At 40.8% G+C, this 288,358-nt stretch overlaps 2 protein-coding genes across 3 annotated transcripts; both read right to left on the bottom strand.

Moving 5' to 3' along the window:
- Positions 1–20,229: 20,229 nt before the first annotated feature.
- On the bottom strand, positions 20,230–116,055 carry DPYS (dihydropyrimidinase). Its single transcript, XM_066265840.1, has 9 exons — positions 115,647–116,055; positions 90,301–90,459; positions 86,796–86,975; positions 85,414–85,603; positions 70,486–70,642; positions 69,160–69,301; positions 66,849–66,991; positions 32,830–33,037; positions 20,230–22,059 (listed from the first exon to the last, which is right to left on the bottom strand). The coding sequence occupies exons 1-9, from the start codon at positions 115,908–115,910 to the stop codon at positions 21,976–21,978; spliced, it is 1,527 nt and encodes a 508-aa protein (XP_066121937.1). The 5' UTR covers positions 115,911–116,055; the 3' UTR covers positions 20,230–21,975.
- Positions 116,056–139,621: 23,566 nt separating this feature from the next.
- LRP12 (LDL receptor related protein 12) lies at positions 139,622–263,095 on the bottom strand. Of its 2 annotated transcripts, XM_066265838.1 has the most exons (7): positions 262,630–263,094; positions 191,418–191,474; positions 167,946–168,081; positions 153,253–153,455; positions 150,084–151,188; positions 147,537–147,669; positions 139,622–141,905 (listed from the first exon to the last, which is right to left on the bottom strand). In XM_066265838.1, exons 1-7 carry the CDS (start codon positions 262,706–262,708, stop codon positions 141,039–141,041), a joined length of 2,580 nt encoding a protein of 859 aa, XP_066121935.1. In that variant the 5' UTR covers positions 262,709–263,094; the 3' UTR covers positions 139,622–141,038. The 2 variants fall into 2 exon arrangements, with proteins under 2 accessions (XP_066121935.1, XP_066121936.1); XM_066265839.1 differs by lacking the exon at positions 191,418–191,474 and having other exon boundaries at positions 262,630–263,095.
- Between the last annotated feature and the right edge of the window lie 25,263 nt (positions 263,096–288,358).

Here is a 288,358-nt window from a genome sequence, read left to right as displayed (position 1 = left end):
CCCTGGTCTGTCTCATTTTATAGTGTAGAAAATTAAAGCCTTTAAGCCAATATACAAATAAGGAAGTCTCTGATACAAAGCCACTTATCTGAGGCATAAATGGGATTCCTCATAAGAGTGCACCACCCCACATCATGCAACAGTCAAGGATGTGGGGGAAAGCTTAGTTTTGAGAAGACCTTAGTATTAGAAGGGAGGTGTTGGGCAGATAAAATATATTATGCTCACTTTGTTAAAAATGGTGCTACCCACGTGAGGCAGTTGCCCAGGTGATATTAATGTGTGTCTCTGTGGGCAGGTAGAATCCTTGTAGCCTGGTGCTTGGTTTTGGGATTAAGCCTTTCCTACCCGTTTTGATGTGGGGCGGTACAATCCAATCATGCCTCAGAGAAGTGACTTTGTATTAGAGACTTCCCTATTTTGTATATTGGATTAGAGGTTGTGAAGCTACAATATAAAATGGGGGCTGAACGAGAGTTTGTGCTCTTGGTTCCTGGGTTGATTAGCATGAGAGAGCAGAGGGAGCAGAGCAGAGAGCAGAAAGAGGCCATGTGGCCAGGAGAAGCAGCCAAGATGGCGGAGTGCTGAGTGAGATGCCAGTTTGTGTAGAGTTTGATGCTGGAGAAGGAAGGAGATGGGGAACAGAGGTGAATAAGGCTGGTGAGCTAGAAACCTTTGATTCTAGGAAACTCGGATAAGTCAGTAGCTTTGTGAGCACTGAATGAGTGGGTTTTGGAGCCCAGTGTGTGTTTTTACTTGCCTGCCGGGTTCAAGCTAAGATGAAAGACTATGGCCCGTCAGCTTTTGGCTCTGTTGTTTCTTTACCGACTGTCCGAATCCAATGCGAACCTGCAAGGACTGGGCTGCTCTGATGGTGGCCCTGGCCGTGGCTCCTGGCTTTACGGAAGGGAAATGCTTAGTCTTAAAACTAATGCTTAGGCCAATGATGGGCAATCTTTTGAGCTTGGTGTGTCAAAATTCGCCAAAAAACCGAGCATAGGTTGTGTGTCACTTTGAGAGAAAAACCATAATTTCGCGATATTTATAGTTTAAATAACAAAATGTATAATTGTAATATATAACTGTATTTAATAAACCAAAAACTAATTATTTAACTTACCTGCTTAGTGACTTCTTTGTTCATCTGTCAGTTTCTTTTGTTGGTCTTGAAATTATTTAACTTGTGTGGGGTGCCATGAACTAAGATAAGTGAGGGGGAGGGGGAATTCTTTAACTAACCTGCCTATTAGTGACTTTTTTTTTGCTAAATCTTTAATTTAAGGTTGGTATTTTGTACACTTCAAGCCCAAGCAAGCACTATTCATCTGTTAATCTGTTTCTTTTGTTGGTTTTAATATTATTTAACGCTGAGTATAAGGTCTCACAAAAGTACGTAGAGGGAAAAATTGTGAGTAAAGCCATTGCTATATTTTTCAGGGTGCTAAAAGTGTCTGGTAATCGGTTCCAGGCACTCCAAATTTCCTGTTTGTAGTGGCACTCCTCTTGATTCTCCAAGTGGCACCTTTCTAGATTCTCAAGCTTTGACCCCAAGTCAACAAACACCTGAGCCCAGATGCTGTCTGTCCCGAAATTCTGCAAGTTGCATTTTACATAAATTAAGATGGCTGCCGCTATTTCTAATGGCGGGAAATGGCACCCATAGCACAGGCCCTCGCCTCTCCCAGCATCCCCCTCACTTATCTCAGTAATGATGGTCAATTAGAAATCCACGACACCCCAGAACAGTAGATTGGATGATAGTTGCTGTGGTTATGTGGTTGTTGGTAATGGCAATCACAGGGCCCCCAGAGATGCATTCCCCCCTACCCCCGCTCTGTGCTGGAATTCTCTTGATTTGGCCTTGTAAAGCTAGGAGCCGCCATCGTGGCCATTCACATGCAGGTTCGCATTGGATTCGGACAGTCGGTAAAGAAACAACGGAGCCAAAAACTGGTGGGCTGTCATCTTTAATCCTAGCTTGCACCCGGCGGGCAAGTAAAAACACACACTGGGCTCCAAAACCCACTCATTCAGTGCTCACAAAGCTACTGACTTATCCGAGTTTCCTAGAATCAAAGGTTTCTAGCTCACCAGCCTTATTCACCTCTGTTCCCCATCTCCTTCCTTCTCCAGCGTCAAACTCTACACAAACTGGCATCTCACTCAGCACTCCGCCATCTTGGCTGCTTCTCCTGGCCACATGGCCTCTTTCTGCTCTCTGCTCTGCTCCCTCTGCTCTCTCATGCTAATCATCCCAGGAACCAAGAGCACAAACTCTCGTTCAGCCCCCATTTTATATTGTAGCTTCACAACCTCTAATCCAATATACAAAATAGGGAAGTCTCTAATACAAAGTCACCTATCCGGGGCATGATGGGATTGTACCACCCCACATCAGAAAGGGTGGGAAAGGCTTAGTCCTAGAACCAAGCCCCAGGCTATAAGGATCCTGCCTGCCCACAGCCCACCTCTAACACACATTAATATCTTAATATCACCTGGACGACGAGCCTCCACGTGGACAGTGCCATCTTTAACAAAGTGAGCATAATACATTTATCCGCCCAACAAGCCTACAGACCTCCGGCACAGAGTGTCTACACTACAGCAAATGTTTTATCCTCGGCTACTGCACCTGGCCGTGCAGGTGCCAAGGATGAAACGTCCTTCTCGGCATGCGGCCCTATACTTCTCTGGTATGCAGCTGCATGCGGCTGTGTGTCATTGAAAATAGCTACTGACACGCATGTCATAGGTTCGCCATCACGGCCTTAGGCTATAATGACTTTGCCAGTTTACAGCCTGTCTCTCACACCCAAAGCGAGCAAACATATGTATCATGTTTACAAACTTATTTGACCAACAGCTTCTTAAAGAGTGCTGTCATCATTAGAAGACAATTGCTTGTCAACTCTCCTCTCCCCACCTTTCTTTCAAATTTTCCAATCATCTACACTCTTATATCCCTCGGTTACATTAACCAGCTTATTTGAAAACAGGTATGTGCATCTATTCTTTTAGGTTTTTTTTTTTAATGTGGTAAAATACACATACAACATAAAAATTACTGATGTAAACTTTTTTTTTTACATAGAGACAGAGAGAGAGAAAGAGAGAGAGGGATAGATAGGGACAGACAGACAGGAATGGAGAGAGATGAGAAGCATCAATCATTAGTTTTTCATTGCGACACCTTAGTTGTTCACACCTTAGTTGTTCATTGATTGCTTTCTCATATGTGCCTTGACCGCGGGCCTTCAGCAGACCGAGTAACCCCTTGCTCGAGCCAGCGACCTTGGGTCTAAGCTGGTGAGCTTTGCTCAAACCAGATGAGCCCGCCCTCAAGCTGGCGACCTTGGGATCTCGAACCTGGGTCCTCTGCATCCCAGTCCCACACTTTATACACTGCGCCACCACCTGGGGTCAGGCTGGTGTAAACCTTTTAAAGTGGTTTTCATACATTCACACTGTTGCACAACTGTTACCATTCTCAAATTTCTTCATTCTCTGATTCTCCCTTCCCTTAGTTCCTGGCAACCACTACTCCATTTTCTGTCTCCACGGGATTTACCTATTCTGGCTATTTCCTTTAATTGGAAACATTACGATATGTGGTATTGGTGTCTGGCTTCCTTTACTTAGAATATTTTTCAAGGTCCATCCATGTTGTAGCATGTATCAGTACTTCATATTTTTAAGTGAGAGTAAGAGAGATAGTGAGACAGACTCCCTCATGTGCCCCTATAGGGAGCCACCCCACAACCCCTCCTCTGGGACTGATTTGCTAATCAAGCTATTTTTAGCCCCTGAACCACCCTGGAAAGAATGAAGCCACTGGCTGCGGAAGGGGAAGAGGGAGAGAAGGGGAAGAGGGAGAAGGAGAAACGTAGATGATTGTTTCTCTTGTGTTCCCTGACCAAGGATTGAGCCTGGAACGTCCATGCGCCAAGCAGATGCTCTATTCACTGAGTCAATCTGCCAGGGCCTCAATCTTTTTTTATAGCGAATAATAATCCATTGTATGGATTTAACACATTTTGTTTATGCAATTAATGGCTGATGGACATTTGTTTTCACATTTTTTCTATTATAAATAATGCTATTATAGACATTTGTGTACAAATTTTTGTTTGAACACTTATTTTCAATTATTTGGGACATATACCTAGGAATGGAATTGGTAGGTCATATGGTAATTCTATTAACTTCTCGAGGACCTGCCAAAGTGTCTTCTACAGCTGTGCCTGTTCTTGGCCTGGCCTCATGCTAGGCACCGGAGATATAAAGATGGGTAAGACTTGGTATCTGTGTGGGGGAATTCATAGCCCAGTTAGGGAGACTGGCACATGGTAGGGGCAATAACAGGAGTGTGTACTTGGTGGTTTTATTTGCTTAAACTCAACCCTTTCAGAGGCTCTGTCAAGGGCTCAATGGGGACAGTGTTAGGGGATATTAAAACTGCATACTTTGCCCAGAATATTCATGACTGATTGTTATCAGAACTATGTACTTTATGCCTTCAGAGCTTGGAGGACAGACTCTGAAAGTAAAAAATTGCTTGGGGTTTAGAAAAGACATTGAAACAGGGAGAATATAATACTTACCATTGATTTATTGCCCTGTGCCCCTCATACCACCTTTCATCCCCAAAGCACAACAAAACATAAAAGTACCTTCCAATCTCAAAAAGAGTAAGATTGATTCTTTTCTAGAGAGGTCTCTGTTAATTACACCAGCTGTTTCATTATAGCTCATTGTTGACACTGGTTCTTCAACAGGCTTTTTCTGGCTTCCTAGTAAGGTCCCGGTACTGTGTTGAATATGTGAGAACAGTGATAAATTTCCCCATCAAGGCTGCGATGAGGGTTAAAAAGAAAGCAAAAGATCTGAGTCTTGGCAATGAGGAGATATTATTGAGACAACAACCCCAGTATGTGCAAAATAATCACTGTAACAAGTATAAGTGTGCTTCCTGGGTGTGGGGCTGACTCTAACTGCTGTGTGACATAAGCGTTGTAGGAGCTAGAGGAAACTTCAGGAGAGAGGGCAGAGGAAGGGAGGTGGAGGAGGAAGGTTGAGAAGAGGTTGGAGATACAGGGGGACCTTTGATTGGCGCCCCCCCTTGCTCCACAGCACCCTCCCACTGCCACCGTCCTTCCCCCACTGCACTGGAACCCCTGATTTCCTCATATGTCTAATCCTGGGGACTTCTATCTGGCCTTCCATTCCTGGCCTCTGACTCGATGGCTGGCACACATCACAAAAGACACTGAAGCTTTCTGCAATTAGAGGACTGAATGAAATTCTGTGTCATAGCTCAGGTTGCAGAGCAGAGTTTTGGACCTCAAGCCCAGAAGCTGGTGCCTGAGTCCACCTTTCCTGTCACTGTGGAATATGGCCTTGATTTCTCCCCCATTCTCTGTTCCTCATTTCCCTACTTGATTAAAGACCTGCCTGAGCTCCTTCCCGCAGAGGTCTCTCTCCTTCTCCCTCCCTCCCTCTCTCTCTCTCCCTCTTTCTCTCTCTTTTTATCTCCACCCCCCAACACAAGTGTGAGGAATAACACAGCTGAAGTTTGGTTTTTGTGAAAATACAACTTTTAAAACACTTATGACTTTGGAAGAATTAGTTGTGGAAACGTATCAAATTGTTGACATCACATTCTCCAATAATTAACTCAACTAATATATTTTATGAAACCGAATAACTTGTTTCTTAGTTGGCCCATGAGGAGATTTGGAAACAGCAAGGTTTATTTCTCAAGTGGATTGTTTCACAGATGACTTGGACAAGAGGGTGTTGTAAGGTATTCCCCCCCCACCCCCCCCACCCCCGAGGAAGAAAGAAGGGCGTATTTACCGAGTGTGGAATAGCAAAAGCTTTATTTAGTAGAGCACTTCCTGGACGAGTTTCTCTGGTCCACAAGACAGGGGCCAGAGAAGTCGCGTGGATTCTCCCACCCATGGGTAATTTATAGCATAGGTAGGGTGGACAGGTTGATATGACGTGGCGAAATTTCATTGGCTGAGAGACAGTCGTTCTTTTTCAAAGGGCTTCTAGGAAGTTTTTTTGGTGCTCATGGGTGTGGACGGTTCCAGCCAAAGTTCCCGGGTCTGGTTCCTCACGTGACCTTCCCCCATTGCCAACTGACCTCACATTCCAACCTTTTATGTTAGATAGGGGCGCCCCTATTTGTCTGGCTATTTCCTGCTGGTTAGGGGTGTCATGGGGAAGGGAGGTCAGAAGGTGAGTGATGGCTCTGAGGGGAGTCACGTGTATGGGTGTAGGAGCATCTGATCGTGACTTGAGAAACCTCGCAGATATGGCCTCTGGGCTCGGCGAGGGCAATGGGGGTCTTTGAATTCAAGCTGCGTCAGTCGTCCATGGAGCCTAGGAGTTCGAGCAGTAGGCCCACCTGGCTGGCTTGGCCTTCCATTTGGGTGGCTTGTCCTCCACATAGAGGCGCTGAGGAAGAGCCTGTTACCCAAAGGGGGCAATCACTCTGCCAGTGACGGGCTGCTTGCAGTCAGGGCAGGGCTTAGTGGGTGGCCTCGGGCAGGGGCACTGCTGGGACCAGTGGCCCTCCTTGCCACAGTTAAAGCAAGCTCCTGGTGGGATTCCTCTTTGCAGCCCAGACTTGGGTCAGGCACCTCCTAGGCCTTGCCCCTGTTGCTCTGCTGGCCTCAGGGCTGCCACAAGAGCCTGGGTTTGGAGTGTAACCTTCTGCTGCATGCAGGTCTGGTGAGCAGCCTCGGCCTTTTCCTCCCGACTTTAAATGCCATGTTTATCGGGGCTTGGATAGGGGCTTGGGGGTTGAGAATAAGAGGGGTGGAGAGCCAGGCACCCTGATCCAGATGGAAACCCTGGAGCCAAAGGCAGGACAGGGCCAGGGCTTCCTGCAAGAATATTGGGATTGACGTAGGGTCAGGAGCCTAGCAAACCCACGTGAGCGCCAATGGCCAGAGGAGGGTGGCCTGATTGGGGAGGGGCTTAAGAACACAGTAGAGAAGGGAGGGGCTCTTGGCCACAGGAGAGAGGACTTTCTGGAGGGAAGAGACCAGAGAGGGGTCCTGAGAGAGGGGCGCCCCCGGGAGTCAGGCGCGAGGGGGAGAGAGTTGGGGGTTGGCGAAGGAGGAAAGACCAGAAGTGGAGGGTTTAGCTGAGGTTTCTCTGGCCAAAAAGGGCCTGCGCCGTAGAACAGGCGGCACAGAGTTTAGGACGGGAGTGCAAATACTAGAAGCTATGAGTGTAAGGGATCTCCAACCATTTCCCAGTTCTTTGGCAACAGTTAAATTGATGAGGGTGTTAAAATCGAAAGTCCCTTCAGGAGGCCACCTGGTTCGATTATCCAGTGGGTTCTGTGGCCCGGCCACATTGGAGAAGATCAGTTTCTTCTTCTTTAGGGAGGAAGAGATTCCAGATAAGGCACTTTAGGAGTGTTTTTGAGTCAGGTTTAGATTCCTGTGCCTCTATGGCCACCCTCAGCCCTTGGAGTGATCAGAGATGAGAATTGGCGTCCTGCAACTCAAGCTCTGGCCACCGATGGTTACGTAGAGTGGGAGAGTGGGAGTGTCCGGGACATCTCTACGGGCACACATGCACTCAGAATGGATAAAAGGTCCCTGACACAGCTGCGATTACGGACAGGGAGTCTTGGTGGAAAGAACTGAGGGGAGGCTGGGGGCAGGGGACTTACTGCACTGTGTGCTGAAGTGGGTGAGGGGTTGGAGATCCTGGTTCTTCCTCGGAAGGGAAGGGGAGAGGAGCGGTCCCTTGTAGACTTCAAGCTCCTCCTGGGTTTCAGCACCAAATGTAAGATACTCCCCCCCCCCCCCCAAGAAAGAAGGGCGTATTTACCGAGTGTGGAATAGCAAAAGCTTTATTTAGTAGAGCGCTTTCCAGACGAGGTTCTCTGGTTCTCAAGACAGGGGCCAGAGAAGTTGTGCAGATTCTTCCGCCCGGGGTTGAGTGGTTGGATTGATATGACGTGGCAAAATTTCATTGGCTGACAGACAGTCATTCTTTTTCAGAGTGCTTCTGGGAAGTTTTTTTATCATCATCAATTTATTTATTGTGTTTACATAGATTCTAATGTCTCCCCAAAAGCATCCTCTCTTCCCGGTATTGCCCCCAACATCTCCCCTACCTCCCTTCCCTCCCCCCTTCCCTTCAGGTTTAATTCCTTTCCTCAGTTCACATTGTTCCTTGGATTCCTCAAATGAGTGAGGTCATATGATATTTTTCTTTCTCTGCTTGGCTTATTTCATTCAACATAATAGTTTATAGGTCTATCCATCTTGCTTCAAAAGGTAATATTTCTTTCTTCCTCATAGCCCCATAATATTCCATTGTGTATATGTACCACAGCTTTTTAATCCACTCATCCACTGACGGACACTTGGGCTATTTCCAGTTCTTCGCTATTGTGAACAATGCTGCCATAAACATGAGGGTGCATTTATTTTTTCATTCGGTGATATGTTGTCCTTGGAATATAGTCCTATAAGTGGGATGCCTGGGTCAAAGGGCAGATCCATTTCTAATTTTTTGAGGAATCTCCATACTGTTTTCCACAGTGGCTGCACCAGTCTGCATTCCCACCAGCAGTGCAGGAGGGTTCCCCTTTCTCCAAATCTTTGCCAGCACCTATCATGTCTTGTTTTGTTAATGAACGCTATCTGACTGGTGTGAGGTGATATCTCATTGTGGTTTTAATTTACATTTCTCTAATAATTAGTGATGTTGAACATTTTTTTATCTGTCTATTGGCCATCTGTATGTCCTCTTTGGAGAAGTGTCTATTCATTTCTTGTGCCCATTTTTTGATTGGATTGTTTGTCTTCCTGGTGTTGAGTTTTACAAGTTCTTTATAAATTTTAGTTATTAACCCCTTATCAGATGTATTGTCAAATATGTTTTCCCATTATGTGGTATGTCTTTTTATTCTGTTCATATTGTCTTTAGCTGTGCAAAACGTTTTAGTTTGATATAGTCCCATTTGTTTATTCTGTCTTTTATTTCATTTGCTTGTGGAGATAAATCAGCTAATATATTGCTGCGATAGATGTTGGTGAGCTTATTGCCTATGTTTTCTTCTAAGATGCCTATGGTTTCATGACATATATTTAAGTCCTTTATTCATTTTAGGTTTATTTTTGTGCATGTTGTAAGTTGATGGTCTAGTTTCATTTTTTTTTTGCAGTAATTGTCCAATTTTCCCAACACCATTTGTTAAAGAGACTGTCTTTACTCCATTGTATGCTCTTACCTCCTTTGTCAAATATCAATTGTCCATAAAGGTTTATTTCTGGGTTCTCTGTTCTGTTCCATTGATCTATTAATATATGCCTGTTCTTATGCCAGTACCAAGCTGTTTTGAGTACAATGGCCTTGTAGTATATAACTTGATATCAGGAAGTGTGATACCTCCCACTTATTCTTCTTTTTTAAGATTGCTGAGAATATTTGTGTTCTTTTTTGGTTCCATATAAATTTTTGGAATATGTGTTCCAATATCTTTGAAGTATGTCATTGGTATTTTAATTGGTATTGCATTAAATTTATAAATTGCTTTAGGTAATATAGACATTTTAATGATGTTTATTATTCCTAACCATAAACATGGTATATGCTTCCACTTGTTTGTGTCTTCCTTGATTTCTTTTATCAATGTTTTATAATTTTCTGAGTACAAGTATTTAACCTCCTTGGTTAAATTTACTCCTAGGTACTTTATTTTTTTGTTGTTGTTGCAATAGTGAAGGGGATTTTCCTTAATTTCTTAATTTTCCTTAATTTCCTTAATTTCTCTTTCCGACATTTCATTGTTCGTGTATAAAAATGCCTCTGATTTCTGTGTATTAATTTTACATCCTACTACTTTGCTGAATTCATTGATCAGGTCCAGTAGTTTTTTGACTGAGACTTTAGAGTTTTTTATATACAGTATCATATCATTTGCAAATAATGATAGTTTCACTTCTTCTTTTCCAATTTGGATGCCTTTTATTTCTTCTTCTTGTCTGATTGCTGTGGCTTGGACTTCTTGTATTATGTTGAATAAGAGTGGTGAAAGGGGGCACTCCTGCTTTGTTCCTGATCTTAAGGAAATTGCTTTTAATTTTTGTCAATTAATTATGATGTTGGCAGTGGGTTTGTCATAGATAGCCTTTATCATGTTGAGGTATGTTCCCTGTATTCCCACTTTGCTAAGAGTTTTGATCATGAATGGGTGCTGCATTTTATCAAATGCTTTTTCTGCATCTATTGAAATTATCATGTGGTTTTTCTCCTTTTTTTTTTGTTTATGTGGTGAATCACACCAATTGATTTATGAATATTGTACCATCCTTGCCTCCCAGAATAAATCCCACTTGATCATGATGTATGATTTTTTTCATATATTGCTGGATCTGGTTTGCTAATATTTTGTTGAGGATTTTAGCATCTAAATTCATCAGGGATATTGGCCTATAATTTTTTTTCTTTCTTTTTTTTTTTAAATTTTTTTATTTATTTATTTATTCATTTTTAGAGAGGAGAAAGAGAGAGAGAGAGGAGAGAGAGACAGTGAGAGAGAAGGGGGAGGAGCTGGAAGCATCAACTCCCATATGTGCCTTGACCAGGCAAGCCCAGGGTTTCGAACAGGCGACCTCAGCATTTCCAGGTCGACGCTTTATCCACTGCGCCACCACAGGTCAGGCTATAATTTTTTTTCTTTGTGTTGTTTTTGCCTGGTTTTGGAATCAGAATTATGCTTGCCTCATAAAAGGAACTTGGAAGTGTTCCTTCCTCTTGAATTTTTTGAAATAGCTTGAGAAGGATAGGAGTCAGTTCTTCTTTAAATATTTGGTAGAATTCACCAGTGAAGCCATCGGGCCCTGGGGTTTTGTTTTTTGGGAGCTTTTTGATAAGTGTTTCAATCTTATTTGTTATTGGTCTGTTTAGGTTTTTCTGATTCTTCCAGATTTATTTTGGAAGACTATATGTTTCAAGGAATTTGTCCATTTCACCTAGGTTGTTTAATTTTTTTTGGCATACAGTTCTTCATAGTATTTTCTTCAATATTTTGTATTTCTGTTGTGTCAGTTGTTATTTCTCCACTCTCATTTCTTATTTTATTTATTTGAGTCCTCTCTCTTCTTTTTTTGGTGAGTCTAGTTAAAAGTTCACAGGTGTGCTTCCCTATACTTCAGTGGCTAATAATGTGATCACTTTTAAATCAGGGAACCAACAAAGTAAATAGAGAGATAATAGTCAACCAGTCACCTTAGGACCTCTTTTGCAGAAGGTTTGTTGTGTGTTTCAGTTTTAGTTTTGTGATTGTACTATTGAGCAGCAAGAGCCATAAACTGTGACCCAGAGGAGACCAAAAATTCCTAAGCTGGCTTTAGATGGCTTCATGCTGCCTCAGCATAGAACAATAAACCAGTCAAGTGCAAAGAAGTAGCAGTAGTAATGCTGATTAAGGGCTTGCTCTGTGCTCAGCACTTGGTTAAGTGCTTATTCCTTATCTCACTTAATTCCCCCCAAATTCTAGGAGGTAAGTGTTCTTATTCTCCTGTTTTACAGAAGCAACATAAGGGGCTGGGAGACTAAGTAGTTTGCCTGAGTTACAGAGGTGGTGACAAGGGCAAGTTTTGAACCCAGTCCAGAGTCTCTGCTCTTGAGCGCTTCCTTACATAGCCAGCCACACCAGCTTCTTGGAAAGATAAAGACATGAGGTTTAGAGCAGAGCTATGACTCCCAAGAGCCACAGAAGCAAATGGTGCAGAGCTGGGGCTGACACTGGGTTTATGGAGTCAGCCTCACTGTGTCGTACAGGGAGCCCTACGGCAGGAGGAGCTGATGAATGTGAGAAAGCTCGGGAATGGTCTTGGCACTGCTTCCAGTTTATTGCCCCGATGGCTGGAGGAGACAGTCATGACCAGGCTTCCGCTGGTCCCCAGCACTTCTCAGCAACAGAGGGATCCCCACATGGGAAAGAGCCCACTCTTAGGCCATTTGTGCCAAAAATCACTCCTTGTTGGCTCACACTTCAAACCTAACCTCTTGACTTTAGGTGCACGGGGGAAAAACAACAAATCTGAAATCAATTCTCTTAAATAAAATGCATTACAGAAAGCTAACTCACCTTCAGGCTGCTCCAAGAGAAATGTTCTTACCTGAACGCCAGATTTCTTATGAAGAACTAAATCTAATTCCATGAGAACTGCCAGTGACTTCAGAAAAGTGTGTCTTGTGCTCCTTCTGTGTTATGGGTCACTAGTTGGAGAAAGTGCTCTCACTGGTATCATCCTTAGTGCTCAGAAACTGAAAAGGCATCACACATCTTGAAACCCCCTTCCAGGTCATTCTTGACAATATTTAGGATCTGAGAAGTTACAGTGACTGTGCCTCTCTGTGACTCAATGTCACCATGCAGAAATGGGGGCAATCACGGTCCCCACCTTGTGGCATTGTTGGAAGGGTGATGTGCACCAATACTTATAAAGCATGAAGGATCTTCAAAGGTCAGTTCTCAAAGACTCCTAGCTGCTGACTCTCTTCCTGAGCTCTAGTGATGCAATAGTACGTCATTAAAGAGTGGGTTCTTTTGAAAGTCTGGATGAAAGACTTCACCAGAATGATCTACTGGAGTCACCTGAACCAGGAGTCACATTCTGGGCTAGTCACTTGCTGACCAGCTGAGTGCCTTCCGGTAATTACTGAACTTCTCCCAGCCTTTGTTCTTTGTCCATCCAACCATGATAATAGTATCTATCTCATAGGGCTGCAGGGAGAATTCAATGACAGTATCTATACCGAACTGAGTGCTGATCTAGATAGGTAATAAGATCCTAAAAGATGTTATATTAAGAATCTATCGAGCGCATTCCCAGATTTCACTAAAATGTCAGAGGTCCTGTATTCTTGTGGAGGCCACGTGCTGTTCTAAGCAATGCTTGAAAAAACTCTGTTACTATACACTCACTCCAGCAGCTTGTTCTGTAAATCCCCATTGTCCCAGAGCCACAACGCCATGCCCCAGTGCACCTCCAGGGCCGTGGCCCTGGCCAAGCTGGCCCGTGCGTTTATTGCACTGCTCCCTTCCTAAAATGTGCTCTGTCTCCTCTGCCAGGCATGCGTATCTTCATAAAACAGGATTTCAAAAATCTTTTTCCTTCATAAAACCTTTCCAAATTCAAACATTTCCCTCTAAATCCTCTCAGCCATAATACATTACAGAAATCCTCCCTTTTTTCTCAGGAAATATGTTGTAAGATCCCCAGGGGATGCCTGAAACATTTAATAGTACTGAACCCTCTCTATACCATGTTCTTTCCTATACATACATACTTATGATAAAGTTTAATTTATGAATTATGCACAGTAGGAGATGAATAACAATAACTAATAACAAAATAAAACATTATAATATACCATAATAAAATTTATGTGAATGTGGCATTATTAAATAAACTAAGAGTTACTTGAATACAGGCCATGTGACACTGCGACAGTTGATCTGAGAACCAAGATGACTAAATGACTAATGGGCAGGGAGATGGCCATGAATATGAGGACGAAGGGATGAGTAAAATCTAGAGGGACAGGGAAAGACAGTACACAGTTTCATCATGCTACCAGAGGGTCACACGATCTAAAACTTATGAACTGTTTATCTCTGGAATTTTTCATTTAATATTTTTGGACTGAGGTTGACCATGGGTAACTGAAACCACATAAAGTGAAACCATGGATGATGGCAGACAACTGTAATTTCAGTTTACTAAGTCCATCCTGAAGAGCTAGCCAGTATAAATCACTGCGTTGGCGTTGTTTGGGGCACAAGCTCTCAAGAAACCATTTCTGCCCTCAAGGAACTTATAATTATAATGCGGTCACAGATATAACAGTTATTTCATTGTGTTAGATTACCGTATATGCTGAGATAAAACATGGGGAAACACATTTCAAAACTGGCCATTTATGTTATATTTTTACAAAGTCCCCTGATACACCATGGCTAGCTTCTGAGACAAATGCATCCTTAACCCTAAACACAAATAATGATTTTCTCTACTGTTAATTAGCATTTGTGAATTCTCTCTCTCTTTTTTCTTCATTATCACCGTCATCTGTCCCCAAGAGTAATTCATTTCTTCAAAAGGCTTTACTGAGCACATCTCCGTTCCAGTCACTGTGCATTTGAGGAACAGTGGAGCTAAAGGGTATGGTTTCGTGGTCTTCAAACAGTAGGTAAAGCTTAATAAATGGCATATTCACTGCTTTTTAGTTTTTAACTTGTCTACAGAACTTTTCCAAAAATAAAGTGAGAGTGGTTTTGGCAAAAAGAAATCTAATAGGCCTGTTTGGGCCTTCAGGGGCTCAATAACAAGTAGGCAGGAAAGGGGGTGAAGGGGAGGGTAAACGCTGGCGTGGGGGAGGGGCAGCGAGAAGAAGACAGATCTGCCCTTTCACTGATGGAAAGCCAGGGCCTTTCCCTGTAGCATCTCCGTTAACTCCTCCCACTACCCTCTGCGAAGGAAGCATATGCATTGGTCGCACCTTGTTAATAAAGAAATCGAGGTTCAGGAAAGTCAAGTATCCTCCTCCGCGGGATCCTATCCAGATTTTGTGACTTTAAAGCCTGTAACAGGCCCATAATCTTTCCCCCACGGAATACTGTCTCCTGGGCAGTGGGCAGGCGAAGGACAGAGAAAACACGGAGAGAAGAGGGTCCCAAGCGTAGCTGGCAGACACTGGCATTGGGGCCTGCTGGACCTGCAGGTGGCATTTGAGAGCCGGGTTCCACCCATTCAGCTTGTGCCCTGGTCAGACCGCTCACATGGCGCCAGGCCCCTGGGCCACTGACCCCGTCGGAGCCCCCGTCGCACCGGCCCTATGCTCTCGCCCTTTGCCCACTCTCACTCTGCCTTTCCAGTCTTGCTCCCATTCTCCTGTAGCCGCGAGGGAGCCAGCACTGCCAAGTCTGGGGAGCTCCCCCGCAGAGAGAGAAGAGGCAATGCTGGCAGGCTCTGGTAGCACAGCACTTATTAGTTTGCCGCATGGCTATTAGCACAGTAATCCTAGCTAGCATGTGCTGACCATATGCTATGAGCTTTGTAACCCTCACACCACCCTCATTTATCTTATAAATGAACAAACCGAGGCTTAGTGAGATTTGTTAAACTACGCAATGGAAAGGAGCTCAGCCTCACTGGCACTCGGGAAAACGCAAAGTAAAATTCCAATAAGATACCTTTTCTATTAAACGGATTGGCGAAATTAATTAATTGGACAATATCTAATGTTGGTGAAAATGCGGACCAGTGGAAATGTGGAAGGCAGTTAGACATGAGCTGAGCAAGGACATCGGGCTAGGTACAGAAGGTAACCGAGCAGAAAGCCCTGTTGCCTAGCAATGGGTAAAACTGGAAAAACAAAGGCCCTGCCCCGAGGGTAACCAGTCTTCCCCTAGAATATCACTGGTCATGAAGTTCAGACCCTCTCCTGACCTTTCCTCCCCTGGCAGGGTGCTAGTCAAGTGGATTAGACCCCCCTTAAAGGGGTATGAGAAAAGAAGCCAGAGAATAGCCCTTTAAGCATGAAGTTCCCAGAACAATGAGGTTCCGACCTGCATCAGATACACCTAGGCCATAGTTGTGTTTCAGCTTCAGGCCCAGAAAAGCAGCAAAACCAGACAAGTGACACCATGGCTGACCTCAAGACCAGCTGCATTGGCTAATGAGCCCTGTGCTCGGGCACCGACTAATCGGTGGGGACCAGGACCCTGAAAGAACACACTTGCAAAGCTGACGAATATTCTCAATAGAATACTGATATCTTCTCCTGGGACCTCCTCTAAAATCCCCACCCTTAAAAGCCCTCTCAGGAGCACCCCTCCCTCTCTCAACCCCCCCCCCCCACCTCAGGTGTGTTACCCTCCCTTTCTCTCTCCTGAGCTCCCAGGGCTCTTCTTTTGCGTCTCTAACTTGTTTCCTGAACCCATTTCTTCTACAACTCACTTCTACTTCTGTGACTTTCTAAATAAACTTTCTCTTATAGTTTGAGTCTCAACTGAATTCTTTCTTAGCCAGAAGTTAAGTACTGAGGTTACTGAACTGACCCCAGCGATCTAACACCTGGCGCCGTTCTCACCGCCAACAGAAACTCCTACACTCTGTTGCCAAGGGCATAACTTTCTATACGAGAGAACAATTGCCAGTAGCAAAGTAAGAGGAGAAGGCACACACCTGAGCACCGTCCGTCCCACACTTGTCTGCTGAGGGCACGTACCCCAGAGAAACTCTCATGGTGTACAAAAGGAACCTTGTGCAAACATGCGTACAGCAGCATTGTTTGTGACAGCAAAGTGCTGGGAGCAACCTACACGCCTATCCACCAGAAAATGGGTAAATTGACTGTATACAGTTATATAATGAAATAGTATACAACAATAAAATGGATGAGATCTACACTTATCAAAACAAATAGCTCCAAACACCTTGACTGCAGAAAAGCACAAATCAAAACAATACATACTAAATAATAACAAACAAATAAAAAAAAACATGCACTACATAATGCTTTTATACGATTTAACCACAGACAACAGAAAGCTCACAGATCTGTGCCTGTAGAGCAAAGGTATGAGAGATGTGCATGGGTCTCAAACACCAGGCTCAGGACCCTGGGCCCTCGGGAAAAGAAGGGAAAAGAACATGGAGAGAAACAGAGCGCATTGCAACTGTATTGATAAAAATTTTCGTTTTGTATTTTTTAATAAGCTTACAATATATTCTAATTTTAAAAATTAATCAAGGCCGTCCTGGCCAGTTGGCTCAGCAGTATAGCATAGCCTGGCGTGCAGAAGTCCTGGATTCGATTCCGGTCAGAGCACACAGGAGAAGCACTCATCTGCTTCTACACCCCTCCCCCTCTTGCTTCTCTCTCTTTCTCTCTCTCTCTCTTCTCCTCCCCTCCTGAAGCCATGACTTGATTGGAGCGAGTTGGCCCCAGGCACTGAGGATGGCTCCATGGCCTCTGCCTCAGGTGCTAAAAAATGGCTCCAGTTGCAATGGAGCAACGGGCCCAGATGGGCAGAGCATCGCCCCCTAGTGGGCTTGCCAGGTGGATCTAGGTCAGGGTGCTTGCAGGAGTCTGTCTCTGCCTCCCTGCTTCCCACTAAATTAAAAAAAAAAATTAATCAGTCCTCACAGCTAGTAAATAGAAGTTTAGAGCCCACATTTTTTTCTTCCTTCTTTCCTTCCTTCCTTCCTTCCTTTCTTCCTTCCTTCCTTCCTTCCTTCCTTCCTTCCTTCCTTCCTTCCTTCTTTCCTTCCTTCCTTCCTTCCACATCACGCACCCATTGGAGGAAGAAAGCAATGTGTACGGCCAGTAGCCGTGGCCATCACAGCCGCCGGCGCTGCCAGGAAGGTGCATGTTCCCATTAGATTTGGACAGACAGTAATGAAACTGTGGAGCTGAAAACTGGTGGCCATTGCTTTATTCTAGCCTTGCACTTGGCAGACGAGTAAAAACAAAAACACGGGGCACCAAACCCACTCATTCAGTGCTCACAGAGCTACTGACACATCTGGTTTTCCTAGAATCAAAGGCCCCCCACCAGTCTCATCGGAGCTCGCCAGAGCCCTCACCTCTGTTCCCCATCTCCTTCTCTCTGCACAAACTCTGCACAAACTGGCTCCTCCTTCAGCACCGGCCATCTTGGCTGCTTTGTCTCTGCAAAAATATGGTCTCCTTCCCCTTCCTTCCTCTTCACAAACTTTTTGGTGCAAAAACCCCTCCTCCAGTACACATTAGCATAACAAAGCCCCCTTTCAAGATAGGAAGATAATTAGCAATTTCATAGATCACATATCTGGACAGCCATTTTTAACAATAAAAGTGAGCAAAATCAAATAATACAGATTTAACACTTATTTGCTGAACACAATGGAAGGCAAATGTGGAGAAGGAACACCGCTCAGTCCATCTATCCCAGTGGTTCCCAACCTTTTTTGGGCCCCGGACCGGTTTAATGTCAGAAAATATTTTCACGGACCAGCCTTTAGGGTGGGACAGATAAATATATCACGTGACTGAGACAAGCGTCAGGAGTGAGTCTTAGACGGATGTAACAGAGGGAATCTGGTCATTTTTAAAAAATAAAACATCGTTCAGACTTAAATATAAATGAAACGGAAATAATGTAAGTTATTTATTCTTTCTCTGAGGACCGGTACCAAATGGCCCACGGACCAGTACCAGTCCGCAGCCCAGGGCTTGGGGACCACTGATCTATCCTGCACACAGGCCTTGAAGGTGCAATTGCGTTGTGATGAAGAGATTTTACTCCACACACCAAAGGCCATCCTGAAAAAAACCGGAATAAAATATGAATAGCTTAAACCATGTTTCTCTATTGCCTGATATTATTATTTAGAACCATGTTTCTGCAAACTATTTGAGACAAAACCTAATAAAAGCAATAAAGGGATCGTCTCAGTCATTTCAAATGACTTTGTTGATGCAGAACCCTATAGCTATTTCATCCTCCCAAATAGATCTATCAAACTGATAATGAATCTGTGTTCTTCACTGAAAGCCCCCCGCTACCAAAATGCTCCACACAATTTGTTCCCATTTTTGTTGAAAATGCTCACTGCCTTCATCTATATCAATTTAGGAACCTAGCAGGAACCCCTTCATCACCTCCTTTGTTTAAAAATGAAATCTCCACTGACTGTCCATCATTTGCCAAGCAGCCGACTGCTTGCTGGGGGACTAGTCGTGAGCCAGACAGGCCCTTCCCTGCAGGAGCCTCCCAGTTCCAGGAGGAGGCAGCCGGTGAAGCAGGGCCTCCCTGTGCAGGTCATTATGATGCAATGAGATGCGTGCTGTGACCCGGTATGCTGGGCGCTGCTGCGGAGGAGCAGAACCTGTCACGTTGGATCCGGGAAAGAATTGTGAGACAGGCTGCTACTCCAGCTGAATAGTAAAGGATGAGTGAGAACTGGTTTCTAAATAAGAAAACCATTTAATTATTTGTCCCCCTAGAATTCAGTCATCTTATTGTGGAGTTTCTATTGTCAACCAAAGTGGAGGAGAAAAGTGATAAAACATTTTAAGGTGTCTCTTACCTGAGGAAAAAATACCCAGGGTTCTTCCCTAGGTGTATGTAGTTCACTGTCCTCTTGATGCGGGGAACTCAAGAGTTAGAAATTTCGCTTTAGTAATAGTAGCTTTTAGTTATAATCAATAGGCTTAATGATTAATGCAAGTGAAGAGCTTTATTCCCGAAGCTGGATACACGAATGGGCCTATGTGACTTGAGGAGACTGCAAGCAATCCACCTTCGTCCCCAGGTCCAGGAGGCCCCCAGGCAAGACGGCGTCTAAGCCCCGATGTTCCAAGGACGAACGCCCGTGACAAAGACACAGACGAGTTACTGGTCAGCAGATGAAGGAACGCTGGAAGAATCCCTGGACCGCAACTTTCATCTAATTAACTTCTCTGTAAATTCCAAACCCCTTACCTATCCCTTTCTCCCTCTTGCAATAAAGGTTGCTGAGATGGGGTGTTAAGATGGTTTTTGGGTCCAGAACCCCCATCTTCTCAGATCACCAGCCATCTGAATCAAGGGCCCAAAGATTCAATCCTTGTCTCTACTTATTGGCTGAGTGGTGATAGGTAGCACGAATGCGGATATTTTTCCTGTTTCATTTTCTCCTGTGTGTCTAATACAAATTACAGTTGGGTAACTGGATTCTTACTACCCTTCATCAAAGGTGCGACCGCACCCTGATCTAAGTGAGTAAGTCAGGGGCAGAGAGAGAGATGTACCTGCAATGAGAGCACAATTGCAGTGAGTTTTATCTGAACCACATTTTTAAAAATCCCTCTTGACCTGTTCCCTAGGAGGAGCAATCTGAGCTCGGCTTCTCTGCACACACAGAGGACCCCAGTGCAGACCCGGAAGCACAGGGGAGAGAGGGCCTCTCTCGGCATTCTGAGTCCACTGCATTCCCGCAGAGCCTGCATTCCTCAGTGCGACTGGATCAGTTACCTTGGAGTTATCCTTAGGCTGAGCCTTCAATTTGATTACATGGTGTTTTTTGCCGAAGGACCTGATCTCCAGGAGTTGCTGAAGCAAATGTCACGCAGGAAATTATACTTTTGAATCAAAGCCAACCTCCTGGAATCCCAACTCTACTAGTTAGAAAAGGACACACATAGCACAGATAAGGGAATATAAAATGAAGATCTAAATGTTTATTAATTATAACAGAATGTAAAATCAGAGTTTGATATTTTTAAACAAATGTTTCCATTAAAAAAACTTTTAAGAAAAAAGCAATTTTTAAAAATTCAAAGAAAGAAATCGAGTACAAGCAAAGGTGACATTTTGAAGTATCATCAATGAGTCTTCACATAGACTTTCCATCACAATAATATTCATTTATGTCTTCAATCTTACACAGCAGCAAAGTCAAGGTGAGAACAATAGCAATTGCATCTAAGGAAACCAAAGAGGCCTAGAGCGATTATTCTTTCAAAAGGATCTTGGGGAGATGAAATAAACTGGCTTCTCCATGGCTGACAGCGTTTCACTGTGATGGGAACAGCAGCATCCGAAATTTCCTCTGACTTTGCTCTTCAACAGAACAAAAGGAATGCAGTGTAACAGTCCCTCTCACAAACAAACGCAGGGCTCAAGCCTAACCCTCAAAACATGTTAAAATCAAAGTAAACATGAATCCTGCTCCTACAAATGCTGTGAAAAGCATGTTACAGCATTCCATTGGTTTTTTTTCCTCTTGCTAATCTTCCTCTGAACTTTTAACACAATCTTCCTGGATTGCAAGAATGATTTTAATAGGAAATGACAAAAAAGCTGCCATGTTTGGCTATATAGCATTGATCCAGACTCACAGCCCTTCATAAGGAAAGAGCACAAAGTCACATTGTTCAAGTCACAGAATTTAGGGAGAAACACACAGGTTATTATCATGTGGAAATGTGCAGTGCCTAACTGGCTACATGTATAACATGAGTCTTTCGATAAACAGTGTCCCTAAATTAACACAAACATTGATCCATCGTGTCACCTTTTTACATGAGACTTTTGCAGATTCTGAAACATCTGAAAATGTATATAAGTATTAAAATTTTAAAGTCTAGTGAAATTGAATAACTGAGAAAACATGTAGATTTCATGAAGTCAGTAGAAGTGACGTTAGAGAGGTGCTCAAATCACAGAGAAGCCACTGTCAAATAGATGTCTGACACGGCAGGGCCAGAAAACTACTAAAAAAAAAATGGCAAGTATGTTCTGAATGTCAAAATACTAAGAGAAAACTGATAAAGCACTAAAATATTTTTTCAAAAAGGATTATTTCTAAAATATTATTCTAAAAATTAAGTATGAAATAAAGTACATCAAATACTATCAAAATTTTTCTGAAAAAATATATCCCCAAAAGTCACAATTCATTTTTCATTCAAAGTTCTAGAATATAGTAACCTTTACAATATGAAGATTCATTTCCCAGATAAAGCCTTAATCTATTTATAAAGTCTGACCATGAAACTGTACTCCCTATTTTAAGCAGCGCCAACTTTCCTCCATACCAGGCCTACTATATTATTACCAGCCTACTGCTTCTTGCTCATATTTGATTTTCCACGGCCCTGTTGACTGTTTCCTGACATTTCAGAAAATAAATCTCTAGCTGGCCCAAGGCCTCCTTCAATCTGGAGGCTCATTTAAGTGTTTGCATTAAGAGGTCTTTTATCAGGCTTCCCTTGGTTAAACTGCCCTTGAGTCTTATGTCACTTTGAAGCCTTTGACCTTGATCATGAACTCTTTAAACGCTTACGCAGGGAGAGATGCTAATTTCCTATGTCTTCGTGCTGGAATACTTTCTTTGTCCACCGTCCCTTAGCAACAGCACCCAGGTTAGGCATGGGCCTGTTTCCTGGTCCCGGCTATGCAGTCTTCGTTTCTTTAGAACTTCTAGAGGCAACTTCTCCTTTATAGGGTTCACGCTCCACGGGGGTGGGTGTGCAGGTCTGAAAAAGAACATTTTATTTTTCTCTTATGGCTTATTTATTGACTTCTTAAATTCAAAGCTAAGCGCAGGCCCCTTAATATAGATTATTAGAGAGAAAAATATCTCGTGCGTCTGTCATGTGCCCTCAATCCCAGCCCTTTCACGGGAGTTCCTGGCCACCTCAGGTACCGTGGGGCCCCACGCTTTGCCAGTGTTCATCTGCGTCACACAAAGGCCCAGGGAACACTCTCTAACGAGCTTCCTTCCGGTGCGACTCTTACCGGGGCCTCTGCCCTTCCTCACACCCTTCTGAGAGCTGCGACCGTCTTGTCCTTTCGGACATTCTGGACATCTGTATTCCGGAAGTCTTTTGTGGTGCCTCTGCTAAGTAAGACTCTTGTCATTTTGGTTCAGATTCTAACAATTTTTGTGGGGGTTTTTTTTTTCTCATTTTCCCAATTGCCACTGTGTGTAACAGGCCTTCCAAAGAATCTCACACCTCCGTTGACCAACTGTACAGCAGAAGCCTGGGCTGGATGCAGCCAGAATTAATTCAGTGCATGAGGAGAGCTGGAATCAGGACTTTATAAAAAAAAGGAATTTACGAGAAGCAACTAAAGCATGTTTTGTAAACATGCGCACAGATTCACTGACAAGTCGAGCAGTAGCGAATCACAGTGATCGAGGGCGTGGGCTCTGGAACCAGATTGCCTGGTGCAGGACTTAACACGGAGCTTCAGTTCTCTTAGTTGTAAACTGGGAATAATAACCGCACTTACTTTATCGGGTGGTTGTGAGGTTTAAGTGTTGAAAGAATTAAATATAAGCAAAGCAGTTAGAATAGTGCCTACCATATATTAGACTCTTTACAACTAAATGCCTATGTGCATTTGTGTGCGTGACACATATACCCACACAGACAACTCATTACAAATTACTGTAGGTTTTATTTTAACCACCCAAACTAATATACTGTAGTGATCAACAATGTGAGCTTTGGACCAAGACCAATCTAAGTGTGAATTCTAGCCTTGCCATTCCCTAGCTGTAGGAAACTGGCGAGCTAAAGCGTCTCTAAGCCTACTCACCCACCTGCGAAATGGAGGGAATAAAACCCCTCTCCCAGGTGCAGGAGAGTTCTCAGATGTGAAGCATTTCTGTCACTCATTCTGTAGATATTTATGGAGCACACACAGCCCCAGGCACAGAGGATAAAGCAGAGATAAAGACAGAGACCGTCTCTATAGCTGTGAATCTTGAAGCTCAGGGTTGGGCGTACACAAAGCTGTCAGTTGGAGGACCCTTGCTCTCCGCTCACCAGTCTGAGCCTCTGTCCACTTTCTGTGTCTGGTCTGATGCTTTGTGGGACTTCCATTTTGGCTCACTATCGACTCAGTTCTTTTCTTCACCCTAGATCTTGTCATCATCTTGAAGAATACAGCACTGACAGGGGAAAACGAAGTGCCAGCTTTTTGGGGCTGTTCCCCAGCCCCTTGGCACTGTGGTTACCCGGAGCCAATCCGCCCCTGAAACTTGAAAGTCATTTAAGCCTCTCTCTCTGACCATGGCCTCCCTTTCCGGTCTTTGGTCTCTGTGTTTTTTCCTCTCCTGGTTTACTTTTCAAGCCAGACCGTATGATGTATCTTCAAACCTAGGGTAACAGTGTGATTCATCATCCAAACTGGGGCATTTGTAAGCGTATAACTTGCAGGGGTCCCCAAACTTTTTACACAGGGGGCCAGTTCACTGTCCCTCAGACCATTGGAGGGCCGCCACATACAGTGCTCCTCTCACTGACCACCAACGAAAGAGGTGCCCCTTCCGGTGCGGCTGGGAGGGGGGGGGGGGAAATGGCCTCAGGGGGCCGCATGCGCCCCGGCCTGGCCATAGTTTGGGGATGCCTGGAAAGGTAATTAACAGGCATAATGCAGGACTGGCCAGGCAAACCAGGATTTATTTCCACCTTCCTGAAACCCATGTCTTACCTACAATCTGCTTTTTCTCTCTTTTCCTTTCGGCATTTGTACTCAGCAAATGCCTGTGGCATATTTCAGTCCCACCAGCAGCGTTTTCCAAAGCCACTTTCTCCCCAGGCAAAGTGAAGTAAGTGGGCAGATCTCTGTGTCACTGCCTTTGTGCTGCGTGTCTCTCATCAGCTCCCATCTCATCTCCCTTTGGCCCCCAAAACTCCTCTGAAACTTTACTGCTTGGTTTCCAGCTGCCACTCTTCTGTCTTGCCTTGGGTATCCTTGAGAACTGACAACACCCGTGATTTAGGCGGGATCATTAAACCCAGGGCCCACCCTCCTCGCTCAGGGCGGGGCTTGCTGCAGACGCTGGTCAGTCCCTCGGAAGATCTTGCCCTGAAGCGGCTGCCGGCTCAGGGGTGGGACATGACTTACACCAGACAGATCTGCAACCCTCTTGGGTCTTTCCGCCCGGCCTCTGTCTTTGCCAATGGGGCATGCCCGCCCTCTTTTCTGCCTGAGTATGTCCTGTTTATCATCTGAGACTCCGCACAGGCAGCCATCGGTCCGGGAAGCTTTAGTCCTCGCGGCCACATCCGCTGTCCTGCTGAGCAGTTTTCTGTGACCGTCTGTTTTCTCCTCCGTCTCTGCGCAGACTCGGGGCGGTAAACTGCGCTGTTTCTCCATGGCGAGTGCTCAGTCAACTGGATCAGCTCCTCCCAAGGATGTTAGTGGGGAGGCAGTCCCCGTCTGAGCCCTCTCTCCTCTTTAGGTGGGTTGTCTTGGCCTGGGCTGACTCAGTTTCCCTCCTGTTTCTTAGCTGTGTGCTTTACCATTTATCCGTTCTCCACGCCTTACTTTATCTTTGCTGGCTGCCTCCGCTGGGCAGGCCTCAGCTGCCCTGGTGTCTAAGAACCTCTTTCTGGCTGCTCACTGGAGCAGCACTGGCAGCAGGCACCTCGTAGGCTGGCTGGTCACTCCGGTCACACGGACCATCAGATGTCTCTGCCCCACTGCAAGGTCTCATCTGAACACAGTCCTGCTCTTGATCTGCGTGAGGCTCTGGGCAGCTGGGGCTCGCTTCCCACCAGAATGGCCATGGGCCGCTGACTACTGCCCACAGCCCACCTCGGAAATAAAGCAGCCCTCTCTGAGGAGTCTTTTGCTGTTCCATACTTCACCATCTTCCCCTTTGAGAGATCAGACCACAGGAGTTCTGGTCTCAAGACTCCCAGTACTTTTAACCTCTTACTATTTTCTTATCCTTAGAGGTGGGTTTCGTAAGCCCTTTAATGCTAGCCTCACACCCGTTGGCCTTCGTGCTGCCCATGCGCCCCGCACTGTGCGCTGTGTGAACTTCAGAACCTCATTGGACGTTCACTGTGGCAGAACGAAGAGCTGAGGGCACTCGTGCCCTCACTGTGCCCTCACTGTGCTATTCAGAAGTTCAGCTGCACGTTTGTTTTCTAAGTAGACTTAACCTATGACTCTGAAGAAAAGTGGTCTTGCTAGTTCCCTCTAGTGACAATGATAAATCTCCACCTGACCTGTGAGGTGCCCAACCCTGACAGGAGCGCCTGCATCTGGTGGGACCAGTGTTTAGTAGGTTACCCTAGTGATTAGGGCCAAAATAAAGCAGGCTTCTTTCCCTGGGATCCCGGATGACTATAGTTGCAACGGGACCCACCTCCGGTCCACAGCTGAGTGCATCTCTAATACTTAGAGGGCATTCGTGAAGCATAAAACTCACAGAAAGACCAGGATGAAGCATCAGGGGACTCTGGAGTGAACAAAAAAAGCAGGTGGCCTTCTCTTTTCCATCCCTTCTCCGTGTTCTCCTGGTTTCCTTCCAACCTCACTGGTTGTCGTTCTCAGCCCCTTTGCTGGTCCCTTCCCTCCTCCTCTCCTCAGCCTTTGAAGGCTGACAGCCCCAGGGCTCTGAACCACAGTTCTATGTAGCAAGCCATTTTTCTTCTCCATCTTACACACTCTCCTTCATGGCCTCAGACTCATGGTTCTAAATCTATATGCTATAATTCCCAAATTTCATGTTTAGCCCTGATCTCTCCCAATTGCTAGACTCTGTTATGTAAGTGGCTAACTAACCTCATCACAGGGAGCTTTAATAAAGCATCTCAAGTACAGCTGGAACTTAAGCAGCATAAACTATAGTCAAAACAAAAGTAGGATTTAAGCTCATTGAAACCAGAGACTGCTGTCATTCTTACACCTGTAACTCCAGCACCTAGAATAGTGCCTGGTTCTCAACGAACATTTGTTAAATGAAAGAAAATGATCTGACAGCTTTCTCAAGGAGCTGTGCAAGAGGCTGGTGTCCTGGGAACAGGCCTACGGAAGGTGGACCTGGCTTGTAGCAACACTTCCCACCAGTACAGACTGGTCAGAACAGGAGCGTCTCACCCCACCAGCGGGTCTTTCCACCTTGATGACATCACAATCACATAAAATGTTTTGAGGGTAAAACCATGTGAGAGGTTCTCCCTAAGTGATAAAGGAAATGTACACTGTTCACAAAAATTAGGGGACATTTTATTGCTTCATATTCATGTTGAAATACCCCCTAATTTTTGTGAGCAGTGATGGTACTGTGCCTGGTAGACGCTGGTGGTGTACTTTGGTAGATGAGAGTTCAACTTGGGTTCACAGTATTTCATGATGATTGTCACTGATGAATTAACAGAAAGACTATAATGAAAATTATTTCACAATATACAGTGCTGTAGGTAAACATTAATTGCCACTGTCGTTATACTCGTGTAACTGCAGACATGCTTTTTGGTTAGCTTATCAGGGGAAAGAGGGAGCTTTTAGCTGGAAGAAAATTGAACTGCATTGTCTGCAGAGGGAGGTGCTGGGATGCTAGATTTTCTGAGACCAGAGAGACCAATGACACCATGCTGCCCACAGAGGCTGAGATACTAAAATATCAGTAAAGACAATAGAACTTCCAAATACCAAACAGCAGACACTGGCCCGACACTAAACAACCCAGCTGAACAGTGACTCCTTGAGAAATCCACACCTGCCTGGTGGAGTGAGAGGCACCCAGCACCCCTGCATGAACAGTGACTCTCCGGAGCATGTGTAACCCCTGGGTTCAACGGAAGTGATCAATAACAGTGAACGTTTGCATTTTGCTAATGTTTTACAATTGGTCAAGTGTTTTCACTTAATCCTTGAAATACCCTGTGACTGATTTCTAAGGAACAATGTGACAAAGCTGGGCCCCCTCATTTCAGGGCTAACTCCTTGGGTAAGTTTGCCAGTCTGAGGGTAACTGAACCCTACGTACAGGAGGGGAGTCTGGTGGCGTGATTTCTTGAGGATAGGGGTGGCTGGCTCTGTGTCTGGGTAGAAATTTCGCTCTGTGATTAGTATACTGCAGTGACAGATGTTAAAAGGACTGGCTAAATCTGGGTTTGAGTTCTGATGCTGCCACTATGTAAGGAATACTTAAGCCTCAATTTCTTAGTCTAAAAAATAGGGATACCACTCAGAGGGTTGTTATAAGAATTAAACTATGCCTGGTACATAATTGGTCGTTTTTTCCTTTTCTTTTTTGAAGATTTTATTTATTCATTTTAGAGAGGAGAGAGAGAAAGAGAGAGAGAGAGAGAAAGAGAGAGAGAGAGAGAAGGGGGGAGAAGCAGGAAGCATCAACTTGCATATGTGCTTTTACCAGGCAAGCCCAGGGTCTCAAACTGGCAACCTCAGCATTCCAGGTCAATGCTTTATCCACTGTGCCACCACAGGTTCGTCCATTTGGTTATTAATAAATATTTACTAAAGGAATGCTAGATGATTAGATAAAACATGGAAAGAGAGTATTTAGAAAGTCCCCGTGTACAGTGGAGAGTGCTGGTAAATGTTAACAACCATATCTTCCTTCCCTTTTATCATCACTTCAAGAGTCTTGATTTAAAGCACTTAAGTGTCTGCCTATTTCTGTGGTGTAAATACTCCCACTATAATTGATTTCTATCTACTAAAGTGACATCACTGAGGAGTTGGGAAAAAGATACATACAAATGTCTCTCATGAGCGAAAATGAGCTGGTTCTAACATATGCATCACTTTTTATAATTATTAGCAAACAATCTGAATATATTAAGATTATATGGCTGCTAAAAATATGTCTTAAATTATTTTCTCTGAGCTGCCAGGTTGAGAAAGACATTTGTTACTTCAGAAATGTAGAACACCCATTTCAAGGACCAGATCAGCCATCCACTCAGTTTTATATTATCTAAAAGACAAATTATGCTTATATTGTAGTTACAAAGATACAACTCAGTTTAAAAGCTTAGGCGTCAGTATTCTGAAACCATGCATTACTTGACAAAGCTATTCCTGTTTCTCTATAAAATGCAATGTGACCTTTATTTTCCAGAATAGATTAGGTTACTTATTAGTGAAAAAAGAGAAAAAGAGATGAGTTAAAGCACGTCTGTACTTCCAAATTTTGGTGTAAGTTATAAACTCTAAACACACACACACACACACACACAAAATCTAGAAAAAGTAATCCATTCAAGTTTCAAGAGCTATGTTTTTTGGTAAAGAATTAATAGTATGTAAATTGATTTTGTTCTTTCAAGATGCTGTGAACATCCAAGTTGCTGTTACTTATTTATTTCCTTTTATTTTTCGTTCCTGGATCTCCTAAACTCTTTCTTAAGTGACTCTTTGTATAAAATTGAAATATGTATTTTATTATATTTATCAAATAGAGTTTGAAGTCTCGTCTTCTGATTTGAATTTTTTCCCTTAAGTATCGACTACTTTAATGTTAAAGTAACAATTCCCTAAAAGCTGTCAAATTGGATAAAAAATGTTGTTTCTTTCCTTTGAAATTCCTCATGGTATCTGACATCAATGATAACTGCATAACAAGATGCTGGCAAATTTTAGTAAGTAATAACATCATGGACAGAATCAAGATCACAGATAACCCCACTACTTAGGATGAGTCGGGGCAATCTTCCGGGAAAACTGATTTACGTTTCTTTCTATGACCTCTTAAACTGTAGTCTTTGCTCCTTCCATTTGCAATTTGTTTATATATCAAATCCAGACTAAGCATAAAAATATAAGATGCTGTCCTCAAGGAACTAACACTCTAGCCAGGAGACGAGTTCGGGAGTTGGCAGACACTATGCCTCTCTATAGTCTGTGCTTTGGGAGTCCAGAAAGCGAAGTGACTAATTTTCTCGGGGAGCATAACAAGTGAGTAGGAGAAATCCTGTGAGCTGTTCCTGTTTGCCTTCAAACTCTTGTCCTTATTCACATAGAAATCTGAATATTTTCATGAGAACCCAAGCAAGAGCTCCAACACCCTCATGTGAATTTAAAATTAAGAATTCCCAACAACTTTTTTTCTTAACCTTACTGTGATATTCTTCTTGTATATTTAAATTTATCTTTGCCAAATAAAGAGAAAAAAAAATATTTGAAATGTCTCCAGACAATCCCCAAACCTCATTTTACTCATTTTATTTGATACTGTTTCCATACCAACATTTTAAAAAATAATGCATCTCCCCATGTTTTGAATTTCACAGTAATTTTCTTCTTTTTTTTTTTTTGCTTTACGGAGGCCTCATGTTATAGTGGGAATCAGAAAGGCTTTGCCATGAACCCTAGCTCATACATTTAATGACTGCTTAGCTGGGGAACATTATTTAATCTTGCTGAAACTTAGATTTCTATTCTGTAAAATGGGGATGATACTATCTACCACATGGCTTATTGTACAGAATAAGAAAAATAATAAATATAAACTACCTAGTACAGTGCCTGGCAGATAGCAATGGCTCAGAACAATGTATGATAATAATTATAACTATTCCTTACTGTTATTACAAAACCAATAATGCACTACAATGCTTAAAAAGTTGATGATATGAGAAGAAAATACTAAGAAACTAAATAACTCACAAAATTGGTATTGAACTCTTTTTAAAAAGTGAGTTGACAGTGGCCAGGACATGGAAACAACCAAAAAAGCCCATCAATAGATGACTGGATAAAGAAGATGTGGCACATATACACTATGGAATACTACTCAGCCATAAGAAATGATGACATCAGATCATTTATAGCAAAACGGTGGGATCTTGATAACATTATACGAAGTGAAATAAGTAAATCAGAAAAAAACAGGAACTGCATTATTCCATACATAGGTGGGATATAAAAGCGAGACTAAGAGACATTGATAAGAGTGTGGTGGTTACGGGGGGTGGGGGGAAAGGGAGAGGGAAAGGGGGAGGGGGAGGGGCACAAAGAAAACTAGATAGAAGGTGACAGAGGACAATCTGACTTTGGGTGACGGGTATGCAACATAATTGAATAACCTGGACATGTTTTCTTTGAATATATGTACCCTGATTTATGGATGTCACCCCATTAAAAAAATAAAATTATAATAAAAAGTGAGTTGAGGCGTTGGCCAGTTGGCTCAGTGGTAGAGCATCGGTCCGGCATGTGGATGTCCTGGATTCGATTCCTGGTCAGGGCACACAGGAGAAACGACTCTCTGCTTCTCCACCTCTTAACCACCACCCTTCTCTCTCTCTTTTCCCTTCCTGCAGCCATGGCTTGATTGGTTTGAGCATATTGGCCCTGGGCACTGAGGTTGGCTTCATGAAGCCCCCACCTCAGTCGGTAAAAATAGCTAGGTTGTGAGCATGGCCCTAGATGGGCCGAGCATCAGCCCCAGATGGCAGTTGTCAGGTGGATCCCAGTTGGGGCACATGCGGGAGTCTGCCTCTCTTTCTCTCCTCCTCTCACTTGGAAAAGAAGGGGGGGAAAGTTGGTTGACATTAATTTTGCCAACCAAGCATAAAACAACAATTTGAAAAGGAGAACTGATAAAGCCAGTTGGTACTCTCTGCTGCCTCAAACATTTTCCCTACAAGAGAAAGACTGAGGCAGTCAGTCATTAGAAACAGTCTATCTGACATTCCTGGTTAGTCTAGTGACCCTGCTGGAGAGCAACTGGAATTGACCACCAGGACCAGCCCTGTCTTGGATCCACTTCAAACGTCACACAATCCACCACCTAGTTCTATTGATTTACCCTCGTTGTGGTTTTCTAAGTCCACCTGTTTCTGTTTATCCTTTGATTACTATCAAAGCTTCACAAGCGAACTAGCTGTCATCAATGTCTCCAGTTCAGATTAATTTTCTGAGACTATTATTTTCCAAACCTAGTGCTGAGTAATTTATCTCCCATTAACTCATTTAACTCAATCTTTATGATTATTACTTAAGAAAACAATTTTTGGAGTCAGATAACCAGAGTTTATGTTTTGGCCCTGGCATAGGATAGCTATGTGACTTGGATAAGTTTTTTAATTTCTTGAAGTCTCAGTGTCCTAGTCTTTAAAATGAGGAAAATAATACTTCTGTCCCTCACAGGGTTGTTACAGTGACAGAACCCTTAGCTCCATGCTTTGCGTTCACTAAGCAGTCACTATTACTACTATCTATTGCATAAATTTTAAGAAACACATAGGATTATTAGTCACTACCTACCCGTCGCTTATCAGTGTCAACATTTACAAATTAACCTCCAACAAAATGGACCACAACCTTAAGTGTTTTGACTGAAATACAGTGTATAAGTAATTGTAGGATCCCGAGAATTTAAAGCATTCCAGAGCATTTGTTTACTTAGGAGGACTGAGGGGTATAGGCTACTGCCCCCCTCTCCTCACTCAAACCCAGCAATTCTGATCGATTTAATCTGAAATTTTGTGACATGTTAGTGTATTTGGTGGAGTAAATTTCTAAAACTCTTTAAAACACTGTGAACCAAACAAACATGTGAAAGTCCAAGATATATTAAGAACAAATATCTCTTCTATAACAACAGAATTATAAGGAAAAAAAAAAACTTTGGGGAACTTTATTATATTTACATTTTGGTCACCAAAAGAGAAAAGCAAAGAGCCAGAACTAACATTTATGAACCCCTTATTATGTGCTCTATATTTTAAAATTTCATTGATTTTTACAATTTGTTAAGGAAAAAATATGTGGTTCTCATTTTCTAGATGAGGCAAATGAGCCCACGGATGAGAGAGAAACAGCTGGAAATAGAATGGCAAAGAAGAATTCATATTTAAATCCACTTGACCCCAAAACTCCACCATTGCTCTGGTAGTCATTAGAATACACCCTCAGACACTCAACTACAGGGAGCTAAGTTTGCAAGGGGCCATTGAAAGCACTGAACTGCATTCCCTTGTTTGAACAGAGGCCACGCCTCCCACTGCAGCTCCAAGCCAATGACAGCATGCCATGTAGCTGATTGACAAGAGATTTGGTTCAATCATGGCCTGAAAGCTTTGCCTTACCTATCTTAGACTGTCTGGCAGTCCAGGATGCTTCTACCCCGTTTTCTCTCCTTCTGTCTTTCACTGGGGTCAGACTTGAATTATAGTCTGAGGGCTCTCCCAGACTTTCCTATTTCCCTTCCATTTTCTCTTACAAGTATCTTGCCTAATAAAAAATGTCACATCGTTTTTCATGTGAATGTCTGCTTCTCAGAGTACCCTGACTAACCCAATTGCCAAAAGTCCCCAGAGGTTCCAAACTTGCCTGGAAAACCTGATTTGGTATATTAAAAAACCTTGAATAGACACCAATCTATAAGAGAAAATGCAACCATCCAATAATGATTCTTTCTTTATTCTCATGTCCCAGGAATGTATTATTGAATGTATGTGACAACACTACCAACAACATCCAGGAGCCAGTGACGATCCAGCCCAGGTCACTTGGGTGCAACTCACCTGGTCTCGCTGCTTGATCTTCTTGTAAACATATTCAGCAAATGGTTTGCGAGGAATATACTTCCCATCTCCTGCTGTGACATTGAAAACTCCAGCTTCATATACCACTTTGCCTCTGGAAATAGTTACTAGGGGCACCCCATGGCAAACCATGCCCTCGAAGATGTTGAAGTTAACAGCCTGATGGTGAGTTTTTGCTGAGATAGTCCTGTTTGTAAAAACAAAGGAGCCCCAGAGCATCAGCAGCTCATCTGACAACTATAAAATATGAAAAGACTGTCTTAGAAGAAAATTTAGCAACTCTATTAGGATATAGCTTCATCATTGGAACAAGTGACTTTAAGAATAGAACATAGCGTTAACATTTCATTACAAAGTAATTACATTTTCTGAGAGAAAGACTCAATAACTCATTCTTTTTTTTTGATAACTCATTCTTTATGATAATTAATGAGGATAGAGTGAGTAGAAGGAAGGCATTATCTGTGACATTTAGATTTTTAAATTAATATTTATGTGTTTGAAGAACAAAATATTAATTATAAAACATTTCTAACATTGATGAGTCCGATGAACACACTGACCCAATGCCCAAATACTACAGAATTTTAACATTTTACAGATGCCAGTCAGGTTCCCTCTACTCCTCTCCCTAAAGGCCATTCCTGTCCCTCCCTTCACAGAGACAATGGCTAATTGAATTTGATATTTATCAAGGAAAAATTATATCTTGAATTTCTTTCCCTTGTCTGAGGCAAGACTGGAAATTTGAGGATGATAAAAATAACAAAATGCATTACAACCTCTTAGCATTTGCGTATTCATTATCAGTCTCAGTAGTTTATTAATACAGCAGTCCCCTTCATCCATGGTTTCAGTTACCTGCAATCAACTGCAGTCTAAAAATATTAAATGAAAAATCCCAGAAATAAACAATTTATAAGTTTTCAATTCTGCGCCATTCTGAGTAGTGCGAGAAAATCTTGTGCCGGCCCACTCCATCCTTCCCAGGATGTGAATCATCCCTATGTCCAGGGTATCCACGCTGTATACAACATCTGCCCATTAGTCACTCAGTTGCCACCTCTGTTATCAGATTGACTGTCATGGTATCACTGTGCTTATGTTTAAGTAACACTTTACTTTACAAATCACAAGCATAGTAATGTTGGTAATTTGGATATGCCAAAAAGAGAGTATCTCCCTTAAGTGAAAAGGAAAAACATAGTATATATAAGATTTGGTACTATCGTGGTTTCAGGCATCCACTGGTGGTCTTGAAATGTATCCCTAGAGGATAAAGGGGCACTATTGTACTTTCAATCACACACAATATGATCGGTGACTTCCAGGCTGGATATTTGAAAAATTTGAGTATCTCCTTTCCCTAAATGGGAAAGGGGAGGGGAAATCTGGAAGCAGTTAATAATATGAGCATAATCTGAATTATAGTAGAAGTTTCTATAAGCCCTCTCAGAATGCATTGAAGATAAGTACTTGACTAAAACACCTAAAGCTAGGTCAAAGGAAGAGCAGACAGAAGCTCCCCCGCACCTAATGTGGAAGGCTGGAGCTGGGAGGTTGACACTTCCTATGTGCGCCAATCCTAGAGATGAACAAGACCATGCTGACTTGGTCCTTAGCTCCAGAATCCCACACCCAACTACCTACTTGCTTTCTATTCCTAATATGTCCAAACACAATTCCTGATCTTCAGTGCCCACCACCACCCACGCACTCAAGTTTGCTTCTCTCTGAAGTTTCTCATTCAGTTCATAACACCGGCATCTACCTTTCTTCACCGTTCAAATTATCATCAGGCTTGTTGGTTCTTCTGCCAAAAAATAAACCCTAAACCTGTCTGCTCCTCTCTCTCTCTCCATTGCTCCTGCCACCATCACCTCTCATCTGGACGACCCCCAGACCCTCTTTCTGTTACCACTCTTACCCTCCTACACTCTTCACCGCTCTTCACAAAGCAGCTTAAATGACTATTTTAAAATTAAAATCATATCATGTCACCTTCCTGCTCAATGTCATCAATGGCTCCAATCTGTTCCCCAAGAGCCAAATAACTGTTAAAAACTCCCCAAAACACAGATGATAATAACAAAAAAGAATCTGCTCCCAGTGAGAAATATCACCATAGAAAAGAAAGAAAGGAACCATCTGGATGTTAGGTGACTACTTTACAACATCTTATTTCATCTTTATAGCACCACTTCAAGGTACAGAGTACTTTCTACACTTTACAGGTAAATACATTGAGATTTAGAGTGGTTACGTAACTTGTTAAAAGACATGTGACTTCATAGTTCTATAAAATGGGATTTTGGCCCTGGCCGGTTGGCTCAGCGGTAGAGTGTCGGCCTGGTGTGCGGAAGTCCCGGGTTCGATTCCCAGCCAGGGCACACAGGAGAAGCACCCATCTGCTTCTCCACCCCTCCCCCTCTCCTTCCTCTCTGTCTCTCTCTTCCCTTCCCGCAGCCGAGGCTCCATTGGAGCAAAAGATGGCCCGGGCACTGGGGATGGCTCCTTGGCCTCTGCCCCAGGCGCTAGAGTGGCTCTGGTCGTGACAGAGCGATGCCCTAGATGGGCAGAGCATCACCCCCTGGTGGGCATGCCGGGTGGATCCCGGTCGGGCGCATGAGGGAGTCTGTCTGACTGCCTCCCCGTTTCCAGCTTCAGAAACACACACACACACACACACACACACACACATACACACATGGAATTTTGAAATATTTTCTAACATTAAGTTTTAAATCTGTTCTGTATCACTATAGCTTTCTCTTTTCAAGAATGTTGTATAGATGGAATCATAGAGTATGTAACCCTTTGAAATTGACTTTTTTTATTTGGCATAACTATTTTGAGGTCCAACTAAGTTGTGTATATTAATGGTTCATTCCTTTTCCATTGCCAAGTAGTATGCCATCATATGATGCACCACAGTGTGTCCATTCAATATTGAAGGATATGTGGGTTGTTTCTGGGTTTTGATGGTTATGAATAGAGCTGTTATAAACATTCATGTCCATGTTTTGAGTGAACACTTCTCTAGTGTAAATACCCAGGACCGGAGTCACTGGCTTATATGGCTGGTATATACTGAGACGAAATGAGTTCTCAGTGGCCTTAGGAACCAACTTACTGATATAAAGAAAAGTTTAAAAGCTCAGTAATCAATAGGAGGCAGGAACAAATCTAACAATTATTTAAACATTAGGAAGGAAAGAAGTAATAGTAAGTAATGTCTTTAAAGTAGGAAAAGTGAATAAAATATATAAAAGATTACTAAGTAGAGAGTGAGTTAGAAGTTGGTGATGAAAGATACAAAATCAAAGAATATCTTGGAAATAATATAGAGGAACTTCAGACCTTCAGGTTAAAGTACTTTTTTATGATCATTATAATCACCCTGCAGTAGTATTTCCATAGTCTGGGCTGCTGCTTTCTCACATATCACAGTTACACTGATGGCAGGGACTGTGGGGCTTTATGTACAATGTTACATAAATACGTCTGGACCGATACATTAGTAAGACTGCTTTATAGAGAAAGTAGAATACATAAAAATTCACGCTGAAGTAAGTTATTGATGTACAAGAAAGAGAGGCGAAACTCTAAATTATAAAACCCCATTTTTCCTAATGGGAAGCTGAGTTACTGACATTTTTAGAAAAATAATCTAACAGAAGAAATAAGCTCTATACACAAGACTGTCATTATGATATTGTTAAACTACTGAAAAGCTGAAGCATAACAATTTTCCAGTCATTATTCAATGGAGTACTGGGCATCTATGAATGACTGGAATTAAGACTATGCTGGAGAAGCTAAGAAAGCAACATATATAATATTAAATAAAAAAAGTTATGGAGAGTATGCACACTGTATCTACAAGGAAAACATGTATGCACATGGACAAATACAAAAGGAGCTATACAAAGTGCTTTTGAGGGCTAGCTAAAAACGAATATGCAAAATATATGAAAGTGAAAGGTCTGTAACAACAAAAATATCCTATCAGATTTCTCTGCCTCAGCCAAGTTACCTTGACACTCTCAGCCCTTGAGTAAGCAAGAGGAAAAAGACAATTAGGCAACGTCTAAGCAATTCTTTATAATAAGCCATTGTGTAAATGAGGTGAAATTAATGCAAAATATAAATTCTAGGCATTATCACCAGTGGCAACAAACAAACAAACATGCTTCTAATTTTACATTCAAAGGTGTCTGACAGGGTATCATTCTTCCCCTAGCATTTTCCTTCCAGCTGGAGCTGTAATTCTTCAACTCTTTAGCTTTTACCTTTTGATTTTATCTCTGAATACACTATTCATTGTCATGTCTGCCCTTCTTCCTTTCCTAAGACTCTGCTCAAGAATCCTAGTCTTGCGGTGGCCCACAGCACAGTGGATATAGTGTCATCAGGGAGCACCAAGGTCTCCTCCTTGATCCTGAAATCACGGGCTGAATTCTGAGATCACCAGATCAATCCTGAGGTCAATAATTCAAGCCCTGCTCAGAGCATGTATGAGAAGCAACCAATGGGTGCACAACTAGTTGTGAAACAAAGAGTTGATGCTTCTCTCTCCCCTCCTTTCTCTCTCTCATAAAAAAAAAAAAAAGTCCCTGGTTGGTTGGTTCAGTGGTAGAGTGTGGGTCCTTGTGTGTGGATGTCCCAGTTGGATTCCTGATCAGGGCACAGAGGAAAAGTGACTATCTGCTTCTCTGCCCCTCCCCTCTCCCTTCTCTCTCTCTCTCTCTCTCTCTCTCTCTCTCTCTTTTCTCCTGCAACCATGGCTCACTTGATTTGAGCAAGTTGGTCCCAGCTGGGTGGCCTCTGCCTTAGGCATTAAAAATAGCTTGATTGCCAAGCAACAGAGCAACACCTCACATGGGCAGAGCATAGCCCATAGTGGGTTTGTATGGTGGTGCCCTAGCAGGGTTCATGTGGGAGTCTGTCTCTTTGCCTCTACTGCTCTTACTTATTTAAAAAAGAAAATCCTGGTCTCGTGTCAATTATATCTCAATCAAGTTGGGAAAACAGAAAGAAAAGGAAAACCATCTTGGTCCCAAGAAGCCAACCCTGAAGACACAGGCCAAAACTGAACAACTTTGCTCTGTGGATTTTTCTAATCTGAATCTGTTGCAATGATCTCTTGCTAAGTCTCTCTTCTCCTACTTGGTGTACACTTTAAGAAAGAGGCCACGTAAGCAATGTAATACAAGGAGGTATGTCTTCCAAGAGGAACCCTGGTAGTAATTTAGGGTACTTGCCTCCAAAAGGCAAATCTATGGTGGAAAAAATAATTACCTCCAAAAATTTGAACATTTATTTTTGAGAAGGATTATATTTGCTCCCTATGCTGCATATAAAACTAAAGCAAATGGGGAGAAATTACAGAGAAACCAATTTTATTTCTATATATTATATCTTCAAAAAATTAATAATGAAAAAAACATATACTGGATGCTTGTTTTACATGTTAGAATAAACAAAACCCACCTATTAATAAAAAGAGGCCATGCCATTTTATCCCCAGCACACAGTAGGTGATTAATAAATATTCGTGAAATGAACAAAGAAAAGAATTACACAATTTTCTTCCTGTCTCTTTTATTTCTCGCCTCTGCTGTCCCTTGGGACATGGCTGTGTTTTGGAAACAGAACACTGAATTAAATGAATGCAAGCATCCAAACCCAAAGTTCTGTTGTATACTTAACATTTCTGGAAAGCTGTACAAGATCATTAGTCACAAAGTAAAATTGTTATAATTATCATTCTTAGTTGCATCCTCTCAAATTGCAAGAAACACTTGTTCATCAATAGCTAGAAATATTTAGAAATGCTGAGATTCTTAGCACTCACAAGTACACAGCATGGTATCATCAGCCCCTGCCCAGATGACAGGGCTGGAATGGAGCGGTGACCCTGCCCAAGGATCACACAGTGTGGCACTAAACGGACCTCAGAGAGGCCAGAATCACTTCCACTTTTTGAGAATACTAGTGTATTTGTAATCCTGCCATAAGAAGATTAAGGAATCATGGTACATTTTCAATATTTAATTGTTTTAAACAGAAATAGAATGCAACACCATCACAAGATTTATAAAATTATTAGAAAATGTATGTTAAATCTACTCATTACTAGTGCAGCATGGGACTAAAGCAGGGCCCTTCTGCTCCAGAGCAGAAGCCAGAAACCAGTGGCTAGCGAGGGGGGGAGGGGCAAGGGCTTCTATCATGGGGGGGGGAGGGAGGGGCAAGGGGGTCTATCATGCCGAGGGGGGAGGGGCAAGGGGGTCTATCATGCCCGGGACGCCACTCGCAGAGGGGTGCCAAATGGTCTCCAAGACAAACAAGAAAAGCTAGTAGAAGGTAGTTGGGGGGGAGGGGGCACCAATAAAGTGTCCTGCCCGGGGCGCAAGTTATGTTCCCTACGCCACTGCCAGAAACATGCCTTCCCAGCCTGCTCGGCAACTGGGACCCAATCATGTGAGGTGGCGACCTCCCAAGTGGTGCCCTAGCGCCAGACTCTGCATGGCAAGCTGGTGACTCGGAGGCGGTTGCCACAAGAATCCAAGTGGGGGAGGGTCGAGATGGGTAAATTCTGCTTTTAGGGCAAGCTGTGTCAGAGGTTCAGCAGTAAGTAGGCACCAAGGCCTGCCTCAGTGAGTGACCACATGCCTGTGCCTAGGGGCAGCCTGGAGTTCCCTGCTGCCCTGTGGGGCCTGAGGCATTTCTCCTAGCTGTGTGGCCTCTCAGCGGAGTCCCTCCTGCAGATTCTCTGAGCTACCAGTTGTCCTTTAATACATCCTGCCCACCCCACCCCCCCTTTAAAACTACCTAGAGTAGATTTCACTTGATTGTAGCTAAGAACCTTGCCTGATATATCTTTTTCTTTTAATACTTGTATATCTTTGAAACTTTTTGGAAAATCTCTCTTTGTAATAATTTCAAAAGTATAAATTTGAGGCTTTTCCTGGGCGTGAAGCCTGAGCCCACTGCCCTCCCACCTGTCCCTATGTTAAGCCCAGGACAGTGGTGAGCATCCAGAGCCATCGTTGACTAGGGCCACGGTCACACGGCACACAGAAGCAGACCAGCCTTCTCAGAACTTTGCAGAGCCTGACCAGGTGGTGGTGCAGTGGATAGATCATCGGACTGGGATGCGGAGGACCCAGGTTTGAGACCCCGAGGTCGCCAGCTTGAGCGTGGGCTCCTCTGGTTTGAGCAAAGCCCACCAGCTTGGACCCAAGGTCTCTGGCTTGAGCAAGGGGTTACTTGGTCTGCTGAGGGCCCATGGTTAAGGCACATATGAGAAAGCAATCAATGAACAACTAAGGTGTCGCAACTAAAAACTGATGATTGATGTTTCTTATCTCTTTCCGTTCCTGTCTGTCTGTCCCTATCCTCTCTGACTCTCTGTCTCTGTAATAAAAAAATAAATAATAATAAAAAAAAGAACTTTACAGAAAAATACCAAAAATCTTCTAGGTTTTTATAAATTGTTCAAAGGGGTCCCCTCTGACGCAGCACAGGTCCCGGTGTAAAGGCCAAAGTCAGGCTCATGTTACCCCCTCTGCGGAGCCGGAGGCCTGGGTCCTGGGGAACAGGCAGTGCTGTGAATGCTGAGAGACAGGCTGGACAGGCAGCGAGGACACACACGCCCAGCTCTGACCAGCAGGCAGGCTCAGGAACGGACTGACACATCATCATTGTCAGGTTCGGAGACCCTGAGAGACAAGTTGGAGCCGGGGTGATGGATTTTTGCACTTGTATTTCAGCTCTAAAATGGGCCACACACAAGGTCCCTCCTGAGACGTGCAGGGCAGCAGCACTGTTGTTCCATCCCTCGGCATCCAGTCTCCCGTCCTCTGGTGTCAGCATCCCAATTCTTCTTTAAGAAACTTCTCTCCCTGGTTCTGGCTAGTTGGTTCAGTGGTAGAGCATCAGCCCAGCGTGTGGAAGTCCTGGGTTCGATTCCCGGCCAGGGCACACAGGAGAGGCATCCATCTGCTTCTCCACCCTTCCCCCTCTCCTTCCTCTCTGTCTCTCTCTTCCCTTCCCGCAGTCAAGACTCCATTGGAGCAAAGTTGGCCCGGGCGCTGAGAATGGTTCCACGGCCTCTGCTCCAGGCGCTAGAGTGGCTCTGGCCGCAAAGGAGCAATGTCTCAGATGGGCAGAGCATTGCTTCCTGATGGGCATGCTAGGTGGATCCTGGTCGGGCACATGCGGGAGTCTGTCTGACTGCCTCCCCACTTCTAACTTCAGGAAAATGCAAAAAAAAAAAAATAAAATAAATAAAAATAATAATAAAAAGAAACTTCTCTCCCTGATTGGAGGTAATCCGGGCAGACTGTTAGGCATGTGTCCTGTTCTTCCCTAATCAAGAGATAACCAATTGCTTTCTGTTTCCCAGGAATTTGACTCTTTGGCAAAGGTGCAAAAAATTAAAAGCAATTGGAGGGTGCACTGCTGCAGGCACACCAACTCCTGCTGCAGGCTGTGAGACTCCCACGCTTCGGGAGCTGTGGCCCCTGCCCTTCGGGAGCCTGGAGCGCCGGCTGCCCTCGCCTGCGAGACTCCCACGCTTTCACAGAGTGCGAGCGTCCTCGCTGAGGTGAGGGCAAGTTGGATCCTCTTGTGTAGCCAAAGATCCTGACTGAAAATGACCTTGTCCTTTGGTGAGTAGTAACTCCTATGGATGTCTCTGAGGCAAAGTTCAAAACAGACAAAACCCCAAAGCTTTTTACAACCAAATCTATCTGCAGAACAGATACAAACGTGCTCTGATTCCATTAATAAGCAAAACACCCAAGAGCTGTGAGATTCATTATCAAATACCTTTCACTGAACAATACAGAGTCAGCTTAGGGAAGTAGCATGTATGAGAAATATCTTCTCTCGAACTCCTAACCAGATGACTAGGCTTGTCCAGGGGTGGGGGTGGCAGGGGGCTAGGGATGATTAAAGCCTTCCCACCCAGTGAGCGAGGCTGCAGTTCCGAGCCCCTGACTCTTTATCAGCAAACTCATGGGAAGGGCGTTCTCAGTGGTCACTCTGTCCAAGGGAAAAGCTGCTCTTTTTAGAGCTCTCTCCGAGCCTGTCTCAAACGGTCTGTCTGCAGAGGGGTGTCAAAGTTGTCTGAGTCCCAATTATACACCTCTCCAAAGCTCAAGCTGTCAGGGAGGCAGCGGCCCTGAAGATAACGTGAAGCTATTTTCCAACTTAGTCAATAACTTTAATACCACTCACATCACAGCTGCAGAAAAAACATTTTGTTCCTTTGCAAATAGCTTTCTATCAAAAAGCCGCGTGCTCCGAAGGATGAGAGAAGCCACGAGGCAAAGCCTGCGGGAGACTGCCACACTGCCCACATCCACCCAGAGCCGCGTGGGTCTGCCTGACCCGGGGAAATGACGTCTTTCAGCATTTTGTTATGTTCCTTCCTGCTCAGCCCAGTTGTCCATGGCACAGACAGATCCTTACCAGGTTGCCATGAAAACCAAAAAGAAAAAATATTAATAGGATGATCTCAGGGCTATTAGTGGCATCTTTTAAAATGTAACATCTCTCTACATTGTGTTACAGGACATTTTATATTCAACACCAAAGAACAGTAATCATTAAATCTTCCCAACAACCCTATGAGGTAGGTACTATTATTCCTCCCATGATAAATGAGGATGATGAGACACTAAAAATTTAATAAGTCACCCTATATTTTAGACCTGGCAAGTTCCTGTAGCTCAGGGGAGATAGAAGTTGGGCTCTTAACCACTAGAAAATATTGGCCTTGAATAGCTCTACAGGAAGCTACTAGGAAAGCATTTGATCAATGAAAACATTCTTCATCCACCAGAGAACACACGGAGGACAGTTTGTTCTACACTTCCTGATGTTTCCTACTCTCTTTTCTGATTAGCATCAGGGGATTTAAGAAGCTATTAAAAATTCTTTAAACCAAAATTGGTCATTCTCAACGTGATCACGCTAGACGATACATTTTTGACGTATGTTCCAACTGTCCATTTCAAACCATCTCTCTTGTCACTTCTTGGACCTGACAAGTTATATAAATGGGGAGCAAAGCAGCCACGTCTCTGGAAATGCTAAATGGTGTCACTTCAAGTACATTGTCATTATTAAGCAAAGTTGCTGCCCAGCGCACCTATCAATCATCCATCCTCTATTCAGACTTCTACATGCACCTCCTCACACTTCTATGAAAAGAAAAAATGGGAATTGCGTTAGCCATGTTATTAAATCTAAACTGGACAATAACTTGGAAACTCTGTTGGTTCTCAGGAGAATGACAAGACATTTTATGTAAGTTCATAAAAATGCTGCCCAAACATGGACTTAAAGAAATGAACTGATCGGGTAGCCCTGCTTTTCTGTCCTTGGAGCCGTCATGCAGGTCCTGGATTCTGGTGCAGCTCACAGTTAGATAAACCGGACTTAGACACTAGCTAGTTGACCTGGGAAGTAGAGACCACAGTCTTCATCACCTGTGCTCACACAGCACCAAGCAAATAGAAGACATCTGATGTCTACATCTGTTTATCTGAAACTAAGTTATTAGCAAATTTCTGCATTGCTATTTAAAATAAACATTGTGTGTTCTATATACTAGTTTTCAGAAAATGGGGAACTAAAAATACTGTAGTGTCTTGAAGGAACAGGAACTGAACGTGAATCAGCAAAAGCTAGTCCTATACCAGGATTATGTGTCCTAAGAATAGAGAACACGTGCGTGCTCGTGAATGAGGTTGGATGGTCAGTTTTTAGAAGGCGAGCTGCTGTTGGCCTGACATATTGGCAGAAGTTTGAATTTGTTTTCTGGGGTGGAGCGTAGACTTGATCTTGTAATTATATTGTTACCCTCTCTGGGAACCTGCTTGTTGTTGGCAAGATGGCATCATTTGACAGACTATCTGTGGGCGCAGCTTGAGAGGAAGAGATGACAGTTTTCTGCATGGGAACACACCGGGTAAAATTCACACAATATCCTTCCTGAAAGTTCAGAGTGGCCAGGTACTTATTGTTATGCTCACTTCTAATGCCATATTTTAAGAAGGGGATGACTGCAATATGAAGGGAAGACAGTAGGGTTCTCAACTAAAGAGCTGGAAAAAAAAGAAAGATATGAGAAATGTCTGGGGGAAATTTTCCTCTTTTTTGAAGCAGGAGAAGATGACCTATTTTTCTCCCACCCCTGCTGAGGGGAATAAAAAGAGGTTGTAAGCATAAACACTGGCAGATGAAATGTAGTTTGACACTGGAAAATAACTTCCTGACAACCAGGGAGTGAGGTGTGTGAGTGAAGGAGAAAAGCAATGTCTGTGACCAGGTAAGAGAGCCAGGAACACAGACTGGTAAGGAATTGTGTGACACCCACAAAAGTGGACTGCGACACCAGTCAGCGGTCAGATAGTTTCTAGCTCTGGAACCCTGAGGATGGAGGCTGGCCTCTCGCAGCGAAGGAGGTGGCGAAGCAAGCTTCACGTCGTATGATTCAACTCCCATCACAATCGAAAGGCTCTCAGAAACTCCAAAGTCATCAAAAACATTTTCTTATCAGAACCATAACAAGCTCTGGCTGGTTGCTCAGTGGATAGAGCACTGGACCAGCATATGGATGTCCCAGGTTTAATCCCTGGTCAGGGCACACAAGAGAAGCGACCATCTGCTTCTCTCCCTCTCCCTCTCCCCCTTCTCTCTCTCTCTTCTCATACCACAGCCAGTAACTCAGTTGGTTCAAGTGGCATTGGTCCCAGATGCTGAGGGTAGTTTGGTTGGTCTGAGCACATCAGTCTCAGGCACTGAGGATAGCTCAGTTGATTCCAGCATCGGCCCCAGACAGGTGTTGCTGGGCCGATTCTGGTCAGAGCGGATGCAGGAGTCTGTCTATCTCCCCTCTTCTTATTTAAAACAAAACAAAACAAATAAACATTTATGGACTGCCTTGTTCGCTCTGCAATAGGCATTAAAAGCATCATTTCCATCCTTATGGTAAGGTTATGCTATTGATAATATTCTCATCCTTATTTTGTGGATAAGAAAACCTGAAGCTGAAAGAGGTTAAATTGCCTACATCTAACACATGACAAAGCCAGATCTTGAACTTAGGTCTGTGAAGTAAAAAGGCGTTTCCTTTTAACAATGAAAAACAACTCGTTTTAACCACAGTGCCTCTTTCTCGGAAGTGGGCTGAGACAATCAGAGGATAACAATGTGGAGCACACAGTACCCTCACCATACTCATATATTTCTGCCCTGCTTGGCAGATTTTCCCTAAAGCTGCTTGCTCAAACATCATCAGTCAGTTTTGAAGTGATGCAACCACTTACGATCCAAGTGTCTAAATAGAATTTCTTTAGAATCTTTTACAGTCAAATGGCATTCCATTATGATGAACAAGGCAACCCATCCCAACCACTCCTTGATTCACAATCTCAAGAGAGTGCTGTGGAAAGATCTGAAATGAGAGCTGATGAACACTGAAGTCTCCCCAGGGAGGCTGGGGACTGAGATCTGGATGTCTATCAGCGTGGACTTTGGATGTCCAGTGAGAAGAGTCTATAATCTCCAAAACTCCAATATCAGTTAAAAAACTGGCTTGCAGGTCAAATCTGACCCATAGCCTTTCTCTGTAGATAAAGTTTAATTGGAACACAGTCATGCTTATTCATTTATGTGTTATCTATGGCTGCTCTTCTACGAAAGCGGCAGCATTGAGCAGTGACGACGGAGATCTTACGGCCCATAGAGCGCAAAGCATTCACCTGCCCCTTCACAAAAGGAGTTTGCTGACCTCTGCTCTAAATGCTCCAGTAGTGGGGAGAAAACAAGGCTCTTGAGAGAATTGGAAGTCCTAACACTTTCACAAGGGAGAGAGTCACAGAAAGAAAGAAAAGACCTGGAGAGAAGAAAAGGCAGAAAAGGTGGAAGGGTAAAGAAAAACAAAGAAATAATAAAAGGAGCACAAAGGAGGACAAGAAAGGTAAACAGAAAGTTAAGAGGCAGAGGGAGCCTGACCTGTGGTGGCGCAGTGGATAAAGCATCAACCTGGAAATGCTGAGGTCACCGGTTCGAAACCCTGGGCTTGCCTGGTCAAGGCGCATATGGGAGTTGATGCTTCCAGCTCCTCCCCCCTTCTGTCTCTCCTCTCTCTCTCTCTGTCCCTCTCTTTGTCTCTCCCTCTCCTCTCTATAATGAATAAATAAAAAATAAATAAATAAATAAATAAATAAATAAAAAAAGAGGCAGAGGGACACCAATGGCCATCCCAGAATTTCCAGGTATGTCACTGTTCACTAAGCATCTGCTGTATTCCATTCACTCAATTTTTTTTTCTTTGTATTTTTCTGAAGTTGGAAATGGGGAGGCAGTCAGACAGACTCCTGCATGCGCCCGACTGGGATCCACCCAGCATGCCCACCAGGGGGCGATGCTCTGCCCATCTGGGACGTCGCTCTGTTGCGACCAGAGCCATTCTAGCACCTGAGGCAGAGGCCACAGAGCCATCCTCAGCACCTGGACCAACTTTGCTCCAATGTAGCCCTGGCTGCAGGAGGGGAAGAGAGAGAGAGGAAGGAGAGGGGGAGGGGTGGAGAAGCAGGTGGGCGCTTCTCCTGTGTACCCTGGCCGGGAATCGAACCCGGGACTCCTGCACGCCAGGCCGACACTCTACCACTGAGCCAGCCAGCCAGGGCACAATTTCTTAACAATTATTATCTCCATCTAACCGATGAGGAAATGGAGACTGAGAGAGATTAATTTGTTGCCTGGTAAGTAAGTGGCAGGGTCAGATATACAACACCAGCAAGCTTCCTCCCATCCCATTCTCCCTCCCTCCACACCCGGCCACCAGTGACCATCCCCCTGCTCAGGGGATGAGAGCACCATGTTCTTCAGGCATTAACAATATTCCCAGAACTTGAGATTTTAACAGTAATTATCTCATTCCACCTGGGGAATAACTCAGTGACAGGCAGTCATCTATTTCAGCTGTGGTGAGCTCTAGTGTTTCAGCGGCCCTCCTAAAATAGAGTGTTTTGGAGACTCTGTCAGAGTTAGAAGCACAGCCCCAGAGTCCCAATTAGTAATACAGTTGTATAGCTCCAACTTGACCAGACCCGAAAAGCACCTGCTTCTCGGAAGTGCTGTTGGATCACAGAGGCACGTGCTGGGGATAATGCCTGCAACATGATCTCTGTCCACCTGGATTCTGAAAAGCTGCAAAGTGCAGCCCAGGAAACTGACTCAGCTCTAGCACCAGGCTTGCCTTAGGCAGACTCACCCACCACGGAGGTGGGGAAAGAGAGCGACACCCCGGGGCCTGACAAGCCACCACTGCAGGCATGCAGGAAACCTGCTAACCCGAGCAAACTGGGCTGAGGACTGCCTACAGGGTGCTTAGAGCCCTGGGCACCTTTACAAAGAATTCACATATTAAGATAAGCGAATCACCTGACCAGGTGGTGGCGCAGTGGATGGAGCGTCGAACTGGGATGTGGAAGGACCCAGGTTCGCAACCTCGATGTCGCCAGCTTGAGAGCGGGCTCATCTGGCTTGAGCAAAGAGCTCACCAGCTTGGACCCAAGGTTGCTGGCTCCAGCAGGGGGTTACTCGGTCTGCTGGAGGCCCACGGTCAAGGCACATGTGAGAAAGCAATCAATGAACAACTAAAGAAGTCGCAACGCGCAACGAGAAACTGATGATTGATGCTTCTCATCGCTCTCTGTTCCTGTCTGTCTGTCCCTGTCTATCTCTGCCTCTGTAAGAAAAAAAAAAAATTAAAAAAAAAACAAAAAACCACTGGATATTTAAAAAAAAAAAAAAAAAAAAAAGATAAGCGAATCAACCTATGCGAGTCAAGAGACACCTAGACTCCACCCAGCAACCTTTGATTATGGGTATTATAATCATGCCCATTTGACAGATGAAGAAATTGAGGTAAACCAAGACAAATCCCAAGTTATACTGTTAGTACGTGGAGAGGCCAGATTATGAACCCGAGAGGTCTGGCTCCAGACGCCTACTCTTAACCCTGTGCTGTAGGTCTGTCCCCTTCCATCCTCCCCGGCCCTTTGGGAGGCTGTAGCTTTGCAGGGTTTAGCATATTAGACGCTGGAGTCAACCCAGCCTGCTTTGAATCCCAACCCTGGGATTTGGGCCAAATGACTAACCTTTCTGAACCTCAGTGTTGTCATCCTTAAAATGGATCCCTACTTATCGGTAATGACGACTATTCCTTGGAGGGTGGGAGCCATGAGGCACCTCAAACTACAGGCTCATCTCCTGGGTGAGGAGCCCCGGCCACACCTGCTCTGACTTCCCCTGCTCCTCCTTCAGCTGCTCTGACTCCTGGGCCAGTGTGTGTGTTTGGCCCCGTGACCAAAGGCAGACACCTGCACCACACCATCGAGGGCAGACACGACAAGAACTGGCACAGTTTCCACTCTATCACTGCAGGGCTCCGGCTCGTACCTGTGGGTCCACCTTGTCCTTGCTCTTCCCACTTGACCCCCATCTTCCCTTCTCGAAGGCCTGCCTGATGGACCTCAAGCTCCAATATCAGATGCAAGCCTTGTAGATAGTGGTTAAATAGCTGAACCACAGAAGACTAAGTCATATGTGTGTCTATATGTATAGCTATGTGTGTGTATACATATACGCACATTATATATAATATGCATACATGTATACACATGTACATACATTTATATATGTACACAAATGCGTACATATGTATGTGTATACGAGTATCTATATTTATATCTGTATCTATACCTATCTCCAAATGGTTTTATCTCTCTATGTCCCAGGAATGTTACTACTAGGATAGTTTCTTGCGGGGATCTCTCCTCATCTCTTGCTATCCAAAAGCATTGAGTTTTGACATTTTCACTTGCTTTTCTTACATTTACTGATAGCACTTCAATGGCTGAAAGTCATGGCTGGGTCATCTATGGCGAGCATAGTGACAATAAATAATAATATTCACTTATGACTTGAATTTACTGTATGTTTATATGTTGAACCCTATGCTAAAATTTTTGTATTGTGTTTATTTCATTTTCTTTACTACTCCATGGAAGCAGGGTTTAAAAAAATGCCCATTTTAAACGAAGACATTAAGGCTCAGGGAAACTGAATAACTCATCTAAGATCATAATTAATCTGTGTGACTCAAATACTAAATTTTAACTATAATTATTGCCTCCACTATAAGTTATTCATCCAGAACACAAGCTTGGAGTAAAATGCACACTTATATAAAATTTTACATCAACTTCTTCCAAAAATACTAAAGCACCTTAACAGGAAAACATAATGCAAGATAGGATAATTAGGAACAAAATCAGGACAGAAAACTTAAAAAAAAAAGAAGAAAAATAAAAAGTACTTGTTGTAGTTGAATTTAGGTCTCTATGTGAAATTATACTTATCAGCATAAATTTCAGCGCAAAATCTTTCCCCCAAAAAAGGCAACAAAAGAATAAATCAGTTTTAAAACATTTGGTTGTGTTCTCGTTTATATCTTATATACAATTTACTCTCCTAGGTGCCAGAAAACAACACTAAGGCATGGGAGGACTAGGTGGTTTTATATTTAGGAATTAGAAATGTTAGTATATTAAAAACAAAAAAAACTTGAGTCTTTTATCATATTGCTGAAAGCCATGCTTGCATCATTAAACTCCTCTTGCCTCCAGTTTATCACTTAAATAAATGAGGTAGAATTACTAATTAGGTTTACAGTGTTTCTACAAAAAAAAGTTAGGTTCTAAGAAATGAGATTCCTAAGTTCAAGATTTTAAGACCATTATTTCACAACTCTGGCCCCCCAGCTACAGACAACTCTATTCACTCTGGCTTGAGGCAAATAAAGAAAATGAAATGAAGAAGTCATCTTGATGGAACACTATAGAGAATCCCTAGTCATCTATGGGTTTATCATATACTCATTCATATGCTGCTCTAAATACAGAGGATGCAACATTGAATAAAACAAAAATTACTGCCTGAATTAAGCTTGCACTCCAGTCATACCAATTTCTGAATTTGCAACATACCTATTTCTGAATTTGCAAGGACCTCTTTGTTATAACATGATTGGAAGATAGGAACAAAGTTAATGTTTCAGTAATAATATATATATATATTATATTTGACTAATATAATATTATTAGTCAAAATAACCTTGGTGAGTTTTTGAAATATGACAGACCATTTAAATAAAGAGACAAACAATATTATGTTACCAAAAGATAAATGAACAAAGGGCACACTCAGATATTTCTGTATAAGAAAGAAACCCCAATGACTCATAAACATGAAAAAGTAGCAAGGTCCTTAGTGCCTAAACATGCAATTTGTAGCTGAAAGGAAACATTTTCTATCTGCAAAAGTAACAAAAGTCAAAGAAAGAAAAAGATTGTGTCCAGAGCTGATGAGCCAGAGGTAGTAACCACATTGGCTAGAGGCCAGAAATGTGCATACCCTTTGATACAATAATTCCTCTTTTTAGTATCCATTCAATGTAAATCATCAGAAATTTAGGCTTAAAATAGCAAAAAAAAATTTAAAAACTGTAGAAGTTACTCATTACTATGAAATCTAGATGGACGTCTTAACACAGTCACGGACAGCCTTCCCTGAAAACCACTGTCACATGCTGCCATGGAAACCACTGTCACACGCTGCCATGGAAACCTGTCACATGCTGCCAGATATCCAGAAATGTCTGAACAGCCCTGTTCGATGTAATGTCTGTGGGACATTTTACTTAAATTGCAGTTACAGTTGTGTCCCATTAACAAGTCAATTACAAACTAAATGCATGGGAAAGGATATGTATATATAAATAGGTGTGAAACTATAATCCACAAAACAAACTATAATGCTGGGACTTGTTGATTTACCTGTTTCAGCTTTTTTCTCTAGGATCCCACATTTAAAAACTAATTTCCCTTCTTACCATTTCCTTTGATGCCTTTAATCCCCACTAGTTTGTAAATCTCTTAATGTCTTATTTTAAAAGATAATAATATTGATTTTAATGTTGCTTAAATTTTTAATACTATACCATGCAACATGCTGAAGGTATTATTTCCTTCCAACAAGCCTCAGAGGTTGGTACTATTATTAGCATAGCTGTATTTTTTACTGAGAAGAAACAGCCTTGAAGCGGTGAATAGCCCGAGTTCACTCAGCTCGTTTGGATACAGCTGGGGTTTGAACCAGTGGCCCAGTTTTCTCTAAATCCCATGCCCCTTAACCACAAGACCACACACCAATGTCTTTCACATCACCTTATAGTTATTTTAATTATTTGGAGTGTTTTTATCTGTCCAATTAGTTCCCAAGTTACTTTAGAGGAAGATATGTCTCACTCAACTTTGAGAACAATGTATTGCCTCCAGCTGACACTCAGTAAATGCGTGGGTCGTAAATAAACAAAACTGTAGTTGTTTTAAACTTAATTCTGAGTCCTCTTTCCCAACAAGTTGTTAAGGAGGTTTTTTCTTGCCAGGAGAAAAGAAAAAAATCTTAAATCATTTTCTTTTTTGATTCCATTAACTTGCTGGAGTCCTTATCCCCTCAAGCCTCCAGACCATTCTCCTCAACCCCAATCCATCCTGCACATCTATCGCCCTAAAACACTACTTAATCAGTCTCCCAACTGATGAGCCCAGATACAAGATCCAAACACCCAGACTCCAGGGTAATCAGGTGGCAGAGCCCACGGAGTTACTGTAGACCCAAAGCATCCTCCCGGGTGACAATCAGTCCTAGCCTAGGTTTAGATAGAAGGATTTGTCTGAACACTGGACGTTGACTGCTAAAACTAAGGAAGTTGCAGGCAAACCAAGACAGGGTGTTTATGCTACATTCTCCTCCCAGTCTCCAAATTCCCTTCTCTTTACTGCTGTGTACTCTACAAATAAAATCGTTTTCTACTTGTGCCATGTGAAGATTAAGAACTACAGATTTAGATTGATTCAAACCCTCACTCAACGACATTCAATAGCTCATGCTGGTCAACAGAAAATCCTCTCTACATAAACTAACACTCAAAGCTCTTGGTCGTCCGGCCAGGACTCGCCTTTCTGCAAACTGCCTGGCACCCTGAGTCCTCTGCCTTCCAGACTCCTGACTGTCCCTTGAATGTATCTTTCCCACTTGCCCTCATTTACTCCTGACTTCTCCATCTGGATGGTTTCACTGTCCTCTCTCTACTTACCCAGAGCCACCTCCAGGGACTCAGTTCAAAGCCTTTTCCCATGCCCAACGCAGTCTTCTGTGAAGTTTGATGACCTCACCTCAGGACAATGATTTGGACCACTCATTTGTCAAGAGCCAAACACAGGACACTTTCCCCACATCTTTTAGTGATGTGTTGAACTCTTATTAGTTTCTTCTCCCAAGAGCTATCCTTTCTCATGTTTATATCTCTTCTGTGCAACCAGAATAAATTCTCCTTGATGGCAGATATTACACCTTATATTTATGTCCCCTGCAGCAATCAGCGATACTATTTCTTACGCATTTCTTATACAGAGTGAGCACGCAATAAATATATGTTTATAGATAACTGATTAATACTGTATTCCCCCAGCATGTGAGGAATTCAGCAACTCTTCTGCACAGATAAATGCTCCATTTTTTTTTTCTTGTGGGTAAATTGCCTTCTTATTATTCTGACTCCAGAAACTTAGCTTTCCTGAAATGCCTCATAGGAAAATAGAACCAGAGAAAAATATGAACACTCCCTCCTCTGCGATGAGTAAAGGGAAGATTCACAGGGGGTTGGCGGTGGGGGGAGACAGGAAGAAGTATTACAATAAAGAAAGCATCCATAAGAAATTTTAGAGTGGCAGAAAGCACTCAAAATACAGAAAAACATATAGAGGAAAGGGCTTCACAGAAAAGAAAAAAGAAACAAAGTTGTCTATATTACAGTATGCACAGAAATAGCATGTGCAAAAAGCCCCAGTATGAATGCCAAGCTCTGTTCTGAGAGTATGGCCCGCTTGATGCCCCCTCCCCCCAGAAGGGCCCCTCAGTGGGCTCTGTGCAGAGGGTAGGCCTCCTCATGTGCACAGGGCGGGGGGGGAGGGTAGGGCTCCTTGCTGCTCATGCGCACAACCAGGGAGGCTCCTCGCTGCCCAGATGGCACGCAGCCCCAGTTACAGGACAGAAGGGAGGCACAGTGAACCGATGGACAATTTCCTTCAGGCAACATAATGTCGGCAGAAAAAGCAGAATCGATCCATTTGCCTCCTGGCCAAAGAGAAATCAACTTAGACTAAAGAAATTAAGCAATAGGTTTAATGTGACTCCAACTGCAGTTGCAAAATAAACTTAATGGCCCCTGACTCTTCTGCCCAAGCTCTCTCTGGTCTGCACAGGCCACTCTGGGAGGGCACTCAATAGGTGTTATGCAGGCACACAAAATCTTTTAAAGAAAATGTCAACTGCCCTCTGATGTCCCAAGAATCCCCCTGCCAGCAGGATGTGGTGAGAAGTGACTTCCAGGAGCGCTGGCAGATTTGCAGGGACCCATGCCGCCAAGTGCACAGTTGTCGCTGAGGACAGAGCGTACAATCTGCTGCCCTGCAGCGCAGTGAGGAAGCTCTGACCTTGAATTCACAGGAGGCTGGCTCGGCACCTCCAGCTCCTCACTCCACACGAACACAGGGTGGGGCCAACCTCGGTTTACAGTGTGAGGATGCATAACACAGAGGTTATTTTTGTATTATTATTCAGTAATTATTAAATTATTTTCCATATGAACAACTGTAAACCTACGTTAGCCCCACACTGTACATATGTTCTATATTCTTTAATCATATATATATGATTATCATCTATATATTCTATATTCTTTAATCTCAGTCTATATGTGATAGAATTGGGAATCACGGGCCAACATGTGTTTGTGCCAAATATGCGTGGCTGGAACTGGTGTGTACACGTCTTGGGTGGGTGCCAAGAACCTGTATTTTAAGGACTGGGCATGCAGTTAGAAAGGAGAAGAGGTACAGCCCCAGGTCTAAAGGCGACTGGTTGCTGTGTCACCTCAGGGGATGGAAAGGGGTCCTAAACCCAAACTGTCCAACTCCAGTCCCTCCCCACCCCCTCCCCAGCTCCACATCCCATCTCACTCTGCAGTGAGAGCCAATCCCTGCGACATCAGACTCACAGTCTGAAAAACAATGGCTGTAGCAAAAAGCAAAAGCCACCACCTCTTGACCAGCCCTGTTCTTGCCACCATGGGTAAAAAGTGACATTATGCCATGTCTTTGGCCATCTACTACAGTCACTGGCACAAGGCAGAGGAACCAGGTATGGTTTTTAATGATGGAATAAACAAATGTGGGACAAGATAAAATGTAATGGAGACAAGTGGAAAGTTGTGCATTTACTTATAAAATTCAAGCAAATATACATGTTTCTGCTGGGAAGAATTTGACAGCATTTCATGTAAAACAAACCTGGGACTAGATAGCTATCTTGAGAAACCCTTACATCTATATACAAAGCGTCTGAAATAGTGAAAACTGGTGACAACCTAACTGTCCACCAGCAAAAGAATAATTAATTTTGTTATGTTCATAAAGTAGAGTATTATACTGCAGTGAAAAATAAATAAAATAAATGAAACAAGCCACATTTCAACATGGATAAGTGACATAAACAATAATGATAAAGTTTTACAATGTACATATATTATAATCAATTCATACAAAGCTAAAATACACAAATTTTATATATGAGTGGCTATCTACAGCTTAGGAATACATTCACATATAGGACAGATAGAAAGAAAAGCAGAAATGCATGGAAGTAATAAATACCAATTCCAAGGGAGTTGTTGGGGGGAGGGAAGGAAATGGGCTGGGGAAGGTTAATATACAACATTGACTGCATTATTCTTTGTAGTTTTTGTTTATGTTAACTATTGTACCTTTTTAAAATTATGGACATTGTAAATTATTATCTATCCAAGTGGACTTAAAAGTTGTGATGTTAAAATGTAACCATTTTCTATAGACCTAGTCATATTAACATAAACAACGGAAAAGAATACTCACACAAGTTTTTAAATGATTGAATGAACAAATATGATTTTAGAACCTCCTGTGATTGTCCACATTTTATGGTTTTTAACCTACAAATAGCAAGTTCATATGGTACATCCTAGTAAAATGCAATAAAGGAAATGCAAAGTTCTACATTAAGTTATTAAACTAATCAGTCACATAGGTATCCAGTTCTGGGACTCAGACATTCACAGGACAAGGGTATGTCAAGAGAAGGGTGAATGGAAGAGTGGTCAAGACATTGGGATTCTGCTAATTCTAGACCTAAGTATTTGTTGAGGGGTCTGAGACTGCTTATCTGCTGATGGGATGGCTCATTGGAGGCCATTGACTTTGTTCAGATGTTTGAGTGAGTGAGGGGATAAATGAGTGATTGAATGAAAAAAGGGACAAACATTCGGGAGTGCAGATATCTGCTGCATGGTTCCAGAGGCCAAGCATGTTAGGAGCTGGAAGGAAGTAATTTTTAGTGCAACAAGGGAAGAACATCCTAACAATTGCAGCCATCCTAAAAAGGACTGAAAAGTTTGGTTAGGTAGTAAATGCCCCCAATCTAGTAGTAATCAAGGAAGATTACAGAGAACTCATTTTGGGGAGTTGACTGGACTTCAAGAGTTTCAAAATCTTATCTAATTCAAAGAGTCTAAGCCAGTGGTTCTTCAATCTGAATGTGCATCAGAATCCCCTGGACACTTGATAAAACATACATCAATGGGCTCCTCAGGGTTTCTAGGCAGAAAGTTTGGGGTGGTGTCAAGAAAATGCATACTAATAAATTCCCTGATGCTGTATGGCTGATGTTGGTGGTTCAAGGGCCATACTTTGAAAATCTCTGCTAAAAAAAAGAAGTTTAATGAAAAATTTTTGGTGTTCTGTTCAAGCCATCAAAAAAGATTGCTCTGACCTGGCTAGGTGGCTCAGTGGATAAAGTGTTGACCCAGTGTGCCAAAGGTCATGGGTTTGACCTGTGGTCAAGGCACGTACAGGACACAATCAACGAGTGCACAGCTAAGTGGAACAACTAAGTGAAACAAGTTGATGCTTTTCTCTTCCTCTCAATCCCTTCCCCCCCATCTCTCCCTTCCTCCCTCTCTCAAATCAATGGAACAGATCACCCTCCCCTGAATTACTCACTGCCTCCAAATAGACTTTCACTGTGATCCTCTTCTAAAGGGAGAGGTTTATTTGTACTGGCTTTCTCCAAAAGCCTCGTGGGAAGCCACAGCTCTTTGCTGTGCTTTGAGAATGTAAGAACCCTAGGATTCTTTTCAGGTACTGACATTAAATTTCCTTTGATTTCTTTTCATCCCATCTTCTATTTCCTCCATAACCATGGGCTCATGTCCTTTAAGATAATTAGAAGTGAGCCTGAGGCCAGTAAACAGAGTTATTATTTGACCACAAAATGGATCCAAGCTGGCTTGAACCACGTGCGTGGCCAGGCCTGGTGATGCCGCTGGCCGCGGACTCTGGGTGCAGCTCTGTGCAGCACTGCTTGGGGGAGGAGGAGACAGAAGTGCCAAGAATCCTTATGTTTTGTTTGCTTGTTTTTTAATTAAAAAAAGAAAAAAACGTAAAACCTGTATCTCGAACCAGTTCCAGCAGCAGATAAACAAAAGCCCAACCAAAATTTTTAAATTATGCATTTGTTTCCTGGCCCAAGTCTTTTAATATCTGGTTTATCCACTTGACAAATAATTATTGAGCCCCTATATGTAGCTGGCACTGTTTTGGAACCTAGGAATACAGCTGTAAATAAGACAGGAAAATGCCCAAAACAGGAAAAGATAAATGTCAGGTAGGAAAAACTATGTGGCTGGTGATTAGTTATAAAACCCACGCCTTTTGCACAGCAACCTCTCCTTGTTGCTTCTGTTTTGCCCAAACCATAATGCTTAAGATAAACCATGCTTCCCTCTGGCAAAGGCAAACAATCAATAATAGAATTGGTTACTGTGATCTGTTCCCAAGATGCTTTTCTTCCATAATTTGAAAAAAAAAAAATTGCAGCCATTAGTAGCTCAAGTCCCTGGAAATCCTTTCCAGTTCCCTGAAAAGGTTCAGTTGCATAAGAACATGTTTAAATAAACAACCTGGAACAAATAGTGGTTAAAATTTTACCCATACGTAATCAGCAAAGCTAGCTTTTTTCATGCATAGTCCAAAACTTCTTAAAAGCAAATGACCCTGAAGGCCGCACATCGAAGTTCACGTGGTTGGCTGGAACGGTCTCACTGCAGATGCCTTTCAAAGGAGTCAGCTCTCGGGGCATTTAACAGTTCTGATTTAATCAGATCATCTCAGCCAAAAGAATCCACCCAAACTTCTCCACTTTAGTCATTCTGGTGAAAATTGGAGGGTGCAAGAAACACAAGAGCTGGAGTTTTTATATGGAATATAATTCTACTACCCTTTGGTCATGTCTGAATTAAAGTCATTATTGCAAAGGCATTTGACTCACAGCTACAGCTAATAACAGCTCCCCCTTACTTGATACACTGACCACCTGCTACTGCTGAGAGCCTAAGGCATGCCAAGCACTACTGAACTTTAATTAGGTACCAAGAGTTTTAGTTATTTTGTTTCTACTTCTGTTATACCAAGCATTTTGTGCACACCATCTTAAACAGTCAAAAAAGCGCTATGAAATCAATATCATCACCATCCCCATTCTACAGATAAAGAAATTGAATTTCAGAAAAATGAAATGACATTCCCAAGGTCACATCCAGTGAGCCAGTGGCAGAGTAGGAATTTAACCTCGAAGCCTTTCTCTTTACACTGTGGCTCTTCTCCTGCCCCTGGTAGCCAAGAAGGCGGGCTGGATTTTGGGTGAATTAGCAAAAGGTACATAATTTTCAAGATACTTTGTTATCATCTGCCAGAAAAAAAATCACAATTACTGTGTAAATTATTGTGACCACTGTATGCAAGGGGCACCCCCACAGCTGTGCAAAACCACAACCTGGGAAACTTTCCCCGTTGCCATGCTGCTTCCCTGAATGCATGCAGCACAACGCCGAAAAGTCATAAGCTGTCTCCGTTCCACAATGGAGACAAGGCCTGGGTCGGCTACCACTCCTTCCACAAAATGGGTGCTGTGATTGTTTGGGTTTGGGGCCCAAGGGAGAAGTTAGCTGTGAACATAACTTAGAAACAGGCCTTAAAAGCAGAGTCTTCAGGCTGATCAACTTTTACAAGCAGAAATGGTTGCTGTGTTTATGTGCATGTGCATATATATACATATACATATACATTTACATATATATATATATATATATATATATATATATATATATATGCCTCTTTGGAGGAGAAGGAAGATTCTAGCGTACCGGCTAGATGCACAGTGTACAACTCCAAGGGAGAATGCCTAGTAGCTTCTGTGAAACTGTCACTGATGATATACCTATAATAATGAGCCACAGTCATCACTATTTACTAAAGGGCACCTTACTCCTCCTTAGTTCTGTTTCCCCACACGCCACCATCTCCACAGCCCAAGGAGAAAATAGTCATCCTTCTCCCGCCTTCTTTCACATACAAGGCTCCTTCTAAAATCCAGAGGGGCACTTTCATAACCTGCAAGCTGCTATTCTTCAGTAAATACAAAGTTAAATTCATTTATCTCTTTCTTCCATGAGAAAAGGAAGGAAATTAAGCAGGAAGGACGGCATAGTGCCTTCAGAATGGTGCATTCAAAGTCAAAGCCGGCTATAATTGAGTTTAAAAAAATAAGCGAAAATAACTGAGTAAAATATGCCTGCTCTGCAGAATACAGTGTAGCTAAAAGTCTTCATTAAATGTTCCAGTGCACACAGTGTGTTAGCTGTGTGTTTGTGTGCTTGAGATTCTGTGAGATATCCCGGAGCTCATAAATACTGAAAAGGGACAGTTGCCATAGTAACTAAGTGCTATTTAATGAATACTGAAGAACTGAAGCTCAGAGGATAGTCTTAAATTGCCAGAACATGAGTTAAGGGCTTGCAAGTAACTCACATGCCATCCTCTCTAATAAGATGTTTAACAAGTTAGCCAATCTGACCAGCCTCTGTCTTGGCCACATGATACCTCAAGATTCTGTCTTGACACTGCATGGAAATCATACCCTTGATTTCTTGCCCTTGATTCTAAATACCACAGTATTCTACAGAAAAGGGCCAAACATTTATTTCGATAGGGACTGTGTCCTTAAATTTGAGACTTTGGCCCAAGTAGTGAAGTTAGGACACGTCTTTCTGTCACAAGCAATGGACTCTGGCTCAATGAACCGTCAGGCTGGATACAGCGGGCTCTCTGTACTTCTGAAAAAGGTGAACGCTCCATATTCACCGACTGCAGTTTGCTTTTCTTGTGCAATGACACAGAAGAGATATTGCAGCTGATTTTTGCAGGAACTTTTTACAGGGTAGTAACATCTTAGGTAATCTTTCATGGGGATGCCCAAACCTCGACCAACTCCCTCTCTCAACTCTCTCTCTCCATCCATCACCACATGTCAGATTTCTCACCCTGGAATCATCCATCTTTTCACAGGTTTAAAAGAAAAAGATCATGGCTGCACTGCTCTTCTTTCCCCTGATCTCCCTTAGTAACTTCAGTGCAGTCCATTTGTTAAGACTACAGATGGTGTTGCAGGCATACTTATTTCTACATGCCATTATTAAGTAATGAGAATTTTTAAAACTGAAAACATCTTTGTACCACAAAGCCCAAAATCATTAGCAAATGCATCCATTTCTCCAGAGGCTGGCTGGTTCTTGCATAACCAGCTGTTCTAATGGCCTGGTTGGGGCCCAAGCTCAGTGTGGGTTGTGGGCGCCCCCTTCAGGATCTTGGGTGAAATGCATATTGTTCTCATTTGAGATACTAACTAGTCAGCTGGGAAATTGTTTTGCTAAAATCTTGCAGGAAATTTCAAAGGAAAATTTTAGCCAACTTCTAATGGTGTGGTCAGACAAAAAACAAACAAACAACTTTCACATAACCATCCTTAAGTTAATATTAAAATCAGGTAGGTAAAATAAATGGGAATATCTTGCAAGAAAAAAATTCTTATTGATATATCCACTTATTGATTAAACAATGCATCTCCACTAGATGAACTCTTTAAAATCTTAATAAAGAAAATTAAAACTGGAGACAAGAAACCCACAGCCTCCTCACCTTCCTCTACCCTTCCACAGCCTAAACCTGTTCTCTTTCACTTAAGCTCCAGCCTGAACCACCTGTCTCCAGAGCCTACATTTCTCTCTCCTGTACGTTTAGTCTTGACTCTCTGCCTCAGTTTATCTCTCTTGCATGTTTAGTCTTGACTCTTGGGGCCAGGTATCTCATTTACTCTTCTCTCATCTGTCCATGGCTGTGCTGATAAAAATATGATCTTTCTTCTTTGAATATCAGTGGCATCTTGTTTCTGCCTCTCGCATGATATTCTTACACGTTCCTTAACCTGAGAGTGCCTGACTTTACATCACATCTCCTCTCTCTGGACTTTACATCACATCTCCTCTCTCTGGACTGTCAGCTTCCGAAGGCGGGCCTGGCTCTTACGCAGCCTTGGCCCGCACGCCTGGCTCGCAGTGGTGTCCCAGTGCTGAGTGAGTGTGTGAGTGATGGGACACGGGAAGCCAACTCTCTTCTAATTGCGTTTTCTTCCTTATTAGAGCTGCTTAACAAGCTAATCGCTACTTGCTTGACCTCTAAGATGGAGAAGACACGAAGAAAACAAGTCCAGTGTGGCAGTTCTTCCTCCCCTCCTTGCAAAGTACACTCGATTTATATTCCTCTTCATTCATTCATTCTTTCAACATCTCTTAGTGATAACTTGCAATAAGTTAGAAGCATGAGGTGAGAAAGTGCTGTTTTTCTTACTTTTTCTTTCACCGTAATTGTTAAATAAAACCTTCCCAGTTTTCCTTTATGCCATTTCTTTATTTCTCCTCAGTTTCTCTGAGATATAATTGACATATAACATCGTGTGAGGTTAAGGTGTACAATGTGTTGATTTGATACACTTCTATACTGCAGAATAATTACCACTAAAGCTAGCTAACACTTTCATCATATCACACAATTACCATTTCTTTTTTTGTGGTGAGAACATTTAAGACCTACTCTCTTAGCAACTTCCAAGTATATAATAGAAGTGAAGCATTGGTGGTATAGTGGTGAGCATAGCTGCCTTCCAAGTATATAATAGAGTTTATGCTATTTATCACATCATCTTCCCATGCAGTGTGGAAGGCTATATCCTTCTCACTCATCCATTCAACATTTATTGTGCTTTTACTCTGGGCTGACCTGGGCCAGACCCTGGGGATGTAGAATTAATTAAAACATAAAACTAGAGCATAATCCTTCACTTCTTAACTGTGGGCTGTGCGTAGTGACTTCCTTCAAAAAAGTACAATATTATGGAAAGGTGGGGAAGGAACGAGGGACTGTACAGTGCAGAAACCCTGACACACTGCCCCCGCTGGGCCAGGTCAACATCAACAGTGGTCAGTCCTGGCAGCAGAAACCTGACACACTGCCCCCACTGGGCCCTTGAAGGGACATATTGAAAATCGTACTTTATCTCTGTGGTCTTCCTTCTAAAACCCATAAAGACATCAGAAAGATCACAATAGAGGGAAAGTCTTTAAAATACCTGACCAGTACTCCTCAAAACTTCAAGGTCGTCAGAAACAAACAAACAAACAAAGTCAGAGAGACTGTCACAGACCATAAGAGCTTAAAGAAGCATGACAACTGAATGTAATGTGACATCTTGGGTGAGATTCTGAAAGGGAAAAGAATTTCAATAAAGCATGGACTCTAGTTAATAGCAGGGTATCCACATTGGTTCATCGATTGTAATGAACCCTAGTAATGTAAATTGAGTGTGGGGTATATGGGAACTCTGTTGTATCTTTGCAATGTTTCCGTAAATCTAATACTGTTCTGAAATAAAACTCTTGTTTTCAGAAAATGGGATTAGACTTCGAGAATGTTAATGAGAGAGAAAACCAGTGAGTAAAGCCTGTGGTACGGTATCGTAAGTGGGTGTGCAGCAGTCAATAATACCTAGTCCGCAGGGGAGAGCGGCTGACTGCCGTGGTGGGTGTATCCAAGGCAGTGGGGCGCTGTGGGTGACCTGCACACAGTTAGAAAACACTGAAAATACACGTGCGCATCAAAAAGGTCCTAGTTGAGGTCAGTAGCATAAATTTTGGTCGGAAACAGCCAGCACAGATGAGCAAGTTTCTCATAACCACCAAGAATAGAGAAAGCTGGTGCTATGATCCTATCCATAAGGAACCTAGATAAGGAACTAGATAAGGAACTAGCGTAGTTTCCGCAAAATTCTCTCTTAACATGAACCACGATAAACCTGTTTCTCCTTGTTCAGATATTCTCTCAGATTCACCATTCTATGAAGCCTCCTTGTCAATTGCCCCTTCTCTCCTGTTTCCCACTTCTGCAATTTTCACACTGAAAAAGATAAATAATGATGGTAAAAACAATTCTGATGGTGGCTTAAGGAACATTCTTAAAGGGTTAGAAAAGCCAGAAATGGAAAAATTCAAAGAAATGCAAAAGGGGCTAACTCATTTTCATATATCCTGCCAAGGATATATTAAAATAATATTTCTTCATTTTCCAAAAATGAAAAAGTAAAAGAAGAAGAGAAAAACAAAACGTTTCCAGCTTTTTAAAAAGAATCTGAGGGTCAGAGAAATACAGCCTTATGGTTCACCTGTCACCCTTGTCACCGCAGGCAAAGCAAGCTGAGAACACCGAGAAATGAAACTCGATTGCAAAGAATGACACACATAAAACTAGATAAACAGAGAGGAATGATAATAACACATACCTTGTCTTTGTGTAACCCTTTCTTGGTTTACGAAGCATTTTCACATATATTATCTCATATGTTATCTCACTGGATTCTAAGAAAAACCTTATCAAGTAGGCATAACAATGATTAATAATCTCACTTTACATATGAGAGCATAGATATCCACAGACCTTAAGAGACTGCGTGGGTCTCCCCCCTCCTCAGTATTGACGGAGCTGGGACCAGAGCCACACATTGGGCTCCGGGGCTCTGCTGGTTTTCATTGTGCACCTGCGTGTACCTGACAAGCAGACGGAGGCGGAGACAACTGAGCGCTAATAATTAAATACTAATCTTTACCCCTCCAAAACACGTATATGAATATGTAAACATTCAGTTTTTTATTAACCTTATTATTATAAGGACAGGTATTATGTAAGAAATAGCAAAGAACTGATAAGATATATAGAAAATAAGTTAAAAGCACAAAAGCTTTTGGGTTTGACCTTAAGTTAGTTATTTAGACTAGAAACGGGGGAAATAAAGCACGTAATATACAGATCTTTAAAAAAAAAACATCTGGATCACTGTGTGCTATTCAGAAACAGCTGAACAGGAAAGGAAGGACAAAACAATGTTACAGAAACTGGAAGCTAACTCTTGTGAGAAAGTCGTCTAAATTTATATTGCAAAGAACATGACTCAAAGAGACATAATCACAGTCTATAAGTATCCTCCAAGCAACAATATGCGTGGTAAATAAAGTGAATTATGCATAACCTTAGGTCTAGGTCATTTTTCTTTGTCCAGTTGTCAAGGAAGACAATGCCTTATACCTGAGCTGGTGTTGTCCTCAGAAATTAAAACAGCCAAGGAGACCTTAAGGCAGAGGCTACTGGAGATATCCAGGTTTAGGGTAAGAAGTAGAAGAACCACAGGGAATGGCCTTTCATGGTTCTCCACATTAAGAATTAGACAGATTATGGAAGAAAGTATGGTGGTTCCTCAAAAAACTGAAAATAGAACTACCTTATGACCCAGCAATCCCTCTACTGGGTATATACCCCAAAAACTCAGAAACATTGATACGTAAAAACACATGCAGCCCCATGTTCATTGCAGCATTGTTCACAGTGGCCAGGACATGGAAACAACCAAAAAGCCCATCAATAGATGACTGGATAAAGAAGATGTGGCACATATACACTATGGAATACTACTCAGCCATAAGAAATGATGACATCGGATCATTTACAGCAAAATGGTGGGATCTTGATAACATGATACGAAGTGAAATAAGTAAATCAGAAAAAACCAGGAACTGCATTATTCCATATGTAGGTGGGACATAAAAGTGAAACTAAGAGATATTGATAAGAGTGTGGTGGTTACGGGGGGAGGGGGGGAAAGGGAGCGGGAAAGGGGGAGGGGGAGGGGCACAAAGAAAACTAGATAGAAGGTGACAGAGGACAATCTGACTTTGGGTGATGGGTATGCAACATAAGTGAATGACAAGATAACCTGGACTTGTTATCTTTGAATATATGTATCCTGATTTATTGATGTCACCCCATTAAAAAAATAAAATTATTTAAAAAAATAAAATAAAATAAAATGACGCGGCATCTAAAAAAAAAAAAAAAAGAATTAGACAGGAGGTCCTGGATGGTGGGCTCAGTGGATAGAGTTGGTCAGCCTGACATATGGAAGTCCTAGGTTTTATCCCCCATCAAGGCACACATCAGAAAAGACCATCTGCTTCTTCCCTCTTCCCTCCCCCTTCTCTCTCTCTTCTTCTCCTGCAGCCAGTGGCTTGATCAGTTCCAGCATGGCCCTCAGCAATAAGGATAGCTAGGTTGATCAAGTGTTAGCCTCAGGCACTAAAAATAGCTCAATTGATTCTAGCATTGGCCCTAGATGGGGTTGCCAGGTGGATACTAGGCACATGTGGGAGTCTGTCACACTATTTACTTTCTTCTCACTTAAAAAAAAAAAAAGAACTAGATTGGATTAGTCACAGCACTCAACAACATATTTTTATTTCTTTCTTACCTTTGAAATGACAAACCTTTGAAAAGGAATAATAAAGAATAGAATCAAATCCAAAAAAGCTTTTGGTTATTGAACTACATGATTGAAAGAAAAATGGAACATGAACAATCTAGTATGCTATTAAGCGCTCTGCTTTGATGTCATGAGACAGCATGGATTCAGGAGATGAATTTCAGAAAAAGCGTACAGGTTTGCAAAGTCAAAGAAACTGGATCAGGGTTCCCATCTCAAACCTGTCACAGACCCTGCTGTGCTACAGTTTTCTCATGGTCATAAGGTGATCGTGTTTGTCTTACCTTGTCAATCACATTCTAGATACCATAGCAATTTCAAAACCACTGAGAACTTCACACATGCAAGTTATTATTAGTAGTATGACTTTCCTAGATGTTATGTTTCAAAAAATACCATTTTCTACATATCTTTCGTCCACATAATAGTTTTCTCCATGTTGACATTTGCAACGTTTTCTGATTAAGTCTCCTGAACTCCTTACGCCACCAGTTGTTTCAGAAGACCTATCGGGTCTCAGCACTTGGGGAAGCCTAAATTGTTTGAATTGCAGCAGAAATGACCCTGGGCAGGCCCCTGCAGTGTCCAATAGCAGACTGACATTTAAAATATCAGGAGCTTTCCAAACACAGCATGTTCAATTCATCCACAGACGGATCCAAATCTCAGCAATGCTTTTCCGTTGTCTTCTCAAAGACAAATTTTCTAGCATGGTAGGGAAGTTCTCTACATTTTGTTTGACTTGTTTTCATTTATTATGCAGGGAGAGGGGCGTAGATCATTTGGCAACCAGATAGTTCATCTTAAATGGGCAATGGTTCCTTGTTGACATAAAAACAAAGACCCTGAGCTGTGCCTCCTTGGTATCTTATGTAAATAAGATGCTCAAACCACAATTTGCTGCATTGCTTGAATCTTACACCACCAAAGAGGTGTCACATATTCACTAAAGGCTACTTTCAATGGCCAAGGAATGTCAGCTACGAACTGGTCTCTGAATTGAGACACGGCAAGGATGGAGAGTATCAAGCTCAGAAATAGAAGTATTTTCTAAGGGAATCTTCAGGTTCGATTTTAAGCTCATAGCAATGGTAGCCTAGCGCTTCCCAGATGGTCTTTTCTTTCCCAGAGGGTAGCCCAGCAGCACCTCAATAGAAACCGGGTCTTTGTGACAATATCATCCCCAAGAAAGGACAGGCTTCGCTTACTACACAGTTAAACCTAATAGATTTTGATAAAAATGCCTATACAATGAAGGTAGAAGGTCCTATCATGTCCCGTTTTACACCTACATGCATGCATTCGTGCACACACAGTATGTTAAAAGTATATGGAATTTTTTCCATTACGACCGTAAAGTTTATGAAAAATACAAATCAGGATTCAGGTGTTGTCTGTGCCAACTCCCTGTGAGAAGAAATTAGTAGAGCCTCAGCTTCTACTGAATGCTTGCCTGAGTTGGAATTTGCCAGACCTGCAATATTAACATAGAATTATGGAAATTGGAAACAAAAGGCTGGAGTCTCCTGGGAATGATAGGCTCAAGATGAACTCAACTGGAAAATTTGGCTAACTGAAAGTGACATCTTTTGTGCTGGAATTTTTCTATCTGAAAGCTTTAGAAAGGCTGTAATTACTTCGCGTTTCCAATTCAGCCCTTTCAAAACACAGCATTTTCTTTTCTTCATCACTCTGCACCTTCTCTCCGTGAGAATTTGGGCACTTGCCAAGCTCTGAAGTGGCAAATGCATATTGGTTTTATACGCATATACATTTCCAGGGACTGGTAAACAGCACAACTTTTGCATCCTCTATGCCAAGAAAAACAAAGGAATATTTGTACATCAAACCCCTTGTGCTGTGCACAGGCTCAAAGTACCTGAGCTTGGCTAAATAAGCCACCTGATGAGAAACAGCTGATAAAGCCCATTGAATAATTTCTTTGCACTTAGTACTTTTTCTGCACTGTGAATCCAAGGAATGCAAGAATTTAGACTTACCTTGTGGCTTTTGGGTCCCAAATCACAAGGTCAGCATCTGATCCTACAGCTATTCTTCCTTTTCTTGGATAGAGATTAAAGATTTTAGCTGCATTTGTGCTGGTCACTGCCACAAATCGGTTTTCATCCATTTTACCACTATGCTGTAAAACCATTCAAGGAAGAACATGCATTTGTTCTAATGATCAGGATTTTAAAATCTCCTATCAGTCAATGTATAAGACTTGTATCTCATAGAACCAAATAGAATTGCATCTGTTTTCTTATATTACGGAGCTGAATGCATCTCATAATGATAATGATGGGGATGATGGGGTAACATATGGAAACCCAAAGATAATGTTTCAAAAATACATCAGCTTAAAAAAAAATACATCCACTATTTTTTTCATCCTTCCCAGAATCATACAGACAATAGCTAAATGTTCGCAATGATATTTCCATTCTTGTTTGAAGCTTACCTCCATCACCTACTACATTTATAATCTGGCTTATTTATTGCAGGCCCAAGATAGATCAGTGACCATGCAGACATCAGATAAAATATTATATAGTTAAGGTACGACTGACCTTTAAATCAGGTGACAACACATTTTGAAAGGGAACGAATCAGCTCAAGAGTTTCAATTTTGTCTAATTAACTTGACATGAACCAACAATCACGGACAGTCTATCACACAAGATTTATAAATGGACAGATGTGGGAGGGCTGTAAGCCCTCATTATCATTAATAGAGAGGTTATCTCTATACATATTTATACAGTAAAAGCATCTTTAAGGTTCATTTTATTATCAAAGGGTCCCTGTCTCTAAAAAAAAATTGTCCTAAAAGTAATATTTCCTTAAGTAAATCATCTTAATGTTTTAGCAACATAACATTGTTTCTTGTATATTATTAAGTAGTATTCAGACTTTGCGTGGGGTCTGGGGGGTATGATGCAGGGTGTAGAGGGTGTTATATTGAGTTGGGACACTTGAAACCATGTCAACACAATAAATTTTAAAAAATATTCAATCACTTTAAAGCCATTTATACATTTGGAAAATGTAATAAATTATGAAAACCTGCTGTGATGAAGATCTCATTGTAATAATACAAGTTCAAAGAGACCAGCTGGACTGTTATCAAGAAAATCTAAGAGAAGAGAGAGAAGAAAGGTCATCTGAGAGGGATAGATGTTGGGCAGAGGACAAGGAGGGCGAAGAGGACGATTGTTAGATGATAGCGTTATAGAGATGTTTTAAAGATTATTATCTGTATATTAAATACTCAAATATCATTCTATAAGTCCTGGAGAAAATTAAAGGGTTTTAGAGAGGAAAGAGCGTGAACAGACCTTCAGTTCTAAAAGGTGACTCTGGTACCGGAGTATAGAACAGACTGCAGCAAGCAAGACTGGAGACAAGGACACCAGCTGCAGAGGCTACTGCAATGGTCCATACAACAGATGGGCCTCAAACTAGAGTGGTAGACGTGAGATGGAAATAAGAAGGCATTTTAGAAATAAAATTGACAAGATCTAGTAAGTAATTAGAGTTAGAAGTGAGTAGTATTTGTAGGGGTTTCTGAAGAATGAGACACGACTGACGTGTCGGCTAAGGGAGGGCTCCCAGGAGATGGTGACAATGGCACGATAACAAGGACCTCGGGTCTCACCAGGCAGGCGTTCCCTAATGACCTTTACAACGACACATGTCAGCTGGCTAGGCAGGTTAACACGTGACATTTAGCTATCTGATTCTTCTCCATCTTCAGGGATAAAATTTTAAATCATGGGAACTTAAAACATCTTTTTTTTAGACTTTTATTTATTATTTATGAGCCCTCATGCAGATATTTTTAAAACATGACATCCAAGCATTCTTTAAAAAAAGACATCTATGAAGATTTCATGAAAAGGAGGTATAAACATAATAAAAGTCTTTCAGTATTTTTATTAATTTCAAGGGTTTATATCGGCGACACATGAAGAGCTAGAATTCAAGACCATGAGAAGTCAAGTAGAAGGGCTACACCATTTCAAAGACCTCAAAAATCTACACTGGCATCCAATTTAAATTTATCTCCTCATGTGTGCAAAGTGATGCAATGCATCCTCTAAACTAAACCAATGCTGAGAAGAAAATTATGTCTTACTATTATCCTGGAGCATGGGACGGTGGTGGTGATGGTGTAGCATCCCCAGTATCCATCATAGTAAAAATAACCAAAAAAGTTTCTCTATGCAGGTGTATGACACATTAGCCCTAAAACAGACTGGATCCTGGTCAGAGAATTAGGCACAACAGGGTGGATCTTGTGCAACTCACCACGCCTTTTTCCCATATTACTGACATCCGGTCCTCAACACCATTCACCCCATTGGGAATCTTAGTAAAATCATCCTTCCCCAGAGCCTTCTGGCAGGTGTTGAAAGTGCAGTTGTCAGTCCCTGTTGTGGTTAGATCGCCACTGTAAAAGAAAAACACACCAGTGTGACGCAGGTGAGTAGATAAAAAATAGGTCAGGAAGAAACTACCATAATCTTCCTTAATCTCCTGACTCCCTTCTCAAATAAGTGCCAGAAAACTGCAGTGGAAAATGAGTAGCTTTTTGAAGGACACATTTCTCCCACTCTCATCCCTATTCTAGGGAGCACTTTTGGAGAACATTCTTACAAGAGGCACAGTGATACGTTCCAGGCTCTATTCCATTACTTACGGATTACAAGCATGTCCAACGCTCAGTTTCTCATTTAGAAATTGATAATTATATGTACTTGGTGACAATTATTACAGGATCATTGGCAATAATGCAAGGAAAAATTCCTTAGGAGTAGAGTACTGCGCAAAGATGCACCCCGGTGAGCCTCTGGCCAAAATGGGAATGTTGTGATGAGCAGAGAGGTGACGTTGGCTGAGAATGTTGATGTCACCAGTGACAGGAATCCTGCTTTGACTTCTGAATAATCTTGGGGATGTAGAAGGTGGAAGGAGGCTGAAAGGAAAGGGCATGTGAACCCTTGTAAAGTCTGTTGTGAAAAGCTTTGTTAACTTGGATCTGAGAATCTGTAAATGGGGAGCACCAGGATGGCCAGGAATGGTATAACTCTCAAAAAAAAAATTAATAGTGTCCCAGGAATTACTGTCTCTGAAAACAGTTTGGATGGCTTTTCATGGGGATGACCTACTCAAGGGTGGGATTTTGTCTTTATACCCCCACCGTGGTTCTGCCCTCAACTATAACCTATTATACCTACACAACAGGCACATCTGGTTCCCAGCTTTTATCAGTGTAGAAAAGAATTCAAGAACATTCTGAATTATGAAATAAAGCATAATGAAGAGACTTGGCCCTAGGCAACAAAAGATAGAAAGACAAGGGAAAAATCAGGAGAGTAAAATTTCAATAAAAATGATCTGATTTCTCTGTATCCAGGAGAGATTTTGACACTATATTGTAACATAATTAAGCCAATGCTTTTGGGTCTCCCAATGAGAGACAGTCCCCAGAGCCTGTCAGATCAAGCAGAACAGAATACTGGGAAGCCAATGGAAAGTCCAGCTGGTAAGAAAAGACCTCCTACACTGAAACTTGAGATTGGTAAAACACCTTATTTTGGCAAAGCACTTCACAATTATCTGCTAAATGGTTACTTAGCCAGTAGGTTCATGAGGTAGTCAGGAGTTGAAGGATCCGGTCTCAAGGGTGGTCCCATAACATGGTGGGCCGCATGGTGCCATTCTTTATGCCACTGGTGAGTGCCATCTGTGCCCAGACTTGCTGCTATGGGTTCTCCATACACCACCTTCCCTAGAAAGTTAAAGGAAGTATTCATTACCTTAATTTGTTCTTAAAAGAAACGTCTGACAAACCCCTAAAGATTAGTCTTAATAAAGGATACTATGAATCCTAAACCTTCAATGAGCAGCAATTAAGAAGGAAAACTACTTTTTATTGAGCATTTTCTGTGTTCTAGTCAATGTGTGTTGCATGTTATGAGAGATGATTGAACCCACTCACTGATATCAGACATGGCCACATGGTTTACTTTGGCCAATTAATTATGAATGGAAGTGACATGTGCTGCTTCCAAGCAGGTGTTGTTAAAACCACAATAAGTTTTGCCATTCCCATCTTCCCTCTGTCATGAGACCAGCAGAGGCTGCTCCTTGAGTAGTGTCTCAGACTGTAGAGAATGGGAAACAGAGGCAGAGCCAACCCACAATGGACATGAGTATGAATGAGAATTGAATCTATGTAGTTGTAAGCCAATAATATTTTAGATTCGTTTATTACTGCAGTGTAACTAACCTAGCAAAAGCTGGCTGATACATGTGCCATTCGAATGGCATTGTCTCAAATTCCTAATCTGGCAAATGCTAGTATTATCTTTATTAAAATAAGAGGATAGAGCTTATGGGGTTAAATAACTTCTCTGCAGGTACATTACATGCACTTGATATAGATGGAGTGCCCGAGGTCAGATGGAGGCCAGGCATTTAGACTCCAGTGGTCCTAACTTCTATACTATACTACCCTGATGACAACTATCTTATGGTTATATGGAGTTCAACCTGAGTGTATTTCTGTTCCAAATAGATTGATAATCTTTAGATACCCTTAAGAAAAAACAAACAAAACTTCCTCTAAAAACATATTGAATAAAAGAACACTCAGATAAAATTGTAGCCAGAAATGCATATTTAAAAAATCATGCAAATGAGGCCATCAAAAGGACACAGTGTTAGAAAAGTTAATAGTGCAAGCGAATTTGAATTTAAAATCAGAATCCCATCTCTGATTTGTCAGAATAACAGATTCCCTGGCATGCACCTGATCATAGATCCAAGCAGTCCCAAAGGAGCGTGCACAGTAAAGGGATATTGGCATACCAGATTAGTTCCCTCTAGTTAATCAGATGTCAGGTCTTAGTTAAAATCCTGATATATAACTGAAATTAACTGGTTTCCTTAGGGAGTACTGACGGCAGAGGGCCACCAGCTGCCTGAGTCATATTAAATTAGAATGCAGCACCCTACTCTCTCCCAGACCATTTCTCCCTCACACCAGCACTGTCCTCCACTAGCCTAGGACTTTGAAAAAGCAGGAAAGCAAGGCTTACTGAAGCCTAACAACTTATGCTTCTTAAGTAACCAAATATCAGAGTGTGGTCAATAAAAGTTATCCCCTAAGGACTCAGCCACAGCTAAGATCCTTTGCTTTCACGATACACACACAGTAGGTGAATCCCATCCCCTCCCGTCTGTTACTGTCCTAGTCCCAGAAAAGGAGAAACACCATTCGTATCTCTTTCGAGTGTATGACACAAGCAATCTTTTTTTTTTTTTGTATCTTTCTGAAGCTGGAAACGGGGAGAAACAGTCAGACAGACTCCCGCATGCGCCCGACCGGGATCCACCGGGCTCACCCACCAGGGGCGACGCTCTGCCCACCAGGAGGCGATGCTCTGCCCCTCCGGGGCGTCGCTCTGCCGAGACCAGAGCCACTCTAGCGCCTGGGGCAGAGGCCAAGGAGCCATCCCCAGCGCCCGGGCCATCTTTGCTCCAATGGAGCCTTGGCTGCGGGAGGGGAAGAGAGAGACAGAGAGGAAGGAGGGGGCGGGGTGGAGAAGCAAAATGGGCGCTTCTCCTATGTGCCCCGGCCGGAAATCGAACCCGGGTCCCCCGCACGCCAGGCCGATGCTCTACCGCTGAGCCAACCGGCCAGGGCCAGCAATCATTTTTAATATAAACTAAGAGGTAATGTGTTATTTGCTGGAGAGATAACAAGATAGGCACAATATTTTATTGGCAGGTACAAAGAGTCCTTTCTATTCCAAGAGAACTTTTTACAGATGCTTGGACAAGGAGAAACTTGGAGACTTGATCAGCAATCATTTAACAAGTTGCCAACTCAGGAGTTTCCCTGGTGATTTATCAGAGAGGAAAGATCCTTATCACCCGTCCTGTTCAATCATTTGGCCCACCAAGGTGATATTGGAATACTGTTCCAGCAGTTCTACAATTTTAATAGTGCTCAGGAAAAATGAAAAGTATCGGTGTCTACCACGAGTCTGCCCAGATGGTTTTGAAACCAGGTAACAAGTAATTTCCTGGGAAGGGCTTAGTCCTTTTAAAATGTGACAGCCACATTTTGGTATACACAACAAGCGCTTTGTTAGCTGAGTTATTTTCAGCTATTTCTCTATTCAGCATCTATAAATATCAAAAAATTGAAAAAATGAAAGAATAAAAATCCCCAATTGCTCTTCCCTGATGTCACAATGGTTCTACACATTTTTCAAAGGACTTAATAGCAGGCAAGAAGTAAAAAGGAGAAAGAAAACAAGGGTTCTGGATAATACTTAACTTGGAGACCCAAACTAGACAATTCAGCATAATTGTGGGTTCTGTTAGATTTGGGCTAAAAATATCATTATAAAGATAGCTAATATATGTAGAGATTGTAGTTTGCAAACATAGTTTGAAAGTCATATATGACATTTGACCTTCATGGCAACCCTCATGCTGGTTTAACAATAAACTGATGCCCAAATGAAACTGACTAAATTGCCCAAGACACTGGGGTGGTAAACAGAATCCAGAATTAGAACCCTAGTATTTTGCTAGTGTATCACGCATATGTACCACGTTACTTGGAAAAGGGTCATTTTTCATTTCTTAGTAAAGAACATGTATTTTGGTTTTATTTTCTTTTTTCTCTTTTTTATTAAATTTATTGGAGTGACATTGGTTAATAAAACTATACAAGTTCCAAGAGTACAACTCAATCATACATCATCTGCATACTGCCTCACGTCCTTACTGCCCAAATTCAAGTCTCTTCTCCGCCACAATGCCCCCCACCCCCGCTTAGCCCCTTTCCACTTCCTCCCACTCCCCACTCTTTCTCTCTGGCCATCACCATTCTCTGTATCTGGTTGTCTTTTTAAAATCTCTTCACCCTTTTCTCCCAGCCCCCCAACTCTCCTCTCCTTTGACAGCTGTCAGTCTGTTCTCTCCATCTATGAGTCAGTTTCTATTTCGTTTGTTAGTTTATTTTGTTTATTAGATTCCACATATAAATGAAATCATATGGTTCTTGTCTTTCTCTGACTGGCTTACTTCACTGAGCATAATGCTCTCTAGGTCCATATATGCTGTTACAAAGGGTAAGATTTCCCTTTTTATGGTCAGGTAATATCTCATTGTGTAAAATATACCACAGCTTTTTTATCCACTCCTTTACTGATGGGTACTTGGGCTGCTTCCAAATCTTAGTTATTGTAAATAACCCTAGGAGCACGTATTTTTAAATGTTTAAGCCAACCACGAGCTATCTGTGGATGTAGCTGAGCAATTTTCCAATTTCACTTACTGGTTTCGCTTACTACTCTTAGCAGGTCGGTAATGAGAAGCGCTGTATCTGTCCTTGTCTGCTACCTCCTGATTACACTGGAAACCAGATGGCTTCAACGACTCTTGGGAGATAGTACATCTTCACATTTAATCTCCTCCCACTATCTCAGCAAGTTCGCGTTATGTTGTATCCTGTCTAGCCATACACTTCTCTCCTTCTCTCTCCATCCTTTGGCTGTAAACCAGAAAAGACTCTGCGCTTACGATGCTATCTTCCACTTACAAGAATTTTGCCCTGTAAGAGAGTCTAAAGATTTTCAAATAATGAAACACGTTGAAATGATCTAAACTCCCTCCTGACCAGACAACTCATTAATTAGGTGAAAGCAATAGAGCGGACGTTTGCGTCTTGTCTGGATTTGGGAGCAGCCAGCCCTCCCTCAAACCCTGAGAGCTGTGAGGGAAGAGCAGAGACTCTGGCAGCCTGGGGCAGGCCCAGGAGTGGAAGTGCTGACTACCAAAAAGAAAGCCAAACACATTTATAAAAATAATTTTTCCTAGCTAAACGGGTTCATCTTGATTTAAAATATACTGCTCACAAAAATTAGGGTAATTTCAAAATGAATACGATGCAATAAGAAAAACAGAAGCATTTGAATTTTTGTTATTAAACAAGAACATCAGAAAAGCAAACTATAAGTCAAAAAAGGTTGCTCGGTTATGCAAATGAGATGCAAACCCAACTTTGATTTCATTGGTGAAAATGCTCTATACAAAAGGCTGAGAGTACTGGAGTATCTGCACGTTCCCTGATCCCCTAATTTTTGTGAGCAGTGGTATTACATTTACAAAGTGCAATAATAGCTGAGAAGGAAAATACACAGAAGCCACATAATATAGAGTAGATCACACAGGTGCAGGTTCTAATCTTTGTTATTTTTTAGTTGGTGACCTTGTTCAAGGTAAGTGCCTGTTCCTAGTCTCAGCATTTCTCATCTATTACATAGGATCCCAGTGTCCTTCTTGTGTGGCAATTTTGTGAGGATCAAGTAAATGAATGGATATGGAAATATCTTCCTGGGACTCTGGAGTTCCTTCATGATCTGGGCTGAACTGTGTTCCTTGCCAACTGTCAAAGACGCCAGGGTTTTTGACGGCTCGAACATGAAAGTTGTATTCCTTTTCCTGTCACCTGCTTTTCACTTTTTAACACAAGTGCTGAACACTAAAAGAAAATATCAAGGTATGAAAAAGGGAAACTTCAGGCTTTGAATTAAAATTCAAACTAAACACACCTTCCCGTCTTTTCCTTCCCAATTCACATCAAAACCCTGGTGAAGTTGTACCAAAAAAATGTGCAAAATCTATAGCTGTGTTGAAAACGAAGGAGGAGCCATGGCTGACTGCAGGTTCTGAAAGTGTTTAGGAAGCCAGCAAGTAGATGAGATGGCAATAACTAAAGAGGAAGGTAGAGGGTGCTAGAGCCTGAACTCAGAGCGGAGAGAGTCAGGAAAAACATTCTTCCTGAGGTGCAGAGGGGAGTTACAGGGGGCGGGGAAAGTCAGTGCTCTCACTGAGGGCCAGACCTGCTCAGAAAACACACCTACACAGCAGCAGACGATCCCCACACCAACTCTCTAATCACCTGAACTCTCCAGGCATGAATACCAATAGCCCAGGAGCACCAGACACTTGGGGGGAAAAAAAACCAACACAGAAAGAAGGAACAAGCTATTAAAAAACTGTAAAGTTGACTCAGCAAAAATCAGGGGTAATCCAGGAAACAGAAGAATGTTTTAAAATCTTCATTAGTATTCTTCAAGAGATCACAAAGATAACACATCTATTTAAATAGAACAATAAGCCTGACCTGTGGTGGGGCAGTGGATAGAGCATCAACCCAGAACACTGAGGTCTTCGGTTTGAAACCTGAGGTCACTGGTTCAAAACCCAAGGTTGCCAGCGTGGGCACAGGGTCACCTGCTTGAGCTGGTGGTCGTCAGTTTAATCCCCGGTCAAGACATGTATGAGAAGCAATCAATGCACAACTAAGTGGAGCAATGAGTTGATGCTTCTCTCTCTCCCTTCCTCTCTTTCTCTCCCTCTCTAAAAAAATAGCTAAATAAATTTATAAAATAAGAAAATAAAAACAATCAACTGTGGGAGAAAAAAAGGTATCAGAGAATAAGAAAGTTCTCTTTCAAATAAAACAAAAGACTATTGGAAGGGCAGAAGAAGTAAACAAAATCCTTTTCTAAAATATAGAGTAAAAATTAAAAGACTAGGTGAAAATAGTTCAAAGATATGGAGGATTAATTCAAGAGGTCTGATGGAGTTCAAAGATAAGGAACAGAGAAATTAATATGAAGGAACTACTGTAATATAAGAAAACATTTTCAGATCAGTCTTCAGATTGAAACAGGCCTCTGAACACAAGTCTAACGTTCTCAAGGTCCATTCATGTTGTCATAAATGTCACTATGTCATCATTTCTAATGGCTAAGTAGTATTCCATTGTATATATGTACCATAACTTATCCAATCCTTTATCGAGGGACATTTTGGTTGTTTCCATGCCTTAGCCACTATGAATTATGCTGTGATGAACATGGGGGTGCATGTGTCTTTATGTACCAATGCTTTGGAGTTTGGGGGGTATATACCCAGTAGAGGAATTGCTGGGGTATATGGTAGTTCTTATCCTTAATTTTTTGAGGACCCACCATACTTTCTTCCATAATGGTTGTACTAATTTGCATTCCCACCAGCAGTGAATGAGGGTTCCTTTTTCTCCACAAACTCTCCAACACTTGTTATTCCCTGTCTTGTTGATAATAGCCAATCTGACAGATGTGAACTAATATCTCATTGTAGTTTTGACTTGCATTTTGCATTTCTCAAATAGCTAGTGAAGACGAGCATCTTTTCATATCACTGTTGGCCATTTGTATGTCTTCTTGGGAGAAGTGTCTGTTCAGGTCCTCTTTCCACTTTTTAATTGGATCATTTGCTTGTGTGTTGCTGAGTTTTGTGAGTTCTTCATATATTTTGGATATTAACCCCTTATTGGAGTTTTTGTTTGCAAATATCATCTCCCATTTAGTTGGCTGACTATTTGTTTTGTTGTCAGGTTCTTTGTTGTGTAGAAGCTTTTTAGTTTGATATAGTCCCATTCATTTATTTTTTCCCTTACTTCCCTTGCCTTTAGGGTCAAATTTATAAATTGTTCTCTACAGCCAAGATCCTATGCTTAGTACCTATGCTTTCTTTTATGCAATTTATTGTTCAGATCTTATATTTAGGTCTTTGATCCATTTTGAATTAATTTTTCTGCAGAGGGACAAACTGTAGTCAAGTTTTATTCTTTTGCATGTGACTTTCCAATTTTCCCAGTGCCATTTATTGAAGAGGCTTTCTTCTCTCCATTGTGTGTTTTTAGCTCCTTTGTCAAAGATGATTTGTCCATATATATGTGGTTTTATTTCTGGGCTCTCAATTCTGTTCCATTGGTCTGTATGTCTGTTTTTCTGCCAATACCATGCTGTTTTGATTATCATGGCTCTAAGGTATAATTTGAAGTCAAGTAGTATGATACCTCTGGCTCCATTCTTTTTCCTCAGGATTGCTTTGGCTATTTGGGTGTTTTTATGATTCCATACAAACCTGGTAATTTTTTGTTTTATTTCCTTAAAAAATGACATGGGGATTGCATTAAATTTGTATATTGTTTTGGGTAATATGGCCATTTTAACTATGTTGATTCTTCCAATCCAAGAACATGGAATATTTTTCCATTTCATTTGGTCTTTTTCAATTTCTTTCAGTAATGTTTTGTAATTTTCAGTACATAGGTCCTTCACATCTTTTGTTAAATCTATTCCTGGATATTTTATGATGCTAATTATTTCTAAAAAAAACTCGAGGCAAAATATAAGATTTAACATGAGCTAAATTATTCATTTTTTAAAATTTAGAGTCAAGTGATTCTGTCAAAAATTATGTCACTACTTACAAATTTATAGAATTTTAGAGGTAACCACCAAAAATCACTAGTTCCAGGACTGAGCTGAGGGAGATAAAAGATATTTACTTTTCATTGAGTACATTCTTGATCATTTCTACTCCTGGCATGTGTTTTTCTTTTAATAATGATTGTAAAAATAACAAAATGATGCCCTAGGCGGGTGGCTCTGTTGATTAGAGCATTGTCTTGATACACAGAAGTTGCAGGTTCAATCCCCAGTTAGGGCACATACAGGAACAGATCGATGTTTCTCTCTTTCTCTCTTTCTCCCTGCCTCTCTCTCTCTAAAATCAGTAAATAAAAAATAATAATAACAAAATGATGATAGTGTTTTGAATAAAAAATTTAAATATGATATAAGGCCTAAAACCAAAACCAATTAAATATAAATTTGATATTCATGTTTTCCAACTTCATAAATTGATTTCTTCTTTAACAGAGCTCAGAGTAACCAAAAATTTGGGATGTGGGGTCATGTGGACTTGAGCTTGAATTTCAAGTTTAGCACTTACTGGTAAAGTGATCTTGGGCTTAATTTACCAAACTTTCCCAAGTCTCAATTTCATCAGTCACAAACAGTGATAAAATTTAACTCTGAACCTAAATTTAAATACGACAATTAAAAATGATAATGTATATTAAATACATTGCTGAGATAATAGATAATAAAACATGAAATAAGATAAAGTATTAAAATATATATTAAGCACTCAACAAATGTTCATTGTTATAAATATTAACACTCATGTTACTATCTTTTGGGTTTATAGATGGCAATTCAACTCTAAAATCAAACTTAATAGCATTGTATTTCAAGACAACTACAACAGAGAGAATTAATAATCGAATATATTTTATGTCTGCTGGGACAGTGATTTTGAAGCTATAATATGCATATTATTATGAGGTTCTACTATATTCTGACTCAGTGGATCTGGGATGGGGTCCAAGGCTGTGCATTACCAAAAAGCTCTCAGGGGATGTCATTGCTGTGTTCTAGGGACCACACTCTAAGTGGCAAGGCCCAGATGATAGAACGGCCTGGCAAAAGTATTTACAGATAGGAAATATCCAAATTATAAATCTGTTTCTTATTTAAATAAGGTGACATGAATAGATTTACATTGGGTTTTTTTTATGTTTATAAAGTATATTAGGTAGCCTGACCAGGAGGTGGCGCAGTGGATAGAGCATTGGACTGGGATGTGGAAGGACCCAGGTTCGAGACCCCGAGGTTGCCAGCTTGAGTGCAGACTCATCTGGTTTGAGCAAAGCTCGCCAGCTTGGACCCAAGGTCGCTGGCTCAAGCAGGGGGTTACTCGGTCTGCTGAAGGCCCATGGTCAAGGCACATATGAGAAAGCAATCAATGAACAACTAACGTGTTGCAACGCTCAATGGAAAAACTAATGATTGATGCTTCTCATCTCTCTCCATTCCTGTCTGTCTGTCCCTGTCTATCCCTCTCTCTGACTATATGTCTCTGTAAAAAATAAATAAATAAATAAAAATTTAAAAAAATTTAAAGTATATTAGGTAATAATGAGTACAGACAGGGTAAGTGAATCTTCTGTAAAAGGTATGGTCCACCAGCTTTTTTCACTCTGTACTCCCCAGGGGTCTGCCCTTGGACTGGCTGGAGCAGTCACTATGTGAATGGTTTGGTTCCCAGCCCTCCCCTGCTCCCTTCTGGTTCCTGTTTTCCAGGTCCTGTTTGATCACATGCCTTGATCACATGCCATGGGTCACATGTCAGGAATGTGAAATCTCCCAGGCTAATTGACTTCAAGAGCTCTGCTACCTCAGTGACAACTGTGCATTAGAGCATTCTCATAGGTGCTCTTACAATGTCTGACTCGACCAGAACATTTAGGGTGACATTTTAAATTTTCCTTTGTATTTGTAACTCCCTTGGAAAGGAATTTAGCAATATCCAAAAAATACATATGCATTTATTTACCCTTTGAACCTGCTCTTCCACTTCCAGAACTCTACCCTGAGGATAGAATTGTATCATAGGCAGAATAATAGTACCCCAAAGACATCCATGTCCGAATCCCTATAACCTCTGAATATGTTACGCTACATGGCAAAGGGACTTCACAGTTGCAATTAAATTATGAACCTAGAGGCAGAGAAATTATCATAGGTCAATCAAATGGCTCAAGGCCAAGGGTCCTTAAAGTAGAGAAGAGAGCCAGAAGAGGGGATTAGAATAATGCAATGTTCTCCACCCACCACTGCTGGCTTTGAAGACGAAGGAAGGGGACATGTTATAGTAAACATGAAGCCAAATTAATATAAAATGTAAAAAGGAAAGTAAGAGTGACTTAGGTGTAACCAGCTTATGCCCTTTTAAGATAACTCCATGTGTTTGAAATGTGTACCAAGGTTTAGAGTGTCAAAATTGATAATGAGTGTATTAATGCAATTAGCTATACTCATGTGTGACTTCCCAAGATAACTAAGTAAGCAAGACTGTGATTAAAGTTGAAATTCCCCCAAGCATGTAACCCGGAGATAACATATGTGTTGAACCGTGATCATAAGAGGAATTTCCCTAAGTGTGTTACTCTATGTTAAGAAGAGTAGCTAAACCATATTTAAGTAGCTGTGATGAGGATCAAGTCAGTCTACCGAGACTTCAATGCAGAATCCGCGTCACCTACCACAATCATTTGGCAACTGTCGCAAAGCACTCAACCTCTCCAGGAAAGTTCGTTCCGGGCCCCACCCAAGCAAGGATCTAGACTTAGCCAGCCACTCGTCTTAACTGTGAGTGAATTAAAGGCTATGTCATTTAGCTTGCTATGAGTTTCTTTGCCTATTCAATTGACTCATAATTACATTCATTTTATGTTATGAACAACTTAACAGACCCAGCTATAACTTAATTATAACTGATTAAATAGCTTACCATGACAGGACATGAACTGAGAAACACGTATCATCTCTAGAAGCTAGGAAAGGCAAGGAAAGGTATTCCCCCTAGAGCTGCAAGAAGGAACCATCCTGGCCAAAACCTTGGTTTTAGCCCAGTGAGACCAGACTCCTGATCTCAAGAACCACTAGATAATAAAAATTATGCTGCTTTAAACCACTAAATTTGTGGTAATTTGTTAGAACGACAATAAAAAACTAATTCATCTTTCACAAATATGAATAAGGCCATTACTGTGGTTCTATTTGTAACAGCTTAAAGATTGGAGACAACTTAAATAGCCATCATTAGAGACTAACTGAACAAATACAGAGGCGCACTCCACACCTGTAAGATAGAACGAGGGGAGTCTCTATACCAGGGGTCGGGAACCCATGGCTCGCGAGCCAGATGTGGCTCTTTTGATGGATGCATCTGGCTCGCAGACAAATCTTTAATTAAAAAAATAATAACGTTAAAAATATGGCCCTGGCCGGTTGGCTCAGCGGTAGAGTGTCGGCCTGGCGTGCAGGGGACCCGGGTTCGATTCCCAGCCAGGGCACATAGGAGAAGTGCCCATTTGCTTCTCCACCCCCACCCCTCCTTCCTCTCTGTCTCTCTCTTCCCCTCCTGCAGCCAAGGCTCCATTGGAGCAAAGATGGCCCGGGCACTGGGGATGGCTCCTTGGCCTCTGCCCCAGGCGCTAGAGTGGCTCTGGTCTGGGCAGAGCGATGCCCTGGAGGGCAGAGCGTCGCCCTGGTCGGGCGCAGGCGGGAGTCTGTCTGACTGTCTCTCCCCGTTTCCAGCTTCAGAAAAATACAAAAAAAAAAAAAATAGAAAACATCCTCATGTATTACAATCCATTCATTTCCTATTGCTCATGTTCATGGTTGCAGGTGGCTGGAGCCAATCACAGCTATCCTCCAGGACAATACCAAATTTTTATTGGATAATGCATAACGTACACAGGTCATTGTATGGCTCTCACAGAATTACATTTTAAAATATGTGGCGTTCATGGCTCTCTCAGTCAAAAAGTTTCCTGACCCTTGCTCTATATCTATATTAGCTGACTTTTAGAATATATTTTTGAGTAGGAAAAAAAAGTGAGAACACTATATATAGTATTTTACTTTTCATACAGGAAAAAAAGAAATAAAAATATACATATATTCTTTTTTTAATCAAGAGAAATACTATAAAGGTAGGCTACAAATAAATTAATAATTACTTCTCTGAGAATACTTTTGTAATATATAATGTTGATTTTTGGACCATGTAAATGTTTTACATATTCAAAAAATAAATTAAATTTAGAAAATAATTTAAAACAAAGTTAAAAGACTCATACTTGAGTTTTCTGTCTACGATTCACATTCTAGAACCTTCCCTACTCTTTTACCTGCTCCTATTGGAATTCTATCGTAGAGCGAATTTAATACCCAAGACCAAGAAACTGTTTCCTGGTAGATCTGTCAAAATTGTAGCTTGCTGGTGGGTTAAGATCGACCACTTCTGCTGAATGTACAGTTTCTTGAATCATATTGTGACATTATGGACCTGACTGTCTGTAATGGTACATGATTTAACAGAGCAAATAATTATAGAACTCATCTCATAGGGTTAGCAACAGTGCCACCTGGTGGCAAAAATCTAATGATGTAACTTTAAAACTGCTGTAGCATTCTTTTTGAAATGGTGCTCTTTTGATTGAAATTACATTATATATGGGGGTGGGATGGGGAACAACCAGAAACAGTTATTGGTAAGACCTTATTAACTCCTGTGCGAAACCAAATTTACTCTTAACACAAGATACTAATGGATTACGTTTTAAGATGCATTCGGTTGCCTTTTCCTTTCCCCTCTCCTTCCCCCAGGCGAGTTGCCTTTGCCTTTCTCTCTCTAAAGCTCCAAGGGCCCTTCTTCTGCCTCTGAAGCTCATTTCCTAAGCTTATGCAGCCCAGCTGGCTCACTTCTACCACCTCTGTCACTTTCTAAGTAAACTTTCATAAACTTTTTTAATAGCATGGGTCCACATATTATTATTATTATTATTATTATTATTATTAAGTGAGGGGGGAGGTAGAGAGAAAGACTCCTGCATGCACCCCGACCGGGATCCACACAGCAAGTCCCCTACCAGGCATTGAATGCTCTGCCCAACTGGGGCTGCTGCTCAGCTGCTCTGCAACTCAGCTCTTTTAGCATCTGAGGCAAGGCTATGGAGCCATCCTCAGCACCCAGCACCAACCTGCTCGAACTATTCAAGCCATGGCTGCAGGAGAGGAAGAGAGAGAGAGAGAAACACTCAAACCAACCAAGCCACAGGCTGTCAGAGGGGAAGAGGGAGAGAAGGGGGAGTAGGAGGGGAAGAGAAGCAGATGGTTACTTCTCACATGTGCCATGACTGGGGATTGAACCCGGGACTCCAATAAATGGGACATGTACTTTATCCACTGAGCCAACTGGCCAGGACCCTTCCTTCATTATTTGGAAAAAAAAAATGCACTCAACTGGCACAAAATCCTTACTGAACCTTCATGGAACAAGAACCAATTTTGAAAAATGTATTTTAGCATCAATTATAGACACACTAAACCTATTTTCATAATTTTATAATCTATATTGTAAAAATGCAGACACTTTCAGTTTAAACAAACAAACAGGATGATTTATAAGACTATATCTAATTATTTGGGTTTCTAAAATTGAGATAATAGAAACTACAACACATCTAAGAAGGGTCTAAAGCCATTGAATAAAGTGCATCTTAATAGGTTTTCATCCTTCCTTAACAAGTACTAGCACCTGAATAAAATTATTTCTCCACCCAATTCTTATAAAAAATAGGTGATTTTCGCCCTGGCCAGTTGACTCAGCGGTAGAGCATTGGCCTAGCGTGCGGAGGACCCGGGTTCGATTCCTGGCCAGGGCACACAGGAGAAGCGCCCATTTGCTTCTCCACCCCCCCCTCCTTCCATTCTGTCTCTCTCTTCCCCTCCCGCAGCCAAGGCTCCATTGGAGCAAAGATGGCCCGGGCGCTGGGGATGGCTCTGTGGCCTCTGCCTCAGGCGCTAGAGTGGCTCTGGTGGCAACATGGCGACACCCAGGATGGGCAGAGCATCGCCCCCTGGTGGGCAGAGCGTCGCCCCTTGGTGGGCGTGCCAGGTGGATCCCGGTTGGGCGCATGCGGGAGTCTGTCTGACTGTCTCTCCCTGTTTCCAGCTTCAGAAAAAAAAAAAAAAGAAAAAAAATGCAAAAAGAAAACAAAAAACAAACAGGTGATTTTCTTTCATGAAGACTATTTACATATCAGTTGAACTAAAGAACTGAGGCAATTAGGCAATTTGGGATAAAAATAACTTTGGTTTTAAAACTGTAATTGTCATAAAAATACTATTTGGATAATTGCTTCAATTGCACCAACACCCAAGTTGTTATGAGAAAAATCAATTCATTTAAAAAAATCGTCGAGCCCTGGCTGGTTGGCTCAGTGGTAAAGCATTGGCCTGGCGTGCAGGAGTCCCGGGTTCAATTCCTGGCCAGGGCACACAGGAGAAGCGCCCATCTGCTTCTCCACCCCTCCCCCTCTCCTTCCTCTCTGTCTCTCTCTTCTCCTCCCGTAGCCAAGGTTCCATTGAAGCAAAGTTGGCCTGGGCGCTGAGGATGGCTCTGTGGCCTCTGCCTCAGGCGATAGAATGGCTCTGACTGCGGCAGAGCGATGCCCCAAGATGGGCAGAGCATCACCCCCTGGTGGGCGTGCCGGGTGGATCCCGGTCAAGCGCAGGCGGGAGTCTGTCTGACTGCCTCCCCGTGTTCAGCTTCAGAAAAATACAAAAAAAAAAAAAAAAAAAATCATCGAGACCCATTACATGCCCTGTATTACCCTGATTCAGGTACTGAGAGCAATGGTGGAAATGCCTAAGAGATAGAGAAGCTTCTTTAAAGTTAACTGGAGAGTTGGCATTTGGACATCAGATTAGAAAATGCGCTTCTAGCGGTGTAAGGGTGGGGACTTGTGGCTAAAGGAAATGTTGTGAGGTTCCGAGGATGACAAAGAAACAACCTGAAGGAAAAGAAGCAATCGCGAAGGTGGGCAAAAGAGAGAACAAAAATAGACATGCATAAGGATGAGAGAAAGCAGGGAGGATAGCGAGAGAAGAACAGGTGTGGAAATTCATGCGCAACTTTCTCAGAAGCAGAAGAGAGGCTGCAGGTGTTTGACCTTCCTCTTCAGCTAATGCAGAGTTGTAAGTGAGGTGGTGGTTCGGGAATTACCATCTCTCCTTGCGTCTGCTATCACCCTTGCTGCAGACTTGCTCATCACATGCACGACGTACAGGGGACAGTTGACGGCACTGGCGATGGTGATGGCTCTCAGCGTGGCCTCTGCCTCTACCGCTTCCGGACGGCACAGCTCATGGCCCTCGGGACCTGTTATCCCCAATGCCAACATCTTCTTAGCTCCCTAAAAAGGCAGCAAGAACATATGCAGGTGCAAGGAAGGTTTACTAATGACAAATGCCATCACTGTATTGTAAGAGAAGTTCACTGACAGGTTTGTGTATGCGTGTGAATGTCTGGGTGTACACGGTGTGTGTGTAGTTGGTAAAAATAAATTTAATTCACTGACAGCATATGTTAACTTTTCATATTTAACCATTACATTATTTTGATTGAAAAGATGAAAAAGATATGAGGTTAGTTCCAATCATTCTTTGAAAAACAGTATTTATATTTAGGACTTACTGTTTTAATAAAACAAACATATGCTAATCCCTAAAATTAGATCCTTGTTGAAGAGACTCATGGTATTATATTATGTAGTTAACTCTACTTTTTACTGCAACAGTCTTCACTGCCCTCTCCCCCAACCCAATGAATGATACTGGGCCAGGTATTTCCACTCTCCAAACTGTTCATGTTTTTCTTACAAAAAGAAGCAGGAAGTCAAGAGCGTGAGTGGGAAGATGGCTTGCCCTGTGTCACACAAACACAGCGAGAAGTGGGAAGTCAAGTGTAAACTGGGTCTGATTGAGTTTACAGCACGGGCCCTCCTCCCGTGATCCTCCACCGCCACCTGGCCACCCAGCCTCCATCTCACTGACTTAAAGGGAACTAAGATTAGGGGGGGAAAAAGCTAATATAAAGGGTAAGAGACAGCTCTCCAAATCTTGCAGACCGCACACCCTTCGGGCATTAATAATGGAACTAACATGAGAAATAAATATCATCTAGATTCCTCCAGAGCACTTCTGAATACCCCATTTCTGAAAAGAGTGAAATTTAAACAGCTACCTAATACACCGCTTAAGTCGTCAGGGTAAGCTGATGTCCACACTAGTATTCTGAACCAGCAACTAAAAAAAAAAAAAAAAGTGCTGGGCTACACAAAGAAAAATAGTTGTTTTTATAACAAAATGTGTTTGTGATCTAATGTTATAGCTGGTGTGAAAAAGAAAAATTCTTATTCTAATGCCTATACCACCTGAATAAAACCGAGAGCAGACACTGAAGTAAATGAGACTGAGAGTTTCCAAACTGCAGAACAGTAGTTTCCTCCAACGCGTTACATGAGGTGACCTACGTAGGGCCCATCGTCTTCACCTTTACTGATGGTGGTTCTCATTCCCGGAGAAGCTTCAGAAGGCAGTTCTCACCTCTGCGATCAGGTCTCCGTTCTCCGCGTGCACCTGCGCGACCGCCCCGACCTCCTTGCACCGGGAGAAAGCGGCGTACAGCTCCGGGTCTCGCAGCATGTACACATCCTTATAGGCCATAAACATCTTGAAGGAGTTCACACCTTTATCCTGGGTAAGGACTTTCATTTCCTCTTTCACCTAAAAGGAAACAGCAACAAGAAAATGTCACTGTTTGATTTAAAGATAATTTTAATATTTTCCAAAATGTTGCATTTGGAAGAGAATTAAGTAATGTAAGAACAGTTTATTTCCAGAAAAGGGGCAATTAATTAAGGCCTTGGTTAGCCCCCACTTAAGACCCCATTTCATCTGTTGCTATGATACTTTTAAATCACAGAACAGTTCATCATTTTCTCCGAAGTACTTCAGTTCTGTACTTGGGTACAAATTCTCAATATCTATGTCCTGATATGAAGAAATTATTCTAGAAGCGAAGATAAAGTCCTGGGGTGCCAACAGAAACAACTGTGTCTCTAGAAGGAGTCAAAGCGAATGTGAAGTAAACGGTTTGGGCTCAAATCCGAAACCTCGAGGATGAGTTCACAGAGAGGAAGCAGGGGGTGGAGATCGGCCCATCAGTAGCTCCCAGGAGGTGATGGACTCTGGACCCGTCGGAACCTCAGGCGCCTTCAGGGTTGACAATAGTAAGAGACAAGTAAAGACCCAAACTAGCCCAGTAATCACCATGGCAGAGGCTTACCAGTTCAGGTCACAATAGGGACCCAAAGCTTCAGAGGATAAATTGATAGACTTGACCAAATAAAATTGTTTAAATTTCTACATGGTAACACACACACACACACACACCCAAAAATATAACATACCGTTGCTCTGAGTTGATAAAAAACTCCTTTAACTTGATAAGGAGAACCATAACTTTCCAGGTGAAAAATGTCACCAACAAGTCAAACTAAATATACTGAAGTGGGCAAAAATAAGTTTGCAGTTGTAATAAAAAGAAATAACACATTAATTAATAAATAATAAAAGAATAAACTGTTGCACATACTCACAACCATATATCTACTTTTGCCCTGCCCTGTAAATGACTAATCAACATGAAAATAATGTTAACTTTGTACTGGTTAAAAGGTGAAAATAAAACAATAAATTTTTTTCAACTGAATCAGCCAAGTTTAAAAGTGATGTTATTACATGTTAAGTTACCTGAATCAGCAACATAGCATCACCTTGGAGCTTGCCTGAGATACAGAATCTCAGGCCCTACCCAGACCTACTGTCATGGGTTGACTTGTGTCTCTCCAAAATTCATATGTTGACCCCTATCCCAAGTACCAAATCTGACCTTATTTAGAAATTGGGACATTGCAGATGTCATTAGTTAAGATGAAGTTATAAGGGTGAGCCCCAAACCAATATGACTGGAGTCCTCATGAAAAGAAGAAAGTAGACCCAAGCACACAGGATGAAGGCAGAGATCGGGGTGATGCTTCTGCAAATCAAGCAAGGCCACAGATCACCAGCAGACCAGCAAGGCTGGTGGGAGGCGTGGGGCAGTCTCCCTCACGCTCACGGCCCCCGGAAGGAACCAACCCTGCCAACACCTTAATCTTGGACTTCTAGCCTCCAGAACTGTGAGAAAATACACTTCTATTGTTTAAGCCCCCCTGTTTGTGGTACCTGGTTACAGTAGAACTAGCAAACAAATATCCTCACTGGATGTAATCTATACTTTAACAATCTTCACCAGGTAAACGTTTGCATACTAAAGTGCGAGAAGCACTAGGAAGTGCAAAGCATCATCACTTTTGCTCCAATAAAATAAGAGGGGAGGGAAGGGAGAGGGAAGAGGGGAGGAAATGAGGAGGTGGAAAGACCCTAGAAGCATAAAAAAGATCAGGTGCATTGCTTAGAACGGCATTTTTGGAGAAAATGTCACATTAGCTGTGGACAGTGAAACTTACTATTATATTTGCTGAACTATCTGTTAAAGATTGATTACTTGTTTTATATTAACTTGGTATCTAAAGCCCAACTTTTAGGGAAAGGTGGAGGCATAAGTCACATGGTAACAATAAAGTCACCCTTGTGACCCCTTTCTGGTAAAAAAGATTTCTGAACGAAGTCCAATGTGGAAAACAATGTCAATTTAAATTTACAAGTAAAAATTTCTTCCAAAGTACACATATAAATTTATATGAGAAACGGACACATTTTAACATCTCTCAAAACTGTTTTCTGTATCCAAATCCCATTATCATTTCTGCAGAGCAGAATGCCCAGCAGACAGGGAAGGCTGGCTGAAGCTCCATCATGGATAGCTTTGACTGGGTGGGGAGATGAGCAGAGCCATGCAGAAAGAGCTCTGGCTTAGGATATGCTGGGACAAGGCTTGAGATCGTCCCGGTCTGTCCCTTTTTCTCTCAAGTGCACAGGAGAGGGGGACAGGGCCAAGAGTGGGAATGGAAGCATCTAGTTTTAAATGGAAATTTCCTTGGCTTTTCTCCAAAAATTAAACAAAGTCCTGGTCTGTGGAAAAATGCCATTTAAAAGAGTATAGGAGGCCTGACCTGTGGTGGCACAGTGGATAAAGCGTCGACCTGGAAATGCTGAGGTCGCCGGTTCGAAACCCTGGGCTTGCCTGGTCAAGGCACATATGGGAGTTGATGCTTCCAGCTCCTCCCCACCTTCTCTCTCTGTCTCTCTCTCTCCTCTCTCTCCCTCTCTCTCCTCTCTAAAAAAAAAAATGAATAAATTAAAAAAAAAATTAAAAAAAAAAAAAAAAAAAGAGTATAGGAGGCCCTGGCCGGTTGGCTCAGTGGTAGAGCATCGGCCTGGCGTGCAGGAGTCCCGGGTTCGATTCCCGGCCAGGGCACACAGGAGAAGCGCCCATCTGCTTCTCCACCCCCCCTCCTTCCTCTCTGTCTCTCTCTTCCTCTCCCGCAGCTGAGGCTCCATTGGAGCAAAAAGATGGCCCGGGTGCTGGGGATGGCTCCTTGGCCTCTGCCTCAGGCGCTAGAGTGGCTCTAGTCGCGACAGAGCGACGCCAGGATGTGCAGAGCATCGCCCCCTGGTGGGCGTGCCGGGTGGATCCCGGTCGGGCACATGCGGGAGTCTGTCTGACTGCCTCCCCGTTTCCAGCTTCAGAAAAATTAAAAAAAAAAAAAAAAGAGTATAGGATGTTGAAGCTGAGGAAAAGGGAAGTCAGTACTTTTTAAAATTACATATTATGAATTAAGTATTAGAAAAGTATTAATTATTATGAAGGATTGTTGCTATTATCTGTATATGATTATTAAAATTTTTGTTTTAAAAATTGACAATACTTCACAGGAACTAGAATTCAAAAGGCCCAAAAGAACATGCAATGAAGTCTCTTCTCCAGTTCTGATCTCCAGTCACCCACCAGTGTCTTACGTTTTGACATGACCAATTTCTTGATCTAGTATAGAACAAGGGCTAGGGAGCTCAATGGAAGAAACAGGACCCCTAGGTGGTTCACCTGGTCACTCCACCATGTCACTGCTACGTGAAGGCTGTAGTCGCAGCAGACTTTGGGATCAGCCCAGCTTCGCCAGGTCTCGAAGGCCTCGATGAGGGAGCTGCCCTTCTGAGGAATGGCAAAATCGATGATCATGGTGGTGCCTCCGGCCAGAGCAGCCTGGAATCACGAGAGGGTTTCAAAAGGCGAGACGTCAATTTTATCCTTAAGTCATGTACCTTCTTGAACAACATGCATTTGCAAGCACCTGTGCAAACTTGATGGGTCCAGGAAATTGCACAAAGATGCTGCCTTTAAAAGACCCAGGACATAAGTAGACTTGCCATAAATTAAACTTTGAAGGATTAAAACTGCTGGGGTTGCTTCTGTAAAAAGAATGGCATGTCTGACGAGATTAAAATGGCTCTGATCCAAAGAAAACAGAGGGAAGACTATCAAGAAGAAACAAAAGGGAGAAATAGAAAAAGACTCAAATTTTTTCTTCTCTAGAAAACTATATTCATCATTGCAAAATCCCATTTTATTACATTCAGTCTTGGTGAATTGTATCCCTTTCTACCCTGTGAGCCATGCAAAACTCGGGGAGACTCCACGTGGTTCCCACCGCACCTTCCTTCATCACAACCTATGACAAATGATCCCTTCACCTTCCCTTAATTTCCATCTGTTCCCTCCAACCCTTCCACCTGCCTGCCTCTGGTCTTCCTTCAGACCCTTCTCACCCCTCACCTGACCTTTAGTTCTCCGGTTTCGCTCACATTCGCTCCAATACACACCCCTCATCACAACTAGAGGGACGTTCCAAAGCACAGATGTGACCACTTGACTCTGAAGCTTCGTACTGAATTCTTCTCACTGCCTCTGGAATAATGTTTAATCTTCTTAGCATGGTCTACCAGGCCCTGCAAGATCTGCCTCAGCTCTCATGTTCTCTTTCGCATATTGCATTATATTACATTAGATTACAAATAGTTTTAAAACTAAGTTATTAAATCAAGTGTCTTTTGCTGCTTATTGAAATGGATTTTATTTAAACTAGAATAACAAGGTGGATAATGAGCTTTTAATTGTTGCATTCAAACAATGCAGGTGAAGGAAACAAACCAGTTCCGGATTAAGCATTTTATACTCCTTAGCTCATTTAGTTAAGTCTTGTTACAGCCTTGAGAGGTAATAATTGCTTTCCATTTTACAGAGAGTATACTGAGGCTCAGAGATGTCAAATGACTCTCCAAGGCCGCACAGCTGGTAACATGAAAGTTTCTTGGAGCTGGAGGTCTTACGTTCAGCTTGCTCTGGGCCTCAACCCCAGGCAGACTGTTACCCCTTCTTTGATCTTCCAGCTAGTGTGATCTGTTCTCCAGCCTGGGACCCCAGGTCATGAAATATCTTTACTTAGAGAGATGCTGAGGTTGGCAAAAATCAATCACGAATTTAAGAAACCAAAAGTCATATAAATCCCATCAATCTATCAATTATAAATTCACAAATGAAATGCCATTTTATTAAGCTCGTGTGACGTTCTTCATTATGACATTCGCTAATGAAATAACGTGCCCCTAAAAGGCTGGTAAGGAAGGACCATACTGGTGCTTCTTTGCCTTCACACAACTATCACCCAGGGGATAATCAGCCTTTGCCAGCAAACCAGCGGGTTAGAACACTACAGTCCCATGCATCTTACATATTTTCAGTATTCTTTTCATTTCTTTCAACATCAGATGCTTCTAGATTCACTTCACAAAATGTTCTTCCAGTTTTAACATTTGAAGAATGAGAGCTTAGAGGAGGGAGAACAAGTAAAAGATGAAAAATTCTTTCATATTCCTACATAAAACTTAATTATTTCCTTTGTTTGTACTACTTTTTTACTTCACTTTCTATTTATTTGTAGTTAGCCAAACAAAATGCTTTTACCTTTTCTAATCTGAGCTCATATATCAATTCTTTCTCTTTCTAATTACCTTGGCTGTTCTCTCTTGAAAACCTTCCAGTTTATCTAAAAGTTTCTTTTGCTAAGAAGAGAGCATGTACCATCTCGGTTGCAAATATGATAGAATATAAATTGAGATGAACTCTAACCAATTTTACATAACACAAGATTGTACTTAAGAATGTATTAGGTTGTGGCCCTGGCTGGGTGGCTCAGTGGACCAAGTGTCATCCCGTCATGCCAGAATTCACAGGTTAGACCTGCAGTCAGGACATGTACAAGAAGCAATCAGTCAGTACCCAACTAAATGGAACAACTAATTGAAACAATGAGTTGATGCTTCTCTCTTTCTCTCTCCCTCGCCCCTCTTTCCTCTTTTTCTCTCTCGCTCATCAATGGGAAAAAAAATAAAGAATGTTTTAGACTGTAAACTATTACTAAAAGAATCCCAAGCATTTTCTTCCTTTTTATGGTTTCACTGAATTGTCATTTCTAAGCTCATCCTGAAACAATTGACTTTGTTTCACTAAAATCAATCACAGGACTTGCTCCATCCACCCAAGAAAAACAAAAGATGTTCAACAGTACATTTGAGCTGCAGGGAGAAAAACACTAGCTGAATTTTCATCTTTCTCATAGTCACTAAGACTTACAAAAACAAGTTCCATCACCCCAATTTATGTTTCAACTCAAGAAGCACATTCAGCTTTGTAAATTGCACACCACATTGCCTCTCCATACTCATCTCCTGGTCTCCCCAAGTTTGAAATATTAATCATACCATCATCCTTCCAACTCTGTGAACCAGACTTAAGAGTCACCCTTGAACTTTACCTCTTTTCCTCACTACATCCCCAAATCCAACCCGTCAGTGATTATATCAGCAAGATGGCAGCATAGGTGAACACAGTACTTGACTTCTCCCACAACCACATAAAAATTACAACTAAACTAAAGAACAACTATCATTCATAACTGTCTGAAATCTGGCCGAAAGGAAATCCTTCAACTAGGGATTTAAAGAAGCCACATGGAGACTGACAGGAGGGGTAGAGGTGCGAAATGGGCTGGTCTCACGCCCATGTGCGGCAAATAAAGACTGGGAGGGATACCTTAGCTGCAGACGTCCCCCTGAGGAGCGAGGGGTCCCAGACTCCCTATCCCAGGGTTCCAGTGCCAGAAACCTTTTTTTTTTTTTTCATTTTTCCGAAGCTGGAAACGGGGAGGCAGTCAGACAGACTCCCGCATGCCCCCGACCGGGATCTACCCGGCATGCCCACCAGGGGGCGATGCTCTGCCCCTCTGGGGCATCGCTCTGTTGCATCCAGAGCCATTCTAGCACCTGAGGCAGAGGCCACAGAGCCATCCCCAGCGCCCGGGCCATCTTTGCTCCAATGGAGCCTCGCTGCAGGAGGGGAAGAGAGAAACAGAGAGGAAGGAGAGGGGGAGGGGTGGAGAAGCAAATGGGCACCTCTCCTGTGTGCCCTGGCCAGGAATCGAACCCAGGACTCCTGCACGCCAGGCCGATGCTCAACCGCTGAGCCAACCGGCCAGGGCCGCCAGAAATCCTAATCCTAGCATCTTCTAGGAAACTTTTACACTGTTCTCCAGAGATTCTGATTCAACTGATGCCATTTCATTTTTGTATGTCTTGTGCCCATTACAGTGACTATATTCTTAGATGTTTAAGGGAGAAAGGAAAGGAAGAACCAATGAATTTCCTCTAAAAGCTCTGAGTAGGAATAATTATGATGGTTCATTTTACAACAGCAAAATGGAAAAGCAGTGTAATTGCATGTTAATATGAGATTTCAGTTCTCAAAAAATATTGCCAGCCCTGGTCGTGTAGTTTTCTGGATCCTTCTATGAAAATGTTAATATGAATTGTAGACTCTGAGCACATTGGAAAACTGAATGCTCAGTTTTGTTCAAAGCCAATTTCCTAATCAGTCTTAACTAAGACTGATAGATATATGAAACTAGAAAGCCCGGCAGTCATACGAAATGACCGCTGTTCTAGATATTATAAATTGTAATTAAAATGATTTGTGCAAAGGTGTCTGCTAATTCAAACTGAATTACCCAGGGCAGGCGGCGAGGACGCCCCTTTGCTTACTGCCCCATGGGGTTTCCCCCTTCTACTTGCTTAATTGCTTAAAGTAGAGTGCAATGAAGGAAACCACTGGCGGTACATTTCTTAAGAGTCACCGCTAGCTCAATAAATAAAGGTGATTTAAATAATAAAATGTTAATTCACATGTCAAAGATCTCTTTGTACACAACATTTCTTGTGTAGATCTTTCCATCATTTTAAAGCTCACCTTGCAGAGGACCATCAATTATTTTTAATTTTACGTTCATTATTTCACGAACTCTTGAACAGGCAACATAAAGTTGACCGTGTCCAAATGCAGGCTCAGGTAAAAAAATGCCAACGCGCTTAAGCGTTTGGCCCTGAGACTTATTGATGGTCATAGCAAAGGCAAGTTTTACAGGAAATTGTCTATGTCTCAATTGAAACGGCAACCCTGTTTGAGATGGAGCCAAATCAATTCTTGGAATGACATGTATTTCACCTTTAGAGAAGCCAGTCAAAGACTTAGCTATTATGACATTATTTTTCAATTGGAGAACCTCTAGTCTTGTATCATTGCAAAGACCTCTTCTGATGTTAAGATTTCTTAACAGCATAATAATTGCTCTAATCTTTAACCTCAATTTGTGAGGTGGCATGCCAGAAGGCGGGACTATTTAAATGCCGTGGCAACTTCACCCTATTGGCTAGTACAGTTATGCAAGCAACCAATAAGCTATCGGCGACAAACAGACACTTAAGCCGCATATAATAAAGATTCCAACTGCCCTTTTGTTGTTCCACCTGGCTACCTGTCCTCCCCCTTACTTACTGGACAATCACCCCCGAGGCAGAAAAGTTCCAGAAAGCTGATCAACTGCCCAAGGAGGAGCATTCCAGAAAGCTGAAATCCTAAAACCATGAAAGGGAACATACCAGAACTTTTGACTCAGTACCCCTCAGGCTCTCCCAAACGTTATAAAATTCACCCCTAGTCTGTAACCAGTGCCCTTCTCCCTGGAGAAGTGCCCGGCAGGGTTCCTTTCTTCCTTTCAGTAAAGCCTGTTACTCTGGTCTTTTCAGACTCCCATGGATTCCAGCATCTGGTGCCGAAACCTGGGACAGGGTACTAACTGCCTGGACGATCCCTCTTTGCCGTCCAAACTTACAACCAGGGAAGCAATGGGCGGCGGCAGCTCATCCCAGGCTTACTCCCTGATTCTGTTTGGACGTGTAATTGTAGGTTGATTGGCCGGCAATCTGTCCCTGTCCCGAACCCCTGCCGGACCAGAGAAAGGTAAGGACTTTCTCCCTCCCCCTACCCCAGTTGGCCTCCAAATTTTTCTCAAAAACACTCCTTCCTGGTCAGATGGTTTTGACTTCGGACCCCATATCTACAAGTGGTCTGCCTCTACTCCTTTATGGATTTCTACGAAAGTCTAGGCACGCCTAGCCAGGCCCCTCTCCTACATCCCGGGATCTTGACCTTGGGGTGATGACCTCCTGTCTGAGACTCTCTTTCTATGGAGATTTTCTCCTCTCAGAACTGTGGCTGAAGGCGGGGACACCCCTTTCTCTCACCAGTCTCCTCTACTGTGGGCTCCTCTTAGTCCAAACCATCCAGCCAGGCTTCCCTTGGAACATGGGCTCCTCCCAGTCTCAGGCCTCAGAGACTACTCCTCTACTCCTTCGGGACTCACCCTACTCTCTGGGGTTCACAGTTTGAGAGGTTTCTACTCCGAGCAGCTAGCTTGTACAGACTTCCTCAAAAGTCTAGGCGCCTAGCCAGGTTGCTTTCTACTACCATTACAATATCCTAAGAGATTTTGACAACTTTTTCCACTGGACAGGGAGGGCATCAGAGATTCCTTACATGCAGGCCTTTCTTCTCCCTCTCTCCTGTCCTTAATTTCTGTACTGCTTGTTCTACATGCAGGCCGTTTTTGGCCAGAGAAACCTCACCTAAAACCTCTGCTCCTAATCTTTCCTTCTCTGCAGACTCCCAACTCTCTCCCCCTCCTGCCTGACCACCAGGGGCACCCCTCTCTCAGGACCCCTCTCTGGTCCCTCTGCAAATCTCTTCTACTTGAGCCTCTTCCCTCCAGAAAGCCCCCTCCCCTCTCTTCGCTGAATCCTCTTTTTCATTCACCAGCAAATACCATTCTCTCTTTCTCCTCCCCTGCTGGAAAAAGAGAAAGCTATGCCCTTCTCCTCCTCATCCACTCCCCTCTCTTCAGAGCTCCAAATCTTTTTGACTCCTCTAACCATGTGGCGCCACCACTAGCAACTCAACCTCCTCTTCCTCCTGCAGATTCTGACCCTTCTTTCCATCCAGCTGTTCACACTGTCCATCCGTCTGCTTTCTCTCTTCCTCCCCTTTATGCTGACAACTCCCTGCCATCTCGAAAAGCTTAAAAAAGCAGAGTTGTCTATTGAGTTATGTGAGTGAATAATTTGTTTTGTCTCTTTGTTTGTCAGAAAATACCTCTAGTATAATTTTAATTGAAACAAGTAAAGCACTCATTTAAATTTCTTAATTTATAATTTATATGTAAAATCTTTGTTTAATGTGTAACTATCTGTTTCTAAGGCCTTAAACCAATAATTACCCACCTCTTAAATCAAGGCTTACTCATCCCTATGGACTCTCCCTGCAATACCCTCATCCTTCCTGTTCAAAAACCTTCAAGGGCTTATCGCCTCATACAAGACTTACACCTAATCAATGAGGCGATAGTTCCCCTCCATTCAGTAATCCCTAATCTCTACAGGTTACTGTCACACATTCCCCCAAACACCACTCACTTCACGGTCCTAGACCTCAAAAATACCTTCTTTACCATTCCTCTATACCTTGACTCTTACTTTCTGTGTACCTTTATTTAAACTGACCCAGACACTAATGCAGCCCAGCAACTTACATGGACTGTCCTACCCTAGGGGATCAAACAGCCTACACCTATTTCGATAAGCACTAGCTCAGGATTAAGCAACATGCAATCTCAAAACTAGTACTCTCTTACAACATGTAAATAACCCACTCCTCTGCAGCCCCTCCCTGCCTGCCTCAAGGAGACACACCGCCACCCTTCTTAACTTCCTCACCATGAAGGGATATCGTGTCTTCTCTGCTAAGGCTCAATTTCATTCTCAGTCCCTAGTCTATCTAGGCATTGCCTTAACCTCCACCACCTGAAGTCTCACCCTAAATCAAACTCAGACCCTCTGCAGTCTCCAGCCACCTACCACCACATATCAAATCCTTTCTCTCCTCAGTCTAATAGGCTTCTTTAAATACTGGATTCCCAAATTTGCTCTCTTAGTCAAGCCCTTCAGTGAGATCTTCTGAGCATGGCTTTTAAGGTCTATAATGATGAAGGAAGTAACAGAAAAGGCAAATAAGGCTGTAAGGCCAGGAGCCGTCATCGTGACCATTCACATGCAGGTTCCCATTGGATTCGGGCAGACAATAAAGAAATGGCGGAGTCAGAGGATGGGGGGCCATCCTATTTATTGGTGTCTCACCAAGACAGGCAAACCACAAAAGAAGACAAGGGAAAAGCAGAAAACCAGCTCTTCCCATGAAGGGCAAGGGATCAGGGGAGCCCCTGCAATTGTGATAGCAGGAACTGTGTGTCTGAGCTCCTGGTCTGTCCCACTTTATAGTGTAGAAAACCAAAATCCCTTAATCCAATATACAAACAAGGAAGTCTCTGATACAAAGTCACTTATCCAAGGCATAATTGGATTTCTCATGATAGTGCACCACCCAGATCATACAATCAGTCAAGGGTGTGGGGAAAAGCTTAGTCCCAAAACCAAACCTCAGGCTACAACAACCTGGCCTGCTTATAGCCTGTCCCCCACACCCAATATAAGTCACAAGCGAGCAAACATATATATCATGTTTACAAACTTATTTGACCAACAAAGGCCCAAAAGAGTCAGGAAATACCAGCTTTTGACATATGCTCTTAAAGGCTCCAGCACCCTAAAAGGCTTCAGAGGATTCTATCAGGGCCCTAATTCAAGAGTGGAAAGAAAGGTCATTGAACTGAAGCCTGCCAGGCTTCCTGGCCCCACTGGTCCACACATCTATGCTGTGAAAAGAGGGACACGAGAAGGTAAACTGCCTCCTTGCTCCATGGAGGGAGAGTTCAGTCTCTTCTAATCCTGCTCCAGCTACCTGTGACCTGACCTTGCCCAGCATGCTGGGAATTGCCACTGAAGGCCCAAGGACATCGTTCACGAACCTAAGGTATTTTTTCCAAATAGCAAATAAGCTAATCTCATTTCTTGTAAACACAAGGGCCATCTACTATGCCTTGCTTGAATATTTGAGTTTTATTTATCCCTCAAAGATCTCTACTGTGGGTATTGACAGTCTGATTTTGCTGCTTTATTTAATGTATAGTATCTCCTTTATTTCTCTTGTCTCAATGCCCCATGCCTATTGTAGGCTGGGACCTGCTGCTAATTCCACCTAGAAGCAAGGGTCACTAGGACTTAAACTCTAACTGCAAAGTGTAGAAATGTAACCACCCTTTTCCTAAGTACTTGCAGGATTTACAGGTTACTCAGCAAACTGTTCAAAGACTGTCCAAGAGGCGCTTCCTGCATTACATCACCCAAGGACTGACTTTCACATGGACAGGTCCACACACTGTAATCCTGACAACTTCCACTGCTGCTAAAATAGAAAAACAGCATGCCTTACTCCAACCACAAACCTGAAGCTGGTTGGGCTACATATGGCGAATATATGAAAAACTAAGGACTCTTTTAATCAGACTTTGGGAAAAGGAAAACGAGGAGGGGTAAAGTTAACTGTCACTAAAGGTTAAAATTTTTAAAATCAAGAGTTCCAACTAGAAAAGAATTGTACGGTTTTAATAATAGAATATATAAGGTATGGAAATACTTTTATTTAAAAAAGGAAAAACAAGTTGTTATGAAGGCCAGTTATTTCTGAATAAAAAGTTTATGAAAGTTGAAGGTTTATGTAAGTTGTAGAATGTTTGTGCAGTTTGTAGGAGGTTTGTACCAAGAAAAAAGAATTTGAACAATTAGAAAATGGGTTTTCAAAGAATGTTTAATTAGTCACCCTAACTAACAATCCTTTCCTGTTTCCACTTATTAGGGCGACTCTTTCCTCCACCCTGACCATCTGGAGCTCAGAAACAGAGAAACAAAACCAACCCCTTGTCCTTCTATTCTCTATTCACCTCTCAACCTGCCTCACCCAATCAGGGGCTTTCTACTTGTGTGGGACCAACACCTATATGTGTCTCCCTACTAATTGGACAGAAACCTGTACCCTAATCTATCTCACCCTGTAAAGCCAGTGGCCAGGGCCACCATCACAGCAGCCCGGCCCATGCAGGTTCGCATTGAATTCGGACAGTCGGTAAAGAAACAACGGAGCCAAAAACTGATGGGCCATCATCTTTAATCCTAGCTTGCACCTGGCGGGCAAGTAAAAACACACTGGGCTCCAAAACCCACACATTCAGTGTTCACAAAACTACTGACTTATCCGAGTTTCCTAGAATCAAAGGTTCCTAGCTCACCAGACTTATTCACCTCTGTTCCCCATCTCCTTCCTTCTCCCTGCACAAACTCTGCATAAACTGGCTTCTCACTCAACACTCTGCCATCTTGGCTGCTTCTCCTGGCCTCCTCCACGTGGCCTTTCTCTGCTCTCCTCTCTGCTGTCTCCTCTAATGCTAATCTCAGGAACCGAGAGAGCAAGCTCCTGTTCTGCCCTCATTGTATAGTGTAGAAATCAAAACCTTTAATCCAATATACAAAATAAGAAAGTCTCTGATACAAAGTCACTTATCTGAGGCATAATTGGATTGTACCACCCCACATCAAAAAGGGTGGGAAAGGCTTAGTCCTAAAACCAAGTCCCAGGTTACAAGGATCCTGCTTGCCCACAGCCCGCCCCCAACACACATTAATATCACCTGGGTGACAGGCTTCCATGTGGGCAGCGCCATCTTTAACAAAGTGAGCATAATATATTTTATCTGCCCAACACATCCCAAATATCAACCTAATCCCACCCCATGAGCCTCTTTCAATTCCTAGTACACTACCCATCAATCTAAGGACCAAATGAGCTGTACAGGTAATCCCTCTTCTTGTTGCTTTAGGAATCTCTACAGAAGTAGGTCTAGGGGCAGAGGGACTGGCCACTGCCCTGTCTTATTCCCACTCTCTCTCTCTTTCCGAAGCCCAGCATATTTGTAAAAAACAAACCGAGTCATGGAATCAGTGGTTTCACACAAACTAGGTGTCTTGACTATTGCCTTTCATTGGTCCACTCACTCTCTTATTTATTTTTCTAACTTTTGGACCCTGCCTCTTACATTTGTTCACTAGTTTCTTACAGAACCGCATGCAGATCTTTGCTAATCAGAAAATTGGAAAAATCGCCCTGGCTGGTTGGCTCAGCGGTAGAGCGTCAGCCTAGCGTGCGGGGGACCTGGGTTCGATTCCCGGCCAGGGCACATAGGAGAAGTGCCCATTTGCTTCTCCACCCCCACCCCCTCCTTCCTCTCTGTCTCTCTCTTCCCCTCCCACAGCCAAGGCTCCATTGGAGCAAAGATGGCCCGGGCGCTGGGGATGACTCCTTGGCCGCTGCCCCAGGCGCTAGAATGGCTCTGGTCGCGGCAGAGCGATGCCCCGGAGGGGCAGAACATCGCCCCCTGGTGGGCAGAGCGTCGCCCCTGTTGGGCGTGCTGGGTGGATCCCTGTCGGGCGCATGCGGGAGTCTGTCTGACTGTCTCTCCCCATTTCCAGCTTCAGAAAAATACAAAAAAAAAAAAAAAAAAAAAAAGGAAAAATCTACCTAACCCTACACACCAACCCTGAAACCTGCCCTCACGAAACAGAAAAATCTGGAACCCTATAAAAATACCCCTCCTCCAAACAATGGTGGAACAACCCCTTATTCTTGATGCTAGCACCAATCCTAATTTTGTACCTAATTTTAATGCTTGCCTCTTTATCAAATTCCTGCAGGCTCGAATGAGAGAAATCTCTAAGATTACCTACAATCAAATGATTTTACAACCCCTACTCCAACTACCCCAAGGAGGGGTTCACAAAGGAGGCTCCCAATAGGAATAACAGCAGGAAGTAGTTCCAGAAGATGGCCGATCCAAGACAAACCTCCTTCTTGAACCCCACACCCTCTCCTTCCCCCCACCTCTTTTCTTTTTTATCATACCACAGAGTTGAGAAATGATAGATATATGAAATTCCAACTGCCCTTTGATTGTTCCACCTGGCTGCCTGACCTCACCCTTACTTAATGGACAATTTCCCCAAGGCAGAAAAATTCCAGAAAGCTGATCAACCACCCAAAGAGGAGCATTCCAGAAAGCTGAAATCCTAAAACTGTAAAAGGGAACATACCAGAACTTTTGACTCAGTATCCCCTCAGGCTCTCCCAAATGCTATAAAATTTGCCCCTAGTCTGTAACCAGTGCTTTTGTCCCTGGAGAAGTGCCCGGCAGGGTTCCTTTCTTCCTTTCAATAAAGCCTGTTACTCTGGTCTTTTCAGACTCCCAAGGATTCCAACAAAGACATTTAAAATAATATATAGAGCAATACTATAGTTTATTTCTATATCAATGCTTCACATAATTTCTTCTTCAAAAACTAAAAGTTTTATATTTTTAACTAATTTTTAAGGTCTTTGTTTTTGTTTCTTTAGGTGAAAGGTGGGAAGATAGACAGACTCCCACATGTGTCCTGACCGGGATCCACCCAGCAACCCCTGTCTGTGGCTGATGCTCTAATCAACCAAGCTATCATCAGTGCCCAGGGCCAGTGCTTGAACCAATCATGCCACTGGCTGTGAAAGGAGTGAGAGGGGCTGGGAGAAAGGGAGGGAAACATAAGCAAATGGTTGCTTCTCATCTGTGCCCTGACCTGGCATTGAACCCTGGACTGCCACACACTGGGCCAACACTCTGTCCACTGAGCCAACAGGCCAGGGCCTGGGGTCTTTGCTTTTCTCTGTGAACAAGGTCAGAAACTTCTGACTATATCTAGAACATGCAATTTCTCTATTAGAGAAATAAAACATAACTGAAATATATTGAAGTCCTCCCTCAATTTGTTACTTGATGTAAAGCCAGGAGCCAAGGCCAGGGCCACTATCAGAGGAGCCCAGCCCATGCAGGTTCGCATTGGATTCGGACAGTCGGTAAAGAAACCATGGAGCCAAAAACTGGTGGGCCATAGTCTTTAATCTAGCTTGCACCCGGCGGGCAAGTAAAAATACACACTGGGCTCCAAAACCCAGTCACATTCAGTGCTCACAAAGCTACTGATTTATCCGAGTTTCCTAGAATCAAAGGTTTCTAGCTCAACAGCCTTATTCTCCTCAGTTCCCCATTTCCTTCCTTATCCCAGATACAAACTCTGTACAAACTGGCATCTCACTCAGTACTCCGCCATCTTGGCTGCTTTTCCTGGCCTTCTCCACGTGGCCTCCTCCCGCTGCTGGCTCTATTCTCTCTGCTCTCTCATGCTAACCTCAGGAACCAAGAGAGCAAACTCCCGCTCCGTTCCCATTTTATAGTGTAGAAATCCAAACCCTCAATCCAATATACATAATGGGGAAGTCTCCAATACAAAATCACCTCTATGAGGCATGATAGGATTGTACCACCTCACACCAAAAGGGTGGGACAGGCTCAATCCCAAAACCAAGCCCCAGGCTACAACAATTCTCAACACACATTAATATCACCTGGGCAACGGCCTCTTCAACAAAGTGAGCATAATACATTTCATCTGCCCAACACTTGACATGTGAAAAGTGGAGCCCAAAGTGATGAGGAGTCTACTCTGGGTAATTGCCAAAGCTCACTTAGCCAAATAACCTGCTCAAATATACAATGCGATGGTGCAAGCTATTATGACTAGGGACTTCACAAAGGAACAATGGCAGACCTCTAGTATTCACTCAAAAATAGTCAGTCATCAAAGTTAAGTCTGCAAGTCCAAAAGTCTATTGTATATAATTCATTATCAAGGCAAGGATACATTAGAGCTCCATAGCCTCTAGTTGTCTGCCACTGAGAATAAAGACCATCGTTTTCATCTATATCACCCCAACCACAATGCCTGACACTTTAGTGGGTTTCCAAGAAATATCTGTTGACTGAATTAATAGTCAGTTGACTGGATTAGTAATTTCCTAACCATCAACTTGGAAAATCCTTGGTGTGGGGTTATTCTGTATTAGTTGGCAGTGACAAGGTCTAGAATATGCCACTGTGTCATAAAAATCATTCTGAGCTAAGGCAATTTGAGAATAGACATTTTCCCCCCTGAACTCCTTTATCTGCCTAAAAGCAGAGCCTCCCAAAAGAATTTAGTTGTCATAACTCTCCTTCCCTTCCAGGAAGTGTCACCACAGAAGACTGACTCCTCACCTGAGACTGGAGCTTGCACACCATCATGTCTCCCATCTGTGCTCCCAAAGCCCCGTTTGACTCTCCTAAGTCATTTGTTTCCCCACAAGTGCCTTTCTCTCCTTCCCTTTCCCATGTAAGGATGGTATATAAGCCCCAAATTCTCACTGTCTCCTTAAGTCAGGTCTGATTTTTCTACGAACTGTGATGTACCTGAATTTTAAAAATATGTCTTTTCTCTTGCTAATCTGTCTTTCGTCGGTTTAATTTGCAAACTCTAATAACTAACTTAAGAGGTTAGGGGAAAAGTATTTCCTTCCCGACAGCAGCATCACAAAAACCTTGAGTTCTACGCTACTTTTGTTGGACATTGGAAACATCCAGTCCAGGGAAGAAGGAAACAGTAGTAGAACTGAAGAGTATAAAGAACTCAAGCATGGAAGATGAAAGAAGGCAGGTCCTAGATTCTGTCAAGTTCTGTGAAATAATCCTTGTTAGGTTTGGGTTCAGGGCTCCTTTAAATCCAGAACCCCTTGAAACTCAAATTCCCCTCATCCAAACTCCCCCTAGGCAACCTCTTCATTAAGCATCTCCCTCATCCAACCCGCCTCCTCCCCTTAAGCAATTCCCCTCACCCTGGGAAAGTTCTGAAAAATGTCCTTAGGAGCAGGCCATTGGGAGGGACCTGAGGGTTGGGAAAGGAAGACAGTCTGTGACCAAGGCCACAAACCAGGATATGCCTGCAGCAGCCCCTCTATCTAACGCTCCCTCCCACAGCTCGGGACTGACACCTTTTGTTGGTCTCAGCCCACCTGCACTCAGGTGGTTTTAAAATAAGTTTTCCTTTTGGGACACACTAGCTTTGTGTTTTCAGTTCGGCCTGTGGTTTCTGCCTTTCATTAACTACAACACCCTCAGTGGGGCCAAAGCCCTACTCAATGGGTGGTTTCAAATGAATGTTTGAGATTTTTTTTTCTTCCTTTAGTTAATAGAGTAAAGATTAACTCTTTTAATCAATAAAGAGCCACCCAAGGAAATCGTAGAATTATAAACTCAGAGTTAAAACATGCAAGCTAGTGCAATAAGAATGTTCAAAGCTCAGCCTCATCAGCAATTCCAGAAATGTTCATTTAAAGACATTAAGAAATTCTATGTTTTTCCTATTAAATTGGCATTGATTTTTTTTCAAGTCAATAGTCAAGGTAGCTCAGATGCAGTGAAATGAGAATTATAATGTATTGCTCATGAGAGCAGAAATTAAAAAACAATGTGTATGTATTTATTAAACTCCTTTAAGATGTATCTAATACTCACTGGCCCAGTCATTCACTCGGAGGGCTGATTACTAAGTCAATCATCAAGCATCTGAACAAATGATTTCTATCATGCTGTTATACTCAAGCAAAAGCAAAAAAAACTGGAAACCACCAAAATATCTAACACCAAAGAGAGAGAGAGAGAGAGAGAAGCTATTAACAGTTTGGGAAACAGAATAAAAAGTGGGTGAGGAATTTTCAGGGAAGAATAAATTTGGTTTGTAACATGAGAACTTGAGGTGTTTATGGGACATCAGGTTGTGGTCTGTTGGGCAGATAAAATATATTATACTCACTTTGTTAAAGATGGCGCTGCCCACGTGGAAGCCTGTCGCCCAGGTGATAATATTAGTTGCCCTTCTTGCTTGGGATAGGCATGATTATATTAATGTGTGGTGGGGGAGGGTTTTCGCGCCAAAAGGTTTTAAAAGGAGAGATACGTTGTTCTGGGGAAGAGTGATTACGTTCCAGGAAGAGCCCGTGGAGAGAGCAGAGAAAGGCCAGGTGGAGGAGAGGAGAAGCAGCCAAAATGGCAGAGTGCTGAAGGAGAAGACAGTTTGTACAGAGTTTGTGCAGAGAGAAGGAGATGGGGAACAGAGGTGAATAAGCCCGGTGAGCTAGAAACCTTTGATTCTAGGAAACTGGATGAGTCAGTGGCTTTGGGAGCCCTGAATGGAAAGGAAAGTGTTTTCCCACTGTGTGTATTTCTTGCCCGCCGCGTGCAAGCTAGGATTAAAGCTAATGGCCCACCAGTTCTTGGCTCTGTTGTTTCATTACCATCTGTCCAAATCAAACCTGAACTTGCACAGGCCAGGCGGCTGTGATAGTGGCCGCGGCTACTGGCTTTACATGGTCCCTTCAGAAAGGCAGAAGGGAAAGCCTGATGCATGAAAAATATCAAGACCACAGAAATTGTCCTGAGACTCAGACTCCACTGAGAGAGGATAACAAGGTCACGGAAACGTGTTCTTCAATGATAGTTAAGGTCATGGGGAAATGTTTAGTAAACAAGGCTGACTCCAAAAGTATGCAAATTTAGTAGAAAGAAAAATGTTTATATGCCTTTCCAAAAGATAAAATCTGAAATGATAGGAAGAAAAATGTTAAAATTACAGGTGATTTAAATCTTTTTCTTTATACTCTTTTCCTTTTAAAAAAAATAGCAATATATTCATTCAGTTAATATATATTGAACAACTATAATGCTCCCAAATTTTCCTAAGGGCAGGATGATGAGTACACCTTGGTTTTGTTAGTTTTAAAAATATATATTTTAAGTGAAATTGCTCTTTTAACCAATGCTTCATTTCACCGATAAGGAAATGTTGACAGCCCTGAGAAAGGAAGTGACTTGCTCAAGGTCACTGTCAACCCACAGAGCCTCTGAAGCCCAGCCTGGAGCTCCAGTAAGCACCAGAAAGAGGGATTTGGTTTGCGACCAAGTTTTCTGAGCACAGCTTTTCTACAAGGTGAGGAAGTTCTATAAATAAAACCGTAAGTGTGTGCTTAATCATATACCTTCCACTGCCTTATTATCAGTAATCATTCTGATGGCATTTTACCAAGAAGTTTCAGAGCAAAGTATAATTTTCTTTCTGGATAATTTTGAGAACTTTTTGTCCTTTGCAAAACAGTATCTATGTGTTTTCTCAATTAGAAAAAAAAAAAAAAGATTCTTCTTCCAGCTGTTGATGTTGCCAAGTTTTTGATTCAAGTCCACCCACTCCAAGCTACATGTACGTCTGACTATAAATATATATATATTTGAACCAGGGCACCCCAATAAATTCAATGAAAAGTAAGTAAGAATAGCAAAATTATATATATATATATATATATATATATATATATATATATGAAAACTAGTTGAGCTCTTGTATTTTAATCTCTTATCAGAAGACAGTAAAAACAGTCATAATTTCTTTATCTAATTCACAATATCTATTTGAATAAAAAAACCTCATCTTTCATTAAAGATATTAAATTATTAAAAGACCACCAGACATCTAGTATAGACCAACAAAAATGAAATATGATTTCTTTAAAGCAGAACATTACTTCCATTAGTTGTATCAGATAGAAAGCTTTTACATTTAATTAAACAAATTAATTATGAGCTTTAAACCAACCTCGCATATGAATTAGATTTACAAAATATGTAACCTTTGGTTGACCTAGATTTCATTTTGTAAATTGGGCCCCATCACAACCTAGTAATCAATAAATAGAACACCACAAATAGTATCCCTTGTATTTGTCAGATACTATAAATGATCAGCTTGGTGAATGCCAAAAGCAAACAGCTATTGATCTATTGGTCTAGCCTTTTGGGACCCATCTCCTGAAAGCATGGGATGAAAAACAGTTCTCCAGAAAGTAACTTGATCATAAATTCCCAACTGGGTAGTCATCCAGGCATATAACGTTTTTAGTAAAAGGTTTATCTTTGCCTTAAGCCCTGTCCATTGCTTTTGTGTACTTAAGTTAACCTTGAAATAAGCACACCCACCTTCAAGAGCACGCCATCTTGTTAACTATCGTTTAACCCAGTGGTAGTCAACCTGGTCCCTACAGCCCACTAGTGGGCGTCCCAGCTTTCATGGTGGGCAGTAGCGGAGCAACCAAAGTAAAAAGATAGATTTAACTATATAGTACATTGTTTTATAAAGATTTATTCTGCCAAACTCAGCGAAAATCCAACATGAAGTACTTGGTAAGTAATTATTATTATATGCTTTAACTTGCTGTAACTCTGCTTTATAAATTTTATACAGTAAAGTTACTTCCCTACTTTATAAATCACCATTACTGTGGAACCGGTGGGTGGTTAGAAAATGTTACTACTAACAGAGATACAGAAGTGGGCGGTAGATATAAAAAGGTTAACCACCCCTGCTTTGACCCAATCCCCACCTTGCCTCCCCCCACCTTCATGTAATATTCTTTACATTCCCTTCTTAATCTCAAGTGCATACAAGAAACTGAAAAACTGTTAATTCTCGAAAGTGTTTGAGATGTTGCTTCCTGGTCACTGTCATCAGTTTGGCTCAGAATAATCCCATAAAAATTTTCTCCAGGTTTGGACACTTCTTATGTCAGCACTTATTTGCAGCCAGTAGAGCTCTGAGGAAGCCCCTCTAGGACAGCACTGTGGCCCCGGACCCCTCGCTAGGCACAAGCCAGGGCCGTTGTATCCCACCAGCTCCTCGCTTCCCATTGGGTAGGAACTTGGGTGAGTTTTCTTTTTAAATCCTAGGCGTCCTTACTTTTATAGGTCCATGACTTTATCTGAGCTATTCTTAGAAAATCATAGTGGTGAATAAGTGTTGAGATAATCCAGGGAAATGAAATAAAAAAAGGTTGCTGCTTTTAATTTCTGCTTTTTAATTGCTTACTGAGTGTCTCAACAAGATCTTTACTGGTTAAATGAGACAACTCTCTTTAGCTGCAAAAGAGAAAGGACACTTGCTTTCCCACCCCAAATGCCCAATAGGATGAACACAGTTTTTGCGGATCCCCGAACCCAGAGTGGCAGAGATGAGCGCCGTGGGCTGTCCAGTGTGATAACTCAACTGATCTCTGAAAAGCCAAGCAGGAGTCCCAGGGAGAGGAACAGGACACCCTGGAATGAGTGCTCCTTGAGAGAGATTTGGGGCCTGTGCTTTGGACAGCACCCTGTAAACTCTCTCTGGGCCTTGCTCAGGTATCCTTAGGTGACTGGAATCTTTATGGGGTTGTCTGCAGAAAAATGTTCTCTAGGCGCAACGCAATCTTACAGGGATAACCCACCGCAATTGGCTCACCCAGAGATGGGCACATAGAGGCTAGTTTTCCCTAGAAATATGTTCATTCTCCAGCTGTCAGAAGAAAAACTAAAATTAACACAAGAAATTGTGCCTCTGAAGCTGATAAGCCCCAGGACAGTCAGCCTCCCATTAATACTAAGATGACCAAGATGGAGATCTTTTGATACTTCTAAATTAATTTCTTGCATGCGCAAGTAGAAAATGCTGGCTATAAGATTAAGCATAATGAATGGAAAATATATTTAATTGCTTTCTTGAAACTTCAAAGAGAGAATTTGACTAAATGAATCAACCTATGATGTCATTTAAGCGTCAACCCAATTCTTTGCAGTATTAGAAAAATGTAGCTATCTTTATTTTGAAAAGGGAAAGGTCATTTGGAACTTGATCTGTAAAGGACAGATACAGAGTTTAAGTGCCTCCAAAATAAAATTGGAATCTAACTGTTCTTTTATAAACCAGTGAGTTATTCTCATGGGTAAAAGGGCTCTGTCCATGTCAGAGTTTGTCATACATTATTTTGTAAATGTGAGATAATTTTCTACCTCCCAGTGGTATTGTTGAAATTAATTTAAAGGCAAGAGTTTTGTAATAATTGGGTGTTCTAAAACTCTCAGAAATATGGCAACTAACTTAAATGCTTTTCAAATTCATGTGCTCTAAGACTAATTGTTAGTAAATAAAAATTAGTTTGTTAATATAAAATACATGTCTTTATTTTACCTGGGCTTACAAAAGATAATCATTAATTACTGAACATAAGTTTACCTACTTTGGGCTTATGTAATGTATTTGCCAGTAAAATACCCTATGTTTCTAGAGGTTATAAAATGCCTTCATAAACTTGCCAACGTAAAAAATGTTTAACTGCATACTTCTTAGTAAATAAGTGATGAGAAACTTCTAGGGTGTATTGCACGGTAAACCATGGTTGTAAATTGAATGAATAGGAGGCGTTATGGGAAACCCAACAGGGCCTCTTGGTTCTTCCCTGCCCTGGCAATACCCATTTTTTGTTTTGTTTTGTTTTCATTCCTTCATGTATTTAAGCTGGACTTAAATTAGATGAAGGAAGTATGAGCTGACATCATAGAAAGGAGACATATTGCATTTATTGCCAAGGTTTGATAAAGTCATTTCAAGAAACTGCCAATTGGTAACTGCTTCCTTTCACAGCTGGCTCCCAGGAGACAAAGACTTTGGAGATCATTGACTGTCACCTGGAGATTTTGTCCAGTTAAAAGATACTCTCCAACCTTGATGGAAGGAACCACATCATGCACCTAACCGTGAATGGACAGCTACCCCTCACTCTGACACTGACCTCCACCTACAACAGACATCAAAGACTCCTCTAGGATGAGAAGCGGCTGACTTCAGAGGTGGACAGCTCTCCCAAGACTTGCACAAAGCCTGTCTACCTTTGCATTGATATTTAAACTCAGAAACCAACTGCTTGTTTTTACCTCTGTACTAATGATATTAGTCATGTAAAGCCAGTAGCCACGGCCACCATCACAGCCGCCTGGCCCATGCAGGTTCGCATTAGATTCAGACAGACAATAATGAAACAACGGAGCCAAGAACTGGTGGGTCATTACCTTTAATCCTAGCTTGCAACCGGTGGGCAAGTAAAAACACACAGTGGCTCCAAAATCCACTCATTCAGTGCTCACAAAGCTACTGATTTATCAGAGTTCCTAGAATTTAAGGTTTCTAGCTTACCAGCCTTATTCACCTCTGTTCTCCATCTCCTTCTGTCTGTACAAACTCTGCACAAACTCGCTTCTCCTTCAGCACTCCACCATCTTGGCTGCTTCTCCTCTCCTCCATGTGGCCTTTCTCTGCTCTCCTTTCTCTGATCTCTCCTCTAATGCTAATCTCAGGAACCGAGAGAGCAAGCTCCAGGTCTGCCCATTTTATAGTGTAGAAATCAAAACCTTTAATCCAATATACAAACAAGGAAGTCTCTGATACAAAGTCACTTATCTGAGGCATAATGGGATTCCTCGAGAGAGTGCACCACCCCACATCATGCAATCAGTCAAGGTTGTGGAGAAAAGCTTAGTCTTAAAACTAAGCCTTAGGCTATAACGACCCGACCTGCCCACAGCCTGTCCCCCACATTCAATACAATCTATAAGTGAGCAAACATATATATCATATTTATAAACTTATTTGACTAACAAGTCATAATAATAAGAGCTCCAGAGTCATAATCAGTGTGTAGTATTTGTTTTAGTCATAATACTTATATTTGTTCATTGGGTTTTTCTATATTGTACAACTAATTATGATTACTGAACATGTATAAGATAACTCTTAACATGAACTCTTTTTATGGCTTATGTAAATGTTATAATAAATGCAAAACACAAAAAAATGAGACAGGTAATAAAACTCAGATTAACACATGACTACTTTCCATTTACCGGACCTTTCTCTCTTTTTTTGAGAAATTTGGCCTCGATTTGCATACCGTGGTTATGGTATTACCTCATCCCCAATGGCCCACCTTTTCAACAAGATCACTTAGCTGATACTGAGACTTCCTGAGTACAAGCCTTCCTAGTGCAGGAGACAACACTACCAGAACAAAAGATTGGTTTTCAACACATCCTTCAGATAGGTTTATTACCAAAAGGAGAACAACAAAAAATAAATTTCAATGGAAAGTAACCTCACAGGGTGATCTGACTACAAATTCCTAAATTGGCAGGTCAGGGAGAGTAGTCATGCCCCAGGCATATAACTTTCGTTAAAGGGCTATCTGCCTTAAGCAAACCCTGTCCATTGTTTCTGAGCGTCTGGGTAAACACATCTGTGAGATAAGAATACCTCCCCCCCAGAAAAGAACATCTTGTTAACCAGCCTGTAATCCAGGAACTGCAAGACTGTCATCCTCTGAAGCATCTGAGATCTTGTGTCCCAGAAATTCTCATCAGTTTGGCTCAAATAAACTTACAAACTTTCTCTATAGGTTTGGACATTTCTTGTATCAACAGCATGAAATATTTTTATTTTACTGCTCTTTGTATTCAAGGCACCCATCTCTGTACCCTTAGAGATGATGTAGCTATAAATGCATGTAGAAAGGCCTTACAAACCTAACCCTTGTGCTGTGCATTTTGATAACCCTAACTGCCTCCACATTAGGAAGGTGCAGGGCTACTGCATTCCTTAAAGATGACTGCTCTGTTTTTGAAGAAAACTGTAAAGCCAGGAGCCAGGGCTGCCAATATCAAAGCAGCCTGGCCAGTGCGGGTTCGCATTGGATTCGGACAGTCAGTAAAGAAACAACGGAGCCAAGATCTGGTGGGCCATTATTTTTAATTCTAGCTTGCACCCGGCGAGCAAGTAAAAACACACACTGGGCACCAAAACCCACTCACATTCAGTGCTCACTAAGCTACTGACTTATCCGAGTTTCCTAGAATCAAAGGTTTGTAGCTCACCAGATTTATTCTCCTCAGTTCCCCATCTCCTTCCTTCTCCCTGCACAAGCTCTGCACTAACTGGCTTCTCACTCAACACTCCGCCATCTTGGCTGCTTCTCCTGGCCTCCTCCACGTGGCCTTTCTCTGCTCTCTTCTCTTCCCTCTAATGCTAATAATCCCAGGAACCAAGAGCACGAGCTCCTGTTCTGCCCCCATTTTATAGTCTAGATTCATAACCTTTAATCCAATATACGAAATAAGGAAGTTTCTAATACAAAGTCACTTATCTGGGACATGATGGGATCATACCACCCCACATCAAAACGGGTGGGAAAGGCTTAATCCCAAAACCAAGCCCCAGGCTACAAGCCCGCCCACAGCCTGCCCACAGCCCGCCCCCAACACACATTAATATCATCTGGGTGATGGCCTCCATGTGGGCAACGCCATCTTTAACAAAGTGAGCATAATACATTTTATCCGCCCAACAGGTACACACAGCCAGTCGTGAGCAAGGGAAGGAATGTCACTCCCCCACCCACAACATTCCAACCCCTCTTCTTGTCTGCTTCCTTGTTGGGCAGATAAAGTGTATTATGCTCACTTTGTTAAAGATAACACGAGGAGGCCCTCGCCCAGGTGATATTAATGTGTGTTGGGGGTGGGCTAAAGGCAGGCGGAATCCTTGTAGCCTGGGGCTTGGTTTTGGGATTGAGCCTTTCCCACCCTTTTTGCTGTAGGGTGGTACAATCCAATCATGCCTCAGAAGTGACTTTGTATTAGAGACTACCCTATTTTGTATATTGGATTAAAGGTTGTGAAGCTACACTATAAAATGGGGGCAGAATGGGACTTGGCTCTTGGTTCCTGGGATGATCAGCATGAGAGAGTAGAGCCAGCAGCGGAAGGAGGCCATGTGGAGGAGGCCAGGAGAAGCAGCTAAGATGGCAGAGTGCTGAGTGAGATGCCAGTTTGTGTAGAGTTTGTATCTGGGATAAGGAAGGAGATGGGGAACAGAGGAGAATAAGTCTGGTGAGCTAGAAACCTTTGATTCTAGGAAACTCGGATAAGTCAGTGGCTTTGTGAGCACTGAGTGTGAGTGGGTTTTGGAGCCCAGTGTGTATTTTTACTTGCCTGCCGGGTGCAAGCTAGATTAAAGGCTATGGCCCACCAGTTTGTGGCTCCGTTGTTTCTTTACCGACTGTCCGAATCCAATGCGAACCTGCAAGGGCTGGGCTGCTTTGATAGTGGTGGCCCTGGCCGTACCTCCTGGCTTTACATTCCTCTAGAACCCCGATGAGAGAGAGGGCAATGATGCTAGGGGGCCTGGCAAATGCAGTCAGAAATGGCAGCTCCCACCTGGCAAACGGGGAAGTCAATGGAATACCCTGCCACCAACAAAACACTTTGTTAATGGTGCGTCTATGATAACAAAGTGCTTCAACTGAAAGCATGTTACAAAATGTTATATAGACAGGTATACACACATATGCAATATAATCTCAGCTCTGTAAAATAAATATATTAAAAGCATAAAGGCCATATACCAACATGTTGGTTGTTGTGTGGGAGATTCTAGATACTATTCTTCCTACTTTCCTACTATTTTTCTAATTTTTAAAATAATCTGTATTGCTTTGATATCTGAAAATTTTACATAAAATGTAAAAATAAATTCACTAAAATTATAGCAGATTTCAGTTTTTAGCAAAAGGGAAAAATAAATGTTCAATTTTCTTTTTTTTATTGATTTTCTTGGAGAGAGGGGAGAGAGAGGAGTGGGAAGCATCAGCTCATAGTCACTTCTCCTATGTGCCTTGACCCTATTGAACTGGCAAACTAAGCTTTTCAGGCTGACGCTCCATCCACTGTGCCACCACAGGTCAGGCTGTTCAACTGCAAAACAAATAATGATCTGTCCTGCAAAAGACTTTGACCATTGCCCTGATGATGAAGGTTGACAACCAGTAATTAGGAAAAAGCTTTCCAAATGTCAAAGTGAATGACCTGCCTCAAACCTCTTTCTCTGGGTCAAATCATTCTTGTTTTTTGGGGTTTGTTTGTTTTTTTTCTGTTAAATATTCTGGTTAATCATTGATGAACAAGGAGCCTGACTGCGGGAGATGTATGGAGAGTAACATTGTAAGAAATCAGTAAGGCAAACAAATTATGATCAAAATGTTTTGAAAGCCTGCATCTACTTTTACTAAGTAGCTGTATTTGTTCCTTTTATTGTTGTTTTCTTTCTTTCTTTTTTTTAAAGCAATATTTGTGTAATACAGAAGGCATTGCCCTAGGGAAAACCTCAAGCATATCCTTGAGTGAAGAACTTAGGTCTTAAGGGTTTTAATACTTTTGCTTTGGAGGAAGCGATTTCCCTCACCATAGCGGTAACATAAAACTCAAGGACTTGAGGGGAAGTGCTGAGAGGGGTTTAAATATACATTCCAGTAAGGCCGCCCTGCTCATCTCCTGATCTTGCTGACAGGAGCCTTGGAGAAACGTTTAAGGTTCTTTTCATTGACCTGAGCCTCTAGTCTAGGTCTTCATGTCTAGAGAAACCCATGCTCTGTCACCCAGGGATCGGTGATCTGTTCCTCCATCAGTAGAGCTGCAGGTGCTCGAGCAACAAGAATCAGAGGCTGTATTTCATGTCCCGGGCAAGCGGGACAGAGAAGAGATGGGACCAGGCCACCTGGCGGCAAGTGTGAGTGCCTGATGGAGCGGAGCAGCATATCTGAAATATTTCTCTCGGAAACCTTTGTCAGGGCTGTAATTTTTCTGCTGGAGGGTGGAGGCGAATATTGAGGCCACGCTGGCTTCTAGCCCACCCAGACTTCTCATCAGTCACCACACTGAGTGGAGGCAGTCAGCACTAGGTGAAAGAAATTTTCATTTGGCTCTTTTCATTGACCCGGTTCTGACTGGAAATGGAGGGTGGGAAGCAATATCTAGGAGTGCCAGCTGAACACATCACGGGAGGCTTTGGATTCCCGTAGAACACCAGTGAAAAGGGTGGGTCAGGGGGATATAAGGCGCAGAGTAATCAAGGCAGGGGAACAGACTGCCTTCAACTTGTCAAGCTGCCCAACGGGAGGAGTAGGAGGCAGCTGCTTTAGCAAAGACGGGCTGACGCCACCGAGGGGACCCTAGACGGCAAGAGCTCAGCGAGGAGCATCCCAGCCCCAGCGGTGCAGAGGCTTGGCGGCCGCGCTTGCCTGCTCGGCCCTCCGCTCTGCGCAGGGGCGGGCCGGCTCCGCTGCGCTCCCGGGGCAGCTGAAGGGGCGCCCAGGGGGTTCCACGGGGCACCCAGGGGGAGGGAACGGGAACGGCGACCGGGTACCTTGGTGCCCTGGTGGAAGTCGTCGACGGATCTTGTGCCCATGAAGGGGAACTGCATGTGAGTGTGCGTGTCGATGCCGCCGGGCAGGACGAGCTTGCCCGCAGCGTCGAGGACCCGCAGCCCGGCGGGCGCGCCCCCAGGCGGCCTCAGGTCGCTGCCGAGCGCCCGCACCACGCCGTCCTCCACCAGCACGTCCGCCACCTGCGAGAAGTCGTCGTTGACCACGACACCCCCGCGAATCAGGAGCCGCGACGGCGCTGCCATGGCAGGGGGCGTGCGGACTGCTCTGGGCGAGCTGGGGTCGCCCTCCCTCACGATTCCCAAGAACCGTCCCCAGCGTTCAGCCCCGGCTACAGACCACGGGCAAGTCCGGACTCCCGGAGCCGGAGCCGGTTTGTCAATTGGGCCCGGATGCCGGCTCCACCCCCAGGACCGCTGGCCTGGAGCTGGGGCGGGGTCAGAACAGGAGAGAGCACAGTTCTGACCCCTTCGCTTTCAAGTCACCCTGCATTCAGGTGTACTCCCAGGTGTGCATCCAGGTCTGAATCATTGCAAGGAAAAGATCTTGGAGTTTTAAAAGTAAGGGATGCTTTGGGAAACGAAATCCACCTCATGAAACGAAATCCACAGCAATATGTCTGTGTACACACACACACACACACGCACACACACGCACGCACACGCGGAGTAAGTGGGCAACCAGCACCAGCAGCAGCAGCAACAATGAAAATACCCATACTGAGCCAGAAAGACACACTCGATCTTGATTTCCTTTTAAAACTTCTTTCCATGAAGAGTTAATCATCATACGATTCCCAGTAATTGGCAGACTAAAAGTTCAAAGTGAAATATTTAATCTATTTGAAATGAAAAGGACTTAGTATCAACTATTCTCCAGGTTTTAGTAATATAATACATACCAGCAAGTTTTTCTTGGAAAATAACAGGTAACGTAACTCTAAAGATATAGGGTGTGTTTTTTTTTTTCCTCTCAGCTTTCCACAAAACTAGCTTTGAAGACTTTGGTTAAATCTTTTATCCTCTTGGTATAAAACTGGTGTGTATCTTCCCATACAAAACTGAGATATTTGTTCTTCCCCTCCAGATATGCTTTGAGTCACAAATATGCTGATGAATGTGAATGCACCTTAATAAAACAGGAACACCATAATTATCTGTTTAACAAATATTATACTAGCTTTATAAAGACTGATCCAAAAAGGGGAATCCCATAGAGGTGTAGGTGACAAAGATAAATCAAGTTCTTGAGCTCAAGGAGCTAAGAGCCAACAAGACATATATTTCAATACATAACAATATCTAAAATAGAACATTTTACCTCTGAAAGAGGATAAGAGTTTAGAAGAAAAAGATAGTTTATTTCTGTCTTGAAGAAAATTAACCATGGAAGTTTCACAAAGAGGTATTCGTACCAGGATACAAAGGACATGAACGTGCAGAAATGAGGGATGGGAAGAGGAATGGTGTTCTAAGTTGAAGGAACAGAATAGGTGGAAGCATAGAGGAGATGATGACAAGTTGAGTCTGAGCTCCATGAGGTTAACCTGGGGGGGGGGGGGGGCATGGTTGGATAACCAGGGATCGTTGCTTTCTAGTCCTCAGGGCAACCAGATAGCACAGTGTATGGAAGGCAGTGAAGCAGCTTTTCAAGGGCACCAAGATCAAATGTCGTAGAAAGGTTGGAGTGAGGTGGACATCTACTGTTCTGGCATCTGTTCTTGTCCTTACTCTGCTAACAGTCACTGCAGTGTCCTGGGTGGGAAGTCCTCCACCTGTATTCTTAGAACACTTGCCTTGATGGGACTGATGGGACCTCTGGTTCTGGGACTGACCTGTGCAACTAAGTTCTGCAGGAAATCACAAGAAATCCTCAGAGCCACACTGATGCGTTCAGGAGTGGGTGCCTGCCCCAAGCAGACTAAGACTTCCGTAAGGTTGAGCAGCCAAGGAGTTTGTTCTTTCCTGATGGACTCGAATCCAGGAAGGTGCAAACAAGAGGCTCTGGCAGCCGTCGAAACAACACAAGGAGACAATCCATCTGTGAACAAAGCCAACACAAAGAACAGGTGGGGAGGAGAGAGACTGGGTTCTTACAACATTGTTGAAGCTCCTGAAAACAATCCCCTCCCCTGTTTTCCACTGTTTGCTGAAGCTGGTTTCCTTTGGGTCTTTTGATATTTTCTTTTTAATTTTTTATTTATTGACGAGAGAAAGAGAGAGAGAGAGAGAGAGAGAGAGAGAGAGAGAGAGAGAAAGGGGGTGTAGGAGTGAGAAGCAGTTGCCCCTCACATGTGCCTTGACTGGGCAAACCTGGGGTTTAGACTGACGAGATGAGCTCAGCATTTTAAGTTGGCGCTTTGTCCACTGTGCCACCACAGGTCAGGCTCTTTTGTTATTTTCAACAGTCCACTAACAGTTTGGGAAGATACCTTTGAGTTTGGAGACTAGGTGGTCACATATGACCTTGAGATAGCATTTTCAATAGTGAAAAGCAAGGTATTATTTTTGCCAAATTTCCTCAAGCTTTAGATTGTACAAACTTCAAGATGATTAAACATTCGAGAGCATCAATACTTTCAAGTCCCATAGATTCTTCTGTCAAGCTAAGAAAAAGAAATGCAAGAATGTTGCGCAATTACTGTCAAAAGGCCATTGTGTAATGGTGAAAGTAGTAATTATAAACACAATGGAACTCCTACAGGCTCTCCAAGTAAGCACCACCCTAGAATAGTAAGACCGAATGTCAGGGTGGTTGTGACATCCTTTCTGAAACTGTCCAGATGAATGATTTCAAAGGTTTCCTTATCTTAGACACTTTATAACATGAAATGCCCTGCAACACAGCACAAAACAAACTTTCCATGTTTAATTAACTCAATCTTTTATCAGAAAGGGAGGTTTGTAGAATGTCACTGAAGCAGGAGGAAATAGCTCATTGAGATTCACTTAAGCAGCAGAAGAAGGTGGTGGGTCAGTTTAACTAGAAATGTGGGCTGGTGGGGTCATCCCCCTTTCTGGCCATTATTGTCCTACACTACATGGAAGGCTGTGCCCAGGCTAATGTGCCCAGAGGAGAAGTGTGTCCTCAAAGCACCCTCACCTCCCATTTCTTTGCCTGCTCAGCCACCTCCTTACCCTGACACTCGGGGCTCTCAATGGGCAGGAAACAAATATTAAGAAAACTGGTGTTGGCTTTGGGAGGAAGGCAGGAAGCCAGACGACTGCTGGTGAAACAATCAGTTTGATTGATTGATTGATCATAGTCTGTCTAAGAGCACATTACATGCATCCCCCTGTACCCATGGAAAATATGTCCCGAGACCCCCAGCAGGTGCCTGAAACTACAGAGAGTACTGAACCAGGACAGAGTGAGACAGAGTGAGATTTCATCACTCTACTCAAAAGAGCGTACAATTTTTTAAAAGATGTTTATTTATTCATTTTAGAGAGGGGAAAGAGAGAGAGAGAGAAAGAGAGAGAAGGGGGGAGGAGGGGGAGCATCAACTCCCACTTGTGCCTTGACCAGGCAAGCCCAGGGTTTTGAACTGACGACCTCAGTGTTCCAGGTCGACACTTTATCCACTGCGCCACCACAGGCCAGGCAAGAGCATATAATTTTTTTTTTAAGTTATTCCCCCTGGCCGGTTGGCTCAGTGGTAGAGCGTTGGCCTGGTGTGTAGGAGTCCTGGGTTTGATTCCCAGCCAGGGCACACAGGAGAAGTGTCCATCTGCTTCTCCACCCCTCCCCCTCTCCTTCCTCTCTGTTTCTCTCTTCTCCTCCCGCAGCCAAGGCTCCATTGGAGCAAAGTTGGTCCAGGCACTGAGGATGGCTCTATGGCCTCTGCCTCAGGTGCTAGAATGGCTCTGGTTGCAACAGAGTAGCGATCCAGATGGGCGGAGCATTGCCCCTGATGGGCATGCCGGGTGGATCCTGGTCGGGCACATGCGGGAATCTGTCGGACTGCCTCCCTGTTTCCAATTTCAGAAAAATACAAAAAAAAATAATAATAAAAATAAAAAAGTTTTTCCCTTTCTCTATCTCTCTCCCTTCTCCCCACTTCCACAGCCATGGCTGAACTGGCTCCAGTGAGATGGCCTTGGGTGCTGAGGACGGCTTCTGTGGCCTCGGCCTCAAGCTCTAAAATAGCTCCATTGCAGAGCAGTGGAGCAATGCCCAAGATGGGCAGAAATCACCTCATAGAAGGCTTGTGGGGTGGATCCTGGTCAGGGTGCATGCGGTTGTCTGTCTCTCAGCCTCCCCTGCTCTCAATTTTGAAAAAAGTGGGAAGAGAGAGAGGAAGGGGGTGGGGGTAAAGGGAGAGAGAGAATCAACTTTTTGCTCCGTTTAGTTATGTCCTCATTGGTTGCTTCTCCTGTGTGCCCTGACTGGGGTTCTAACCCACAACCTTGGTGTGTGCCAGGCTTAAGGCCAAGGCTTGCCATGTAAAATTTAGGAGTCGATTATTTCTGGAACTTTTCATTTAATATTTTCAGGTCATAATTGACTGTGCAACTGAAACCACAAAAAGCGAAACCACAGATAAAGAGAGGACTAATACTGTGTGTTTTTTTTTTAAGGGTGTAACCAGAGGATTAATTTTAAGGGAAGATTACAATGAACGTTTAACCCGTAGAAACATATGTGCTGTGAAGTGGAGGTGAGAGCGACTCGGCAGGAAGGCTTTCCCGACCCTGACTGACGGGCTAAGGCACAGCAAGGTGGAGGAGCACATGGCGACTGTCTTCACTGAGTGGTTCAGGTTTGGGGGAAACCCACAGGCTTTCTGTGGTCAGCCATTCTGGGGTCACTGAGTCTGCTTTTGCTGTTCTGACCTAGCCCATCTCCACCCCTACTCCAGGCTCCGGGCCAGGAGAGGGTTTCACACCATTGTTTTCTACCGGACGGAAAAGCTGAAAGGCTGGCGAGGGGGTGTGAGCAAGACTGAGCAGGGAAGCAGGGAGAGACTGGCATGGAGCTGGGAGTCTCGGGACAGCACCGTGCTGGGGTCTGCGGGAAGCCCTACCCCCAGGTCCACACGGGGATCCGAGTGTCTGGCAGGGTGATGAGGCTACACCTGAATCAGCATAGAAGGGAGGGGGGCGGGAGCAGCCTGGAAGGGTCAAAAGGAAAGAAAATTGAATAAAGAATTACGATGAGGAGTCTAACCCTGGCTCTGATGCCAGCTTCTGGTGTAAGCTTGCTCAAGTCACTTCCTCTCAGCGCTTCTGTCACCTTGACTGAAGATGAGGAGCTGGGTTGACAGGAGCTTATAAGACCCAAGCCTGCATGCTTAGACAGTCTGTCATTCTGTGAACAGGGACGGAATCCCGTGCAGAGGGTGCCCGACACAGTCGAGTTAACTCTTCTCAGATCACGATGAGTAAACCGGAGACCGAAAGGACTTGCCTTCTATATTTTGGACTATTTTATCCCTGTTCCCTGCTCTGAGGCAGAGGGGATCTGTTCAGAGAGGCCACCGCATACAGAGCGTACCACCTGGGGTCCCTGGGGATGGTGCTCAGCAGACTGGTCTTACAGTCCTTGTGCTGATCGTCAGGGATAGTATTTTCTCACTGAACAGCAAGTAAACGTGTGAGAGGCAGGAGTGGTCCCCTGACTGTAGGTCCACCTCACAACTCCAGGGGGCACTCTTACCTGAAGCACCTCTCCTGAGCAGAAGGAGGACAGAGGTGCCTGCAAGAACCAGACCAGCAGCGGTAGCTAAGATTTACTGAGCACTCACATTAAGTCAGTACCTGGCTAAATTCTTCCCATGCATAATTTTCCTTCATCCTCACAACTGCTCTCTGAACTCAGTACTATTCCACCTTTAACAGGCAGGCCTTTGGAGGCCCAGTGATTTGCCCAAGGTCACCCTGCAATAAATATTGGAGATAAATTATTCTGAAACCTGTAATTGACCCATCTTATGTCTCCAAACTTTTAAGCCAGATTCCAATCCTGGCTGTGCTTGGGCCTCAAGTTGTGTAAGTGAATAAATGATAACGCAGGAATGAAATCCTGCATCCCTGAACTTACTGCACGCCTCCTGCTAATCCTGACACGCTGCTTCGAGCTGCCTCACACCGTTACCTCAGCATCGTGGAGCCATTCTGTGTGTTTGCTCAGATAACTAAGGTCATGCTCGTTTAAAAAAAAATTGTAAAGTGGGTTTTCCTATAATAAATTAACAAGTATGGTGGGACCAGACCCCACACACCAACACATCTGCCTGGAGGGCGTGGGAGGGGGCTTTCAGGACACGCTGTTGTGTAACCTCCAAGAAACTCAAGGCCATAATTTTTTAAAAGTTCTTATCTCTTCTACAGTCATATTACCTGGTTTGTTGTTTCTTTCTTTTTTTTTTTAAGTGAGAGAGAGAGAGACAGGGACAGAGACAGGCTGGAAGGGAGATTAGAAAGAGATTGTGGCACCTTAGCTGTTCATTGATTGTTTTTTCACATGTGCCTTCAAGCCAGTGGCCTTTGGCTCAAGCCAGTGACTATGGGGGTCATGTCTGAGATCCCACACTCAAGCCCGCACCCTGCGCTCAAGCCGGAGACCTCGGGGTTTCAAACCTGGGTCCTCAGCATCCGAGGTTGCTGCTGTAGCCACTGTGCCACCACCTGGCCAGGCTTGTTTTATAAAGGAGCTCTGACACGAGGGTGGCGGTTTCAAGCACATCCTGGAGAGTTGGCTCTGGCTGGGTGTACTAGTTTCCTATGGCCGCTCTAACACATAACCACAAATTCGGCAGCTCAAGAGAAAACCAATTTATTCTCTTATGGTTATGGATGCCAAGTCAGTCTCACCAAGCTAAGGTCAAGATGTTGGCAGGGCTGATTCCTTCTGGGGGCTTCGTAGGGAGAATCTGTTTTCTTGCCCCTTCCTGCCTTTGCTGGCTGTGCACGTGGGGCGGAGGCTGCGTCCTTCCATTGTGGTCTCCACGGTCACGCTGACTTCTCTGAGGTGTCAGATCTCCCCAAATCTTCTTCCTATGAAGACACTTGAGATTACGTTTAGGGCCCACCTAGATGATCCAGGATAATCTTGTAACTGTATAGCAACATCATTTCTTTCTTTCTTTTCCTTTTCCTTTTCCTTTTCCTTTTCCTTTTCCTTTTCTTTTCCTTTTCCTTTTCCTTTTCCTTTTCCTTTCCTTTTCCTTTTCCTTTTCCTTTTCCTTCCCTTCCCTTCCCTTCCCTTCCCTTCCCTTCCCCTCCCCTCCCTTCCCCTCCCCTCCCCTCCCCTCCCCTCCCCTCCCCTCCCCTCCCCTCCCCTCCCCTCCCCTCCCCTCCCCTCCCCTCCCCTCCCCTCCCTTCCCTTCCCTTCCCTTCCCTTCCCTTCCCTTCCCACCTCCCTCCCTCCCTCTCTTTCTTTTTTTCTTTCTTTGAGAGAGAGAGGGGCAGGAGAGAGAGGGTGAGAAGCATTAAATCGCAGTTGCTTGCACTTTAGTTGTGCACTGAGCTTCTCCTATGTGCCTCAACCAGGGCCAGGCAGGTGTCCCCCTGCTCAAGCCAGTGACCTTGGGCTTTTCATGCCAGTGATCTTTGGGCTCAAGCTGGTGAGCTTTGGGATCACGTGGATGATACCCTCACTCAACCCCACACTGACGATCCCACGCTCAGAGCAAGCGACCTCAGCATTTCAAACCAGCGACCTCAGCGTTCTAGGTTGGCGCTTTATCCACCAACGGTCAGTCAGGCAGAAACTTCGTTTCTTTAATATGACCTTTTCTCCATTTGTTTTTTCCTTTTGCTTCAACCTGACCTCATCTAGATCCCTGAATCGCCTGCTTCCTTCTCCCTTGTACATTCACTACTCAATCATCAAGCTCTCGGGATAATGAGGATCTGATCAACATCAAGTAATCTTAGGAACAAAGACTCAGGTCTGTTAGCCACAGAGTTTCAAACACACTAGAGATAACATCAAGGCCTCAGTTGTTTTCCAGCTCGGCCCGGAAAAGTGGTGAAACCTGATGAAGTGACAGCATGGCCCACGTGGGGATCGGAGGCTCTGATCAACTAGCCCCAACCTAGCACTGACCCATCAGTAGGGATCGTAACCCTGACCACAACCTTAACCCTCTCAGTCGCCATGATTAATGGTCCCCCCCACACACATACCCCATCCTCCGGAGGCCATCAGAGGATCCAGGCTTCTGAGCATCAGCTCCCCTCTGACTTTGAGCAGGTGCCACTGTCTCAAAATAAACTCTCACTTTCTTTGCTGCAATCTCCTGCCTGTGTCTTCTTGGGCTTTGATGTGTGCAGGCAAATGGACCCCTGTAGTTTAGTAACAATTTCCCCTTTTCAAAATCCTTAACTTCACATCTGCAAAGTGCCTTTTGCCATATAAGGCAACATTCACAGGATCCAGGGACTAGGAAGATATCCGGATATCTTTGGGGCTTATCATTGTTCCCTTGAATAAAGAAGGCACTGCCTTCTCAATCGATGTATAGGGACACCAGGCGTGGCGGGAGGCTTTCCTCTGCCCACTCTGCCAGCGGCACCCACCTGTGCTTCCAGAAGCTCTCCTGCTCCTCTAACTCATACTGTGCCATGGGTCTTCAGTTATCTTGGACTTTTCTTAGCAAAATATATTACAGGGTTATAATAATACTTAAGGAAATAATGAAAGTGCTCTCTTGATTAGAAAGATGTAATAAGGTAAAATAAATACATTTGCATTTTGGAGCCAAACTGATCTGGATTTGAGTTCTGGATTTTTCTTTTGCTTAGCGTCTCGAATTGTTAGCTAAGTTTCTTAACTGTTCTAAGCCTCATGTCTCCCCTAATGGTAGTACTGGGTGCTGCACACTTTAAATGAGGTAACTCATGTAAAGCCTGGAGCTAATGCTTGTTAGAGGTTATTAGCAAAACTGACTGTTTATTTCTCTATTCTAGCAACTTTTTTTATTATTAATAGTTTTACCTTTTAATCATGAGATCCACAAGCATATGAAATGCTTCTACTGATTTGGAGAATTTTTTTGAGAACCAAGAGTGTCACCGGAGCTTCCTCGGCCCTTTAGAGAGAAAGTCACCGAGGCAGGAGAAGTGAGCCAGCTGGGCTGTATGGACTCCGGAAACACGTCACAGAGGCAGAAGCAGGGCCCTTGGAGACAGGTACAGACAGGGGTTTAACCTGGGATGAGCGGCCACTGCCTGCTGCTCCTCTCCTTTCAAGTCTCTTGAGAAACTTTAGAGCTTGGAAGGAAGGAAGCAAAGACACACGTCTGAGGAAAGGAGGAGTGGAGGAAAGGTGAGGGCGTGCTCCAGAAAGAGTATACACAGATTCTTTGTCTTAAGGGTTTTTATCTTTTATCTTTTCTTTTCTTCCTTCCTTCCTTCCTTCCTTCCTTCCTTCCTTCCTTCCTTCCTTCCTTCCTTCCTTCCTTCTTTCCATCTCTTTTCTTTTTCCTTTTTTTTTTTTTTTTTTTTTTTTTGAGAGAGGCAGGGAGAAGGAGATCCAGGAGCACTGAGCTTCTCCTGTATGTGCCCTGACCAGGGAATCAAGCCAGCCTCCTCCACGCTCCGGGATGATGTTCCAACAACCAAGCTAGCGAGCCAGGGTTTAGTTTTTATTGATTTCTAGATAGACAGAGAGAGAAAGGGAGAGAGGGGGCAGGGAAAAGGGAAGCGTTCATTGTTCCATCCAGTCATTCATTTCCTGGTTGCTTCCTGTGTGTGCCCTGACCAGAGAAAACCCTGAAACCTTGTTGTTTGGGGATGACGCTCTTAACTGACTGAGCTAACTGACCAGGGCCTTATCTGTTTTCTTTCTTTCTTTTTTTTTTCCATTATGTGACAGGTGGAGAGGCAGAGATAGATGTCCGCATGCGCCCTGACTGGGATTCAGCTGGCGAGCCCCCTATCAGCCAATGCTCTGCCCATCTGGGCTGCTCCTCAGCTCCTCGGCAACCAAGCTATTTTAGCGTCTGAGGCAAGGCTTGTAGCCATCCTCAGTGCCTGGGACCAACTTCTGCTTGAATCAAGCCATGGTTGAGGGAGGAGAAGAGAGGGGGATGGGTGGAGAAGCAGGTGATTGCTTCTCCTATGTGCCCTGACCAGGAATCGAACCTGGGACTTCCACACACTGGGATGACACTACCACTGACCCAACTACCCAGGGCCTTATCTGTTCTCTAAAGGTAGGAATTGGAGAGGAGAGCTCAGAGGAGGATCTCAATAGATTATTCATCAGCATTCCAGGTGTGTCCTTTAATATGTTGATGTATCAAAATGAGCATATAAAGGAATCAGGGTCATTCTCTGGTCAGATTTACCTTCAAAGAATGTCACCAAAGCTTGTCCAGGCAGTGGTGCAGTGGATAAAGCGTCAATCTGGGATGATAAGGATCCAGGTTCAAAACCCTGAGGTCGCCAGCTTTAGTAGGGGCTCATCTGGCTTGAGCACAGGTTCACCAGCTTTAGCACAGGGTCACTGGCTTGAGAATGAGATCGTAGACATGATCCCATGGTCGCCGGCTTGAAGCCCAAGGTCACTGGCTTGAGTCAAAGGTCTCTGGATTGAGCAAGGGGTCACCGGCTAGGTTGAAAACCCCCCACCTCGTCCATCAAGGCACATATGAGAAGCAATCAATGAACAACTAAGGTGCTGCAACAATGAGTTGATGCTTCTCATCTCTCTTCCTTCCTGTCTGTCTCGGTCTCTCTCACTAAAAAGAAGGTCACCAAACTGGGACCCAGACAGAGGTGGGTTTGCCCCCAGACATATTCTGGAATGTGCAAACCATTAGTTCTTAAGTGTCCTTTGTTAGGGAAGATAAGATCTTGTGATTTATTATCTGGTTATAAATTGCTTGGCCAATTAACTGTCCTCCTCAGTTTCCCCATTCTACTTGCCAAGGAATTTCCCCTAGCTTCTTACTATACTGCCTCAACAAATCAATAAAAGCATATACTACTTGGATTTTTGTTACCCAGACAAAATAGGGTTGAAAATTTGCATTATATATATATATATATATTTTAATGTTTAACTAGAGTAAAATTAATCTTTTGAAAGCATACAGTACTATGAATTTTGGCAAAGACATGCAGTCATGTAACCACCACTACAATCAAATGGAAGATATTTCCAGGGCCCCCCAAGGTTTCTCTGTGTCTCCTTGCAGTCAGTCCTCTCCCCACCACCCTGGCCCCTGGCAACCACTGACCTCCTTTCCACCCTGTGCATTATGTTGACTTTAGACTTGGATACAAAATAAATACACTGCAGGGTGTCTGCAAGAAAGTTTACCTACTTTGTTTCTAAAAGTATCATTTTTCTTGTGCCCTGCATTTAAACAAACCCTTGAGGCAGGCAAGGTCTAGAGCAAAAGGGACCTTCCTGGGATTCGCTCCAGCTCTGTTAGGAATCCTGTCAGGAGCTGAGTTAGACCTCAGCTGGGGCTGAAGCAAGAGCAGCATTTGCTACCCTAGAGCTCCTACCACACTGTTTAAAGTTATGTAGTTGTGTAGACATGACAGTGTTGAAACTGATGCCCCAGATGTGGGAGGAACCGGTGTAAACGCCAGAGCATGAGGCATGGAGAGACAGCGGTCAGCGTGTGGCCCCTCTTACATGAATTTGTCCCACGGAGGCTTACTTCCTCTGACTCGGCTTTTTTTTTTTTTTTTTTTTTTTTTTTAATCTCTGACTTCTCTCTGCTAATTTTATGCTTTTATTTCTCTAATATAACTAGAAGGTAATGGAGTTGTAGATAGTCCTTCTTCATTAAAAGTCTTTCTCATCTTAAACAAATACTTCTCGGAAGAAAATTACTTTTTTGCTCTAAGCAGTGTTTAGTACCAGACATGGAAACACAGTGAAAACATTGCAGGTGAAGGATACTGTTACCAGACTAAAGGGGTTTGTTTGCCTGCATGCATCAAAATCCAGTGTGGGCCCTGGCCGGTTGGCTCAGAGGTAGAGCGTCGGCCTGGCGTGCGGGGGACCTGGGTTCAATTCCCGGCCAGGGCACATAGGAGAGGCGCCCATTTGCTTCTCCACCGCCCCCTCCTTCCTCTCTGTCTCTCTCTTCCCCTCCCGCAGCCAAGGCTCCATTGGAGCAAAGATGGCCCGGCCGCTGGGGATGGCTCCTTGGCCTCTGCCCCAGGCGCTAGAGTGGCTCTGGTCGCGGCAGAGCGACGCCCCGGAGGGGCAGAGCATCGCCCCCTGGTGGGCAGAGCTTCGCCCCTGGTGGGCGTGCCGGGTGGATCCCGGTCTGGCGCTTGCGGGAGTCTGTCTGACTGTCTCTCCCCGTTTCCAGCTTCGGAAAAATACAAAAAAAAAAAAAAAAAAAAAAATCCAGTGAGGATAGATGAGAACTTGCAGCAAAGAAAGTAAGGGTTTATTTTTAGGAAGTGGCCCATGCCCAGTCACAGGTAAGCTAATGCTCAAAAACCTGGCTTCCCATGGGTTCCAGGGAATGGGTTATACAGAAATCATGAATCATGGTGGCTAAGGGAGACACGGTCATGGCCAGCCATGCTCTGTACTGATGGTCCGTGCTAGGGTAGGGTAGCTAATCAGTGCATCTGGTCCTGATGTAGGCCATGGGCAGCTCCATCTGGTTTTGCTCCTTTTCTGGGCCTGGAGCTGAAACACAACTGAAAACTAAATGTTATCTTTAGTTTTATCGAAACTTTGTCTCTGAGGCTTTGTTCCTAAGATTACTTGATGCCGACCAGAACCTCCTTGTCCTGAGGCAGTGATGGGCAATCTTTTGAGCTTGGTATGTCAAAATTTTCCAAAAAACCAAGCATAACTCTGGTGGTGTGTCACTTCGAGAAAAATGGCCTAACCGGAAGTCCCAAAACTAGACACTCCGTGCCGGAGTTCTGATGTTTTGGCCTACAGACCTCCGGCACAGAGTGTCTACACTACAGTAAATGTTTTATCCTCAGCTACTGCACCTGGCCGTGCAGGAGCCAAGGATGAAACGTCCTTCTCGGCATGCGGCCCCATACTTTTCTGGTATGCAGGTGCATGCGGCTCTGTGTCATCGAAAATGCCTACGCGTGTCAGTGCTGACACGCATGTCATAGGTTCGCCATCACGGTCCTGAGGGCTTAGTGATGAAAGGAATGGGCAAGGGAGAAGGAGGCAGGTGAACCAGGATGCTGGATGAAGCCAGTTTGAATCAAAAAGAAAGAAAGGAGAAAGATCATACTCAAGAAATGAAATGTCTACGCAGTTACAAAGCTACCTAACCACCCATCTGTGCTCTTAAGGGTACTGATTTGTGCACTTGTAGAATACAAACACTGCATCATATTTACCTTCAGTGACCTGACACAGAGCTCAGTGGCACATAAAAACTCACTGACTTCACTTCCACCTTGTCAACATTGCAGTCTGGGACTCGACCGAAGAACTTTCATTGTTTGGTCCAAATTAATAAGAATACAATTAAGTCTCTTAGATTTCTTTGGCATTCCAAACTCAGGTTTAGCCTCACTTACTATTTAACTACCACTTTTGCCTTCAAAGAAGTTTATTTGAGTTTTAACAAAAAACGAGAATTGAGCTGTTGCAAAATAAATAACTGTAATGCTGAAATAAACCACTAGATGGCTTCTTGAAAAGGCCAGCTATTCCTCTGGTTTGCTCTGCAATTTGCTATACAAATAAGGGATGCCACTCCCGATGACTTGACCTTTATTGATATATAGTTGTTATCCTTTTTTTTAATTGGAAAGGAAAAAATAGCTTTTTTCTTTAGTTGAATATGACTAATGCATCATTTCATAGACATCTTGTAATGTTTGACAAGCACAATATCATATAATTTTGACCCTCTAGATTTAAAAATACATAATTCACATTAAACAAAATTTCACATTATGATTTAAAGAACACATGAATTGAGCATAATTATTGAGCATAGTCATCCCTCCATGAATATTTATAGAATAATTAGTTGTCAAATTTGAATATACCCAGCCTTAGGCTAAGGCCCTAATCTCCACAGAACTCCACAAGGGAGGAAGTATTACTTCCATTTTACAAACGTAAGAAATATGACCCAGGGAGTTTAATTGCTTAAGTAACAGAGTTAATCAGATTAGATTATACTGCTAAATAGATGAAGACAGAATTCTCTACCTTTAATTTGGTAAAACTACTTTTCTCCTGCACAATAAGCAAGGCTATTTGTAGTTTCAACCTAATTTTAACAGCAGACAGAACTAAAGGAGGATATTACTTGTGTTTTTGTTCTCTAATCTTTGACAGCTTACTGAGATATGATTTGTGTATCACAAATTCATCCATTTGAAGTGTGCTATTTAATAATTTCTTATTTCATTTATATTTTAAATTTTATTTATTGATTTTTAGAGAGAGGAGGGGGGGAGAAATAAAGAGGGAGAAGCAGGAAGCATCAACTCATAGTAGTTGCTTCCTGTATGTGCCTCGACCAGGCAAACCCAGGGTTTTGAACCAGTGACCTCAGCGTTCCAGGTGGATGCGTTATTCGCTGCGCCACCACAGGTCAGGATATAATATATATATCCTGGTTTTTAATATATTTATAGGGTTTTGCAACATGCACCAACCTAAAAAGAAACCTGTGTCCAGTAGCAGTCATTCACCACCTCCTTCTTCACACCTACTTCTTAGCTCTAGGCAACCATTAATCTACTTTCTGTGTCTAGATTTGCCTATTCAGGAAATTTCATATAAATGAAATCATACAATATGTTGTCTTTTGTGAATGGCTTGTTTCACTAAGGATAATGTTTTCAAAGTTCATTTATGGTGTAGCACGTCATCCCTTTATTGCCAAATAATGTTTTAGTATATGGATATATCGCATTGTTTATTCACTTATTAAATAATATACATTTAGGTTGTTTTTTACTATTTCACTGTTTTGAATAATGCTGTTATAAACACTCATGTACAACTTTTTGTGTAGACACATGTTTCCATTTCTTTGGGGTATGTACATTCCTAGGAAGGGGATTTCTAGGTTTATATGGTAACTCTTCATTTAACTTTTGAGGCACTGCCAAACTGCTTTCCAACCCAGATGCACAATTTTACATTCCCAGCAGCAGTGTGTGAGGGTTCCAATTTCTTCACATTCTTGCCAATACTTGTTATTCCCTGTCTGAGCATAACCATCCTAGTGGGTATGGAGTGGTTGTTTTCTAATCTTTCTATGCTACTTTAAAAAATAAAACATATATTGTTCCAAAATAAAACAGAAAGCTTTACTACATGCCCGTGAAAATACCCCTTAAATATAAAGTAAAATCTCTCCATTATTCTCCAAGTGAAAATACGATACAGTAAAGCTGTAGTTCAAGTTCCAGAAGTTATTTTGCTTCCAGTTCCAGTGACAAAGGCAGTTGGCACTCCTTCTGCTGATATTGGAGAGGATAACGTCTATTATACAGATTTCTGGTGAGGCTTAGAAATGAAGGACATATGGGATCTAGCACTATGGTTGGTACTCCGTAAGGACTTAATGAACGAGAGCTTATTTTCATTCCAAATCAAGAAAATGATGCAAAGAATTGTTTTTGCACACTTGGCTAACAATTCTAATGGTAACTCAAGAGCTAGAGAGGTGGAAATTATGTTCCAAATTTAACAAAATCTCAATTAAAAGCGTCAATAAAGTAAATTCCAACCAGAGGAAACTAATAGGAACATGAATTTAAAAACACGCAATGCACAACTACAAATACAAAGTCTGTATTAAGGAAAGTCAGACTTTGGAAAATTAAATCTAAAAACCAAATTAGATAAGAAATTTTTATGTTCCTTGAAATCAGAGCTCATCAGATAAGACAAATGTATATAAATATTCAGGTAAAACTTGATTCTATTACAATGTAATTGAAAAAGTTTTAAAATATTTTTGTTTTTATGTTTTTAAAAAAATCATAATTTGTGAATAGAAATAACGTCCTCACATTTCTGTTATTTATATTCACTCAACATGTTACTAAGTCTATATAGCATGTAGACACATTTTTCCTGTTCCAGGCTCTACAGAAGTTCTTCATTTTGGCTTTTTTATAATGAAATAGGGAGGTCTGTGCCAAGACACCATTCTACTTTTGTTTAGTGAACCTACGTTTCATTGAGACACAGCTGTAAGTTGTCCTCTAATCAAGGTAACAGGACAACGAAGGCTATGAGAAATCTGCTCTTTCAGAAAGCTCTGCTAACATACAAAAGGATTATTTGGTCCTGTCCAGAAATGTCATAAAGACAGTCTATATCTAAAGGTCTTTGATATTTGGTCCTATTTACAATTATTAGACCAATAAAACATAATATTTTTAATGCGTTAATCCTATAAACCAAAAATATAAATAAATGTTTTGGGCTATTTCAACCTGGGGATGTTTTCTAAGCATGGACATTTTTGATAAGACCAAATATCAAGGACCATTTGGAATGGCTCAAACATGCTCATGGATATTTTGGACAGGACCAATGTTCTGCAAGGTATAACACACAGCAGAGAGGAGCTTGAAAAACAGGTTGTTTTAATTTGAGAAATAAATATGTAATATTGGTAATTAAAATTTTCAACCTCTTATGTTTAAGGCTCCAATAAAGACTCTTTCTTAGCCTTTTCCCCCTCTTTTGTTTAATCCTTACAGTAACCCTTAAGGGTAGGTGAAATCCCATTTTCCAGGTGAGAGACAAGCCTTAGTGAGAGTAAATAATTATTCATAGTTATAAAACTCTTAAGTAGCAGAGCCAGATTCAAACTGTGATGTGTCTGACACTAAAATCCATGCTTTCCCACTCACTCTGTTATTTCTCCTTAGTAAAGCTTCTGCATTACTCTTATGAGAATATTAAGCTTCTTTGGAAGCTGACATCTCAGTACATTTACTTGAAATTACTCTTAATAAAAGTTTTTCCAAAAGATTTTTTTGTTTTGTTTTGTTTTGTGTGTGTGTGTGAGAGAGAGAGGAAGGGAGATAGAGAGACAGACTCCTGCATGTGCTGCAATGGGATCAGCCTGGCAATCCTATCTGGGGCTGATGCTTGAGTCAACCAAGCTATCTTCAGTGTCTGAGGCTGACACTTGGACAAACTGAGCCACTGGCTGTGAGAGTGTAAGAGAGAGAGAAGGGGGAGAAGGAGGAGAAGAGAAGCAGATGGTCGCTTCTCATGTGTACCCTGATCAGAATCAAACCCGGGACATCCACATGCCAGGCCAATGCTCTATCCACTGAGCAAACCTGCCAATGCCTTCAAAAGGTATTTTATTATCAATAAACTCTAGGTAAGAATATGGTAACTTAGTCCTGTAATGTCTAGCACTAATTTCCAATTTTTATTAATCCTCAAAACCCTTTGTTTAAATGAAATCTCTCAGGAAAGTTCAAAATATAAACAGATTTTGGAAGAGAACAGGGTGAGCAGTTTACTGCTAACCTGATCACCCACTAACGTTGCTTACTAAGGACTTACACTGCACTTAAATGTCACTGTTCTAACTGCTTTACATACATTGTCTCATGTTGCAAGCAAACCACTGTTATTATTCTCAATGTAAGAATCAGCAGATGAGTTAGAAATGTATTACTCTGTGCTTAACTGAGATACTACAGTTGCCTCATGTAACCAGAGGTCAGGGTAGCCTCTGAGGCTGGGCAGTTGCTCAGATATCAGACCTTCTCTCTTCCTTTCCCCAAACCCCTGAAACGAGGCTTTTCTCCTGGATATTGGGTATGCAGCTAGCAGAGTTTGCTACAAGCAGGGAATTGTGTGATCCGAAAGTCACTAGAGGAGTCCCGTAAAGACCTCTCTCCAGATTTAGTTACTAAGATAATTTTTCAGCCCTGGGGGGTGGGGGAATGGGCCCAGCAGGACTTGGAATTCCCTTCAACTCATCCCAAACAGGCTGCTAGTTTCTTCTCCCTTGTCTTGCTCCCATTTTGACCTTTATCCTGGGTCGGGATTGATTTCCATGATCCCAGGGATAGTGGCCGCACTCGGGAGCACTTGGGGTAAGCACATTGTCCTATCTTCAGAAATCAGGACTTTCTCAGGACTTTCCACATTTATCTCACAAGTCAAGCTTCATAGACGTTCTGTTTAACATTCAGACAAAGACAATCATTGCAAACTCTCACATGCAACTTACTAGAAGCCAGGCATGGCTTCAAGAGCGTTATGTACATTAGTTTATTTAATCCTCTGACAGCCCTGTGATCCCCATTTACAAAGGAAGCGCTGACACACAGAGTGATTCAGTGAACTTGGTCAAGACCGCATGATGGTCAGGACAGGACAGGACAGGATTAAAATCCAGGCAATCTGGCTCCACGTTTTTCCCCACTATGTTGCCTCTAATAAATTTAAAAACATTGTATAGGTTATGATATCATGTTGAAATAGAAGTTATTTTATTTATTTATTTATTTTTATGTATTTTTCTGAAGCTGGAAACGGGGAGAGACAGTCAGACAGACTCCCGCATGTGCCCGACCGGGATCCACCCGGCACGCCCACCAGGGGGCGACGCTCTGCCCCTCCCGGGCGTCGCTCTGTTGCGACCAGAGCCACTCTAGCGCCTGGGGCAGAGGCCAAGGAGCCATCCCCAGTGCCCGGGCTATCTTTGCTCCAATGGAGCCTCGGCTGCGGGAGGGGAAGAGAGAGACAGAGAAGAAGGAGAGGGGGTGGGGTGGAGGGGTGGAGAAGCAGATGGGCGCTTCTCCTGTGTGCCCTAGCCGGGAATTGAACCCGGGACTTCTGCACGCCAGGCCGACACTCTACCACTGAGCAAACCGGCCAGGGCGAAGTTATTTTAAATGTAGTTGAAAAATAACTGTCAATTGTGAACATTTACCATCTGTCTAGATGGTGTTTATTTAAATTTGTCTCAATGCTATGATTTCTGGCTCAATACATTAAGGCAAATGGTTTTACCCTTGTATTTGTAATAAACAAATATAAAATGTGCACAATTAATGTATTCAGCATATGATCGGAGTTAACTTGTATCCTTTTAGCAAATGAACTTCTTACTGGGACTATAAATCTTTTCCTGCTGAAAATATTCATACTGGCAACTTCGTTTCTTATGAATCAGGTACTGTGTGGTGGTAGATTACAGATGGCACAAATTCTTTGCTACATTTACTACTGAGAGTGCAGTCTACTATCTCTTTATATTGAATTTGAGTTGGTCTTGGTGCTGTTTGACTAATACAACGTTGAAGAAGTGATATTCTGGGCCTTTTGAGACTAGATCAGAAGCAGCCTTGCAATTTCAGCAGTGTCTTGGAATGCTCCCTCTTGGATCCCAGTTCTCATACTGTAAGAAAACTTGAGCAGCTCCCTGAGAGGTCCACATGGAGGGGTCCCAGGCTTCTCTGGCTGAGCTCCTCAATGACCGCGTGTGGACCTCTTTGGGGAGCATAGCCTCCAGCGCCAGCCGATGCCAACAGCAGGATGAGCTGATTTCACTGAGCTCTGCCCAGATTATTTATTTGTGAGCACACTGAATAACTGTGGCTGTTTTCAGCATGAAGTTTGGGAGAAGTTTATTACACAGCGATGGATGACCAGACCATGTGTGTTAAGGCATTTACAAATGTTATCCTAATTTATTCCTCCACAGTGCCTCCTTATTTTAAGATGAGGAATCTGAGACTGAGTTTGCATAATAATCCAGGTCTGTTGGCTCTAATCTGCTGGGTATTTCTCCTGATTGATAGATACTCCATTTTGTGATCCAATTCATTCACAAAACTGTGGAGCCTGACAAGGCTAGGGTCGATAGTTCTGCTCCTATTGGCTATATGACCTTGGAGAAACAGAGTATGTAGTTTATATTTCATAGGGCTGTGAATATTCCAAAGATACTTATGAAAGAACTTGCCAGATGGTAGGCATTCAACAATGGGTAAATATTACTCACTTTGAGAGTTCTTTCTTATGATGAGAAAGCAGCGGATGAGTGGTGACACTCAGATACAGTCTTTGATAATGTAAACATAGGGTACACACTCACTTGGAGGTCGGATATGTCAACATATCAGAAAACTTACCTAACTTTTTAAAGACAAAAATCCTGTAAAATCAGGTAATTGTAAACTATGCATGGCACATACAGCTTATGTTCCCTGGTGTAGAATACAAATTCCTTTGAAGTAGAGAACATTCCTGATTCGTCAGATATGTCTGTTAGTGCCTCAGTTTTAGAATCCTTCTAACTCTAAAATCTGTGGGTTTTACTTTGCCTCATTCTACCACAATCAGCCAACTTTTAATCCATGACAGTATCCACTTGCAACTTGTAACATGTACCTGAAAAAGGGTTTAGATATTCTGAGAACCATCCTTTCTCTCTACTGCTTACTGTGACTTTATAAACAGGGACCCACTTGAGTGAGACAGGTCCTGTCAAGTTGCTGTCATCTTCTCCCTTAGGATTCAGGGGAACGGTGTGAGAGGTGACTACGCCGCTCAAACGCAGAGCAGCAGTAAATACACTGCTGTCACCATCACTGGGTGTGTGTGTAGGTGCTCAATAAATACCAAGTGTTTTCCTTTGTCCTTTTAGTCTGTTTTACCCATTTATTCCCAGCTTAACAGGGGATAATGGTGGTAAGCAGTAGTAATAACTAAAACCTCAACAGTTTATAGGAAGACCTCTCTTCATCCTGTGCTTACTTTCTCAGTCCTAGCTTATGATATGAGCTAAGGTGCTGCCCACAGAACTTTTCTTCCACAACCTCTTTTGTTCCTATTTTCCCCCACACTAATACTGGAACTCTTAGAGACTTGAAAAGACAAAAACAAAGTTCTACAGAGAAGATCTAAACAACCTATGATAAAACTGAGTAATGTCTACTATAATCTGCAACCTGTAAATAAAGAATAAACTTTGAAAAGTGCTCCTGGAATAGCTAAAAAACTGAGAAGATAATCAATTCCCTAAAATATATAGATATACTGCACATGACATTCTCTATCTTGATGCTGTAAAAATAAAAATAAGTAAAAAACAAAGCTACTACCCACATAAAAAAATCTTATTTGGAAAAAAAACCCCCAGGAAAATAACATCTCCCAGCAAAAAAGCCTTTAAAAAATATATTTACTGATTTTAGAGAGAGAGAAAGAGAGAAACCGATCTGATTATGTGCTCTAACCGGGGATCAAACCTACAACCCTTGCATATCGAGATGATGCTCTCTAACTGACCAAAGCATTCGGCCAGGACACCAAAAGTCTCTTTAAATACAACTTTTGGGTTAGAGGTAGTAACAACGGAAACTTCAGAACATCTAGAATATAAAATGACAATAATATATCTAAGCAGTGATGAAAATGAAATCAATTTATATCTCATTTTATGATACTAAGAAGAAATAAAAATGAAGTGCTAATTCAAATAAAGCATATAAAGAAGTAAACTACAAGTTTATTAGTAAAAATCAATATTAGAAAATAGAAAAGTTATAAAATGCAGACATTCAAGGCGTACCACTTTGGGGGAACCCCCCATAAAACCACCCCACAATAGAAATAGGGCAATTGTTAATTATCTTAAGAAAATAAGGGAGCAAGCATAATTCATAAGGGGAGCATATGCACAGGAGAGCTTTGCTTTCTCTAGACCAGTGGTCGGCAAACCGTGGCTCGTGAGCCACCTGAGGCTCTTTGGCCCCTTGAGTGTGGCTCTTCCACAAAATACCACGTGCGGGCGCAAAGGGCAGCTTTGGAGTACCCTAATTAAGTTAATAACAATGTACTTACCTATATAGTTTAAGTTTAAAAACTTTGGCTCTCAAAAGAAATTTCAATCGTGCTGTTGATATTTGGCTCTGTTGACCAATGAGTCTGCCAACCACTGCTCTAGACAAATAAATTTGAGAACTTGGATGGCATGGTTGGTTTATGGTCACAGCTAAAATATTAAAACTACATAGACCAATTACCATAGAAGATACCAAAAAAGTTGTCAAAGAGCTACTTGCCAAACATCCATCCGATCAGGTAGCTTCACTGAAATTTTAAGGAATAAAAAAGTCCAATGCTATTTAAACTGTTCCAGAGCACAGGAAAAGGAGGGAGGTTTCCAGATTCACCAGCATTAAATAAAAAACATTTTTTTTATTATACCACACACAATAGTCTAGTCTCACTGATGAATACAGATGCAAATATCCTAAATAAATTATGAAGGAATCTAGCAATATATTGATATTAAAGAAATAGTACAAATAGCCAAGTAGAGTTTATTTTAGGAATGCAAAGATGGTTCAAAATGACAAAATGTATTAATATATTAATAACATCATATTAAAAGATCAAATGAGAAAAATCATATGATCATCTTCATAGATAATAAACAGGCATGTGACAAAGTTCAACATGCATTCTCAGTTAAAGTTTTGTTAAAACATAAAGATCAATGGATTTTCCTTAACATGATTAAATATATCTATCTCAACCCAATTCAATATAGCCAAATATATTTAAAGTTTTTCTAGATGTACTAGACCAGTGGTCCCCAACCTTTTTTGGGCCACAGACCGGTTTAATGTCAGAAAATATTTTCATGGACCGGCCTTTAGGGTGGGACGGGTAAATGCATCACGTGACCAAGACAAGCGTCAAGAGTGAGTCTTAGACGGATGTAACAGAGGGAATCTGGTCATTTTTTAAAAATAAAACATCGTTCAGACTTAAATATAAATAAAATGAAAATAATGTAAGTTATTTATTCTTTCTCTGCAGACCAGTACCAAATGGCCCACGGACAGGTACCGGTCCGCGGCCTGGGGGTTGGGGGCCACTGTACTAGACAACACAATTAAGACAAAGAGGTATGTAAATTGGAAGACATGATTGTGTAACTGGAAATACTATTATAAACTATAAGAAAATAGGAATCTGATAGCTGGGTAGAAACGTATTATAAACCATTAACCTTCATATATACTAAAATTAGACTAAACTGTAAAGACACAGGACTTCCTTAATAACGGTAACACAAATGATGAAATTACTATGAAAAAATGCTTGAAAAATGTACAAGATATCTGTAAAGTAAAATGTGAAACATGTCTGAGATAAACAAGAAAAGACCTGAACAAATGGGCACCATGATTTAGAAGATTTAACATAATAATTATGTCAAAAAAATCAAAGTACCAATGGATTTGTTTCACAGAGCTCACCAAGTTGATACTAATGTTCAAATGAAAAAACAAGCAAGAATATTTGAAACATATAAAATTAGTTATTAAAAGTATAGGGCTGGTATAAAAAAGGCAGATCAACTGAAGGGGGTAGACTTTGAGTTTAAAAGTGCAGCCAGTGTGAAAGTGTACTCTATGATAAAAGGGTCATTTCAAATAGTGAAGAAAGGATGGATGAATTCATCTGATAAACAGCTTTGGGATAACTAGGACAACCTGGGGGAAAATGCTAGAGACTTAAATTCAGGATAAATGATTTAATGTGAAAAATCAAATAATAAAAACTTTACTTTTAATATTAAAACTCTAATATATCTAAAAGAGATATGTATTTTTTTCCTTGAAAAAAGGTACAGAAACAGTATGCATAGTATGGTAGAATTAATTATATATATCATTATATATATGGATATATTTATGTATCTGCGTGATATATCTGCAGAGGTACAGAAGAAGCTGTTATTGGTGTGTCTCTTTGAGAGATGGGAGGCCGGGGTAGGAGACAGACATACTTTCACTGTGTGACCCAGGAAGGTTCATTACAACCCTCAGGGGTTCTTGTCCTGCAGCACTGGTATAGGCTACTACTGCACTATAAAGCAGTTAAGGAAGAATATCTTCCCCCTCATTTTAATATTTCTTCTACACATGCTATGTATCTTGTGGCCTGAATTTGTATATGCACCACACTGAAACAAAAATAAAGAGCAACTTTGATTTAAAAAGTACCCCAAAGCAATACAAAAAAAAAGTCATTTTAATTTTTGATACATATTAAAACATTTCAGTCAGTTCTTCCTGACAGCATAACATGACAAATACACAAGACCTCAAACATGCTTTAAAATGACATTCAGCAAAGTATTTAAAATTTAATAAATAGCAATAATCACACACAAATACACTTTTCATACTCAATCATTAAGCTACTAAAACAGACAGCCAAAGAATAAATAAACAGGAATTGACAATAAAAATAGTATGTGGGGTTTGCAAATACTCTACTTAAAATAGAGGGCGGAGCTAAATGGTTTCTTAATTTGTTTTTCAACATGTAGCATGATCCCCCTCATGAATAAAATATATTGAAAAAGTCACTTTCTTAAAATAATGCAGTATTTAAATATAACAAATAAATATAAAACCAGGAAAGCAATTTCAAGTTGTAATAAAAATGTCCCCTCTTACCCCCTCCCCCAAAGCTATGGAAATATATAGTCATTGTGGTAGCAAATAATAGTATTTAAAGTGATAGTGCTTATGCACTAAACTCATCTGAGACCTTGATATGATTTTAGTGCAAATCCCTAGGGTTCAATACAAGCATAACCCTGTATCAGGGAAAGACATTACCAGTTGGAACTTATCTTGTACAATTTTTGTACGTATTTTATAAAGTTCAAGATTTAATGCATAGTATAGTATATTCATCCACTTAATCCTGTCACTAAATAGAGATGAAAAAAGAAATGACTTGGGACTTTACCATTTGGTTTGTACCATATTAGGGTATTAAAGTTAATATTAGAAAACCTACAAAAGAATTTTGTTTTTGCCATTAATTTATCTATCTAAATTTCACATCACTGCATGTTCAACATAAGAGAAAAATTTTAGGCAAGGTTTTTTTTTTTCCTTTGATAAGCTCTTATGTTGAAATCCAATAATATTTATATTTAGACAAATGTTATACAAATAAAAACAGAGGTGAGAATAAGGGTATTTTTCTTGGGAGTACATAACAACCTTAACATCTAGTATATTAAGTTACAAGATGTATTGGCAAAAGCAGAAAGGGTTCAATTAAAAGAAGATATTTTGTACAAATAATCACTTTAACATAAGATAAATAGACATCAAATGAGTTTCAGCAGCCATATTTCTAACATGAACTACAGTACCAGGATAAAAACAATTAGAAACAAATGGAAGAACATTATTGAACAATATGAACACATAATGCATTTTTAGCTGCTAAAATAGCAAACTCTAAAATTCATAGTTACAAATTGTTTAATTTAACCATGCAGGCTAACATATAATAATAAGAAATCAACCTGCATGTTTTTTCCTTTTAAATTAATACTAAATTGTAAAGTTACAAAATAATGAATGGATATTGCTCCAACTTGTATACAATCTCCCTTATGTGATTCGTACCTAGCAAAGTAACAAAGCCTCATCATCGCTCGTTTCATTTTTCAGTGTTGCTTCTAAGCAAGTGTCCGGTATCTGGGCAGTGTGGACGATGCCACAGCGCTCACAGGGGCCGTCTCGACTACCTGGCCTCACTCCAGGGTTTGTTGCAGTATATGGTTGCCTAGAGCCTGGTCCTTGATCTGAGGCAAGATCAAAAAGAGGTCTAGAACAGTCATTCACATCAAAGTCTGAAGCTCCATCAGAAACTGGAATTAGCATTTCAACATCATCATCTTCTTCTCTTCCACTGACTCCATTATCAAGCTGTCTCAAAGGACTCTGGTTCTGATTTACGGAGCTTGATCGCCCTAATGTAAAACGTACCCAACGCAGCCCCTGAGTCACGCGACTTAGCGCACTTGTGAGCTGGTGACGTGCTGGACTCACACTTGGGGGTTCCACACTTGTCACATCCCTTCCATTACCTGTGTGACCACCTCGCGTACTCTGAGTTGAGGAACTTCCACTTGCTCCCACGGTTGCTTCCACTGCCGTCGTGGGAGGGACTTTCTGGGGCAAAGGAGCTGCGACCCCACCAGACGCTCCTGCCGTATCTCTTCTCTCGTTTTCTGTGTCTGTGTCGTCCGACTCCATGGAAAACAAACTTCTGTGAGCATGATTTCTTTCAGGTTCTCTGCTGGTGCTCTGACTAGGGACAACCTCGTCGCCATCTGCAGAGACCAAAGCCAATGACCCCGAATGACGTGATCTTGCAAAATTGAAAATACGATTCCAAATGTTGCTGGATCTGCCGGCCATAGGAAGCCTGATGGAAGTAAATCCCAGCTGAGAACGCACGGCTAGCCGCAGGCTGTCCAGCACGGAAGCCTACAAAGAGAAGAGGAGACCTTTAAGACAGCTAGCAAGGAAGTACTCAGATTGAGAACACCCTTCTAATAAGAATGTGTTGTGGCTAAAGATTCTATTACTGTTACGGTTTATGGAGGATGAATGAAATTTTCTTGCCTGCACAGGTTCAAGTTATCATAGAATCTAATCTCTACCTTGGACAATTGCTCATAGTGTTTAATATTTTCTCAACACTTCATTTTTTATATGCAACTTTAAAGTGATATTTAATATCAACTATAACAGCTACTTTATTTCAAAACTTCACTGAGTAATCCAATTCTAAAAGTGTGCCAAATAAAATTATTTGACACTACTCTGGCTTTGGCTAGGGAGGCAGAAAAATCTCCACCATAATTCACTAAGTAACTAACCTAAAGTGGTGTGGAAACTAGGCCTGTATCTGCTCTAATGTTCTTTCTTTCTTTTTGTTTTTTGCTGCTGCTGTTGTTTTTAACCCAGAGCACGTGAGACTTGATTTACATGGCTGACACTTTCTAAAACATGAAAATACTTTTCACAGTTAGTTCTCAAGGATTTGTTGAATGAATGAAAACTGAGGATTTATAAATAGAGGAATATATTTGTCATATAGCAGAGGAATAAGTAAATTAGCATTTGTAATACAGCACAGGAAACATAAAAAGCTAAAGACAATAATTTGTCTATAGCACTACACAGTGGTATCTGAGACATCTGAATTCCTTCTTAAACTCTGAGTTTTACTTTCCAGCTTAGTATTAAGCATAAATTATATCCTTATTTTTTTTCACTTGATGATTTCTAGTTAGTACATTTGGGAATGACTTAATTAGTATATACTGCACAACTGAAAGGAAAATCTACTTTTTTCTACATGAATGAGTATACAGATTATTTTACAAAAAACAAACAAAACTAGAGCATTTTAGAAACCAGTCTTCAAGCTCCATCTAGTGGCTATAAAAAAGGAGAATTATTCAGATGAGGACAAACACAGCTTTTATCAGGCTGGCCTCTTAGTACTGAACACACAGCATTTCCTAGAAACAGTGGTGAGCGGACTCACTCCCGTTCAGACGGTCCGGCTTTGCTCTGGCCTCCCCTCACGGGCGGAAGTCAGGGCCCGGTGACTGCAGTGCTCTGTGGCTGCTACTGAATTGCTGATGCCTGGGCAGCCCGTCTGAACCTAACCCCAGGAGTATAGTTCACAGAAAGCTGAGAAGCCCTAATCATAGGAATGCTTCAGTCTGGCCGTGGTAAAGCACAGAGTGTTAATAAGAAATCTGGATATCAGCACACATAGATTTACTTTTACAAATGAGTAAGATTTTTCAGCACAAGTACCTTATTATTAAAAGGGACAAATATATAGTGACAGAAAATGATTTGACTTTGGGTGATGGGAACACAATGCAAGCAACAGTTCAAAATGCTAGAGCTGTTCACCTGAAACCTATGTAGACTTATTGACCAATGTGTCACCCCATTAAATTTAATTTCTAAAGAAAAGGATTTTTCACCTGTAAGTACCTCATTATTAAAAAGAAATGTGGTTCCTGTCCCTAATGAACCTCTCCGCAGATTTGGTGCTCACCAATCACCACTCAGGTTCCAGGGCTGTGTCGGCACAGCTTGTGTTATCCCCGGCACCCCACAGAGGCTCCTCAGGGCCCCCGTGCAGCCTCCCGTCCGCCTTACTGCTGACCTGAAGATTTCAGGCTGCACGGGGAGGGGACGCTCACTACTTAAGATTGTTTCATTAAAAACTGCCAATTTGGCCTGACCTGTGGTGGCGTAGTGGATAAAGTGTCGACCTGGAAATGCTGAGGTGGCCGGTTCAAAACCCTGGGCTTGCCTGGTCAAGGCACATATGGGAGTTGATGCTTCCAGCTCCTCCCCCCTTCTCTCTCTCTGTCTCTCCTCTCTCTCTCTCTCTGTCTCTCCCTCTCCTCTCTAAAATGAATAAAAAAACAATTAAAAAAACTGCCAATTTAACATTAGCTTCTACAAGAGGATCTTATGAATGTTTTAGGAATAATTTTATATACCTCTTTAGTTTATAGAGAAGAAAGCTTTTCTATTTTGAATGAAATAACTTAGAAGATAATACTACTTTTTAAAAACTGCTATGAAAATCTCTTAATTTATTACCAAAAGTTTCAAACTTGGGAGTTGAATGAAAATCTCATTAGTTGAATGAAATTTAGCTTACTGTGATATATATTTTATTTTAAAACATTTTTGAAATAGCCTAACCAGGCAGTAGCACAGTGAATAGAGTGTAGGACTGAGGTGCAGGGGACCCAGGTTTGAAACCTCAATGTCTCTGGCTAGAGCAAGGATTCACCAGCTTGAGCGCAGGCTTGCTGGCCTGAATGTGGGGTCGCTGGCTTGAGTGTGGGATAACAGACATGACCCCATGGTCGCTGGCTTGAGCCCAAAGGTAGCTGGCTTGAAGCCCAAGGTCACTGGATTGAGCAAGGGGTCACTTGCTCTGCTTGAGCCCCTCGGTCAAGGCACATAAGAGAAAGCAATCAATGAACAACTAAAGTGCTGCAATGAAGAATTGATGCTTCTCATCTTTCTCCGTTCCTGTCTGTCTGTCCCTCTCACTGTCTCTCACTCTGTCTGTCACAAAAAAAACCCCCAAAACATTGCAATAGAATTCCCTCACAAGGGTAAATTATAACCCTAGATGGTGTAGCCCAGGCATAGCCAACACCCAGCCTGCATAATGAGTTTATGCAGCCTGCAATTAAATTTTTAATATTCTCTGCTACTTTAAAATCTCAGCTACTCAGAAGCAGAAGCGTCTTTGATTATTGGGAATCGAGATATTTAGGAAGATAGTGATACACGGAAAAGAATTCCGCATGTGACTAATCTAGGGTTAACTTCTAATAATTGGTTAAATGGATTCGTGATACTTATTTTTTTTAAAAAATTCCATTATAAATATTTACAACTTTTGTATTCATCTGTACACAATATGAACTGTTTGACGTTTAGCAGCGATGTGAAACCCACATTCTTTAAGGCGGAGTTTGCCAGTGCACACCCAAGGTCAAACAATTTGTTATTTTTGTGATCAAGTGGCATTGTAGCATAGACAATAGCTGCAGTTGTTAACTAAAAACATGTCCAGGCTGTTTGTAAAATGAAATAATTGTTTTATTTGCGATATAACCCCTTCAAGCTCATTCTATTAATTAAATATTATTTTGATTGATTGTAATACAGTTTGGATATTTATACGGTATGTAATTATATTTTTATTAAAATATATTTTTATTAAAATAATATTGTATATTAAAATTTTTCACTCACATTTATTCATAAACAAATTACATAATAAAATTTTGTTTACTTAAACGAATTGTTTTTGTATTTAACATTTTTTAATATTTTGTTTGGTCCGTGAAAAAGGTTTTCTTTCTAATCTGGCAGGGGGCAAAAACTGTTGGCCACGCCTGGTGTAGCCTCTGCTCCTAGGATCTCAGCTGTTGGAATGTCATTAATGACAGGAATGCCGCTGCCTGGAGCCTCGGGCCAGCAGATAGTGAAATTAGGCCTGAGGTGAAAGGCTCTGTTTCAAACCAGCCAGGAGGTGGAGGGTGGGGGCTTCAGGTCAGCTGTATCAGTCAATCTCCGGGATCAGCCATGTGTCAATTAATCATGACAATGTGATGGTGGAGCCCCAGTAAAAACTCTGGACACTGAGTCAGGTGAGCTTCCCTGGTGGCAATATTCCTTGCACATTATCATGCACTATCATGCATCTGTGTCAAAAGTAATACTGTCCTGATTTACAGGGAGAAGACAAATAGAACATCTGTGTTTGGAACCCTCCTGAACCCTGTCCTATGTTTCTTCTTTTGGTTGGTTTAATCTGGGCCTTTTCCCTGTAATAAACTATAACCACCAACTACAATTGCTTTCAATGGGTTCTGAGTCTTTCTAGTGGATTATCAAGCCCTAGTATGGCTTTAGGAAACCCTGAACTTGAATTTGGTGTCAGAAGTAAGGACTGTCTTATGTGGATTAGACTTCCGCTAACTTCACAGTTGGCTAAACTCTTGAAGGTATAGTGGTGGTCAGTGGTCAGTGGTGAAGTAAGTAGATAGAACTGACCATCATCTTATTTCTTACCTAAAAGGAAGTGTTCCTCATGGCAGGGACAATATACAGAAGCCACAATGTACATTTTTCTCATTTTACACACAGAATTCCAAGCAGTGAAACTTCTAAATTATTTACTTAGCAAATTATATCCAGAGAAAATTAAAAATATATATATTTTATTAATTTTAGAGAAGAGAGGTAGGAAGAGAGAGAGAGACAGGAACATCAATCTGCTCCTGTATGTGCCCTGACCAGGGACTGAACTTGCAACCTCTGTGCTTTGGGATAACGTTCTAACCAACTAAGCTACCTGGCCATGGCCAGATAAATGTTTTAAGCTATAAATTCTCACCAAATATTTCCTAAAAGATGCAAATAAAAAAATTAGCAATCTCATTTACCAAAAAGAAAAGTGCTTTTCTATTTTGAACAAAAATTAAATCACTGGCAAACATTGTTTATTAATTTTTCTTAACTCTAATACTGGGGACAATTTTCATTGTTTCTGGATGAATTTACATTTTAAATGCGGGGCCGTAAACCCTTATGAGCCCTCGCATAATTTTAAGCAATGTAAAAGAATTTCTAAAAAATCATAACAGAAATGTCAAGAATCCAGAAACATGAATGGAGAGGAAGCTACTGCCTGACTGCTGGTGGCACGGTGTATAGAGCACTGGCCTGGGACACTGAGGCCCCACGTTCAAAGCCCCCAGGGCGTCAGCTAGGGTGTAGCTGACAAGATTCCAAGGTGCGGATCCTGCAACGTGATCCCAGAGTTGCGGAAGCCCAAGGTGGCTAGGCTTAAGCCCCCCAGTCAAGGCATGTATGAGAAGCAATCAACAACAACAAACAACTAAAGAGAAGCACCTGTGCCTTGATGCCTATTATCTTCTGCTTCTCCTCCCAATCTTCTCTCTCTCTCTAAAAAAAAAGTAACTATTTAAAGAAAATGCTATAAATTCTGAAGCCCTAAAATCCAGCTACAAAAAAATTTTCCCACAATCCAAATGGAAATGTTAACTTCATTTCAATTACTGCAATTATTGTTACAACTGGTCACTCTAGCATGTTACTAATATATACTGCTCACAAAGATTAGGGCATATTTTATCACTTCATATTCATTTCAAAATATCCCCTAATTTTTGTGAGCAATATATTACTAGCATATTAATTTTAGTATTCATTCTTAAGTCTTCTAAATGTTCAGTTAAAGTAGAAAGTAATTTGGAAAAGTTTACTTTTGGCTTTAGTGTACTGAATTAACCTAAACAGTAAAATGCTGAAGAACCACAAAACCAAACCAGAAGACTGGAAAGTCTATTTTGTATGTGGTATTTGTTAAAACACAATGAAACAACTGTGATTTCAAATACTCCATATATTTAATTCTTGACCTCATTGCAAAAATTTTGAGAGTAGGGGGTCCTTTACCATACATACAAATAGAGATTTCATTGAGAGGTACTGAAATAGAAATCATAAATTATCAATACAACATACCTGATTAGGTGAACAAACAGGAAAATCTTCAACTGGCGGAATTAAACCCTGAGCAATCAATTGTCCATAAGAGGGAGGAGCTTCTCTTCTTAACAATTCTGCTTCAACTCTTGATAACTGTGTTTCAAATGATCTTTGAGAAGAAACAAGGAATAAAAAGGGTTAAAAAAAAGGCAAGTGAACAATTTTTTATCATCACCAATTAAAACAATGTGAATCTTAATATACTTGATAATTTTAAAAAGCTTAGTCAACTAACCTTTATTGGTACCTGTACAAGCCCTGCACTGAGCATACCAGAGATATAGGAGTGTGCCCGCATGGGGCCTGAAACCGGGAGCCTGGGTCAGCAACTTTTTTTTTTTTTACAGAGAAAAGAGAGAGTCAGAGAGAGGGATAGATAGGGACAGACAGGAACAAAGAGAGATGAGAAGCATCAATATCAGGTTTTTTTTTTTTTTTTTTTTTTTTTTTTTTTTACAGGGACAGAGAGAGAGTCAGAGAGAGGGACAGATAGAGACAGACAGACAAGAATGGAGAGAGATGAGAAACATCAATCATCAGTTTTTCATTGCGACACCTTAATTGTTCATTGATTGCTTTCTCATATGTGCTTTGACCACGGGCCTTCAGCAGACTGAGTAATCCCTTGCTCAAGCCAGCGTCCTTGGGTCCAAGCTGGTGAGCTTTTTTTTTTTCCTCAAGCCAGATAAGCCCGCACTCAAGCTGGCGACCTTGGGGTTTCGAACCTGGGTCCTTTCGCATCCCAGTTGGACACTCTATCCACTGTGCCACCGCCTGGTCAGGCAATATCAGTTTTTCGTTGTGGCACTTTAGTTGCTCATTGATTGCTTTCTCATATGTGCCTTGACTATGGGGCTACAGCAGATCAAGCAATCCCTTGCTCAAGCCAGCGACCTTGGGTCCAAGCTGGTGAGCTTTTTTTTTGCTCAAACCAGATGAGCCCACGCTCAAGCTGGCAACCTCAGCGTCTCGAACCTGGGTCCTCTGCATCCCAGTCCGGCGCTCTATCCACTGCGTCACTGTCTGGTCAGGCCAGTAACTTTTAATAAATTAGAAATCCTGTAAAAGGTGAATGTACAAGATCTTTTTACCCCTACGACTATAGGGGGATTGAAGTGCTAGGTGAAAGTATCAAAAGCTCTTAGAAGATACTTTATTCATCAAGCCCAACAAATTTATTTTTCAGATAAGAAAAAGGGCAAAGTAGCCTTACCACGCTGTGGCACAGTGGATAGAGCACTGACTTGGGACACTGAGGACCCAGGTTTGAAACCCTGAGGTTACCGGCTTGAGCTCAAAGGTCACTGGCGTGAGCCCAAGGTCACTGGCTCAGCTGGAGTCCCTCAGTCAAGGCACATATGAGAAGCAATCAATGAACAACTGAAGAGCCACAACTACGAGTTGATGCTTCTCATCTCTCTCTTTTCCTGTCTGTCTCTGACTCAAAAAAAAAAAAGAAAAAAAAGTGAAATTGTCAGAAATAACTTTCTGGAAAAACTGGTTCTTGAACTCAAGACCTTTTATTCTTCACTGCACTCTTATGGGGCCATTTATACTTGTCCAGAGAAAATATGCAGCATGGGTATTGTGATACTGTGCATCTGTGGGCATCTATAATCCCAGCTGTCTGGTGCATGCAGTCTGTTATTTGTAACTCCCCTGGGACTGAAGGTCATGTCTCCACAGTAGTTTACCAGGGGGCCACGTGGAAGACAATTCTCCTGAAGTATGCCCATTGACATCTAACCTTTTCTTTCTTGAGAATTCTAACACATGGCTCCAAAACCCAACATCAGCCTGTGTTCCAGTCTTCTCTCCTAAGTCCCTTGCATGTACCCTAGGCCTGGACAAACTGGACTATGTGCCTGCTCTCTGAGTAATGTTGGAGTTTCTACTACTATGTGTTTTCACAGCCTATTTGCTCAACTGCAATACCTTTTCCCTATCAACATTCTACTCAGAGATTTCAAAAGGCACTTGTTCAATGAAGGCCTTCTGCATCCTTCTTATCAGATCAGGTATCTTTGGACTTTAATAGCACTCTGCTTTATAGCTCTTACAACATCTACATTTTTGTCATTTTATTCCACTAACCAATTCCTTCCTCCTAATTATAAACTGCCTGTGAGACTGTCTTACTCATTTTTCTATTCATCTCGTGCTTTGAGCATAGTAGGTTCTCAAATATCTAAAATTATTATAAAACTAGAGCTTAAGAACTACAGCTAAGAGTTGTAGCTCTTAAAATTCCTATGAAACAGATCAACCTGAAAGTAGGAACTGGTAAATAAAGATCGACTAGTCTCACCTCCTAATTCTAAGGACTTAGTCACTTTTTTTAGTGTTTAGACTTTTGAGTCTTCAGCTTTTCACATTAATTGTAAAAATCATTAACGATATTTATTTATAAAACATTATGAAACAAAAATACATTGTTCATCACAATGAAGCACTTGCTGCAAATACTTGGGCCTCATTTTTAACGTAGAGAGCATTACCACTCGAGTTTGCGTTGATACTGACCTCCGTTCAAACATTCTCAGAGAATAAAGCTTACAGGTGCATCCCAACGCGATGACGAGCAGCAGGCCGCAGATGAGGCTCCCTATGACGGCCGCGGTAATCACTCTGGTGGGCACAATCACCGGGCAGTTATCCTCATCGCTGCCATCCCCGCAGTCATCCTGAGAGTCGCACACCCAGCTTTCAAACACACAACGATTGTTTTTACAATGAAAGTTTCCAGGCTGGCAAAAAAAGCAGTTTTTTTCATCTGAGCCATTTGGGCAATGATTCTGGTAGTTGCAGCGATCAGAACGAGGATAACAGACACCGTTTCGGGAACACGGGAACTCTTCCTTTTGGCACATGGTACAGTTGACTTCATCCCTCCCATTTGGGCAATGCCAGTACCCGTCGCAGCGCTGCTGCTCAGTGTAACACCCCCAGCTGCCTCCACAGGGTATTTCCCACGGCAAACAGAAGCCGTCTACCTGGTAAGTAGCATTAAACCCCCTGGCAGCGTTCACTTTATCCGCACAAAAGTGCACCCTTATCTGTCCAGAGGAAGAAACAACTGTAAGGGGTGCATGAGAATCAAAGGCCGTTAACACTCGCAAAAGCTTGTGTGGGTTCTCCTCCAATCCGTCGTAAATTTTGACATAATCCCCATAACCAGTACCATCAAGTTTAAAGTCAGTGAAGCGTAAAATGACTTTACGGTGATCACCAGTGTCTATTAACCAGGTGCAATTGCTGCCCGGGGGATAAAAGTCTGGATAATTGGGAGAATTAAAAGTACCATAAAAATATTTTAACCACTGCCCACAAGTTGGCACGTCACAGTCTATCTCGTCCCCTAGGTCAAGGCAGTCAATGTTCCCATCGCACTTTAAAGACTCAGGGAGGCAAGTGTAAACTTTGGTAAACCGAGACAGACACTGGAACTGGTTGTAAGCGCATGGCTGGAAGGGGACAGATGTCGGGGGATTAGCTTCTTTAGCACAGATCTCTTCGTCGGAACTGTCTCCACATTCATCCATGTTATTGCATTTCCAGGCTTCTGGAATACATTTCCCATTTCCACAACGGAACTGATCACAAGCACAGTTTGGTTCCTCAGATTTCCCTGGGAGGACATGGGGAGGGGACAAGGGAGGTGGAGAGGTAAGGGAAAAAAAAAAACGTGCTCTTTAAAAGATATGCAATAGCATTATTTTTTATAATAAATGCTGATTAAACCCAAGTGAAGGGCTTCAAAAGTCTTGTTATAAAAAAGGGTTAAGTTCTAATGGCAAATTAATATCGGCTCACTAATTACTCAACAATGCATTAAAAAATTATGATTTGTTCCATAAAGATCTTTGCAGTTTGATCTACGGAGAAGAAACCCATTCTGTTTTTATAAAAAGCTATTTTATTGCAGAACATCCAGTAAAATGACGTAAGATACATGAGCCAACAGGATACAGTGCCTAAAAATTTTAAATAACCTATCACATAAACATCAGAATTATACAATTTGAAATAAAGAAAAATTCATCCACAGCTAATCACCTCTTCAAATACATTTTTTATGTTCTTTTCTAGTTGGTTATATATATATTATATATATATATAAACTATAATATTTTGCATGTATATATCACAGCATATTTTGTAATCCTATTATTTACTTAAAATTTTTTTTATGTTTTAAAATTTTTTATTTGAGAGAGAGAGTTATTGATTTATAATTGTACTTATTTATGCATTCTTCGGTTGATTCTTGCATGTGTCCTCATCAGGGATCAAACCTACAACCTCGGCATGCCGGAAGGACACTGAACCAACTGAACTACTTGGCCAGGGCTGCTTAAATGTTTGCTGAGATTATAAGATCAACTGCATAATGTTTGTAATGTTTCATGGAATCATAACACAGCACTTCCATTTATAATTTATATTGCTTTAACAAAACTTCAAAATATTGCATGAATCTGAGCTAAATGTATAAGTTTAATCATAATAGTAGGAGGAAGGAGTCAGAAAAAATTGAAATGCTTATAGAATTCTGATTATCTTAGTGTACTACCCTAAATATAAATCAATGAGGTAGGGAAAGAAAACCAAACAACAGGTCTGTACAGTCCCAAAGTTGACAATGTTGGGCCAATGCTAACTTCTCTGTTAACAACTTGGTCACTGGTGAATAGGTAAACTAACGTGCTTGAGAACCTAAATACTACAGAGACTGTTTTTAAGATAAAAGAGGGAAAGGAGCATGTGTTTGCTAAGATCATGTAATTTCAGAAGATATAAAATTATTTTCAGCAAAAAATATACATTACTCTAATGCTCTGAGTTATTCACTTTGTATGATCCAGTCACTCTTTTTGGATACAGTTTAAAAATAACAAAAGGGCCCTGGCCGGTTGGCTCAGTGGTAGAGAGTCGGCCTGGCGTGCAGGAGTCCCGGGTTCTATTCCCAGCTAGGGCACAAAGGAGAGGCGCCCATCTGCTTCTCCACCTCTCCCTCTCTCCTTCCTCTCTGTCTCTCTCTTCCCCTCCCACAGCCGAGGCTCCACTGGAGCAAAGATGGCCTGGGCGCTGAGGATGGCTCTGTGGCCTCTGCCTCTGTGCTAGAATGGCTCTGGTTGCAGCAGAGCGACGCCCCAGATGGGCAGAGCACCACCCCCTGGTGGGCATACCGGGTGGATCCTGGTCGGGCGCATGCGGGAGTCTATCTGACTGCCTCCCCGTTTCCAACTTCAGAAAAATACAAACAAACAAACAAAAATAAATAAAAATAACAAAAGGCTTCTGATACTACAAACTATGAAGGTGAAACCAAGTACGTCTTTTTGTAAAGACAGTGGTAACTCACAAATAAAATGTGTTCTGAAGTAACGTTCAGCATATGGGTAAACACCAGATGGAGAAAAAAGTTCTTTCAAAGTAGATGGATTTAAAGTATTTTTTTAAAATGGACTTTTGTTTATAAAATTAATCTTTTATTAGGATTATACAAAATACCTTTTCAAGATCCAGCTGTAGAGCACGTGAACCTTTAGCTTAATTCCTCAATCACACCTGCCTCGAGAACTTAAGTCTCAATTACATCAACAGTGTTTAGAAGACTAGCCACTAAATGACTGAGAAGTTAATACTGTAGAATTCTGTTTAGTATTGTTCTTCTTTTTAAAAAACACACCTGAAAAATATGCCAGTCTGAAACCCTTTCTGGAGATACTGTCGTCGGAGTGAAACCTGATCCAGACGTGGTCTTGTGAGGAAATGTACGGTGGCGGAACCGTGGAGCCGCAAGCACGGTAACTCCCCGTGTTCTTGTACGTCTCTATCGTCAGCCAGTCCAAGCTGCATCTTCTGGACCCCTGGATATCAAAATCCTGAAAACTACAAATAAAGTGTCAGAAAAGGCTCTTAGAAAGGGTAATTTTGGCAAAAAATTATCACCATAATACACTGCAGAGGACAAAGCCTCCATATACCCTTCTGGGTTTTCAAGACATACAACCGTATCATCAGCAAAAAACAATTCTGTCCACTGTTTCTAGATTTATATCTGTTTCCAGATTCCAGAGTAATAGTTCTTTATAAGTAATGTCAGATTCCAAAATAATGCTAAAATACAGGAGATGGCTGGCACCTTTTTCAGTTTCTCCTCTCTGTGTGTAGTTAAACTTCGAATTCAGAACATCCTAAATCGTTTTGTGTTTGAACCCCAAACACCACTCTGTAATCTAATACTGAAGTACACCAGAGAAAACCAGCAGTCTCTCAGATTAGACCGGCTCATCCACAAAAAGTTTTTAGCTTATATTTTTAGGAGAGCAAATCGCATCAATCCGAGCAAAGTAAAAGGAATGAAAAGCAAACAATGTTTTTCAGTTAAAAGTCCCACGGTTTGAAAATAGCTTTTTTTTACATATGTTACTTTATGGTTCAACATTATCCTATAGTTCACAAAACATGAGCATGAGTAAAGGGCAAAAAGTCAAGTAAATAAAAGCACATACATAATTAGCCACTGCTATAAAGAAAGAAGCCAATTCACTTTCCAATAACATGTCTCGCCAAAAAGTGAAGATTTGACTTTATCTCCTTGTGTCTGCCTTAAACCAAGTGATAATAAATTATGTAAGGGTGATTATACTAGGATACTTTCCTCTCTAAATTTGCTGAATAACTATAACAAAGGCTGATAGACAATTTGATTGACTCCACTTTTTTCTCTATTATGAACAGTGTTTTGAAGAATCTTGTACATGCACCTCTCTTTATACACATGCAAGCATTTCTCTAGAACATACATTTCTAGAAGTAGAATTGCTAGGTCAAAGGACACAATTCTGCATTAAATGTGATTGACACAGAGAAATGTTTATACCAACTTACCATTCCATGGAGTGTGTAGGAAATTACTTTATACCCAACAGCTCTGGAAAAACGAGATATTCTGTCTTTTAAAAAATTTGTTGGCAAAATTTGTCAAAATTGTTAACAAAAGATGATCATTGCTCTATTTTTCATTTCCTTATTTACTGAGATTAAAACTCTTTTTCCTGTGTTCATTGACTATTTTTTTCCCTATGAACTGCCTTTTTATATCCTTCATCCTTTAAATTTTCTTCTTAATTTTTAAAGAGCTCTTTACATAGTATAAACAAGTACCTACTTACAGTGTGTGTGTGTTATGGAAGATATATGTACAGACAGACACAGACACACACACATTCTAACAGTTGGTATTGTCAGTCTTTTTAATTTCAGTCATTAGTGGGGCATAAAATATCTCTCACTGCAGCTTATATGCAGTCTCCCTGAAGACTAAATGATGTTGAACATCTTTTCATGTGTTTTTTAGGCATTATTTTTTTTTTTGCAAAGTGTTCAAGTCTTTTGCCCACTTAAAAATTCTGGGTTTTTGGCCCTGTCCATTTGGCTCAGTGGTAGAGTGTCGGCCTGGCGTGCAGAAGTCCCAGGTTCGATTCCCGGCCAGTGCACACAGGAGAAGCACCCATCTGCTTCTCCACCCCTCCCCCTCTCCTTCCTCTGTCTCTCTCTTCCCCTCCCGCAGGCGAGGCTCCATTGGAGCAAAGATGGCCCGGGCGCTGGGGATGGCTCTGTGGCCTCTGCCCCAGGCGCTAGAGTGGCTCTGGTAGCAACAGAGCAACACCCTGGAGGGGCAGAGCATCACCCCCTGGTGGGCAGAGCGTCGCCCCCTGGTGGACGTGCTGGGTGAATCCCGGTCAGGCACATGCAGGAGTCTGTCTCTCCCCGTTTCTAGCTTCAGAAAAATACAAAAAAAAAAAAAATCTGGGTTTTCGCCTGACCAGTTTGGTGTTACACTGGATAGTGTCAACCTGAACGCTGAGGACTCAAGCTGGAAACCCCAAGGATGCTGACTTGAGCCCAAAATCACTGGTTTGAGCAACAGGGTCACTGACTCAGCTGAAGCCCCCCAGTCAAGGCATGAATGAGAAGCAATCAATGAACAACCAAGGGGCCACTAGTTGATGCCTCTCATTTTTCTCCCTTCCTATCTCTTGCGAGCTTAAAAAATTTTTTTTGTTTTTTAATTCTTTTGCCCATTTAAAAAATATCAGATTTTCTTCTTGAGTTCTAAAATTCTTTTTTTATATTCTGGAATCGAGTCCTTTGGTAGATATATGTATCACTAATATTTTCTTTTAGTTTATATGGATTGCCTTATTAGTTTCTTTCTTTTCTTTTTAATTTTATATATTTATTTTAGCGACAGGGAAGGGGAGAGAGAGAGAGAGAGAGACAGGAACAATGATCTGTTCCTGCACATGCCCTGACCGGGGACTGAACTGGCAATCTCTGAGCTTCAGGATGATACTCTAAACAACAGAGCCTGGGCCCTTTTCAGTTTGTTTGTTTGTTTGTTTCTTTTTTTGAGAGAGATAGAGAGAGAGGGGGAGAAAAAGGAGAAGCATCAATTCATAGTTGTGTCACTTTAGTTGTTCACTGATTGCTTCTTACACGTGCCTTGACCAGGGGCAGGGCTCAAGCCAAGCCAATAACCTTGGTATCATGTTGATGATCTCGCATTCAAGCTAGCGACCCCTCACTCAAGCTGATGACCTTGGGATTTCAAAACGGGACCTCAGTGTCCCAGGTCAACGCTCTATCCACTGTGCCATCACCGGTGAGGCCTTTTTCAGTTTCTTAATGATATCTTTTAATGAGCATAAGTTTTTAATTTCAGTTTTGATCAAGCTTGATTTATTATTTTTTTTCTTTATGTTTAGTGCTTGTGTCCCCTCTAAGATACTGTTGCCTACACCCCAGGATCCCAAAGATATTCAACATCTTCTGGTAATACAGTATTTTAGAGTTTAAGCTTTTATATCCATACCTAGGACTTATTCTTGAATTAATTTTTGTGTGTTCTCAGGGATAGATTGAGATTCTATTTTTGTCCTATCATGTAATTAAATTACTGTCTGATTCCCCTGAACTTGAGGAGGTTTGGTTTACGGCTTGTCAGTGAGTTTTTTCGCTTTGTCCTTAGTCTTAGATAAATTCTTAACTTTAGGACATTGTCTTCACTTACAAAGTATGACACCTCTGGGGTTCAGTAAAAATCCTAAGGTATTTACCCAGCTCCTTGAACTTAGCAGGTTTCAGACTCGGACCTGTCTCCCTGTGATGGACTGGGTTCAGAGCCCAGTGCTGCCCAGCGGCAGTGTACAGCAGCTGACCCCCGCACAGCCCGTCCTACTGGGTAGGGTTCAGAGCCCAGTGCTGCCCAGCGGCAGTGCACAGCCCCTGACCCCCGCGCAGCCCGTCCTACTGGGTAGGGTTCAGAGCCCAGTGCTGCCCAGCGGCAGTGCACAGCAGCTGACCCCCGCACAGCCCGTCCTACTGGGTAGGGTTCAGAGTCCAGTGCTGCCCAGCGGCAGTGTACAGCAGCTGACCCCCGCACAGCCCGTCCTACTGGGTAGGGTTCAGAGCCCAGTGCTGCCCAGCGGCAGTGCACAGCCCCTGACCCCCGCGCAGCCCGTCCTACTGGGTAGGGTTCAGAGCCCAGTGCTGCCCAGCGGCAGTGCACAGCAGCTGACCCCCGCACAGCCCGTCCTACTGGGTAGGGTTCAGAGCCCAGTGCTGCCCAGCGGCAGTGCACAGCAGCTGACCCCCGCGCAGCCCGTCCTACTGGGTAGGGTTCAGAGCCCAGTGCTGCCCAGCGGCAGTGCACAGCCCCTGACCCCCGCGCAGCCCGTCCTACTGGGTAGGGTTCAGAGCCCAGTGCTGCCCAGCGGCAGTGCACAGCAGCTGACCCCCGCGCAGCCCGTCCTACTGGGTAGCGTTCAGAGCCCAGTGCTGCCCAGCGGCAGTGCACAGCCCCTGACCCCCGCGCAGCCCGTCCTACTGGGTAGGGTTCAGAGCCCAGTGCTGCCCAGCGGCAGTGCACAGCAGCTGACCCCCGCACAGCCCGTCCTACTGGGTAGGGTTCAGAGCCCAGTGCTGCCCAGCGGCAGTGCACAGCCCCTGACCCCTGTGCAGCCCGTCCTACTGGTTCCTCTCGTCTCCAAGCACACACAGTTCAGGGGCAGTCAAGGATCTGAGGAGAATTTATGTGCAGATATGAAGGCTTCCTACTTTGTGGCACTCTCCTTTCTAGTGTTTCCTTTTCAATTTCCGGCCGTTCTCCACTTCCTGGCCTCTCCAGTTAAGACTGTGGCAATCTGCTGAGATCCAGCCACTCCATTCTGATGCACTGGGAAGCAGACGCAGACACTCTCTTCCTTAGCGCGGTTTCCCTCTTTCCAGGGCTGGACCTACCTTCCAGTCACTTCCAGTTTTTGATTACTCTCCAGTACCTTCAAATAGTTTTTAACTTAAATTTTATCCAGAGTTGGTAATAACTGTTTATGGGAGCACAATTCCTATTCAAGCTAGGGAGTCCTTAATATACTTTTAAACTACTAAACTGCTCAGCCATAAGAAAGGACAGAAAAGTTTCAGATAGAAAAAGTTAAGAACCATATGATTTCACTAACATGTGGGATATAAAACTGAAAGCAACAAATGAACAAACAAGAAAATAAACAAAAACTCAGACACAGACAATATGGTGGTTACCAGAGGGAGGGGGCCCAGGGGTGCTAAGGGTAAAGGAGGTCAAATCCATGGCCAAGGAAGAAGATCTGACTTTGGGTAGTGGGTGCACAATGCACATCCAGGTGACGTATCATAGGATTGTACACTGAAACCTATATAACCTTATTGATCAATGCTACCTAATAAATTTAATTATAAAATGTTTAAGATTTGTGTAAGCAGGGGCCTTGTCCAGAACAAAAGAAATAATCAATGAATAAATATCTATGCATATATATAAGGTCTACTGAAAAGTTCTGTCTGTTTCTATCACAAATTTCGACACATAAGCACATGTTTATTTGGCGCATGTGTGCCTATTTTTATCACTTAATGCAGTGATTTTCAACCTTTTTTTTTCATGGCACAAACACACACTAATTACTAAGGTCAGTGCCCCTGCCTGGCTAAATACAACCATTTTCATCTTATGGCACAAATAAATTAGTTACTAAGGAAGAAGAGGTCAGGGCCCCTTTTTCTTTAGTAATTAGTTTATGAGTGCGTGAGAAACAAAGGTTGAAAATCACTGACTTAATGTATACATACTGACGTAGCAAATTAACTAAAACAAAGTTGATTCACATTAGTCTTATGTGTCAAGCCCTAGTGTACCCATGGCTACTGAAAAAGTTCATTTACACCACTGTAATTTTTACGAATTTCAACAAGGAAGAAATGCTACAGAAGCATGTCTGTTGCATCCACCATATTCCCCGGACTTAGCACCCTCTGACTATCACTTGTTTTTGTCCTTACAAAATTTTTTGAAGGGCAAAAACTTCAAAAATGAAGAAGATATCAAACAAGCACTGGTTCAATTTTTCGCATCAAAAGATAAAACATTTTTAAAAAATGGGATATACAAATTGCCCTCACGCTGGCAAGAAATCATTAATAATGGCAATTATATTATTTAATAAAGTTTATTGACGGTAAGAAAAATTTGTATTTTGTTTTATTCCAAAAGCGGACAGAACTTTCCGGTAGACCTTATATATATATTACTGGATTTGATTTTCTAGTACAGGTATTTCATTTACGATTTAAAAATACATTCATTACTAGAATTAGCTGTTAGGTTTTCATTTGTTATGCTTCATAATAGTTTACATAACAAAGACAAGTTCATATAACTGTGCCTTGTGCCTCTTCAGAGTATAAGGTAGAGATTTTTGATTCTTCATGGTTTTGAGCTAATCAGCTTTTGCTAAATTTTTATTGAGTCAGTTTTGGTAGTTTCTTAGAAATTATTATTTTATCTTGACAGTAAAATTTATTGTTACTTTCATACCGTTTAAAATATCGTCATAACTGTGGTTTTTAAATTTACCTGGATTTTCTCTGTACATAAGCACAGAAGCAGCAAACAGGAGTTTCATCTCTTCCCCCAGTTTCTGCATCATGTTGTCTCGTTGTACTAGGCGTTACAGCACATGCAGTGAAAGAAAGTCTACACCCTTGTCCTGCTCGTTGGTGCTAAAATTCATTCAATATTAATACTGATTCAAAAATTTAACATATACTTTTATCAAAATAAGAAAGTTCTGCTTGACCAGGCGGTGGCGCAGTGGATAGAGCGTCGGACTGGGATGCAGAAGACCTAGGTTTGAGACCCCGAGGTCACCAGCTTGAACACGGGCTCATCTGGCTTGAGCAAAAAGCTCACCAGCTTGAGCCCAAGGTCGCTGGCTCAAGCAAGGGGTTACTCGGTCTGCTGAAGGCCCGTGGTCAAGGCACGTATGAAAGAGCAATCAATGAACAACTAAGGTGTCGCAATGAAAAACTGATGATTGATGCTTTTCATCTCCCTCCGTTCCTGTCTGTCTATCCCTCTCTCTGACTCTCTGTCCCTGTAAAAAAAAAAAAAAAAAGAAAGAAAGTTCCTCTTCTCTTCATTTGAGAAAATGTGCCTGTAAAACTATCTGGGTGTAGAATCTTATTTTAAATGTTGATTCAATTTCTTTAATGCCTATTGATTAATCACTTTTTAAATTATTCTTGAATCAATTTTGGTACTATACATTTTCTAGAAGATGACCCATTTCATCTAACTGTATAAAAGTATTAACATATGCCATTCATAATATTCCCTTATGACTTAAAATCTCTACTATATATGCCATTCATAATATTCTCTTATGACTTAAAATCTCTACTATTTTTTGTAATTACATTTACTTATGTTCTATTTTTATTTATATATTTGTACCTATTCTCTTTTTTCTTCAGTCTTGACTTGAGATTTGTCTTTGTCTATTTTCCCCAGTTTATTTTTATTATTATTATTTTTACTAATCTTATTTATTGATTTTAGAGAGAGAAGCTGGGGAGAAGAAGGAAGCATCAACTCATAGTAGTTGACCAGCAAGCTGGGGGCTTTGAACCAGTGACCTTAGTGTTCCAGGTCAATGCTTTATGCACTACACCACCACAGGTCAGGCTCCCCAGGGTTTAAGGCCAGTTTTTGTTTTAGTGAATCTTACTGTTCATTTTTTCTATTTAATTATGGTCTTATCTTACCCTTATTTTCTTTTATTTGAGGTTTCTTTTAAATTCTTGAGTAAATGCTGAGCTTATTTCCCATCTTACTAAACTTTAAATCAACACATTAAAGCTGTAATTTTTCTCAAAGTACTCTTCCAATGTCTTCTAACAGTTTTAATGTGTAATATTTTCATTATGCAAGCATACCACTTTAAACTATTTTATAAATGCCACTGTGATTTCCATCTTTAATGCAGGAGTTATTTAGTAATATGTTTCTAAACATCTGGGTTTTGTTATCCCCCTCCCCATTTTTTTTATTGTGGGTTTATAATTTAATTGCATGTGGTCAGAAAACAATCTGAATGACGACAATTCTTGGAAATGCATTCCAAATTCCTTTGTGACTTACCACATAATTTTTTTAAAATAAATGTTCCACATGTTTTTGAAAAGAATATTCAGTCTCTATTTGTTGAAACAGGTATAAACATTACACACATGTATATATACATGCTCCTACTGTATCAAGCTTTTTGATTTTCTTTTATCGAATCTTCTGTATCTTTAGTATTTTTTTCTTGTTTATTCAATTCTGATCAAAGGTATATTTATAAACTTCAACTACAATTGTGAAATAGTCCAACTTGTTTGGTAATTCCCTGCATTTTGCTCTGTATGTATTTTAGGCTGTGTTATTAGGTATATAGTTTATCACAATTATATCTTCTTGGTGGATTATTTCATTGTCATTAAAATTTTGTGCCTTACACTCAATTATATCTGATGCTAACCTTTCTACAGTAGCTTTCTTGTGATCAGTATCTGCAAAGCTTATCTTTTTCTTTTTCTTTTTTTTTTAAAAAGACAGAGAGAGAGAGTCAGAGAGAGGGATAGATAGGGACAGACAGTCAGGAACGAAGAGAGATGAGAAGCATCAATCATCAGTTTTTCGTTGCGACACCTTAGTTGTTCATTGATTGCTTTCTCATATGTGCCTTGACCGTGGGGCTATAGTAGACCGAGTAACCTCTTGCTCAAGCCAGCGACCTTGGGCTCAAGCTGGTGAGCCTTACTCAAACCAGATGAGCTTACGCTCAAGCTGGCGACCTCGGGGTCTCGAACCTGGGTCCTCTGTATCCCAGTCCGATTCTCTATCCACTGCGCCACCGCCTTGTCAGGCCAAAGCTTATCTTTTTCTATCTTGCTTTTTTCAGTCTTTCTGCATTAGTTTTGTGGTAAGGATGTTTTTATAAGCCCTTTGATAAACCTGATCAGATAGTCTGTCTTTTAAAAGTTAAATGAGTTTTTATTCAATCATCTTTCAATTTGGGAGAGTTCTTATTGTCTTTCTTTTCTGTCTTCTTTTGCAATGAATGGTTTCTGCCTTTTTTTTGTTTTTTTGTATTTTTCTGAGTTGGAAACGGGGAGGCAGTCAGACAGACTCCCGCATGCGCCCGACTGGGATCCACCCGGCATGCCCACCAGGGGGCGATGCTCTGCCCATCTTGGGGCGTCGCTCTGTTGCGACCAGAGCCACGCTAGCGCCTGAGGCAGAGGCCATGGAGCCATCCTCAGCGCCCAGGCCAACTTTGCTCCAATGGAGCCTTGGCTGCGGGAGGGGAAGAAAGAGACAGAGAGGAAGGGGAGGGGGAGGGGTGGAGAAGCAGATGGACGCTTCTCCTGTGTGCCCTGGCCGGGAATCGAACCCAGGACTCCTGCATGCCAGGCTGATGCTCTACCACTGAGCCAACCGGCCAGGGCGGTTTCTGCTTTTTTAACTCTTTGCGTAGTGAGTTTTTTCATGCTCACTGACCCCCGGGAGTGAGTTTTTGTTTTTCAAAAAAATGAAATTAGTTCTAGTTACAGTTTTATTAATTTAAAATCTGTTTGTTTGATAACCAATTTATGGAAACAAGAAGAACATACATTTGCCTTTTTTTAATGTTGCACTACAGATTTTTAAAATAAATCAATCATACCCTGGATGGTCAGGAGGCACGAAGACGTACATAAACGTTCGTACTACTCAAAGGGTTAAAGAGAATCTTTTTAAGATTTGCTTAAGATTTTTATTTGTTTTTCAGCATTTATCTTGAGATGTTGTATTCAAATATTAAAATATATTACTGTGGCCCTGGCCGGTTGGCTCAGCGGAAGAGCGTCAGCCTGGCGTGCGGGGGACCCGGGTTTAATTCCCGGCCAGGGCACATAGGAGAAGCGCCCATTTGCTTCTCCACCTCCCCACCCCCTCCTTCCTCTCTGTCTCTCTCTTCCCCTCCCGCAGCCGAGGCTCCATTGGAGCAGAGATGGCCCGGGCGCTGGGGATGGCTCCTTGGCCTCTGCCCCCGGCGCTGGAGTGGTTCTGGTCGCAACACAGTGACACCCCGGAGGGGCAAAGCGTCGCCCCTGGTGGGTGTGCCGGGTGGATCCCGGTCGGGCGCATGCGGGAGTCTGTCTAACTGTCTCTCCCCGTTTCCAGCTTCAGAAAAATACAAAAAAAAAAAAATATATATATATATATATATATATATTACTGTTTTAATAAAGTTCAAGTAAGAACATTCAATGTTTCTATTCTTTCACATTCAAATATGGTGGAAATTTTTGCATATTTTCACTAATCTCTAACTGAAAATTTGCATTTCCTTCACTTATGAATGTAAACAACAAACCATGATAGTATTCATATTTACTGAACCTATCACTGTCACCAATAGCAATCATATATAATTTCACATTGTAGTTCAGTTTCAACAAGTATTTGGAATAATTATCAAAACTCAAAAACACTTTAAAATTCAAATTTTTAGAACTATCGCTTGCTAATATGTTAATAAATGAGCATATATTACTATATTACAAATTTTAAAAATTATCATAGCTGTATCTCAATATAATGGAATACTACATATTTTATTTTATGAATTTAAAAACATTCTTTTGGGAAATGATGTTTAGGACCCACCAGTTCATGGGATAAAAAATGTTAAGGAAAAAACCCTGATATAATTATATTTATAATATTTAGAATAAATTTGTGTTCCAACTTGATTTTGTTGGCTTTTTATTTTATTTTGTTTTTAGTGAGAGAGAGAGAAACTGAGACTGACAGGGAGAAAGATGAGAAGCATCAACTCATAGCTGCGACATGTTAGTTGTTCACTGATTGATTTCTCATATGTGCCTCGACGGGGGGGGGGCTACAGCAGAGCCAGTGACTCCTTGCTCAAGCCAGTGACCTTGGGCTTCAAGCCAGTGACCCTGTGCTCAAACTGGATGAGCCTGCACTCAAGCCAGCAACCTTAGGTTTTGAACCTGGGACCTCAGTATCATAGGTCAACACTCCATCCACTGCGTCACCACTGGTCAAGCTGTTGGCTGTTTTTTTTGTTGTTGTTTGTTTGTTTGTTTTGTATTTTTCTGAAGCTGGAAACGGGGAGAGACAGTCAGACAGACTCCCGCATGCGCCCGACCGGGATCCACCCGGCACGCCCACCAGGGGCGACGCTCTGCCCCTCCGGGGCATCGCTCTGTCGCGACCAGAGCCACTCTAGCACCTGAGGCAGAGGTCAAGGAGCCATCCCCAGCTCCCGGGCCATCCTTGCTCCAATGGAGCCTTGGCTGCGGGAGGGGAAGAGAGAGACAGAGAGGAAGGAGGGGGTGGGGGTGGAGAAGCAAATGGGCGCTTCCCCTATGTGCCCTGGCCGGGAATCGAACCCGGGTCCCCTGCACACCAGGCCGACGCTCTACCGCTGAGCCAACCGGCCAGGGCTGTTGGCTGTTTTTATTGGCATTAAATTTTTTTATACATCCTGGAAATCTGGGTTGCAGGTAGGCTTATTTTACAGAAGGTTTTCTGGTTCTCTCTCTTGCTCTTTATGCCTCTTCCTCTAAATTTCCCCACCGTGTCTGCTTTGTATCTACCTCCACCTGGGTCTCCATTTCAGAGCCTGTCTGAACATGGTGGCTCAGGGAGTCTGTATGTGACTTAGTAAACTCCCATTTGTTAGGGAATGTCCTCCCACCTCTCTAAGCTCTCAGCTCCAGACAAGTGGAGGCAATGGTTAGTGCAAGTTTTTTCAGCTTCCTTTTTTTGAGCAAAATATCCTAACCCCAGCCTTGGCTTCAGAGCAGGAAACCAGATCCCAGTTCTCGATCTCCTTGGATAAGGTAGCCTTTGTTGATTTTGGTAGGTTTCAAGAAAGGGGAATGAAATGAAAATACCTTTATCTCACCATCTTCAAATAATTTTATGCGGAAAGCTCTAAGTATTGCTTATTTATTTTTAGTTTCCCTCTTTTATTGACAGTTTAATTTTATTTTAAACTCAAGAGTGAATATTGATTTTTTTTAACCAAAATGCTTTAAATCTATTTATTTTAGATAATCACACTTTTTCTTTGTCTGTTAATAAAGTAAATTAATTTTAAAATTTCTAACACTGACTTATTTGCATATCTAAATGAGCTGCATTTGATAATTGTAATGTATTGTTCTTAACAATTTAAGATTTTACATCAGTATTCATTTGACTGTATATATGTACATAGAAAGTTTGGTATCACCATGATAATAACTTTAGTAAGAACTAGAACAATTACTAAAACCACCTCCTGATCTTATTACATTCATTAGCTCTTTCTGGAATGCAGGAACCCTTCCTTAGGCTGTGGAGTCCAACCCTAATTTTACTCTGCACTCCAGTACTGCTGGGCTTGCTGTCGAGTGCAGCTCACTTGTGAAAGCTCCCGCTTCCCACACAGGACCAGAACCAGATGGCACTACTTCTTGCAGCCTCTCTGAACTTCCAAGAGTTTTCAAGTTTTATATAACTGAGCTGGTAGGCTACAAATTTAGTTTTTGGGGCTGGTTTTTAGGTTAAAAGATAAATAGCTCCAACAATTCTAGTTTTATGTTGAAAAAAGATCTGATATTTGGAATCCCTATGGCAAAAATGTTATTTTGTAAACATATTTATACATAATCATATTACAAGTAACAGAAACGCAGGCATACTGCTCAGATACCATCACTGGTATGTTTGCAGGATAACCTTAATGGTCCATCCTACCAATTGTCGTGCGGGCGTCACACCCCGCACGGAAGTGGAACAGTCTCTACAAGCTCAGTTCCAACCCTCCAGAAGACGTGGCCTGGGGCTGAGGGGACCAAAGGAAAACAAACCATATGGTCCCTGTTTTACAGCTTCCATATAAAAAAAGGTAACAGATGACAGTTGTGTTTCTCAAAAGAAAACTGTTCTCTCATTAATTAATGGACATATAAAAAGATGGAAAACGATACAAAAGTAGGCTAAATTTAAGTCTATGATCTGCCAAGTCCCTTCTAATTCTAAAATTCCATGATTCTTACCTATAAAACTGCCCATGAAAGAATGTCGAAGATGCCTCTGTGCCGTTGCCAAGTGCCGTCTCTGACAGAAATGCACTCTTATTTGTGTTTCAGTTCTAACTGCAGTTCTTTGTTTAGGCACACCATCTCCTTCTCTCCCCTTCAGGCAATTTTTTTTTCTGATAGCCTTTATATAATTTCCATAAGCAAGCAATATCTAGTTCCATTAAACATTTCTCCTTAATATCTTATCACTACAGTTTTTCTCTGCAATTTTAAATGTTCTTATAATGAATCTTAATCTTTCCTATTGATACCATATTTATTCTTAGCATCTCACACTTATGGCTATTTTCCCTAGGATTATCTTCAAGTTTGTATTTAAAAAAAATTTTGTTTTACATGTTGGTATGTTTATTTATAATTCTTTTTCTTATAAGAACTTTTCTCTAAAACACAGCTACAAGAAAAATAATACATATACCGTATTATAACTTACCTTTTAAAAAACTTAATATGAACTTTTTATTAACTGTGGAATATAAATTGTGTATTATTGCCATTTTCTCAGAGACTTTTAAACCTTTACATTAGACAATGTAGATTGAATTTTGTTTTTAATTTAGAAATTAAATTTAATGGGATGACATTGATCAATAAGAGTATACAGGTTTCAGGAAAAGATTTCTTTCTTTTTTTTTTAATTTTAATTAAATGAGAGCAAGGGAGGCATAAAGACAGACTCCCACATGTGCCCCGACCAGGATCTACGTGGCAAGCCCAATCTGGGGTGATGCTCTGTCCATTTGGGGCACTGTTCCGTTGCTCCACAACTGAGCTATTTCTAGCACGAGGCAGAGGTCACCTGAGCCATCCTCTGCACCCAGAGCCAACTCACACGAACCAATCAAGCCGTGGCTACAGGAGTGGGAAGAAAGAGGGAGAGTGTGAGGGAAGTGAGAGAAGGGAGAGAAAGGGGTGGAGAAGCAGATAATCGCCTCTCCTATGTGTCCTGACCGGGAATTGAACTGGGACATCCACACATTAGGCTGATGCTCTATACTACTGAGCCAACCAGCCAGGGCCTCAGATGAAGATTTCTACAGCATTTGGACTACTGATTGTATTGTGTGCCCATCACCCAAAGCGAAATCATTTTCTGTCATAGTATATTTGTCCCTTTCTATTCCCTTCCCCCAGTAATCACTTCATTTTTATCTATGTCCATGAGTCATGGTATCCCACCTATGTGTGAAATCATAAAGTTCTTAGCTTTTTCTGATTTACTTATTTCACTTAGTATAATGTTCTCAAGGTCTATCCACATTGTTGTAAATGGCAATATATTTCTTATGGCTCAGTAGAATATATCTTTCACTGTGTATTCTTTATTTCAAACATATGATAACAGGCTTTTCTAGACATAGTATTTATCCACTATTAGAGATTGTTTCAAGTTTTATACATTCATACATACATTACACTATATGTATATACACACATACATACCCTATTATTGTTTTAACTCATTAAGATAGAGGACTCTATTAATAAGATTGACATTATGTGCTAGGTTTCCAAGTGGATAAGTGAGTTTTATCTGTCTCATGGCCAAAGATTACACTCTGGAACCTAATAAGCTGTTTTGAAAATGTGTATCTTTTGTTAAAACGTAGCCTTTAAAATAGGAATGGCTAGTGCAAATACTTTAACACCAGTAGAAAATATTTAAAACACATGCCCTAATAGTGAAAGAATGGGCCATTATTCTTACCATTATGATAATACTGATAACTATAATTTATTACATTTTCTGAAAATCTATTTCTTTTATATGTTGAGTGATGATACTTGGAAATGGAATTATTTAAAAATAAAATAGTATATAATAATACAGAAGGATGCCAGAATTACCTTATAGTAATAATTTCCCCTGGGTTTGCCCTTATGAGCCAGCTGCAGTTGATCCTGGCAGGGTATTCGGAAGGCCAGCCGGGGCTCGTGATTACACCGCTCGGTGCTCGAATCTGTTCTGGAGTCTCTCCACAAGCTGGAAGGTAGCCAATGCAATCTTAGCTAATTATTATAATTCAACACAAAGCATTAAGTAAATCAGTGTTTACTTTAAAAAAGTAAAAACCCAACACTTCAGACATCCAATCATATACAATAAAATATGGTATTGCCAACTTTCAAAAGCTCTTATTATTCTAATGAGATTTGTTTCCTTCCTTTTAGACAAAGTACCTTATTCTAATTAAGTACACATTTCAAGGAGGCATGAAGGTTTTCAAACTGGATCTCTGAATAACAGTTTAAGAGTCAGAACTGCTAGCATTAGCCATGGTGATCAATCAATCAACTGCTCACTCCATCCATTCATCATCCTCCATCCTCCATCCATCCATTTGTCAAAACTCACCTTTTACATTTATTTTCTTTATTATAAACTACCTAAAGTTCAATATTTACTGAACTACTGTATTTAGGTCGTTAGGAGTGCTATTTTGCTTTTTGGAATACTTTTAAGATTTTATTTATTGATCTGAGAGACAGTGAGAAAGAGAAAGGCGTGTGTGGGGGGTGGAGGAGCAGGAAGCATGACGCGTAGTTTCTTCTGGTACGTGCCTTGACCCGGCCAGCCCCAGCTTTCAAATCCGCGACCTCAGCATTCCGGGTCCACACTTTTTCTACTGTGCCACCACAGGTCGGTTTTTTGGACACTTTAAATTAAAAGCTATTATAGGAACAGTCCTCTGAACAAAATAATTAAGGGAAAGCACATATAAACATGACAGTAAAGAAGTTAGATTGTTACAACTTTAGGGGATGACTGGATAAAGACAGCCAGACATTAGTTCAAAATGACTGCAAAATAGTTGTTTAACTTATTCTTAATACTTCTAAAACTGTATTATAGAGTAATGAATGAATAAATCTTAAATTATTTTTTAAATAAAGGCTTGAAATAATCAGTGATTAAAGTATCATTAAGTGATTTGATATTTTAATATCATATAAAAATATAGACTAAGTTCAAACTACTACCAACCCTTTCCTGGATTATTCTTCTTAACTATCTTGAGCTCCTATAATAAATACAGTTAACATTTTACCTATCCATAATTTAGCTCATAATCTGACAATTTATTCTCCTTCAATTTAAAATAATAGTCACTGGGCTACAAAAATGTATATAATAAATGTTTAAGCTTTAGTGAAATTTAAAACCCTAGAACCTTCTATTTGGTATAATTTTGAGAAGTTGGATTATATCATTTTTAACAATTTTTATTTTTTATGGATTGGTTTTAGAGAGAGGAGAGAGAAAGAGGGGGGCTGCAACAGGATGCATCAACTCATAGTAGTTCCTTCTTGAATGGGCAATCCCGGGGTTTCAAACTAGCAATCTCAGCATTCTAGGTCGATGCTTTTATACTGTGCCACCACAGGCCAAGTGGATTATATGATTTTTAAAGTAACAGATTAAAAGTGGCAAATTAAAAGTAAAGAGTAGCTGCCAGGGGTACACAGATAATGATCAGAATTGATGGGAGGCAATTTGCAGAAAAATAAAAAGTATGTACTAAACTCAAAAAACCACGAGAGCCCAGAGCCTGTTCAATACCACCCATCTTCCCAAAGGTAAGAGAACACTCATTATATAGTAATTAGTCATACCTAGCTAAAGGACTTGAGTGAATCATTGCAAGTAAAGTGCCTGATATAGTTCGTGGTCTGAAATTTCATGCTTTTTTAGTTCTGCTGTTAGTTTAAAATTTAGGTAACCCAATTTATGGAAAGGCAAGTATCCCTATTACAATTATAGTTTAAAATAATGACCTTTTTTTTTTTTTTTGTAACAGAGGTTATAGTCTCTTTAATTTAGATTAGAATGCTAGGAAGTATACTAAATTTTTAAAAGTTTTTATCCACAATAATCAAAATAAAGCAAGCCCTACTGCCTGGTCAATCCTTATTTCTATAGAATAACCCATTCTCTGGAAAAACAAAAACACATGCAATTAAGGTTTTAAAAGTACATTTTACCACAGAAAAAGTGACCATGCCTAGAATGGGCCTATCCTGGATGCAGGGTACATTGCCAAAGCAAAGGGATCTGGTTTTTAATCACTTTTAGAACATACAGATTCATGGCATGTAGAACAAAAAAACTTAATATAGCAGAAATCTAGCACACAGGCAGAGCTTCCAGTGTTTTTTTAATCTTTTCATTGAATTACATTAAGAGCAAAATTTCCCTTACCAAAAAAGCTTTAATTTAATGAATGATCCTTTAGAAAAGACTAATTTTAAATGTGATTCTATATATTTTAAGAACTTATTAACAATGAATTACAGTTTTGCTTTAACTATGCTCTAATGCAGTGGTTTTCAATCTTTTTTATTCATGGCACAAATAATTAATTCCTAAAATTCTTCATCATACCAAAATACATATTATATGTTTTGTCAATCTGACAAACAATTAATAGGTATAGTTTTGATACATTCACATCAAGAGGCATTGCTGTGTTGGCTGTTGTCATTTTTTTATTCGACTGTCTAAGGGAAAAGAGGTCAGTGCCCCTGACTAAACAGCCAAATACTGCATGGTTTAAAACTGGTGTGTTGCCGCAGACAAGTTGAAAATTGTTGCTCTAAGGAGTTATTGAATAATTAATGAAAAGATACCCTAAGTCAGGGGTCAGGAACCATTTTGGCTGAGAGAGCCATGAACACCACATATTTTAAAATGTAATTCCATGAGAGCCATACAACAACCCGTGTATGTTACGCATTATCCAATAAAAATTTGGTGTTGTCCTGGAGGACAGCTGTGATTGGCTCCAGCCACCCACAACCCTGAACATGAGCAGTAGGAAATGAATGGATTGTAATACATGAGAATGTTTTATATTTTTAACATTATTTTTTTATTAAAGATTTGTCTGGGAGCCAGATGCAGCCATCAAAAGAGCCACATCTGGCTCGTGAGCCATAGGTTCCCAACCCCTACCCTAAGTTATCCATAAGACTTTTTTCTTTCTTTTAATCTCTTGCCAAAGCATGCTGGAGTTGTATACTGATGAACTTTTAAAGTTCATGAAGATACAAACGAACACAAATACACAGGCAAAAATAATCATCACTCCTCAACCAGACATTAGATCATTGTCATTTGCATTAAAAGATTCACCTAGTGCTAGTCAGATAGTTTGCCTGGTTAGAGGATAGTCCCAATGCACAAAGGTTGCTGGGCTCGATCTCTGGTCTGGGCATGTACAGAAAACAGGTCAAAGTTTCTGTCTGTCTCTTTCGCCCTTCCGATCTCTCTAAAAAAATCAATCAATAAATTATTCTAAAAAATTCATCTACACTAAAGAAAATAATACATTTTGAGTTCAATTATACTTAGAATCAAAATACTGTACTGAGATACACCTATATCAGTACTCAAATACTTGTTAGCTAATTTAACAGCAATAAGAAACATCCAGCCTGGCCGGGCAGTGGCACAGTGGATAGAGCGTCAGACTGGGGCGCAGAGGACCCAGGTTCGAAACCCCGAAGTCACCGGCTTGAGTGCTGGCACATCTGGTTTGAGCACAGCTCACCAGCTTGAACCCAAGGTTGCTGGCTTGAGCAAGGGGTCACTCGGTCTGCTGTAGCCCCATGGTCAAGGCATTTATAAGAAAGCAATCAATGAACAACTAAGGTGCCACAATGAAGAATTGATGCTTTTCATCTCTCTCCGCTCCTGTCTTTCCCTATTTGTCCCTCTCTGTCTGTCACAAAAAAAAGAAACTACATGGGAATAATTTACGACAAAGTAGGCAACTGTTAACTTTTATGTAAATGAATAGACTAGTTTTAGAGGGAAACTAGAAAAAATTTTACTAGGTTTTGTTCAAAAATTTTTTCCCTTGAATACCTGAGAAACCCATAGGTGGTGCTCTTATACCAGAAACTGAAGAACTCATGTTCTGGTATGAATGTTTAAAAATGCTGTCATGAATATTTTCACACAACTGCCCAAGGATAAAACACAGCTCCCATAAATAAAAATTGTTATCTTAAAATTCAGTATTTTACAATTCTAATTCAATGAGTACTTTTAAAAACAAAACTATAAGAGCATAATGTTTCTCCCTGAACTGATGATGAATACACATTTTGATATATTAATTTTGCACATTTGCAACATGACTGAATTTGGCATTTTGTTTCAGATCCAGCCAGTGGCTTTTTATCAACACATTTTTACATGTACACTACATTTGGGGGCATGGAGATACTTTTTAGTACAATCACAATCTACTTCTCTATCTGAGAAAGAATAAATTAAATGCAAAAAGAATACAGTAATATTAACATTAGAAACCATTTTAAAAAGAACTTTCCTTCCCTTTTAGGTTAACAGTTGGCCCTTATATACGGGTAGATTAGGAATCAGAAGACCTGGACTTAGTGGTTTTACTATAGTGTTAACTACTAAACCTTTTTGGGTCTTGGCTTCCTCAGGTATCACAACAAAGAGTTGCTCTTTAACTAACTCTGAAGTCTATTTCAGCCCTAAATCATGCCTCCTGCCCTCAACCCCGCCCATCATCATGATATATTTCTACTTTATTTATTTATTTATTTATTTATTTATTTATTTATTTATTTATTTTTTCTTTTTGTATTTTTCTGAAGCTGGAAACAGGGAGAGACAGTCAGACAGACTCCCGCATGCGCCCGACCGGGATCCACCCGGCACGCCCACCATGGGGCGATGCTCTGCCCACCAGGGGGCGATGCTCTGCCCATCCTGGGCGTCGCCATGCTGCGACCAGAGCCACTCTAGCACCTGGGGCAGAGGCCAAGGAGCCATCCCCAGCGCCCGGGCCATCTTTGCTCCAATGGAGCCTTGGCTGCGGGAGGGGAAGAGAGAGACAGAGAGGAAGGAGGGGGTGGGGGTGGAGAAGCAAATGGGCGCGTCCCCTATGTGCCCTGGCCGGGAATCGAACCCGGGTCCCCCGCACGCCAGGCCGACGCTCTACCGCTGAGCCAACCGGCCAGGGCTCTACTTTATTTCTGAGAGCTCATCAGGATGCACTGACACATTTTTCCTTATATTCTCACTTTGCATTTTCTCTTTGACACATGAAACTGGAACTCCAATTCTTAATACCATAAAAACCTTGCCAGCAGGCAAAGGCCACTGCTGACCTCACTGACAAATCCATTTGACCCTCAGTCCTCATGGTACTTGATTTCTCCAGAGCACTTGACAGTGATAATTTTTTCTTCGATATTGTACTGCCTCAACTTTGCTGTCATCACCCCTTCTGGTTCTCTTCCTAACTCCTGACAGTTCCCTAGCACTAGACTCACCTTCCTCAGTCAGCTCCTGATATGTTAGTGTTCATGGTTCATTCCTAGGAGCTCTTGCTCTCCTCATTATCTACGGAAGTCCTCTTCACTCCTATACTTACAACTACGACTTATAGTTCATGGGTTCATAATCTCTAACCTGGATATTCTGCCTAGTCAAACACCCACTGGACATTCCAACCTCAATACGACATGGTCAGAGTTGGATATTTCCCTAATCCTTCTCTTAATCCTATCCGGTAGTCCCCTCTCATTTGAGGTTTCACTTTCTATGGTTCAGCTATCCTTGATCAACCAGGGTCCAAAATTAATAAATGGAAAATTCCAGAAATAAACAATTTATAAGTTTTAAATGGTGGACTATTCTGAGTAGCATGATGAAATCTCACGGCACTCTGCTTCGTCCCACCTGGGATGTAAACTGTCCCTTGGTCCAGTGTACCCAGTCTCTTTACGCTACCTCCTGTCAGTCACTTACTGCCGTATGTTACCAGACCCATTACCAGAGAGAGAGAGAAAAAGAGAGCCCAGAGTCACATAACTTTCACGGCAGTATATTGTTATAATTGTCCTATTTTATTATTAGTTATTATTGTTAATCTCTTACATGCCTAATCTATAAATTAAACTTTATTATAAGTTTGTATGTATAAGAAAAACAGTATATACAGGGTTCAGTATCATCTGCTGTTTCAGGCATTCACTGGTGGTCTTAGAATGTACTGTCCACAAATACAGTGGTGGTGGTGGCGGAGCACCTACTGTAGTCTGAATCTTTACTGTCTTAGGCATCTTTTAGTTCAGGAAATCTACTTAAGAATACCGCAGGCAATCTCAAAGATATTCAATCAAGCACAGTAAATAAAGTAAAGCCAGGCCCCACAACAACTAAACCTCTATATTTCAAAGTTAGAAATTGAGGCTGCCTTCACCACCTCTTAGGGATCAAGACCTATTTTATCTTCTACACATTTGCCCTGATCTTTCAATTATTTCAGTTTTTTATAATTTTCCATTCCCAACTCATCATAACACTTCAGCTCAAGCACCTGCCATCAACTATAATTTCATTTTTTCTTAGTTTATTATATTTAATGTTATTAATTCTACATTACACCTTTTTATATAAAATATTTTTGGTGATTTATTATTGCAATCAACTTGATAATACTTAAGCCTTCATTGTAAATATGTAAGCCTCACTTGTTAATGGGGATTAAAACACTACCTACCGCATAGAGTATTACAAAGATTAAATACGGTTATTTCGGTCAAGGACTTAGCACTCTGCTTGAATCACAGTAAACTGTCAATAAATAACATCATCTGACATGCCAAATCAGACTGCTGGCTGGCAGCAATACCAGGAACACTGTCTAGGGAGGGTGACTGAGGCCATGTGGGAAAAGAAAGCTAAGTGGGAAAGAAGGCTGTGATTGTTCATTTAGCATGAACCGGACGCCACTATGCTCTGCAAAGAATGAGAAATGATGCCATGATTAACTGGTTTTATCTGACGTAGGTAGAAGCCAGGGTAAGAAAGGGGTTAGGGCACATACAAAACCTTGTTTTAGAAAATGAATCTCTGTTTTAAACCAAAATGTTTATATGATTCTGCTAATTTGAACATCATCTTTTTAGATTTTGACTATACTAACAATTTAGGATATAACAAATCTGACTTTCTTTTACCTATACTTATTCTACCCCTATCTTCTCTATTGTTTATGCATAATTATTTTAGCTACATTCTGATTAGTTCTTCAATGAGAATTAGTTTATGTGCAAATGACAAATAAAGAAATCTTGTCAGTATAATGCAAAGTTGTGAAAGATTTTATTCCCAGCTTATGATTTGAAGCAACAGAGGCAGAGGTCTCACAGTTTAAGAAAATATATAGAAACCCTACAGAAGGACCTTCCTTTATTCCAAGAAGTGGTTACTTTACTGGCTTAAAGAATGGCTTGACTTTCCTCTGTAGTAAACTACCTTGTAAGGCTGCAGGTACAGATGGGGATGTAAATACGTTTCTTCACTGTAAAAATAAAACAAACAAAATATCTTACTTGATGAAAAATATCTGATTTGTATTTTTAGTTTTGATTAAACTAGAAGCAAATGTCTTTAAGGAGGAAGTATGAATCCCTGAGTTTATGGCTGCAAATAGGGCCTGATTCTAGGTATATGTCAGAAGATATTTGTGTAAATTTCAATATCTTGGTTTGATACTGTTAGGGCTATACTTATAAAGTTTCATATTTGTACCAACATTACTTGTCCCCTAAGCCCTGTTAGTTTAGTGTTTGATTTTGCAGAATGTGAGATTTTCAGAACACATACATGCCAGTATGGCAAAAATTACTGTATTTTTTACTTTGTTTATTTAGCTTAATATATCTCTTACTCACTAATATTAACTTCTTCTTCTTGAAACAAACATCTACAAAAAAACATCAAATTGACTTTGGTCATATCTTTATATATAAAGAAACACTCAAATACTTTGGATGATGATACATGTCTCTACTATTCATAAATTTCTCTTAAATCTAGAAAGAGAAACTGTCAAATTAAAGGGATTCTAAATGTTCAATCAAAAGGCAGCAGTTTTCAACTAGGATACCATCTTCTTCACAGGAGTATGTAGTAGTTATATTATTTGATTAGCGCCCCCGAAAGCCTATTTAATTCCTGGTGACTCTAGTGTACAGAACAACTGAAGTGAAAAGAAAATGGGATTATTACAAAGCTAGCGGTTCAGCTACACTAAAAGGCTAAACCAAATACATAGTTTTTAATTTATCATATATGTTGTCAATTAAGAAAAGGAGAATTATAGAAATGCAAATTAAAACCACAATGAGATATCACCTCACATCAGTCAGAATGGCGCTTATCAACAAAACACAGAATAAGTGCTGGCGAGGATGTGGAGAAAAGGGAACCTTCCTGTACTGCTGGTGGGAATGCAGACTGGTGCAGCCACTGTGGAAAACAGTATGGTGTCTCCTCAAAAAATTAAAAATGGAACTGCCTTTTGACCCAGCTATCCCACTTTTAGAAATATACCCCAAGAACACATAGCACTATTTCAAAAAAAGAAATGCACCTCCATGTTTATGGCAGCATTGTTCACAATAGCGAAGATCTGGAAACAACCCAAGTGTCCCTCAGTGGACGATGGATTAAAAAGCAGTGGTACCTATATACAATGGAATACTGTGGGGCCATGAAAAAGAAGGTAATCTTACCTTTTGCAACAACATGGATGGACCTGGAAACTACTGTTAAGTGAAATAAGCCAGGCAGAAAAAGAAAAATATCATATGACCTCACTCATTTGAGGAATCCAATGAACAATGTGAACTGAGGAATGGAATTGAGACAGAAGAGAGATCAAAGGGACCAGAGGAAAAGAGGACAGAGGGAAGGGGGATGATAGGATGGGGTAAACCAGAATCTATGTAAACACAATAAATTAAAAATAAAAAAATAAAAAATGAAAGAAAGGGAGAATTAACTGAACAATAAATAAGGTACAACTTTTTTGATGGAGTTCTTAATAAAATTTTTTTTTATCAGTTTCTGTTTTTTTTTCATTTTTGTTTTGTTGTTGTTGTTGCGCATTGCAACACCTTAGTTGTTCATTGACTGCTTTCTCATATGTGCCTTGACCGTGGGCCTTCAGCAGACCGAGTAACCCCTTGCTGGAGCCAGCAACCTTGGGTTCAAGCTGGTGGGCTTTTGCTCAAACCAGATGAGCCCGCACTCAAGCTGGCGACCTCGGGGGCTCGAACCTGGGTCCTCTGCATCCCAGTCCGACACTCTATCCACTGCGCCACTGCCTGGTCAGGCTATCAGTTTCTGGTTTTAAAATACAAAGATCCCACTGCAAAATTTAGAAAACAGGCCAAAATTGAGAAATACTCGACTCCTCCATTGTTTAACCTGATACTATTTCAATAATCCCACAGAAGAGCAAAGAATGATAAATTTAAAACTTGATTAATAAATTATGCCTATTATCTTTAAAGCTATCATTTAAAAATAAAAAGTATTCAAACAACCTCTACTTTAGAGAACATATGCGAAGAAAAGAGGATGACTTTAAAACAATGTAAAATAAACTTGTCTTATATTTGAGATTTCATGGTTTTAAAGCCTAAAAAATAGGCAAGACAAAATAAAAATTTATTATTAGAGCTGAACAACTTATAAAAAAAAGTACAATTCTCTGTTCTTAAGATGAAGAGCTGAGTTATTTTAAAAACTGACAAGGGTTGACACTTTATGACTAAAAGCAGGTGACACTAAAAGTGACATGGAATCTTTATGCCTTTGGTAAGTCACAGAACAGAAATGTAAGTAAAAATTAGCTTTGCTTACTGACCACCTAAGTACGTAAGATAACATAGGAAAAGCGCAAAAGAACATGAAGAGAACTCCAAGTCATGGAAACTGTAGATCTGTACAGGCCTATTTACTGAATCCAAGAAACATGTAAACAGTTATTACAGTATATAAGACAATGCAGTGCTAAATGATATATACATAAAGTAATCTTAAGCAATGTAGTATATAGGCATGTGGTATTTTTATTAAACAAAAACAAAGGACCAACAATAAAAAATACCCTGGATTATGTAAGTATCAAATAGAGAGGGTTTACTTGACTATTAACATAAGATTTCTTTCATAGAATAGAAAAGACAGAGCCAGATTAAAGAGCACATTCTAATGAGAAGAATTTAATGACTAAATCCTATTGACACTAGTCAAGCCAAGGTAGTCTACTAAAAAGGGATTTATATGATCCCTTTGTAAAGATCTCTTTGCAGGTTCGAGACCCCAAGAGGTCGCCAGCTTGAGCGTGGGCTAATCTGGTTTGAGCAAAGCTCATCAGCTTGGACCCAAGGTTGCTGGCTTGAGCAAGGGGTTACTCCGTCTGCTGAAGGCCCGTGGTCAAGGCACATATGAGAAAGCAATCAATGAACAACTAAGGTGTAGCAACGAAAAACTAATGATTGATGCTTCTCATCTCTCTCCGTTCCTGTCTGTCTGTCCCTGTCTATCCTTCTCTCTGTCTCTGAAAAAAAAAAAAAAAAAAAAAAAAAAATCTCTTTGCAGTCCCATGGGAAGAGAAACTGGTTAGGTAAGGAAATCAACTAAAAAGCAAATACAGAAGCTCCCATATTTGCCAAGTTTTACTTTATGAAAGTTTCACTATGGAACAAAACTCATCCTGTTCATAAGCATAGGACAGCATTTATAGTCAGTGCTGGCCATTATCGGGCTGTCTTATATTTCAGAGTATAAAGTGTTTTATAGATATTAACTCCATTATAGATGATAAATACAAAATCAATTTGAAAGTTGAAAATACTAGTAAGAAAGGTTTGATGCCAATGGAAATAAAGGTACTTAAAAAATATCTCCAAAATTGCCTGACCTGTGTTGCGCAGCAGATCAAGTGTCGACCTGGAGTGCTGAGGTCACTGATTGGAAACCTTGGTCTTGCCTGGTCAAGGCACATATGGGAATCAACTACAAGTTAATGTTTTTTGCTCCTCTCAGCCCTTTCTCTCCCTCCCTCTTCTCTCTAAAATCAGTAAATAAAATCTTTAAAAATACCTCCAAAAAAAAAAATTAGTAAGCAAATGGTAACTTAAATAGCCATATGGGATGAGAACAAGGATTCTGAAGGTTAAATGAATCATGCAGAATACTGATACACTGCCGCGGAAGGACCCAGGTTCGAGACCTCAAGGTTACCAGCTTGAGCGCGGGCTCATCTGGTTTGAGCAAAACTCACCAGCTTGGACCCAAGGTCGCTGGCTCCAGCAAGGGGTTACTCAGTCTGCTGAAGGCCCACGGTCAAGGCGCACATGAGAAAGCAATCAATGAACAACTAAGGTGTCAAAATGCGCAATGAGAAACTAATGATTGATGCTTCTCATCTCTTTGTTCCTGTCTGTCTGTTCCTGTCTATCTATCTCTCTGACTCTCTCTCTGTCTCTGTAAAAAAATAAATAAATAAAAAAACAAAAAAACTTAAAAAAAAAGTGAACATTAGATATATGAAGGATTATAAAATAAAAAGAATACTGATACACTGAGACAAAAGGTTTACACAATGTAAACAATACAATGATTAATAAATATATACTAATACAAGAATATTCTTGTGTATGCACTACTGTAAACCTACTTTTGCCCACCCTGTACTGTGTCTAAGCAAGCCATAAAAGGCACTTTGACAAAGAAAAACTAGAATATGTAGTTAGATGATTAGTATAAAAACCAGATACCTATTGTTTTACTGTTAATTTAGGAGAAGGGTAGCAGTTTAAAAAAATAAAGGCTAAGAATGGTGTACTGTATTAAAGATAAAATTTCTGTAGCAGGTCAGAAGGTTCATAGGTTGAAGCCCAGTGACTTCAAGTGAGACATGTGTGGTCAGGTCTGGGGCTCCCATAGCTGCTGCTGATGTTACTAAGTGTTAGGCACTCCCTTTTCTCATTTAATTCTTAGTATTATTATCGCTATTTAACAGATGAGGAAAAATTGGAGGCATGATCACGAATGAAGTGTCACAACTGAGAGTGGATCCCAGGGCTTCAGAAACTGCACTCCTACCCAAGGGGCACACGACTGCCTACTACAGAGCTCTCTATGACACCTGGAATAGCATCTGGGGGTTGCGGGAATTGCCTCAGTCAAAATTCAAGGAAGATAAAAGTGGCTGATTTTGGAAAAAAGATCCATTGGTTCTATATTAACATGGACAGAAAAGACACAGAAAGGTAATATACAGAAAGAAAGTATACTTAGATTTAAAGTTTCTAAAGATTGATTTCTATTGCTCTAAATCTATGCAGGAACTGCAGGCAGGACTAAAATGCTTCTTAGTCTCTTTGAAATTAATAAAAAACTTTACAAACATCATTCTAGAATATACCTTTAAAAAATGTACATGTATACATTAATTATAGGTGAGATCATTAAGGCATTGAACAGTAGACCTAACAATAAAGGAGTAAGAACGGTAGCAATAAGGGGATGCAGTGAAGGCTGAGGGAGATATTTCAAAGAAAAGGCAGAGAGAAGGGGAAAAGCAGAGGGCTGAGTGACTAGGAAGGTGCAGTGTTCTGAAAATGGTTAATACTGGACAGATAGAGTTTAGAAAGTAAGTATGTTGAGTATGAAGTCTCTGTGCCACTGAGAACACTGGGCAAGTGATCAACCGAGTGTCAGAATCTGCAAGATGAATGAAGTTAAAATACAAGAGTCTTTGTCAGAGTGTCACTATGACAGCTCAGCCCTGCAACCTCAGCAGTAAAGACAAGGAGCTCATGCTGGGAAGAAACTACTTCTGTCTGAAAGTCCTCTTCTTATAGCTTGATTGGGTTTGATTTCTTTGGCCCTCTGCGTCCAGATTTCTTGAACTGGTTTTCTGACCACCTGGTACCTGAGCTGAGCTCTGTCATATGGAAATGTTAGAACAGGGAACACTCTGAGGATAGAAAGAATTGGAAAGAGACAGAGATTGAACATGAGTAATTCCCTTAAAATGACTACAAATTTCATTCTTATTTTTCCAAGTTAGAAAACTGAACTTCTCCTGGATATAATTTAGAGCACTCTAATAGGAATATTTACTAATCTACGATGGAAAAGATTCAAATTATTATTTGAAAGGTAAGAATCAGTGCAAGCAGAAAAACTTAAATGAATTTATGCATCACTCATACTTTGGATTCCCTCCCATCTCTCAAACCTATTACCAGAAATCACACACTTCTACTGCAAGCAGAAAGTCCTATATTCAGCTGCTTGTAATTAAATGAACATTTAATTATAATAAACTGCATTAGCACAATTACTTACGAATAAATGCAGCAATATTTATTTCTATTATTTACTTGTATTATTCTATGTAATTTTTTTTGTGTGTGGCAGAGATAGAGAGAGTCAGAGAGAGGGACAGATAGAGACAGACAGACAGGATGGGAGAAAGATGAGAAACATCAATTCTTTGTTGCGGTTCCTTAGTTGTTCATTCATTGATTTCTAATATGTGCCTTGACTGGGGGGCTACAGCAGACTGAGTAACCCCTTGCTTGAGCCAGCGACCTTGGGCTCAAGCTAGTGAGCCTTGCTTAAACCAGATGAGCCTTCACTCAAACTGGCAACCTCAGGGTCTTGAACCTGGGTCCTCTGCATCCCAATTCGATGCACTATCCACTGCGCCACCGCCTGGTCAGGCTGTAATGTTTTTTAAAGAACAAAATATTTCACTTGGTCATTAGTTCTAATTAAGGCAGATAATTCCTTGGGTTCTTGAAGGTCATGAAAGTCCAAAACTAACAAATAATAATCAAGGGCTATATGGCAGAAAAATATTTTTAAAAAGTAAAAAGGATGGAAAAATACAGAAGGAAAAATAGAAAAATCAAACATAGTTTTTCTAGTTCCAATAAAGTCACAGCATAATATGAATAAGATCGAAGAGTATTATTAATGGAACTATCTAACCAGCTACCCTAAAATTCCTAAGGAGTGAGAATATTTTTAAATTTTGCTAGCAAAGCATAAGATAAGATAAATATGAAAGATTCAACCTTTTGTACCTTTTCTTAAGGGCACAAAAGGGCAATTTTTCCCCTGAAAGGGCATAAAAGCTATTAATATGGTACCTACATTTTCTAATTTTAAGCACTACAAAAGATAAAATGCTAAGCAAGCTACTATTTCTGTTTCCTGAATGGTAAGAATTATTAATTTCTGAAGTTTACTGTGATTCTTGCTGGAAATGTAGAAGTAAGGCAGAAATGCGCACTTGCACAAAGATAAACTGGCCCTAGGGCTCACAATTTTCAAAGCCAACTCTATAGGCTTTGACATAATTCTGAGTCATTAACATGTTTTTCTGAAAGCGTTCCATTTTAGTGTCTTCTGTTAAGGGTGACACCCAGAAATAAACATAATACTCAGAATGTGTTTAGGAGAGGAGTAAAGAACAACTATCATCTACTTTGTTCTGAATATTGTATTTCTATTACTACAGTTTAAGATCAAACCACCCCTAACTTCTATTAGGCTATTAAGCAACTGAAATCCCAAAGTCCAGTTTGCTCACCTGTTAAGTGACTGACTTTTTTGCACAACAGTTTCACAGTACATCCAATTCAAATTCATGCCTTAGCAAAAGTACCAGTAATTAAGACACAAGCGCACTCAAGAATTATTCTCAAAGTTAGAGTAGAAAAGAAAATGTTAAATGTTTAAATGCAACTTGTTGCATACCTTCGCTGAGTCTAGCTCATTCACTCGAGTGGATGAACTTCACTTCTACCAGATAATTATAGCACACTTCTGTCACATTATGACCTGTTCTGTCTATGGTCCCAGTACTCACATTTACTGTTCCAATGCTGAGTTTAATTATAATTATAATGCAAAATTATGCATAATAATCGTGCTATAAATATATAATTGTTCAATAAATACTTGATAATACAGGAAATGTTATAAATATATAATATAAAAATATGCTCCACATAAAACATATACTGCTCACAAAAATTAGAGGATATTTTATAGCTTCATATTCATTTTGAAATATCCTCTAATTCTTGTGAACTGTATATTATATATGTAGGAAAAATATGTATATTATATTTATAAAAATTATAATACAACCATTACTTCTCTTTCTGAAACTTTCATGGAGTACTCTACTCCAAAAGCTTAAGTTTTTCATAAATAAACTTTAAGGCAGACCATGCCTTTAAAAATTAGTAATATCCTAAACTAATGTGTGTTATCTTTAAAAAAAAAAAGTTCTATCTTATATTCTCTACTCACTTTCTTCATTTGAAAGATAGTTTCTTGGGTTTACACTATGTTCTATTTTATATTCTGGAATCCTAAAAACCGTAATGAATTCATTATCACCCAAAATATAATAAGCTTTCTTTCCCCTCTCAATATAAAACACAAACAAAAGACACTCTGTACAATATTGGTCAAAAAAACTACTGAAATTCCTTTTAGTCACTTTAGCAAGAGGTATGGGTATTTGAATAATTGAAAATAACACTGAGATCATATAGAAAAGGTACAAAGGAACACTTGCATTTGCTGCTTTGCTCACGTAACTTTTCTGTATTTAAAAAATAATTATGAGCTGCTATCAAATAACTATAGTTTAAGTTTTATTTTCTTTCAGATTCTTTATTTGGAAGACCTGAAAATTCTAGGATAGTAAGTGTTATCAGACTAGATGTTCTTCCTAGGGATATGTCAAAATACCACATTATAATACCTAAGTCTAAAACTGTAGTTAAAAACAAAAGCCACTGTACTATAGTGCTCTATATTATTTCAAAATGTTGCTAATTTGTAAGCAAATTATTTACAATTTAGAAAATAATATATCAAAATTAAAATAGCTACCATTTAAATTGTTTTAAAGCAGACAGGACCAGCAGTGTCCTTAGGCCTTTCAGTACTAGAATAGGAACTATAAAATGCAAATATACAAAAGCAAAAGAGTAAAGATTTATTGGAATAAAAATTCCGATGGAATAAAGGAAAGATAATGCTTAAAAACTACTTGAAGTCTATTTTATATACTTTCCTAATTCAGTTAATATGAGCAAAGTTTAAAAGAGAAATTCTAAAGTAGGTATGCTCTTTCTTGCTCTCAGAAGTGTCAGCTTTGCCTAGCAAAGATTCCAAGTCAAATGTAAAGCAGACTCAAGATTGCTTCCTAACTTCAGACAGAGCTTTCAGGTATAGATGTTATCAGATAGAAACATTTAGAACCTGTATCATTGGTGGACTGAGAATAGTATGTTAATCCTCATAGGTAAAAGCCTTATACTTCAGAAAGCAGCAAGTCCCAACATCTGTTTCTATTAGGAACCAGAAAATATTTTTTAAATCTCAGAGTAGTTTTTTTACTAACTATAAGGGAAAGCCAATCTTTTTCTCTTATTCTTTGCAATGTCACAACTTCAGGCCACGAATCAGAGTCACTTTTCTGAATAGGTTGGGGAAAATAAAAGTTTGGGACATTAGTAGAAACATGATAAAAAAAATGTTAAACAGAGAAAACAGGATCGTACCCAATATAATTATTCTCGTACACTGCAGATAGGTGTGTACATTGGTACAGTCTTTTTTGAAGGCAATCTGTTAAAAAGGTTTCTGGAGCCATTCAATTATTTATGACCTTTGAAACAATAATTCCACTTCTAAAATCTATGCTAAAGAAAGTCCTAGAAATAAATGGGGGGGGGGGGCACCTTACCAGGCGGTGGTGCAGTGGATAGAGCATTAGCCTGGGACACTCAGGGGCCAGGTTTGAAACCCTGAAGTGGCTGGCTTGAGGGCAGGCTCACCAGCTTGAGTGCAGGCTCACCAGCTTGAGCGTGGGATCACAGATGTAACCCCTCAGTTGCTGGCTTGAAGTCCAAGGTCGCTGGCCTGGTTGGAGTCCCCTGTCCCCCCCCCCCCGCCCCCCGGCCCCGTCAAGGCACATATGAGAAAGCAATCAACGAACAACTAAGGTGCCACAACTATGAACTGATGCTTCTTATCTTTCTCCCTTCCTGCATGTCTGTCCCTGTCTGTTCCCCACCCTTTCTTTCGCAAATGAAAAAAAATGGGCCGTATATGTATTAATATGTCCTTTGTAACATGATCCAGACTAGGGAGAACCCACCAATAGACACAACGCATTGATATGCTTAAGAATATTACAATATAGACGATGGATAGAAATTTTATACAGGTATTAAAACAATGGTTATGAAAAAGTATTCTATGTTAAATAGAAAGGGCAGGAGATAAAATTAGTTAAAATTCAAACACATATACAATTATTTCTAAGTAAATATACAGAAAAAGAAATGAAATAAATTAAAATACTATTTTAAATTATATTAACAATGCATGATTAGTGACTTTCTTAATCTTTTTGCTATTTTTCTAGTTTTTCTAAATGTTTGCTGAAACCTCTATAATAAATAGAATTTATGAAAACAAGTAAAAAAAGCACTTGATTCAAAAGTAATTAAGAGTGCAAAAGACATGATTAAATTATTTCTGAAATTATTCTGATTCAAATAGTATCACAGATAGAGTCAGACTTGGAGTAGATACATTTACAAAATCATACGTATTTGTTTACTGTGTGCAAAGGTCTTCTTATAAATCAATCTGACCTAGAAATGTCTCAGATGAGCTGTAATTTAAAAATTTATTAGACATTTAAAAAAGAACATCAGACATTTAATTCAGACATTTAAAAAAACATAAAACTAGCTTTCTTACTCTTTGATATGTACAATTAAATTACTTGGCCATTTCTATGATATAATTTCATAATGATTTTCACATATTATTACATTTGCAAAACTACTATTTGTCTTTTCTCCTTCACTATTTTATATTTAAAAGATTTAAAATTCCAAAATATGAAACGTTCTAAACTAAATACAAAAGTATAAAAAATGAGATTTTATTTAATAACTTTCATTTTATTATTACCAGATGCATACTTTTTGATAATTTATGTTTTCTTATGTCAATACCTGTAGCATAAGAACGAGCAAAACCACAAAGACTCATCTATCTCTCTTGGCAAAGATTTGAGGAGGAGGAAGATGAAGATGAATACTGCAGACTATCAAAAATAGAAACAAATTATCCCAACAATAAGAACTAAATATACATTATCAATTTAAAATTTCATAAAAATTCCTATGAATAAATAAAACTAAGATTTAGCACTATTAATAATCAAAATAAGAAAAATTAATACTGTCATTTATTGCTTACCAGACATTGTAACTAGGCCTTTTATAAATTCATTATTTAACTAAATATGCCCATTACTCACCATAGGATTTATCACATTAAGACACTACAGGTGCGTTTTGTACATGGGTATTTCCTGCAGTAAGTGGTGAGTTCCTTGAGACAATGTTTTACCCACTGCTTACTCCCATGTGTCTTGGCACAAGGTCCACAGATATGTTAGCTGCTTCATACACACTAAATGAACTTATTCATTAAAGACAGGGTAACCAACATCCCCAACTGTCTGGGACAGTTCTAATTCTGGTTCTATGGGTGGTGCCAGCATAATTAAAAATAGTGTACACTGCACTTTCAAAGTGTCCTGAATGGGACAATAAATTACTTGAAAATGCTAATTATAGACAAGTTAAAAGTCTTTTTTTTTTTTTTTTTTTTTTTTTTTTACAGAGACAGAGAGAGAGTCAGAGAGGTACAGATAGGGACAGATAGGAACGGAGAGAGATGAGAAGCATCAGTCATCAGTTTTTCGTTGCGACACCTTAGTTGTTCATTGATTGCCCTCTCATATGTGCCTTAACCGTGGGGCTACAGCAGACCGAGTAACCCCTTGCTCGAGCCAGCAATCTTGGGTCCAAGCTGGTGAGCCCCACTCAAATCAGATGAGCCTGCGCTCAAGCTGGTGACCTCGGGGTCTTGAAGCTGGGTCCTCTGCATCCCAGTCTGACACTCCATCCACTGCGCCACCGCCTGGTCAGGCAGACAAGTTTAAAGTCTTTCTAAAGATTGCCAGTAAAATTTCCAAAATGCACAGAATGACTGAACTAGGGCACTGAGCACTGTCCAGTGGAGTAGCAAGGTCAAAGAGCTGGTGAGGAGCAGAAACAGAAGGACAGAGCAGTGAGCTACCTCACTGCTTCTGGTGCTTACGGTCTCAAGAGAGAGCCAGTCCTACATTTAGAGATTCTTCCAAAGGCTAGGACTTCAGTTAGATCAGTGTTGAAGGGGCCCTGAAATGGGGATACAAGGAATTCAGAACTTACACTATCTCAAGCATCACATTTTCCATAGCTCCACTAGCCAAAGAAAAACTGCCATGAATCTGTGTACTCAAAAGCACCTTTTGAAACAGCATCCATTTATTTTTTTAATGGTATAATTAGAATAGAGTTCATTATTATTATTCTCTTTTCACAGAAGAAAGATTTTATATGATCCATGTTCAGGTAAAACAGTAAGTCAATAAGGTTTTACTGACCTCTGAAATTAAATATTTTTTACTGGTGCATAAATTACACTTAATTAAAATACAATCTGTTATGGGCTGAAATGTATCACTCCCAAAAGCTTCTGTTAAAGTTCTAACCCTCAGTACCTCAGAATGTGACTGGATTTGGAGATAGGGTGGTAATTAAGGTAAAATGAGGAAGGGAGAGTCCTAATTCAATATGACTGGTGAAGAGATTAGGACACATTATACACACAGAGGAAGACCATATGGAGATACAGGGAGGACTCCCATCTACAAGTCAAAGAAAGAGGTCCGCAGAGGAAACCAACCCTGCCAAAACCTTGATCTTGGACTTCTAGCCTCAAGAATTTTGAGGAAATAAAACTATGTTGTTTAATTTGTCTGTTCTATGGTACTTTGTTATGATAGCCCTAGCAAATTAATACTCATATCTAAATACATGTCTGAAATACAGGAGAAAATAAACAGGATTAAAGAAAATAGGCAGTATTAAAATATGCAACACAGGTTTTACACATTCTAAGTGCTAAAATTTTAAACTGCTAAATTTTTTTCAAATAGGAATTTATTTAATGATAATTTCAAGCAAACAGATAAAAGCAAACAATGAGCTAAAGCAAAATTCAGAATTTAAGTAAATATTGGATCTGTCCAAATTTCTCATACTATATAAAAATTTCCATAATTCAGCAAATCAGTATTTTGCAAATAACTAATGCATCTTACAAAATGATGCATGGTAAAAAACAAAAAATCCATTGAATGGGCAAGATAGGCCATTGGATCTTTAAGTAACAGAAAACAAAATGTTCACTGTTATAGGTTCAAATTTCACTAGCAGCTAACCTTAAGAAATTACCACTTGTTGAGTTTTGTTACAGTATCAAAGAAGAATATTCACAATTATCTGAAAAAGCTGTTAAAATACTCCTTTCTTTTCTAATTACATATCCATGTGAAGCTGAATTGTCTTTCATATGTCAAAAATAAAAATAAAAGAAGCTACATGTTCAAGGACAATGCCAAAACTGATGTGTGAATTCAGCTATCTTCTTTTAAGATAAATTTTAGAACTATGCAAAATTATATAAAAGAATGCTAGTCTTCCTACTGATGTTTTTGTTTTGAAAAATACATTTTATAAAATAATATTATGGATGTAAACATGCAATAGAATCATTGTTATTTGCAAGTGAATTAGTAAATTTTTAAATAATTTGTTTTAATTTTTAACAGGAAATATAACTTTACTTTTTTTATAAAAACTCTTTGAGGTCCTTGTAACAGACTGAATTGCGTCCACCTCCAAACTCATTTGTTGAAGTCCAATGTGACTGAATTTGAAAGATTGGGCCTTTAAAGAGGTAACTCAGGTTAAAAACAGTATCAAGAGTAAGGCCCTAGTCCTATCGAACAGGGTTCTTATAAGAGGAGGAAAGATACTAGAGACCTCTAAGTATACAAAATAGTCACGTGATGACACACAAGAAGGTGGCCATCTACAAGTCAAGAAAAGAGGTCTCACCAGAAATCAGCCTCACCAGCACCTTGATCTTGGACTTACATCCTCCAGAAATGTGAAAAAAAATAAATATCTATTATTTAAGCAACTCAATCTATGGAATTTTGTTATGGAAGTCCAAGAGGACTAACAGAGTCCTCATATTTTTAGAAGCTTACAAGGGGTCTTCAAATCAAAAAATTTTAAACTAATGAATTAGACAATAACCATTCAGTTGTATGAATTAAAATGTTGGTAAACAAACTTCTTCACATTTACAAAACTTGGAAAAATAATCATAATTCTCATTAGCAATTTAAAATAGAAAGAATAGAAGAAAATTTAAGTCATCTTTAAAATAGCATTATTTTTACTTGATGTATATAATTACATAGCATTTGAAAGAAAATGAAAATAGTGAAACTGTGAAAGAATTAACACAGGCTACTAAAGCACTTGTTTTGCTTTTCACTATCAGAAAACCAAGCTTGTTGATGTGTTTGGCTAGTACATGTTAACTCTTAGAATATATGTTAAATCAATTAACTTTCTGAATATAAAATCAGACATAAATTGATAGATCGGCCGCCACCCCGAGGGCAGTGCAAACCCACGGGAGGAGAGGGACTAGCTTGCTTAAAGCCACAGCCCGGGACCTTTGAAGCAGCCTGGGCCTTCTTTTAGACAGCTGAACCATGAAAAATTTGGAGGAGCTCTGGCTCTAATCCACACTCTAATCTACATACGAAGAAATATTACCTTGGGCCCTGGCCGGTTGGCTCAGTGGTAGAGCGTCGGCCTGGCGTGCAGGAGTCCCGGGTTCGATTCCCGGCCAGGGCACACAGGAGAGGCGCCCATCTGCTTCTCCACCCCTCCCCCTCTCCTTCCTCTCTCTCTCTCTCTTCCCCTCCCGCAGCCGAGGCTCCACTGGAGCAAAGATGGCCCGGGCGCTGGGGATGGCTCCTCGGCCTCTGCCCCAGGCGCTAGAGTGGCTCTGGTTGTGAAGGAGTGGCGCCCCGGAGGGGCAGAGCATCGCCCCCTGGTGGGCGTGCCGCGTGGATCCCGGTGGGGCGCATGCGGGAGTCTGTCTGACTGTCTCTCCCCGTTTCCAGCTTCAGAAAAATACAGAAAAAAAAAAAAATGAAATATTACCTTGTACCTACTGAGGCAGCGAGGTCATACACTTCTTCCAAGACCCGTGATTAACCTATATAAAGCCTGCTACATCCCTCCTCGGGTGACACAGTTTGTCTGTCTAGGCCAGCCTGCACCCAGGCTAAGTTTTAAATACATTTTCCTTTTTGGAACAGACCAGCCTTGTGTTTTTGGTTCGGTCTCCCCAGTGCCCACCCACCGACCTGGGAAGGGGCTTGGCCTGTCAGCTTTCTCTTCCGGGATAAGGCAGTCCAACCGGAGTCCCTCCAGGTCTGACCCAGTCGGGGCTTTATACCGACCTGCCAGTTGCCCCGGGAGACTAACAATAGGCTTCCCCCCCTCCCCAGTGGACTGGCCCCACAGTTTCAACCTTTCATAAACAAAATAAAAAAGTTTCAGTTTTGCTTCATATAAAAAAAAAATAACCAAACAAATTATAAGATGACAAGAAGAAATCAGATTGATACACTAAGTGCAATTTTTAAACCACAAAACTTATTTTAAGAATAGGAAAATAACAGTAAGAAACTATTTCAGTATGTACAAAAATAAAAGATTTTGCTCTCTTAGTAACTTCAGTTAATACAGCAAAAATGGTAACAAAGCTGTGGAAGTCACTAAGAATGAAAGTTTTAATAGTTACGGGTCATTAATTATTAAGTTATAAAAGCTTTGATGAGGGGAGCCCTGACAAGACAGCTCAGTAGGTAAGAGCATCGCCCCTTCTATAAATCAATAAATAAAAATTAAAAATAAAACAAAAGCTTAGATGAGTGGAAAAAATGTTATTTACCTAAATGAGTTTCAAATTTCATAGACAAATATTTTTTGGGGTTGCTTTTTAATAGCATGTAAATTGTGCACTTAAATACACTTCTATGTATAGTAGTCTAATCTAAAAATCAAGCAAATGCTTAATTTCTAAGGCTCTAATACTTTATTCAAAATTACAATTTAATAATTTTCATTTCATGTAACTTTGTAAAGAAAGTACTAATTCAACTTGGGCTAACTTCTCTTGGTTCAATGTTTGTATGAAAAATAATTATGTAGTCCATTTGGAAAAGTATAATCAATCCATGTGCATGCAAGTATCAATTTTATCTTATGAGAATTTCTCCATGTTCCAGTTACTTCATTCCTATTACATGCTGCAAAAAGCAGTAATAATTTTTATAATCAAATATCACTTCATAAGATACCAGGTGGCTTTCAATATTTACCGTATAAGTCATGCATGAAATTTAAACATTACAAAAAATGACTTACCAGTTGACACTCCTGAAATATGCACATTTTCAGAATGTTCTGCAAGAGCACCATTTCCTAAAATTAAACATAATGAATAAACTAATTTCCAAGATAAAATTTATAAGAAAAATTTCAGATTCTCCCTTTAAAAGAAAACTACATAGAATTACTTGTAATATTTAGAAACTAAATTAAAGTCTCCTATAATATTCTTCAAAACAATATGAGGAAACTCAGTATTTTAACAATAGTAGCGAAAACAAAACAGTTTGGAAATCACAAAAGTGTAGTGTAATATATGAAGGTCAAATATAGAGATCTGACTAAAACCAGAAAGAATTCCCATCAATTAATAGTCAAAAGAGAACTCAAGACTACATCTAGAAAGGAGATGTACTTTTTTTTTTAAGCGAAAGAGAAGGGGGGCGGGGATAGACAGACAGACAGAGGCTGGAAGGGAGAGAGATGAGAAGCAGCATCAATTTTTCATTGCGGTATCTTATTTGTTTTACTGATTGCTTTCTCATATGTGCCTTGAGCAAGGGGGGGGGGGGGGGGGGCCTCCAGCAGAGCAAGTGATCCCTTGCTCAAGCCAGTGACCTTGGGCTTCAAGCCAGCAATCTTCAAGCCAGCAACCATGCAGTCATGTTTCTGATCCCATGCTCAAGCAGGTGACCTCGTGTTCAAGCTGGTGAGCCCACACTCAAGCTGGAAACCTCAGGGTTTCGAACATGGGTCTTCAGCATCCCAGTCTGATGCTCAATCCACTGCACCACTGCCTGGTCAGGCTCTTGTACTTTTAAAAAGGGTATTCCTCTAAGAGCATGTGCAATCCAACAATGTATCTATTGCTAGGGTCACACATGTTGGTACAATTTAAAAAACGTCTTGCATTGTCTCTTTCAACTTTTATCAATGACTCTAATAGTCTTAAGACCATTTGGGGCAAAATTATATTCTATGTTGGTAACCCCTGGTTTTCTATCACTCCTATCACAAAGTTGGGGACATGGAAACATTCAAATAACTTGAACTGATTATCACCCAATAGTGTTTTTAAAGACTACTATTTAAAGTACAGAGGATATTTAGTCCTTTGAATTAAGGTGAATAGTGTTGCTTCAGGTGTTCTTTTTTAAATTTTAATTTGATTTTACTATAAATTATTTTTATCTACCTTTGTTTTTTTTCTTGTACAAATTGTTTATCTTTACTTTTAAAGTTTTCTCTCTCTCTGGCCCTTACGTTGATTTAGCATCACAACAGCTCAGGAATCCAGGGGACAGAGAAATAACTGTCTTTGGAGGAAGGAAACCAGGTGGGAGAAGCCAGAGGGATAAAAGCGAAATTGTCCTTTGATGGTGTCTCTTCAACCATCACAGTTTTGTTTTTTTTGGAGAAAGTAGCAAATACTGCAGTTAACTTTTCTTTTACAACCATCACACTTCTATGATTGCTTGATTATGCATAGCATCTAGGAAAACAGAAGCCATTCAACATTGTATGCACAGTTTCTGGAACAGAGGAGGCGCTATGGATGAATCAATGAAAGAGGTCATGATGATTTAATGAAATCATACCAATTAAGCACTTGATACAGTGACTGACACATTACACCGTGTATAAAATATATTATTATTACAAAGGAATAAAAGTGATAAAACATTTTAGTTGAACTTAAAGCTATATCCTTCAAAACAAAATTTAAAAATGGTAGAAACTGTGAAATAGGTGTATAAACCAATTTTAGTACAGCAATAATCTGACTTTATTTAAGTACTGCACATTAATACCATCTAAGCCATGATATCTTTTTCCAGCAACGTTAATGCTACTGACACAGAATTCAAACTAGAAAGCTCTTTTCTTTTCTTTTTTTTTTTTCTTTACAGGGACAGAGAGAGAGAGAGTCAGAGAGAGGGATAGATAGGGACAGACAGACAGGAACGGAGAGAGATGAGAAGCATCAATCATCATTTTTCGTTGCGACACCTTAGTTGTTCATTGATTGCTTTCTCATGTGTGTCTTGACCGCGGGCCTTCAGCAGACTGAGTAACCCCTTGCTTGAGCCAGCTACCTTGGGTCTAAGTTGGTGAGCATTTTTTTTATTTTGCTCAAGCCAGATGAACCTGTGCTCAAGCTGGCGACCTTGGTGTCTCGAACCTGGGTCCTCGGCATCCCAGTCTAACGCTCTTCCACTGCGCCACCGCCTGGTCAGGTGAAAGCCCTTTTCTTTAATGCATACAACTTATAAAAATTAATAGCATAAACAGAATGATATAAGAAACTGATTCAATAAAATGACAGTATTTGCCAAAAATCAGTATAAACTGTCTAAACCTTTGCTGCTCAAAACCAGACCAATAGAACTGGTGACATTAGAAATTAATAAGAAATGCAGAGTCAGGGTCCTGGCTGGTGGCTCAGTGGACAGAACGTCAGCCCAGTGTATGAATATCCTGGGTTTGATTCCTGGTCAGGGCCTACAAGAGAGGAGAGACCATCTGCCTCTCTTCCTCCTTCTCTTCCTTTTCCCCTCTTGCAGCCAGTGGCTTGATTGGTTTGAGGGCTGGTCCCAGGTTTTTGGGTTTTGTTTTTTTTTTTGTATTTTTCTGAAGCTGGAAAAGGGGAAAGACAGTCTCCCGCATGTGCCGACCGGGATCCACCTGGCACGCCCACCAGGGGGCGAAGCTCTGCCCAGCAGGGGGCAATGCTCTGCCCCTCCGGGGTGTCGCTCTGTCGTGACCAGAGCCACTCCAGCGCCTGGGGCAGAGGCCAAGGAGCCATCCCCAGCCCCCGGGCCATCTTTGCTCCAATGGAGCCTCGCTGCGGGAGGGGAAGAGAGAGACAGAGAGGAAGGAGAGGGGGAGGGGTGGAGAAGCAGATGGGCGCTTCTCCTGTGTGCCCTGGCCGGAAATCGAACCCGGGACCTCTGCACGCCAGGCCGATGCTCTACCACTGAGCAAACCGGCCAGGGTGGTCCCAGGTTTTGAGGATAGCTCAGTTGGTCTGAGCATCAGCCCTAGACAAGGTTGTCCTGTTCTGGGAGCATGGGGGAGGGAGGGAGGAAGAAAGTGAGGGGGAGAGGAAGGAATGTAGAGTCAGAACCCAGCCCTGTTTTACTGAGTCAGAACTTACATTAAAGATCTTTCCCTCTCCAGTGATATGTACCCACATTAACATTCTAGAAGTGCTAGCTTAAACCCCCTACTTCTATATTAGATACAACTGCTAACATAAGCAGGTAGCTAGATATTGATGAGTAAGGGAGCAAAGGGAGTTGGACATTATATTTTATAAAACTTGGAAAGCCTGCTTTAATAAGAGTCAGTATCCCATTTAACTTAATTTGCTAAAAGGCTAAAGAATTCATAGGCTAATTAAGCCCATTGTGCCACTGAACCATTAAGAAAAGGACAGGTTTCTCTACCCTTAAGGGTAAAACCAGGCCTGACCTGTGGTGGCACAATGGGATAAAGCATCAACCTGGAACATTGAGGTTGCCGGTTCGAAATCTTGGGCTTGCCTGGTCAAGGCACATATGGGAATTGATGCTTCCTGCTCCTCCCCCTTCTCTCTCTCTCTCTCTCTCTCTCTCTCTCTCTCTCTCCAAATCAATAAATAAAATAAAAATTAAAAAAAAGGGTAAAACCAATTCATCCTCAAACTATGGGGGAAGGTACTTCTGTGCTTACAATGTAAACCGGAATGGCTGCCTTAAAGGTCTGTCAATAGCCTAGAAGAAGGCTCTGATTGGTTAGTGGGAGGAACCAATACAGGCCTGTGAAATTTTAAACCACTGAGTGGTCGGCTTAAGGAAAGCTAGTTCTTCTCAGCCCCAAAATATATATAAACATAGGTTTAGTAAGTTCTCTTTCTTCCTGCTTGGACACAAGTTTGCCCTGCTCATTTGTTCACAGGGTCTCCAGGCAGCAGCCATGTTTGCATGGGATGTTGGCCCAATGGCCTAACAAGTATGTACAGCCTTTGAGCAATGTCTGGACTGGACTAAGCTTTGATACGGGCTAAATCATGGTGCAGAATATCTGGACTTTGATCTTTATACTGTGCTTAATGAAGACAAGACTGGACTTTTTCCTTGGCAAGACAGAAGGAAATGAGACACTGCCTACCTCTAAGCAACTTTCTATTTTAACTCAGAATAAATCTTACTGCAACAGCCTAAGCTTCTCCAAATGCAGGTCTTATAAAATGCGTTTTAAACACCAGACTCGAACCCCACTTTAACCAGCATCAGAACTGATATTACAACTGTAATTCAAGTTGTGTAATCTGTGTTTTAAGGTTTCCAATATCCTTAAGTTAGCATTTACATTATTCTCAGGAAAGTCTTAATATTATCTATATTTTATACATTTTTTTCTAATTCAGTAAACAGAATAAAAAGGCAGAAGGAAGACAGTAGCATAAAGTAGCGTTTAAGACTAGATTCTGGACTAGACTGTTATAATTCTAATACCACTCTACCAGTTATCTGATGTGTAACATAGGACAAGTTACCTAACTTCTTTGTGTCTTAATTTCACCTCTAAAATGAAGAAGATAATGTTAGGTTAGGTAGTTCAATGGTCCCCAACCTTTTTTGGGCCACGGACCAGTTTAATGTCAGAAAATATTTTCACGGACTGGCCTTTAGGGTGGGATGGATAAATGTATCACGTGACCGAGACAAGCATCAAGAGTAAGTCTTAGACGGATGTAACAGAGGGAATCTGGTCATCTTTTAAAAATAAAACATCATTCAGACTTAAATATAAATAAAATGGAAATAATGTAAGTTAATTATTCTTTCTCTGCGGACCGGTACCGGTCCATGGCGCAGGGGTTGGGGACCACTGAGGTAGCTAGTTAGACATGAGCTAGGGCAGGCAAAGGAGGGGGAGGGATGCACTCCTGGTATGCAGGATCTAGGTAAATCTTTAAGCTAGAAGAGACCTACCTCACCACACCCAGACTAGTAGCCTCGAGTTCCCTGATATGGTATCAGACACACATACCAATACAATGAAGACAGATAAAAAGAAGTAAAGCCAATAAATACCTAAATTCTGTAACTAATTGAGGCACTCATTCTCCGGAGTGAGTTGCCCGCTCAGGTCTTTCTGAGTATATATTCCTGCAGAGCCAATAAACCCTTGCTTTTCTTGCTATACTTTGTCTCTTGATTGAATTCTTTCTCTCAAGCAAAGTAAGAATCAAGGTTTTGTTGTTTCACCAGTAACAATACCTATCTTGGCCTGACCTGTGGTGGCGCAGTGGATAAAGCGTCGACCTGGAAATACTGAGGTCGCTGGTTCGAAACCATGGGCTTGCCTGGTCAAGGCACATATGGGAGTTGATGCTTCCAGCTCCTCCCTCCTTCTCTCTCTCTGTCTCTCTCTCCTCTCTCTCTCTTTCTCTGTCTCTCTCTCTCCTCTCTAAAAATAAATAAATAAATAAATGAAAAAATAAAAAAAAAGGGAAAAAAACCCCAAACCAAAAACAATACCTATCTCACAGGGCTTAGTGGAATTCATTATAATAGAAAAGATAGAATTAATCTAAATCCCCATCAGCCTGCAAATGAATAAACTAATATAGCCTTATTGGTCAAATAAGTTTGTAAATATGATGTATAAGTTTGCTTGCTTAGTTTGCATTGGGTGTGGGGGACAGGCTGTAAGCTGGCAAGGTCTTTATAGCCTGAAGCTTAGTTTTAAGACTAAGCCTTTCCCACCCTTTTAATACTAAGATCTTTTTAACATCTTTCTCATACTAAAATCTTCTAAAACTAAGCTTTTCCCCACACCCTTGACTGTTGCATGATGTAGGGTGGTGCACTCTTATGAGGAATCCCATATATGACTCAGATAAGTGACTCTGTATGAGACTTCCTTACTGTATTTGTATACTGGCTTAAAGGCTTTGATTTCTACACTATAAAATAAGGCACACCGGGGGCTCTCTCGTGCAGTTCCTGCCATCAGCATTACAGAGGAGAGGCAGTCAAGATGGCGGAGTGCAGGAGAAGCCAGTTTGTGCAGAGTCTGTGCAGAGAGAAGGAGATGCGGAACAGAGTGAATAAGGCTGGTGAGGTAGAAACCTTTGTTTCTAGGAAAACTCAGATGAGTCAGTGGCTTTGGAAGCCCTGAATGGAAAGGGAAGTGTTTTCCCACTGTATGTATTTTCTCACCCGCCGGGTGCGAGCTAGGATTAAAGGTAATGGCTCACCAGTTCTTGGCTCTGTTGTTTCATTACCATCTGTCCAAATCAAATGCAAACCTGCACGGGCCAGGCGGCTGTGATGGTGGCCACACTACTGGCTTTACAAGCCTTAAAATGAAATATTCAATAAACTAAAGTAATTCTTATGTACTACCGTGGAAAGATATGCATGTTAAGTTTAATGTTTCAGAATATTAGAATATAATCTAATTTTAACTTTAAAATGATGCAGATAGTTAATATGCATACATTTACATACAAATATGATATCTGTTATCTGTATATATGAGTCTCAAGGTATATACTAATTGTGGAAGAAAACTTTGATACTGGAATTAGAAAGAAAAACCTTGTATACTGAAGTATACAGTGCTAAAGCACTGATCAAATTTGTTACAATAGGCACAAGTTTTTATAAAAATTTTTATTCATATTACCAAAAAGATAAATAAATAATAGGTGAAGGGACTGGTTCATTTCCCATCATTCCAAATAAACAGAATTTTAATAAATACTGTGCAAAATATTATAAAATATTTTTATTTCATAAAAGTATTAATGATTTAAACAGATAAACAATAACTTAAAACATAAAACATGATAATGCTAATTTTCCATAAACTTAGAACCAGTATTATTTAAGTTTTTTAAAAAATCAATTAATTTCTGTTAACATCAAATAATCATCACCTTGTTTGATTACATTAAACATTTCTTATTCTGTCACTTTAAGTGGCTACTTAATTTAGGTATACTGCCATTCTAAAAAGTATTTTTACAAAGATGCCACTTATACAACATAACTATTTCCATGTTATAAGCAGACAGTACCACCAAGTAGCTTCCTTGAAATAAAGCTTACTACATTCTTCTTAATCCTTTCCCCAGCCCGCACCCCAGAAGAAAACCTAATCCATATGAAGATATACATACACTACTACCTCCTTATCATAACTACAGTGCAGCCATGTTAAATATTCTCACAGAAGTCACCCAGTAGAGGTAACTATATATACTGGAAAAGATATATGGTCTGATAAACCATTACCTCTATAACTATACATTATCAGCTGGCTAATTAATGGAGCAGTTAATGAACTAGAAACCTACCTCTCCCCAACCAGTTTTCAAGTAGGAAAAAGTTTCATTGTCACCTATTGTCAGGAAATAATTTTTATGACAATTTTTTTTTAGTTCTGCTAACCAACTATCAAAGGTGATCAATCATCCACATTATTAATGACAAATTGAAACAGGGTTTTGCAGTTTCTGACTGCAATACCAGAGAAAGAATCTTCCAAAAGAGATACTGTTTTAGGAAAGAGGCCATAGGGCATTGGGTTTGAGCTCTGGAACCAGAATCCCTGGGATTAAATCCCAGGTCTACTATTTATTTAGTCAAGAAGCTTAATTAACTATATCTCCTTCTCCTAACATTTGGTTTACTCACCTGAATAATCAGAATGTTATCATTAAAAGACTATCTAAATTTATGGTCTCTACAGAAACTTTATTTTAATTTAAGAACTTGATAGCTATGTGCCAGCAAAATCCTAACTGCCTTACCAGCCTTCCCTAAGCTCATCCTTAAAACAGTTCATTTTACAGATAAGAAAACTAAAGCTTAGTAACTTTTTCAAAGAGCAAGTAATGGGATGGACTGAAAATTCAAATCCACAATCATGTTCCTTGTTTTTAGAGAATTCAGGCTCTACACTAATTTCCATGGCATTTAGAAGTCTGTGTTCCTTACCTTTTTAAAAAGAATTCAGACATGAATATATTTCTTGCTTATTAAAAAATAGTACTGCCTTACCAGGCGGTGGCACAATGGATAGGGCGTCAAACTGGGATGCAGAGGACCCAGTTTTGAAAACCTGAGGTCACCAGCTTTACCCCATGGTTGCTAGCTTGAGCCCAAAGGTCACTACTGGCTTGAAGTTCAAGGTTGCAGGCTTGAGCAAGGGGTCACTCACTCTGCTGTAGCCCCCTGGTCAAGGCACACATGAGAAAATAATCAATGAACAACTAAGGTGCTGCAACGAAGAATTGATGCTTCTCATCTCTCTCCCTTCCTGTCTATCTATCCCCATCTGTCCCTCTCTCTGTCTAAATAAATAAATAAATAAATAAATAAATAAATAAATAAAATAGTTCTTAACTTTCAGAGTTAAATCTTACCTGCTACAGCTATTCCAATCTGTATGGGGGAAACATATTTAGTTTAAAAGTTAATGGGTGGCAGGCCCTGGCCAGTTGGCTCAGCGGTAGAGCGTCGGCCTGGCGTGTGGGGGACCCAGGTTCGATTCCCAGCCAGGGCACATAGGAGAAGTGCCCATTTGCTTCTCCACCCCCCCCTCCTTCCTCTCTGTCTCTCTCTTCCCCTCCTGCAGCCAAGGCTCCATTGGAGCAAAGATGGCCCGGGCGCTGGGGATGGTTCCTTGGCCTCTGCCCCAGGCGCTAGAGTGGCTCTGGTCGCGGCAGAGCGACACCCCGGAGGGGCAGAGCATCGCCCCCTGGAGGGCAGAGCGTCGCCCCTGGTGGACGTGCCGGGTAGATCCCGGTCGGGCGCATGCGGGAGTCTGTCTGACTGTGTCTCCCCGTTTCCAGCTTCAGAAAGAAAAAAAAAAAAAAAAAAAAAAGTTAATGGGTGGCAGTTACAAGTAATTTATATGCTCAGCATCCTACAATATCATTTCCACTGCACAGTGAGAACATTAATCAAACATACATACATCGTACATATATATATATATATATATATCCTAAAAGCAAACATCATTTCTATTTCATTATAAGTGAGAAAAAAGTCCAAAATTTAAATAGGGTGTACCAAAGTCTCCACCATCATCTTGTTTTTCCTATTTCAAAAGCTCAATCTGCCAGGCCCTGGCCAGTTGCTCAGTGGTAGAGCGTCGGCCTGGCATGCGGGAGTCCCGGGTTCGATTCCTGGCCAGGGCACACAGGAGAAGTGCCCATCTGCTTCTCCACCTCTCCCCCTCTCCTTCCTCTCTGTCTCTCTCTTCCCCTCCCTCAGCCAAGGCTCCATTGGAGCAAAGGTGGCCCGGGCGCTGAGGATGGCTCTGTGGTCTCTGCCTCAGGCGCTAGAATGGCCCTGATTGCGTTGCCCCCTGGTGGGCGTGCCGGGTGGGTCCCGGTCGGGCGCATGCGGGAGTCTGTCTGACTGCCTCCCCGTTTCCAACTTCAGAAAAATACAAAAAAAAAAAAAAAAAAAAAAGAGAAAAAAAGCTCAATCTCCTGTGATCAACTTTCCCACTTTATCTTTTCTCTCCAGAAATACTGGATTTTTTTCAAAAAAGTGTCAGCTGTCTTCTTGACTTTGGACTTTTAATACAACTTTAGGGAGGCATCACCTGATTAGGTCATACTGTTTATAGGCTCCTCTAGTTTCCAACAATGTCACTTTTTGAAGATTTATCATATAGACATTACTATTATTTCCTACCAGACCGTAATCTTAGGGACAGAGATTATGAAGTGGTAATATGACATAGCTGGGTTTGTTTTGGTTTGCAATCCAGTGCCTGGCACAGAATATAGCACATAAAATAGGTGATACTCCGTTCATAGCTGCTGAAATAAATGTTTATTGATTAATGTTTTTAGTGGGGGGGGAGAGAGATGAGAAGCACCAACTCATAGTTGCTTCACATTCGTTGTTCATTGATTGCTTCTCATATATGCCTTGCCGGGAGGCTAACGTAGAGCCAGTGACCCCTTGCTCAAGCCAGAGACCTTGGGCTTCAAGCCAGCAACCTTTGGCTCAAGCCAGTGAACATGCTCAGCGTTCCAGTTTGATGCTCTATCCACTGTGCCACTGGTCAGGCTGCTCAAATAACTGAATGCACTGTAGGTTGATACATAAGTAAGAGGCATAGTCTCTACTCCTGAAAAGTTCAAAATATACTGAGAAATAATAATAATAAAAAAGCAAACAATACAAAGTGTGAAATAAAATTAGGAAGCTTCTTACTCAAGTGGGAAGTCCTAGAGGCTTTTCTACTAAAAGTGAAAATGAAAAAATAGGAATTCCCACTATAGTTACTAAAATTTTCTAATGCAATTAAACAACAATACAATTACAGGCATAAGAATTGAAAATAAAGAGAAAAAAGTAAATCTATCTGTAGGTGATATGATTATATATCTAGTTGAAAGACTCAAGACAGTCAATAGAGACAAAATAAAAATTTAGTCAAGGAGCAGAATATAAAAAAAGCATACAAAAATCAAAAGTCTTTGTAAATACAAACAACAGCCAGTAAGAAGATACACAGCAGAAGATGCCATTTTTAGGAACAACAGTTTTTTGAACTCAGACATAAAACTCCTACTGTGGGCCATGACTGATTATGGATTTGCAATTCCACTATGAACAACTAAAAAAGTTGAAATATGTGAAAGAAAGTTCAGACACTGGACAAACAGGCAGTGTAAAACTTCAATCTTTTGAAAAAAGGAAAAGGTATAAGATGAGCCCATTACTACACTGCTTTACGCCTGGTGACTTTCTGGACCCTCCATGTTAAGGAAGAACCCAAGTTCTTCACAAGCTGACAAGACAGAGCCTGGCATTAAGAGAGGTTGAAGCAGCTAAAATATTCAGAGTATTGGGGAAGGAGGAAATATGTAAAAATAAAAAGGACTCCAAAACTCTGTGTCAGGGTTCTAGTCTTAGGCTGAGTGATAAGCTGAACATGTATAAAATGAGATTTCACAAGGATAGGCAAAGAACAACTACTGGAAGCTGAAAGCTTAAACACTTCAATCCCACAGAGTTGCAAGATACTACTGTGCAAGAAAGAATTCCAAAGCGGACTTATTACTGCCATTCTGTTGTTTTCTGGCTATTTTTAAATCCCTTTGTTCTTTTCTTCTCTTACCCTCTCTGTGGTTTATTATCTGTAGTGATATGATAATTTACCTTTTGTCTACTATAGGTTTCTGTTGTGTGGTTATCATGAAGTTATATAAAACATTTATAACAGTCTATTTTAAGCTGATAACTTCAACTGCATACTCAAGCTCTATACTTTTCCTCTTTCTTATTTTGTTTTTTTTTATATTACAATTTATATATTTTTCCTTGTATATTCAGAACAAATTGTTGTATATTTTAATACTAAAATACTATATTTATAAATAACTCAAAACAATTATCTCAAAAAAGTTATTTCAAATATTAAAGTGTCTTTTAACCTGGTCTAATAGCAATAACCTCCTTCAGCTTTTGCTTGTCTGAAAAACTGTTTATCTCTTCAATTCTGAAGGTCGACTCTGCTGGGTAGACTATTCTTGGTTGGCATTCTTTTTCCTTTGGCACTTTGAATATATCATGCCACTGCCTTTTACCCTGCAAAGATCCAGCTGAAATATTTCCTAATTGATTTGTGAGGGTTACCTTGTATAAAAGAAATGTTTTTCTTTTGCTGCTTTTCAGATTCTCTTCTTGATTAACTTTTAACAATTTAATTATAATGTATATACTGCTCTGCTTAATTCTGTCCTGTAAGTTTCTTAAGGGATCTTCACTCTTTTTCAGATTCTGCGTGTGTGTGATTTATTAAAGGATGCAAAATGTTGACCATGGAAGTTTAAAAGAACTTCATAGATGCAATCAAACTACACAGTGTTGTTACCATAGAGTGCCTGCTATACATATTTAGTAAAGCCAAGTGAAAGTATCAAAGCCATATCTAGCTGAGATTCAAAGCAAGGGGAATTTTTAAATGGTGATTTTTAGATTATGGTTTTTTGCAGTTTCAAAATGTTTTTATGATCTATATTGTCACATTTGATACTCAAAATTCCCACATATGTGATTTCTCCTTTACAGATGATGAAACTGTGGCCCATAAATGTTAAGTGATATGGCTAATGTCACACAAGTCATAAACCCAGGAATAAGGCTTAAAATTAGACATCCTGATTCTAATTTCAGGTGAGAAGGAATAGAGAGAGTGGTGTCTCAGGTTACTTGATTTACAGCATGAAGAGAAATATTGGAAAAGAAAAATAACACAATGCTACTTAAGATAGAAATGGCGGCCTGACCAGGCAGATGGTGGCGCAGTGGATAGAGCGTCGGACTAGATGTGGAGGACCCAGGTTCGAGATCCCGAGGTCGCCAGCTTGAGCGTGGGCTCATCTGGTTTGAGCAAAGCTCACCAGCTTGGACCCAAGGTCACTGGCTCAAGGAAGGGGTTACTTGGTCTGCTGAAGGCCCATGGTCAAAGCACATATGAGAAAGCAATCAATTAACAACTAAGATGTTGCAACGAAAAACTGATGATTGATGCTTCTCATCTCTCTCCATTCCTATCTATCCCTCTGACTCTGTCTCTGTAAAAAAGAAAAAGAAAACAAAGAGAGAGAGAGAGAGAGAGAGAGAGAGAGAGAAATGGCAGCGTGAGAGATACTCCCGATCTCTCCCCTTGAAATTTCAACAAATTCTACAACTATACATGAGAAAAAACCCCATATGAACCTGAAATATACACACACCAGGTAGACAAAGGTAGGATTGTGCAAGAAGGCAGGCCAAACACAGAATCTGTACACAGAAAAAAATATGCTAGAGGACTGAGTCTCTTTCCTCACAGACCCGAGGGAGGGAGGCTCTGTTGGCGCAGGCTTTGTCTCAGAGCTGAGCCGGGAGAAGAGGAGAGTCTAGGGGTAAGGAGCTGGGATAGGGGCAACGACCAAGAACGGGGAGCAGAACTGTTTCCTGGAGTCTGCCGCACCCATGATTGCAGACACCGGGTGATTACAGGCTTACAGATGCTGGGTGCACACAAAGCCCGTGGGCTGCTTCTAAGAACTACATAAATAGCTTGTGGAGATCGGCCCATGGGACACTGGGACTTGTTTGATCTGCCTGCAGAGTTTATCCTTGTGAGGCCAGACGCACTTGATCTGGGATCTGCACCCCAATCGCTCGGAAGCTTGGGGGCACCAGCTTGCCAGCTGGGAGTTTCGCATGTGTGGGCAGGATGCCCCTGATCTACGATCTCTGCCGCAACTGCTCCTGAAACTTGGACACCGGATAGTGGTGTGCAGCCCCTGCCCTGCCCAGGGCTGTGCTTTGAGTGCAAACAGTGGTGGTGGCAGACGCCCCCCTCAGCGGTCTCCAGGCTGTTCTCTTCTGTGAGAGGCAGGAGTACCTAGGCACTTGATACCCTGCTCTGTTGAGATGTGGGGGAGGGCCCTGGAAGACCCCTGATCCCCCATTGCTAGAGTTATAAAATTACAAAACCCTAACAACAACCTCCAAACCACACAACGGCCTTGCCTGCATCACTAGACAGCAACAGCAATGCCTCAGCAGAACTCCACCCAAGAATCTCCCAGAGGCCACTCTTGTAGTACAATGCCCCCACCAGAAAAAGGGACAATTATCTCTTGTTGGAGTTCTTAACAATACCACTCATAAATGCCACCAAGGAAAAAGAAATCAAATATGGATATATAAGACAGAGACATAGCTCAGACAGATGATGAAAAATCTCCAGGAAAAAAAAAATCTCAATTACAGGGAAACTTTGGAACTTATTGACAGAAAATTCAAAATTGAAGCTCTAAAAATACTCAGTAAGATACAAGAAAACACTGAAAGGCAATTTAGTGAGCTAAAAAACAACTTAATGATCAAAAAGAGCACTTCACCAAGGAAATTGAAACTATAAAAAAGAACCAAACAGAGATGAAAAACTCAATACACGAACTGAAAACTGAGGTAACAAGCTTAGCCAATAGAACAGGCCAGATAGAAGAGAGAATCAGTGACACTGAAGATAGGCAACTAGAGATACTACAGAGAGAAGAAGACAGAGACTCACAAATTTAAAAAAATGAGAAAGTCCTACAAGAATTGTCTGACTCCATCAGGAAGAGCAATATAAGAATAATGGGTGTATTAGAAGAAGAGAGGGAAAAGGGAATGGAGAACATATTGAAACAAATAATCGAGAACTTCCCAAGTCTGTGGAAAGATTTAGAGCCTCAAATCAAAGATGCAAACAGAACATCGAGTTACCTCAACCCAAACAGACCTACTCCAAGGCTCACTGTAATGAAACTATCACAAATCAATGACAAAGAAAGAATCCTTAAGGCAGCAAGGAAGAAGAATATAACATATAAAGGAAGGCCCATTAGGCTATCATCAGATTCCTCAACAGAAACTCTATAAGCCAGAAGAGAGTGGACCACAACATTCAAAGTACTGAAAGAGAGGTACTACCAGCCAAGAATACTATATCCATCAAAGCTATTCTTCAAATATGAAGGGGAAATGAAAACATTTACAGACATAGAGAAGCTGAGGGAATTTATCACCAGAAAACATCCACTACAGGAAATACTAAAGGGGATTATCTGACAAGATACAAAGAAAAAACAAATAAAAACTACAAGTAATAATTTTAAGAAAACAACAATAAAAACAAGGATAATCTGTGACAACAATAACATAAGAGGGGAGAGGATAATAATCAGCTGCAGCAAAGGAGGATGGAATGCAAAAGCACTCATGAGATGATGGACTATTAGAAATATAATTTTTCTTATAATAACCTAATGGTAATGACCCCTGAAAATGCCACTACTGAAACACATAGCTTAAAAAAAGAAACAAAAGATAAAAGTATCAAATACCACCAAACAAAAATGACAGGAAAACAAAAAAGAACCAAACAAGACACAAACCTATCAGAAAGCAATATATAAAATGACAATAGGAAATCCTCAAATGTCAATAATTACACTAAATGTAAATAGATTGAACTCACCAATAAAGAGGCACAGAATAGCAGACTGGATCAAGAAGCAAAACCCAACAATATGCTGCCCCCAAGAAACACATCTAAGCTAAAATATAAAAATAGATTCAAAGTGAAAAGTTGGAAAACGATTCTCCAAGCAAATAATATCCAAAGAAAAGTGAATGTAGCCATATTCATATCTGATAGTGCTGACTACAAGACAATAAAGGTAACCATCGACAAAAATGGACATTTCATAATGACAAAGGGGACACTATATCAAGAAAATATTACACTTCTTAATATATATGCACCAAACCAGGGAGCACCAAAATATATAAGACATCTACTAACTGATCTAAAAGTACAAACCGAAAAAAATATAATCATACTTGGAGACCTCAATACACCATTGACGGTTTTAGATTATGCACCAAACAGAAAATCAATTAAAAAAATTATCGGCCTTAAATGAAACACTAGAACAAATGAACATAATAGACATCTACAGGACATTTTATCCCAGAATGTCAGAGTACACATTTTTCTACAGTGTACACGGAACGTTCTCAAGAATAGACCATATGCTGGGCCACAAAACTAACATCAACAAATTCAGAAAGACTGAAATTATACCAAGCATATTCTCTGAACATAAGGTTATGCAAGTAGAATTCAACTGCTAAAACAAAGTAAACACATCCACAAAAATGTGAAAATTAAACAACATACTCCTAAAAAATGACTGGGTCAAAGACAAAATAAAAGAAGAGATCAAAAGAAATATACAGACAAATGAAAATGACAACACAACATATCAGGATCTCGAAGATACAGCGAAAGCAGTAATAAGAGGGACGTTCATATCATTACAGGCTTATATGAAAAAACAAGAAAGAGCCCAAGTAAACACCCTAACACCACATCTTAAGGAACTAGAAAAAGAAGAACAAAGGTAACCCAAACCAGCAAGAGAAAGGAAATAATAAAAATCAGAGCAGAAATAAATGAAATTGAGAACAGAAAAACTAAATAAAAAATTAATACAACGAAGAGCTGGTTCTTTGAAATGATCAATAAAATCAACAAACCCCTGGCAAGACTCACTAAGGAAAAAAGAGAAAGGACTCATAAATAAAATCCAAAATGAAAGAGAAATTACCACAGATACTATAGATATACAAAGGATTATTGCAGAACACTATGAAAAAATATTTGCCACCAAATTCAACAATCTGGAAGAAATAGATAAACTTTTAGAACAATATAATCTTCCTAGACTGAATCACAAAGAAGTAGAAAGCCTAAATAAATAGACTGATAAGCAGGAGGAAACAGAAACAACTATCAAAAACCTTCCCAAAAATAAGTCCGGACCCAGATGGCTATACTAGTGAATTCTACCAAGCATTCAAAGAAGATTTGGTTCCTATCCTTCTCAAAGTCTTCCAAAAAATTGAAGAAGCAGCAATACTTCCAAACACGTAATTTTTAAATTTCTGATTTTAATTTGTGTTTACATAGATTCAAGTGTTCCACCACCGAATACATCTCCCCCCACTCCCTTATTCCCCCTCAGCCCCTCATGTCCCTCCCCCCCAATGCCTTCCCCCCTTCCCTCCAGGATTTGCTGTCCTGTTCTCTATACTGCTGTGTTATGTATGATATATATAATTTCAGTAATCTCTTTCCCTTCTCTGATCCTATCTTCTCTTCTACTTTCTCTCTGATCGCTTTCCAAACACATTTTATGAGGCCAACATAACCCTCATACCAAAACCTAGTAAAGACAACACGATAAAAGAAAACTCCAGACCATTATCTCTAATAAATACAGATGCAAAAATCCTAAACAAAATACTGGCAAATCAAATACAACAACATATCAAAAAAATAATTCATCATGATCAAGTGGGATTCATCCCAGAAACACAAGGATGGTTCAACATACGTAAAATGATTAACGTAATACACCATAACAAAGCAAAGAACAAAAACCATATGATCCTATCAATAGATGCAGAAAAGGTATTCGATAAAATTCAACATCCTTTTATGTTTAAAACAGTCAACAAAATGGGTATAGAAGGAAAATACCTCAACATAATAAAGGTCATTTACGACAAACCATCAGCTACTATCATACTAAATGGTAAAAACCTGAAAACTTTTCCTTTAAAATCAGGAACAAGACAAGGCTACTACTCACTCTCTCCACTCCTTTTCAACATAGTGCTGGAAGTTCTAGCCAGAGCAATCAGACAAGAGAAATAAATAAAAGGCATTCATATTGGGAAAGAAGTAAAGGTTTCCCTTTTTGCAGATGATATGATCCTGTATATAGAAAACCCCAAAGACTCCACAGAAAGGCTATTAGAAACAATAAACCAATATAGTAATATAGTAAGGTCGCAAGATACAAAAATAATATACAGAAGTCTACTGCTTTCTTATATGCCAACAATGAAACCTTGGAAAAACTCAAAACATAATCCCCTTTACTGTTGCAACAACAACAACAAAATACCTAGGAATAAACATAACAAAGAATGTAAAGGACCTATATACTGAAAACTACAAAGCATTATTAAAGGAAACTGAAGAAGACACAATGAAATGGAAAAATATTCCTTGTTTGTGGATAGGAAGAATAAATATACAGTAGTTAAAATGGCCATATTACCCAAAGCAATATACCATTTTAATGCAATTCCCATCAAAATTCCAATTTCATTTTTTAAAGAAATGGAACAAAAAATCATCAGATTTATATGGAACCATAAAAAACCTCAAATAACCAAAGTAATGCTAAGGAAAAAAAAAATGAAGCTGGAGGCATTGCAATACATGACTTCAAACTATACTACAGAGCCACGATAATCAAAACAGCATGGTACTGGCAGAAAAATAGACACACAGACTAATGGAACAGAATAGAGAACCCAGAAATAAAACCACATATATATGGTCAGATCCTCTTTGATAAAGGAGCCAAAAACACATAATTGAGAAAAGAAAGCCTCTTCAATAAATGGTGCTGGGAAAATTGGAAAGCCACATGCAAAAGAATGAAACTTGACTACAGTTTGTCTCCTTGCACAAATATTAATTCAAAATGAATCAAAGACCTAAATATAAATATAAGATCTGAAACAATAAATTACATAGAAGAAAACATAGGTACTAAACTCATGAACCTCGGCAGTAGAGAACTTTTTATGAATTTGACCCCAAAGGCTAGGGAAGTAAAGGTAAATATATATAAATGAATGAGACTACATCAAACTAAGAAGTTTCTGCACAGTAAAAGAAATTGTCAACAAAGCAAATAAACAGCCAACTAAATGGGAGATGAAATTTTCAAACAACAGCACAGATAAGGGGCTAATATCCAAAAATATATAAAGAACTCACAAAACTCAACAACAAAAAAGCCAACAATCCAATAAAACATGGCAAGAGGACATAAACAAACACTTCTCCCAAGAAGAAATACAAATGGCCAAAGATACATGAAAAAATGCTTATCTTCACTAGCTATTAGAGAAATGCAAATCAAAACTACAATGAGATATCACCCTACACCAGGGGTCCCCAAACTTTTTACACAGGGGGCCAGTTCACTGTCCATCAGACCATTGGAGGGCCGGACTATAAAAAAACCTATGAACAAATCCCTATGCACACTGCACATATCTTATTTTAAAGTAAAAAAACGTATTAAGATGGGAACAAATACAATATTTAAAATAAAGAACAAGTAAATTTAAATCAACAAACTGACCAGTATTTCAATGGGAACTATGGACCTGCTTTTGAGATGGTCAATGTGCTCCTCTCACTGACCACCACCTTCCGGAGGTGCGGCAGGGACCAGATAAATGGCCTTAGGGGGCCGCATGCGACCCGGCCATAACTTGGGGACCCCTGCCTTACACCTTTTAGATTGGCTATTATCAACAAGACAGGTAATAACAAATGCTGGAGAGGCTGTGGAGAAAAAGGAACCCTCATTCACTGCTGGTGGGAATGCAAATTAGTGCAACCATTATGGAAGAAAGTATGGTGGTTCCTCAAAAAATTAACAATAGAACTACCAGCAATCCCACGTTCATCACAGCACTGTTCACAGTGGCCAAGACATGGAAACAACCAAAATGCCCGTCAATAGATGACTGGATAAAAAGATGTGGTACCTATATACTATGGAATACTACTCAGTCATTAGAAATAATGACATAGTGTCAGTTATGACAACATGGATGGACTTTGATAACATTATACTGAGGAAAATAAGTAAGTCAGAAAAAGCCAAGAACTGTATGATTCCATACATAGGTGGGACACAAAATTGAGACTCATGGACACAGATAAAAGTTCAGTGGTTACAGAGGGGGGGGAGGAGAGGGAGGAGAGGGAGGGGGATGGGGGTAGGGGAGGGGCTTAAAGAGAAACAAAATATAGGGTGACGGAGGATGATTTGACTTTGGGTAATGGGTATACAGCATAATCAACTGTCTAAATGATTTGGAGATGTTTTCTCTAAATCTATGTACTCTGATTGACCAATGTCACCCTGTTAAATTTAATTGTCTAAATAAATAAATAATTTAAAAACAACAACAGGCCTTGGCTGGTTGGCTCAGTGGTAGAACGTCAGCCTGGCGTGTGGGAGTCCCGGGTTCGATTCCCAGCCAGGGCACACAGGAGAAGCACCCATCTGCTTCTCCACCCGTCCCCCTCTCCTTCCTCTCTTTTTTCCCCTCCCGCAGCCAAGGCTCCATTGGAGCAAAGTTGGCCCGGGCACTGAGGATAGCTCTGTGGCCTCTGCCTCTGGCGCTAGAATGGCTCTGGTCCCAACAGAGCAACGTCCCAGATGGGCAGAGCATTGCCCTCTGGTGGGCATGCCGGGTGGATCCCGGTCAGGCGCATGCGGGAGTCTGTCTGACTGCCTCCCTGTTTCCAACTTCAGAAAAATACAAAAAAAAAACCCCAAAACAAAAACAACAACAACAAAAAAACAATGCCACTTAAGCTTAGACCTGTGAATTTTCTGGCTTGGAAGACTGAGCTCAGGGTCATAAAAGTAATTTTATGGCTTTTAGAAAGCCTCCTGCTCCAAATAAAATGTTTTTTATTTTAAAAAAAGTTTAAAAGAAGTAGTAATTTATGGTGAGGTTTTATGCTGTACTAGACACTGTTGTAGTCTCTAGATCAAATTTTTCAAAAATGTTCAAAAGGTTTTTAAGACAGCGGTTCTGAACCTGTGGGTCGCGACCCCAGCAGGGGTCGAACGACCAAAACCCAGGGGTTGCCTAAAGCTATCCGAATCCGATGGTTTAAGACAATCTGCTGGACCCTTGTAGAAGTTAATATGCACTTGTCTCTAATATTTCTACTAGTTTGATTATGAATCTATAACGGGAATAAGGTTTCTTCAACACAGTTCTTATCAAATTCATGTTGGTGATAGATTTTATTTCCTTTCCTAGGTATTCAAAAACCACTTATTTTATTCTCTAGGGGCATTATCACTCACTGTTGGTATATGAAATTCTCATCCATTCCATCCTTTCTGGAAAATCAAAATTGCATTTCCTGTTTCTAGTAATCTGATCTTTCCTTCATTCGTTCCTTGAAAGTATTTTAGTACCCAGTGGAACTGAAGTTGTTTAAAATACCTGAATGAACTTTTATCATCTTTGCCCCTGTGTCCTTTAAGGGTTCAGAAATGTTTACTCTTAACCTCTGAGTTTGAGGAGCACATATGACAGAGGGGACATAAACATCCATCAGTATTACACCACTTAACAGGCAACAGCACTATATAACTTTCTGTTATTCTTTACTACAAACGTTTCAAAGATCATTTTGTTGTCCTTGGTACCTTGAGTTTTCTCTATATTAGCAATATTTATAATTTATCCTTTGTTAAATATCCTTTTTATTTTGGGGACATATTCTTAATTAGTCTGAAGTCACTGAAAAACCACTTAATTTCTTTAAATTTCTCTGGAATTCATTCTTTTGGGGATTGTTTCTTTTAATAACCAGAAATTATGTTTGAGATGTTAACATCCCTGGATTATCTTTCTAGATTAAAAAAATTTTTTTTAACATTTTATTTATTGATTTTTAGAAAGAGGAGAGAGAAAGGAAAGGGGAGGAGCAGGAAGCATTAACTGGTAGTAGCTGCTTCTCATATGTGCCTTGACCAGGCAAACCCGGGGTTTTGAACTAGCAACCCCAGCATTCTATGTTGATTATCCACTGTGCTACTATAGTCAGGCTCTTTCTAGATTTTTATGTTGTGAAGCCATATTCTATTTTTTTCTAAATTAATTCTGAATCTATTGATCTTCAACTCTAATTATGCCAATCCCTCCGACTCTAGCTTCCTCTTTCTCTCGAAGCTATTGCAGCATAGTTCTTTCTTTCTGTCTGGTCAAAATAAGGTATAGAATAGCACACTGCTATGAACTAAATTATGTCACCAAAACTTATATGTTGAAGCCCTAACTCCCAGTTTGACTATATTTGGAGATACAATCATTAAGAAGATGAAGGGGTGACGTCACGGAAATGGCGCCGTGAGAAGCGCGTCCGACAGCTCTCCCCTAAATCACAACAAATTTATGAACTAGAAACAGAAAAATTTATCCTCGGAGCATTCCGGAGTTCCACACAAACTGATAGCGAAAGGACTGTTATCACCTGAATCTGAGAGACGAGGGTGTGGAGGAAGCTACCGCAGGGACATTCATTCAAGCCGCGAGGTTGTGCGCCTGTGTGCTATCAACAAGACCACCCTCAGATGCCGATAAGAAAGAGGAAATCGAATATTATGGATACAAAAGAAAGAGAGGTAACACAAATAGATGTGGAAAAATCTATGGAGAAAAGACTTAACATATTAGAAGCCTTGGAGCTAAATGACAGAGAATTTAAAATAGAAATCTTAAAAATACTCAGAGATATACAAGAAAACACAGAAAGGCAATATAGGGAGATCAGAAAACAACTCAATGAACACAAAGAATATATTACCAAGGAAATTGAAACTATAAAAACAAATCAAACAGAAATGAAAAACTCAATTCACGAGCTGAAAAACGAGGTAACAAGCTTAGCTAACAGAACAGCCCAGATTGAAGATAGGATTAGTGAAATAGAAGACAAACAACTTGAGGCACAACAGAGAGAAGAAGAAAGAGACTCAAAAATAATAAAAAATGAGAAAGCCCTACAGGAATTGTCTGACTCCATCAGAAAGAATAACATAAGAATAATAGGTATCCTAGCGTGCGGAGGACCCGGGTTCGATTCCGGCCAGGGCACACAGGAGAAGTGCCCATTTGCTTCTCCACCCCTCCGCCGCGCTTTCCTCTCTGTCTCTCTCCTCCCCTCCCGCAGCCGAGGCTCCATTGGAGCAAAGATGGCCCGGGCACTGGGGATGGCTCTGTGGCCTCTGCCTCAGGCGCTAGAGTGGCTCTGGTCGCAACATGGCGACGCCCAGGATGGGCAGAGCATCGCCCCCTGGTGGGCAGAGCATCGCCCCTGGTGGGCGTGCCGGGTGGATCCCGGTCGGGCGCATGCGGGAGTCTGTCTGACTGTCTCTCCCTGTTTCCAGCTTCAGAAAAATGAAAAAAAAAAAAAAAAAAAAAAAAGAATAATAGGTATATCAGAGGGAGAAGAGAAAGAAAATGGAATGGAGAATATATTCAAACAAATAATAGACGAGAACTTCCCAAGCCTGTGGAAGGAACTAAAGCCTCAAATTCAAGAAGCAAACAGAACACCGAGTTTTCTTAACCCCAACAAACCCACTCCAAGGCACATCATAATAAAGATGACACAAACCAATGACAAAGAAAAGATTCTCAAGGCAGCCAGGGAAAAGAAGAGTACAACATATAAAGGAAGGCCTATTAGATTATCATCAGATTTCTCAGCAGAAACTCTACAAGCTAGAAGAGAGTGGACCCCAATATTTAAAGCCCTGAAAGAGAGGAACTTTCAGCCAAGAATACTATACCCATCAAAGCTATCCTTCAAGTATGAAGGAGATATAAAAACATTCACAAATACAGAAAAGATGAGAGAATTTATCAACAGAAAGCCCCCACTCCAGGAAATACTAAAGGGGGTTTTCCAACCAGATTCAAAGAACAAAAGAAAACAACACCACAAGTAACAGCTCCACCAAGAACACAATAAAACCAAACTTAAACTGTGACAACAAAGGAAAAAAAGGGGGGAGAGGATGGAGATTAACAGTAGCAAAGGACGATGAAGTGCAGAAATACTTATAAGATAGGGTACTACAATAAATATGGTAGGTACCCTTTTCATTACTTAATGGTAACCACCCTTGAAAAAACCACCACAAAAACACTTGACTTAAAAAAGGTAGCAACAGAGGAAAGAAGTATGGAACACAAACAAACAAAAACAAATGATAGAAAAACAAAAGAGAAGAATCAAACTAGATACAAAACTAACAGAAAGCAATTTATAAAATGGCAGTAGGGAACCCACAAGTGTCAATAATTACACTAAATGTAAATGGATTAAACTTACCAATAAAAAGACACAGAGTAGCAGAATGGATTAAAAAAGAAAATCCAACTATATGCTGCCTACAAGAAACACATCTAAGCAACAAGGATAAAAACAAATTCAAAGTGAAAGGCTGGAAAACAATACTCCAAGCAAACAACACCCAAAAAAAAGCAGGTGTAGCAATACTCATATCTAATAATGCTGACTACAAGACAGAAAAAGTAAAGAGACAAAAATGGTCATTTCATGATTAAGGGGAAGTTGAATCAAGAAGACATAACAATCAATATATATGCACCAAACCAAGGAGCACCAAAATATATAAGACAGCTACTTACTGACCTTAAAACAAAAACTAACAAAAATACAATCATACTTGGAAACCTCAATACACCGCTGACGGCTCTAGATCGGTCATCCAAACAGAGAATCAATAAAGATATAGTGGCCTTAAACGAAATACTAGAACACCTGGATATGATAGACATCTACAGGACACTTCATCCCAAAGCAACAGAGTATACATTTTTCTCTAGTGTACATGGAACATTCTCAAGAATTGACCATATGTTGGGCCACAAAGACAATATCAGCAAATTTAGAAAAATTGAAATTGTACCAAGCATATTTTCTGATCATAAAGCCTTGAAACTAGAATTCAACTGCAAAAAAGAGGGGGAAAAACCCACAAAAATGTGGAAACTAAACAACATACTTCTAAAAAATGAATGGGTCAAAGAAGAAATAAGCGCAGAGATCAAAAGATATATACAGACAAATGAAAATGAAAATACGACATATCAGAATCTCTGGGATGCAGCAAAAGCAGTAATAAGAGGAAAGTTCATATCACTTCAGGCCTATATGAACAAACAAGAGAGAGCCGAAGTAAACCACTTAACTTCACACCTTAAGGAACTAGAAAAAGAAGAACAAAGACAACCCAAAACCAGCCGAAGAATGGAGATAATAAAAATCAGAGCAGAAATAAATGAAATAGAGAACAGAAAAACTATAGAAAAAATCAATAAAACAAGGAGCTGGTTCTTTGAAAAGATCAACAAAATTGACAAACCCTTGGCAAGACTCACCAAGGAAAAAAGACACAGGACTCAAATAAATAAAATCCAAAATGAAAGAGGAGAGATCACCACAGACATCATAGAAATACAAAGAATTATTGTAGAATACTATGAAAAATTATATGCCACCAAATACAACAATCTAGAAGAAATGGATAAATTCCTAGAACAATACAACCTTCCTAGACTGAGTCATGAAGAAGCAGAAAGCCTAAACAGACCAATCAGCAGGGAGGAAATAGAAAAAACTATTAAAAACCTCCCCAAAAATAAAAGTCCAGGCCCAGACGGTTATACTAGTGAATTCTATCAAACATTCAAAGAAGACTTGGTTCCTATTCTACTCAAAGTCCTCCAAAAAATTGAAGAAGAAGCAATACTTCCAAACACATTTTATGAGGCCAACATAACCCTCATACCAAAACCTGGCAAGGATGGCACAAAGAAAGAAAACTACAGACCAATATCTCTAATGAACACAGATGCTAAAATACTAAACAAAATACTGGCAAACCGAATACAACAACATATTAAAAAAATAATACATCATGATCAAGTGGGATTCATCCCAGAATCTCAAGGATGGTTCAACATACGCAAAACGGTTAACGTAATACACCATATCAACACAACAAAGAACAAAAACCACATGATCTTATCAATAGATGCAGAAAAGGCTTTTGATAAAATACAACACAATTTTATGTTTAAGACTCTCAACAAAATGGGTATAGAAGGAAAATATCTCAACATGATAAAGGCCATATATGATAAACCATCAGCCAACATCCTATTAAACGGCATAAAACTGAGGACTTTCTACCTTAAATCAGGAACAAGACAGGGTTGTCCACTCTCTCCACTCTTATTTAACGTGGTGCTAGAAGTTCTGGCCAGAGCAATCAGACAAGACAAAGAAATAAAAGGCATCCATATCGGAAAAGAAGAAGTAAAGCTATCACTTTTTGCTGATGATATGATCCTATACATCAAAAACCCGAAGGACTCCACAAAAAGATTATTAGAAACAATAAACCAATACAGTAAGGTCGCAGGATACAAAATTAACATACAAAAGTCCATAGCCTTTCTATATGCCAACAATGAAATATTAGAAAACGAACTCAAAAAAATAATCCCCTTCACGATTGCAACAAAAAAAATAAAATACCTAGGAATAAACATAACAAAGACTGTAAAGGACCTATATAATGAAAATTACAAAGCATTGTTAAGGGAAATCGAAAAAGATACAATGAGATGGAAAAATCTTCCTTGTTCTTGGATAGGAAGAATAAATATAATCAAAATGGCCATATTACCCAAAGCAATATACAAATTTAATGCAATTCCCATCAAAATCCCTATGAGATTTTTTAAAGAAATGGAACAAAAAATCATCAGATTTATATGGAACTATAAAAAACCCCGAATAGCCAAAACAATCCTAAGGAAAAAGAATGAAGCTGGGGGCATTACAATACCTGACTTTAAACTATATTATAGGGCCACGATAATCAAAACAGCATGGTATTGGCAGAAAAATAGACACTCAGACCAATGGAACAGAATAGAAAGCCCAGAAATAAAACCACATATATATGGTCAAATAATCTTTGATAAAGGGGCCAACAACACACAATGGAGAAAAGAAAGCCTCTTCAACAAATGGTGTTGGGAAAACTGGAAAGCCACATGCAAAAGAATGAAACTCGACTACAGCCTGTCCCCATGTACTAAAATTAATTCAAAATGGATCAAAGACCTAAATATAAGACCTGAAACAATAAAGTACATAGAAAAAGACATAGGTACTAAAATCATGGACCTGGGTTTTAAAGAACATTTTATGAACTTGACTCCAATGGCAAGAGAAGTGAAGGCAAAGATAAATGAATGGGACTACATCAGAATAAAAAGTTTTTGCTCAGCAAGAGAAACTGATATAAAAATAAACAGACAGCCAACTAAATGGGAAATGATATTTTCAAACAACAGCTCTGATAAGGGCCTAATATCCAAAATTTACAAAGAACTCATAAAACTCAACAACAAACAAACAAACAATCCAATAAAAAAATGGGAAGAGGACATGAACAGACACTTCTCCCAGGAAGAGATACAAATGGCCAACAGATATATGAAAAGATGCTCAGCTTCATTAGTTATTAGAGAAATGCAAATCAAAACTACAATGAGATACCACCTCACTCCTGTTAGATTAGCTATTATCAACAAGACGGGTAATAGCAAATGTTGGAGAGGCTGTGGAGAAAAAGGAACCCTCATTCACTGTTGGTGGGAATGTAAAGTAGTACAACCATTATGGAGGAAAGTATGGTGGTTCCTCAAAAAACTGCAAATAGAACTACCTTATGACCCAGCAATCCCTCTACTGGGTATATACCCCAAAACCTCAGAAACATTGATACGTGAAGACACATGTAGCCCCATGTTCATTGCAGCACTGTTCACAGTGGCCAAGACATGGAGACAACCAAAAAGCCCTTCAATAGAAGACTGGATAAAGAAGATGTGGCACATATACACTATGGAATACTATTCAGCCATAAGAAATGATGACATCAGATCATTTACAGCAAAATGTTGGGATCTTGATAACATTATAAGGAGTGAAATAAGTAAAGCAGAAAAAAACAAGAACTACATGATTCCATACATTGGTGGAACATAAAAATGAGACTAAGAGACATGGACAAGAGTGTGGTGGTTACCAGGGGTGGGGGGAGGGAAGACTTGGGAGGGAGGGAGGGAGAGTTAGGGGGAGGGGGAGGGGCACAGAGAACTAGATAGAGGGTGGCGGAGGACAATCTGACTTTGGGTGAGGGGTATGCAACATAATTTAATGACAAAATAACCTAGACATGTTTCTTTGAATATATGTACCCTGATTTATTAATGTCATCCCATTACCATTAATAAAAATTTATTAAAAAAAAAAAAAAAAAAAAGAAGATGAAGGAAATTATAACCTAATCTGGTACAATCACTAAGAAGATGAAGGAAATCATAACCTAATCTGGTAAACCTGATTTCCTTAGCCAGAGGTATCAGAGCTCTCTCTCACCATGTGTGCACAGAAAACAGGCCGCTTGAGGACACAGCCAGAAGGACACTGTAAGCCAGGATGAGAACTCATCAGAAACCAATCCTAAAAACACCTTGATCTTCAGACTTCTAACTTCCAGAACTGTGACAAAATAAGTCTGTGCTGTTTAAGTCCACCCAGTCCTGAATATTTTGTTATGGGAGCCCAAGAAGACTAATATACACATAACTAGACCAAGATATTTGTGAATCTCTTGAAAGTCTATGAAAAATTCAGTACATTCTTCTGAAGAGAGGCTCCATAGTGTCTAAGAAATACCTGTAATGAAATGTTTTGTGTAAAAAAAAAAAAAAGTTTAGAACCCTGGGAAAAGTTTATTTTTCTAATTTATTTAATTATTGGTATTCTAAAAGTATTATTCTATAGCTCTTTAATTGCAGCTATTTATTATGGATTTAATAGACTTATGAACTAGGCTGAACCTGCCTTTAAAAATAGTACCACTATAATAATCATTTATAATATTATGTGTTTGGAAATACACACTCTGATTTTCAAACCACATTCTTATAGACATTTAGGAGTTCAATATTTTTTAAATGTTTTGGCTTCCTATAATACTATGTTAGTAAGATTTTATGTTTGAAATAAAATATACACACACATCCATATATACAAATACATACACACTGGGTGCTGTTACATATTTTATTCCCATTTAAGGAAACACCAAGTATATTGCTTTGACTTCTATTTTTTCTTCTTGGTGTATATTAAACTTCACAGCTTATTATTGAATAGTAGTAGGTAATCAGGTTGTTGATTACATCATAACATTTCCGGAAAGTGACCAGTGGCGTGCTTTACTCAAATAACGTTATCAGGCACAGTACCCAAACAGATATATCCAGTACATGGTCAGATAAGTACAGGACAAAAGTATAACAGACAAATAAATTAGTTTTTCTTTCTTACTTTCTTGTTTCCCAACAGGCAAAATCTTTCACAATGTGGGGCCTGTGATTGGGGTTGGGAAAAGATAGTAGGAGAAGTCTGGTGATAAAAATATTGGAAACCTTTGATGTCAACTCTATTTTAGTAGCTGATTAAACTGAAGTACCGGGAGAAGGGAAAGGACATTAACTTTTTCAAATATCAGCCCTTTGAGGTGTAATTCATATGCAAAAAATTTATTAATTCCAAGTACCCAGTCTGATGAATTCTAACACACAGGTCCGCAACCACCATGACGATCAAGCCACACAACATTGCTATACCCCACCAGTGGTCGGCAAACTCATTAGCCAACAGAGCCAAATATCAACAGTACAACGATTGAAATTTTTTGAACTTAAACTGTATAGGTAGGTACATTCCTTGTCGAGGTAGCACCCGCATGTGGTATTTTGTGGTATTTTGTGGAAGAGCCACACTCAAGGGGCCAACGAGCCGCATGTGGCTCGCGAGCCGTGGTTTGCCAACCCCTGCGGCCCAAACAAGTCTCTGGGCTCTTTTGTAGTCAGTCCGCTTTCTACATTCCTAAAGTCAGACCTTGTGATGTATTATGTAACCTTCTTCCTGAAGTCCTCTAAGAATAGATACTATTATCCCCATGTTATGAATGAGGAAACTAACTCAGTTTAAGTAAATCACCCAGGACTCTTTAGCTAGTAAGTGGCAGGGATGGGTTCAAATCGAGACCTATCTAAGTCCAACATTAGATATTGAGAATTTTCACCTAAAAATACTGAATTTCTTGGCTTCCTCTGAAAAAAAAAATTAATAACTGTCTATATGTATTCATATATACCAGGGGTCAGGAACCTTTTTGGCTGAGAGAGCCATGAACGCCACCTATTTTAAAATGTAATTCCATGAGAGCCACACAATGACCTGTGTACATTACGCATTATCCAATAAAAATTTGGTGTTGTCCTGGAGGACAGCTGTGATTGGCTCCAGCCACCCACACCATGAACATGAACGGTAGGAAATGAACGGATTGTAATACATGAGAATGTTTTATATTTTTAACGTTATTATTTTTTTAATTAAAGATTTGTCTGCAAGCCAGATGCAGCCATCAAAAGAGCCATATCTGGCTCGCGAGCCACAGGTTCCCAACCCCTGATATATACAAATATACTGAGCTGATCTCTTCTAGGAGAGGTATGCATTTTTTTCAAGTGTCCAATAGCCCTGTTACCTTCTATTGTCATTCTGACTCTGACACCAACCAGGCTCTCTTCCTCTGTGGTACCTTTCTGTTCTTCGTAAGCATTTGAATTTGTGGCCTCTGGTATATTATGTGAGTCCAAGTTACATGTGTAGAAAAGTATATGGGCCTGACCACATGGTGCAGCAGATAGAGCACTGACCTGGGATACTGAGGACCCAGGTTTGAAAATCTGAGGTCGTTGGCTTAAATGCAAGCTCACCAGTATGAGCACAGGGTCACCGGCTTGAACATGAGATCATAGACATGACCCCATGGTCGCTGGATTGAGCAAGAGGTTACTGGCTTGGCTGGAGGACCCTGGTTAACACACGTATGAGAAGCAATCAATGAATAAATAAAGTGCCACAACGATGAGTTGATGTTTCTCATCTCTCTCCCTTCCTGTCTCTCTCATTAAAAAAAAAAAAAAGTAGGCCCTGGCCTGTTGGCTCAGTAGTAGACTGTTGGCCTGGCGTGCAGGAGTCCCGGGTTCGATTCCCGGCCAGGGCACACAGGAGAAGCGCCCATCTGCTTCTCCACCTCTCCCCCTCTCCTTCCTCTCTGTCTCTCTCTTCCCCTCCTGCAACCGGAGCTCTGTTGGAGCAAGGTTGGCCCAGGCGCTAGAATGGCTCTGGTTGCAGCACAGCAACGCCTCAGATGGGCAGAGCATCGCCCCCTGGTGGGCATGCCGGGTGGATCCCAGTCGGGCGCATGCGGGAGTCTGTCTGCCTCCCCGTTTCCAACTTCAGAAAAATACGAAAAAAAAAAAGTATATGGAAGGATACAGAATAAACTAACACTGTCTATCCAACCCTCTTACTCCTATCCCTAAGATAGGAAGAGAAATGATCAGATTTTGTTTTTGATACATTACTATAATGTTTGACTTATTAAAGTATATATTATTTTTGTAAGTTAATTCATGTAGATTATTATGTACTGGTATGCTACCCTCTAAAAAAGCACAGAATTCTATAGCTACATAATTTGAAGTTTTTCTTTATAACACTATACTTAAAATGATCACAGGTAATGTTTTTTCTTAATATTATTGATAAAATGGTATAAGAACTATCATTTAATATAAATACTAAAGCATATTTGTTATCTTCTTCTATAGCAACAGGTCATTTTAAAAAGGTGTTTTTATATGTGAGAACCAATAATGAGAAGACTAATATGTGGTTACAACTTTCCTATCCCTGCTGATATCACTAATACACTATGATGTTTATGTACAGACTAACATGGACAAATAGAAAGTGCTGGCTTCTGTAATAACAATGATATGCGATTCATAATGTATTAGATGTGGAAAATAGCTTTTTAGAGGTAGAATTATAAAGAAAGAATTTACAAGTTCAGTAACCATTTAAAATTTTAAAGTACACTTTTTAAAAAGTTAAAAGATATTACTAAATTGTTAAAATCTTAGTCAATACCTTTTGTGGATGTAAGTTGTTCTTGACATTAACTCTGTTTCTTTTTCCACATCAAATATCTATCCTGTTGTCTTTTCCCTACCTTTATTATTTATAAAGGACGAGACAGGGAGTAGCTTGTTTCCACTTCTAATAATATCTATTTTGAGAGAACAGGAAATGATGAATAATAAATTATTTCATTGATAAGGAAAATTGTTCTCAAATTTATTAGAGGTTTTATTATGGGAGCCAAGGACACAGTAAGTAAAATCGTTCTGGATCCTGAAGTTGTTCATTAGTCCCTCTCCTCTCCTCCTTCAGACTTCTCTTCTGGTCCCTTTGTCTCCTGATAGTGATAGTCAGGTCTTTCTCTTCCATAAAGAAAACTTCTTTGTTGTCAGTGCACCACCCTGTATCTGCTTTCCTATCTTGGTCTTTCCTTTCTTAGCTACATTTTTGAAAGAATCTACACTCACTAACAGAGCTTCCTTACATGTCATTTGCATCTGAACCTGCCTTGATTTTGAACATGATGTTTTTTTCTCTGCCTGGAACAGTCGAGTGCACCCACCTAACTCTTTACACTCAGCTCAGGAAATAGATCTCCATCCATCTCAGGATGAATTAGGAGTCCTCCTTAATGTTCTCACAGTACATTAAATTAGTAATCAGTTGCAAGCACATTACTGTCACAGCTCTTATGATCCTGTTTTGGGTTATCAATTTAACTACCCATCTTCTATACAAAAGTCTGAGTATCTTAGGGGCAAAAAAAGTCTTTCCCTCATCTCTTTTTCTTTTCTTCTCTCTTTTTCATGCTACCTGCCTTCCTATTTCCCAGTTTCTGACCCAGAGATCTCACTGAATGTTTGATTTAATGAGTCAAAATAAATCAAAATTACCAGATCTTGAAATTAAGCATGAAACATCCTTTGTATAATTAACAATTTGATTTCAGGTTACCATTTGCCTACAGGATAAAAAGAAAGAAGGAAAAGAGAAGAGAAATACACGGAGGAAGATAAGCATTCTTTTACGGGTGAATTAAGTTAGAAAATCACAGGGAAAACAGATTTCAGATTCAAATGCTTACTTAGATTACAGGTATAGAGAGTTGTTTCTTCTCACTGACCTTTAAAATGGAAAATGTTTGGTACAAGACTATTGAAAGCTCTTGAGCTACTTCAGTCTTTAGATTTAAGGGGACTCATCTCTGCATTAACTTTAGCAAACTTGTTGGGGCTGGGGGACACCAAGCCAAAAAGGCATGATGCTTTTGCCAAGAGCTTATAGCCTATCAATTTAATAAATATATTTAAAGAATTTTATTTTCCTGAGCAAATGGCTAGTTTTCACTTATGTTTACTAAAGGTCATACCATAACCTTTCTGCTTTTACAGAATCTTAAAATAGTATCCTATAGTTTCTCCTGTCAACTTATGGGTTGGGAAGGCATTTTCCTATTAAAATATCATATATGAAGTTAAGGATTATCCTTTTTCAAATACCTCTAAAAAATTACCTAATGTAAATGTATCTATCCCTACTGTAGAGGTATGTTTCCCCAAGTGAATGAAGGAAATATAGACAGACATTCTTACCTAACTACAATGATATTACTTCAATGAAATTAATAATAAGCCAGGCCATAGTCAGATTTCCCTTGGTAGCTCATAAATGTCTTTTTACTGTTGGCTTATTTAAAGCAGAATCCAAAGGAAGTCTCAATGTTTCATTTGGTTAGTGTTTTAATACTCCCTTATTTTCCATACTGTTGGCTTGTTACACAAACCAGACCAGGTGCCTGTAAGAGGCCATATTCAGTGGTGTTTACCTCCTTTTGGTATCACTAAACTTTGCTCACCTGGCTCCAGAGTCAAACTTTTTCTGTAAAAAGGCCAGAGAGTAAATATTTTAGGCTTTGGGGGCCATATAGTCTCTACTGCAACTACTCCAACTCTGCCACTGTTGCGTGAAAGCAGTCATAGACAGTACTTACATACATCAGAGTAGCTGTGCTTCAGTGAAACATTGTAAAAAACAAAGCAAAAACCAAGCAGTGGTCTGGATTTAGCTCAAAGGCCAGTTTGCCAACCCCTGTGGTAGATGCTTGAGTTGACATAGGTTCACCATTTTTGGCTGGAATACTTCAGAGCTGATGCGATACGTTTCATGTGTATCACAGAAGGAGGCACGCACTTTCCGCTTGCCCTACTTTTCAAAAGACTGAGGTTAATCAATAGGTCCAAGTTGGGCAACCTGATCCCTCCACTGTAAAGTTCCCACATTACCATTTGTAGAATAGTTTCATTAGATGAAACTGATGATCATGGCCTGGATAAATTATTTCACCATGGAAACATTATTTTCTAATCCCGCCATTCTTTATACTTTCATTAACTGAAATTCTGCAAAAGAACTTTTCCTCAACAAATATTACTTGCTTAGTCTTAAACGCAGTTCATACAGAAAAAGAGAATAAATGCTTAACTCTTTCCTTATCATTGCTCATTTTCAGAGAATGGAGTTAGTGCCCCATTTTTACCACTGGTATCCAGTAACCTGTTGTAGTGGTGCATGAGCGTATGTGTATGTTTCTTATTACAAGTCTGTTGTTATGGACCAAGAAGTTTCAACTGTCTTCATTACTCTTTTTGACATTTAAGCTTTTTAATGTCTGGCCAACGGGATCCTCTTATTATTGGCCTCTGTATCCTTCAGGCTTAAACCACTAGTTCAGGGGTCCCCAAACTTTTTACACAGGGGGTCAGCTCACTGTCCCTCAGACTGATGGAGGGCCAGACTATAAAAAAAACTATGAACAAATCCCTATGCATACTGCACATATCTTATTTTAAAGTAAAAAAACAAAATGGGAACAAATACAATATTTAAAATAAAGAACAAATAAATTTAAATCAACAAACTGACCAGTATTTCAATGGGAACTTATTGGCCTGTTTTTGGCTAATGAGATAGTCAATGTGCTCCTCTCACTGACCACCAATGAAAGAGGTGCCCCTTCCGGAAGTGCAGTGGGGGCCAGATAAATGGCCTCAGGGGGATGCATGCGTAGTTTGGGGACCCCTGCACTAGTCTTTAAGAGTCTTCTTGCTTCAGCATACAAAAGAATGTCCCAGGTTTATCTTTTGTATTTACTGCCCCAGACTGGGGGTGAACTCAGCCATTCACCCACATGACTCTTGGATCTTTTTAATGAGAAATGATAACATCTTACTGATAAGGTATTAAAAGATATATAATCTTAGATTCCATCGGCAGAAGCTTAAAGTATATTCTTTCTGGAAAGCGAACCCTGCCTCTAACTGGGCGACCTTAAGAAATTATTTAATTTCTCTATGGCTTTTTAAAAATTTTTATTTTTGTAAAATAGAGTTAAAATAGGACCCATCTCATTGTTTTAATATATAGATTATATATACATATATATGTAGTATTTAAAACAATGACTAGCATATGGTAAACAATAAAAATGAGGTATTATTTTTACTAAGAGCTTTAAAAGTACTCTAACATTTGACCCAATAATTCTACTTTTACAGATTTCAAGTTTACATTTCTATAATAAATGATCTGTATATTGCATTGGGTGCCCAACACCCACTGTCAAATCATCTTCGGTACCATTGGCCCCTTGGTCCCTTTACCCTATACTACCAAACCCCACCCCCTCCCCTTTGGTAACCTTTGCCAGCTTCCTAGCTTAAAAAAAAAATGTTCTTTTTAGAATGAAAAAAAATTAACCAGGAGTTTATATTGCTATATCTAATTAAAATTAAAGATCACAAGGCTTTGCCTGACCAGGCGGTGGCGCAGTGGATAGAACATCGGACCCAAGGTCGCTGGCTTGAGCAAGCGGTTACTCGGTCTGCTGTAGGCCCCCCTGCCCCCATCAAGGTACATATGAGAAAGCAATCAATGAACAACTAAAAGTGCCACAATGAAAAACTGATGACTGATGCTTCTCATCTCTCTCCATTCCTGTCTGTCTGTCCCTATTTGTCCCTCTCTCTGACTGTCTCTGTAGAAAAAGAAAAAAAAGATCACAAGGCTTTTATTTACCTTTGCTTTTATCTTTTTCTTATTCTGAATATATTGGTTACTAATCACATCATTATTTGTGTCTATGAGTTTCAGTTTTATATCCCACATGTGAGTGAAATCATATGGCTCTTAGCTTTTTCTGATTGACTTATTTCGCTTAGCTACCTTAGCATAATATTCTCAAGGTTCATCCATGTTGGTGTAAATAGCAGTATGTCATCATATCTTATGGCTGAGTAGTACTGTATTCTGTAGTATATACGTACCACATTTTCTTTACCCAATGTTCTACTGAAGGATACTGTGGTTGTCACCATGTATTGCCCATGGTAACAATGCTGCAATAAACACAGGGGTGCATATATCTTTGTGAATAAGTGTTTTTGAGTTTTTCAGATAGATACACAGAAGAGGGATTGCTGAGTCATAATTTTTTGAAGAACCATCACACCATTTTCCACAGTGGCTGTACCTGTTTACATTCTCACCTGCAATAAATTGAGGGTTCCTTTTTCTCCACAGCCCCTTCAACAACTGTTATTACTTGTCTTGTTGATAACAGCCATTCAAACAGGTGTGAGGTGGTAGCTCATTGGGGTTTTGATGGGTATTTCCCTAACAGTGAAGTTGAACATCTTTTCATGTATGTGTCTGTTGACCATTTGTATGTCTTCTTTGAAGACGTGCCTATTCAGGTCCTCTATTGATCTTTTATTATTATTATTATTTTTTTTTTTGCATTTTTCTGAAGCTGGAAACAGGGAGAGACAGTCAGACAGACTCCCGCATGCACCCGACCGGGATCCACCCGGCACGCCCACCATGGGGCCACGCTCTGCCCACCAGGGGGCGATGCTCTGCCCATCCTGGGCATCGCCATGTTGCGACCAGAGCCACTCTAGCGCCTGGGGCAGAGGCCACAGAGCCATCCCCAGCGCCCGGGCCATCCTTGCTCCAATGGAGCCTTGGCTGCAGGAGGGGAAGGGAGAGACAGAGAGGAAGGCGCGGCGGAGGGGTGGAGAAGCAAATGGGCGCTTCTCCTATGTGCCCTGGCCGGAATCGAACCCGGGTCCTCCGCACGCTAGGCCGACGCTCTACCGCTGAGCCAACCAGCCAGGGCCAGGTCCTCTATTGATCTTTTAATTCAGCGGTTCTCAACCTGTGGGTCGCGACCCGGGCGGGGGTCGAACGACCAAAACACAGGGGTAGCCTAAAGCCATCGGAAATACATATTATACAATACATTTTTAAAGCCATTGGAAAATACATATTTATTATAGAATACATTTTTAAATAAAATATGTATTTTCGATGGCTTTAGGCGACCCCCGCTGGGGTCGCGACCCACAGGTTGAGAACCGCTGTTTTAATTGGATTGTTTGTTTGGTGTTGAGTTGTATAAGTTCTTCATATATTTTGGATATTATTCCCCTGTCAGAGCTGTTGTTTGTAAATATCTCCCATTTGGATGGTTGCCTTTTTGTTTTGTTGGCAGTTCCTTTCACTGTGCAGAAGCTTTTTAATTTGATAATAGTACAATACTATTCATTCATATTTGTCTTTACTTCCCTTGCCTTTGGGGTCAAATTCATAAAATGTTCTCTACAGCCAAGGTCCATAAGTTTAGTAATACCTATGTTTTCTTCTATGTAATTTATTGATTCAGATTTTACACTTAGATCTTTGTTAAATTTTGAATTAATTTTTGTACATGGAGATAAACAATCTAGTTTCATTCTTTTGCATGTGGCTTTCCAATTTTCCCAGCACCATTTATTTAAGAGGCTTTCTTTTCTCCATTGTGTTTTTGGCTCCTTTGTCAAAAATTATTTGCCCATCTACATGTAGTTTTCTTTCTGGGTTCTCAATTCTATTCCATTGGTCTGTGTGTTTATTTTCCTGCCAATACCATACTGTTTTGATTATTGTAGCTCTGTAGTATAACTTGAATTCAGGTAGTGTGATACCATTGGCTTTGTTCTTTTTTCTCAGTATTGTTCTGGCTATTCAGGGTCCTTTGTGGTTCTATATAGATCGGATGATTTTTTTGTTCTATTTTTTTTTTTTTAATGACACTGGGATTTTGATGGGGATTGCATTAAATCTGTATATTGCTTTGGATAAATTAGCCATTGTAACCATGTTCATTCTTTCAATCTATGGCCACAGAATATCCTTCCATTTCACTGTGGCTTCTTCAACCTCTTAATAATGCTTTGCAGTTTCAGCATAAAGGTCCTTCATATCCTATGTTAGTTTGTTTCTAGACATTTTATTCTTTTCATTGCAATTGCAAATTAATTTTTACATTTCTTTTTCTGAATTTCATTGTTAGTCTATGGGAAAGCAGTGAATTTTGAACATTGATTTTTGTGTCCTACAACTTGACTGTACTGGTTTAATGTTTCTAATAGTTTTTTGGTGTAGTCTTTAGGGTTTCTATATACAGAATCATGTCATCTGCAAAGAATGACACTTTTATTTCTTCATTCCCAATTTAGATGCTTTTACTTCTTTCTTTGCCTGACTGCTCTTGCTAGAACTTCCAGAACTGTTAAAAAGAGTGGTAAAAGTGGGCATCCTTGTGCTGTTCTTGATTTTAGAGGAAAAGATTTCAGTTTTGCAATAATGAGTATGATACTGGCTGAGGGTTTGTCATATATGACCTTTATTTTCTTGAGGTAATTTCCTTTTATATCCATTTCATTGAATTTTTTTGTCTATAGCTTTTTTATTGTTTATTGGGGTGACATGGTTAATAAAACCATACAGGTTTCAAGAGTACAACTCAATAAATCATCTGCACACTGCATTCTGCACTCACCACTCAAAGTCAAGTCTCTCTCCACCTCTATTTATCCCTATTGCCCACTTACCTTCTCCCACCTCCTTTCCCTATAGCTAGCACTATACAGTAGTCTGTGTCTATGTAAATAACACTACAATAAACAAAGGGGTACATTTATTCTTTTGAATTAGTGTTTTGGTTGCTTCATTTTTATTCCCAGAAGTGGCATTGCTGAGCAAAAAGGCAGTTTAATTTTTAATTTTTTTGAGAAAACTCCATACTATTTGCCAGTGGTTACACCAACTGCATTCCCACCAATAGTGCATGAGAGTTCTATTTTTTCCATGTCCTTGTTGTTTGTTGATTTATTGATAACAATTCTGACAGGCACATTGGCCATCTTAATGTCCTCTCTGGAGAAGTGTCTACTCAAATCCTTTGCTCATTTTTAAATTGGGTTGTTTGTCTTCCTGGTGTTGCGGTATATGAGCAAACCTGAAAGACTGCAACAAAAAACTAATAAAAGTGAAAAAAGAATTCGGTAAAATAGCAAAATACAAAATTAGTATTAAGAAATCAGTTGCATTTTTAAACACCAATAAAAGAAATTTAAAATGATTCCCATTTACTATTGCAACAACAACAAAATACCTAGGAATAAATTTAACCAACGGTGTAAAAGTCCTATACTCAGAAAATTATAAGACCCTGAAGAAAGAAGTTCAAGACCATACAAACAAGTGGAAGCACACATTATGTTCATGGATAGGAAGAATTAACATCATTAAAATGTCCAGATTACCCAAAGTAATCTACAGATTCAATGCAATTCCTACTGAAATATCAATGGGCATATCTCACAGACCTAGAACAAATATTCCAAATATTTACATGGAACCACAAAAGACCCCAAATAGCCTCAGCAGTATTAAGAAAGAAAAAAGTTGGAGGTATCACACTACTTGATATCAAACTATACTACTAGGCCATTTGTAATCGACACTAATACTGGCATTAGAGCAGGTACATAGATCAATGGAACAGAACGGAGAGCCCAGAAATAAACCCATGCCTTTAAGGTCAATTAATATTTGACAAAAGAGGTAAGAACATACAATGGAGTAAAGATCACTCTTCAATAAACAGTGTTGGGCCTGACCGGATGGTGGTGCAGTGGATAGAGCGTCGGACTGGGATGCAGAGGACCTAGGTTTGAGACCCCAAGGTCACCAGCTTGGCACAAGTTCATCTGGTTTGAGCAAAGCTCACCAGCTTGGACCCAAGGTCACTGGCTCAAGCAAGGGGTTACTCGGTCTGCTGAAGGCCCACAGTCAAGGCACATAAGAGAAAGCAATCAATGAACAACTAAGGTGTTGCAACGTGCAACGAAAAACTAATGACTGATGCTTCTCATCTCTCCGTTCCTGTCTGTCTCTGTCTATTCCTCTCTCTGACTCTCTCTGTCTCTGTAAAAAAATAAATAAAAATAAACAGTGTTGGGAAAATTGGACAAATACATGCAAAAAGTGAAACTAGACCACTAACTTATACTACATACAAGAATAAACTCAAAATGGATAAAAGACTTAAATGTAAGTTGCAACCATAAAAAACTTAGAAGAAAACATGGGCAATAAAATCTCAGACATCTCTCATAGCAGATCTTTGCTGATATATTTCTTTGGGCAAAGGAAAAATAAACAATTGGAAATACACCAAACTAAAAGGCTTTTGCACAGCAAAAGAAACAATCAACAAAATGAAAAGGGAACTCAACTCACTGCCTGGGAGAATATATTCACCAATGGCACATTTGATATTGAGTGTTTTATTCATAAATGGATCTTGTATCTTTTTTTTTTTTTTTTTTTTACAGAGACATAGAGTCAGAGAGAGGGACAGATAGGAATGGGGAGAGATGAGAAGCATCAATCGTCAGTTTTTCATTGTGACACTTTAGTTGTTCATTGATTGCTTTCTCATATGTGCCTTGACCATGGGCCTTCAGCAGACCGAGTAAGCCCTTGCTCGAGCCAGCGACCTTGGATCCAAGCTAGGGAGCTTTGCTCAAACCAGATGAGCCAGTGACCTCGGGGTCTTGAACCTGGGTCCTCCGCATCCCAGTCCGATGCTCTATCCACTGCACCACCGCCTGGTCAGGCGGATCTTGTATCTTATCAAGTGATTTTCTGTACCTACTGATAACCTCACATGATTTTTATCCTTTGTTTTGTTAATGTGGTGTATTACATAGGTTGATTTGTGTATGTCGAACCATCCTTGTGCCCCTGGAATAAACTCCACTTGACTGTGATGTACTCCTTTTTTTATGTTACGTCTGATTTCTTACCATTTTGTTTAGGATTTTTGCTTCTGTACTCATCACAGATATTGGTCTATAGTTTTCTTATTTTGTGTTATCTTTGCCAGGTCTTGGTATCAGAGTTATATTGGCCTTACAGAACATGTTAAAAAGTGTTGTTTCTTCAATTTCTGGGGAAGAGTTTTACAAGCATAGGTATCAAATCTTCTTTGAATGTTTGGTAGAATTCACAAGTAAAACCATCTGAACCTGAACTTTTTTTTTTTTTGGAGGTTTCTGATAGTTGTGTCAATTCCCTCACTGTTGACTGGTCTATTTACATTTTCCAATTCTTCATGATTCAGTCTAGGTGGTATACTTTTCTACGAATTTATCTGTTTCTTCTAGGTGATTGAATTTTAATATAATCTTTTACAGTATTCTTGTATGATCCTTTGTATATCTGTGATGTGTGTGGCAACTTCTCTTCTGTTTCTGATTTTGTTTATTACGAGTCTTTCCTTTTTTTTTTCCTGATGAGTCTATCTAGGGGTTTGTCAATTTTATTAACCTTTTCAAAGAGATAGCTCTTTGTTGTACTAGTTTTATGGATAGTATTTTTGTTCTCTATTTCATTCAATTCTGTCCTGATTTTTATTACCTCCTTTCTTCTGCTAACTTTGAGTTGCTTTTGTTCTTCTTTTTCTAGTTAAGATGTAATGGTAGGTTGTTTACTTGGAATTTCTCTTGTGTTTTGAGATAGGCCTATAATGATATAAACTTCCCTCTTATTACTACTTTCACTGCATCCCAGTTTTGGTACATAATATTGTAATTCTCCTTTATCTTTATATTTCTTTTGATCTCACTTTTTACTACTTCTATATCCAGTCATTTTTAGTAGTATGTTGTTTACTCTTCACATATTTGTGGGTTTCTTTACTTCTTTTTTGCAGTTAATTTCTAATTTTAAGGCACTGTGGTCAGAGAATATACTTGGTATGATTTCAACCTTCCTGGATTTGTTGATTGTAATTTTGTGACACAATACATGGTCTATCCTTGATAATGTTCCATGTGCACCGGAGAAAAATGTATAATTTGATGTTTTGGGATGAAATGCTAATGTAAATTATATCCATTTGATCAAATGTGTCATTTAAGAATGATATTCCTTTACTGATTTTCTGTTTGGATGATCTAATACAGCTGTCATGGAGTATAAGGTACTCAACTATAACTGTTTTTGTCCGTTTCTCCTTTTGGTTCTGTCAGTAGTTGCTTTATGTACTTCAGTGCTCCCTGACTGGGTTCATATATATTAAAAATATTATGTCTTCTTGATGTAGTGTCCCCTTTATCATTATGAAATGTTCATCGTTGACTCTTATTACCATTGTTATCTTAAAATTTATATGTGTGGCTACATCTGTTTTTCTGTGTATGTCATTTGCTTGTAGAATTATTTTCCACCCTTTCACTTTGAATCTAACTTTGTCTTTGCAACTTAGATGTGTTTCCTGAAGGCAGCATATGGTTGGGTTTTGTTTTTGACCCTATATGTTACTCTGTGCCTTTTTATTGATTAATTCAGCCCATTTCCATTTATGGTAATAATAATATTATTTTTATTATTAAGAGGTGGGGAGGCAGAGACAGACTCCTGCATGCGCCCCAACTGGGATCCATCCAGCAAGCCCCCTACCAGACAATGCTCTGCCTGTCTGGGCTGCTATTCTGTTGCTCAGCAACCAAGCTATTTTAGCATGTGAAGTGAGGCCATGGAGCTATCCTCAGGGTTCAGGGTCAACTTTTCTCAAATCATTTGAGCCATGGCTACAGGAGGGAGAGGGAGAGGGATGGAGAAGCAGATGCTCACCTTTCCTGTGTGCCCTGACCAGGAAATGAACCTGGGACTTCCACACACCAGGCTGATGCTCTACCGCTGAGCTAACCAGCCAGGGCCAATAATTATTGATGTATGAGGATTTAATATAGCCATTTATTTTTTGTTTTCTGTAGCTCTGTGCCTACACAGGTTCTTTTCCTTTGTGCTTCTATCTGTTGCTTTTATTTGGTGGCATTCCATACTTCTTTCCTGTTTCCTCTTTTTCTTAAACCATGTATGTATCTCAGTTCTGGGTTTGTGTGTGTGTGGTTATCATTAAGTTTATGGAAAAATGTTTCATATACATAGCAGTCTTTTTTCTTTTGAATGCATCTGATCTCCATCCTCCTTTGCAAATTCAGACATTTACCCTCTCCCTTTTTATGTTTTGTTGTCACAAATTATTTCTCTTTATGCTGTAAGTTTGTTGGTCTTATTCCTAGTTTTGTGACCTTTTGTTCTTTGTTTCAGGTAGAATAACGCTTTGAGTATTTCCTGCAGCATAGATCTTCTAGTGATAAATTCTCTCAGCTTCTCTATGTATTAAAAGTTTTTATTTCTCCTTTATATCTAAAGGATAACTTAGCTGGATATACTATTCCTGGATGGTAATTTCTCTCTTTTAGTAGTTTGAATATTTGGTCCCACTCTCTTCTAGCTTGTAGAGTTTCTGCAGAGATGTTTGATGATAACCTAATGGGTTTTGCTTTATAAGTTACTTCTTTTCCCTATCTGCTGTGAGAATTCTTTTTTTTTTTCATTAATTTTTGACAGTTTTAATACAATGTGCCTTGGAGAAGGGCTTTTTGGATTGAGTTAATTAAGTGTTCTGTTTGCTTCTTGTATTCAAGGACCTAGCTCTTTCCATAGGTTTGGGAAGTTCTCATCAACTATCTGTTTGAATAGGCTCTCTCTGTTCTCTTCTCTCTTCTTCTTCTTCTTCTTCTTCTGCTATGCCTATTATTCTTATATTGCTCTTTGTAATGCAGTCTTATAGTTCTTATAGAGTTCTTTCATTTTTATTCTTTTTTTTAGGCTCAATTCTCTCCTTCCCTCTACATCATTTGCAGATTTCTATTTCTGATATCATTAACTCTTTCCTCCATCTGGTTGGCTCTATTTCCCGTGCTTGCTAGTTCAGTCTTAATTTCTTTTATTGAGTTCATCTTCAAAATCTTGTTCTTTTTTTAATTTCAATCTCTGGTAAAGTACTTATTTTGTTCACTGATTTGTTTTCTGAGCTCATTATATTGTCTGTATTTTCTTGCATTTCGTTGAGTTTTTTCAGAACTGCAATCTTAAATTCTCTGTCAATTACATCACATATTTCCTTGTCTTTAGGTTTGCTTTCTGGAGAGTTTTCATTTTCTTTCTGAGTTGGCTTGCTATCTGGTTTTTCATGGTATTTGATGGATTCCTTTTCTGTCTAGGCATCTATGTAGTAGTAGCACTTCTCTAGCAGATTAATATGAAAAGATCTTTCTACTATACTGCTCACAAAAATTAGGGGATATTTCAAAATGAATACGAAGCGATAACATATGCCCTAATTTTTGTAAGCAGTAATTTTCCAGTAAGTGGTGCTGAGTCACAAGTTTTCAGCTCTCTTGCACTCCTCTGGCTTTTCAGATCTCTGCCAGATGGTGTTCCCTGGGTAATGGTTTCATCTCCAGTGTTCTGGTCACCCCAGTCCCAAGGAGCTAACCCCACAGGGGAATGCAGTGGGCGATGGGGCTCTAAGTCTGTGAAATACCATAGCTGTCACTGTAGCAATGATGTGTGGGGGTAGGGTGGGCTGGGGAACCCAGCAGAATTGTTTCTTTGCTTTCCCAGTAATGGCATTCTTAAACTTCCCCAATTCAAACCCTGCCCTGACCCCAGAACCAGTCACAGAGTGCACCCTATGCTCAGGGAAAAAAGCAATTCTATATAGTACTTGCTCTCAGGTTTGCAGATAATGTGCCCTGCAACTCGACACCAAGTATTAAAGGAGGAAAGCACTGGGAGGTTACAGGAAAACAAAGCTCCATGGCTTTGTTTCTGTCTGGAATGCTGACCACCATACAACTGCAACTGCATCTCTGAGCTGGTCCCTGCCCAGGTCATTGAGCTCAGCTGAGGCTGGTACTGACCACTCTTGTCAGAATGCCAACTGAATCTCTTTTCTCCCAGCTGCAGGGAGTGCCAGACACAACCTGATTTCTCCCCCTCCAAGCTGAGCCTGGCTGTGAGCTCCCAGCTATAGGGCTGTATCCTTAGCTCAGTTCAGCTTTTCTTATTTCTCACCTTCCCAGTCCACTCCCACTTCCCCAACTTCAGATGTTTCAATGAGTGGATCTTTCAGAAGTGTTTGTGCATTAAGCAGGGAATCCTTTGTTGAGTTATAGCTGTTTAACCTGTTGCAAATTCAAGGAGAGAGAGCAAAGGATCTCTTATGTGGTCATTCCTCTGAATTCTCTACTTTTATTACTTAGCCATAAGAAAAATAATAAAAATTAATGAGAATATGTCAATTATAATATTTGTAAGTGTGAACATAACTGTGAACAATCTTATATTCAATATTAAAGAAATAATTTATGAAGAAAAAGCAATAGAGAAAAATGCCCTATATATCAAATAATATCAATAAACCTATCAGCCAAAAATTACCATTTCTACTAATCAAGTATGAATGCTCATTTCACTACCTTCTAAACACATTTATATTTTTACGTCATTAAGGGAAATTTTGAAAACTTAACAGAACAGTTTGATTTTGTATATTTACTAAATTAGTAGGGGGAGTTTATTTGCATTTAAGTTAATTTTTTATTCTAATTTTCTTAGCCACCCAATTACTGTTCCCATAATTATCTTTTGTCCATTTACTGAGAAAGGAAATTAACATTTTATGTAGAAAGTATTTATATAAGTTATTTAATAGACTCACAAAAACCTTGAGGGTAGGTAGCATAAAAGCCAATAATACAGCATCTTGCTACTTAAAAATCTCAATTAATAGGAAACCAAAATTAATTCAGAAAATATTAATGATCTGGCATCTGTGGCTCATCTATCAGCACTATAAGCAGATGAGTTCTAGTAACGAATTTAAAAGAGCAAATGCATCAGGAATTAATTAGTTGGCACATAAACTACATTGAATTTAGGGAGATCTCTAAAAAAAACTACAAAAAAGCAATATACCTTAGAGTTAAGAGCAGTGTCCAGAACCACCTTCTTTGGGTTCAAATCCTGGCTCTTCTGCTTACTAACTATGCAGCCTTGTCTAATATACTTAAGTTTTCTAGATCTCAGGCTCTTTATCTATAAAATGAAGATAATAACAGTACATAGGCTGATATGAGAATAAAACCAGTGTGTATATCTGTATACATACATGTACATAGATATACACAAACACATAGTGATTACAACACTTTCTAGCATATAGTAACTACCATGTGTTTACTACTGTGACAAAAAAGAATTTATAAATCAGTCCCTCCTGGTCTCCGCTACTTCATATAGCATAACCTTGTTACTCAAATATTGTATTGTGCTGTGACTATGTCAAAATACTTATATTTTAATTAATAAACAATTTGGATAATCGAGGTACAATTTTTTAATGGTTCCTGATAATATGCCAGATATAATTGCTATAAAAAAGAGAGGGAGAACAATCAATATAGACCACATATACAACAATACTACAGCAGTTCTTCTCAAATTTGAATATGAAAGAAATCACCCGGTGATCTTATTAAAATAAATAATCTAATTCGGTATCTAAGGCAGGGCCTGAGATTCTGCATTTCTAACAAGCTCTCAGGTAATACCAATACTAACATGTACAGGCAATCCTGAGAGGGAGAGAGACAAGAATATTGATCTGGTCCTGTATGTTTTCTGAATGGGGATTGAACCAGCAATCTGCCGCTTCAGGACAATGCTCCAACCAACCAGGTATCCAACCAGAGCTATGGTCCACTGATTTTCAACAAGAGTGTTGGGTAATTCAATGAGGAAAAGATAATCTTTTCATCAAATTGTGATGAGACAACTGGTTAACCACATGCAAAAAATGAATTTAGACCCTCTATCTCACATAGTAATCAACAATTAACTCAAAATGGAACAGGCACCTAAAAATATAAATGCTTAAACTATAAAACTCTTAGAAGAAAACAAGAATTAATCTTCATGACCTTGGATTAGGAAGTGGGTTTTTAGATATGACACCAAAACACAAGCAACAAAAGAAAAAAACAGGTAAATTGAACTGTCTCAAAATAAAACAAACAAATGAACAAAAACTTGTGCTTCAAAGGACAATATCAAGAAAGTGAAAAGTCAAACTACAGAACGGGAGAAAATATTTGTGAAGCATATATCTGATAAGGCATTAATATCTACAATACATAAAAAACTCCTACACCTCAACAAAAAGACAAATAATCCAATGAAATAAGAAATGAGCAAAGAACTTAAAAAAACATTTCCAAAGAACATACACAAAAGGCCAAAAACACACGAAAAGAAACTCAACATCATTACTCATTAGGGAAATGCAAGTCGTGCTGCAACATGCATGAACCATGAAAACACTGTGTTAAGAAATCAGACACAAAAGATAACATATATACTGCTCCCAAAAATTAGAGGATATTTCAAAATGAATGACGTGATAAAATATCCCTTAAATTTTTTTTTTTCATTTTTTTTTTTTTTGAAGCTGGAAACAGGGAGAGACAGTCAGACAGACTCCCGCATGCGCCCGACCGGGATCCACCCGGTACGCCCACCAGGGGCGATGCTCTGCCCATCCTGGGCGTCGCCATATTGCGACCAGAGCCACTCTAGCGCCTGGGGCAGAGGCCAAGGAGCCATCCCCAGCGCCCGGGCCATCTTTGCTCCAATGGAGCCTCGGCTGCGGGAGGGGAAGAGAGAGACAGAGAGGAAAGTGCGGCGGAGGGGTGGAGAAGCAAATGGGCGCTTCTCCTGTGTGCCCTGGCCGGGAATGGAACCCGGGTCCTCCGCACGCTAGGCCGACGCTCTACCGCTGAGCCAACCGGCCAGGGCAAAATATCCCTTAATTTTTGTGAGTAGTGTAGTAAGACTCCATTCATATAAAATGTCTAGAATAGACAGATCCATAATGACATAAAGTTCATCAGTAACTCTCAGCGCCTAAGGTGAAGGGAAAATGGATAGTAATTGTTAATAGGTACTGGGTTTCCATTTGGGTTGAAACATTCTGGCATTAGATAGTAGTGATGATTGGAAGACTTTGTGAATGTACTAAAACAACTGAATTGTATATTTAAAATGATTGAACTTCATTATACAAAATTATTACTATTATTTATTATCTTTTTAAGGTGAGAGGAGATAGGCAGACTCTGGCATGCATCCCGACTAGATCCACCCAGCAACCTGTCTGGGTCTGATGGTACAGTACCAAGCTATTTTTAGTGCCTGAGGCTGTCGTGCTTAGACCAACCAAGCTATCCTCAGCACCTGGGGTCATGCTTGAACCAAATAAGCCACTGGCTATGAGAGGAGAAGAGGGAGTGAAGGGGGGAAGAAATTGAGAGAGAAGAAGATGGTCGCTTCTCTTGTGTAAAGTATAATAATACACTCTGGCCAAGTGGTTTTTCACCAAAATATTATTTTAAAAATCAATTAATATAATTCACTATACTAAAATCTAAAAGTAAAAATCACTGTCAAAAATAGATGAAAAAAAAAAACATGTTTCAAAATACAACATCCATTCATGATAAAAACCCTCAGCACACCAGGAATAGAGCAGAACTTTCTTAACTTGATAAAGGGTATCCACAAAAAATTATCACTAATTTACTTAATGGTAGAAATTGAACACTTTCTGCTCTTTGATGAGAAACAAGGTAAGCACTCTCACCACTCATGCTGGATATATACTGAAAGTCTCAGTTCATTCAATATGGCAAGAGAAAGATATAAAGGGCATATAGTTTAAAAAGACAAAAAATAAAACTATCTATATTCATAGATAAAATAATGTAGAAAAATCTAGACAGATACTCCTGGAACAAATAAATGAATTTTGTTAGGTAGCAGTTTATGAAGTGAACAAACAAGTGTCAATCACATTTCATGTACATAAGCAAAGAACAACTGGAAACCAAACCAAAACTTTAAAAAATACTGTTTTTCAACATGCTACAAAAAAAAATGAAATAATATAAATCTAACAAAACATATACAATATCTGTATGCTGAAACTTACAAAATGCTAATGAGAAAAATCAAAGACCTAATGAATAGAGAAATCTTGCGTTCATGCATTAGAAAACTCAATACAGTGAAGTGATCTACAATTTTAACACTATTCCAATCAAAAACTGAGCAGGATTGTGGGGGACTGCAAGCTGACAGGGTCCTGCAGTTTAGATCTGCGGAGGACAGAGGTGTGGGGGACTGGCAGTAAGCTGACAAGGTCCTGCAGTTTAGATCTGCAGAGGACAGAGGTGTGGGGGACTGGCAGCAAGCTGACAGGGTCCTGCAGTTTAGATCTGCGGAGGACAGAGGTGTGGGGGACTGGCAGTAAGCTGACAGGGTCCTGCAGTTTAGATCTGTGGAGGACAGAGGTGTGGGGACTGGCAGTAAGCTGACAGGGTCCTGCAGTTTAGATCTGCGGAGGACAGAGGTGTGGGGGACTGGCAGTAAGCTGACAGGGTCCTGCAGTTTAGATCTGCGGAGGACAGAGGTGTGGGGGACTGGCAGTAAGCTGACAGGGTCCTGCAGTTTAGATCTGCGGAGGACAGAGGTGTGGGGGACTGGCAGTAAGCTGACAGGGTCCTGCAGTTTAGATCTGCGGAGGACAGAGGTGTGGGGGACTGGCAGTAAGCTGACTGGGTCCTTGCTGCCCATCTCCCCACTTCACCTGCTTGATTAAATTGCAAAAGGCTAAGCTCTTCCCCACAACCTCTGATTGTTTGATTAAGTTGGTAAAGGCAATTTACATGCCTTTTCCCACACCTCCATGTTAGCTGTGATGCTGATTGTTTCTACTCTTCCCATCCCTCCCGTCCCTCAGAGAGACTGGAGGTAGTTTTCTTTTTATCCTTTGTTTTGTGAAGTTCAGATGTTATACATGGTGGGGTATTTCCTGCTCTGGGGAGAATTCTTGGTTTGCCTTGGAAACCTGACTTTGTATCAGAGCTCGCTTTGTTTTGCAAAATAACTTCGCTTTACACTATAAAAATAAAGCTTTTGGGAGTGCAGGCACTTTTGGTAGGCCATCAGCCATCATAAGACCTCCTGATCCCATCCTTTTCCTTCTGTGTTTATTTTCTAACCCTCCACCATTCCCACCCAAGACCTGCAAAAACTTTGTATCTTCTAGAAAGATAAATTCAAATGGTTCTTGGTCTAAAGGTACACATAAAACTTTAAAACTTTTAGGAAAAAAAACCCTTCATCTGAGGTTAGGTGAATGGTTCTTAGAAATGGCACTAAAAACATAATCCACAAAATAAAAAATTGATAAATTAAATGTTATCAACTTAAAAACCTTAACTGCAAAGGCACCGTCAAGAGTATGAAACACAAGCTACAGACTGAGAGAGAAGATTCACATATGCACATACACACACACACACTCTACTAACAGTAAAAAAGAAACCACCAACCAAATTAAAAACGGGTAATGGACTTTAAACACCTCACTCAAGAGAATATAAAGATGGCACAAAAAAGTATATGGAAAATGTTGAACATCAATAACTATTTAAAAATGCAAACCAAAGTCAAATGAGATATTAGTTAGTAATACCTATTAAACTGACAAAAATGAAAAATACTGACAATACCAAGTGCTTGGAAGGATGTAGAGCAACCAGAACTCTCACATATTGCTAATCAGAATGCAAACTGGTGCAGCAGCTCTGGAAAATAGTTTGGCAGTTTCTTACAAAGTTAAGCATACATGTGTAACTCATTTACCCTAGAGAAAGAAAAACATGTCCACAAAATATCTGTATATAAATACCCACAGTAGGTTGATTTATAATAGCCTAAAACTGAAAACAACTCCAATGTCCTTTACCAGTTAAACTCACAAACTGTAGTACATCCGTCCATACAATGGGCATATTGCCCAGCAATGCTAAACTACTGATCTATGGAACAATGTAGATGATCTCAAAGACATTAGCAGAGTAAAAGAATCCAGTCTCAAAAAGGTTATATGTACTTTACATCCATTTATATGACATTCATAAAAAGAAAACTAGAGTGGTGAAAAATAGATGAGTGGTTATCAGAGATTATGGGTGGTAGAGGGTGTGACTACAATAAAATATCAGGATGGGTTTATTCAGGTATTGTATCCAATTTTGGTGGTAGCTACACAAATCTGCGCATGTGTTAAGATTCACAGAACTGTACACCAAAAAGAAAAAGTCAGTTTTACTCTTTTTTTCTGCATAATTTAAAAAAAATTGAAAAACAAGCAGATACCTTAAAAATAAAACAAGGAAAAAAAAAGGAAAAAATAATAAATAAAACAAGATAACCCCTCCCCCAAAAAGAAGTTAGAAAAATAAATTAACAAAAAAATCAGTTGGCCAGAAAACCACAAGCTGATTCTTTGAAAAAACGTAAAATAGAGAAGCCTGTAATTAGTCTGTTCAAAAAAAAGAACAGAAAGGTACTAGGAATGACAATGGTGATATAACCACAGATGTAGAACATATTTTTGAGAGAACATTTACAAGTTTAAATCAAATATGGAAATACAGATAAAATTAAAATATTCTAGGAAAATATAACTTAGTATTTAGCAAAATTAACTAAAAGAGAGAACTTGAAAAGATAGTTATTCCCCAAAAGGACCATGCCCTTGTAGTGTTAGGGTACAAGTCTAACAAACCTTTAGGAAACATAATTTCTGTTACTTTTAATGATAGTGTATAATAGCTAGCCCCCTACTAAGGTCAGGGAATAAAAGATAAATCAATAATAGACAAAATAAATAAAAAGCAGAGATAAATCATGCACCCTAATTTGAATTCTCTCTAACACACCCATATACATAAATCAAAACGGTCCCTTATTGTAATGCACTGAAAAAGGTAACATGGAGAAGTTGAATACCATTCAGATTTAATTTATGTAATTCTCGCTCATATTTTTCATATGGCCCCTAAATACAACCATTTTATCTGATACTCAAAGAAATTTCTGTACCAATGCTAGAGAGAAAACTGGATGTGTTGTACATTATGAAAGTAAACTATTCAGCACTGAATATCCAAAACATACACAATGTATTTAAAGATTATTTAAGTAATTTTTAAAAGAACTGTATTTTAGCCTTACTCATTTATATCATAATCTAAACTCTGGGTAGTGATTCCACTCCAGTAGTGCTAATAGATTTCCCCTTAATCTCCCTCCCTTTGTAGGAGGGTGAATACTCTTCAGTACAAGTTAGTGGTGTTACTGACACCACTAGATCATGCTTTAGGATAATACTGGGGCATATTTGGTTAACTCTGTGGCTACTATCTTTTATTTGCATGTGTGTGTGTGTGTGTGTGTGTGTGTGTGTGTGTGACAGAGAGAGGGACAGATAGGGACAGAGAGGAAGAGAGATGAGAAGCATCAATTCTTCATTGAGGCACTTTAGTTGTTCACTGATTGCTTTATCACATGTGCTTTGAGGGGGAGGGGGGCTACAGCAAACCGAGTGAACCCTTGCTTTAGCCAGCAAGCAACCTTGGGCTCAAGCTGGTGACCCTTGTTCAAACCAGATGAGCCCCGCTCAAGCTGGCGACCTCAGGGTTTCAAACCTGGGTCCTCCGCGTGCCAGTCCAATGTTTTATCTACTGCACAACCACCTGGTCAGGCACTACTACCTTTTCATTAAATAAATTTGGTCTTAAAATATCATTCCCAGCAGACTAGAAATATCCAATTAATAGAATACAACAGTTCTACCATTTGACTTGAGCTCTGTGCTCACTTAGCATTTCCATGTTACGCCGCCCGCCTCCACCCCAGACCATTCCTTCAGATTCCACTTGTCATGGGACCAGTCCATCTCCACTAAGTTATCTTATTGGCTAGCGTGGTCCTAAGGCCCATTCATAAGAAAGGATCTCCTTTTTATAGGCTCATCTTTATTATCTTCCTTAGTGAAACCAAGTTTAACCACTATAAATACAAACATTTCTCCCGTCAGAACAAAGTTATTAATTTTTGCTTTCCTTTGATGAGTACCTACACAGTTTATAAATACTTTCCTCTCCTTTCCTAATCTTAAAAGGCAAAATAATCACAACTGGAACACTAAAATCTTTTACACTGTTCGTAACCACTGAAATCAACAACAAAGATTACAAGTGTATCTACAGGAATGGATTAACAGACACAAAAATCAGGCAGGAGAGGAGAGGTTAGCTTACAGAAGAGGAAAAGAAAAGGAGTCGAGGGAAGAATAAAGCGAGGACTGACTACAGACTGTCTGGTCCTGTAAATATGAGCACCAAGTCTAAAAAATAATTAGCAAATGTACCCCAGAAGATTAAAATATAATAAATCATTATCAACTTGTTATTGCCTATTCCATAAATGCAAAAAGTAGTTCATTACATACAATTACATGACTGCAATTCATTCCGCTCATGGGTAAATGAATTCATTTTTCAACCAGTACTGTGTGACGTTATGCTAGGCATCTTTCACTTACATTAACTCTGGCCCTCATGAACATCTATGACTATCTTGGAAACTAAAAACCTTATGTGACAAATTTAAATACCTATTCTCAAAAAACTATTAATATAGGAATTTAAGGAATATATCTGATCTGATTAATAACATCATAAAGCTATAGTAAATATCACTTAACATTCTTTAAAAAGAAAAGGGGTAAGAAATCATTAAACTGAGACTTAAGAGATAGCAACAATTGCAGAGTATGGGCTTTATTTGGATCTTAATCCAGTTTCTTTTCTTTTTTAATTTTTAAAAAGATTTTATTTATTCATGTTAGAGAGGAGGGAGAGACAGAGAAAGAGAGAAGGGGGGAGGAGCAGGAAGTATCAACTCCAATAAGGGGACTTGACCAGGCCAGCCCAGGGCTTCGAACTGGCGACTTCAGCATTCCAGGTCGATGTTCTATCCACTGTGCCACCACACATCAGGCATAAACAGTTTATAAAAATTCATGTTTTTATGACAACCAGGCCAATATGTACATGGCTGGATATTTGACGATAATTAGGAATTGTTAATTTAAGTGTAATAATGGTATTGGGCCTAAGTTTTTTTTTAAGCCCTCACATTTTAGAGATACATACCGAAACATAGATATATTAGATGTCTGGGATTTGCTTCAAAATCATTTGTAATTAGGAAGGGGATGGCAGTCTAGATAAAACAAGGCTGGCCATATTATTTGGAGCTGGATATAGTGTATGTGAGGCTGGTTGGCAATGGGGGAAGGTCAGGTGAGGAACCAGGCCCAGGAACTGTGGCTGGAACCGCCCACACCCATGCCGGCCAAAAAGAAACGGCCCAGAGCCCTTTGAAAAAGAACCGCCTGTCAGCCAATGAAATTTCGCCACGTCATATCAACTCGCCATCACCCTACTGACCCTATAAATTACCCCCAGTGGAAGAATCCATGCGACTTCTCTGGCCTGTCTTGTGAACCAGAGAACCTCGTCCGGGATGCACTCTACTAAATAAAGCTTTTGCTAATCCACACTTCGTGGCTACGCCCTTATTTCTTCTTGGGGGAGGAGTTTGAAGTCCGCAAGGGACCGCTCCTCTCCCCTTCTCTTCCGAGAAAGAACCAGGACCTCTGACTTTCTACCCACTTCAGCACACAGTGCAGTAAGTCCCCTGCCTCCAACCTCCCCTCAGTTCTTTCCGCCAAGACTCCCTGTCCCTAATCGCAGCTGCATCAGGGACCTCTTATCCATTCCGAGTGCGTGTGTGCCTGTGGAGACGTCCTGGACACACCCACTCTACCTAACCATCCGGTGGCTAGAGCTTCAGTTGCAGGACACCAATTCTCATCTCTGACTACTCCAAGCGCTGAGAGTGGCCATCAGGACATAGGAATCCAAACCTGACTCTAAAACACCCCTGGGGTGCCTTATCCGGAATCTCTCAAACACTGATCCTTCCCTAAAAAATGAAACTAATCTTCTGCAATGTGGCCTGGCCCCAATACCCACTGGATAACCAGACCAGGTGGCCTTCTGAAGGGACTTTCAATTTTAACACCCTTATACGGACATATTGCCAAGAAACTGGGAAATGATCGGAGATCCCTTACATTCAGGGCTTCTGGCATTTGCACTCTCGTCCTAATCTCTGTGCCGCCTGCTCTACAGTACAGGTCCTTTTGGCCAGAGAAACCTCAGCTAAACCCTCCACTCCAGATCTTTCCTCCTTTGCTGACTCCCCTGAGGAACTCTCTTCTTCTCCTGCAAGACTCCCTCCGTCCTATTGGATTCCTCCCCTCTCTATGCTGGATCCTGTTTCTCATCCGCCTGCAAATACTAGTCTCTCTCTCTCTTCTCCCCAGTCAGCGCTCACATCAGATCCCGCTCCGGGCCACAAGAGGGAGCCAACCTCTTATGCCCTCTCCGCGAGGTGGCTGGAATGAAAGGAGTTGTAAGGGTTCATGTTTCTTTTTCCCTCTCTGATCTGTCTGCAACTGAAAAGAGTTTAGGCTCCTACTCTTCTAACCCTACCAACTATACCAAGGAATTTCAATATCTCACTCAGGCATATGACCTCACTTGGCATGATCTCTATGTTATTATGTCTTCTACACTTACCCAGACGAACGGGACCGGATCCGGACAGCAGCACAAGCTCATGCAGATAAAGTCCATGCCTCAAACCCTCAAATGCCAATGGGCCCAGAGGCGGTCCCTGACACGGACCCCAACTGGGATTATCAAACGGGACAAATAGGTAGGAGACGATGAGACCAAATCATTGAATGTCTTGTAGCTGGCATGCAGGATGCAGCACAAAAGGTAGTTAACTATGACAAATTAAGGAAAATTACTCAAGGACCTGAGGAAAATCCGGCTCTCTTCTTAAATCGCCTCACTGATGCTATGGTCCTCTATACTCGTTTAGACCCTACTTCCAATGCCAGGGCCACTGTATTTACTCACTTTATTTCCCAATCAGCCCCAGACATTTGTAAGAAACTTAAAAAGGCGGAGGAGGGCCCCCAGACCCCTATCCAAGACCTGATGAACATGGCATTTACGGTTTTTAATGGTTGGGAGGAAAAGACCGAGGCTGTTCACCAGGCCCGCATGCAGCAGAAGGAGACACTCCAAACCCAGACTCTTGTGGCAGCCCTGAGGCCAGCAGAGCAACAGGGGCAAGGCCTAGGAGGTGCCAACCCAAGTCCAGGCTGCAAAGAGGAACCCCACCAGGAGCTTGCTTTAAATCAGGCAAGGAGGGCCACTGGTCCCAGCAGTGCCCCTGCCCGAGGCCACCCACTAAGCCCTGCCCTGACTGCAAGCAGACCGGTCACTGGTGGAGCGATTGCCCCCTTTGAGAAACAGGCTCTTCCTCAGCGCCTCTATGTGGAGGACAAGCCACCCAAATGGGAGGCCAAGCCAGCCAGGCAGGCCCACTGCTCGAACTCCTAGGCCCCATGGACGACTGACGAGGCCTGGACTCGGAGAACCCCATCACCCTCGCCGAGCCCAGGGTAATGCTGCAGGTAGTGGGTAAGTCCATCTCATTTCTTGTGGACACAGGGGCTACCTTCTCTGTTTTGCCATCACACTCTGGACCTCTAGTTCCCTCACAGGTCTCAGTTATAGGAGTGGATGGGATCCTTTCTTTTCCCCTTTGCAGGCCACCCATGACATGCAGTTTGGACAGAATCCCCTTTTCGCACTAATTCTTAGTTATGCCATCATGGCCTGTACCCCTTCTGCGTCGGGACATTCTACAAAGTCTCGGAGTCACTATCCAGCTGACAGTATCTTCCCACCTACTCCTACCACTCCTGACTGAAGGCTTTCCCACTACCACAGATCATCCTAACTGTAAAGCCAGTGGTCAGGGCTGCCACTATCAAAGCAGCCCGGCCCATGCAGGTTCGCATTGGATTCGGACAGTCGGTAAAGAAACAAAGGAGCCAATAACTGGTGGGCCATCATCTTTTAATTCTAGCTTGCACCCGGCGGTCAAGTAAAAACACACACTGGGCTCCAAAACCCACTCACATTCAGTGCTCACAAAGCTACTGACTTATCCGAGTTTTCTAGAATCAAAGGTTTCTAGCTCACCAGACTTATTCACCTCTGTTCCCCATCTCCTTCCTTCTCCAGCGTCAAACTGCACAAACTGGCCTCTCACTCAACACTCTGCCATCTTGGCTGCTTCTCCTGGCCTACTCCACGTGGCCTTTCTCTGCTCTCTGCTCTGCTCTCTCCTGTAATATTAATCTCAGGAACCAAGAGAGCAAGCTCCTATTCTGCCCCTATTTTATAGTGTAGAAATCCAAACCTTTAATCCAATACACACAATAGGAAAGTCTCTAATACAAAGTCACTTATCAGGGGCATGATGGGATTGTACCACCCCACATCAAAAAGGGTGGGAAAGGCTTAATCCCAAAACCAAGCCCCAGGCTACAAGGATTCTGCCTGCCTTTAGCTTACCCCCAACAAACATTAATATCACCTGGGCGATGGCCTCCTCGTGGGCAGCGTCATCTTTAACAAAGTGAGCATAATATATTTTATCTGCCCAACACTAACCCAATAACACCCCTTATTCCACCAGATATTGCCAACCCTCAAGTCTGGGACACTTCTACCCCTGTGGTAGCGACCCACCACCCACCTGTACACACCCGCTTGAAGACTCCCTCCCAATTCCCATCTAGACCCCAATTCCCTATTTCAGCAAGTCACTGCCAGGGCCTTAAACTAATAATTACCCGCCTCTTGAACCAAGGCTTACTCATCCCCACGGACTCTCCCTGCAATACCCCCATCCTTCCAATTCGAAAACCTTCAGGGGCTTATCACCTTGTATAAAATTTATGCCTAATCAACAAGGCGTAGTTCCCCTCCATCCAGTAATCCCTAATCCCTCACATTACTGTCACACATTCCCTCAGACACCACTCACTTCACGGTCCTAGATCTCAAGGATGCCTTCTTTACCATTCCTCTACACCCTGACTCTTACTTTCTGTTTGCCTTTACTTGGACTGCTCCAGACACTAACGCAGCCCAGCAGCTTACGGGGACTGTCCTACCCCAGGAGTCCAGGGACAGCCCACACTTGTTTGGACATGCACTAGCTCGGGATTTAGCTACATGCAATTTCGAAACTAGTGCTCTCTTGCAATATGTAGATGACCTACTCTCTGCAGCCCCCCCCTTGTCTGCCTCAAGGAGACACACCACCCCCCTTCTTAACTTCCTCGCAGTGAAGGGGTATCGTGTCTCCTCTACTAAGGCTCAACTTCACTCTCAGTCTATCTAGCCATCGCCTTAACCCCCACTACCCGAGGTCTCACCCTAGGTCGAACTCAGACCCTCCGCAGTCTCCAACCACCTACCACCGCTGATCAGATTATTTCTTTCCTTGGTCTGATGGGCTTCTTTAGACACTGGATTCCCAATTTTGCTCTTTTGGCTAAACCCCTTTGTGAGGCTGCAAAAGAGACTCCCATGGGACCTCTCACATCCCCCAACGCCATTAAAAGAGCTTTCCCTACCCTTCGAGATGCCCTCATCTCCTCTTCCCCTCTCACTTTATCTGACCTCAGAACCCCCTTCCACCTTTTCACTGATGAAAAAGCACAGTAATGCTATTGGCGTGTTAACTCAATCTGTGGGGCCTACATACTGCCCCGTGGCATACTGCTCTAAACAATTAGACACCAACTTCAAAGGCTGGCAGCTGAACTCACCAAGGAGGCTACTAAACTCACCCTTTCCCAACCCATCACTGTCTTCTCCTCCCACAGACTCACGGACCTCCTTTTGCACAAAGCTCTTTCTCTATTGGGTCCTTCCCGCCTACAAGAACACCTCGTGTTCATCGAAAACCCTTCAGTCACTCTTTTACCCTCTCCCCTACTCAACCCAGCCACTCTACTGCCAGCTCCAACGACACTTCCGGAACCCACCCTCTCTTGTACAGAGCTAATAGATTTCCTCAACAGACCCTGAGATGGATTATCAGATTCTCCTTTAAAAGATCCAGATCTAATACTCTTTGTAGATGGGGGCTCTGTACAGGGACCCGATGGACGACGATGGGCGGCCTATGCGGTGGTCACCACCTCCCAGAAGGCAGAGCTGATTGCCCTCACGCGGGCACTCACACTGGCCCAGGGAAAATGCGTAACTATATATACTGACTCTAAATATGCTTTTCTTATCACCCACAGCCACCCTGCCCTCTGGAAGGAAAGGGGCTTCCTCACTACCAAGGGCTCCCTATAATCAATGCTACCCTCATTTCTAAACTTTTGCAGGCATTCCAGCTATCCGCTGAGGTGGCTGTGGTACATTTTACAAGCCATCAAATCTCTTAGGACCCGGTGGCCTTGGGAAGTGCTTGGCCCTGATGCGGCGGCGGCTCGAAACCTCACCCTGGAAGCCTCCCCGACTCTTCTCTTGTTTCTCTCCACCTCCTTGAAACTTTCTTACACTCCTGAGGAAGAACAGGAGAAAGGGTGGGGACATATGCAACCAGGGATGGATATTTCTCGGAGATAGAATTGCCTTACCAAAAGGACAGGCTGAAACTCTCCTTTCTGATGTCCACTGTTCCTTAACATAGGGCCAAAAGCTCTCTATCGGTTCTTGCAACCACTGTTTTTCTTCCCAGGCCTCCAGCAGACTACTGAAAAGGTACACGCAGCATGCACTATCTGCTACAAAGCCTCTACACAAGGGGGACTCCTCCCCCGTTTCCCTACTCATCAACTGAGGGGGCACGTGCCAGGCCAGGATTGGCAAATTGACTTCACTCACATGCCCCCTCACAAAAAACTCCGTTATCTCTTAACTTCTGTTGGTACCTTTTTAGGGTGGATAGAAGCCTTTCCCACCTCTCAAGATGTGGCAGACACCGTTGCCTCCATTCTCGCTGAATGTATCATCTCGCAATTTGGACTGCCGACTACCATCCAGTCAGACAACGGCCCGGCCTTCACTGCCCAAATAGTCCAGCAGGTTGCCACCTCTCTCAACATTACCTGGAGATTCCACACACCCTATCACCCTCAATCGTCAGGTAAGGTGGAAAGGGCCCATGGCATCCTGAAGGGTCAGCTAACCAAACTTTCCATCAAGACCAGACTCTCCTGGCTGAACCTCCTCCCCCTGGCACTCACCAGAATCAGAGCAACCCCATGAAACCCCACTGGACTCAGCCCCTTGGAGCTGGTTTATGGTAGACCATTCCTAATCAATCACAACTTACCTGTCAACCCCCTCCTCTTGCCACATATCTCCCCTTTCTGTCTTTACTCCGCCATCTTCTCAGGGAACACGCGGACCGGACCCTTCCTCCTATATGGGGTCCAGATGTAGCACACCCAATGGTCCTTCTCCAGCCAAGAGACAGGGTTCTTCTGAGGCAGCTCCAGCCCGGCTCCCTACAGCCCGGGTGGACAGGACCCCATACGGTAATATTGACTACTCTTACTGCAGCCAAGCTCCTAGGGCAAACACCTTGGTATCATGTCTCTCACCTCAAGGTTGCCCCCATGCAGGACTGCTAGCAGTTGGAACCACTGGGTCCTACCCGTCTCCAGCTCACCAAAAGGTTGGGCCCTGCAGACCCTCCTGTTGCTCCTGTCCCTCCCACCAGAAACTTGCATCCAGAGTGAGTTAAAGCAAGAAGCAATGCTGTTCAATGAGACTGTCCCAATGGAAGAAAGCATCGGGGTCCTCAACTGTCTACAAGAGAATCTGCACAAGGACCTCTCCTCCTACAACCCGCTTAACTCCTGGTGGCAGCCACCCATCCTCACCTGGGCTGCTTGTATCCTAGGTCCTCTTCTAATTATCAGCATATTACTCATATTTACTCGTCTTTCTTTAAATCCTTAAAGGACTGCATCCCCGAAGTTTCTCGAGTCACTATCAACCAGATGCTCCTTCACCCATATACGCAACTCCCCTCAGAGCCACCCCTTCAGATCTCCCTTCCCCACGACGCCCCTAACCAGCAGGAAGTAGCCAGGCGAATAGCAGTGCCCCTAACATAAAAAGTCGGAATGTAAAGTCGGTTGGCAATAGGGGAAGGTCACGTGAGGAACCAGGCCTGGGAACTTTGGCTGGAACCGCTGACACCCATGCACACCAAAAAAAAAACTTCCCAGAAGCCCTTTGAAAAAGAACGACTGTCTGTCAGCCAATGAAATTTCGCCACATCATATCAACTCGCCATCACCATACCGACCCTATAAATTACCCCCAGCGGAAGAATCCATGCGACTTCTCTGGCCCGTCTTGCGGACCAGAGAACCTCGTCCAGGAAGCGCTCTACTAAATAAAGCTTTTGCTATCCCACACTTCGTGGCTATGCCCTTCTTTCTTCCTCAGCAGGGAAAATACCTTACAGTGTTTATTAGGTTAATTATACTAATTTTCCTATTTTTGAATATGTCTGAAATCTTTCAAAGTACAATGTTTTTAAAATGTTAATTATCAAATACAAAGAAAAACTCAAAAGACAAAAAAAACACTAGAGAGAATCTAAATTATCAAAAAAACCTTCTAAGGACACTATTATTGAACAGTGCTCTTTAAAAAAATTTTATTATCTAGCTTTTAATTGAAATATACATACAAAAAAATGTACAAATTGAAAGTTTACAATTTCACACGTTACAACCGAAAAAAAAAACACCTGTATTCGGTGTAAATCATCAATTAGGTCAAGAAATACAGTCTCAACAGCAGATCAAAAGTTACCCTGGTACCATGGTTAATCAATAAACCCCTCGCCCCCAATATTCTTAAGATTGTATACACAGTATACAATCTGACTTCAGTTGATCAACACGTGAAATTCACCTATACTCTCTATACCAGTAGTTTGTTTTTTTCCCAGTACTGTGTAGCAAGTTATTCTCAAAATGTGGTTAGTGAACTCCTGGGAATCCCCAAGACCCTTTCAGAGTATAACAGAATACAGAAAGTTCATGATACAGTTTCAGATTCCACCTTGTAACTTAACTTTAAAAAAGTACTACTTGTCAAGTTCTGGTAAAGCATCAAAGAATATTCATATATCTGAAAAGGCTATTAAAATACTTTCCCCTTTACAATGACATATCTATGTGAAGTCAGATTTTCTTAGTATACTTCAACCAAAATATGTCACAGCAGACTGACTGCAGAAGCAGGGATGAGAAATCAGCTGTCTTCTATTAAGCTAGACATTACAGTAATCTACAAAAAATGGATAGCAGTATCATTCCTCTCACTAAATTATTTTTTGTTTTGAAAAATTTATAGTCATTTGTCATTTTACATAATTTTATTTAATGTCACAGGTAATGGGTTTCTTATGTCATTTTAAATGAGTTAAATATTTTAACAATTCCTCAATTTTAATTTCTTTTATTTAAGAACATGTACATCTCCCATATATAAAAAAGCATTCTTTGGATTTCTCAATAATTGTGGAGTGTCGAGACCCAAATATTTGAGAACTACTGCTGTTTAGTTTTCCCTCAAGCTATTATACTATAATTGATTCATCCATTCTATCATTGATGGACATATGGGCTGTTTCTAGTCTGGAACTATAACAAATAAGGATGCTATGACTATTCTCATACATGTCTTTTGGTGCACATTATGTTCCCACTTCTGTTTATACCTAGGAGTAGAACTGCTAGATCACAGGGCATATTTATATTCAGCTTTAAAAGACACTGTTTTCCAAAATGGCTAATAAGCATTTGATATGTGGTTACTCTAATTAAGATGAGCTATAAGTATAAAACTGACACTGAATTTTGAAGACCTGGTATGAAAATTTATTTTCTATTGATTATGTCAAAATGATATTTTAGATATACTGCGTTAAGTATATTATTTACGTTAATACCAAAAAAATTATATATATAACAACACTTGAGGCTCACATTTTAGTATTTTTTCCAACACCCCCAGTGAATCCCTGAAATAGTGGATAGTACCAAACCCTTATACATACTGCATATCTTTTCATTTAAAGGAAGAACTTCAGGGCTTCTCGCTGGCACAGCCGAATTGCTGGCATCGCTACTCTTATGCTTGGGGCCATTGCTAAATAAAATAAGGGTTACTTGAACAGAAGCACAGTGATACTGCAACAGTCACTCTGATAACCAACATGGCTACTCACTGTCTACTGGGCGAGTAGCACACACTGTCGATACGCTGGACTAAGGGATGATTCATGACTTGGGCAGGATGAAGTGGGACAGCACAAGAGTTCCTTATGATACTTAGACTGGTGCACAAATGAAAACTTATGAATTGTTTATTTCTGGAATATGTTACTTAACATTCTCAAACCACAGCTAACCACCAGTAACTAAAATTGCAGAAGCGAAACTGTGGAAAAGGAGAGAGAGATACTGTATATATCTGTTGGACAGCACTACTCCAGGGGGAAAGAGCAAAGTAAAACAGGCCAATGCCAATGCTGCACAGAACAGTCTGAGATGCTTATGAGAAGGGCACCTCATTTAATGGAACCGGGAAAGACTTCCCAAAGGAGGAAACAACTCGAGAAAAGGAAAACAGGCAGGAATTAGCCCAGTTAAGAAAGTGGTGGAGGAAGGAAGATAAAGCCAGGCAGAGAATGATGTATGTGAAGGCCAGGAGACAAGAGAAATGAGTTCAATATGGTAATGATGGGGAGGGGACTAGTGGGTGAAGAGTGACATGAGACAAGAAAGGTAAAAAATAGGCAGATCCTGAAGGGCCTATTGAGTTATGCTTGTATTTTAAGAATAGGGAACTATTGTTGAGTTTTAAGCAAGAAAATTACATAATCATATCTGTACTTGAGAAAAGTCACTCTGGCTGCTGCTATATGTGATATGATTGAATGAGGACAAGACTAGAATCAAGAGTAGGTGGGGGCTGTAACAATAATATAGACAAAAAATAATGGATCTCTACAAAAAATAAACAGCATGAGGGAGATGTGAACCTTAGACAAAACCACTATTCTCAATAAAGCTTCAGTTTCTAATAATACCTACCTCACAGAATTATGTCAACTGATGGTCACTGGCACCAATTCAATGCTAACCGAAATCCCTAATTTGGGGTGTGGTGAAGAAGGAAACTATTTAGTGCAAAATAGCTCAACTGTGATACAGCTGGGCTGTGAGAGAGGCCTGGGGCCAGGCCCCTCTCTGAGTAGACAGCTCTGCTCTGCTCCTCACTCCTCTGTTCGGCTCCCAGCTGGTCTGCTCCACACTACTCCAGGGAGACATCAGTCTTCAGTGGAATGGGAAAGTGTGCTCTCAGATCTAGAGGGGAGTTGACTTCTATGGACAGAGTCCTCGCCCCTGGTCCCCAACTGGTCTCCAACTGGTCTGTCCTCATGCAAATGAGGACTCCAAATCTTCACAGTTTGATTGGTCCAAATGCATTGCATGAGAGGCCCTTCTGCAGAAATGGCTGCTAGGCACTGGTTTTGTTTGTTTTTTAAATTTAAGCCCAGTTAGCCATGAGGAACTCTTTTTAGTAGATATCTTCTTTCTCAGGGTCCACAGTTATTTAAGTATTTAAGCAAGACATTGTTTTGTAAAGGAGTTTTGCATTCCTACTCTTCCTAAAAGGTTTAGTGTCACTAGAACAGGCAATTATAATTTCAAGAAACTGAATTCTATTTCAGAATACACCAGATACTAAGATTCAGCTTTTCACCAATTTACTAACTGAAAAACTAAAAGAGCCTGACCAGGCAGTGGCGCAGTGGATAGAGCTGTTGGACTGGGATGTGGAGGACCCAGGTTCGAGACCCCGAGGTCACCAGCTTGAGCGTGGGCTCATCTGGTTTGAACAAAAATTTTCACCAGCTTAGACCCAAGGTCGCTGGCTCAAGCAAGGGGTTACTCGGTCTGCTGAAGGCCCACAGTCAAGACACATATGAGAAAGCAATCAATGAACAACTAAGGTGTCGCAATGCACAACGAAAAACTAATGACTGATGCTTCTCGTCTCTCCGTCCCTGTCTTTCCCTCACTCTGACTCTCTCTCTGTCTCTGTAAAAAAAACAAAACAAAACAAAAAACAAAGTAAAAGATACTTTAACAATCAATGAAAATAAGTCAGATAGGAAAAAGTTTACTTACTCTCTTACTTATATTTGAAAGGTAAATTCCAACTACTAAACATCGTACTATGTTCCATAATCTCAATATGAAAAGATTAGCACATTTCCCATTTCTCTGAAAACTAAAATGTAAGAGAATTAAAGATAGGTATCAAGTTATTCTCATTCAATGGTAAGAAAATGAATGTAAAACCATGTTACTTCTTCACCAAACACCAAGGCAGTGAATTATCAAAAACTTAAGAGAAAACTAGAAAATTGTTCTGTCCGCTTCATTTATTTTAAAGTTTCAGGACCTTCTAAAGTTCTATCTTCTGTGAATAAACTATATAATCCAGAGGGAAAAGGGAAAAGGGAAAAGGTCACTTTATTTCCCCCAAATTCCTGAAATTCTCTAATCTACCAATGCATTCTTGACTCTTCTAAGACATAAAGCAATCTTTAATAGATCACTTAGTACAAACCATTTAACTTGGGCAAAAAGTCCTTAAAAACCTATCTTTTTTCCCACCCTTTGTTTCCTGTCTGAAAGTTGTATTCTGTAGTTATTTCACTGACAAAAATGATAGTCCTTAGAACTGGGTTCTCCATAGAAAGCTCAAGTCTCTTCCCTTATAACTCAAATCCTCACCCTTCTTGTTCTGTGTGTTAGTTAATACAACTACTCACCAGTGTCCCTTCTTGCATTGAGCGTTAGGCTTCTACTTGCTAGATTAAATAATAGCAACTTAACTAAGGGTCTGAGCTATTCTACTGAATTGTAGAAACCTAAACATCCTCAATCTCTCATCCCTCCTCTTCACTCTAACCTGATGATCTCATGTCATATTTCTTAGAAAAATCTCCATCTTCCCACTCCCAAAACCTGCAGACCTAAGTGCACTTGCACCAATATCTTTCTCCTTCCGTCTTGTGACAAGAGAAAGTACCACTTTCTTCTCCATGAAAAGCTCAATTCATACTCTTCTGTCTCCACTGTTACTACTTTGGTCCAAGCTCCTGTGTCTCTCAGGTGGATTACAGCCAAAACCTAATCATGCCATCTCTGTTCTTGCCCACTTCACAACAATCCTCTACACAGTGGTGAAAGTGATTGTTTTCAAAACATAAGTCACATTATGTCTCTTACATTTCTTTAATAATTAAACTTGAACCTGTACCTTTACCATAGTTTTCCAAGATCCAAGGTCTTGCTTAGATTCCAGGTTTACCTGTCACTCTCTTGTAGCTGGAGAATGGTCCAGCTACAATTTTACTCATTTACCTGCAACACGCCAGCTCATATGCATCAACTTTTTAATAATTGTAGGTCTTTTCTGTGTTGTTCCCATGTGCAAGGCTCTCTTATCCCAAACATAACATGGTTAGCTATCCTTTAAGTCTTACAAATGTCTCCTCCACAAATAAGCCTTCCTCTACCCTGTGTATGTTATTCGTTATTTCTGCCCCTTGTTTCTGTTAAAAGAGCTTATTATAACTTATTCACGAGACTGTACGCCCTTTGAGGGCAGAAACTATGTCCATCAGGTTGTTGTGCCTTACATAGTGAAGGGACAGACAGGATCAGGTTACAATTTCGGTCCTTCTACTTCTAGCTTGGTCTTAGCTAAGTCACAGATTCTCTGAGCTACAATTTTCTATAAAAAAAGAAATAAATACCTTACACAGGATTGCTAAACAAGACCTAATGAAGATGAACTGGCGTAAATAAAGACCAAGCACTGTATCTGAACTTAATTTAATGTTACAAATTTAATTTAATAAATGGTAGTTCCATCTCTTCTTTCTATAGCTTAGACAGTAAGAATTTCTTAAGCTAATTTAGTATCGAAACAAAGTATCTCTACACACACACACACACACACACACACACACATCTATCATTGGCATCTACTTAAAAAGACTGATGGCATGCATCTGAACAGATAAACTAGTAATCTGTATTTGCAGGATCTAGTCCTATACCTTAAAAAATGGAAATAATTACTATACATCTTATTACTTACCCCTCCCAAAAATAGTACTGGGACAGGGTGGTGAGGAAAAAAAGAGGAGAAACAGGAGGGAAAGGTGACCTTAGAAACTGGAGATCATTAACTCAACTTCAATTCCTAAGTTTAGAACAATCTTCATTTACCTATAAAAACTTGCAGCAAGAACAGGATTAATACTCATTCTAAAATTCTGAAATAAAAACATTTTCTAATTGTTTAAATTTATATAAATTACATTTATATTAAATATGTTTATCTCATTTATTTTTTATTCTTTAACCGCTAATATCATTGATAAGTATAAGAAAAAACAACACCAAAAAAACCCAACCACAAAAACACCTCAGATCGAAAACACAAAAAGGTCTCATTGTTCCCTTATTCTCTTGATAAGCTTTACATTTTCCAACCACAAAAGCCAGTCTTTTCTTTCCAAACATTTTCTTACCTACTGCTCACTTTTCAGCCTGACATCACTTTTATGTTTTCTTCAGAAATTTTACTTTCCAGGGAGCTTCTAAATCATTTACCATTCATCATTCAAATCTCTTCCACACTCCTCCGGAAATATAGTTATCCCTCTGAAAGTGGTTATTTAATACTTTCTGCCTGAAAACCACCTAGAATTGTGTGGAATGTGCTGCATACCTTCATATTCTCCTGAGGATATGGATAGAATTTAGCTTATAAACCCAAGGAGTTTATGTTGAGCAAGTAATTCTGTTTTATCTAACATATTTTATGTAATCAAGCTTAGCTTTTTAGAATTGGAATCCGGTTTAGACTTTTTTCTTATGTTCCAGTTATTTCTACAATCTTTCTAAAATTGGAAATTTTAGTCTATCCTTAAACTGGAATTAAAGAAAATGTTACTAGATGGTCTATAAAATTCATGGGAAAAGATTTACCAATTAGATATAAAATGCAAGCATAAAAAGAATATTTTATGCTACACAACATCTAGAACAGTACGGTGTACAACAAAGACTTCTGGCTGTAATAAGCTAAAACCCAATTTAAAGAAGGCTTTAACACAGGTCAGTCAGTACATGCCAGGAAGAGTCTTCATGCCCCAGTGTTCTGGCAGCCAGCAAACAACCCAAACTATCCATCTACAAGGCTACTGTAAAGGATACACAAATACAACAAACACTTCAAATTACATGTTAAGGCTTCATGTAGGGCAGTGTTTTTCACATTACAATTATGGATTATAATCTATTAGTGGGTCCAAAAATAATTTCATCAGCTGAAACCAGCACAGGACAAGTGAGAAAAGGATAAACAGAATATAAAATGTTAGGGTGCATGACAGGTAGTAAGGCTAAGTATTATCTCATAAGCTTTGTTCTGTATACTGGGGGTAATATAATATGTACTTTGGAGGGAGTTAAGACAATAAAAAGTTAGAATACACTAATGTGGGAGACAAACAGAAATGGAAAAGGATAAAGCAATGAAACTTAAGAATTACCAAATTATTACTATACCAAATAACAGCTTCTAGGAGACAGTTTTGGAAACCTCCTACATTTACAAAAGCCAGACATCCCTATGAGAACTATGAAGAAGCACCTTCTCCTTTTACAGATGGCCTAAAAACAATACCTACCAAAGCTCACAGTTCCCTCACAATGTTATTATCCCTTCAAACGTCCAGATCTACCTTTACTTTCTACTAACTCTCAGGAACATTCAAAGCAGCAGCTCTTGGAACATAATTATTGGTCCCGGAACAACTACTTCTAGAAAACATTAACTGTATTCCATATCACAATTTAGAGTTTCCAATAAGGCTTTGGTATTCAGAAAAGTAACTGGGAGTATAATAGTCACATTATCCACTAACATGGTCACATTTAATAGTCACATAGTCCATTAAAATGACCATGTTAAGAGACTGAACCCCCAAATACACAGATTTTTAAAAAAGATATATGAAATGTTTCAAAGATTCAAGGTACAATTGGGAGCCATTTAATATTGTAGTTTAAATAGCTAGAAAGAGTCACTCTGAAGAGTTAACTGGAACTGCCTAAATACTGAAATATAAAATCAACCTACTTTTCTTCACTGTGTCTATGTTAAAAGTTACTCTTAACGGTTGTTTTAACAGAGCTTTCTAATTGTTTCTGAAGCCACTTTTAAAAAAAAACACCTTTTTAATGTATAAGGAACTGTTTCAAAAATTACAGATAATATTTATTTTAAGAGGCTCGTGGTGATGACAATTTCTCAGGATGAATCCACTACTCATTACAGCTAGTACATATTCAAGTTAAACAAACCTCACTATTGTTATGGAAGCAACCCCCCCCCACACACACACTATTGTCACGGCTTTTTTCTCTGTATAAACCCACATATGGTGGGAGAGACAGAAGAGGACAAAACTGCAGCTTTATAGAGAATTTCACCAGTAGCAGGGTAAAGGGTCCCTTTCAACTCTGCTCACATTGTCTAACTTTCTGCGTGGCTCACTACCTCGTTTCTTCTTATACTTTGGCTTGAGACATGGACTCTTGGCAAACTCACTTGCTAGCTTTATAATCTGGTCCCACACTGTTGAGAAAAGAAGTTGCAATCTTTGCCTCCTAACAATTATTCACTAAACACAAATTCCAAAAACAGGAATCTTTGATAAGCACCTACAGAACGTCGTTTTGTGTACAAGTAAAAAAGAATACACCAAGGCAAACTATGGGGTTCATAGCCTCTTATTCCTAGAGACAAAAAGACTTTTAGTTCAAACACTGATGACATAGGCTTTAATGAGAGAAGAGCAAAAGAACCTGTTTATTTATCCATTCGGATAAGACATCACTAAAATGCAAGTCTGATTATAGGAGAAGATAAAGCTGAACAATCCTAATCACCTTAGATTAAAGATCCCTCTCACTTTTGTCTCTCTCCTGGGCCACTACACCAAACCTAGAACAGAACTATACCCACCTTCAGGCTAGAAGAAACAATTTAATAGCTTATTGATCTCTGGTGTAAGACCCAAACCCACAGTCATCAGGCAAGTAGGGATCACAGTCACTAGCTGGAAACAACAATCACATGCCTGCCCTGGGTTTTCTGGTCACACACACACTGGCAATTATCACATCAAATGTGGACCAAAATTCTCCCCTCACTAAACAAAAATAATAATGAATCAGGTCAGGCAGCAATATATTCTGAATCTCTCTCTCTCTCTCTCTCTCTCTCTTTCTATCACACACACACACACACACACACACACACAAAACCTATTTCTTGGCTGTCAGTTCATTTCAATTTAAGTTTATTAAATTCTTCACGTGTAAGCTCCCGGGTTTTAAAAGTTACCATCACATTTAATTCCATAGATAAACGCTTTCAAAGGAGTTAATACTTGCTCATGAATTACATGTTAACCGAACTTCACCACCAAACTTCATTAGTGTTATTAACGCTTGTGACAAATCGCTTTTGACTTTTTACAAGTAAAATTTACCATGGAATGGTAACTTCTACTTATTTCCTTCTGAAGATATCAAAGCACCACTCCAAAAAGTCAAGGTTATCTGTGTTCTCTGAAACACCGACCAGAATGTTTTAACTGATAAACTAAGAACGGTGAAGTCAGTAGTGGAACTCAAGTCTCTCAAACAATAAAGGTTCTTCCCAATTAATTCCTTAGCTCTTGTTCGGACCCCAATGTAACATAAAACTAAGTTCTCACACATCGTTTTCAGACTTTTTTCAACCTCAAAGTGATATAAATAACGCAATCCGTAAACTAGAATAAAGCAACCGTGACAGCGTTAGCGGACCATGATGGATGAAATGACAAATGAACTAGGAGTCGGCGCAGACACGTCTGCCCTAAGAGGGAGAAACTGAGGTGGGGCTGGAAACTATTTTCTGGCCTTCTCTTGTGCGGTGCTCCGGGGGCAGGAACAGGATCCTGCACGCCCGGGATCGACCGAGCCTCGGCCCCCGGGTGCAGATATGGGAAGAACGCAGCGGGCTCCTTCTCCCGGGAAAGGGGAGGACGGGGGCGGGTGCAGTGGGAATTTCACTGGGGACAGAACTTCCCAACCTCGGGAAAGGGGAGGGGGCTGGCAGGACCGTCCCGGCTGCGGCGGGGGCGACTTCCCTTTCTTTCTCACAGTCAGACACCGCTGTGAGTGCGCACGGAGCCGGGGCCCTCCAGCCCAGCTCGGGAAGTCCGCCCGCCACCCCTCCGAGCTCCACTGGGGTTCTCCCGGGCCGGGACACCCCAGCCCTCTCCGACCTCGCGAGGGTCTGGATGGCGGCGAGCGGACGAAGCATCTCCGTGCGGGGCCACCCCCTCCGCTGCCTCTAGCCCTCGCCGGGTCTTTGTCCCGCGGGTACCAGGGGTCTCTTCCCGGTCCTCCCGGGGAACCCCTGTCCTGGAGGCCTCGGGGCCCAGGGTCGCCCCCAGCTTTGTCCAGTCAGTGGGGCGCCGGGACGCGGACACTTACCGTACACTCCGGTGAGCAAAAGCAAGACCAACGCAGACCTCCACCGCGGAGACTCTTTTGTGCTCCAGCAACGGGCCATAACCACGGCAGATGGAGGGAGCGAGGAGATGGAGGAGGAGAAAAAGGAGGAGGAGGAGGAGCTGGGGCCAGACGCCGCCGCCGCCGCCGCCGAGCCCCCGGCTGCTCCCTGCGCTCTCCGCGGCGGCGGGAGGAGGAGGGGAGGGGCCGCCGCCCGCGCGCGCTCCCTCTCTCTCTCCGCCACTCTCCCGCTCCCACCCCGGGCGGCGTGAGAGCCCCACGCTGGGCGGCCCTTCCGGGGGCTGACCGACAAAGCGCACGCGGGCGCGAGGCGAGGGAGCGGTGGACTCGCGACTCTAGCCTCGTGTGGCACAGGCTGGCGGGCGCCGCCACCCGCCAGACAGAACGCGAGCCGGCAGCCGCCCTCATCCGTGCGATCGGCTATCCCCTGGCTCGCCTGCCTTGGTTCCCGCCCCGCGCTCAGTAAGACTTGAGTGGTCTCGGGGCTGGCTTCCCGACGACTGGAGCTGGAGGAGCAAGACAGTGCCAATCGATGAGCGAGCGCGCGAACGCCGGGCGCTAGGTTCCCCGGGGATCCCGAGCGACAGCCGGCTGCGGAACTCCGCCGCAGTTCCCGGCCTCGGCGCTGCCCCTTTGGCTGCTGTGAGGGCGAGTTGGGAGGCTGAGAGGGCTGCGTGTGAGGGGAGAGTGTGTGGTCGGAGGCAGGGAACTTGGGAGTCCCTTTTTCCTGCCCCTACATGCCTTCGCTCGGCACAGGCGCGGAGCTCGAGGTGTTGGGCGCGGGTTAGTACGGCGGACCCCGGCCGCAGGTCGCTGTGGACGCCTCCTGGGGATCTCGGGCTGCACTCACGCTCAAAGAGTGGGGCTGGCCCCGCGAGGCTGGAGCGCAGAGCTCTTCCGTCTGGCGTGGAAACCTCGGGGGGCTGTTTGACATCCCGCGGGGCAGAGGGGGGCGGAGGCTGTGTTGGAACTGGGCTGTGATCCTTGGCTGGAGACAACCTTAGTTAGAGGTGGAGAAGTGCGGGGGTTCATTTAACATTTTGCAATCTCCCTAAACAAATTCCCTGGATCTCAACAAATGTTCGATCTCCGTAGCACTTTCTAAATGCATTTGTAGTGACACTGGCAACTTCAGGCCTTCCGCCTTGTATTTTTCAAGTGTTTGTCTACGCATCTTATCTCCTTTACTAGAGTTATCATTGGCTTTTACACGTCCTCTCCCGTTTAGTCATTGAAGACCTATCTATGATGCACTATGCTGTCCTACTGACAGAGGTTATCTCTTTAATCCCTAACAATCTTTGAGATAAATACTGTTATCCACATTTTATAGATAAGAAAATGTATCTCAGATTAAATTACCCAAAACGATGTAGCAAGTAAATGATTTAAAACAATTTTTATCACTTAATTTCAAGATTGTTTCCCCTATACACACCATTCTCTAGTACAATGCTTAGTGCATAGTAGGTAAATGTTAATTTGAAAACATTTCTTTGAAGGTACATTTAGGCCTTCCCTCTATCCCCTACCAACTTGTCCCCTTTAAGACGTTTTTCCCAGAAATGGTATCCAAAAGATTTTTAAAATGCATTAACAGTACAAACTCTAGTAATTAACAAATTTTGTATCATTTGGGAGGGCCCCAAACACCTCCCTTACCCCCCACCCCAAAAACCCAGAACTCCAAAAATATTTTCCACTCTCAGGAGGTGCAGCTTCAGTGTTCGTTGAATCTGCAGCTGTCTTTCCTAGTTTTAGGATTCTAGACTCTTACTTGCTCTTTCTTGAGCTCTTCTCTAGAAGTGGTGCTAACAGGAGGGCTGTGCTTAGAACGTGCCACAAACAAAATGAAGGAAGACTATGGATTACACCTTCCCCTCTCCAATTTTAGTACCATTTCTAGGAACTATATCCTCAAGACAAGACACACAGAGCCCTAATCAGTCTCTGGCCAGATGCATTCATTCCCCTCCCATCCCTACACTTGCTCATCCACCCAGACCTGTCTTATGGGACTTACAAGGTTCTCAAACTTTTTGGTCTTGGTCTCTTTAAAAACACTTAAAATTTCAGAGGACTCTAAAGAGCCATTGTTTATGTGACTTGTATGTCTTACCATTTAATATTTAGAAATTAAAACAATTTTGAAATATTTGTAAATTTATTTAAAATAAAATATTACAAGTTAACTCTACTGTCAAAAAAAAAATTAGAAGTGTGGCATTTCCATCTTTGTAAATCTCCTTACTGTCTGGTGTAATAGAAGACAACTGGATTCTTATATCTGGTCTGCATCCAATCTGTTGTAATACATTGTTTTGGTTGAAGTATGTGAAGAAAATCCAGGCTCACACAGATATATAATTGGCAAAGGGACCCTCCTGTCCCTCAGCAGGGTTCTCAGATAAAACTTTGAGAACTGTTAATCAAGGTGTCTGTCTTTTTTACATTTTTTATTGAATTTTTTGGGGTGACATTGGTTAATAAAATTATGTTTCAAATGCACAGTTCTGTAATTTATCATCTATATATTGTATTGTGAGTTCACCACCCGAAGTTGTCTTCTTCAATCACCACTTATGCCTCCTTTACCCTCTTCTACCTACCCCAGCTCCCTTTCCCTATGGTATCACTGTACTGGTGACTGTGAATTTTGTTTTGTTTTCCCCCCAAGATGTCTAGCTCAGTGCCTTCAAGACCTAAGTATTTTATTTCCAGTTGGAAAAGATCTAATAAATATCCATTATAATGTATCAGCAGTTGAGTAACTCAATGTTCACCAGCTAAGGATATTTATGTTTCATGAGGGAACATTTTTATTTATACAAAATCTAATTCTAATGGAATATCAGACATTAGTAAGCAACACAGTACTGATTAGGTCTTCAATATTCTTCTTTTTTTCTTTTACCTACTCTATCTAGCTGAGTACCTAGATGTCTAATGTCTACTTCTGGGATGATGTATCATAACTTCTGAGAAAGCACTTAGAAATCTATAAAATAAAGTGGTTAGCATTGGTATCAGTTCTATTTCTTTTGGACTGTTGATTTAACTTGGCCAGCACTCTGATCTGCACCCTATAAAGCATAAAGAATGCCCCTGAGACATACAGTTCTCAGCCTGGGTCCCTGGATCCCTAGATGGTCTTCATGGGGTCTTTTAAGTTTCCTAAAATTATATGAAAACTTGTGCTCTTGTGTTTTTATAGGCAGAAGTTTCATTCTTTTCAACAGATTCTTGAAAAGGTGTGTCAACCATTAAAAGAATGTCTAAGAAAAATTGAACAAGGCAACTATACTTCTCACAAAAATTAGTGGATCAGGGAACGTGCAGATACTCCAGTACTTTCAGCCTTTTGTATAGTGCATTTTCACCAATGAAATAAAAGTTGGTTTTGCATCTCACTTGCATAATTGAACAACTTTCTTTGACTTGTCATTTACTTTTTTGATGTTCTTTTTTAATAAAAAAAATCAAATGCTTTTTTTAAATTGCTTCATATTCATTTTTAAATATCCCCTAATTTTTGTGAGCAGTATATGAGTTGCTTCTTAATCTTTTTCCCAAATTGTTCTCCAACTCCTCAAATAGATGCATTTGGAAGTGGAGAAAGACATGGAATGTTTCTCTTTTCCTTGACATATTCTGAAAGGGTCCTGGATCCTCCACTATATGAAGGCATGTCCTTAAATGATCCTTTTGTTTTGATTTTAAACTCTTTTCTCCTAAATGATGATAGTGGTTTTTCTACTTGGCAAGCTACCAGACAAAGCTAAATCTTTTAACTTCCCCTCAGAAGAATATTATGTTTAAAAAAGAAAAACAAACTTGATAAACACATAGAAGTACCAAAACAGAAAGAATTTTTTGAAAAGATTGAAGTTAAGTATCTATACAAGCAAATTATAACTTCCATTGGAGTTGCATAATATAGTGTAGCAAATGATATTCATCAATCTAGGAAACTTTTATACCAGTTCCCTAGCACAATTATTGTGGTTATTATTTATTATGTTCTGTACTCTGCCAGCATACCCAGTCTTGTACCAAGTAGCCAAAAACATAATCCTGGCTTTGTATTAAATAGCCCCAATTCAGGCTCTGGCCAAGTAGCTCAGTTGGTTGGAGTGTTATCCTGATGCACCAGGGTTGCAGGTTTGATCCCCAGTTGGGCACATACAGGTACCAACCAATGACTGCATGCATAGGTGGAACAATAAATTGTTTCTCTCTCTCAAATCAATTAAAAAAATTAAATATCCCTAATTCACGTAGATTTAGTTTTGCCCTCATAAGCTCAACTTTTAAACTGAAATACTCAAATGTATAACATGTATGAATTTATAATACTAAAAACACCTATCTCTTGTGGACATCTGAAACATTTGCACCTACCAAGAAAGAAGGAGAGAAGTGGAACTTACAGACATTGGTATTTATAGAGATACTATGAATATCTATTGTTTAATTACTAGATTTCAAAATGTACATAACTGTTTTTTAATTTCTTATGATTGATTGAGGATATGAACTGGAAATGCTTATAGGTTGGAATCTTATATGAGCCCATCAGAAGTGAATTTGGATTCTGTGGATGGCACCCCAATGACTCTATAGGGAAATATTGCTAATTTCAGGCATACATAACTTCTTTATTCTCTTCTCAAGTCCAAAATGGATTTGAAGTTCACCTGTATGTTTGACAATATAATAGACAGTAGTTGTTAAAAGTATAGGCTTTAAGATTTTAACAGAGTTGAATTTGATCTAGGTAATTAACTTTGGTCAAGTAATCTAATGTTTTAGACCTCATCTTCCCACCAGTAAAATTGAAAAAAATGAGGGCCTCATTAAATTATCTAAATGTTTTAAATGAGATAAATACTTGCTCATATTTATTGAGTTTGTATATGCTTGCTATGCATATAATTCTCAAAAACAACCCCATGATGTCAGTACTATTATTATCCCATTTTTCAAATGAACAAACAGATACAGAGAGTTTCAGCATTTTTCTCAGGATCACACAGATAGTAAATTGTCAGCACTGAAACTCAGTCAGTCTGACTCCTGATCATGCACTCTTAGTCATTCTACCATGTTTTATGTAAAGTACTTAATACAATGTCAGGTACTTAGTAGGTACTCAGTAAATGGCAGCTGCTATAATTAAACACATAAGCGACACAAGTAAAACAGTCCTTATTCTCTAACGTTATACAATTTAAAATATATATAATTATTTTCTTTTATTTTCTGGAAGTAAATAATACTACCTTGAGTTTGGTTTAAGTTAGCCATAAACTCTTAAATTTCTTTTTAAAATAAAAGTCATTTTTTAAAGTTTTATTTTCCTGAGCTTTGGGAAAAAAATCAAGTATCATTTAGATGAAGCACCAATCTGGTTTTTAGCTGCTTGTACTAGTGACCTTGTCGTCATTATTTATAGTTTCCTTTGAAGATCAAAGAACCTTAGGTTGCTTATTGCCCTGATCTTCAGCAAAGATCTATGACAGATTTTTCTGATCCCAAAGAATACATCAAATTATATTAAACCATTCCGTTATCAGGCCATGAAAACAGGTCATTTCTACTAAAGAATAGATCACCCTAGCTCCATCATGAAAAGAATATTCTCCTTGGAAATACCCAGGCGGGTTTGCATTTTGAATGTGTACCAGCTGTGATGAAAAAGAGCAGTCTAATCCTTCTGGTCCCTGTAGCCCACTGCTTCACTTGCGCAGCAGGGAACGGGGAAGAAGAGGTGTCAAAAGCATTTCAATATAAAAATTTTATTCTCATACTCAAAAAAATAAATTAAGTAACTGAGAAAAAGTTAAGTACATCAAAGCACTGTGTTCATTGGTTCTAGTCACCCAGGCACTTAACTCTGGTCACCACAATTTTTTTTTCCATGTTATTGCTAGCCTGCTGAAGTACAGACACTCCTGAGATGGAAACTCCAATTTATCAATACTCAAATATACAAATTTTCATTAAACACTTTTAGCGCTTTAAATGCATGGCATAAGGACAATTAATGGCAAGGAGCAGGAGACCAAGTTCTGTGGAGGCTGCTTCAGCGGGTCTGCAAATGAGAAAAAGGGCACAGACCCAGCAGTTGTGCTGACTGTGCTCTTTCTAGATTTGATTCCCATCAGCTCTAACCTTCACTACCCCTGCCACCAGGCTATGTGGGAATGAGGCTTCTCAGGACATTTTGACCTTTTTTCATTGCTTCACACAGGCAGAGCAGAGAGTCGGGCTGCCTGCCATCCACATTTATTTCTTCCCACTCCTTATTTCCTTATTCAGGGGATGATGTCATTCAAGAAGTCTGTTCTCGGCCCTAGCCGGTTGGCTCAGTGGTAGAGCGTCAGCCTGGCGTGCAGAAGTCCCGGGTTCGATTCCCGGCCAGGGCACACAGGAGAAGTGCCCATCTGCTTCTCCCCCACTCCCCCCCTCCTTCCTCTCTGTCTCTCTCTTCCCCTCCCGCAGCGAGGCTCCATTGGAGCAAAGATGGCCCAGGCGCTGGGGACGGCTCCTTGGCCTCTGCCCCAGGCGCTAGAGTGGCTCTGGTCACAACAGAGCGACGCCCCTGAGGGGCAGAGCATCGCCCCTGGTGGGCGTGCCGGGTAGATCCCGGTCGGGCGCATGCGGGAGTCTGTCTGACTGTCTCTCCCCGTTTCCAGCTTCAGAAAAATACAGAAAAAAAAAAAAAAAGAAGAAGAAGAAGAAGAAGTCTGCTCTCAGTGTTGTCCACCCTCGTCAGAACAGGCAGTTTCCCCAGGAAACTCCTTCTAGTACAGATTTCAGACCTGTATTGGTAAGCCACTTTATTAGCACCTCCAGTTAACTCAGAAAAAGCATGTTAAGAATGGAGACATGAGCCAATCTCTGAAGATAGGAGGACTCTGATTCACTAATCCCATCTGTGGCCTATGGACTGGTGCATCTGCTGGTCTGAAGGGTAGAACTAGTGTACTCAGATTCTCCCATCTTCACTGAGAGAGGTAGATAAAGAAAGGGAGGACAGAAATCTTCAGCGAGACTAGAACTTTTGGCTCTTTTGTTTCCTATTGTATCCTCAGCATCCAGAAGAGGACCTGTCTCCTATTAAATGCTCAGTAAACATTCATTGAGTAGATAAGGGAGTTCAGGAATAAAATAGGTCCCAGAAGGGAAAGAAGAAGCAAAACTCTTTGCCTAGAGGTCAGAGGACCCATGCTTTACCTGACATTAGTCCCAGGTTGCCGGCAAATAAGGCTGCTTTCTTTGGAGTCTAGGCACAGATAGACTTTTTTAGAAAGAGTCAGTAAAACCATTGGACAAAGCCCGAATTACCTTATGTGCTGATGTGCAAGATATTGCTTGAGTTTTTTTAATTTTTTTTAATTTTTTAATATTCTGGTGTTGAAGCCATAGCTTTCTACAACTTTATTGCAAATGTTGTAATATTTTCAGAATACCATAAATTAAATGGGCTTTTTATGATTTCAGCTGGCCAGTTGGCCTTATCTGACCTATAAATTGCACACTAATTTTATTGACTATTAAAATAAGCAGGTCCTTTGTTCTCTAACCCAGCAAAAATCTGTAGAAAGGAAAGCTTTCAAAATGTTCTTTGGGAAGCTGTGAACCAACACTTTGCTTCAGGTGTGCAGAAATATTCAAATTTTATTGTCTATGAAATGAAGTTGTTCTTAATTAACATCAGTCTAAGAGGTAATGAAATCAATACCCAGTGTGAAATCAGGATCAGAGGGCAGAAAAGGTAACCAGATGGCCAGACCTTTACAGCATGAATTCAAGATTTGTTCAATGTTTATGAATTTTTGGGTCATCAGTTACTTCTATATTAAAATGTAAATGCAAAGAGCACCTTCCAACTTCAAAATTCCAAAGTAAATTACATTTATTATTTATCATTTGTTATCAATATTGTCTTCTCTGCATTAATATATATTTACTAAAATTGATTGTTCAGCAAAATAAAGTCAATTTTCTGAACATTATCACATTGTAAAAATTTTAATAATAATTCACTTTATAATTTTGAATACCTGAAATATGTTAAAGATTGTAAAGTGTAGAAGTTTACATTACCTGGCTCAATCACTTAATGGTGGAGATTCTACACTGTCAGGCTAGTCATTGCTGATACAAAAGAATTTACAGATATACTGGTGAATATAAGCAGCACTCATTTACTCAACAAAAATTTATTGAGCACCTACTATTTACCCATCATTTTTGCAGATGCTGGGACTACTCAGCGAATGAACATGGTAATCTCATGGTAGAGGTAGTTAGATGCACATAAAATACACCTCAGGGAAAATCAGAGAAAGTCTCATAAAGACAAAAATCTTGATTTGAGAAACAAGGCATGAGTAGGAGATTGACATTAAAAAAGGAAATAGGGCCTGACCGGGCCTTGGAGCAGTGGATAGAGCATCAGACTGGGATGCAGAAGACCCAGGTTAAAGACCCCGAGGTCGCCAGCTTGAGTGAGGGTTCATCTGGTTTGAGCAAAAGCTCACCAGCTTGAGCCCAAGGTTGCTGGCTCAAAGGGGTTATTCGGTCTGCTGAAGGCCCACAGTCAAGGCACGTATGAGAAAGCAATCAATGAACAACTAAGGTGTTGCAATGTGCAACGAAAAACTAATGATTGATGCTTCTCATCTCTCCATTCCTGTCTGTCTGTCCCTGTCTATCCCTCTCTCTGACTCTCTCTCTCTGTCTCTGTAAAAAAAGAAAAGAAAAAAAAACGAAAATAGGCAAGAGGTGATGGAAAAGCATTTCAGGCAAAAGAACATCAGGTGGTGGAAATAGGAGAAAAGAATATTGTATGTTTTAGGATATAAAGTAGTTTGGTATTGCAGATATATAAGCGCTGTGTGTGTGTGTGTGTGTGTGTGTGTTGGGGGTGGGAAGGAAATAAACATACAATCCTATAATTTTGTTAACCAGTGTCACCCCAATAAACTATAGTCATAAATTACACCTATAGTCATAAATTACATTATAAAGGGTCTTAAATAACATACAGATGTATATAGATTTAATTCTGTAAGATGCTAGAGATGGGAGCCTTTTGAGCCCATGAGCCATTTTCCATCTGTGATGGGGCCAGGAATTAAAGCTGGAAATATCGGCCTCTGTGCTACCTGTCACCACTCAGCCAAATAAGTAGAGACAGGGAATGAATCTTTATGGGAATTTTATTCAGATGGCCGGAGATCTGAGGAGATGGGTTAGGTACCCTAAGAAGCCATTTCCACATCCTATCCCAGCTAATCTTTTTATAAGGGGAAGAAGAGGGTAGGTAAGGGTTTTAGAATTTCAAGGGAAAGTTAATTATATCAGAGTCAAATTTAATAGGATCACAGTCAGAGTACTTGGAGCACAAAGGCTTTGTTCACAGACCCCTGGGGCACAAAGGTGGATTGCTTGCAGATCTAATGAAGTCATATAGGCCAGTTAAGTCAGGTATCCCAGTTCCTGGAATAAAGCTTTTACCTGCATTAACCATTAAGCCTATTGATTATAACTAAAGCTACTATTACTCAAGTTAAAATTTTAACTCTTGAGTCCCCTCTATCAGAATGGGAGGCGGACCAAATTGGGAGACCAGTCAAGAGGATAATACAGTACAGTAGTACTGCCCCCAACCCCTACACCTTATCCATGGTTTTGCTTTTCACCGTTTCAGTTACCTGCAGTCAACCAAAAATCTGCAACCAAAAATACTAAATGGGAAATTTGGGAAATAAACAATTCATAAGTTTTAAATTGCGTGCTGTTCTGAGTAATGCTACCATGTTATGAAAATCTCATGAGTCCCACTGGTCCCTCCCAGTATGTGAATCCTCCCTTTATCCAGTGTTTTTACACTGAGATGCTCCTTACCCATCACTTAGTGACCGTCTCAGTTACCAGATTGACTATTGCAGTACCAGAGTGCTTGCACTCAAGTAACCCTTATTTTACTTAATAATGGTCCCAAAGCGCAAGAATAATGATGCTGGCAATTTACCTTATGCTAGAGAGAAGCTGTAAAGTGCCTCCTTTAAGTGAGAGTTCTCAATTATAAAGAAAGAATAAAAAACTGTATGCTAAGCTCTAGGGTATAAATGAATCTTCTATCGATGAAATTGTGAAGAAGGAAAAATAATTTTGTGCTAGTTTTGCTGTTGTTGCTGAAACTGCAAACATTTCTTGTCATGTAGCATTTTATCATCTCATATCACACAAGAAGAAATGTGAGCACAGTACGTAAGGTATTTTGAGAGAGAGAGAGAAAGAGAGAGATCATATTCACATAATTTTATTATAGTATATTATTATAGTTGTTCTATTTTATTAGTAGTTATTGTCCTTAATCTCTTATTATGCATAATTTACAAATTAAGCTTTATCATAAGTATCAATATAATGTGTGTGTGTGTGTGTATGAAGAATCATAGTATACATAGGTTTTGGTACCATCTGAGAGTCCAAGCATTCACTAGGGGTCTTAGAAAGAATTTCCCATGGTTAAGACTGGGATTCCTATAGACAAAGAAAATGATGAGCCTAACTTTGAGCAACATAGTCAGGTAGAGAAGCCCAATAAGGAGTTGGCTATACTATATATCCCATAGGAGAAAATTGAGCTCAAGAAAGCTACCAGCACTGATAAAGGCCTGGTATCACAGAAAACAGGCAAAGAAGAGAATTTTAAGAAGAAAGGAGAGGTAAAGAGTGTCAGTGCCAAAGAGGGCTTAAGTAATTAAAGGTCAAGATGTGAAGAGCAGGTAATACAATTGGCAACAAGAAAGTCTAATATGCTTATCTGAAGGCTTCTATAGATATGTTTGCCCTTTAATTTAGTTCAAAGCTGAATTCTGGTGCTCGGTGTATTTTCTTATTCCATCAAGCATTTTACCTTTTTTTTTTCTCAGCCTTTTAAATCACAAAATTATCCATTCTGAATTTAAATTTAAGGATTTCTAAGTTAAGCATGGACCCTGGACATGACATTGAAGCACAGTACATAAACTTTGTCTTCATCACCCATTGTTTCCTTTTCCCAATGATTCCCCTCTCTCCTCTCAGCCTGGTTTTTATTCTCTTCCTTTGACTTCAGACTCCTGGCATTTTTCTGCTTTTGTCACTAACCTTCCCTCCAACATAAATTCTTCTTAGGAAAAAAACTTTATAAGTGAATGTATCTCGAAGCCAAATATAGTTTCAGGAGTACAAGGGAGAAAATGTTAAACATCCTTGTTAAACATCCTTAGTGGATGTTTCAGAGTGTAATGTCAGTGGATGCAGGAAAGATTTGGGGCCAAGAAGTTTTCCCCAAAGCCCCTCTCAGGTGACCTCTTGCCACGAGGGAATTCTTGCCTTAGTTAGAAAGTATGGCAGTGCAAAAAATGCCTAATTTTTTTTCTCCTGGAACCATGCTAAACCTTTAGAAGACTTCAAGGTCATAAACATTTATTATATCAGTAATGTTCTTTTTGGAAATTATATTTTTGGCTGATTGTATTTCAATGTACTTAGTTGCTAACATAATAGCCAAAGAACACATATCCTTTATCTTGTTTAATGCTGGTTACTCTGTCACCATTTTGCTCAGAGCTATTGGAATAACTTCAGTGTGGTTTGGGACAGACAAGTTCAACTCTACAGGAGCCATAGATAGATCCATGTCCACTGAATCAGCTGTTTCCTATTGAATTTTTAAAGCAACTTTAATGACTGACTTCTGTGCAGCCCAGAAGCTTGATTGTGCCTTTAATTTAATTCAGTTGTTTAGGAAAGGGAAACAATCTCATTAATCATTTTTTCTAAGATGTGGTTTATGCATGCAGTACAGATACTGTCTTTCCTAAAACAGTCTTTGCTAAAGGTCTTTGGAAAAAAAGAGTACAGTATTTCAGTGAATAAAAATTTCGTTGTTATAAACTTTGTTTAGAAAAGTAAAAGTAAATGACAAGAGAATTTGCCTTATTCTTACACATAATGGAAAACTACATTAACTTTTCTCAACCTATCATTTCAAATGTATTTTGCTTTCAAGGATAGGTTTGTATCTTATGTAAATTAGCTTTGTTCTTAAGCTTCTATTTTCAAGCTTCCAGAACTGAGGTTCCTAATAAACACACTGTATAGAAATATTCTTCTCCCAAAAGAGGAGGAAGTGGGGAGACCCAGCAACTCCTTGCCAGCAAAGGCCCAGGACCAGAAGCACGTGTGAGTGTTGGCCAGAAAACTCAGTGACAAGCTTCTGAGGGGCAGGAAGTCATAGATTAGCAATGCTTGCTGTTTAAATTTAATTTGTGTTGTATAAGAAATGCAGAAGGGAAATCTTTAGCACATCACTAATGGTCTGACTAAAATCATTGGGTGAACTGATAATAACTATAGAGAAATAACTATATTTAGAGAAAAAAATTACTCTCCAAAAATGGAAGCATTACTCCAAGAGCACTATGAGAAATTGATCATCAGAAAAGAGAGCTAGGCATAGAAATGTAGGTCGAGAAATAATCTACTCAGGACTTGGTGTGATTTCATTTTCCTTGAGGTGCTGTCAAGGACCATTAAATAGAAGAGGCATTTATAAAATCATAAGACTGTCAGAGCTGAAAGGGTCATCTTTAGACCAATCTCCTAATTTTACAGGTGAGAAAACCCTGGCCCATTTATATAGGGGTAATAATACTCTGTGAATTCTGCTACAGGACAGGCATTCTGGGAGAAATGAGGACCTTGAACTAGACCTATACACTTCAGTGGATGTGGGGGAGTTAAGAGGGACTGGCTTCCAAACTGGAAGCCTAATCTTATGGAAAGAGCATGATATATGAAGCGACAGCAACAGGGAAGAGGTCATGTCCTGGGGGGGAAACATAGCCTCAGCAGGAAGGACTGAGGCAGCAGGAGAATCCTGATGGACAGAGAGCACAGCAGTTGGACGGTCAGCAGTTGGAACTGGGAAATTCAAGGAGGTAGTGGATCCTGAGCAGGTAACTTTCACCTTTGTTAATCATCTTCACTCCAGAACACAGGGTGAAAACTAGTCAATGCAAAGTAGACAGACAGGTGTGTTCCAAGATGCTAGGATACAACTTCCTAAATTCCTCTTAAGAAAAGGATTTTTCTAAGAAACTCTAGTATGTGAAAATCTAGCTGTGAGAAGAGGGCTTTAAGTTCCATGAAAATACATTGTGTCTCTCCTAACATTGCAGACCCAACTTCATTTAGAACAATTTTGTTCATTGTCAGGTTACTTTCCACATATAATAGATGAATCTAATCTAGGGATTTTTCCTCAGCAAGTCTCAAATATAATTTATGTTAGCATCACAGGGCTAGAGAAGTAGAAGAAAATTTGACATTTCCTTCCTCATTAATAGTACTGATGGTTCTCGTGCATGGATTTAATAATAGAAATTCAAATTGTAGGTCTTGCTTTTGTTTCCAGCAAAAAGAGAAAGGGAAGAATAATGCAATTGGAATATCATGCAAAAAAAAAAAAAGTCAGGTGAGTGGAATAATCTGTGCTGGTTGAGGATTAATATTATTCAGTTCGGGCCCTGGCCAGTTGGCTCAGTGGTAGAGCGTCGGCCTGGCATGCAGGGGACCCGGTTTGATTCCCGGCCAGGGAACATAGGAGAGGCACCCATTTGCTTCTCCACCACCCCCCCTCCTTCCTCTCTGTCTCTCTCTTCTCCTCCCGCAGCCAAGGCTCCATTGGAGCAAAGATGGCCCGGCCGCTGGGGATGGCTCCTTGGCCTCTGCCCCAGGCGCTAGAGTGGCTCTGGTTGTGGCAGAGCGACGCCCCGGAGGGGCAGAGCATCGCCCCCTGGTGGGCAGAGCATCGCCCCTGGAGGGCGTGCCGGGTGGATCCCCCGGTCGGGCGCATGCGGGAGTCTGTCTGACTGTCTCTCCCCGTTTCCAGCTTCAGAAAAATACAGAGAAATATATATATATATATATATATATATATATATATATATATATATATATATATTATTCAGTTCAGCACTTACTGAGACCTTACCATGTGAAGGAGCTTTGAATTGCAGTTAACATGATATGATAATTACTGTTATATGTCAACTTAGCTAGGTTATGGTGTCAAAATATTTGCTCAGATACCAGTTTAGATATTGCTGTGAGGGTATTTTTTGTATGTAATCATTTAAATCAGCATGACCAGGTGGTGCACAGTGGATAGAACGTCGGCCTAGGATGCAGAGTACCCAGGCTCTAAAGCCTGAGGTCGCCAGCTAGAGTGCAGGCTCACCCAGCTTGAGCAAGGCTCACCAGCTTGAGCATGGGATCATAGACATGACCCCATGGTTACTGGCTTAAGCCCAAAGGTCGCTGGGTTGAAGCCCAAGGTCATTGCCTTGAGCAGGGAGTCACTGGCTCAGCTGCAGTCCCCTGGTCAAGGCACATATGAGAAAAAACCAATGAACAACTAAGGTGCTGCAACGAAGAATTGATGCTTCTCATCTCTCTCCCTTTCTGCCTATCTGTCCCTATCTGTCCCTCTCTCTGTCTCTCTCTGTTTCTTTTTCTCTTGCTAAAACAAACAAACAAAAAACATTTAAATCAGTAGCTTTGAGTAAAGCAGATTACCTTCCGTATGTAGGTTGGACTTGTTCAATCTGTTGAAGGCCTTAACAACAAAGACTGAAATTTCCTGAAGAAGTAATTCTACTCAAGACTGCAACATAGGGCCCTGGCCGGTTGGCTCAGCGGTAGAGCATCAGCCTGGCATGCCGGGGACCCGGGTTCAATTCCCGGTCAGGGCACATAGGAGAAGCGCCCATTTGCTTCTCCACCCCCCCCTCCTTCCTCTCTGTCTCTCTCTTCCCCTCCCGCAGCCGAGGCTCCATTGGAGCAAAGATGGCCCCGGGTGCTGGGGATGGCTCCTTGGCCTCTGCCCCAGGCGCTAGAGTGGCTCCAGTCCCGGCAGAGCATCGCCCCCTGGTGGGCAGAGCGTCGCCCCTGGTGGGCGTGCCGGGTGGATCCTGGTCGGGCGCATGCGGGAGTCTGTCTCTCCCCGTTTCCAGCTTCAGAAAAATACAAAAAAAAAAAAAAAAAAAAAAAAAGAAAGAAAGAAAGAGAGAAAAAAGACTGCAACATAGAAACCGTGCCTGAGTTTTCATCCTGCTACAATCATAGACATTTCCTTAAAATATCTATCTATATCTATCTATCTATCTATCTATCTACCTATCTATCTATCTATCATCTATCATCTATCTATCTACCTATCATCTGTCTATCATCTATCTATCTACCTATCATCTGTCTATCATCTATCTATCTACCTATCATCAATCTATCTCCATCCATCCATCCATCCATCCATCCATCCATCTTACTTGTTTTGTTTCTGTGGGGACTTCTGATTAAAAAATGGACTCTTCTCACACTGAGAATAAATCAAAAGCAGAAAAATCTTCAATATCTGTGGTATCTTAGTCTGGTTAAGCCAGTACCATTTGCATGTTTTAAAAAGTGTTATTAGGAAAACAACACATTTCAATACATTGTACTTCAGTTTCTTGTGCCATGACTTGATTAATTTTATTCAAATTTGAATCACAATAAATCTTGCATCTGTTGAATTTCTGCCGTTTTTCCTATGAGAAGCTCCTCAAGCCGAGTTTTAGTGGCGACATGTGAAAATACCTTTGAAGCCATAGCAAATAGGAGAATCTGAGAATTTGAAGGGCACTTTGACAGGCAGCCTCGTTCATCATGAATTAACTGTTTCCAAGTATTTATTTAACAATAGTGTCAAGTTAAGCAATAGATTTATTCCTTGTTGTCAATCACAAAAACCCTTAACTAAACCAGGGGTTAAAAAACAAAACAAAACTTTTCTACTCATATTTTTATGATTTCTTAATGTTGATACAACCTAGAAAGATCTCTAATCTAGCTTACTGGTTTTTACAAATGAGGTACAGAAAAATTAAGTGTCTTTGAATGGTAACATTTTCAACTAGCAGGCAGAGTGAATTTTTAAAAACATGTCAGATCACGTTATACCCACTCAAAAATGTTCAAGAACTTCCCAACTTATTCTGAGAAAAACTTCAAGTCTTTTCAAGTTTACAAGCTGCTACTTTATCTCCATTTTCCTTCATTGCCTCTTGGTTACCATTTTGACCTTATTGCCCACTACTATCTTCCTGGCTCGATCTGCTGCAGCCGGTCACACCAGCCGCCTTGGTGTTCTTTGAGCAGATCAATAGTCCTCTCATCTCTGGACATAGATAATAAATAATGTTAGTAAAATGTTCAGAAGAAACTATTTATGCAAAAAGGGGTACATAATTGGTGTGATTCAAGTGGTAGGCAATTATATATGTAGTTGAAGTGGCAGGAGCATGTTCAGAATTAGGGAAGTCTATCAGCAGATTTTGAAGACCTCAATTTGTAGGAAAACTGAGCAAGGAATCTTCGTTCCTGCATCACAGGGGAAAATGGGGGAAAAAACTGTGCAAGACCATTTGTTCAGCCAGCATACTGAGCATCTACAATGTATAAAATGCTTTAGGCTCTGGGCAAAAAACAGGGGACAAAAAGAACCCCCTAGTTCCTGTTTTTTGTTTTGTTTTGTTTTGTTTTAAAGATGCTGCAACTAAGAGTTGAAGCTTCTTTTTTTTTAAGACTTTATTTATTCATTTTAGAGAGGAGAGGAGGAGAGAGAGAGAGAGAGAGAGAGAGAAGAGGGGAGGAGCAGGAAGCATCAACTCCCATATGTGCCTTGACCAGGTAATCCCAGGGTTTTGAACTGGCGACCTCAGCGTTCCAGGTCGTCGCTTTATCCACTGCGCCACCACAGGTCAGGCAGTTCCTGTTTTTAAGAAATGTAGTTTTTAGTGGAAGAGACAAACAACAAAACAAATAAGTAAATGTGAGAGCATGTTCAACGTTGTAAAAAATAATAATGTAAGAGAGAAGGGAGAGATAAGGATTGTCAGAGCTGGGAAGAGGGACAGTGGGGGGAGGAAGGTTCAATTTTATGTGGTGAAAGCTGTACTGACAAGGTGACATTTTAGCCGAGACTGAGAAGAGGTGAGAGAGTGAGCCATATGGATATCTGAAGGAAGAGTAGAGAGCAGAGAGATCTAGAGTTATAATAAATCTGTGGGTTCTGAGGCTGAATGAAATCATGAAGAAACTGAAGACAGAAGGTAAAGAAGACAGTGGCTCTCAGCCTCGGGATCCATCTCATTTTGCAGAACAAGAAGAATCAGCAAAAGCAAATTGAGAAGGAGCAGTCAATGGAAGAAGACTAGGAAGATGTTGGTATCCTGAAAACCAAGACAGAGTGTTTCAAGTTGGAGAGAACATTAACTGTGATGTAGGCTGCTAGTAAGTCCAGCAAAATAAAGGCTGAATTTAATTATATTTACAACATGGAGGTCTTCCGTAACCTGGGCAAGATTGGATTCAATAGTGTGGAGGGGGTAAAAACCAGAAGGGAATGGGTCAAAAAAGAAGAGAAGAAAAGGAATTGGAGATAGCAAGTTTAGACAATGCTTTTGAGTTTTGAGGCACTTTGTTATAAAGGGAACAGAGAATTTAGATGTCAGCCGAAAGGGGATGTGCAATTAAAGAGTTTTTGGAAAATTTATTTATTAAAATGGGATAAATGACAGTATATTTGGATGTTGTTCCCATCGAAGTAAAAGACAGGGGGAATTTGATGAGACAAAAAAGAGGGGGAGGATTTCTGGAGTCAGTGAGAAGGGATTGGTGGATAAGTGGAGAAACTGATCTCAGTCAAAAGTGCATTGGGAGGAAGTCCAAGGATATGGACCAATAGTAGGATATGGACCAATAACAGGTAGGTGGATAGGTTTTGGTAATAGGGGCTTGAGGAAGTTCTATTCTGGCTGCTTCTGTTTTCTCAGTGAAATAGGAAGCAAGACCATCAGCTGAGGGAGGATGGGGGAAGACTCAATTTTCCAGCCAGTTGGAGTTTTTGACTTATCTTGTGGCTGGGAAATGAGGGAGAAACCTTCAATTGAGGAAGAACATGCATTATTGAGATAAATCAAAATAGAGATCTGAATTGGTTGGTTTTAAACAACAGTAAATATGAACTAATCATGTATCTCAAGCCGACCATATAAGTCACAGTTCTCCAGAGAAACAAAACAAATATATAAAATTATAGCATTAGAGAGAGAGAGAGAGAGTAATTTTATTTTAAGGAATTGGCTCGTGTGATTATAGGGGTTGACATGTCCAAAAGTCTGAAATCGGCAGGATAGGCTGGCAGGCTGGGGACTCAAGGAGAGTTGATATTGCAGTTTGAGTCCAAAGGCAGACCAAAGGCAGAGTTTTCTCTTTCTGGAGAAACCTCAACATTTCCCGTAAGGCCTTCAAGTGATTGAATGAGGCCCACCTACACTAGAAAGGGTAATTTGCTTTACTAAAAGTCTACTTATTTAAATGTTAACGTTACCTAAAAAATACCTTCACAGTAAAATCTAGACTCGTGTTTGACCAATTATCTGGGTACCATGGCCTAACCAAATTGACACATCATGATGTTATAGTCTAAATTACCCAAATGAACCATGACTGGTTAACCATATTTACCAAATTTAACCATCACAGTGAAATAGTCAGTAGAAATGAGAATCAGGGGGCAATGGAATGACAGAGAGAGGGAGAATGGTGTAGAAGCAGCAATGGCGAACAAGGAGGATGTGCACCACCCAATCAGTCTGACTTAGTTGAGTCCTTTAGCTACTTAACTAGAAAGTTTTATTGTCCTGATATACAGGAATAAGATTTCTGTTCTAGAATCATAAACCAGGGCAACCCAACAGGTAGGCACACAAATTTTTAATTGTTATAGCAAGTTAAGGCATGATTGCTATGGGTCATTGGCATTTTAGCCATACATATTGGATATATTTACCTAATAGCTATAATACTTTGCTTCACTTCTCCTCATACTAGATATAAAACATTAAAGATACTACTTGCCTGGCCTATGGAGGTGCAGTGGCTGGAGCATCAACCTGGAATGCTGAGGTCATCAGGTTGAAACCCTGGACTTGCTCAGTCAAGGCATATATAATAAGCAACAAGCGAACAATGAACAACTAAAGTGAAGCAGTTGCTGGTGATGAGTTGATACTTCTCACTACCACCTCTCTGTAAAATCAATAAATAAGCCCTGGCTGGCTGGCTCAGCAGTAGAGATCGGCCTGGCTTGTGGAAGTCCCAGGTTCGATTCCTGGCCAGGGCACACAGGAGAAGTACTCATCTGCTTCTCCACCCTTCCCTCTCTCCTTTCTATCTCTTTCTTCCCCTCTTGCAGCCAAGGCTCCAGTGGAGCAAAGTTGGCCTGAGCGCTGAGGATGGCTCCATGGCCTCCGCCTTAGGCGCTAGAATGGCTCCAGTTGCGGTGGAGCGATGTCTGGTCAAGCACTTGTGGGAGTCTGTCTGCCTGATGCCCCCCTCTGTGCCTCCTCCACTTCTCATTTCTGAAAAATACAAAAAAAAAAAACAACAAAAACCCAAAAGTCAATACATAAAATCTTTTTTTTTTTTTTTGTATTTTTTTTCTGAAGCTGGAAACGGGGAGAGACAGTCAGACAGACTCCCGCATGCACCCGACCGGGATCCACCTGGCACGCCCACCAGGGGTGACGCTCTGCCTACCAGGGGGTGTCGCTCTGCTGCGACCAGAGCCACTCTAGCGCCTGGGGCAGAGGCCAAGGAGCCATCCCCAGTGCCCAGGCCATCTTTGCTCCAATGGAGCCTTGGCTGCGGGAGGGGAAGAGAGAGACAGAGAGGAAGGAGGAGGGGGGGTAGAGAAGCAAATGGGCGCTTCTCCTATGTGCCCTGGCAGGGAATCGAACCCGGGTCCCCCGCACGCCAGGCCGACGCTCTACTGCTGAGCCAACCGGCCAGGGCCAATACATAAAATCTTTAAAAAAAACCCCAAAAAGTCAATAAATAAAATCTTAAAGAAAGAGGTCAATAAATAAAATCTTAAAAAAATAAACAAAAGAATTTTCTATGCTTATTTTTATTCAATTTGTTGAATAAAAATATAAAAATATTTTTGTACTTTTCCTACTTCCTGTTTTTAAAATATAAAAATAGTTTTAGAAAAATTCATGTGATAATGAGTATTGGACATTTGATTTTAATAATAGCAACAATGGTAATGATTATTAGTAGTTTTCCTGTCACCATGAATTTCATCATGGATTAACTGATGTGTCATTCTAAAGTAAGATTCTACTTCTACCAACTTTACTTGAGCAAATAGAACTGAATATCTTAGTACATAATTCCCATCCTAGCCTAGCATGTCAGACCCTGCCAACAAGAAGTCACTATCCTGACTTTTGAGACTTACATTATGCCATATACTATTATGTTAAGCCAAATACGTATATATTTTTCTTTTTAGCTCTAGATAGAGAATATGTTTGTTATGATTATATAGTGAGGGCCAGCCATTGACTAAGTCTGATTCTCTAAGAGAGACATCTATGTCTAACTAACCAGTTGCTATTTGGCCAACCTACCAAGCAGAAGATTGTAGCTGTGAATCTGATGACCTCTCTCTTCATTTGTAAATTTTGCTGACATATTCATTATTCTACTATGGTCATAGATTTGTACCATTTCACTGTTGTTGCTTGCCTTCCTGTTTCTTTTCCATATGCTTTTTCTTCTTACTCTTCCTAGTAAGACTTGAGATAGGAACTTCACATGTCTCTGATTGCTAACTTTGTATAAATACATTTATGTAATGATTTGCAAGCTGCTTTCACTTCCAGAGGCAGTATAATGATCACTGTTTCTTGAAAACTCACTCTACTTTTTTTTTTAAGTGAGAGGAGGAGAGAGAATGAGAGAGAGACAGACTCCTGCATGTACCCTACCGGAATCCACCTGGCAACCCTCATCTGGGGCTGATGCTCAAATTAGCTGAGTTATCCTCAGCACCTGAAGCTGATGCTCGAACCCATTGGGTCTCATAGGTCCAAACTTCATGGCTTTAACAAGATTAGTATAATAATTATTTTAAAGAGTAGAGTTCCTAATGTTCATTGAAAGGTATGAGAGCTGTATAATGAGAATTCTAAGCATTTACTGTATATAAGAATTAAATGAAATGAATGCAAATAAGGGATGCAGAAGAAGTACATTAAAAAACACTGAAGAATCATTTCACATCATGAAGGATAACTGTGGACCATTGAGAAACAGTAATAAAAGATGGTCCAACCGAGCATGCAGAAATCTGAAATTAGATTGCACTTTGGAAACAAATGAATGTCACCAGCAATTGCAAAGGTATTTTTTAATCTATGAAATAAGTATAACCTTTTGAATATATAGCTTCCTTATTCTCTTTTCTCCATGTTTAATAGCTGATTCACTTTGGTCAGTTTTTTTCAATATTTAAACTGCAAGCAATTATGACTTCATCCATGCGATGAAGTTTGTAACTCGAAATTTAGGAACCTAAAAGAGTCCATTTCAGAACTCCAAATTCTTTCTAACTCTTTTCTTTTCAGGAGTGAGTATAACATTTACTCCTAAGAATAAGTTTTAGTAATAAAAAGAATTTTTGTTTGGGCAGGATTTGATCTCAGTCCTGATTATCTGGATACTATACTACTATTTCCAGTAGCCATGGTTGGTTTAGGCTGGTAGAAATTCTGCACTCATTCACACACATGTCATATGGAATAATAACAACAAAATTTCAGACAGGTAAAAGAAAAATAGCAAAGAAATTTATACTTTTATGGGAATTCAGATTTCAATTTTAAGACTCTCCAGATATTATAACCAAGTTTTAAAAGATGGAATGTCAGTCTAGTGAAATATTAATGCAGTTACCCATCTGAAGGATTCTGTGTTGATAAATTTATATTGAATATTATTGAGTGACAATATATGTTACATAGAATGTATTTTAAAATTGCCGATCCTTCATCTTCTATGTGCAATCAATTATTTGAAATTCAAAATATGAGCATGACAGAAATGGACAAAGTTCTTCTTGTAGATCCCTTCTAACCTTCTTTGAAATGTATGTATGTATCGTTTATGTAAGAATGACAAAATTTTAGAGGCTGTTTTGTTTCTTTATGTGGCCTTTATGATAGGACATTTATTTTTAGTCAGATTATTTATACTACAAATATATCTTCTTGTTTTATTGCCCATGCTAATAAAATATGTATTATGTGTGATTTTTTGGTCTATGTTTGCAGGAAAGAAATCATAGCAATAGTAGCATGTTAGTACAAAAAGTGTTGGAATTGAAACTATGAATATTTAGCAAGTTAAGAAATAATATTTAAGAACTTTATGAAACCTCTGACAAGATACCATATTCTGACTCTGTTCAGATTGTGAGGAGGATCAATGTTGGCTTTCTAAGACATAGTTAAGTGGAGGAAGAGAGGTCCGTTGAAGACCCCAAGAAGGTAGATCCAGAGACAGTACAGGAACTTATCATCAAAACAAAGCAAAGTAGAGTCACCATACAATGAGGACCATATTTTAAAGTCTCAGTGGTATTATTTAAATATACTGGAGAGCCCTGGCCGGTTGGCTCAGCGGTAGAGCGTCGGCCTAGCGTGCGGAGGACCCGGGTTCCATTCCCGGCCAGGGCACACAGGAGAAGTGCCCATTTGCTTCTCCACCCCTCCGCCGCGCTTTCCTCTCTGTCTCTCTCTTCCCCTCCCGCAGCCAAGGCTCCATTGGAGCAAAGATGGCCCGGGCGCTGGGGATGGCTCTGTGGCCTCTGCCTCAGGCGCTAGAGTGGCTCTGGTCGCAACATGGCGACGCCCAGGATGGGCAGAGCATAGCCCCCTGGTGGGCAGAGCGTCGCCCCATGGTGGGCGTGCTGGGTGGATCCCGGTCGGGCGCATGCGGGAGTCTGTCTGACTGTCTCTCTCTGTTTCCAGCTTCAGAAAAAATGAAGAAAAAAATATATACTGGAGAAAGATTGAGTATACCAGAAAATTCTCTGCACAGAGAAAGATTCACAGTGGAATTCCCTAGAAAAAAGTGACAGCAATTCATCAACATCTTTAAAAAGATTCTTAAGAAAGATGAGCATGCTTAAGTTGTAGAGCTTGAAGAGTTTGCAAAGCTTCTTCAGATAGTGAAATGCTGAACCAATGAAGAGAAATCTCACGGGGGAAAAGTGGCTGATGATCTTGTGAGTTTGAGATAATAATGACAACAAACTGAAGAGTAAGAGCATCGTACATGCTGCAGGTTGAGCAAGGTGTTCTATGTATGTATCTTAGCTTTGATTTTTACCAACACCCTTGAGGGTTCAGGGTATTTGCCCAATAAGCACAGACTTCAGAATCCAACAGTGGTGTTCTTGTTATGACTCCACTCACACACGTTATTAGGGATTAAGCCAATTTCTGAAATGCCCTCCTGCCTCTTATTCTGACAGGTCTTTTCTCCCTATCTCTAATTCTGAAACTCTATCCAGTGAATTCTCCCTTGAATCAGGTCATCTCTGGTTTTAAGGAACCAGGTCTGAGATTTGACTATACATATAAGTAGTTTCTTATAAATCTTGGTCTCTGACTTCTCTCACTGGTGGGTCTCAATTCTGGCTCTGTTCTTGTTATTCCTACCAAATTCCAGTGTATTCCCCCTTAATTAGTTGCTGTTTCCCATTTGCTTGTAGGATATAGGCCATGTTCTCTTGGAATTAACTTACAGAAGATCTCAAGGTCAGAACAAGATATAGGTCAGATTCAGGTAGTCAAACTAGATTCAGGAAGGAGGAGAAAGTTGAATAAGGCTGGATTTTGAGTACTGGATAACACCTTCAGGAGAACCCCAATATGAGCACGGCTCCAGACCAAGGCTGGAATGTCAATGTGAAATAATGCTGCTTCTGCTATTCGCTTTTTACAATCTGATGCACCAGGAGCACATGGTTGGCCCAGGGCCCAGAGGTGTGTAGCATTCAAAGCAGGGGCACACTGTTCCTACAGTGTGTCTGTAAAGTCATGGTGCACTTTTGACCGGTCACAGGAAAGCAATAAAAGACGATAGAAATGTGAAATCCACACCAAATAAAAGGAAAACCCTCCAAGTTTCTGTAGGATGATGTGGCAGCATGTGCGCATGCACAGATGATGACATAACACCGTGTATACAGCGGAGCAGCCACGGCCATGCCAGTCAAGATGTGGATGGTACAGAGGAAAGTTCAGTATGTTCTGTGGCTTGCTAAATTTGAATCCATGACCAAAGTGCAACGTGAATATCGGCGCGTTTATGATGAAGCACCACCACATAGGAATAACATTACTGCGTGGGATAAGCAGTTGAAGGAAATCGGCAGTTTGGTGGAGAAGCCCCGTTCTGGTAGGCCATCAGTCAGTGACGAGTCTGTAGAGGCTATACAGGATAGCTACCTAAGGAGCCCTAAAAATTCTGTGTGTGAGCCCACATCGAACTGCACTGAATAGGTATGAAACTGGGAGAGTTTTCCTTTTATTTGGTGCAGATTTCACATTTCTATCGTCTTTTATTGCTTTCCTGTGACCAGTCAAAAGTGTACCATGACTTTACGGACACACTGTACTTGGGGCGGGAGCAGATGTACTGCAGTTAACAAATGAGTCTTGCTACATTGTACAGCAAATCTACAGGTGATCGTGAAAACCCATGCTTTACATTTGCCTTGGAAAATACTATTCAGCAGGCATTTGATATTTCATTACTATTATGTAGGGAATCGCTCATCTAACCTTGAACCCTCCATGACTTGGATTGGGGAACTTTAGTTTAAAACCCTGAGTGAATGTCTCTTGGATACAAACACCAAGAATGTGAATGAGTGACCTTTGTGTAGACACAAAGGAATGCCTGTGAATGGGCTTTAGAAAATTAGCCTAGAGCAGGGGTCTCAAACTCGCGGCCCATGCGGCCTGCCGAACAATTTTGTGCGGCCCGCAGACTAATCCACGAAGTTCAAAATATTTTGGATAAAATTAAGTAAGCCTAGGGGCCTACTTGTATTTTTCATTTCTCTAGCATCCTAACTAGATATTAGCTTAGTTAACAGCAGTTGTGATGCGAACTACAGTTTCTGGTCGTTTTGTGACACTGAGTAAACTGCATGTACGATTGTGCTTGTTGTACCGATTTTTTTTTGTTTTCAACTGCAGTGAGAAAAGTGTTGCGTAACAGTTGCCTTTTGTAGACCTAGTGCAGCCCGCCTAATGGCTGTGATCTTGCTCTGCGGCCCACATGCTGAGTTGAGTTTGAGACCCCTGGCCTAGAGGTTCTAAATTGCCCCTTCCATTGCGCTTATTAATTGGCAAAAGAAAAAGAATGTTTTGATCAATTTAGCTCTTTCTCCATGACAGCAAAGTGGCCATTAATCATTCTTCCCTTGTCACCTGATGTCCCTCCTTTATAATCCTATTACCTCTGTTCTGCTTCTGATAATGAAAGCTAAGGGAGAAGGAGATTCAGCAGGTCTCCCTTTTCCTCCCTTGGCAAGCCTCCCTCTCTCTTCCTCTTGAGATAAGTTTGTGTCTTGAGTAGGTTTTTTTTCCACACGACACTGGTAGTTCCCAGACGGCTGGAATACTACACTACTATAGTTAGAACTGTATCT

Source organism: Saccopteryx bilineata, chromosome 3, assembly GCF_036850765.1.
Source record: "Saccopteryx bilineata isolate mSacBil1 chromosome 3, mSacBil1_pri_phased_curated, whole genome shotgun sequence".
In the NCBI taxonomy this organism is placed as follows: domain Eukaryota; kingdom Metazoa; phylum Chordata; class Mammalia; order Chiroptera; family Emballonuridae; genus Saccopteryx; species Saccopteryx bilineata.
Note: the sequence above shows the minus strand (reverse complement) of the source record. Positions and strands in the feature narration are given on the sequence as shown.

Bases quoted from the DNA above. Each gene is read 5' to 3' on its own strand.
- LRP12 (XM_066265838.1), bottom strand. From the start codon at position 262,708: ATGGCCCGTTGCTGGAGCACAAAAGAGTCTCCGCGGTGGAGGTCTGCG. The intron at 191,475-262,629 runs GTAAGTGTCCGC...GTTTAATTTTAG, and splicing joins TTTGCTCACCGGAGTGTACG to GAAATGGTGCTCTTGCAGAA. The intron at 168,082-191,417 runs GTAAGTCATTTT...GCTACCTTCCAG, and splicing joins TATTTCAGGAGTGTCAACTG to CTTGTGGAGAGACTCCAGAA.
- DPYS (XM_066265840.1), bottom strand. From the start codon at position 115,910: ATGGCAGCGCCGTCGCGGCTCCTGATTCGCGGGGGTGTCGTGGTCAAC. The intron at 90,460-115,646 runs GTACCCGGTCGC...TCGTGATTCCAG, and splicing joins ACTTCCACCAGGGCACCAAG to GCTGCTCTGGCCGGAGGCAC. The intron at 69,302-70,485 runs GTAACCATTTAG...TTTCTTTTACAG, and splicing joins CTCATGAACCTACTGGCTAA to TGGCGATCTAACCACAACAG.